This window comes from Diceros bicornis, chromosome 34, assembly GCF_020826845.1.
Source record: "Diceros bicornis minor isolate mBicDic1 chromosome 34, mDicBic1.mat.cur, whole genome shotgun sequence".
Classification (NCBI taxonomy): Eukaryota; Metazoa; Chordata; class Mammalia; order Perissodactyla; family Rhinocerotidae; genus Diceros; species Diceros bicornis.
In genome coordinates, this window is record NC_080773.1 from 7146601 (window position 1) to 7433408 (window position 286808).

At 50.7% G+C, this 286808-nt stretch overlaps 2 protein-coding genes across 4 annotated transcripts; both read left to right on the forward strand.

Moving 5' to 3' along the window:
* The first annotated feature begins 63303 nt into the window (after positions 1-63303).
* CHST8 (carbohydrate sulfotransferase 8) lies at positions 63304-175604 on the forward strand. Its single transcript, XM_058529104.1, has 4 exons — positions 63304-63801; positions 113716-113931; positions 173444-173481; positions 174039-175604. The coding sequence occupies exons 2-4, from the start codon at positions 113802-113804 to the stop codon at positions 175143-175145; spliced, it is 1275 nt and encodes a 424-aa protein (XP_058385087.1). The 5' UTR covers positions 63304-63801; positions 113716-113801; the 3' UTR covers positions 175146-175604.
* A 27457-nt stretch (positions 175605-203061) lies between these two features.
* KCTD15 (potassium channel tetramerization domain containing 15) lies at positions 203062-217358 on the forward strand. Of its 3 annotated transcripts, none has more exons than XM_058529107.1 (6): positions 203062-203096; positions 206389-206481; positions 207110-207285; positions 212356-212500; positions 214386-214691; positions 215854-217358. In XM_058529107.1, the coding sequence occupies exons 2-6, from the start codon at positions 206416-206418 to the stop codon at positions 216010-216012; spliced, it is 852 nt and encodes a 283-aa protein (XP_058385090.1). In that variant the 5' UTR covers positions 203062-203096; positions 206389-206415; the 3' UTR covers positions 216013-217358. The 3 variants fall into 3 exon arrangements, with proteins under 3 accessions (XP_058385090.1, XP_058385088.1, XP_058385089.1); XM_058529105.1 differs by lacking the exon at positions 203062-203096 and adding an exon at positions 203405-204840; XM_058529106.1 differs by lacking the exon at positions 203062-203096 and adding an exon at positions 205483-206104.
* The last annotated feature ends 69450 nt before the right edge of the window (positions 217359-286808 follow it).

Consider the following 286808-nt stretch of genomic DNA (forward strand, 5'->3'; position numbering starts at 1 on the left):
GCGGCAGGAGATTCTGCACACATGGCTCCTCGGAAGAGGCCTCTCTCAGTTCCCAGATCACGAACTCACCTGCGGGACCAGCTGTCCGCCCAGCGCGTGGCCTCTGCCAGCTCCCTCCGTGGTGAGGCCGGGCAGCTGGGAGCCTCAGCCCCAGTGCTGGGTCGGGGTGGGCACTGGGCCTACCTTTACGGGGATCTGAGAGAAAACGGACCTAAAATCTCCACCCGTCACCACCTTTGCTTGAGGGAGAAGGAGGCCAAAACTGGGCAGAGAAGAGCTCCTGGAATCTTTGTGGATGTGCCTGAACTCCAGGCTGCAGAACTGGCTGCACAGAAAACCAATTTTAGCTTTGGACCTGGCACCAAGGGCAGACTTTGTCCCTCTGTCACCAGGGGACACTTGCTATGTGAAGACTAAGGACCCTTTCTAAGGGGGTCTGAGTCCCCTGGGGAAGGCCCACCCAGCAGACGGACAAGCCCCAAGCTCCTCCCGTGTGGTTGTCAGGGCCGAGGATGGGGCACATGTAGCCCACCCCTCAGAGATCCTGATTTGGTGGGCAGAGGTGTGGCGCAGGCACCTGGATTTATAACCAGCACTCCAGCTGCCTGTGGCTTGTGGCCCGGTTTGGGGCTCATTGTGTTGCAGCTGCTCAAGGCAGCTCAACCTCTCTGGTGCCTTCAGTTCATGCATCCTACTACCAGGCCCCGACGGCTGCCTCTCCAGGGACGAAGCATGGGTGCTGGGCATCAACCGTGAGTTCATCAACCCCCATTACCCATGAGCTCATTCCCTCCCTTCCCCCCAGTGAGGGCCCTTCATGCCCGAGGCCCTCTCCAGCCCCATTCTCTGTGAGGCCCACTCCTTCTGGCCTCCCCACAGCCCAGTCAGGAAAGCTCACTGGCCTGGCCAAGGGAGCCATGGTACCCACAGGGCCCCAGCCCCTGCTGGCCAGAGAGCCTGTTAGCCCGTCACTCCCACCCCAAGACCGGCATCGAGTAAAAGCCTGCCGAGACCAAATGTTATAAGGCTGTGGAAAAATAAACTGGAATGGCTAGTTTGGAGAGCACTTTTGAAATATCTAATAAAACCAAAAAATTACCACTAAGCCTTCTGACCTGTAATTGCAATTTTCATCATCTACCCTGAAGAACATCCACATCGCGAGCACAAGGAGGAATAAACCAGCACGTTCATTGCAGCATTATTTGTGATGGTGAAAAATTGGTAGCAATCTCCATGTTCATTCATAAGTGAACTCTCGTCTGCTCGCGTGCTGTGAGACCAGTTAAAGGAATGTCCTAGATCTACAGGTATCGACACCGAGATATCTCAACAGCACTTTGTTGAGGGAGAAGTTGAAGAATGGTGCATACTGTGTCCTGCCATTAATATTTACAAACCCATGAAACGATAGACAGTCTATGAATTCTCCCTGGACACGTGTTTATGTTGTAGAAGCACTTAAATTGTCTGGAAGAAAATGAACCAAAGTGTTGTCTTCAGGGAGTGGAGGAGGGTAGCATGAGAGAACTAGAAGGCGGTTCTGTCTTTAGCTAACGGTCTAATTTTTTAAAAAGGAGAATGTAATCATACATTTTTATAATTTATTAATTATAAAACCACTTTAAAGAAGAAAATCTTGGTCTCAGGAAGGCTCCACAACCCGTGGGGCTCCCTTGCACCTGGGGAGCTTGCTTTAATCCGGGCCCTGGAATCCATTGCAGCAGCCCCCAGCTGCCCCTGCACCCCCACCCTGGCGTGTCCCCATCCCCCAGCTCCTGGCACCAGAGTCACACCTCAGACTCTGTCGGGAGGGGCAGTTGGTTGATCTGTGTTTTGAAGGAAAAGACCTGGTTATTATTTACGAGGATGGTGGACAGAGGGCTCCAGGGCAGTGCCAAGACGACAGTTGGGGCCATTGGAGGAGGGGACGACCATGGCTCATGGGAGCCCAGACCCTGTGTGCCCAACCCCACCTCTCCACTGATGCCCCCCACCCTGACTCCCTAACTCCTGACCCCTCCCTTCAAAACTCCGCCTCTCTCCACCACTGACCCCCATCTCCCAACCTCCACCTCCCAGCCCCAGGGCCCCAGGCTCTGCCAACACCCGCGCCTCTGACCCCTGACCCCCACCTCCTCACACCAACCACTACCTGACCTGCAGTCCCCAACCCCTGTTCCCCATCTCCTCTCCCCCGATCCTGCCCCCAGGGCCTGCTAGCTCCTCCCAGAGAACCAACCCTTCTCCTGCCCTGGTTTCTACTGCCTGGAGAGAAGTGGGAGCCGGCCCTTTGGTGGCGTGGCTGCTGGTGAGAGAGAGATGGTGTTTAGGGCTTTTACTCATCCAGGAAGGGACTATCCCCCTCCCCACCTCCAGGGTCTTCGAGACAGCCTCAGACCCCTCCTGCCTCCCGTGTTCCAGCCTCCTCTGTGGTTTCCATGGATTCAGAGATTGCTGCCAGCACCTGAGCCCTGAGCCAGGGGAGGGAAGTGAGGGGAGGGGCTCAGTCCACTGGGGATGGGGGAGAAGCCGCTCCTCAGCAGCCCTCACAGGCCCACCGGCCTGCCCCCTCCTCCCAGAGACCCAGAGGTCAGAGGGGCACCTGGGCTCCCAGGGGGCTTGCTGGGGACTCCAGGAAACATGCTGTGCCATGAATGACCTCAAAGCCAGCTCACAGAGGGACTGTCACCCCCAGCCAGATAATGCCAACAGTGACCACAGCAAGAGGGGACACTATCCAGACTGGCTGGTGAGCGTCACACTGTTTGTGAGAAGACCAGGACAGTTTAGGGAGGGGGCCAAGGACACTGCTGGGTCAATCTCTGTCCTGCTGGGACCCAAGGGGCCCAACCAAGTGCTCACTCGGGTCCCCTGTTTCTGGGGCTCTAGCACTGGCTGCAGAATCTGGGCCACTGGAGAGAAAGTGACAAAGGCCTATGGTGGGGAGTCACTGACACCATCATCCACTTGGGGGTATTCATCCCTCTCAGTGTAACCCCTTCCAGAACAGGTGCAGGGCATTCTCCACACCACCCCCATCCTGCCAGGGCCCATGCGGCACTGTCACTGTGGCTGCCCCATGCCCCAACACCCTTTCTCTCTTGAGGGCTGCTGGGCTTGCAGGCCCCAAGCACGACCAGGCCAGTGCCCTGCCCAGGGTCCCAGCTCAGTCAGGAAAGATCCACGGTGGCTGCAGGAGAGCCGCAGTCAGAGCCAGGGCAGGCAGCTGAGCAGGTTGCGGAGGGAGTAATGACCCCTGGGCCAGCATGGCCCCACGAGTTCTTTCCCCAGCCCTGGCCTCAGCAGGTTCTGAGAACCGCCTCACATCCTTCCAGTGAGGACCTGACAGCATACATTTGCTCAAGTCCATTTTTATTGTTTGCAACCAAGAGCCCTACCTGACACAATGTTTGCCAGTGGTCTACACTGGGCAGTTAGACGGACCAGCTGTGATCTCAGAGACCACTACTACACGAGGCCCCATAGTCCTCTGCCCAGCTTCCAGTGGAATCTCCTGGAGAGACTTTAAAAGAGACTAGTGCCTGAGCATCATCCCAGACCAAGTGAATCAGAATTCCCAGGAATGGAGACAGGATGGGGGAGTTTTGAAAACTCCTTGGTTGATTCTACTGGAATCCAGGACTAAGAAAGCTTCAAGAAAGAGTCCTCCCAGCACTGCCAGCAGGGACAGTGGGGCAAGGGTCTCACAAGAGGGAAGGTGGGGGTGCTCCCTGGGCAGGCTCTCCTATCTTCCAACCAGCTTCACCACTGGTTCCCCACTGGGTCCTGTTGCCTCCACTCTGCTCCTGCCTCCTGAAGGCTGCGCGTGAGCCCTGCCCCCTCGTCCTCTTTGTCCCTTCGCCACCCACCCCAAATCCTGTCTCCATCTTCACATTCAGCCTGGACGACTCGTGAAATCTGGGAAGGAAGCCATTCACTTGCAACCTTAAAATAGCGTGCTCGCCCTGGCCCAGCAACGCCACTCCTGGGTGCGCAGGAGTGCCCTGCCCCTGGCACCTCTCAGGTATCATCCTCAAATGATACTTGACCCCTGCCCCCATTGATATTCCCCATCCCAGTGACCATGCAGCCAGCTGTCCACACGGAATTCTGTTGTCACCTCACCTGGCATCCCAGGTACTGTCACCATATGCTGCCGGTTCTGCCCCTAAATATCTCTGGAATCCCTCCCCTCTCCTGCCCCCACTGGCCTGGACCAGGCCACCTCTCTCTCACCCTGGGTTATCGCTAGAACCTTCCATGAGGCATTCCCAGCTTCTGCCCAGTGATCCTTTAAATAAGAGATCTGATCTTGTCCCTCCAGGCTGCTCACAGCCCTTCAGGGAAGCCACATCACCCTTAGGCTAAAGCAGTGAGGTCTCGGGGAAGGCCACATCTTAGAATCACCTGGAGAGCCTTTTTTTTTTTTTTTTGGTGAGGAAGATTAGCCCTGAGCTAACACCTGTTGCCAATCCTCCTTTTTTTGCTGAGGAAGATTGGCCCTGGGCTAACATCGGTGCCCATCTTCCTCTACTTTATATGTGGGATGCTGCCACAGCATGGCTTGACGAGTGGTGTGCAGGTCCGCCCCCGGGATCCGAACCTGTGAACCCCAGGCCGCCAGAGGCGGAGCGCATGAACTCAACCACTACAGCACCGGGCCAGCCCCAGAATCACTGGGAGAGCTTTTAACAACCCTGTATCTGGATCCCACCCCCAGCCGCAATTGAACGGAGCCTCTGGGCTTGGGGCCTCCAACATGGGTACCACTCCATCTGCCCCCTATTGTCAGCTCAGCCCCATCTTTCACTGCAGCCCCCGACCTCCTCCCCAAATTCCACATTCCTGACACACTGGCTCTTCTGCTTCCAACCCTCACATCAAAGACCCTGTTCCCCCACCTCAGACACTTGTCCTCCCTGCTACCTCCTGCCTCCACTCCCCTCAGGTACCACATGGACTCTTTCCCTCCTTCCCTGACGGCCCAGCCTCCTGTCTGCTTAGGTGTCCCCCTCTGTGTGCCCACACTCTTGCATTTTCCTCCTCACCCGCACCCTCCTGGAGGCCCGTTGACTTCTCAGTCTTCCCTCACTAGAACTGCGTGCTAGGAAGGCGGGGCACAGGTCCGCCTCCCTCTCCTCTAGAGCTTCTCTTTGACCAAACTCAGGCTCCTCTGAGCCTTCTCCTCAACTAGGTCTCAGCCTTGGCCTGAAGGACTGCAGCCTCTCAGCACCCCACCCCCACACACCCAGAGTGACTGGAACAAATTCTAGCACGGCTTCTGACAGCTCAAAGCTGCAGGCCTGGGGCAGCCCAGCCCCCCTTCAGTTCCTGCCTGGGAAAGCTCAAGGCTGCCAGAAGAATTTCCTGCTTGTCCAGCAGACACCGGAGATAGGGCCCCTGTCTCCCAGCCTCTGGGGGAGGGTGGGAGCAACTTCCCTAAGAGCCAGCTGGCAAAGCCAGAGGCCTAATCGCATTGACCACCCCGCATGCTCTCTGCAGTTTTCCACATCCCTGAGTCTGCTCAGCCCCCGCTCTCTCCCCTCCCTTTTCCTCATTCTCCCTTTACACGGCCCAGTCGCCCCTGCACGGAGGAGCGGAGCTCACACGGAGGAGCGGAGCTCAGTTCTACAGGAAGTCTCCTCCTCCTGGCGCAGTAGTTACGGAACAAGATGTGTCTTTACCGCCCTTAACTAGCGTCCGGCTTTGTTTCCCTCTCACACCCTCTACCCCTTACGCTGGAGAGAAGGCAGGTGGGATGTGAGCGGGCCCATCCCACCTCTGCAGGAGGCTCTGAGGCCCGGCGTAGCCGCTGCACTTGGCCAAGCCCACGGGAGGGAGTGAAGCACCGAGACCCTGCCCCAGGAGGGCCCCCAGGTGGACTGGCTTCCTAGGGCCGCTGTGCAAATCACCACACACCAGGTGTCTTAAAGCAGCAGAAATTTATTCTTAGTTTTGGAGGCCAGAAGTCCGCAGTCAAGCTGTCTGCAGGGTTGGTTCCTTCTGGAGCTCTGAGGGAGAATCGTTCCGTGCCTCTCTGGTGGCTTCTGGTGGCTGCCAGGGTCCTTGGCGTTCCCTGGCTTGTGGCAGCGTGCCTCCAGTCTCTGCCTCCATCTTCACATGGGCTGCTTCCTGTGCTCTGTGTCCTCCTTTTCTGTCCCTCATAAGGACACTCGTCATTGGATTTAGGGCCCACCCTAATCCAGCATGATCCCATCTTGAGATCCTTAACTAATACCATTTGCGAAAATGCTTAATCCAAATCTGGTCACATTCTGAGGTTCCAGGTGGACATAGCTTTTGGGGACCACCCTACAACCCACTACACCAGGGCTTGGCAGGCACCCACCCTTCTTTCTGGCACTCATGCGGGCATCAGCAGGATGACAGGACAGAGCCATGGAGGAGAGGGCTGGGCAGAGGTCTCAGGACTGTGGAGGGGCCTGGGATGGAGAACCTGAGCCCCCACTGGCAGACACACTCTCCTGGCCTCTGTCAACTCTTCTCCAAAGATGAGCATTGGGCTCAGAGTCAGGAGACCTGGGTTCAATCTGGCTCTGCCCCTAGACCCACTGTGTGATCTCTGGCAAGCAGGTCCCCTCTTGGGGCAGAGATGATCCCCCAGCCCTTCCTGCAGCCCTGGCTCTGGGACCCTGAGTGTGAGCTACAGCATCTCCTGTTCACACCTCAGAGGGCCTGGCATCCCGTGCGTACCCCAGCAGAGGAAGGTATTGAATGAGTGGCTCAGTGTGCCTGGGAATGGGGAGCCCCTGAACTTCTCAGAGGTCATGTCCCCACCGTGGTTGAATGCAAATCGCTTCTTTCTGCATCAGCTGAGTTCCCTGCAGACAGTGAAGGATGCCACACGGTGACCAGGTACAGAGAGGATGCAGTAAGCCAGGCACCGTGGGGAGTCCAGCTCCTCTGGTAACAAGGGTGGGGCTGTGAGCCCTCGCAGCAAGACCCCCTGAAGGGCCACCAATGGGATGTGATGTCCATGTCAGACTATCAGAGGACTCGCCTTCAAAGGAGCCTCTGGGGCAGGGAAGACCCAGGAGACTCATTCCCAAGTCACTTGCATTGACCCCAGACCCCTCCTAAAGTGTGCAGAGAGAGTGCACTCACTTGTGCACCCCACTCCACACCGAGACATGCAGCCTTTTCTGTGTGGAGGTGACACCCCCTCCCAATACACCATTGGCAGCTCATGGTTGGGCCCTCCACATTCCCTCACTGCAGGATTCAGGACACGAAGTGCAGCCAGGGTCAGGGCTGTGTGGCTGTGTTATGCAGTGGCTAAGGCAGGAGGGTGAGCAGAGGACCAATATTTGCTCAGTCTCATAATGCACCAATGAAATATATACTATTATTATTCCCACTTTACAGATGAAGAAACTGAGGCTCAGAGAGGCTAAGTAACTTCCCCACAATCACACGGTTCTTAAATGAATAGAGCAGGATTCCAAGCTTCCGAGTCCTTACCACTTCATCTTCTCCTCTGAGATCAGGCTGGGGCCCCAAGTGAGCCAAGGATGGAATAATGAACACATCACACAGGCTCATCAACCACACCCAAGACTCTGCCATTATATTCCCCAAATAATATTTTTAACAGTGGTTGTACTAGGGCTGTGGGGTTATAAGAGATATTCTCTGTTTTCCAAATGTTTGTTAATGTGCTTATATTATCTTTATTGTTAAAAAGCTAAGTGTTAGGAATGATCTACCAAGTTGCTTTTGTCAGGAGTCCAGCTAGGATGATTGTCATTCGGAAGAGGTTGTTCAGGGGACAAGCCAACCGTTCACAGATTCTCCCAGCCCTACTTCCCCTGTTTCAACTCAGGTCGGCAGAAAGCTACACACCAGCGCTGCATTTCTCTGCTTGCACACAGAGCTGTTTTTACCAAACCACATCTTAACACTGTGCTCTCAGTTTCTGCTGAGGATCAATAGACGAAATATACACGTGTAGATTGTCTCTGCATTTCCCATAAAACTGCTCTCACGGACACCATCTGCTGTGTTGTTCACATCCCTTGCAAAGATCCAATTGACAAAGTCCTGTTAGATTCATAGCTGGGAGAAACACTCTCTTGATCAACCTGTAAGCTCCTGAAGAGCTCAACCACATCTGTTTTCACTCACATTGCTTTCACAGTGCCCAGTACAGAACTGGGCACTTACTAAGTGCTCAAGTATTATTTGTTGAATGAAAAAAGAGGAATTTATTGACTTGCACAACTAAGAAGTCCAAAGTGGTGTCTCGCTTTGGGTGCAGCTGGATCCAGGGGTCTAAATAGTATCATCAGAAGTCTACCCTCCCTCCCTTGGCTCTGCTTTCTTGTGTTATTGGCTTCATTCTCAGGCAGGCTGACTCCTTGTGGCAGCCAAGACAGCCACAAGCATTTCCAAAGTTACTTCCACATACCAGCTTATGATCCCAGAGAAAGAGAATACTTTATCTCCCAAGGTCCTGGGGAGGACTCTGCTCAGCTGGGTTGGGTCACGTGCCCATCACTGAACCAATCAGGGTGGCTAAGGGAATGAGGTCCTCTCATGGGCCATAGCTGGGTCATGTCCCGCCCCTAAAGCAAGGGAGAGGAATCAGCTGCATCCCACTCTGGGACATGGAGCTTCTCTGCCCAGCAGGACAGGGGCTGGCACCAGAAGAGGGCGTGGAGGGAAGCATGCTGAGCAGACAGAAACTAAGGCCACCCCTGTCCCTACAGTGCCACCACCTGGACTCTGGATTTTGCTCCCTGTAACCGGTGCTTCCCCATCCTGACAAATGGTACAATCACCAGCTATCCTGTTCTTAGAGCCAGAAAATTACAGATTCTTCTTCGTTCTTTTCTTTCCCTCCCCTGGGCGCCCATGGAAACTTGCAGCATGGGGCTACTAGGCCCAGCCATCCAGCAGTCCAGACTCAGCCCAGCGGCTGCTTGACCCCAAGCCCCTTCACAGCCCTCACCACCACTCAGAGAACACTGGAGCAGAGAAGTCATTATGCCCAATGTATGGATAAATACACCGAGGTCAAGCTGGGCTAATGACATCTCTCCTAAGGATACAAGGAAGCTGGTGGCAGAACCCGGGCAGAGTCCAGGTCTCCTGAGACCTGGGTGAGAAATACGCCCACTGCTGCATCACCCCATGGCCTGTGGCCCGTGCACAGTAGACCACCAGCACCAACAAGCCAGGCACCTCCATCAACGGGCCCCCCGCAGCCAGTCAGCGCCCACGGTCTATGGCTTGGGAGCACCGGGCTCCTCAGTGGGGGAGGGAAGGAGGCAAGGCTCCTGTGTGGACAGGCACCTGCGGCCACTGCTGGGACAGCATTTGACAACCTCTTGGGAGTTCGTGGACATTGGGTTCCGAGGGTAGCCATCACCACACCAGGCTGCTGGACACCCGGGCAGCTGCCAGGTGTGTCTGTGCATAGTCTAGACTCTCCGTGAAGCATGACCCTACACGCTCGAGTCTCGGAAGACCTCAAGCCGGGGCCAGTTGCTGCTGGGGACAAACGTGCCTTTGTTCGTGGGCTCCCTGGGACATCTCAGTCTCTGATACAGAGGACAGGAAGGGATGCGATTCAGAGAAGCCAACTCGGCTCGCGTTGCCTGAGACCCACAAGGCGTCTGGGCAGGTGCGAGGTACAACTGCGGGCAGTGCCCACCCTCTGCTCTAGGGATGGCGCCCCCAAGAGTCGTGCATCCCGGTCCGGCACTCTCATTTATGTTGTCTCATTCCCTCCCCATTGCAGCTCCGGGAGGAAGGTGCCTTGTCTTCTGAGCCAGTTGTGTTCTCCAGGAAGCAGATACTGGGATAGAGTTAGGAGTGTAACAGGTTTACTGGGGGTAATGTCTGCGGAAGATAACAGGGGAGGAAGCGATTGGGCAGGGAGAGCCTCAGACCCTAGTAAAGATGTGACATTTCAGCCAGCCAATGGGGAGCTCCACAGCGAAATTGCCCCTTAGGGGAGTCCTGCATTGGCCAGGTCCTAGTACCCCTGCCACGCTCAGTCACCAGCTGAGGGGTGCCCAGCAAGAGCCTGGCTTCGGCTTGTGAGCTCCTTGAAGCTCAGTGGCAATTCCTGAAGGGAGACAAGAGGCCCTCCATGATGGCCATGTGACCATTTCACAGATGCAGACGCCTGTGCCAAGCGAGGGCAATGACTCCCCCAGACGCACACGGCTGGCACATGGCAGAGCCAGGCCAGCATGGCGCAGCCTGGCCCCAGACCTTGCTCTCATCAAGCCCGGGCATCGCCTGGCTCTCAGTCGCTGAAGTGCCATTTTCCACCATGGGTCAGGACTCTGGGACACTTTCCTCCTTTGGAGAGAGCAACCATGTGCAGCTGACCAAGACGGCCTGACAGAGTACCGGCGCCCTGCTGGGCCTTGCCCTGAGCTCCGGTGCCTGAGAAACGTGAGCAGTGAAACTCCTGTTGTGTAATGACGTGGTAGCTCCGATTCTAACAGGGACTCAGCAGGAGGCTGTAGTGCTCCCCACTCTTTCCGGCCCCATGTCTGCCCAGGGCCATCCATGGCCGTCTGCCTGTCACCACAGAGGTTCCTCCTCATTCCCACCTGTCCTCGTGCCTGTAACACCACATTAAGGGGCCATTTGGTGGCTGCTTGTCAACCCCTTCCTGTCAGCTTCATTATTGTCCACAAAAGCTCCCCGTTTGCGTTTTAAGAACTGAGGAAGCCAAAGCTTTTGATGCCACAGTGTGCCCTGCAAATCGAATCTGATTCCTCTAAAGAGAAGCTCAGATGCCAGGGGACTTGATTCTCTCTGCCCCAGACTTTCTCTGCACTCCCGCTCGCTTTCCCCTTTCAGCCATGGCCCGCCCTCCGCCGCACTGCTCAGTCTGACACCTCAGAAGTCAGTGCTGATCCCTCTCCTTATCCCCCTCCCTATCCCATGGGACGAGCCAGCAGACCCTGTGGTTCTAGTACCCCCATCTAGGGCACCCCCGTCTCAGCGGTTCCACAGCTGGTCTGCCTGCTGTGGCTTGGACTCCTGTAAGGCCACTGTCCACTCTGAAGCTGGAGGGTCCCACTTACATTTTACATCAGGTCACCCCCTCCTCCGGTGGCTTCCTCAGCACTCACAGTAACAGCAGATGGCTATCATGGTGCTCAACCCTGGCTGCACATTTTAAAAATTATGATGCCTGGATCTCACCCCCAAAATTGGTCTGGAGTGGGGCACAGGCATTGGAAATTTATAAAGCCCTCCTGACAGGGCTAGCCTTCATGGGTGTGTGACCAGGACAGTCACACAGAGCCCTGTGCTCAGAAGGAGGCCTCGTGCTTGGGGTTTAATTTCTGTGGCCACTGCCTTGAAATTCTTAGTAAGTTTTATCTTTGAACTTGTGTTTTGTAAGTGAAGTCCAAAGGGACAATGGAGCATGTGCTGGGGGCTTGGAGTGCCCCACTCCCCCCACTTCCCCACATCCCAGGATGTCTACTCCACACCCCCATCCAGCAAAGCTGTCACCCTCCACTTCCTGGAGACCTGAGCACTTGCAATGGGAGGCCAGGGTTGCGCACTGAGTTGCAGGCCCTGGGTGCCTGTGAGGGTCTACATTCACTTAATATGGTTCCCCATGCCCAAGAGAGGGCGGCATTAAATAGCAAATAAAAAACACCATGAGAGGTGGAGGGAGAGACTGCGGAAGAAAGAGAGACGTTTTCCCTGCTGTTTGAACAAGGGGCCCCGTGTGTTCATTTTGCACTGGGCCCTGCAATTATAGAGCCCCGCCTCCAGGGGTCACTGATGGTGCTGGTGCTTACCCCCTGAACTCACACCCGGGGCTTTCTACTGACAGCACCGCCACCCCTTCCTGGAGGCTGTCTCTGGGAGAAGATGAGGGCTGCTTTTCTGGGGCCACCTAACCCACAGCTGCAGGAGCAGGGAGCCGAGGGAGGACCACTGTCCCCCCGCCATCAACCTCTCTGAGCTCATGTCCTCCACTTTCCCCTCATTCCCTGCCCATCAGCCTTCTTCCCATCTTCCCCGACCCCTTGGAGTTCCCTTTGCTTGGCCTGCTCCTTCTAGCATTTTCCACGGCTCCTTGGGCTCTCACTTCCAATGCCAGCTTTGGAGGGACCCTCCTGAGCCCTGTTGCATTTCCTTCACACATGTGCCTCACTCTGAAGTTCCTTTTCTGTTGATTTGATTGTGTGTCTGTGAGCACTCTGCCCCTCCCCACTCCCTGAGGGCAGGGGTCTTTCTGTTTGGTTCACTGATGTGTCCCCAGAACATGGTTGGACACACAGTAGGAGCCCAGGAAATATTTGGTGAAGGCGCAAGCAGAGACCTGGCTTAGCATCTGGGCTGTGTGTCTGGGTCTAAGGGATGGTTCACAAGATGCTGAGCCAAGACGGAGCTGCACAGACCCCCATCGGGCTGGCCACAGCAGGTGCTGTGTGGAGCTGACAAGACTCACTGCAAAATACCCATCTAGTTCTGTAATCCACTCTCAGCAAGGCAGCAGCAAACCCCAGTGGCCCAGAGGGAAAACCGTGGCTGCTTCAGCTCGAACGACGAGGGAGGAGGTGGGGGGTTGGATGCACTCAATTATCACCCCAAACCCTATCATCGCTCATAATCTGTCTGAGATAAATCACAGGCAGGTAATTATTATGTCAGGCCAGGTAGCAGAGAGAAGTTTTAAAATAGCAATCAAAGAACTTCCTGGTTAATTCAAATCCATCCTGACTCCCTCCAGGGGACAAAAGTGCTTTGGCTGTAGAATGGACCAGGTGGAGAAGAATGCGAGTGCTCGATGCAAAATGGGACTCCTGGACTTAATGTTTCTCTGTCACGTTTCAGAATAGCACACCTGTCAGAAGTCCTGAATTAATGGCCACCCATCCAGAGTAAATCATATTGCAGCGACGTCCTGTTTCCTGGGTGTTGAACCTAAACTCCCCAGCCTGCTCACCAGACCGTGCCCGCCTCAGGTCAGGCCAGCCCTCAGGACCCAGCCTGCCTGCTTAGTCCCGCCCTTCGGCCCTTGTTTTCCCACCAGCTTGGCCTCTCCATCCAAACACTGCGGAGGGCCGGCTCAAGCTATCTTGCCCCTGGGCGTCCTGCACCCCAGCCGTCCTGAAGCCCGTCCCTGGATCTGCCTCAGGAGCTCCCACCTGCTGTCCCTCCCCTCAAAGGACAATGCCAGGTTTATCTGCCCCTGCACTAGCCGGCAGCATGGGCCTGTGGCCAGTTCCAGGGCTCTCCTAGAGGTCTCTCTGTTCTCATCCACTTGAACAAAGCAGCCCTCCGGGGCCGGCTCCTCTGCCCGGCAGCAGAAACCGCTGTGGGCTAACTTAAGCCAGAAAAGTGAGGGTGGGTTTACTGGAAGGATGTTGGGCATGAAGAGGTCTCTTGGGGTGGCAAGTGGCAGAATACCCAGCTCACTCTGGGCTGAGCAGACTCCGTGCATCCAGGGCAGGCTGGCCTCAGGTGGAAGTAGATTCAGCCACTATCTCTGAGCTCTGGGCTCTGGCTGACTCTGTTGGTGATATTCCTGGGCGAGGTGGCAAGGCAGTTGCTCACACCTCTCCAGGTGTGGGTCCATTAAGACACAGCAGGCACTGCTTCCCAGTGGCTCAAACAAAAGCCCTGAGCTTAGTTCTAATGGGACCTGACTGTGTGGCCAGAGTCACATGCCCAGCACAGGAGAGCAGTGTTCTGATGGGCTTGGGCCCTGGGTCATGTGCTGGCCCCCCATAGGGCACAGCTCCACCCACAGCGTGGAGGCTGAGAATGGGAGGAGTGAGTCCCACAGGTGAATCGGGACCCCAAGAAAAGGGAACAGGTACCAGGCAGCCCCAAACCAACAAACACCATGAAGGTGGCTCTCTGAACCAAATTGGGAGCTGAGCCCAATCGGGGTGGCCCGATAGCCCGGGGGCTGGAGTTCTGGGGTCTTCCCTTCCCTGGGGCTGGCCGTGAATGGGAGCTCAGCTTCAATCACATCTGGTTTCCAGGAAAGAAGATCCTCTTGGCCAGGCCTGAGTCTTGGGCATGGCTGCCAGGGCCTGGCCGAGTCCTGGGGCCTTCCCAGAGACGGAGGGAAGGGCTTTGAAAGCACAGAGACATTCTGTCAGCAGCAACTGAGATACGGATGCTGCCATCATTGCAACGCAGGCCACGTTAACTTTTTTTTTTCCAAATTAAAAATTGCACAATTTTCCTCCTAATGTCACTAGTAGGGGCCTCAGTTCCATGAGGATGATTTATCTGAGTGGAAAATTGCCCTTGGAGTGTCCCCTGACCTAGAAGCCTGCCATAGCCGAAGCCACCCCAGGGATGGAGGGGTTGGGGGGTTATCCATTTTCTCCCCTCCCTTGGGTGAGGAGGAACCAAATCACCTGGCTTTACCTCATACTTATAACTGGTGAAATCAAAATGCCGTTGATTGAGGGGTCATGGACAATCCACAGAGGGCCCTCAGTTCCCCTCCCCCACCCAATGCCAGTGATTTTCCCTGCACGCCTGAGCCCCTCACCCCCAGTCCGGGACCCTCCAGATAAAGTCTGAGCCTGTTACCCTGGGCCTCCCTGCCCAAGCACCATCTGTCCGCAGCCTCATGTCCTCCCTGTCCAACCTCAAATCCCACCTGGTGGGACCTGGGAGGTGGGCGCTCAGGGCTCCTTTCACACCTGGGCTGCTGATCCCCTACCTGGTGTGTTCTTCCCACCTTGTCCACTGGGTGATCCCTACCTGTCCCTGCAGTGCTTCCTCCCACCAGAGCCAAGCAGGAGAGGCTGCTGTCTCCTTTGAGCCCAGCAGCACCCCCTCATTCCTAACCATGTCCACAGGCCGATCTCTCTGCCCCCATCCTCATCTGGTCTTCCCCGGACCCCTGGTCACCGCACTGGTTTGGTGGGCAGTGGGCGCTCGTTAATGCATGCTGGGTGGAGGATGGGATGGCACCACTGGGAGGTGGAACCACGGTTCTATGCCAGGACTCAGAGCATCATGGAGCCCCCGGGCCTGCCAGCCCTTATTAGGAAATGCCCAGACGGGCCTTAAGTCAGGAAATGGGGTGATCCCTGTGGGGGAGGGGAGGCCTCAAGAGGGGACACACGGGGACAAGGCCAGGAAAATCTCTTTTGGAGCCCCCAGCACAAAGAGCCCCAGAGAGCAGGAGGGATTGGCCACCTCCACCCCCAGCCTGGACCTGGAGGCCCCCTGAGAAGGAACAGAGAGTGCCGGGAAATGCAGGGCATTCGGAATTGTGGGTGCGCTAGGGACAGGAGTGCCTGCGCTGCCAGAAGCACTGCAGCAGGATTCCTGGCAGGTGAGCACGTCAGTGGGCTCCTCAGGTCCATCTCCAGGGCCTTGCTGAGAAGCTAGAGGTGAGCCCTCTACCCCTGAGTTTTAAAGAAGGGTACTTTGCCAACACAATAAGATTGGAAATAAAGAAAATGAAAAGCAGCACAAAGATTAGAAAGGAAGAGACAATATTATCATTCTTGGCAGATAATGTGTTTATGTTTACCTAGAAAATCCAAGAGAGTTAACTGCACAACAATTACAGCCACGGAGAGGGCCTGGAAAAGCGGTCTGCGGGAAGACACACTGAGAAAAACCCGTAGCTCCCCACATAGGGTGAACAGGTGATGGGAAAATGAAATGACAAAAGGGCCACATTCACAACATCAATACAATGACAAACCATATAAACTTAACAGGAAACGTGCAAGACCCAGATGAAGAAAACCCTAAGATATTAAAAGGACGAGAAGACATGCCTGGTTGGAGAGAGATGCTTCATTCCCAGATGGTAAGACTTGCTATTGTGAAGAGGCCAGTTCTCTCCAAGTTTCTCTGTGTTTTTATTGTAATTCCACTTTAAAGATTCCCAATAACGTTTTCACTGGAGTTTGACAGAGAAATGCTCAAGCTCATCAGGAAGGGCAGATGTGGCTGGGTTGAGGGCACTGCAGTCCCCCAGCATCAGATGTGCTCCCGCCCCAGCCCTGCAGGAGCATGGCGGCTGGCTCTCCTTGTACAGCCGCAGTGTCACCATGGACACAGAGTATGCAAGCTCTGTGACCTCAGGCCGTGGTGCTGACCCCTGGGTGGGTGGCCTAGGACAGATGGGGTTGCCCACAGTGTGTTCTGAATCCGTGGTGGGAAGGTGCGAGTCTCCTGTGGGGAATGGCAGTGGGCCCAGGGGAGGCCCTGTGAGGAGTCCAGACCTGTAAGGATGGCTTCCCAGTGAGGTCTCCTTGGCCCTGACTGGGCTGAGGGGAGTGTGTTGGGCTCTCAGGGCTCTCAGCGCCACGCAGATGCTCAGGGGAGAAGAAGGGGTAGGTCAGGGCAGAGAGGACTGAGGCCCTGGCCTCCTGCCAAGGAGTGGCTGCCCCACCTCTGTCCTGACCTCTCCTGTGGCTTCCAGAGACTGGGAGACAGAGCCTTGGGTCCCCTCTGGTCTGCCACCTCTTTTGTTGTGTGACCCTGGACCATCCTGCCCTTGATGTCCCAGTTTCCCATCCATGGTGGTTGGCTGGACCTCAGGGCCTGGGTCTTGCCCACAGGGCTGCATTTCTCAGCAGGTGGAAACTGCCCTCTTATAAAGGGAACCTGGATGGGCCAGACCAGAGCTGAAGGCCTCAGACAGCCTGGCAGAGAGGTCCAGAGTGGGGCTCTTCCAGGCCCTGGAGGTCTCAGGCCACTCACCCTGCTACAGAGGGACAGACAGACAAACCAGCTGCAGGGAAGGGGCATGGACCCATGAGTGGGTCAGTGTCCTCAACCCCACATCTGGCCTTCCTGCTGGCCTGGAGACCTCCCCTCTCCCAACAGGCCTGGGACCAGCTGTTGGAATTGGGGCCTTGGGATGGGCGACCCAGGGAGCCTCCCTCCTGCTCCTCCCTGCCTGCTGCCCCCATGCTGGAATCGGGGACATTTTGCCGCAGGATTCATGGCAGGGCCGGGCGGGAGCTGCAGGCTTTTCTGCCTCAGAACTGAGGTTGCTCTCAGATTCATGGGATCCATAAACCTGTGCCCTATTTCTGCTCTAATTGAGGCTATTTTTATTGTGACTAAAACAATCAGAGACAAGTTTATTGGTATATTTAAAAAAATAATTACATCCCATATATTTAAGTTATATAACTGCAGTGACAATCTGATTGGGCTCCTCAGGGCCCCAGCTTGGAGGGCCTGTGCCAGAGGACCCACACCCCCAGCTCCAGCACCCTGCACCTCCCCAGAATCTAGAGCAGAGGTGATGCTGACAGAAACATGTCCCCAAAGCCTGAGGTACAGTCAGGGGCCTTCCAGGGGGCATACAGTAAAGATGTGGGGGCAGGCATGCCAGCCCAGTGACCTCAGAGCACTGTAAGGAAGCAGAGAAGAGGGGCTCTCTGGAGCCTGTCCAGACCCTGGTTCAAAACTGGCCTTTGTAGTGGGCATCTGTGCTTTGCCACCTAGCAAGGAGTCATCTGCCTCCTGGTCACCCATTTTTCTATGGGGAACACCCACTCTTTGCCCTCCTGCTTCTGGAAAACTTGATGACCCATGAGCTCTGGGGTGGGCCAATCAGAGCATCACATTCCCCAGCCACTGTGACTGGTTCAGGGCTAAGCATGTGACCCGATCACTGGATTGACTCCTCCTCCAAGAGTGTGTGGAGCTGCTGGCCGCCATCTTGCCCCCATGCGGAGCTGGAGAGTGGTGCCAATGTGCAGAAGAGCCAGGCAGAGAGACATAGAAGAGAGAAGGTCCTGGTGGTATCATTTGGGCACCTAGACGTGGAGCTAGGGTTATCCCTAGATTCTTTGGAGACGTGAGCGAATACACCCCATTTTTGCTTAAGTCTGTTTGAGCTGGGCTTTTGTCCCTGCGACCAAAAGAGTTCTAATTGATGTAACTTCTGTAAAGGGAGAGAGTAATAGCTCTCACCTCCTGGATTTGTTACGAGGATCCCTGGAGATGAGCTGCGTACAGCACTGAGCCCAGCGCCCCTGTAAATAGTGGCTGTTGTCAGGGACACCGTGGAGCACTGATGCTTGTGACCAGTATAAGGAGACAGGGAGAGGCTATGAGGGGATGTTGCAGCCTAGGAGGCGCCTGGGTCTTGCTGGGAGGCTTGGCCCGTGTGCTCATGGGTGTTGGGAGCAGCTTTTCTGATGGCTCAACAGTGCCCTCTTGCCTTCTCCATCAGGTCCTCTCCTGCATGGGCCTAACACGACTGACAGTGCCCAGTCCGGGGGCCTGGGTCACCGGAGGGGCCGGTGCCAGATTTGTGGTACCTGACCTGGCTCCCTCTCCTTCCTCCTTAGCATTTTCCGGCTCTCGGTCCAGATGCCCACCAGCCCACAACACCACCAGGCACCATAGGCCGGAAGTAAATATAAACTCCTGCCCACTCTGAGCAGATTTCTCTCCCACAGCAGCCTTTCGCCCCAGGAAAGTTGCTAACAGGTGGTGGGAGCCTTTCCGCCCTGCCCCAGGAACGTCTTCTCTTTGCTGGACTCAACTATCTGGGTCTTAAATAGCAGTGAGAGCCGCAGGGAAAGCCCGCACTGTCTGCCTGGTGGGAGTGACCCCCTCCACTCCCAGGGTTGTCTGGTGGGTCCACTGCTGGGGGAGGGGCCAAGGGGATCGCTGGGGCTGGGACATCCAGCTGGCTCCTGGGACTCCGGTTCCTCCTGACTGCATGGTTCAGTGGAGACACGCACACTGGCACACGTGCACACTCGCACATGGGCACACACATGCACACTCACATGCCCCCAAGTGCTTGCCTCTTTCTGCCTGTTCTGGAGCACAGAAAGCTTGGCAAGTGCCCTCCATGGAGCTCTGCAGCGCCTGCACATCCCCAGCACCGTGTGGTGTCAGCTGGAGGGACTGCCTGCCCCTGGGCATTGACATCCTCCCCAGTCCTCAGGGTCCCCAGCCTGACGGTAGGCAGTATCCAGCATCCATTTGTCCTCGTGGACATGGCCCCATCTACCCCATGGGACATTCTCTCCACCTAGCCCCAGGAGCCTCACCGACGGCCCTGATTTCAAATGCTCTTGTCTGTCATCAGCTCTGATGTGCCACAGATGGCTTGGAAAATCCAGCCACCCCACAGGCCCAGCCATGAAGGTGCAGAGACCACCAGGCCCAGCAGGACATAAAATCCTCACAATCACAGTGAGACACACAGACCCAGGGGCGGCTTTGCTACCGCCAAGCCCCTGAGGCTCAGCGTGTGTGTGTGTGTGTGTGTGAGGGAGGCGCCCTCCGCCTCTGGATCTGGGTTACAGGCCTCCCTTTCTTTGGGTCCTAGAGGGCACAGCCTGGCAGTGGGCACATCCCTACCTCCAGTGCTGGCCTCAGGGATTCCCAGCCACCACTCCTTGCTGCGGGACCCCCTCCCCCATTCCCACAGAGCCATCATCCACATAGGTGGACCCCTGGAGACTTCCCACCACCATCTGCACACCTAGTACAGACAGCGCCCCACCTAAGGCACTGTATAGGGTCCTCCTGCCCCCTGTTGTCACAGTGTGTATAGAACACGAGTCTACTAAACCTCAGACACCATAGTTGGCTCCTGCCAGTCCATTCCCAGAAGACCTCCCCTCTCCACCCCAGTGTCACTGAGCTGGCCCCCTCCAGTGCAACTGCACAGAGGGGGGCCCTTGTGTCATCTGCCCACAGCCTGGCGAGCCAGTCTGCTCAGTTCTTCCCTGACTCGAGTGTGGCAGGAATCAAGAAAGATGAGAGTGTCCTGTGGGCCTGGACAAGCCGAGAAGACTTCACGGAGGAAGGTTCCCCCTCCCTTGGCCTCCAGACCAGCAGGAGGCCTGGGTCGGGGCAGTCAGCAAGCCTCTGAGGGGGTGCAGCCTCAGGCAGTGGGCAGGGAGCTGGGCCTGCAGGAGCTCAGAGCCTGAGTCCTGCCTCCGGGCCCCTGATGGGGGCTCCTCAGGGGGCCCTGAGAGACACTGTCTTTGTCTCCTGCTGGTAGGGGGGTGGCACAGACAAGAGAGAGGGAGTGGGGCGGAGGGGAGAGCAAGAGAGAGTGTGTGATAGAGAGAGTCCCTCAGAGGTGTCCTGAGAAGCTGCTGTGCACCCCGGGGGCTGTAGAGGTACAAAGGTGGTCCAGACAGGGCTGCTAGAGGGACAGACGGACAGCAGACTGTGCTGCCGCCTGACTCCCATCCGGCTCCACAGGAGACGAATAGGTCCACCCCAAAAAGGGCCCCAGGAAGACTCTGCTCCCAGGACATCTATGCCGACAGCTCTAAAAACCCCAGCCCACCCATCCCCATTTCTTGTTCAGAGGAGAACCTGAGGCCCAGAGATAGATGGAGTTGCTCCGGGTCACACTGTGGGCTGTGGGTGTCCAGAACCCAGACCTCTGGACCCCCAGCCCAGCAGAGGCCTCTCACCAGTTACTGCCCCAAACCACAGCGCCTCTCCATCTGTCAATTGTCCTCATCTGCACAATAGGTACATTGAGCTGGAAGGTTGCAGATGCCCCTTCTGGCCTGGATACTCAGAGATTTAGGACCCCTCCCTCTGAGTTTTGGAAGCCCAGCAGGAGCTCTGGCAGGTCCAGAGTCCCCTCCCTTCCTCTACTCTCACCACTCAGCACCGAGCTGTTTTTAAAAATTAGCCCTGTCAGTTACAAAAGTAATACCTGCCAGCTTGTTAACCTATTTCATACAGCAAGGAGATACAAGGTAGAAGCTGGCAGTGCCTCCCACCCTAGCCCGTCTCCACCAGGTGCCATGTGGTCCGTGCAAATGGGAGCAAGCCTTCCGCCGCAGAATCTGAGCCCCTCTTCCCGCAGAATTAATGACGGTCTGGAGTGGGTGAGCCAGGGGCAGCCCTGAGCCCAGGCCCAGCAATCCCACCACCACGCCAGCCCCTGCCCACTGCGGCCCCTCCTTGTCCCAGTCCCCCACCTCCTGTGCCAGGCCCCCGTGCAGAGCCCACGGACAGGGGCTCATTATCCCATCCTGTCTGCTCTGGATGTTGCAGAGTGACAGCTGTTCCATGTTTAATTACTGATGGGCTGCAGCTCTGCCAACCGTGAATAAAATTACAGTTGTTCTGCAATGCAAATTCTGCAGTACTAAGTCTGAGGGTCTGTGAGGTGCTTATTTTGATTGGCTGGTTTTTCTAATGAGAAAAGTTTTATTACATTTTAAAGAACATTAGTAATGATGAAACTCACACACCTAAAGATTTATGTGGCCCGGCAAACAAGTGGCAGGGAGAAAGGAGGTTATTTATAACTTCAAATATGCTCCTGCCGTCTGATTGCATTGTTTTAGGGAGCGGGGCATTTTCAACTGATAATTGCTTTAATGATAAATGTGGAAACTCGAGGACTAAAACATCTGAAGTGTCTTTAAAAGGCAAAAGCTTCAGCTAAGATTAGGATGCGTTGGCCTTCTTTAGGGGATGGGGCGCGAGAAAGGGGAACTTGACCTCCCCAGGGCACATGAGATCATACATCAGGAGCACTCGGCACCAGCAGAGGTTAGTCCACTGCAGGTGCCCACTGGGTGCAGGTTCGGCCTACAGAAACGGAGCCGGAGCGGTGACATCCTCCTGTTGGAGCCGCCTCCGCGGGACTGTTTCTCCTTTCCCTCAGTGAGGCATCCGTGCCGTGCGACTAGAAATCGCCTCTGAGCCGCAGGTGGATGATAATGCAAAGTTTCAAAGCAATGGTCTGGAGTCCATATAGACTTGAATACAGAGCATTTGATTCGAATTCCCTCTTCCCATAGCAAACGGAGTTTCCCGGGGAAGGCGGTATGTGCTGATTAATGGGCCTGGGGGGTGGCATTTCCCTCGCTAAGTTTTCTCTGCAGATCCTTCTGTCTGGACACACAGTTGAACTCAGGAAGAGTATAGCAGAGAGGGAGAGTTCTCCAGACAGCCTAGGTCCTCGTCTCCAAACAGAACGGAACTGACTTCAGCTTAGCGCCGTTGGTGTGTTCGTTCGTTCATTCATTCATTCATTGCACCGACATGTACTTACTAAGGGCTTATCACGAGCCAGGCTCCCGCCACATCCAGAAAAGCAGGTTGAGCCTGTGCCTCCAAAAGCAGCTCAACGGGGATGGCAGAGACAACTGGGCCCTGCTACATGACAAGGACAGTAATGGAGGTGTGGATGCCCAGCTCAGGGGCAGCAGAGGACAGGGGCCCAGCTCTGCCTGGCAGGAGAGGGGGCATCAGAGAAGGGGTATCCGAGCCAGCCTGGAAGCATGCACAAAAGTTTGGAGCAGGCACCCACCTCCTTGAAGTCTGTAGGAGGAGAGGGACTTGGAGTGCCCGGGGCACAGGGTGGTGGCTATGAGGGGGGCCGTTTGGGCTGAGGCGGAGCATCAGGCCAAGGCACCTGGGCTTGTTCCTGTGGGCAACTCTGTGGCTCAGAGCTGGGGTCCAGAGTGATCTGGAGGCAGCGCAGAGCTCTGATGGGGGCAGAGAGGGAACCTGGAGAGAGGGGGCAGGCTGGTGGGCAGGCATGTGAAAAATAGTCGGACGGTGGAATCAGAGTTTTCTGCTTCCCTTCTCCTGGATGTCAGCCAAGCTGGAGTGTCTGCTGTCCATTCAGCCAAGAGTCCCGTCCTGGAAGGAGGAGGCAGAAGAAGTCGGGCAGGAATCTCAAACCAGCTTCAGCGTGTGTGGGCATGTAGGTTTGTTTCTTTGCACATGTTTATCCATGTGCATGTCTCTGTACACGTTTGTGTGTGCTCCCGTGTGTGTGCGCATGCCTGTGCACGCTTGTGTGTGCTGTGTATATGTGTGCCTGTGAAAATGAGTGTGGAGTGCTCATGTCTGTGTGAGCACGTGTACGTGTGTCAGCGTGTGTATCTCTTATGTGTGAGCGTGCATGCTGTGTGAATGTGTGGTCCTGGGTGCATCTGAGGATTTGCGTGTATGAGTGTGTGTGTGAGCACGTTCACCAGAGGACCCGTGCCTAGACCACCCGCTGGGTTTTTTAATAAACTCTGACGCTCTGGAATCGACGCAGTCTGACTCCGCCCCTGGAGCTTCTCCTGTGAGTCCCGCAGAGCTGCGCGCACAGCTCACAACCTTGGGCGGCTCGGGTTGCTGAGGTCTCCTTGGTGAGGGGAAGAAAATGGAAAACTGAAGAACAGCACTGGCTCCTGGGGCAACCTGGGCCAGGCTCAGGGGCTCTGAGGAGCCAGAGTGCATCCAAGGAGAGTCAGATGGGTCCCACCCCCTGGGGCCACCCAGGGCCCAGAGACAGCGAGGGCCCAGGCAGGCCCAGGGGCGGCCTCGGGGGCCCAGCAGACAGGAAAGGTGCTCAAATGCCTGTGTGTCTGTGTGTGTGCACATGGGTGTGCATGGTGCATGTGTACACATACATGTAAGTGTGCACATGTACATATCTGTGCTGGGGTGTGTGTGCAGATAGGCATAGTGGTGCCTGTATATGTGTGTGCACATGATCTGTGTTTCCTGTTCCAGGAACAACTGTCTCTGTTGACCACAGAGTTACCCAAAGTCGCATCAGAGGAGGGTGGGGACAGGGGAGAAGGAGCAGGGCACCTGTCTGCCCCTGCCCTCCCCGACACTGGCCCTCTGATCCACCAGTGTCAGTGTTGCTCAGAGAACAGACTGTGCCAAGGACTGGAGAGATTGCCTGCAGGCATGGGACACATCCAAGGCCCTCTGCACCACGCCACAGGGGACAGGAATTCACTGCCTGCACTGGACGCCAGCCCCCTTCTTACTGGAGGTTAGCTGACGGCAGGGCCTGCACTTACAGGGTCATTACTGGGCATAAGGATTCCTTCTTGGGCAGCCGAGTCACTTGAGCTGGAGGAGGTGGAGGGAGATAGGACCTGAGGGTGGCCAAGGGATGTGGTGATTAAGTGAGAGGAACCTGCCAGTTTGGGGGAAAACAGCTGGGCTGTGGTTGTGACGCCGCAGCTTGACTGAGTGGGCCGAAGAGTGTTGGGCGTGGCAGCAGGTGGAGACACGAGTGTAGATGGCTTGTCCAGCAGCTGGGCCAGAGGCGAGGGGGTGGTAACCCAGGGGGCAGGACTAGCAGTCAGTCCGTCTGCAGAGCACTTCTCCTCCCAGATGCCCTCTTTACCCAGGTGCAGGGTTGTGCGCCCATTTCACAGGCCAGGAAACCGCAGCTCAGAGAGGTAGTGCCGCTGCCCGTGGCCACTCAGCAGGCCTGGTCAGAGCTGTGGCCTACACCGAGGTCACCTGAGCCCACGGTGCCACCTCCTCCATGCAGCCCTCCTCTCCTGTCACTCCAGCCAGACAGCAGGGCCCATAGGGACCTCGAGATGCCAAGACCTTCCGGCTGCGAGTCCAGAGATGGGGAACCATGGTAGTGCAGACACTGGGCAGCCGTGATGCTGGAAAGTGCACAAGGCTTTCCTTTCGTCTCAGCCCCAGGCCACAGATGCCGTTTTATGCAGAGTTATCTCCATTTGCCAACTGTGCTCTGAGGGGGAAAAAATGCTTTATTTTGAAATTTAGGAAAAGGCACTAGTGAGGGGGCAGGTGGAGCTCTGGGCTGTGGGGCTGCATTCCAGGATTCAGAGGCGGTGGGGGAAGAAGGGCCTGACCCTGGGTCCCAAAGAGAAGCCTAAATTACAGTCAATATGGTTGTAAAAGCTTAAAATGTTGGGTATAAATTGGTCCCTATAAAGTCGCTATTCTGTGTATGTGTATACATAACATTTGTGTGTATATATGTGCGCGTGTGTATATATATGTGTATATATATATATAAGTTCTTATTCCTTGATGAGTTTGGGGCAAGATTAGTTTTACAGGATAAAGCTGACTAGCACGATGGTCTTTTTCTCCCTGGGAAGTGGTATGCTTATCCTCCGATGCTCTTTAGTCAAGCTTGAATGTGAGTAAGAGGATAATGCCAGCCTTGGGGCATTATCGCACTGTATTTTAGACTTGCTGCACATCACACTGTAAATGTAGAAGGTGATTTCACCCTAACATAGTGATTTAACCAAGGAGGTCGAGTGGTAACAGAAATAAGAATGATCATTTTTATCATAATAAGTAAGGCCTAAGCATCATGTATTGATTTCTTCCGTGGGCCGGGCACTGTTCTAAGGGCTCCACAGATGCTGATTGCCTTAGTCATTTCAAGCCCTAGAACCCGAGGTAGATGCTGTTATTCTCCCCATCTTCAGGTGAAGAAGCTCATCTTTCTTTAGCTCCAGATTTCCTAGAACCATCTTATCAACCTTATTACAAGAACAATATTTGGGTCCCCTGTTAAAGTTTCACTAGGAAAAATTACTCTCTAAACTCTTTAGCCATCCATAGCTGACACAGCACATAATTTAACAGGTGTGAGATGCGTAAATGGAGGTGGTAGGGTAAGGAAAAGGCCCCAGATCTCCCTCCTTGAAATGAGAAAAACGCAAAAAAGAAAACAAAAATCAGAGAAGTCCTGCTGAAACTCAAGGAAAGCAGCAGCCACGTTTCACAGACTTCAAGGAGCTTCTGCCAAGTGCTGGGCAGCTGAGACCAGAGTGAGGCAGTGGCTCTAAGTAGACCCACAGCCCTCTTTCCTGGACGTGTGTGGTGTCAGGAAAAGTAAGTAAAGAAGATGCTGGTGGACATCACGCACGTCCTCTCCTCTCCAGGGCGAGGCAGGCAGTGAGCACAGTCATGGGGGAGGAGGGGCCCAGCGCCCACGACGTCTCAAGGGCCTTCAGAGGCCCTGTCCGCAGGGCCATGAGCAGTCTTGGCTGCACCAAGAAGCAGCCCCTCCTGTGCTGGAAGGTTTCTCTGGCCTGGCCATTTCCTGGCTTGGAAGAACTTCCTAGACCCTCTAACTTGGAGAGGTGGGCAAAATGCAAGAGGGGGCCGTGCATGGGCACTTTTGCCCCCAGGGACCACCAGCCATGAGGAGGCTGTGCTGGGCCTGGAAAGACTGAACCTTCACACCAGGTAGAATTCTGTGGCCAGGGCTCTTCTCTACCTGTCCCTTCATCACGCAGCGGGCTCCGTCTGCCCTCAGGGACCCTTGTCCTGAACAGGAGGGACACACCCCACTCACACAGTGGGATGGAGCAGGCCCCAAGTTGGCAGGCAGCCACCTGGGAGTGAGAGTGAGCTCAGCCACACCACACCTGAAGGAAAGGTAGCCGAGAAGAAAGCCATGTAATATTATCAAAGAAGGAGAAAAAAACTGAATTTTGAAAACATTTACTCCAGGAAACAGATGTAGATTTTTTCCCCCCAAAATTAAAATAATGACTCTGAAAACCAGGAGATGAATGACAAGCCGTGGTCAAAATGGAGCTGGAAGTTGGGCAAACCATCTGAGGACACAAACAGCACCACAGCAGAATTTGAAAAGGCATCAGCAACGGAATAAATCCGGAGAGGCCCGCGGACGGTTGACTCCGTGACGTGAAGAGTGAGTTTGAGAGGCTTTTCCAGAATGCGGCAGAAAAGGACAAGAGAAGTTAGAAGTAACCAGAGAGTGGGCGACCTCTCTGAAGACAAGATATTGGAAATCCAGTAAGGATAAGGAGTGTTAATGAAGAGGAGAACACAACGAGCAGAAAAGAAAAAACATTCAGCAATAAAATAGAGGAAAACCTTGCTGAACTGAGGACAGATCTAAATCTGTAGGTTGGAAGGGTTCACTGTGTGCCAGGCAAAACAAATAAATATCAAAAGATAGCTGGTGAAATGATCTAAGCTCTTGGATTAATGAAGAGTAAGTACCTACAAAGACATAAATATAGGCTGGCCCTGAGTTTTCCCTCTCACCCCCATCCCCTTGGATGGAGCCTTCCCCGCCCTGTCAGTCTCTTTCTCTGCTTCCTTGACCAGCCCTTCCTGCCCCTGCTCTCAGCCCGTCATCAGTTAATCCCAGGTGAGATATCCCTGCAGTTCTAGTGTCCCTGCCCTCAGGCTGCTCAGCTGCCCCAGATAGTAGGAGAGTCCTCAGGGCCCGGAGGCAGCGCCTGTAAGCTGAGTCTAGGCCGATCAGGCTTTCCAAGAAGGGGGTCCCTATCTGCAAGTGGCGTTTGGATAGACAGAGGAGAGAGATCCAGCCTTCTGCGAATTCAGGTCAATCAATGAGACAAGCCCTGAGCAGCAGAAGCCACATAACTATTGGGTCACATTTTAGACTAATGGGTGACCTGCTCTCCTGAGCCAGCAGGCCCACTGGGAGCTCACTCCGACTAAGCCAGATGCCACCTGGCAGGGTTGCCAAGTCCCTGACCACCTATCAACCCTCTGACCCAGGGAGGAAAATTGCCTGCCAGCTTGTCTCCTCTGCAGCAACTGTCACCTGGAAGGATGAGAAACATAATTAAAATCTCAGGTGCCTTTTCCCAAGGGTCATTCCAGCTGGAGAGCCTAAATATCATACAGGGTATGAATGTGCTGCATTTATTATTTTCACCATGGAGACGTCCAAGAAAACTGACCTTTTCAGCTTCCATAAAAACGGATTTTCCCGTTGGTCCTTTGACAGCAGCTGCTATCATGAGCGGAGCTGAAACTTAACATTAAACACAAAGAACAGAAAAAGGAGGTGCCTTCCCTCAGCCTGTGAGGGTTACTGACACCTGTTTGCACTTAGACACAGGAAGTGCACTGGGGTCCTGAGCCCTGCTCGGGGGAGAGGCCCACCACTCCTCTTGGACCACAATGGTGCAGGCACGCTCCCAGCGTCACAGGTGCCTGTTATTCACATACTCAGTTCAAAGAGGGTTGGACTCAGAACAAAGCTGCGGTAGCAAGCTGCTCTGGAATTCAGCAGGGCTGGGTTCTGGCATGCTCAGGACTCAGTGTCCCCTCCAGTAATATGCCCAGATGCCGCCAGACACCCCATTTTGACTCATCTCCCCTTAGATGCAGCCCAGGGCTAGCCACCTTGCTGTTACTTAGCCACCCTCCTGGGTAAACTTTGCAAACTTCCTGCCCCACCGTTTCTCCAGACCATGATAGCCAATACACTTGCCCGGAAACAAGATGCTTAACAGTAGCAAAACCTGGAGTTCCTGTTAAAAACCAGTGGCTTGACCTCAGGTATTTTCTCCTCCCCATTCCAACCCTGCCACTATGAAAGCGAAGCAATTTTAAAAGGTATTAACCAAGGAGGACAAAGACAGATGAGGGAATAGTAGCAGCGAGGCATTTCAGTGAATTTTGGAAAGCAGAAAGGAGAGAGAGGAGTGCATTCTGACTCAACAGAGCGGAGAAAGTATCACCGGCAGTGCCTTTGAGGGGGGCCTGGTGAACATGAGTCCACTAACCACAGAATGCCCAGGCTCAGTAGTGGAGGGGCTGGATTCTGGAAGCTGGGGCTGGGAGTGGATGTTTAGAGGGATTAAAAACAGGGCGGCTGGGTGATGTCGCAGAAGATGGCAGAGTAGAAAGCTACAGGAATCTGTCCTTCTGTCCAAACAACTATTAAGTTGGGAGGAGCTGTCTGAAGCGATCATTTTAGAACCCTGGAGTCTAGTTGAACACTTGCAGTGTCCAGGGGAAAGCTTGATAAAGAGGCTGGTAAATTTTGGTAAATTGTCACGTTTTGCGTAGTGGCTACCATTTCCCAGCCACCAGTCCTTTGGCAGACAGTAGTGGGTATGCTAGCCCACGTTCCCTGTGCAGCTTGTGGGTGCTGGGATGGGCAATAGGACTTTGTCCTCCAAATATCAGCGTAGTGTGTTTTGATTGCTGGCCGCTGGTTTTGATCACTGAGGGGCTGGCACAAGGGCCAGTCATTGTTTGAAATACCATGGGCTGAAGCAGCTTCCCCACCATGAGAGAATTTAAAGAGACATGTACTCCACCTCAGACATTTAAGAGAATCTTTGTGAGGTCACTGACTGACCACAGACACAATGGAACAGAAACTTCAGTGACCACATGCAACAAGGAATACACACTTTGCAGAATAGTTTGGGAAAGTCACAAATGGATGGCCCCAGCCCTCAATAAGCAAAAATCAGCCATCCCTGAGCAGTGGGAGAATTAGAATTCTAGAGTTACCACATAATACTCAGAATTTCCAGTTCTTAACCAAAAAATTACAAAACATACAAAGAAACAGGAAGACGTGGCCTATTCACAGGAAAAAAAATTTAACAGAAACTATTCCTGAGGAAGACCAGACATAGGAATTACTAGTCAAATTAAATCAATTAAATCTACTGTCTTTAATATATTTAATAAGCTAAAGGAAACCATGGACAAAGAACTAAAGGAAATCAGGAAAATGATGTCTAAAAAATGAGACTATCAATAAAGAGAAATTATAAAAAGAAAGCAAACAGAAACTTTGGAGCTAAAAAGTATAATAATTGACATGAAAAACTCACAGGAGGGGTTTAACAGCAGACTTGAGTAGGCAGAAGAAAGAATCAGTGAACTTGAAGATAAGACAATTGAAATTATCTGGCCTGAGGAGCAGAAAGAAAAAAGAATAAAGAAAAATGAACAGAGCCTGAGGGATGTATGGGATGCCATCAGTATAACAACATATGCATTATGGGATCACAGAAGAGAGAGAGAAAGTGACAGAAAAAATATTTGAAGAAATAATGGTAAAAACTTACCAAATCTGAAGAAAGACTTGATATGAACATCCAAGAAGCTGAACTAACTCCAAACAGGATAAACTTAAAGAGATCCACACTGAGACATATTATACTCAAATTGCCAAAACTCAAAGACAAACAGAATTTTGAAAGCAGCAAGAGAGAAGCAACTGGTCATGTACAAGTGATCCTCAATAAAATTAACAGCTGATTTCTCGTTAGAAACAATGGAGGCCAAAGGCAGCGGGATGATGCCTGGTAAAACATATACATCTACATCTGGTAAAACTATCCTTCAAGAATGGGGGAGAGTGGGGCCAGCCCGGTGGTATAGCAGTTAAGTTCACGCATTCCACTTTGGCGGCCCAGGGTTTGCCAGTTCAGATCCTGGGCACGGACCTACTCACTGCTCATCAAGCCACACTGAGGCGGTGTCCCACATAGAAGAGCTACAACTCCACAACTATGATATACAACTATGTACTAGGGTTTTGGGGAGAAAAAAGAAAAATAGGAAGATTGGCAACAGATGTTAGTGCAGGGCCAATCTTCCTCAAAAAAACCCAAAAACAAACAAACAAACAAACAAAAAAGAACAGGGAGTGATAGAAATACACATGTGAAATACCCCTGTAGAATAAGAATAGGGGAGAAATTAAGACATTTCCAGATAAGCAAAAGCTGAGGGAGATCGTTACCAATAGACCTGCCCTATGAGAAATGCTAAGGGGAGTCTTGCAGGTTGAAATAAAAATACTCTAGACAGTAACTCAAAGCCATAAGAAGAAATGACACTGGTAAAGGTAACTACATAGGTAAATATAAAAGCCAGTATTGTTGTACTTTTGATTTGGTTTGTAACTTCTCCCTTTTTCCTATATGATTTAAAAGGCAAATGCATAAAACAATAATTGTAAATCTATGTTAATGGGCATACAATGTATGAAAATGTAATTTGTGACAATAATAATATAAAGGAGAGTGATGGAGATGTGTAGGAGCAGACTATTTGTATACTATTGAAACTAAGTTGGTGTTAATCAAATTAGATTCTTATAAGTTAAGGTGTTAATTGTAATCCCCAAGATAACCACTAAGAGAATAACTTAAAAAATATATGAAAAGGAAATAAAATGGTATACTATAAAAAATCAACCAAATACAAAAAAAAGACAGTCATGAGGGAATTGAGGAACAAAAAATATATAACATACAGAAAACAAATAAATACATATTTGTTTATATTTATAGAGAGAAACAATACACCAAACAAATTCAGAAAATGGCAGAAGTAAATCCTTTATCAGTAATCACATTAAATGTAAATGGATTAAACTCCTACTAAAAGACAGAGATTGGCAGATTGGAAAATAAAACAAGATCCATTTACATGCTGTCTACAAAATATTCACTTTAGATATAGGGACACAAGAAGTTGAAAGTAAAAAGATGGAAAAAGATATTCCATGCAAATAGTAACCAAAAGAGAGCTGAGGTACTTATATTATTGTCAGACAAAATAGACCTTAAATTGAAAAACATTAAAAGATACAAAGAAGGATTAGACAAAAGACAGATAGATGGATGAATGGATGAATGGATAGATAGATAGAAGGTTCAATACAGTAAGAAGATATAACAATTATAAACATATATGCACCTAACAATAGAGCCCCAAAACATATTAAGTAAAAATTGACAGAATTGAAGGGAGAGATAATTCTATGATAATAGTTGGAGACTTCAATATCCCATTTTCAATAATGGATATAACTAGAAGACAGAGATCAATAAGGAAATAGATGACTTGAACAACACTAAAAAGCAATTAGACTTAACAACCATATACAGAACACTCCACTCAATAACAGGAGAGTACACATTCTTCTCAATGCACATGGGACATTCTCCAGGATAGACCATATGTTAGGTCACAAAATAGGCCTTAATAAATTTTAAAAGATGGAAATCATACAAAGTAACTTTTCTGATTATGGTGGAATGAAACTAGAAATCAATAACAGAAGGAAAACTTTAAAATTCACAAATATGTGGAAAGTAGACAACACACTCTTAAACTACCAATAGGTCAGAGAAGAAACCACAAGAGAAATTGAGAAATACTTTGAGAATAATGTAAACAAAACCACAACATACCAAAACTTATGGAATGCAGAAAAGCAATGCTAAAAGTGAAATTTACAGAAGTAAACACATACATTAAAAAAGAAGAAAGATCTCAAATCAATAACCTAACTATACATGTTAGGGAACTAGAAAAAGAAAAGCAAACTAAACTCAAAGGAGGGGCAGGCCCCGTGGCTTGGCGGTTAAGTGCACGGGCTCCACTTCTGGCGGCCTGGGTTCGGATCCCAGGCACTCACTGATGCACTGCTTGTCCGGCCATGCTGAGGCCGCGTCCCACATACAGCAACTAGAAGGATGTGCAACTATGACATACAAGTATCTACTGGGGCTTTGGGGAGAAAAGGGAAAAAAAGGAGGAGGATTGGCAATAGATGTTAGCTCAGGGCTGGTCTTCCTCAGCAAAAAGAGGAGGATTGGCATGGATGTTTGCTCAGGGCTGATCTTCCTCACACACACAAAAAATAATAATAATAAACTCAAAGCAAATAGAAGGAATGAAATAATAAAGGTTAGAGGGGAGATGAATAAAATAGAAAATGGAAAACCAAAATCAATAAAACCAAAAGTTGGTTCTTTTAAAAGATTAACAAACCTTTAGCTGAACTAAGAGAAAAAAAGAGAGAAGACTCAAGTTACTAAAATCAGAACTTACAGCAAGCACATTACTACAGATTTTACATAGGTAAGAAAGATTATAAGAGAACACTATGAACGGTTGTATGCTGACAAATTGAAAAACCTAGATGAAATGGACAAATACCTAGAAGCACACAATCTACCAAATCAGAAAAAAAAAAAGAAATAGAAAATCTCAATAGACCCATAACTAGTAAGATTGGATCAGTAATCAAAAATCTCCTAGCAAAGAAAAGCCCAGGACCAGATGTCTTCAGTGGTGAATTCTACCAAACATTTAAAGAAGAATTAACACCAATCTTTCCCAAACTCTTCCAAAAAATTGAAGAGGAGGGAACACTTTCTAACTCACTCTGTGAGGCCAGTATTATACTTACACTAAAGCTAGAAAAAGACACTATAAGAAAAGAAAACTACAGACCAATATCCCTTATGAATATCAATGCCAAAATCCTCAACAAAATACTAGCAAACCAAATCCAGTGGGATATTAAAAGGGTTGTATATCATGACCAAGTAGAATTCATTCCCAGACTGTAAGGATGGCTGAATATACCAAAAAAATCAATCAATATAATATATCACATTAGTAGAATGAAGGGAAAAACACATGATCATCTCAATTCATGCAGAAAAAGCATTTGATGAAATTCAGCACCATTTCATTGATAAAAACACTCAATAAACCAGGAATAGAAGAGAACTCAACATGATAAAGGCCGTGTAAGTAAAACCCACAGCTAACATCATACTCAATGTGAAAGATTGAAAGCTTTTCCCCTAGAACCAGGAACAAGACAAGGATGTGTGCTTTCACCACTTGTATTGAATTTCTATTCACAACTTCTATTCAGCAGTATTGGAAGTTCTAGCCAGGGAAATTGTGCCAAAAAAAAAAGCCATCCAGCTTGGAAAGGAAGAAGTAAAATGATCTATGTTCACAGAGGACATTATCTTATATGTAGAAACCTCTAAAGAATCCACACAAAAAAAATTAGAGCTAATAAATGAATTTAATGAAGCTTCAGGATATAAAATCAAAATGAAAAAATCAGTTATATTTCTGTACACTTGTGATAAACAATTCAAAAATGAAATTAAGACAACAATTCCATTTACAATAGCACCAACAAGAATAAAGTACTTAGAAATAAATTTAACCAAGGGAGTAAAAAATTTGTACACCGAAAACTACAAAACATTGCTAAAAGAGTTAAAGGAGACTTTAATAAATAGAAAGACATCTTATGTCCATGGATTGGAAAACTTAATATTATTATGATGACAACACTACCCAAAGTGATCTATAGATCCAATGCAATCTCTGTCAAAATCCCAATGGTATTTTTTACAGAAGTAGAAAAATCTGTTCTAAAATTCATGTAGAATCTCAAGAAACTTGAGCAGCCAATACAATCTTTCAAAAAAGAAATAAAGTTAGAAGACTCACACTTCCTGATTTCAAAACTTATCACAAAGCTACAGTAATCAAAACAATGTGGTACCTGCATAAAGAAAGACATAGCGACCAATGGAATAGAATAGAGAGCTCAGAAATAAACTCTCGCATACACAGTCTATTGATTGTCAACAAGGGTGCCGAGACTATTCAATGGAGAAAGGACGATATTTTCAACAATGGTCTGCAACAGATGTCATACAAAGAACTGGAAATTAGAATGGCATCAGACTTTCCAACAACAGTAAAAACTAGAACACAATGGAGCAATGTTTTTAAAATTCCAAGGAAAAATTATTTTCAACCTAAAATTCTATACCCAGGCAAATTATCCATCAAGAACGAGAGCAGAATAAAGACGTTTTCAGACCTTCAAGTACTAAAAAATTTATTTTCCAAATACTCTTTCTCAGGAAGCTGAAGAACATAGAACTAAAGAACATACTCCAGCAAAATGAGAAAGAACAAAAATGGCATCACATGATCCAGGAAACAGAGGACCCACACAGGAAAAATGTGAAAGCTGCTCCTAAAGTGACGGCTTCACGGCAGATAGGAGAAGCAAGAGAGAGAAGACTCCAGGAGGGAAGTCCTCAGGAACAAGACAGAACTTAGGTGTTAGAGCAGAGGTTCCCAGGTTTTCTTGGTTCACAGCCTCCCTGTCTTGGTAATTTTTTCTTGGTGCCCCTAGGCTAAAAGAAATACCTGATAGTTCTCTTTATTAAACAGTTAGGTCCAAACAGCTTAATAAATATTTATATCCTAACATCTTAGTAGCATTTGAGAAACTAGTACACATAAATTGAAAGAAAAATATTTAAATTTCATTTTTTTAATAACCACAATTACTTCCTAATGAGATGAGTGTGCCCATTGGACACTGCACAGCTTCTCAAACCTTTGAATCAGACTCTACACCTCTACTCTCATCTTCTGTTCTACAGTGATATTTGCCCAGTACTTGGTTTTTATCGTAGTAACTGCTTACAACACAACTTTGCAAACCTGTGATCATGGTAAGGAAAGGGGTTCACTCTCACCTTGATTGACACAGTGCACTACCTCATGCTAGTAGTTTGTGACATCTAACAAATGTCAAGTATCATTGTGTTTCTCTTGAAAATTTAAAACACCCCATGGCACTTCTGTGTGTTCACTGCAAAATTTGGAAATTGTTATATTAGAGTGTATCAAAAAATATTGATAATACACTTATGGCAGAGACTTCAAACATGAAAAAAATTAATGATAGGTATATAGAAACCAGGCAAATAAAAAAGTAAAGCAATTACTAACTCTAGAGGAAAAAAAATAAGGTTGGACAAGAAAGGAGATGAGATGATATTATACTTCTTGACTCAGCAATAAACAATATTTGCATAGTCATAATAACATAAACACTGACTGTAGTTTTAACCAGAAGTGTGTTGGGGGCTGGGGAGGACAAGCAGGGACAAGGTGGTGTAGGAAAGCTAGGAGCTCATTCACACAGTGGGCTATGAACGTAGAACGACAGAACCCATGAACGACGAAAGGGCAGTGGTTGTGAATGTGGACTGGGAACGTGGAGGTAAATCCTGGGGGCAGCACAGGAGGTAAAAGCTTGTCTCTGGGAGCAGGATCGGATACAGGGAAGTAGAGCTGTTGTTCCTTATTATAAATCTCTTGGTAATATTTGCTTTTTTGAACTATGTGCATGCATTGCTTTGATAACAACACTTAAAAATTAAACAAAACAATATTAAAACCTAACAAATGTAGCCCAGATGCCCCTTATGATCTAGATAATAATTCACATGCAATGGAAAGTCTATAACTCTCCCGAGATTTCTGCAACTCTGAGCCTGAGAAGCGGAGGATGAATTATATTCTCATGGCGCTCCGGGCTCTGGCTGCTGCCTCTGCTGAATTCTTGTCCTCTGCCCTCCATCGTGCCTCTGAGATTCACTCATCATGATCCACCCTCCCCAGCATCTCGGAATCAACTCAAAAAACCAGGCCAAGGCCTGCAATCTGTGGACCTCTGAAGAGGGGCTGCCTGTTGGCCCCCTTCCTCCACGTCAGGCCTGGGCTCCCCCATTCTGGACGGGTCCTCTGACCTTTGTCCCTGTCCCAGAGGTGGATGCCTCCCGGAGTCCCAGCTCCTACTCCCACGCTGGCTCCAGACCTACCTTGGTTGTGTGTGCACACACCACACACACACAGGAGGGTCAGCTGGGCCAGAACAAAGAGGAGACCCTCTGAAAAGAACGGCAGAGACCCTGGAAGGATCATCTTTCTTTCACCAGGCTCCAACCTTCCAGAAGAGAGTGATAGTTGCCGGCAGCATTTTTTTCCTCCACGACACGTTATTCCCCCAACATTGACAAGCACAAGAATAACAGCGGCTCTGCGCTGTGACCGACTCATGGTGGTCAGGGTCTGTGATGATCACAAAGCTCTTTCCTGACAGCTGGCAGGCCCCATGCTATGCATGTGTGCAAGCGAAGAGCTGTGCGGTGTGGCCTGGCCACCATCCACCTTAGACGAGCACTGAGATTAAGGATCAACGCACTGAGGCGCCGACTTCAAGTTCAACCGTCCCAAATAACTCACTCGGTAGGCTCCTGGTCGGCAGCCCGCGGTCAGATGCTTTCGTGGAAGGAGCTGGGCGTCACTCACCCAGAACAGCTGAGAAAGGACTTTGGATCCCCTGGAAGCCCCTGAAGAGGGTCTCCTTTGAGGAAGCTTGTCCTGTCCCTGCAGCGTTAGCCTAAGCTCGTGGAGGGCGGCGCTTTTGCATTTTTGTCCATCTCCCGGCAGTAATTAGCACAGCCCTGGGTGGGCATCTGGGGTCCATTCCCTCCTTGTGGGTGGCCAGGGCCCAGCTTTGGTCCTCCTGGCCTCCTTCAGGATGTTGTCTACACAAATGTTCCAGAGAGTGCTGCCTCGATGGCAAGCCTCTGGCCCTCCAGCTGGTTGGCACAAGAGGGAGGCTGCAGGTCTCCAACGGACAGGGCAGCCTGTGGGAAGGGGCTCAGTGCTCCTGGCCAGACCCTACATCTTTGGGCTGCACGTTCCCGTGACCCTCTCCACTTTGCCCTGGGGAGCTGCAAGGAGAGGGCGCTGGAGTGTTCCAGGGAAACATCCCGCTCCATGTCAAGGACAGACCTCCAGGACTGGCACTGAAGGGAGCATCCTGGGTAGAGCGCTGCCCGGAGGCCCCGCCCAGTGACCACTGGACTGGCCACACTGGCCTCCACTCCAGCCCGAGTGTGGACGCACGGCCCTTCCCTTAGGACTCCAGAGGACAAAGTCCAGGACAATAAAAGAGGACAAAGGCCAGCACACCCCAGACAGCTAGGGCTCCTTCTTGGGCCTGGTAGGCCGGCCTTCCTCCAGCTGCTGGCTCGCCTCCATGGCACCATCATCTTGGGCCCATCCTCTGGAAGCCACGCCTCAGGGCCTCCTTTAGGATCCGCCCGCCTCTCCCCGCCACACCTCTCCCACCTCCCGCCTGGGCAGAGACAGCCTCGTCCACTTGTTCAAGTTCCCTGAATGAGGCCCAGAAGGACACCGGAAACTGTCTTCTTTTTAGGAAGAACCTCTGCTCCACCTCCCCCCACCCTCTCCTCACCGGGACCCCCCTCCAGAAAACCCAGCCACTGCAAGCCACACAAAGGGGAGCCAGGAGCCTTTGAGGATGGAATGCCAAAGTCTCATCACATCCACAGCTCGGATGCTCTCCCTGGAGCAAGTCAGTCTTGCAGCCATCATTAGAAACCCGGGGCACACAGCTGGGGGCGTGTCCTCCCTGTCCCCACATCAGGCAGGACTTGTGCGCTGGGCACACCCTGGGCTGGTCACTAGTGCTCTCCTGAGCTGGATGCAGTGGGGTTGTTTCCGCCACTTCCCGGAAAACCCCCTGGCCCAACTCCCAAGTCCTCCATGGAACCCCCACTTTGGCTTGGGACCTGGGCTTGAATCCCAAATGCAACAGCTGTGATTGCCAGAGCAACCACCCCTTTGCCCCGGCCAAAGAATGGGGCAGTGGGGAGCACACAGTGTCCTGAGTGTTCTGCACAGATCGAAACCTTTGGCTTCTGCGAGGCAGGAAATATCCTCCTTCCACAAGCAAGTCCGGTCCTCACTGGCCACTGCAAGGCCAGGATCAATACCAGTGTGAGCAGAGCACCGTCCCAAGTTGTTAGTTGTCCTTCCTGGTTTGGGGTGTAATGCATAATGCTTGGCTCCTGGCGCCCTGCTCCCCACAGACCCTGGGGGGTGTTGGAGTGGGGCATCCAGTGAGGGTGAGGGCAGGGTCCTGGGGGCAGTTCTGGGAGAACAGCGAGGAGCGTGGGGGCTGAGCTGGTTGACAGCCTCTCCGGCAAGGAGCCTGGCTGCCCCTGATCTGGGAAGCACACACACCCCTCTCCCCCAGCGCCCGGTGCCTGGACCCTCCCTAGACCTCCTCGTGTGTCTAAGCTGCCCACACTTCCCTGTCTGTCGAGCTCGCCAAGGACAATTTAAGAACCGTCTGCTCGGCTGATAATGAGGCTCGGTCGGCCCTTCCGCTCTGGCCCTGGTCCGGGGTGTTTCAGGGAAACGGGCTTTCCAGGGATGCTTCGGCAGGGCCGTGCCGTATCCTGGCAACCAGGCCCAAAGCCAAGGCCTCCTGAGACCCCGGCTCCAGCCCAGCGCCAGGCTGTGTGGGGAATGGCTACCTACGGCACAAGGCATCCCTCACCGCCCACCCCCATAACCCCTCCACTGGACCTGAGCTGTGCGGGTCCACACCCCTCCCTGGGTGGCTACACCCTGCCCTGCACTGGCCTGCTTTCTCTACCATCGCCTCTCTGGCCTCGCAGGGCTGTCCTCTGCTGTAAATGGGAGTGGGGGGGCGACACTATTCCTTTAGCTCCCCTCAAGGGCCCATGGGTCCCTAGCCGCCCCCACACCTCTGCCACTCCTCCTTCTCTAGACAATTTGTTAAAAGCAACAGCAGTTGATGTGACTGGGATTGGGCAGTGGGGCCTGCAGGCCTCCAGACACAAACCTCCCTTCCTCGAGGCAGCCGTTCTCTCCAAGCCCAGCCAGGCCCATTCACTCCTGGGCATCTCTCTGCTCTTCTGGTCCAGGAGCTGGAAAGGGAAGCGGCACGCTCCTGGCCACAGACCCTCCTGCCCTCCGTGGGAACCCTTCTCAAGAGGGTAAAGCTTCCCACGGCCTGCTCAGCCCAGGGAAATGTAGGTCATTTGCTGAACTCCAGCTCACTCAGGCCTGCTGGCTGCTTCATCAGACACCTGCTCTCCTACAGCAAAACTCTGGGGAGACACACCCCCAGCCAGAGCGCCACCCCTCCAGAGTTTCATCTTTGACCTTTAGTGTTCCCCCTCGCCAGGTGTCTGACAATCTCTCTCCAGGTAACTCAAGCCCCTCCCAGAGCCCACAGGTAGGCCCACCCATCCCCACCTCCCCAGGGCTCCAGAGAGGGGATCTCCTTAGCAGTCACTGTCACTCCCTGGGCTCCTCATTGGCCCCCCTCTTTGGAGAGTCACAGCAGCCAGGAGCCTCCAGAAGAGGAGACTGCTCCATTCCCTCATGGAGTGGACACTGTGGTCCCCCACCCGGATCCCTCTCTGGGGCTGACGCCACCATCCCTCAGCTGTGGGGAATATTGCTGTGCACATCACCCGGAATTACCTCGGCAGCCGAGAGCACCTCTCCCAAGGTTATGTCCCTCTGGATTCATCCCGAATCCCATATCTGGCTGATGTGGAGATACAAAGGCCTGATCCTTGCCTCAATTTGGGGGCAACTCTAAAGGGTCGTCCCAGCTCCCAGTGGGACTGGCTGAAGCCTCAGCTGTAACCCCACTGTGGGTCAGCTTCTCGCTCTGCCCGCTCTCCACCTCAGTCTGCTTCCGGGGAACTCGGCCTGAGATGCCTCTGGGCTCTGGGGCCAGCTGGCTGTGGTATGAGGGGTGTGGGCTTGCCTCTTCTTGGAATTTGCACTACAAGCTCAGAAAGTCTTGACCTCCAGCTGCCCATGGCATGGGTCTGCCCCCCACAGGCCTCCCCTAGCTCACCACCTCTGTGGAAGTCTTCCTCTGTGGTAGACACTATCGATGCTCCTCCCGAGCCTTCTCTGATCCCCTTTGCCACATCTGGGCACCTGTGCCCTGATTCTATGGGCTATGGACCTCCTCCGGACCCCGCTGTTCAGGGCTGGACCCTGGGTGCCTCTGTTTAACTTTGGTTCCCCTGCTAACGGCAAACCCTCCTCTTCCCCCGATACCCAGCCCTTGTCAACATCTTTGCCTGATGTTGACAAGCAACTTTACCAGCGACTTCTCAGTGGCCTGCCCTGGGTGTCGGGAGCTGCTCTGTCTACAGGCACAGGAAGTCACAAGTGCCCGGGAGTTCATGTCCCTTGGGCAGCCCTGAGTCAATGACTGACAGGTGAGGGAGTATGAAAGCCCAGCGGCTTTGCCTCAAGGTGGGGACAGCTGGGACTCTGCCTGAGATGGCAATCCTGTTTGGCTTCTTCCCTGCCCTGCCCTGCACCCTTCCCTTACTGCTTTTCCCTAGGAGCACGTCCTTAATAAACCATGTGGAGGCTCATCTCGTGGTCTGCTTCTGGGGAGCCCCACCTAAGACATTCTTCTCTTACAGGAGAAAAAGTGGAGTCCAGAGAGAACCACGTGCACACACTCATGCCCGTGGGCCTTGGATGTTGTAGCTTCCCTGTTTATGTCAGGCCTGGAAGGACTTTCTCCCAGTCAAGGATTCACCATGTGAAGATCACTCACCCACGTCCTCTTCCATTAGTTTTGAGAGCTTCAGTTTTTATAATTAAATCTTTCACCCACTACTTGGAATTTATTTTGGTGCATGGTATAGGGAAGGAAACCAATTTAATATTTTTCATAAACATTAACTAATTGTCACAGCACCACTTATTTATTTATGAGGTTTTTAAATTCAAAATGAATTAGTACATGAAATGATTGCCAAGATATTAAGTAAAAAACAACAACAACAAAGTACAGAACAGTGTGTATAGTAAGCTCTTATTTGTTTAAAGAGCTACATACAAGTGCTTCTATATGCATGGACAGTTCCTAGAAGGGTTTTTGGAAACTATTCACGGTAGTTGCCTCTGGGGAGAGGGACAGGGGTCTGGAGTGGGAGAAAGACCTACTTTTCATTGAATACCCTTTGACCCATTTGAATTTTTATCATGTTTAGTTATGACCTTTTTTAGTGAAAAACAGGTTAATTTTAAAAATTCAAGACTCTGTAAGTGGCAAGTAGCAAAATACAACTGAAGCTAACTTGAGCATAAGGAAACATATTTTGAAGGATGCAGTTGGTCACCCATGGAGTGTAAGGCCAGAAACGCGGCCAGTGTTAAGAGGTCTGGAACTAAGGATGCAAAGCTAACAGGACACCTCTTCTTGCCTGTCCAACTGTCCCCATTCTAGATCAGAGGACTTCTTTCTCAATAGAAAGCGTCTAAACCCCACCCATCCCTGCCTCCCCTACCCGCCTCTGCAGGCAGCCCTTAGATAGACTCCTCTTCTCAGAGCTCACCTTCTTTTTACAGGGAGCAGATCACTTGACTATTCCATCTGTGCCTGGCTCCCGTGGTGCCACCCATAGGCTGAGTGATAACACACCCCACAGTCAGTGGTGAATTTCATTTAGAAGAGGGGACATGTTAAGAACCTTCCAGAACAGAACTACACCCCACTCAGTTGCCAGTGCAAAGCAAATACCATTTCTTCCTGCCCAGAAGGAACACAGGAGTGAGGGGACCCATGGATTCTTGCCTTCCACAGTTCTTTGGTGGCTTGCTTCCCTGACCAGCAGACACTGGAGGCTCCACTGGTCATGGTGGAAATTCCCAAACCAGTGTCCTATGGGGACACTCCAGAGAGGAGCACTGGGGAAGATCCCCCCCGAGGGGGCTGACCACCTTGAGGGTTCACTCCCAGCTAGAGTCTGAGCTCAGAACTGTGAATTTCTTGAGGGACTAAGGATCATAAGCCCCTGTTGGCTAGGTTTTCTTTTTTCTGGCAATACATCTCTTGTATCTCTTGTGAAGAATCTGAGCCCTCTAACTGTAGGGGTCCCTTACAGCCTTGCTGTCTGTTGGCCCCTAATCCTAGACTCAAGAGCCAACAAGCATCATCTAATATATAACCCAGTTGGGCAGCTTCTCAGTGTTGAACGAGAATCCTCACTATCATGCTGCCTCAGTCCGCTCATTGTCTTTCAAGGACTATTTACTTGTAACTCCACTTTTGGTTCCAAGGTTGATATCTATTAATATTCTTCTGATTCTATCATCCAACTAGAACAGGCTTAAGCAAAAACATGGTTTTTAAAGGCTGTAGAACCTGTGAACGGGAACCTGGCCAGGCCTCAGGAAGGCCCACAACTCAGAGCCTGCCTTCCCATCACCACATGGTTAAAACCTGGCGGCCTACCATTCCTGGCTGTGTGTTACGGGTTTAGCCACATGAAGGACTGACTGTCTCAGCCTGATTCCAAATCCCTGGCCAGAGGACCTCGGCTGGCCCGGCTTGGGTCAGTGCCCACCCCCGGTTCAACCTCTCAGGCCAGGATGGAGGGAAGCTTGGGGGCTGGGGCTGTACAAGATGGCTGCCGGACACCCACCAACATTGCTGAAATAAGGGGCCAGGATTAGGGATTATTTTGAGCTGAGGAGATACCTCTGAAAAGTGGACAAAAATCTAATAGTATAGGAGATTGTTTTTCTATTTCAAGAGAAATATGTGTAAATTACAGAAAAATCATAAAATTCAAGATAGTTACTATTAATATCTTGTTGAATTCTCTTCCCCCCTCCTTTGCTTCATCCTTGGGTGCACATCCTTCCAGTCTTTTTTCTCTGTATTTATAATAATACATTTTACATAAAGCAGAATATGAATGCTCAGCCTGCTTTATTAGAGAATCTAAACTCTTTGATCTTTTTTCTCTTTTTGGTTGCATTAGAAAGACAGAATGCAAATATTTCGTCTCTGCTTCAGGAAGGTTTGCGTATTAAACCCCTCCTGCCCTTGAGGAAAGAAAGGGTAACCAGGTTTTTGGCTGCTAAATGATGGGCTTAATGGCTCATCAAATCAGGCCTATTGTGAAAGAATGACAGAAGATGAGGGGTTTGTTGGCATTTGAGGAGCGATAAACAATACCCTTCTCTCCCCATCAAGTTTTGAACCAACTGAAAAATCAAATTCAGTAATCAGACAGATGAAGATGAAATTGTCAGCGTTGGGTTTGATGAGGCTGATGTGGAAGTCCCCGAGATCTGCAGCCCCTGTTGGGCTTCTACTATCACATCCACCACCAACCCCCTCCCCACCAGCTGGGACAGTGGTTAATGACACCCACTGCGTATGTATCTACAAAAATGGATCATACCACGTTCACTTTGCTCTGAAACCTGCTTTTCCCCTTATCAATACCCTTTACTTTATGAATCTCCATTAACTGGCATCTGAGTTGTTTTAACATGGGACTATGATGAATATCTTTATTCATATATTGTTTCTAACCTGTTTGGTGATTTCCTTATGATAAATTCCAAGAAGTGGATCACATTACAATTGTGTGTGAACATTGCCACATTGGTCTCAGAAAGATGATAACAATTCAGAATCTGCCTAACAGGGTACAAAAGTTCCTGCTTTCCCACATGCTCATCAGCATTGGTAATTACCGTTTTCTACTCTTTGCAAATATGAAAGACCAGAAACGTATTGTTTTAATATATATTTCTGATGATCACTGAAGTTGAATGCCTTTAATGTTTGTTGTGCATTTGCATTTCTTTTGGAATTGATTGCATTTGTTTTTTTCAACTTTATCTTATTGATTATTAAGAGCTCTTTATATGTTGAGAACAATAACCTTTTGCTCATAATAATGTGTTGCAAATCACTTTCCACATACACACTCCTGTCAAATTTTGTTTTCTGGTTTTATGGATGGTATGTGGGAATCACTTGGAAAATTTTTGGTGTACATATGCTAGCTACATTTATTAAGTATTTACTATATGCCAGGCACTGTTCTAAGTGCTGTATATCTATTAACTTATCTAATCCATACAGCAATAACTCTATGTGGTACGTACGTTATTGTGACAATTTTACAGCTGCAGAGACAGGCCCAGAGAGGTTAAATAACTTGCCTAATGGCACACAACCAGTAAGTGGGATTCCAGCCCATGGCCTGTCTACAGAGTCCTTATTCCAACCATGACCCAGCGCCACATGGATTTACTCTAAACCCTGGAGAGTCTGAAATGTTTCCTCGGGGTGCGGCTGGTCGACCCATATTGGAAAAGAAAAGCTCTCCGGGCAGCGTTGATACACCCTCCGGATGAGCACCAGTTGTTAGTGGTGTTTCATTTGTTTGTGTTTTGCCTTACAGAAGTGTTACATTTTTACGTAGTCAAATTTGTCCTATTTCTATCTATTTTTCTTTAGTACTGCATTAAGAAAGAAGCCTTCCTCAGCCCAAATGTATCAGTTACCTACTGCTGTACAACACTCCACTCCAAAGCACAGTGGCTTAAAACAGTAAGCATCTATTATTTTCTATGATTCTCTGCATGGCATTTGAGTGGCTTTATTGTTGGTCTCACCTGGGATTATTCACGTGGCTAACTGGCAATTGGTTCTGGCTTTTGGCTGAGGTGCATCAGATCTCCACCAGATGCCCCTCATCTTCCAAGAGTCTAGACTGGCCTCCTTCATGGAATGGTGGTCATAGGGCGATGAGAGGGTAAAGGAGAAGCTATGACGTCTCTTAAGGCGGAGGCTCCAGACCTGGCCCAGTGGCACTTCCCCACACTATATCCGCCAAGGCAAGATGTGAGGCAGCCTAGCTTCAAGGGGTGGGGAGACAGACTCCACCTCTTGATGGAAAGAACACCACAGCCACATTGCAAAGGGACACAGGCACAGGAAGATGTGATTCATTGGAGGCCGTTACTGCAACAAACTACACAAGATGTTAAAATCACTCTTCTGCAGTGTCTTCTAGTGAGGTTTTTTTTTTTGAGGTAATTCACATAACATAAAATTAACCATTAACCATTTTAAAGTGTACAATTCAGTGGCATTTAGTATATTCACAATGTTGGGAAACTATCGTCTCTATCTAGTTCCAAGAAATTTTCATCCTCCCGAAAGGAAAATCCATACCAATTGAGCAGTCACTCCCGAATCTCCTCCTTCTCCCTGGCCCTGGAAACCACTGCTTTCTATCTCCATAGATTTACCTATTCTTGATGTTTCATATAAATAGAATCATTCAACATGTGGCCTTTTGTGTCTGGCTTCTTTCACTCAGCATAATGTTTTCAAGATTCATCCATGTTGTAGCATGTGTCAGTACTTCATTCCTTTTTACGGCCAAATAATAGTTCATGGTATGGACAAGCCACATTTTGTTTATCCGTTTATCAGCTGGTGGACATTTGGGTTGTTTCCACCTTTTGGCTTTTGTGAATAGTGTTGATCTGAGCATCTAGTGCTCTTGATTCTTCTTACATTGAAATCTTTCCCACGTCTGGGATTTGATTTTGTACACGGTTTGAGGCAGGAAATCGAGCTTCGTTTTCTTCCTTTTATCCCAATGACATGTATTTATAGATGATCCTTCTTACACCAACTTTTTCAGCTGCGCTTATCATGTAATGGTCCGTGCCCTTGGGCAAGTTATTGAATCTCTTTGTGCTTTAGTTTCCTCGTCTGTAACTTGAGATAGTAATAGTAACAACCACACAGGGTTGTGGTCAGGATTAAATGAATTCATACATGTGAAGTGCTTAGAACAACAGGGCCTGGCACATGGGAAGTACTCAGTAAGTGTCCGTGATTATTCTTAGTAATCTCACATATCTACATATGCAAGGATCCATTTTTGGGCTCTTTTCTGTTCTGGTATTTTATTTGTCTATTTCTTTCTTTTTTTCCTTTTTGGTGAGGAAGATTCACCCTGAGCTAACATCTGTGCCAATCTTCCTCTATTTTGTATGTGGGTCACCACCTCAGCATGGATTGACGAGTGGTGTAGGTCCTTGCCCGGGATCCAAACCCACGAACCTGGGCCGCCAAAGCAGAGTGCACAGAACTTAACCACTACGCCACAGGGTCGGCCCCTGTCTATTTCTATTTTTAATGAGCATCCCTTTATATTCTGTTTTAGTATCCAGTAAACCAAGTCTATCTTCATTGTTCTTTTTAAAAAAAGTTCTCAGTTCATCCTGGTCATTTGGAATTCTTCCAATTGAATTTTATCAGGTTCTTCTCCCTAAATCCTGCTGGGATTTTTATTGGAGTTACATATATAGATTAATTTAGAGAGAATTGAAATATTTTTATTACCAACTCTTCTTATGCCATAACACGTCTCTTCATTTATTAAGCTCTTATTTTATATCCCACAGTACAGTTTTATAGATTTTTTCATACAGGTATTACAGATTTCTTTTGGTTTATCCCTGGATATTTTATATTTTTGTTGCCATGGTAAATGGGATTTCTTTCCATTATATTTAACTAGTTACTACTTGTATATAGGGAGACCATGGATCTCAGTTCTTTTTTTGTTGTTGATGTTCTAATGGTTTTTCATTTTTTTTTTTTGAAAAGCATATCATCTTCAAATAATTACCTTCTTTTCTCTTTTTTCCATTATTATATCTGTATATTTTTTCTTGACTTATTGCACAGGCTAAGACCCTCAGACCAATCTCAGATAATAGGCGTTGCAGACACGAGAGCGTACTGAGGAATGGCAATGGGTGGCAGGGGAGGCGTTCCAGCGGAACAGCATGAACAGGAGTTTGCAGGAGGAGAGTGATGATGTTTCTAGAGAAGGATCCACAGAAAGGAGAAGCTAGTCTTAAGTTCCAGGGTAAGGACTGTGGATTTGACTTGGCGAGTGGTGGACACCAGACTGGTGTGGTCAGCTGTATTTTGGAAGCACAGCTCAGACTGCAGTAGATGGTAGACCACAGGGAGGTGAGACCCAGACGGGGTGACCAGTTAAGTCCTGACGAATCATCAAGTGAGAGGTGGTGAGGACAGGAGCTGTGTGGGAGTGTCTGCTGGTGCCCTCTGTGATGAGGGACACCAGGGCTTCTGCTGAGATTACGGTTAGGTTCTGAAACTGTGGGCCCTGTGCAGCATGGGGAGGACACCCAGGAACAAAGGTTCACACTTCTCCTAAAGAGGTTCAAGTGTGGCAGGACTAAGCTGGCGGCTGGCCCCGTGGACAGTCTCTGTGCCCCCTCTTGTCTCACTTTTCAGAACAATGTTTATACTCTAAGTTATACTTCCAAGTGGAGGCAGGGTTTTGTGGGATTTGTTTTCGTTTCTGTTATTGGTTGTTGGATGTAACACAAATAGCGAGCCATAAAATCTCAAGCTTTCAGGCCCCAAAGGGCTGTGGTCCAGCCTTCAGTGTCACTCATTTCACATGTCAGTGGTGGTAACTCAGCTTTCTCTTTCTGTGGTCAAGACCTCCCTACCCGCTCCATTATCTGACCTTCCTTGGCTCAGCCCTATAAAAGTCCCGGACCACAGTGGCCATCTCCAGGTCGGTGGGAATGGCTGGACCTCTGGAGTGTGGTATGAGAAGGGGGCACAGGCCTGGGAGACAGCGACCCACTGTGACGCCAGCACGGCCCCACTCCTCCCAGCATCACAGGGCAGCCACTCAGACTTCTTCCCTACCCTCCCTATCCAGTCATCACAGCAGCAGAAGAACAAGAGGCGGCCAGAGGATGAGCCCAGATCTGGAGACTAGAGAGGAGAAGCCAGCTCAGTGCCCACAGCAGCAGGGGTGACAAGGAGTGGGCGGGCAGCTCACAGGCAAGAAGAGAAGGGGTGGCCCTTGTAGAGCAGAGAGAGGAGCAGGTTGATGCGGGCTGGTGGGCCCTGTGAGGAGTTTGGGCAGTGGGGTGTGTGTTTAAAAATGAGGGTTTCACCAGGGAAACAGGAACACCTCAAATTCCTCGAGGGACATCAACACCCGGGGGAGGACAAGCCCTGGCAGAGAGCCCTTTGCTCCTCTGACCCCAAACTCCACCAAGGAGCCTGAGCTCTGGTGGTGAGGAGCCTCTCTGGACCCCATTCCTGAGCCTCACTCCAGTTCTGCTGGGCTTTCTGCTGGGTCTAGCTGTTTCTCATCGTCTTTATTTGCATAAGTGTAAAGGCAATGCAAGTGTCCATGGTCTGGGACACCAAGGTCCAAGAATGATGGTGGACAGGGGATAGACTCTAACTTTCTGCCCAAACCCAGCCCTGGGTTCGTGGCTGGGGACTTTGGTTTGGTAGCTGGCAAAGGGTACCTGGTGGTGTTGCAGGAGATGGGCTGCTGCAGGAGATGGGCAGACTGCTCCACCCACCCCTACGATGCTCCGCCCCCGCCTAATGATGCTCCACCCATATCTGATGATGCTCACAGCCTCACCTGGTGGTGCTCCCTGCTTCACCTGGGCAGGGCAGAAACCCAGATCTATCTCTGGCAATAGAAGGTGCCGAGTTTTCCAATGCAAACCCCAGACCTCCAATAGGTGGGAGACCACTCACCCTGGCAAGCTGCTCATTCTGATTACGGGGATCATGAGCCCTGTTTCAAGGGGGCTCCGAAGTTGCAGCTTCCTCTTTCCGTGACAGACCTTGGCTCGTCGGCAGTGCCCCCACCCCATCTCTGTTTGGCTTGTAAAGAAACAATCCCAGTCCAGTTTTAGCTTTATTTTTATGTGCTCACATTTGTTGGGAGGAGAGCCTAGTGGAAATCAGCATGGAGGGAGCATTGTAATTAACAGAGCTGGTCTGAAACATTAGGCTGACGCAACTTAGCTCAATGCTAAGGATGATCATAGTTTAGCATTGGGAGAAGAAAGCAATGAAGGAAATAGATCAGATGAGGCAATATCGGAAGTTTATGAATCCTGTGCATTTTCTTGTGGTTTCACAGTGATGGCTTTTAAACTGGCTGTCACCCATGCATGAATTATCGCCTCAACCTGGGAGGATGGGGAGGCCAACAAGACATACACCCGCGCACAGGACACGGGCACGCGCCCGCCTCATAATTCTTTCTTATGCTGCACAAGTGGAGAGCACTGCAACAGCAGAGAGAGATGTGACCCTTGTGATGTCTTCAGAAAAAAAAGAAAAAACAACCCTGGGGGCAGGGGAGGAAAGAGGAGAGCTAAGAAATAAATAACAAAGCAGGATGCTATTTACATATCCAGGGAAGGCCTTGGAGACTGCGCTCTGCGCCTTGGATGTCAGTAATAACTCGGTGATGGAAATAAAGAGACTCCGCTGCAAACCCACATCACCGGAGATGGTATCAGCACTGTTTTTCCCTTTGTTTCCCGACAAATTCCAGCACAGCAGAGGGCGAGACAGGGAACAAGGAGGTGGGGGTGGGGGTGAGTCCGGTGGTCCCCATGAAGACTCAATTATGTCAGCTGTGAAGAGATTAATTAGAATCGAATTTTCTATTGATGTAAAACTGCCTTTTGCACCTGCTGCCGGCATCCTCATTATGGTTTTCTATTACAGGGGATTATATGATGTAGTGAAGTAAAGTTTATGCTTCCTGAGCGATACTCTTAAAATGGGTTTACTGTACTTAAACTGGTGGAGAAGAGGCTTATCTGAGAGAAATATGATTTAATCCATTCTTTTCTTCTTCTTTTTTTTAACACGGGAATCTCTATCCACTTCTGGAAATTGCCAGGCACAGACATTTTAATGTCCACTGGCTGGATGATGAGCCCTGTGAGGCGAGGTCCGGCTGGTCCAGCTCACTGTTTGCCTGACAGTTACTAGGATGATGGAGTCGAAGGACTCATCAGGTCCCTGCATGGGAATGAGTCACAGCGAGTGACTCTCTGGAATAGGCGGCCCAGAGATCTGAGTGTAGGGAATTGGAGTCCTTGGGATTTCTATGACTCGTCCCTTGGGAAGGGGGTGGAGGTGTGTGTGGAGGGGGAGGCAGCATCGGTGGTCTGGGAAGAGAACTGGGAAACAAATGCCAGGTGTCCCATGGACCACCTCCTGTCCCATGAACCACCCGCTCCTCCCTTCGAAAGTCGAGTTTGGGAGAAGCCGACCAGGAGTGGGACCATCCCCACCCAGGATGGGCTCAGTAAATGTTTGTTAGATGAAAAACAGAGGCATCACCCTCAAGAGCCCTTAATCCTTTCCAGCTGGGATAATAACTAACCCTTTGGCCTCCACTGTCCCAGCTGCTAAATGGGTATAAACCAGGATGCGGTGGACCGGGGGAAGCAAATAATCCTCAGCAATTTTGTGTAATCCTAATTTCATCTAAGTCACTTTAAATGATGCTACCTGCAAAGCATGCTCTGAATTTGGGTCTCCAAGGATGAAGGTGGTCCCTCATGTTTGTATGTGGGTGCCCTGGCACCCTTGTGTTCTTGGGGGCCCCTGGGACCTGGAGTTGGGAGCCTGGATGGGAAGCAGAAGCAGCAGAGGGCCTCCACACACCAGGGCCAGCCCGTGTTGTCTTTCCCTGATGTTTTCAGGATGAACCCTTCTTGAGCCCCAGAGGCCACAGATGTCTGCGCTGCACCTGAGCAGCCACCACAGCCAATGCTTACCCAGGTAGGAGGAGATAGGGACTGAGCACAGTCCTTGATTCTCTGAAGCATTGCCAAAGTCTGGCTCAAAACAAAGACACGAGGACAATCCAGCCTCTCCCCTGGCCTGGCCAGTCCCTCTCTGGTCTTCCTCTGGAAGAAGCAAGGCATCCTTTGTAGATGTGGTTCCCCAAAGAGGTTCCTACAGCTCCTGAGTCACCTTTTCCAAGTTGTGGGAGACATAGTGTCCAAAGATGGGCCATGAAGTGACCTCAGAGATGCACATATGACTGACTCAGAAACGGAGGAGCCAGGCCTTTTCGTGGTGGGGTCACAGTATCTTTTATACGACTGATGGTACTCCACATTTCACCCGACAAAGTCATGCCTCTCAGTCAAGCCTCCATCACACATTCATTCAACAAATATTCATCAAGCTCCTAGTGCATGCGAAGTGCAGCTGGGAAGACAGAGTGACCACGGGGACGTGGTCTCTGGGGAGTCAGTGGGTCTTTCTAATTAGCCACTCGGGGTCCTTGCTCCTAAGCTGAAGGCCTAGGGCACCTTATTGGGAAAACATCACAGCCACAACCATTGCTGCTCGGTGTAAAGGGAAGGAGGGTGAAATTGTGAATTGGGAAAATTTTTTAAAGAAATATTTTCATTGTGAAATAAAACAGACAGAAGAAAACAAGCCAAACAAATGTATAGCTTAAGGAGTTTTTATAACAACCCCCAACCAGATCAAGGACTAGAACTTCCCTGACGTCCCCAGAAGCCGGTCACATGCTCCTCTCCATCTCGGCTACCTTCCCCCTGCAGAAGTGACCCCCGTCGGGACTCCTGGAGTAATCTAGTCTCTGTCTGTATTTACAGTGTTATCACCTCCTTGTGCCTCTCTAGACATATGATGTATTCTTGCCATTTTTAAAAAATCTGATCTATCTTTTGAGTCTCTTTTAATCTCCAGGTTTTCCCCCTAAATCCCTTTCTTTTCTTTACAATTTATCTGTTGAGGAATCTGAGCCTTTTGACCTGCAATTTCCCACTGTCTGGATTCTGCTGATTGATTCTCTCGGTGCAGTTCAAGATGTTCCTCGGTCTTTCCTGCGAATTGGCAGCTGAATCCAGAGGTTGGATCAAACTTGGGTTCAGTCCTTTTGACAAGACCACAGGTGGTGTTGCATTCCTCTGTTCGTCAGGAGGATGTGGTGTCTGTTTGCCTCTCTTTTTGTGAGGTTAACAGCTGTTGCTGCACAATATCCAGCTCTGTTCTTTCACTGGGGGTTTCAAAATGGTGATATTCTATCATTTCTTTCATATTAACTTGAGTACTTCGATAAGGAGATGTTTCCACTCATCTACCATTAGGCTACCCAGTGGTATGGTTCACATTTTAAAGGTGGGATAAATGTTTGATTCTTTCCCTCTGTTTGCCAGTTTTTGAGAGAATGAATTCATTCTTTATCTTCTGAAGATGATGATGTTTTAAGTAGCTTTATGAATCAAGGTTTAAATATATTTGATGGGTTTTAATCCCTTACAACTATAATCTTTATGGAAGCTCAAATGGTTCCATAATTTGGCCACTGGGAGTCTCTTGCAGACGGTTCCCATGTCCTTTTGACATGATCTTTTATTCTCTGCTGGCCTCCTCGCTATCTGGTATGACAAGGTGTTCCAGGCTCATCTTATACATTTCTTTCTCCAGTCCTGGAATCAGCCATTTCTCCAAGATGTCTTGGTTTCTATTAATGGGGACTCTACCTATCTGTCTTTTTAAAAAAACATGAAATGTCAATGAAATGAGAAGACAAGCCACACACTGGGAGAAAATATTGTAAAAGGCATACCTGATAAATAAGCGTTATCCAAAATATACAAAGAAATGAACTATAAAGCCATGAAAAGACATGAAAGCAAGTTTAAATGCATACAGCTAAGTGGAGGAAGCCAATTTGAAAAGGCTACATCATATGTCAACTATATGACATTCTGGAAAAGGCAAAACCGTGGAGACAGTAAAAAGATCGGTGGTTGTCAGAAGTTCAGAGGAAGAAGGGGAGGGAGGAAGGGCTGAATAGGTGGAGCACAGGCAATTTTTAGGCCAGTGAAACTATTCTGTATAATACTATAATGGTGAATATACGTTATTACACATTTGTCAAAATCCATAAAATATATAACATGAAGAGTGAATCCTAATGTAAACAATGGACTTTGGTTGATGTTGGCCAATGTTGGTTCTTTCATTGTTATAAATATATCACATTGATGCTGGATGTTGATGGTGGGGGAGGCTGGAGGGGGTAGGGTATATGAGAACTCCCTGTACTTGCCACTCAATTTTGCTATGAACCTAAAACTGCTCTAAAAAAATAAATTTTATTAGTTAAAAAAAATATAAAATGCCTCATGAGTATATACTGATTCTTCCAATTTAAGTTCAGAATTATTGGGTGTTTACTTAAACTCTTCTTTCTTATACCTGAATTCCTTTTTCTCATCCAAGAATCCTAGTTCTCAAGGACACAGGAGATGACAGAATTAGAATATCCAACAATTACTCATTTACTTTATCCCACATTACACACACAACAGTCTCAGTGTGAAACACTAACACCACCTCTATCAACATCATTATTGGAAAGAGTTAACATTTTTTCCATATGCTTTCCTCATTCTCTTATCCCTCCCATTTATAAATAGCTGTACTATATCTATATGGTCAGAGCATACAGCCATTACATACTATACTCTTTCCTTTTTAATCCTTACTTCCTATTTATTATACATTTAATGTTCGCCTCATCATGTTGATGTCTCTCTAGTCACTTTGCATCTCTGAAGCTCATTCTCTAGTAGATTCCTCAGGAAGGGCTCATGGGAACAATAGTTCCTGAATTTTTGCATGTTGGTTAAGAGTTTGTACTCTTTATACTTGAAAGTTAGTTCTGCTAGATCCTTGGCTCATGTTTTATTTTCTTGGGAACCTTAAATAGGGTGTTCTATTTTCTTGTGGCACAAGTGCTGCAGTCAAAAAGTTGATGATAATCCAACTTTCTATCTCTTACAAATCATGTGCTATTTTTGCCTAGATACTCAAAGGATTTTTCTTTTTCTTTAAAGTCTCATTATTTTACTAAAATTATGGCTTCATGTTGGTCATTCTGGGTCAATATTCTCAGGAACATAGTGTGATATTTCAATTTGTATTTTCAATCTTCTCTTATTTCTGAAAGGTTTTCTTGAATTATAGGTTTTAAAATTTGTTCTGTTCCCTGCTTTTGTTTTTTCTTCAGGGACTCTTCTTCTCTGTATGTTGGATAGTCTTTACCTAGCTTCGAGACTTGTCACTTGCTCTCGAATCCTTTGTATCATGTTCATTTCTTCTTGATTTCTAAAAATTTCCATTTTTTCCATCTTCTGTTTCTTCTAAGGCATGATCTGTCATGTTTATTCTTTTTTTTTTTTGTGAGGAAGATAAGCCCTGAGCTAACATCCATGCCAATCCTCCTCTTTTTGCTGAGGAAGACTGGCCCTGAGCTAACATCCATGCCCATCTTCCTCCACTTTATGTGGGACGCCGCCACAGCATGGCCTGACAAGTGGCACGTCGGTGCGTGCCCGGGATCCGAACCCCGGGGCCGCCAGCAGCGGAGCACGCGCACTTAACCGCTACGCCACGGGGCCAGCCCCTGTCATGTTTATTCTTGTATTCTTTCTAGTTTAGTCTTAATTTCTGAAATTTTTTTCCTTTAAAACCTAATTCTTCCCTGAGTTTGTCTTTTCATTTCTGAGTGTCTTTATTTTTGATTTATGTTGTTTGTCATATCATTTTCTTTATTTCTGTTAGCTTTTTTTTGAAACAGTAGGTTATAGCTTTTGATTTGTCTGGTGGGCATGTCTTCCTGGTGTGCTTTTCATTGTCTGTAGAGATGGGTTTCTACTGCTTATCGTCTTTTTTCTTAAAACAACTTTGTGTGGGATACGACCTTGATCCTTTCCTGTTGCTCATTTTTGTAAAGGTGAAATTAATTTTTCTGACCTTTTAGAAGAGGTTTAGTTCAAGATAGCTTTTCTAACTTCACAAAGCTCCTTGTTTCATTTCACGCGGTTAAAAGATATGGCAGCTTGTTTTCGGAGATTCTGGCTCTTATAAAAACGTCTCCACTTTTATCTGGATCTTCTGTTTCCTTCCTCTCTGGTGTTCCTGCTCTGTTCCATTGTGATTCCTCTTCAGCAGGGTCTCCTCAGTGTGGAGCCCTGTCTTGGAAGGAAGACCTGGCTGGTCAGTTTCAAGAGTTCCCAGGGGATAGGCTATTCCACCCTGCCTTGGATCTTCTTACCTGCTGCCCTTTGCACCTCCACACTATTAGAGTGGGCAAAATGCCTCCCAGTTTCAGCTACTATCCTAAGACAGGATCTCTGTGCTTTCCAGTGAATACCTATTGGCCATTTTGGGGTGCTCTTGTTTTCAGACATGACCAGCACCCTGTTTCTTCCCTTTGCTAGTGTTTCGATGTTTGGGGAGATACATTGCCCACTAGTTTTATTGTGAATGTTTCCCACAGGCTTTTGATCTTGCTATCTAGTTGGTCTGTCTGTTTTTATTAGGGGATTCAAGGATATTCAATTATACCACTAGCATGGCTGCCATCTTCTCAAAAATACCCCAGGGAGAATTTTTAACATGGACACTTTAACACCATCGGGACACACTTTATCACAACCAACCCAGAGGAGAGAAACTATGTACACAGGAATTTGAGTAGAGTGTCTGTGCTGACTGTGACCTTTTAGCAGACCCTGTTGATCCCCTCAGCCCATCTGAGTTCAACCCAGGAGACAGTTCCAAACTTAAGCTCCTGCATCTCTCTTCTTCTCTCTCCAGAGCTTTCTCTGGTATCACCAAAGCTTGTTGGCCTGCCTTGTGCTTCCTGAGGTCACTCTCAAATAAACCACCCAAACCCAAATGCTTGTCTCAGGTCTGCTTTTGGGGGGACACAACCCAAGACAGACACTAAGCCATGTTCCAGAAGCCTTGCCTGTTTCAAACATCTCTTATGTCGTAAAACCTACTTATGAGTTTCAAAAGTGGAATGCTGTTAGCATAATATGTATATTTTTTAAAGCCAGGATTCCTTTATTTTATTTGTTTATTTTTTTGGGGGGAGGAAGATCAGCCCTGGGCTAACACCCACGCTAATCCTCCTCTTTTTGCTGAGGAAGACCGGCTCTGAGCTAACGTCTATTGCCAATCCTCTTCCTTTTTTTTCCCCCCAAAGCCCCAGTAGATAGTTGTATGTCATAGTTGCACATCCTTCTAGTTGCTGTATGTGGGACGCGGCCTCAGCATGGCCAGAGAAGCGGTGCGTCGGTGCGCGCCTGGGATCCAAACCCGGGCTACCAGTAGTGGAGTGCGCGCACTTAACCGCTAAGCCACGGGGCCGGCCCCCTCATCATATTTTTAATAGCTTTTGGTGAGATGTCTTTTTATTCTACCCAAATGAAATGCTTGTCTTTCCTTGTCTACACCCTCTTTACTCCCTCAAAATGCACTGGTTGATTAGCTGTTTCCCTTAGACCTGGTCTTTCCTAAAATTTAGGCTTGTTTTCTAGAATTCAGCAATCCTACCTTGTAATCGTAGAGTCCCCCCTTTTTCTGGGCATGGAAGTGGGAGCTCTTTATCTGTAGGTGCCAGAGTATCCTTTGTGTTTAACAAAATATACATTGAATTATTGTCCCTCTGGCTCTTTGTGGCTGTGAGTCTCATGAGTGAGGACAGGCGAGGTGAGATGAGGTCAGGTCAAATGCCACCTCTTCCATCAAGCCCTCCCCATGCCCCGGGGGAAGACAACTCAGTCACCTCTCTCATTGCTCCATCATAATCTGCCTACATTCTAGTCTGTCTGTCTGTCTTCCTTCTTGACTGTGAGCTGCTCTCCCCTTTGCCTCCTCTTGTCATGTCCCAAACAGCCCCTCAAAGCAGGCTTGCTGGGCAGTCTATGCCTAAAGGCAGGTGTCCCAGACACCTCTATAAGGGGCTGGGCTTCACCCTCAAGCCTGCCTCCAGCTGGTGCGTAATCTCAGCACACCTCTAACCAGGGCTGAGCCAGAGCCATGCCCTGCCCCCCTGAATCTTGGGACAAGGCACTGAGGCTGGAACATGCACAAAGAGTGGACTCATTTGAGCCCAAGACGTCACCACTAAGAGCAAGCAGAAAGGAAGCTCTGTCTGAGGACAGGGATGGGGGACAGAGTGTGACAGGCTTCATGCTGGGACCTGCAGGGCTGCCTTCATGCCACAGGGCCCTTTGCTTGGTGTCAAAAGAGAACATTTGGGTTGTCTTGTTTTTCTAAAGCTAACTTTAAACACTACTGACAGCAAGCTGTCTCCAGCAAGAAAGCCAACAGGGAGGCAGTGGCTCACTGTTTCCATAGCTACCGTGAGGACGCCACTGGGCAGCACTCTGAACTCTAAGCATCTCGGGCTCTGCCTGCAAGATGCAGTTTGCTGGGCTCTGGGAGAACTCAGCAACGAAGTGGCAGTTCCTGATCTCAGTTTCTGCTGCAACTGCGTTCTATTTTCAGTGACAGGGTTTAATTTCTCCAGGTATCCCAGAGCCTCCCTGCAGAACACTCCTGCACCCAGGAATCCCGGGAGGGTGAGATGTCCCTCCCCCCACAAACCTTCTGCAGGTCGTGTCATCTGCTTCCAAAGCCTGGTGACCTTGGTGCCTTCTCCATACAGGGGGATGGCTTCCTGGTGCTCAGTGACGGGCTGGGCATGGGAGAGGAGGGGCTGACAGGAAGTTTTAGCATTACCTACTTCCAGTTTGGAAAACCTTTGGAGGATCTGAGGAACCAAACCCTCTCAGGCTTCTCCAGTTTCTCCTTCATAGGGAGCCTGCAGGACAAGGAGTCGGGTGCTTCTCTCCCAGACTCACTTGGGTGTTTCCTATTGAGGCATCTTCCCATCTCAGGGAAGAGAGGAATGGGCACAGAGGCTGCGAGTCAGGAGGCTTGCTTGGGTGCTGGACTGGGGACAGGCATTCCTGGTCTGCTACCCGTGGACGTCCCTCTGAGGGGCACCTGCCTGACAGATGGGCTCCTCGTGATGGCATCTCCGTGGATGCATCATCCACCAGGCTTTTGTTTTCAGTCTTGGTGGAGAGAGTCATACCGCCAGGTGTTGTGTGGGCTCCTGGCACAGTGTGCAAATACCGCTTACTCAGGACCGCCTGGAGAAGAAGGCAGCACCTACCGCTCCTTTTCCATCTCCCCTGTGGCCGCCCACGTGGTTTATGGCACAATTTGCCTATGCTGAAAGGGTCTGAGGAAACCTTGAGGCTAACTGACTGCCTTTGGGAGACTTTTAGAGTGTGTATCCTCGGACAAGCAATAATCGCTACTGAGCCTGGTGACCCCTTCGCTTTCCAGCTCTGAGGGCGCAGACCTGAGGCTCCTCCAGAACGAGGTCCTTCCAGCCTGGCTATGAGATTGCCACATGTGTGTCTTCTTTGTGTCACATTTCTAAGCCCATGTGCTTATAAACCTCCCCAGTCAGGGAAGTCTTGAGGGCGCATCCTTACCCGATGGCATGCTCCCAGTGGCATCTGATAAATGTTTCTGGAGTGTTCCTGTGGACATATTTTGTTCAGTTCAAAGCAATCCTTTCTTTCCTGTCAAAATCTCCAAACCCGATTCTTAATACGAAGCATTAAATTTAGAAGAGCATTCAAGTTTGCTTTTTAAAAAAATGCTTTCAGCCATCTCAGGGACTCAGAAGAGACTTAAGCCCCACTTTGCTACCACGTGATGGAAAGAGCCGGACTGATTTATAAGCCTTGGTCAGAGTGGAGGAGTTTTGAAAACTCACTCTGGGCTAATGATGCTGGGGAGGAGATCCTGCCCTCGGAGACCCTGCTGCCCCCCTCAGACTCCATACGGCGCACGATGCAGCTGCGTAACCTGCTGCTCTGGGGAGCGACGGGCAGGCACGTGACAGGAGGCTGCGTCTTGTCAATCTGGGCTAAGCCAGAAGGAGTCCTAGAGAATCAGCAATCTCCCCCAGTCAGGGCGCATTTAAAAAGAAGTGCCAGTTATTGATGTCATCCAGTAATTTCCTCATTTTAATAGTCACCTCATTAATGACTAACAACATTTAGCCAAAAAAGAGGGTCAGCCAAGCGAACTTGATTGAACAGAGAGAACCATTTATAATGAGCTCGTTCGGATCCAGATGCAGTTAGATGCACAGAAAGGCTAAAGAGGCATGGAAGTCAAAGTGCATTGACTGCAGAGGGAGGGAGACGCTCCCCCTGCAGGCCTGGTCCTGCCATCTTTGACTGACAGTGAGAAAGTAAACTCCAGCCTGGCCCCGCATGACATGAATGTTGGATCAGTTTCATCCAAATTAAATAGCATTTACTGAATTGTGACAGATAAATCTGCTAGAATTGTAAACTCTTTACCCCAAAGTAAAACGAGAAATCTCCACTGTTTATGCTTAGGGTCTCTCAGACCCCCTCCTGCAGTTAGTCCCCCACCTTGGACAGTGTTCTCTTCCCACCACGGGGCAGCCTCTGGAGGACGACGGCTCTCAAGGATTCATGGGAACTGAAGGAGTCACCAGCAGCAGACCAACCCATTGGTGATTTTTTTTTTTTTTTTAATTAAGAAGCACCAAAATGAACTTGAACTTGGCAAGACCTCAACAGAGAAACCAGGCTGGATCTGAGCCTGGTTTGCAGGATGGGCTGGACTTGGAGTGGGGCCTGCTCCTTCCTGGGCCCTGGGGTCAACCAACGCTCTTCTGCAGACCTGCTCAGCTTAGATTGGGGGAGCATATCCCCTCCTGGAGACCCCACGGGTCCTCTAGCCCCCTCTGCCTGGCCGCTGCCCTCCTCCTCCTGGATGCTCAGCTCCGCCTCTCTCTGCAAGATCCCCAATGTCTTTTCAGTAAGTCCCTCCTTTCCTGCCCGAGTCAGCCACAGTCTGTTTCTGTGCTTCGCAGAAGCTGTGTCTGTTCCCCAACTCTCGTCCGTGCTAAGGACGGACACTGGCGTCACCTCAGCCTGCCCTGGACACCTGCTCTTTAAAGAGAAACTATTCTTATGTCCCCAGGGATGGTGGTGGAATTTCAGAAATGATAACAGGTACGTGGGATACGGAGGTGCCTGGAACCGCCAGCAGCATTGCTAATATAGGGGACACTCAGATGGGCGTGCTGACCTCAGGAACTTTCAGATGACTCAACATAGAAGGGAACAAAGCCACCCGTTCTTTCCAGCTCCTCGGAAACCCAAGTGGTGACAGAAAAGGAGAATGGTCACGGGAGCGGGAAAAAGGGCAGAGAAGGGACACTTATCCAACAAGGACCTGGGGGGGCCAAGGGAAGCCTCTGGGCCTCCTTTCCAGCTGAGGAATTTGTAGGAATCGTGCAAACACAACTCAGGCCTGGAAGGGGCCCAGGAGCCTGGGTTGCACTCCCCTTACTGTTCAAACGGGGGGAGGTTTGCCCTCCACCCCATGCCAGGGTCAGCAGACGCAGCTGGGGAAGGCAGCCGCGTTCCCTGGGAAGAGGCTCCACCTGGACCGTGCTCTGGCCAGCACGTCAAGGGCCCGGCTGTGTGTTGCACCAACTTCGAGAAACCTTGGGGTCACAATACTTCAGAGGCCAGTACCATGTCAGATGCCTGACACCCATGCCTTGAGGTGGCTGATCTGAGTGTGACTCAGAGCTTTCAAACGCTTTCACACTCTCACCTGATCTGCAAGTCCCTGCTGCCATGAGCAGGGCACAGTCTATTGTTCTCATTTTGCAAATAAGGAAACAGGCTGGGAAGGGCCACAACAAATGCCCAGGACCACCTAGCAACGCCTTGGAGAGCTGAAACAGACCCCCTGCTGCATCCCATTATTCTCTCCTTTCTCCCATGGGATACAGGGAGACAGGTGTACCCGGACTTGCCCCTCCACACGGCTCCCATTCCCGCCTGAGGACGGTGCTCCTGTTCTTCTCACTGCAACAGAATGGAGGTTTAAGACCTGGGACTCAGTCTCGCCACTGGGTTTACGTGCCCTTCATCCAACGCAAGGTGCTTCCCCACTGTGCTGCCTTCCACTCCCTGCCCGAAGGAGGGGGAACTCTTAGCTGCAAGGAATAGTCTAGGAGCCCAGAGCCAGGGGAGGGGGTGGTTTGCCCGCCTCCTTCCACTAAACCTGGTCAGGCCCCTCCTCCCTCCCCCACCCCTTTGGAAGCAAACAGAGTGGCTTCTGAACCTCTCTGTTCCCTCTGCTGGGGTTTGGGTTGTGAACTCACAGGGCCATCCACTGAAAATGTCTTTTTACCTTGTTGGGATGCAAAGGGACAAGTTTGCCACTCATCTTCCAGTGGAGACACACATATCAAAAACCGCAAGCGAGCACACAGGGCTCATGCGGAGGGTTTGCAGCCTTTCTCTGCCTCGCTCGCTGCAGAAGCCCAATCTGACTTTCAAAAAAGGGCACGCAGCCCTTGGCAAATCCCGGGAGAAGAACTCAGTGCGTGTTGGTGCCAGAGGCCTCGGGCCCCCTTTGGGGATTTCCCTGAGGGGCTCTCAAAACAAGAAGGAAGTCTGCGTGAGAAATGGAAAATGCAGCGTACCTCAAAGGAATGCAGCATTGTTGATTCCTAGCGGTGTCTGCCTCAATATTAGATGCAAATAAGTGCTAATAAGTACAGTTGGAAAAGCTAATGGAAAACCGTCCCTCCCAGGAGGATCACTGCACGCAGAGGCACGGGGCAGCTGAGAGCATGGTCCGGGTAAAGCCTGTGTGGACTCGTCCTGTGAAAGCGGAGCCTGTGTAGACTTGTCCCATCGAAGGACTTGTGGTCCAAAGCCTCCTCCTGGCTGTAGGGCAAGGCTCAGGGAATGGGACCTCCTCTGCCCATCCTCTCCTACTGCTCCGTGAGTGAGTGTGAGTGTGTGTGCGCGCACACGCACGCGTGAGTGCATTTGTCCTCTGGCGTGTGCATGGTACTGAAGAGATTCCCTTGACTACCACGCCTCTTTGGCGGCTGCCCAGCTAACCAGCGGCCAGGCCCCCGGGTGGTGAGAGAGGGCTGGAGGTGTGGGGACAAGGGGGCATGGGCCCGGGCACCCTGGACTCATCAGGCACGTAGCTTTCTGCTCACTTCACCACCCCCCCGCTTTGTTTTGCCGTCTTCTCTCCTCCTGCTTTGCTCTGACAGCTGTTGGTCATGGGCTGGATAAGGCTTCCACTGACCTGTTCTTCCCGACACTGGAGTCCTTGTCCCTTACATTCCACTCCAGTCTGCACCTGACTGAGGTGGGGTAAGGCGACTCCAGCTGCATACATGTCCCCCTCCACCACACACACAGGTAATGCGGAGCCAGGGGAGTGTGGCTGGGCCTGGTGCCCTGGGTCTGGCATAGTCCCTGAGCTCAGAGTCTTGGAGAGGGAACCCCAGCACCGAACCCATTCGACTTTGGCATCAGCAGTCCAACCCTGGTTCTCCCATCTCCAGATGTGTGGACTCCAGAAACTTGGTGGCATTCTCGTACCTCAGTTTCCTCATCTGTAAAATGGGAATAATAATGCCTACTTTGTTGCTGCGAGAATTAAGGAAGATGGTGATAGCATTGGTTTGCTTCAGTCTGTCTTCTCGTCTTTCCTGGTCTATCTCTGAATGCTCTGAGCTTGTCTGGGGCATGAAGGAGGACTCGGGGCTGCCCTGGGCCAAGTCTGAGTGCCCCCCAGGCCTACCAGAGCCCTAGTACTGGGGAATCCCAGGGCCTCCTCAGGAGTAGCTCTGCTCCCTGCCAGGGTTTTCCCCACCCTCCTCTCTGGGGTCATTCAAGGGCCACCAGTCCACTCCACTCCCCTACTCCATCTCACACTCTGGGTCAGCAGGTTGGAGTCATCAAGCCAACCAATCCGCAAATAAAATAAGAGAGAGGAGGGTGAGCATCCCTCAATTTTGCTGAAGGTATCTCTGCAGGTTTTGAAAGTACTGGGTGTCCCTTCAAGACTAAGAGGTGACTGATTTACAGTTTCATATAGTTCCTGTGAGAAGCCAGCCTGCCTGCCCTCGGCAGCCAGCCAGCAGCTGCTTGCCCCCTGCAGGTGGGGGCTGCCTCTTCTCAGGAAGGACAAGGACGGGATTCAGAGCCCCACCGCCCAACCCCTCTCCCGTCCCTGCTCTGCCCTGGAGCTGTCTGGCTGCGGATTTGTCACGTCCCCATTCTGTCGTCGGCGGTGTGTACGGCGAAGGGTCGGTTGACCCCTCCCAGCTCTCAGGCCCCTGACCCAACAAGGACCTCAATGAAGTAGCCCTCACGGGAAAGCCCGGGTCATGGGGCACTTTCAGCTGAATCCAGAGCCCCAGGAATTTGGAGATCGGTGCCGACACGGGGGCCGAGCCCGCCCAAGACCTTGACCGAATTTCACGGAGGCTGTAGCCCAGGGATCTCTCAGAATCTTCCTCGCGATCAATCCTCTGCGTTCCCCCGGTCCCGCGCCCCCGCAGCGTCCGGTCATGGGCGCGCATCCCTGCCCAGTTGTGTTCACGGCCCGCCCGGGTGACGCCTTGTCTTTTACCCGGGTCGGCGCCGGCGTGCGACCCACTGAGGCAGTGGCAGCACTCTGGCGGCAGTCTGGAGCCAAGTGTCAGCCGGGATTCCGGCTCTCAGGGAACCCGGGAGATGGGCGCGGCCTCCGACACGACTGCCCCCACCCCCGCGGCCGCCGGACCGCGCCCAGCGGCGGATCCTTCGGAGCGGGCGGCCCGTGGGGTCGCGGGAGCCGCAGAGCGCGTGTGGGTGCGGAGCCCGTGAGCTCCCGGGAGGGACGAATAGATCTTAGGAGTGATCCCTCCCGGCCCCGCACCGCCGTCGCCACCACCACCGCGGGGCGGGGCCCAGGCCGGGGGCGGGGCGCCGGACGAGCGCGGCGCTATTTCCAGCCTCGCCGGAGGCTTCGCTCGCACTTCGCTGGGAGCCTTCCCCGCGCGCTGGCGGGATCCGGCCGCGGAGCAGGGAGGAGAGAGGAGAAGGCGGCAGTGGGAAGCGGGGGACGGACCGGGACCGGGGCCGGGGGCCGAGAAGGAACACGCCACCGCGCCCTCTCCGTCTCCTGCGCGCTCCAGCCGCCGGCCCCACGCCGCTCGCCTCACCCACCGCACGGGGTTCTTCTCGGAGCAGCAGGAGGGTCGGGGCCCGAGCTGGGGCGGAGATCCTCTCTGTCGCCCGGGCGCCCCGGAGCAGAGGACTCGCCGTGGAGGACCGCGCCCGAGCTGGAGGCGCCCGCGGCCCCGCGAGCGCCGGCTGCGCCAGGTAAGTGCGCTGCACCCCCGCCCCACCCCTGTCCCCGCCCTGTGCAGGCTCCCAGCAGGGAGAGGCGCCCCGAAGGGTCCCGGGAGGGCCCGGGTCTGCACTGCGCCCCAGCCCCGCAAACCGACGTTGATGGGAGTCCGAAACCGCCGGCGGAGATGGGGCGTGAGGGGTTCCGGTCTGGCCGCACTTTGGGGACTGGCTCCAGTAGCGAGAACTTGAATTAGACTTTTGCTCCATGGATTTCACTTGCCGCCGCGCGTCTGTGAACTGCCGCCCCTCGGGCTTCCTCGGTCCCTGCGGATCCTCTGCTTCTCTTCCCGGCCCTGGGTGCTGGGCGCGGAGAGGCAGCGTCCGGCGCCTAGAGGGCCGTGCTGGAGCGCCCCGGGCGCCCAGGGTTTTCCTGCGCGCTCGGGACTGGGACTCGGGGGCAGGTTGTGGCCGGCAGGGGCGAGGGAGGAGTTAGAGGCCGCCTTGGCTAACTACCAAGCGGCGGAAGGTGCCCCCGCGCTCCATGGCGCGCATCCCCACTCCGCGGCTCTCCAGGGCACCGGCCTGTTTTGTACTCGAGGCGAGTGTGTGTGTATCAGTGATCGTGTGAAGGTGTGTGCGTGCGTGTGTCCAGGAGTGCGGGAGTCGGAGCCTCGGGCGGCTCGGGTGAGCGGTGAAAGGATCCGCTTTGCCGCGGGGCCCAGCGCAGCTCTAGCGGCGACTGCAACTCCAGCTGCCGGCTTCTAGTTCTGCACACAGGCGAAGGCGCGTTCGCAGGTTTTGGCAGTGCCAGTGTGGGCGCTTGGGTCGGAGGTGACCCCTCTCCATTCCCCAGCGCGGGAGTCCCGACGCCCTAACTTTCTCGGTACGTCTGGTCTCCCGGCCCGGCGACCCCGACCCGGAGCTGGCGCGGCAGCCGCGCAACGCCATCGGCCCGGGCATTGCTGCCTGGCTGTCTGTCCTAACCGACGAGTAGGGGCCCATCCTGGCGTTCCCTGTCCCGCAGCCGTCTGGTATGGCAGTGGACCCCGGGTCCTTGGGCGCTTCCCAGCTGGACCCTGAGCCGTGACTGGCTATGCTAAGAGAATGGGCGTCCGGGCGCTCTGTATCTACTTGGCCGGCATTTGGCCCCGGCAGCAGAGCACGAGGGACAGGCGGTTGAGTTTAGGGACCATAGCTCCTCTGGAGTGGACGGTGGGAAGGACAGTGGGAGAGGGGTAAGGGACACACTAGCCCCTTCCCCATCCCCGGGGTGCTTACAAGCTGCACTACCAAGCCTGCTTTCTTTGGGTAATCTCTCACATCTGAGTTTACCTTGACCCTTGCTCATGGGGTGGGGAACCTGTCTTAAGTCCTGCCCTAGAGCAGCACAGCCTCTGGAGCAGGAGTGATAGAGCCCTCATTAAAATTTCCCAACTGTCATGGGCTCTCCTGCCCACTCTCTGTCCTGTCCCAAAGGCAAGGCAGACAGGCTGCAGGAAGGGGTGACACTCGGGTCCCTGGAGGAAACTCTCTTTTAATCCAGACAGCTCACTACACATGGCAGGAGAGGGTTTAGGGAGCCTTTGCCGGGAGTGGAAGCACATTCAAGAGCCTTCATCAGACTTGCTTTTGTGAAGTGACCCATAGAAGGTTTAAAATTCAGATGAGATGGAGCCTCATAGGACGATCAGTAATCCAATAGCATTTGAACAAAGAAAACCTCAAAGTCTGACCCCATCCCATCGCCTGGCCCATTCACCCTGGGACACACTGATGGCACAGCTTATTTATTTATTTACCTGGAATCAGACTCCTTAAGAGTGAATTATGTTCCCCCGGTATTGATTTTTAAAAAGACCCCAAATTAAAAAAGTCAAGGCTTTCTCAAAGCAAGATGAAGGATTAATTATTTGTAGAGAGACATCAATCAGCCAGTGCGGGGGCTCATTTGTAAATTGCCTGAGCATCTTCTGCTTCTCCCTGGCCCTGGCTGGGAGAGGAGCGGGCTGGTCTGACCTCCTGGGCTTGGCGGAGCTTTCTTGGACCGTGACGGGAGGAGGATGCTTTGTAACTCTGTAACTCAGCCTGCTGTTTGAGATGCCTTTTTAATCTTGTAGCCAGAATACCACTTGGGAAATTTCATGCATATTTGCTGTGTTTCCGTAATGAACATTTACTGATTACAGAGTGTCAAGGGAATTTCATTTTTTAAGCATGTATTCAAATCTCTGTTTATGTAAGCTAATAAGTCTGGGAAAGTTTGGCAACTTGCTTTTTTTTTTCTTTTTTGCCTTATGGTTGTTGGCAAAGTATGCCTGGTGGCCTCATCTCAGAATTTACCTTCAATTCACTTAAAAGGAGGAAAGTCAGATTCTCCTGATTAGAAACGTCTTGCAGGCTGCCTCTCTGCTCTCCACTCTGCGTTCCTGCCAGCGGTGGCCTCATAGGCTTTTTGTGGTTTTGCTGATGCAAGAGATGGGCGCTTAGAGCTTTTATCGTTGTTTGCTGATGCGTCTGGTTGGAGGGACCTGCGGTGGGTGCTGGAGTCTTGTGGGGCTGGTGGGAGAACATGTGCCCCATCTTGCCTGCTGCCTGGCCTGGAATCTGAGAGGCCTATCTTTGCTGGACCTGCTGGACCTCCCAGATTTTCTGGTGTGTGGCTGCCACGTTGGAGAAATGTGGAGCAAGGAGGGAACCTATGGGCAGGAAAGTGGACCAAGGATTGTGGCAGCTCCTTAATGAAGAACCTTGGCAATTAGAGTTGGTAAACACTGAGAAATGTGTCCAGCTTTCAGCTAGTCAGAAGGTAATGAGTTATAAACAGGAGATTATGTGGTGCTGGCCCAAAGAGAGCTGTGTGGCCCTGCCGTGGGACAGCGAGAAATTAAAAAAAATTGAGGATGGTTGTCTGGATGTGTATGCGGCAGCGGTGTCCTGGAGCCTCAGGAAGTTTGCTGGGAGCAGACAGGCTGCGTGCTGACAGCGTGGTGACAGTAGGCTCCCTGGCACTGTCCTTGGAGTCATAGCCAGGACTTGTCTGACTCCAGAGCAGCTTGTTCCCTCCCTCCTGGGAAAAGGCTGCCCGAAGGCAGAGGGAACCCCTGGGCTCAGACGACCAGGGGACAGAACCGCATTAGCTCAGGTGGCAGAGGACACAGGAGATGCCGTCTCATTTCTTCCCGGCTGGACGGTGTGCGACCCTGCGGTAAATCACTGTGGCAGAAGATGCGACTTACAAATTGGTCGTGGGAAAAAGTTGTGACTTTTAGCCTGTACAAAACTACCTGTCATTTGTGATCTGGAGCTCTTGCCCGCACCTGCTGGCCACAAAGGCAGCCTCAGCCGCTGACAGCATAGGGAAGCCTGCGTCCAGGTGGGTTGACACGAAGAAGCAACCCTGTTTCCATCTCGAAAGCCACCTTTTGGGAAGTCAGAGAGTAGACACAGCTGCCCTCCCAGGCCTTTGACCTGGATCTCACCATTCTCACTCCCCACCTGGAAGGCCATGCATTTCTGGGCAATCAGTGCTGCTTGTTGCTGATGTCCCTGCCAAGCCATGGCCAGAGCTGGCCCTGGTGAGTGACATTTATTTGAACTAAATTAGAGTTGTCAACACTGAAACCTGAAGCCAGATGACTGTCCACCCCACACTCCCAGTATCAGACCCATTATTGCTCTCCTTCACCCTGCCATCAGTGGATGTTTACTGACCACATATTAGGTGTCAGTCGTTGTGCCAGGCTCCGGGATACAAGGTGAGCGACACCAAGAGTGGTCCCTGCCCTTGTGGGGTTTGGGGTCAGGTGGGAGAAACGTCCTCATCATTCATTCATCACTCGCTGACTCATGCTCTGCCAAACAACGCCATTACTAAACAAATAACCAACCCGTGTGTGATTCTAGGCTATGATCAACATATAAAGAAAACATCTGGTGGTTATGAGACATACAACAGAGTGATCAACCTAGATGCCTGAGGAGGTGACACTCAGCTGAGATCTGGAGGAAGAGCTAGAACTAAGCAGGGAGGGGAGGGAGGGAGGGAGCTGGCCCGGCGCAGGATGTGGATGAATGAGAGGGAGCGTGGAGTGCCATCCAGGGGCTGTGGGAAGGCCCCCGTGGCCAGCAGAATGAAGGCGGGGAGATGTGGTCGGTGACACAGGTGGAGTCCCGGCCATCTAGGGCCTTGAAGGCCAGGGAGGGACTTGGGTCTTGAGCCCACCAGCTGCTGCAGAGCTGGGAGCCCCGTGAGGAGGGGGCTGCAGTAATCCTGGAGGAGGACGCCCGTGGTCCTCTAGGAGGGAGGGACGTGCATCTACCGGGGCTTGGTGCTGGATTAGGCTCAGGAGGGGAGGCTGTGAGGGTGGTTGGGACTGTGACTTCTGGATCACGACTGGGAGCTGTCAGTGCCCTGAGGCAGGGCCGTCCAGACCAAGGAGTCCCAAGCCCCTGTCCACTCTGGTGGGGTTATGTCCTCCAGGGCTGGGGGGTCAGGTGGCTGCTTGTGTGGCCAAGCCTCTGCACGCCTGCCCACCTGGCCCCCCTTCCAGCTTTCCTCTAAGTCTTGGGCCTTCTGCTACCTTCCCCCAGATGTTCGCCGTTTAGCCCTAGCTGGTAGTGAGGACTCAGTAAGCGCCCCAGGCCCAGCGCTATCCAGTGAGGACAAGCTTCTCTGATGCCCGCCTTCCTCTGGAGTTGATTGCCCTCAGGCCTGCTGGCCAGAGGTGGCCCCGGCCTGCGTGTCATCTGCTTAGCTTCCTGGTCTGCTGCTAGGTCCTTTACCTGCCACCCACTTGTATCTGACCGGGCATCTAGCTGGCACTTGCTCCAGAAAGAACTCGTCTTCTGTGCCCTTCCCTCATTCCCAGCCCTCTCTGCTTTCCCTCCTCCCTGTGGGAGCCAGTCTGTATCTGCTCCTGCCCTCTGTGAGGGGCTCTGCCCAGGGCTCAGAGCTCCCAAACTCCCTCTGATGTCACGGAGTTCCATGTGGCTGTCTGCAGCTCGGCTCTGGCCCCGGCCCGATCCGCTCAGCTCTGTCTTCCAGACCTAGAGTTGGGGCAGCAGGTCTGTGAGTCACCCTGCTTCCCATTGTGCCCACGCTGCTGGCTGTGGGCCCCGAGCCAAGCGGCTACTGAGCTGCAGGCAACAGCCCAGGTCGCTGTCACCTTGTCCTCACTCTGCCTGGGCCTGAGCCAGCTCCTCCTGGGCTGGGCCAGACTCGGGATTGGGAGGGATGAGAGCCAAGGAGAGGATGCTAGGAGGTAGAGATCTGCTCCTCCGGCTCCAGGCCTTTCTGGGGCTGATTCCTCCAGCTCTTGGGCTCCTTGCCTGGATAGTGGCCTCATCAGACTGGTTTCCTTTCTATTCTGGCTGCTGCCCTTGCCACCATGGACCACTTAACATGCCCATGTGCTCATCAGTGAGAAGGTGACACAGGAGAGCCCCTCTGCCAGCAGCCCCTAGCCTGGGCACAGGTTGACTCATACTTGGCAGACGAGTCCTCCCCACCTTCGAAGCTGCCTCTTCTTGGGGGCTGACTCATCTCCCTGGACAAGACCCATCTTCCCAAGCCCGTGAGCACTGAGACCCTCCTCCAGCCCTGAGGTGGAGGGCCTTTGCTTCCTGTGCTCCTGAGGGGAGCATCTAGGCACCCAGCAAATACTGGCTGTGGTCTTCCATGTGCAGAGCCTCCTGCCAGGCCAGAGGATGCCAAGGAAACACAAGCAGGTTGCAATCCTGGTGTGAACACTGCCGTCTCTGGCCGTCTTGGCCATGATGAACTCGGCATGAAGAAGATATTCAGTGGTTGCTGCTGGCAGGCAGAGTGAGCTAAACTGTGCAGTCTGTCTACACTGGTGGAGCCAGTGCATTATGCAAACCACCTGTCTAAACTCTTTGAACCAGTGCTCAAAGCAGGCACTTTGTCTACACTGGTGGAGCCTGTGACTGGCGGAGGCCAGTGTTCTGGTCTCCTCTGACACTTTCACCAGGAATACTCCTTCATACACATCTGGGTTCAATGAGAGTCCCACTTCCAAGGACGTTTCCTAGACGATTCCCTCAGCTTGCCCGTGTCTTACTCGAATCTCTTTAGCAGAGGCTGGTGCGGGGCTGGGAGTGGTGTGGATGTGTGGTGTGGTGACACATTGTGATCTCACCTGGATGCCCCCTCCCCCATTGTCGTGCTTGGGGGCTGAGCCTGTTGTGGTTGCCGGGTGCGGAGGCTGCCTGCTGTCTGTGTCATGGCCACCTCGCCATCCCTCACCGCAGCCATTCACATGCCTTTTTCTCCTGAAAACCATTTGGGCGTGGGTTACTGCCTTGGTGTGCGTGGTAAACTGCATTTCTCCAGACTGGGTCCATCTTGCCGTCGCCTGCTTCAATTTGGGGCTGCCGTCTCCATCGATGCTATTTTACCTCCCGAGGGCTGGCCTCATCTGCAAATTTAATTTCATGACCATTCATCCCTGTGAAAGCACAATCTATGCCTATTATTTAACTCTTCTCGATTCCCTCCGCCATGAATTAAAGTGTCAATGGGCAGCCATGGCAACCAGCTCCACCCCTCGCTCCACCCCATGCAGCCACCTCTGGGCTCTGACAGAAGCCAGCACCTGGAGTCAGACTGTCTGGGTTCAAATCCCAGCTTCACCACTTGGTCACTGTGGGCTAGGGACTCAGTTTCCTCATCTGTAAAATGGGGATGACAATAGGACCCAGCACATAGAGCCGTTGTGCCTAACAGATAGCCAGCCCGTAATAAGTGACAGCTGCCGTTGTTATTATTATTATTATTATTATTATTATTATCATCTTCTGTGTTTGGTCTCTCAGCCGAGCCTCAGTCCCTCTTCATCTCGGGTGCAAGGAAGCATGTTGATCCAGGGCCTTGCCTGGTGATGTGACAATAGCTTAGGGGGCATGTGACCCCACTGGCTAGTGTCCCCTCAAGTCCCACCCATTCTAAGCAGTTTCCTGTCCATACCTTTTCCCTGTCCTGCTTTCAGTACGTTTTAAAACTTTTTATTCCAAGTAGAGCCTGCATACTGAAAAGTGCACAGATCATGTGTACAATGCACTGAATATCCACGATCAGGCCTGAGCGGCAGCCCCGGGGCAGGAATCAAAACATGACAGCACCCAGAGACCCCTGTGCCCCCTCCAGGCACTTCCCCTCCACCACAGTAACTGCTCTCCTGACTGGGAATGGCACTGGTTTTCCATGTTTTTAAACTTGATCTAAGTGTAATCATAAACCTGTACACTTTTGCATCTGGCTTACCATCATGTTAGCAAGATTCACCCACGATGCTGGGAGTGGTTGTCATTTGTACATTCTTGTTACTGTATAGGATTCCACTGTGTGAATATTTCCCAATTTATTTCTCCATTCTCCTGCTGATCGATATTTGGATTGTTCAGAGTTTGGGCAGCTATTATTATTTTTGGACAGTTATTATTGTGAACAGTGCTGCTGTGGACGTTACACGTGTCTCTTGGGCCTGTGTGGAGAAGTGCTGGGGCTCATGTGCACATGTTCATCTCTTGTCAACAGTTTTCTCGAAAGTAGTTGTACTAGTCCCACTCGCCCTCCCTGGCACCACTTACGTATGAGAGTTCCAGTAGCTCCACATCCTTTCCAGCACTGTGTATTGTCAGTCTTTTTCATTTTAGCCATTCTATGACTATGTAGAGGTATCACACCATGGTTTTAATTTTATTTCCCAGATGACTCATACAGTACATTTTTTGCCAAGGCTATGTTGAACTTGAAAACATCATTCAACAAATTTGAAAATTCACTTCCATCTCCAAAATGTAGAAGTCTTAAGTGTCTGGGGGTGCTTGTGAGTCCCTCTGCTGGACAGGTTTGAATCTGCCATGTTGGAAGGTAGTGGATGGAGTAGACAGGTGTTTCTCTGGATGAGGCTGGGGACCTGGGCACCTCCCCCGGAATCACGTGGGAGCTCGTCAGAGATGCAGACGCTGGACCCCGCCCCAACCCCCAATCACCAGCTGGATCCTCACGATCCATCAGTCTTGTCTGGGGCTCGTCTTTCTTTCCCTCCACAGATTGCGTGAGCACTGAGACCACCCTGTCTGTCATGTTCACTGCTGTGTCCCAGTGCCTGGAACAGTCTTGGCTCCGTAAATACCCACTGAATGAAGGACCAGAGGACAAAGCGCTGCCTGTTGGCCTCTGTCCTCTCCCGCCCCAGCCGCTTGATGGGGCTTTGTTGGTCACCTGGGCTGCTGTGCAGAAGGCTCTGGAAGTCGGGCTCTGGGACCCTGGACAGTGTCCCGTGCTGGTGCTCTGTTCCTCTAAATGACCTCCCCTCTCTCCAAAGCCAGCTTTGAGCAGGCCTGCGGTTCCAGGCCCCAGGCTCTGTGCAGGTGCCCCCAGAGCCCAGCTCACCCCCAGTGCCCCAGGCACTGGCCATTGAGGAGCATCCCCTGGGTGACCTCATCCCTGACAGGCTGATCTGTTGTTGGGTGCCCCCGGAGAAGCCTGAGCACGCCCTGAGAGCAGCACTCCGTCCTGCTCCATGCAGCCTCCTCAGCTTTTCCAGCACGACCTTTTCATAGATGACAGGCCCTCTGGTCAGTGAAGGCAAAGGGCCACGTCTAGTACCACCTCATCCACTCCTGCCCATCACATTTTGGGGGGGACCATGATGAAGCCTCCTTTTTTAAGGTGTGGCTTGTTCCCTTTCTCCTGAGTCTGGCATAGTCATTGGAAGGCAGCATGGCCTGGGAGAGGAGAGCTCTGGGTCTGGGTCTGACCCCTTGGGTTCAAATTGAGTTTCTGTTCCTGTTTGGTTTTGAGACTCAGCTGTTGTCCCCAGGGGAGAGAACCAGATTCACACACAACTCTGATGCAACCAGTGGGAGATGACTGGAGTGGCTGAGATCTCTGAGGTTGGGGAGTGAAGGCAAGGGATTCTGGCTGGGGCATCTGTGGGGGGAGGCCTGGGCTGGTCCTCAAAGATGGGGAAGGAGGTGATGACACGTCATGGACCACTCAGTGTGGGCCTCACCCCTAGCAGCAGCATGAAGTCCTCAGGGAATGACGTGCACTGAGCTCCCAGGAGACCGTGGTCTGGTTGACCCAACACATGGGGCATAGAGCAGTGATCAGAGTTCATCGATGAGTTATGGAAGGCTTCCTGGCGGAGGCGAGCTTGGGACTACATATCAAAGGCGAGGGGTGAGAACTTTATCCTGGTGCCAGTAGAAATTCTCTCCAAGCTGTGGGATGGTGGGGCACGGACAGCATGAGCCAAATACCAGTCGCTTTAAAATAGGGCCACAAAGAATCCATGACACTCACATTGTTTATGCGATGTGGAGGCGGGTGTGCAAAGATGCAAGAGCTAAAAGCAGTTTGGGGAAAACAACACCTTTTGTGTGTGTGTGTGTGTGGAAAGACAGATTAGAAAGGTTTATGCTCTTCTGTGATAACTAATGTGAAAGGTTTATCAAAATTAAAAAAAAAACCCTTGACGCTTTCTCCAAAATTGATTTGAAGTCTTGGCAGATTTGAGGAATCATTCAGTAACGTTTTATGGGTCGATGCTAATTTGATGCAGCAGATCCATGCAACGCGCCAGTTTACTGCCAAACCAACATTAAGCACGGACCTTTCGTGCAAGGTTTATAGCGGACAGCTCATAAAGATGCATGCTTGACAAGTGTTTTGCTTCTCTCAGGATGTGCAGTATGGAGTGTTTATCAAAACCAACTAAACCGCCCTCGCCTTTTGCTTGTAAACATTCTCTGGGGACTTCAGGCCTGGATCCCATGCAATATTTCATGCAGCATTTCCCATGCAATATTTCCTAACGGGGTCTCCGTCTCCGGGGGTGCCCTAAAACGAATCAAAGGTTGCACCTAAATGAGATCTGTGGCCCCAAGGAAATCCGTTTCCTGCTTTGGTTCTTGTTTCCCGGGCTCATGTGTGATGGACACTCCTCTCGCGTCTTTCTTCGTCCGAATCTGCTGTCAGAGCCTCGTAAGTAAAGAGATCATCGAGCTTTGTTTTGCACTTTGTCGGAAAGTGTTTAACGATAAAAATTATCAAAACTCCTGTCTTTCACCACTGAAAACCACTGCTTATGTTTTCCACGAAAAAAAGTGGACTTTTGTGGTCTTAGTGTACTCTGCACCACTCCAGTCCCTCGGTCCCTCCCATCCCGGTGTTAATTACCCAGCTTAAATGAAGGAGGTTGCTGGAGGGGAGAAAGTACGCAGACACTGTCAGCACAGTGCCTCGTGGGTTTTCGCAAGGGGAAATTTGATCTTGGGCAAATGTCAAGGCGTTTTTTGAAATCTGTGTTATGATATCAGCTCATTGCCAGCGTAGAGCTTCATCTGGATTTCATAAATATTGAATGGGGCTCTCCTACAGCCGCCTCGACCGGCTGGAGAACACGACAGCCACCCCCCAACACACACGGGCACACACACACACACCCTATCACAATTGCAATCTATTGCACAGTTGTCATGAAAAGCCAATTGGTGATATTTCAATCACAATGTTCTTGTAACAAATTCCGTTCAAATTCCGCTGGAAAGGGAGTTAAGGCTTCCTCCTGTGGCTGGGGGAATGATATGCTAAATGTAACTTCCTGGGGCTCTGGCAGCCATCCAAGCTTTGTAATTTATCGTTCTCCTTGTTGATTCTCCAAGTGACCTTGGAACCTCCATGCTGGTAAGATTCCTTAGGTTCACACGTTGCCCTCCGTCCTCTTTGAGAAGGGTCCCCAAGAGAGCGCCCCCAGCACCCGTTAGGCTGGAGCTTGAGAGGAAGGATGTGAGCGGGGCGCCCAGGGAGCACGTGGCAGGTGACTGGAAGATTGCTTGTTGCTGCTGACCTTCCCTCTGAAATTTATGTCGCCACGAAACAGTCTGATATTTCGTTTGAGGGCAGCCTGCAGGTGACAGGAGCCTCTCTGCAGCCCCAGGCCACAGCAGGTGATCCTGGAAGAGAAGGGGAGGGACAGTCTGCAGTTACATTCCTCAGCTGGTTTTGGTTGAAGGATAAACAAAATGGCCCAAACCACGGCGGGTACAGATTCTAGCAGAGGAGTGGCGTGTAGGAAAGATTAACGTACAATTAAAACCTGCGTACGGGTAAATTACAGGGTGACAGCTATCTAATGCAAACACTGCAGACGTGTAATTAAGAGGAGTTACGGGCTCTCGCGATGGATTTGCTGAGGAAAGTGCTGGGGAGCTGTCCGTGGAGCGGGAAGGGCAGGGACGCGCGCTGGGACAGCCTGGGGGCCGTGGAGCTGGTGAGGAGCAGCCCGCACAGCATCCGGGGGGCAGTCGGGGATGTGCTGGGAGCCACAGCCCCTTCGCGTGGTGCAGCCTGCCTCTCCAGCGGCTGCCGGTTCTCATTCCGGCTTCCAGCCCTTTCTGGAGCCACCCTGCTCCTCCCCCTCCTCACCTTTGGCTCTGTGGCAACGAGCGCCCGTGGATGTCTTTTTTTTGCGTTTTTAATTTCTCCTGCTTTGTCAGCTTTTTAAGGAATATGTTACATTATGTGGCAATTGGATGCTAACAAGATTTGTATGAATAAATTAGACTCAACTTTTTATGTTATTACAAAATTGAAATGGACTCTAATGACAGTCGGAATTAATGTTCTGTTTCAAATAAATGCCGGAGATGTGACTGAATTTTCAGTGCACTCTCCTCTTGCGTCTCTAGCCCTTCCTATAAGGCCTCTTCTGAGAAAGAGAGGTCTTTCTCGGAGACCTCCCTCCCCCTTCCAGGGGGGCAGACTCTCGCACTCAGGCCTGGCACCTCCCCTCTAGGACGCCTCCCTGATGCCCCCCGGGTGGTACTCTGCCCACTCTCTCTCACGGGGGCTGCTGATGCTCCAGCAGCGCCCCCCAACCAGACTTGCCCTCGGCCTGGGGGAGCTGCTTGCCCAAGGTTACATCCCACCCCACATCACTGGCTGGCTGATGTGTCCCTCCCGGCCCCAGAGCGCCCTGTGGGACCGGCTCAGGCCTCGGCTGTGAGGCATTGTGGCTTCTCTCTCTGCCCATCCCTGCCTTCCTCATTGCCTCACGGGGGGCTCTCCAGAGAGCCCTCCCCAGTAAACCCTGGAGTTTCCAGAGAGCTCAGCTGGAAACTCCAGCATTTAGGGATTTTGGTTTTCCTAAACCAGCTCTCTGCAGGTGAATCTCATCTGCTGGGATGAGGGTCCCCGAGGACCAGGATTGCTCTCTGTGTCCCTTTCTTGAGCCCAGGGCTAGGATGAGGTGCCGACTTGGTCTTGGCCTCCATCCAGATCCCCCCGGGCAGGGTTTGAGCAGCAGCAAGGCCAAAGGGCTTCCCTGACTCTGAGCTGCCACACCACCCGGCTCTGGGTGGGGGGCAGACTTGGAGGGATTTTCTGCAACGAAAACCCTGATGTCCTAAAGGGGCAGGCAGAATGGGGGCTGAGGGCGCTGGGGTGTGGGCACTGGTTCCCACAGCTGACAGTGGGAGGGACAGGGGAGGGGCCTGCAAAGTGGGGAGAGAGCATGAGGCAGCCTCGACGTGGAACAGCCTAGGTGGAGATTCAGCCCCCAGTGCAGCCAGGCCTCACAGCAAGGAAGTGGTGCCTTCTGGGCTGCCTGGGGACGCTTGCCCCTTGGAGGGAGCGGTGGAACTCAGCTCCAGCTGTCGTTGCAGGAAGGGATGGGGTTCAGGATGGCCAGGTATTTGACTATTCAAGAATAGGTAGATTTTTATATGAAATCTCTTTCCTTCTAAAGTCTGGAGACTAATTCAAAATTTAAAATCAGAGTCCCACACTGACCAAAGCATATGCCTGTGAACTGCATTTAGCTTCTGGGCTGGAGGAATTTGGAGCCCAGAGCTTCACTGGCAAGGTAGACAGTTCCCTACCTGGAGGGTGAGGGCCAGAGCCCCAGAAAGGGGCAGGAACTTCGAAGACTGCAGGCCACGCTGCAGAGCTGTGGGGCGCTCTCCTGGGACTCCCCACCCATCTGCTGGAAGGGAGTCCTTGCCGCTGGGGCTGTGGCATCCGGGCTGCTGGCTGAGCCTGGAGTGCGGTTGGATCCTGGTAAGCCCAGTCCTGGCCAGCTGGGCCCCTCAGCTCCGGGCTGAGCGGATGAATGGGTAGCAGAGGGGCCCTATGCAGACCTCTACCCCACATCTGAGGGACCTCACCTCAACATTCCTGCCTCCACCTTCACAAGTCCTAGCAATTCCTGGCAGAAATGCTGTACCAGGTGCAAAAAGAAGAAAACAAAGTCTCATCACCCTGCCCATCCTCTGGGATTCCCATACATTGTCACAGAAAGGTAGTATCTTATGTTTAAATCACTTTATATACATAAATGCGTGTCATATTCATTTTATAAAAATGTAATAATTTTTATGCCTACCACACAGAACCTGTTTAATCATTTTATATATCACGAATGCCTTTCCATGGTAATGGATCTATTTCCATCCTGCTTCTGACACTGCACGGCATTCCTTCATATGCATTTATCATAATTTATGTAAACACTTCCCTGTTGGACATTTTGGTGGTTTTCATTTTTGTTTTTCAATTTTAAAGGATGTGGAAGGGAACGTTCCTGCTGTATTCCTGTGTGTCAGTTCAGGATCAATTCCTGGCAGTGGAATTGTGGGCTCAAAGGGTCTGCATGATTTTAAGACTTTTAATACTTCCCGACAAATCACCTTCCAGAAAGACCCAGTGGTGCAGGAGTGTGCCTTTTTTCTCATAGTCACACCAGAAAACCTTTGTGTTTTAAATCTTTGTCAATTTGATAGATTAACGAGGGGCATGCTTATTGCTGTTTTGAAATAACTTTTATTTTCGTCACAGTAATACATATATGTAGTTAAAAAAGCATCGATGAGAAAAGGCTTGTAATAAACCCAGCAGCGTCTGCCTCATCCCTCACCGCCTCTCCTGGTCCTGCTGCCAGAGGCCACCACCTAGGACTCTTGCAGCTGCTTGCCCGGCGTGTGTTAGTACCTCTGTATTTCTGTATAACATGCGTATACTGCAGGTGTAAAGTGGTCAACCAATTGTCCCAGCCTCATTTATGAGCACTCACTCTTTGCTTATTTTTTTAAAATGCCAGTGTCATCATTTGCTTAACTCATATTTCCTGGGGCCGCTTTTGGACTCTGCTGTTTTAGTCTGTCCAATCCAGTACCAGAACCTACTATTTTAATGATTGTATCTTATGAACACACTTTTAATATCTTAGAGGGCAAGTCTCCTCTCATTGTTCTCATGTGACGTCACATTTTTATCGTTTTGGGTGCCTTTTAGAAATATTGGGTCAAGTTTCAAATAATATCCAATAGAGATTTGCATTGGGATTGCGTTTCATTTATAGATAACTTTAGGATAAATTTGCAGATAAATTGACCTTTTACTGTATATATTATGTTTTACCATATTGAGTCTTCTGATCCATTTATTCAACAAATATATATTGAGAGCCAGCTGTGTGCCAGGCACTGTTCTGGGTACTGGGGATGCATCCGGAAACAAAGCAGAGGAGGATCCCAGCCCCCATGAAGCCAACATGATAGTTGCTTTGAAAGGCTGAGCAGGGTAAGGAGGATTGGAAGTGTGGGGTCAGTGGGAGAGGATAGGTCAGAGAACCAAGTGGGGTGGTCAGGGTGGGCCTCACTAAGAAGGTGAGACTTGAGCAAAGATGAGGTTTGAGGGGAATGAGGACATGGGCCATGCAGATGGTTCTCAATCTGGGGCAATGGTGCCCCCCAGGGGAATTTGGCAACATCTGGGGTAGTACTACTGGCATCTAGTGGGTACAGGCCAGGGATTCTGCTAAACATCCTCCAATGCACAGGACAGCCCCCACCACAAGGAATTGTCTAGCTCCAAATGTTGTTAGTACCAAGATCGAGAAATCCTGATCTAGGCGAAGATTTTCCAGGCTGAGGGGGCACTTAGTGAAAGGTCTTAGGCAGGAGTGAGGATCAGCAAAGAAGTGGAGAGAGGGGGGAGGGCGGCTGGGAACAAGGCCATGGAGCTGGGTGGGGTGGGGAGGGGGCAGGAGGTGGGGAGAGGGCAGATGATTTGGGCCTTGCAGGGCAGGGTAAGGAACTTGACTTTACTCCCAGTGAGGTGGGAAGCAACTGTGGGGTTTTGAACAGAAGAGTGCGTGATTGAATTATATTTTGAGAAGATCACTCTTTTCTTGCTGCCATGATGAGGGGCAGAGAGCGGGCAGGCTGTCACAGTGCGAGATGATGGTCTGGGCCAAGATGGTGGCAGTGATGTGGAGAGAATGGGTCAGATTCCAGGTATATTTTGAAGACAGAGCCAACAGGATTTTCTTATGGATTAGATGGGGTGTGAGGAAAGGAACGCTTTTGGTCTGAGCAGCTAGAACGATGGAGTTCCCACAATTGAGATGGGAAAGGCAGTGGGCAGAACAGATGTCGGGGGGGCTCAGTTAAGGGCATACTGTATTTGAGACGTCCAACACACATCCAACTGCAGACGTTGGGTGTTTGGTTGGACATACGAGTCTGGAGTTAAGGAGAGAGGTTAGAGCTGGAGATATAAATTTGGGAGTCGTCAACACATGGTTTTTGAAGCCATAAGACTGATCTTGGTCACTAAAGGAGTGAGTACAGATAGAGAAGAAAAGAGGACCAGTAACTGAGACCTAGAATATTCCAGCATGAAGAACTCAGGGAGATGAGGAGGGACCAAGAAGAGACCAAGAAGTGACCAGTGAGGTAGGAAGAAAGCAGGCGAGTATCGTGTCCTAGAAACCGAGCAAAGAAAGTGCCTCACGGAGGAGTGCGTGGTCACTTGTGTCAGATGCTGGTGGCAGGTCAGGTAAGATGAGGACCAAGGATTGACCAATGGGTTCAGCAATGCGCCCTAGCAAGTGTGGCTTTGGTGGAAGGAGGGCAACAACGTTCTGATTTAAGTGGGTCTCTGAGAGAATGGGAAGGGATGAGATTGTCAGCATGAGTGACTCATGTTTTGCTGCAAAGGAGAGCAAAGAAATGGAAAGGTACCTGCTGAGGGCAGAGGGGTTAAGAGGGTTTTTGTTTTTAGGATGGGAGAAATAATAGCATATTTTTATGATGATGGGAATGATCCAGTAGAATGTGGAAAATTCTATAGGTAGGAGAGGAGAGAAGTCCTGGAGCCAAGTCCCTGAGAAGGTAAGAGAGCATTGGAGCTGGTGAAAGTGGAGGGATTGGCTCTAGGAGCACAGACACATTACCCCTGGTAAGAGCTGAGAAGACAGAATAGCGGGTGCAAACATGGAATCTGGAAGTCCCCCCATCTCTCTCTGTGTCACACACACACACACACACACACACACACAGAGAGCTTTATTGAGATATAATCACATACCATACCATTCACCTATTTAAGGCGTACAATTCAGTGGTTTTCAGTATGTTCAGAGAGTTGTGCAACCGTCAGCACAATTCCAGAACATTTTCATGACCCCAGAAAGAAACTCTTTACATATTAGCGTCACTGCCCATTTATATCTCCCCAGTCCTAGGCAACCGCTAATCTACTCTCTGTCTCTATAAATCTGCCTATTCTGGACAGTTCATATAAGTTGAATCATATAATACATGGTCTTTTTTTTTTTTTTTTGGCTTTTTTTTCACCTAGCATAATAGTTTCAGGGTTTATCCATATTGTGGTACTTCATTCCTGTTTATGGCTGAATAATATTCCATCATAATATATATACCACATTTATTGTTTTATCCTTTCATCAACTGATGCGCATTTGGGTTGTTTCCACCTTTCAGTATTATTAATGAAGCTGCAATGTACACATTCATGTACAAGTTTTTGTGTGAACGTTATGTTTTCATTTCTTTGGGTATATATAGAGGAGTGGAAATGCTGAGTCATTTGGTAACTCAATGCTCAACCTTTTGAGGAACTACCAGACTGTTTTCCCAAATGGCTGCACCATTTTACACTCCCACCAGCCATGTGTTAGTGTTCTCACTTCTCCACCTCCTTGCCAATACTTGTTCCTGTCTGCTCTTTTGATTATAGCCATCCTAGGGGTGTGAAGTTGTATTAGATTTGCATTTAGTATTTGATTTCATTGTCGTTTTGATTTGCATTTCCCTAATGATTGATGATGATGAGCCGCTTTTCATGTGCTTATTGATCATTTGTACGTCTTTGGAAAATGTCTATTCAGATCCTTTGCCCATAAATTATTATTTTTTATTATTGAGTCGTATGAGTTCTTATATATTCTGGATACAAGATCCTTATCAGATATGCAAATATTTTATCTTATTCTGTGGGTTGTCATCACTTTCTTGATAGCATCATTTGCAGCACAAAAGTTTTTAATTTTGATGAACTCCAATTTATCTATTTGTTTCTTTTGTTGCTTGTGCCCTGGTATTGTGTCTGAAAAGACCTTGCCTAACCCAAGGTCATAAAGATTTACTCCTTTCTGCCTTTTATTTATGTATTTTGTTTAATTTTCCTTTATAATTGAATTGGCGAGTGTTCCCAGGACAATATTAAATAGTAGTGGGCTTTGCTTGTTCCATTCCTGACTTTAATGTTTCACCATTAATCATGATGCTGTCTATGGGATAAGATTTTTAGAACTTAAAAACAAAGTATCCCATATTACTAGTGTTTATAAATGATCAAGGACTTTCCACCCTCCCCCAAATGTATTTAATCTGTCTGTAGAGTTAAATATGGTTTTTCTCCTCTGACCTATTGATGCAATAAATTATATTAATAGGTATTCTAATATTGAGCCATTCTGTAATGTGTTTCTGGATTAATCTTAATTTGTTGGGATACATAATTATTTTATTATACTGTTTGTTCAATAGCCAGAAGTTTTATAATTTCCATTGTGATTTGTTGACTCATGAATTATTTAGACTCTTAAACGTTTCAAGAGCATATTTTTCTGCTCTGCTTTCCAATTTTATTGCATTGTAGTCAGAGACTGTGGTTTGCATGCTATTGATTCTTTAATTTTAGTTGAGAATTGCTTTGTATCTCAGTTAGTATATGGTCATTTCTGTTCCATTATGTTTGAAATAATACATACCCTCTAATTGTTGGGTGCAGAATTCTATATCTATATCTACATACATTCTTTAGCTCAATATTGTTAATTGTATTGTTTGTAACTTCTATATCGTTACTTTTTTTGGCTGCTTAATTTATTGATTTCACAGTGAGATGTGTTAAAGTCTCCCTAGTTATGGTTATGACTTTGTTGATTTTTCTTTATAATTTGATTAACTTTCACTCTATATTTTTTAAAAAACTGTATTATTAGGTGCAACAGGTTCAAGATCGTTATATCTTCCTATTGAATTACTCCTTTTTTCTTTGTGTAACAACTCTTTTAATCCCCCTTGGTGCTTTTTTGCCTTAAATTCTATTTTGCCTTATATTACTATTGTGGAAATAACTTTTTCTTTGTTATTTATATGATATATCTCTTGACTTTCAACATTCTGTGTCGTGTTTTGGAATTGTCTCTCATAGCAAGTTTAATTTTTTTTTTCATGGTTACTGGTGTATTTGCATTCTTTTTTCTGTTTTATTTTGTTTTTTCTACTTTCTTCACTTTTTCATTTTTTTATCTTTTCTGCTTTCTAAAGGATTGATTGTATTTTTGTTTCCTTTTTTGTTCCCTCTCCTGATTTGGAAGTTATACATTCTATTTTTTTAGTTTTCAGTGATTACCTTTACATTTTTAATATGTGTACTTGGCTTAACACAGTATAAATTAAATAAAAATTTCTACCTTCCTCCAAAACAACACAGTGATTGTAGAACACTTTCATTCTGATTATATTCCTATCTCATATCTTTTGTCTAATTTTAGCACTGTATTGTTAACAAGCTCCCCAATTTTTATCATTACCATTATTATTATTTACAATTAATGATTATTTAGATTTATAGCTGTTTACCAACTTTTTTGCTCACCCTTGCTTATTGCATCCCGCTTCTTCTCTCTAGGGTTCTGTTTGCAGCTGCCTCACATAACCTTTTTTTTTTTCTTTTGTGAGGAAGATCAGCCCTGAGCTAACATCCATGCCAATCCTCCTCTTTTTGCTGAGGAAGACTGGCCCTGGGATAATATCTGTGCCCATCTTCCTCCATTTTATATGGGACGCTGCCACAGCATGGCCTGACAAGTGGTGCCTCCGTGTGGGCTCAGGATCCGAACCCCGGCCGCCAGCAGTGGAGTGCGTGCACTTAACCACTAGGGCATGGGCTGGCCCCTCATGTAACCTTTTAGTAGTTCTTTTAGGGAAGACCTGTGTAAAGTCTCCTGGACTTGGTTCACTTAAATTTGCTTTTGCTCTTAATGGTTCAGCTGAGTGTAGAATTCTGGGATGTGAGCTATTTTCCTTTAGCCCTTTGAAGACCTATCCCATTGTTTTCTGGTTCCCACTATTCCTCAGAGAAGCCCGGAGTTAGTCTGTTAATCCTCTGTGGATAGTATCTTTCTCTCTAGTTGTTTTTGTGATTTTCTCTTTGTTTTGGTTTCCCTCAGCTTTGCTCAGATATATCTAGGTATATAATTTTATTTCTCCTGCTTGGAAGTTAAGCACTTATTTATTCAATCTTATAGCTTTCTTAAGTTCTGAAAAATTTTCAGTCATCATCTCTTCAAATAGTTCCTTTCCTTTATTCTTGATATTAGCCTTTGAAATGCTGGCCACACATATAAGGGACAGTACAGCCTGGTGGTTAAGAACAGGGACTCTGCAGATAGCTACATGGCTTTGACTCCACTTCAATGCTTAGTAGCTGAGGAAAATGACTTAAACTCGCTGTTTCTCAGTTTTCTCATCTATAAACTGGGCATAATAATATTACCAAACTCTTTGGTTGTTGTGATAATTAAATGAGTTAATATGAGTGAAGTGCTTAAAATAGCTCCTGGTGCATGGTCAGCTCTCTGTGAGTCTTAGTGATTTGTTTTCCCTGGAATGCTCCAGAGACCCTACCCTGACACTAACATGTTTGCCTGAAGATCATTATTATACATTTTCTGGAAAGATCTGACCCTGTTTCAGTCCCTGGGTTGCATTTCTGCCAGAGTGTCCATGATTATTAGTATTATTTTGGACCTTCTCATTCTCTTCTCTTCCTTGTAACCTCAGTCTCATATTTTCCATGTATAATTCTGGGTGATTATGGCAGATTTATCTTCTGGATCACTACATGTCCCGGTTTACTAATGAATCTGTTATTAAACTCTTGTACTATGTTTTTAATTTCAATCACTATTTTTTTTTATTTCTAGAAATTCTATGGAGATCTTTCGAATCTACATGCTTGTTTTTGTAGTTTCTTTTCATTGTTTTTAGTCTTTCTTTCACTCAATAATTTCAAACATAATTATGTTATCTTTTCAGGGTTTTTCCTTATCACAGGTTCATGGAACACTAGTCCTTCTGTTTGTTGATCAGCTGATTTTCCCTCCGGGTGAATCATTTCCTTGAGTGGATTATAATGTCTATATGATATTCTAGAGAAGCAAAAGTTATCCAAACTAATTTAAGATTGGTGATTTTTTTTTTGAAATAGTAGCCCTGTGCTTCCTGGGTTGTAAAAGTGTTGCTTCAGAACATTTCAAAAATTGTTTCTGCTGGGAGCTCCCATGAATGCATCATTTGGGATGCATTTTCCCCATTATTTCCATATACGTGGTGTAAATTTGGACTATACCGCCGTGGTGCAGGCTTGAGATTTCCCTTCTTCCTGGAAACTGCCCATCCCTCTGAGAGTTTTTGGTATTTCCCCAGACAAGGGTTGAGTGTTCCAGCCCCTGGTTCCCTTAGATGGGATCCCCTCTAGAGCCGGAGCTCTGTGATGAGCTCAGTCTCAGCTCCCTATCTTATGAGAGATGAGAGCCCAGTCTGTGTCTCCTGCCCCCGGGGGCACTATGCCCCTGGCTCTGGCCTCTGGGCTCTGCCATCTGTCGTTCTGGGCCTCTGGGGCACCAGTTGACAGTTTATCCCTCCAGCTCTCACAGCTTTTCATTTTTTGCACCTAAGGATTTCCTTTTCTTCTCTTTCTTTCAGGCTCAATTATGTATTTAATTATTTTATATTATATTTTATCCAGCATTTCCATGCATTTGGAGCTGGGGGTGGTGATGGTGGGGGCTGTGTGTGTCTGCCGTGATCTTTTATTTAGGATTTTTACATCTAGAGTGGCAAGCAAGATTAGTCTGTGATTTTATTTTTGTTTCATCTTTGGCAGGTTTTGGTACCAGTGTTATGTGTTATTCATAAAATTAATTAGGAAGTTTTTCTCCTTTCTTTATCCTCTGGAACATTTTAAATAGCATAGAAAATTTCTGTTCCTTGAAGGTTTGAAATTTTCCAGTGAAATCTGTCTGAGGACAACGCCTCTGGGGGTGGGGGGCTGTTTTTCACACTCATGTTCCACTCAGCTTTTCTACTGCTTAAATCCCTTTGTATAACTTTGCCTTCCCTAGACTATCATACATTTAATCAAGATTTTAAAATTTATTAGCATAGAATTCCACATGGTATTCTTAAATTTTAATAATTTTTTTGCCTCTCTTGTTATATCTTTCTCATGAATGTTGTTTTTCTCTCTTCCTTTTCCTGATTAGAATTTACCAGAGATTTGTATATTTTATTGACCTTTTCTAAGAAACAGCTGTTGAATTTATTTGCTTATCCTACTATTGAACTCTTAAAAATCAGCACTTTCTTTCGTCTTTAACTCTTTTTTATTTTTATTTTTTATTATTGGTGAGGAAGATTAGCCCTGAGCTAATATCTGTGCCCATCTTCCTCTATTTTATATGTGGGACACCTGCCACAGCATGGCTTGATGAGTGGTGCATAGGTCCATGCCCGGGATCTGGGCCTGTGAACCCCAGGCCACCAAAGTGGAGTGCCTAACTTAACCCCTATGCCACCAGGCCAGCCCCTATCTTTAACCCTTTTTAAGGTTAATTATCTCGCCTCTTTTTCTAATTTTTAAGTTGAATGTCCAGGTCATTTATTATCTTTTTTCTTTAAGGATAAAACACTTAAAGTGATAAAATTTCCTCTGAGTACAGTTCTGGCCACATTCCGTAAGTTTGGGTGTGTATAAGTTGTCGTTAGCATAATTTTTCATAGTCTAAAATTGCTATTTTTATTTCCTCTTTGATACAAGAGAGCTATTCAGCAGAGTATTTTAAAGCTTTTTATTTTTTCTTTTGTTACTAATTTCTAGTTAGATAGTACTATATCCTGTACGTTTTTTAAGAACTACCATATTTTCATGAAATCTACAACGATGCTGATTGTAATGCACACCATTATTTTATGTACCACTGAGAAAGAAGAAAAAATCCACTGCTAGTTAAACTGTAACATCCCATCAATTGTAAGATGTATCTTGGTTTCAGAGATGATGGGGAAAAAGTGCATCCTAGAATATGTGAAATATGGAGTTTATCATTCATTTTAAATTTAAGTATATTAAGGTCAGAGAACGTGATCTGTATTACATTAGTTCCTCGCAATAGATTGTAACCTGGTATGTGGTCAGCTTTTGTAAATGTTTTACATGTACTTGAAAATAATGTATCTTTTCTATTTGCTAGCTATAGGAATTTATATATACACACACACACACATATATATTTCTGTACATTCCATATATGCATACACCCACACACATGCATATTTAAAATCAATCTTGAAACTGTGCTTTTCAAATTTTCTATATCCTTGCTAACTTTTTTTTATTGGCTGATCTTTCCATTTCTGAGTGAGATCTGTTAAGATCTTTCACTCTAATGGTGGATTTGTGAATTTTCCTCATGATTGCCATGTTTTGCTTTCTATATTTTGAGGTTCTGTTGTTAGATGACTACAAGTTCCTAATTGTTCACCTTCTTTTTTAGATTGTTATTTTTCTTGTTATGGTCGGGCCACTCCTTACCTCCATTAATTCCTTTTTTTTGCCTTAAATTCGATTTTCTCTGATAATAATAGCACAATGTCAGCTTTCCTTGTTAATACTTTCCATCCACTTATTTCCAGCCTTTCTGTGTTGCTTTTTAAAGGGTTTTCCACCAAGATGGGTGGTCTTCATCTGGCAAGCAGTAGGCTCTCTGCATGTCTAAGCACCTGTTTCAGAAAGTACGGAGAACGTGAGGAAGTGCACGGGATGGGAACCCAGATGCTCGGGTCTGTATCCCGGCTCTGCTCTCTACCAGCTGCGGTCACTTGCACACATTCCTTAACCTTCTGGAGCCTTAGTTACCCCATCTATAAAATGTGATAATAACAGTACTTAGCTTATGCCTTGTTTTGAGGATCAAATACACGTAAAATTCTTAGACTGTGGCTTGGCATAGCATCACTAAATGTTAGATGGGCTTAATACTTTAGTATTTATTGCCATCACTAATATTTTAGACTTATTTCTATTACCTCATTTGTGGCTTCTTAACTCTCCTTTCTTATGCTCAGTCCAACCGATACAATTTTCTTTTTTTTTTCTTCCGTTGATTTGAAAAGTATGGATTTTTTTCTGTCATTTAATTGAGTACCCTTAAAATGTTAACATACATATTTAACTACATATTTTTTGGCAAGTCTAAAGTTATTGTCTCTGTCATTCTCCAAAGTGATCAAGGATCTTTGCACAAGGGAACCACTCACCAAACACTCTCTGCCTCCATCTTCCTTCTTGTTATAGTTGACATATTTTTTCTACCTTAATACAAAAAAAGTGTTATTAATATTTAGAGTCAATAGTTAATTAAATTTGCTGACAAATTATACCAGTGTTTGTGTTTTTTAAATTCTGCTCATTCTCTCTGGGTTCATTTTTCTTGCAGAAATGTATCCTTTAGTTATGCTTTCATTTTAGGTGGCGAACCCTCAGCTTTGAATGTCTGACAATGTCTTTATTTTGCCTTCATTCTTGAAGAATTGAATAGAATGACCTTTATTGTCCTAAGGCACTCACAAAAATATGGTATTCTTCGGTTCTCTTGTGGGCATCTCTTGATGCTAAGATGTCTGCTGTTGGTCTAACTGTTGATAGATGATCTGTCTTTTCTTTCTGGTAAACTTTAAGATTTTTCTTTTTCCTTTTTTGGTATTCTGAAGTTTTACCAAGATGGATGAATTTATTTATTTTTACCCTTTTAGCAGTCTCTGTACATTTTCAGCATAAGAAATCATGTGTTTCTCCACTTCTGGAACATTCTCAGCCATTAACCCCTTGATTTATGGCTTTTTCTACCAGTACCCCATTCTCTTCTTCTGGAGCTCTGTATCAGATGAATGGGGTGATTCTTTTCAACAATTGCTTGGGATTCTAGAACTTGGATGGATTAAAATTTAATTAAACATTCTTCTACTAATGGGAATTTATATTTTTTTCCACCCCTTTTCTATTAAAAACAATGCTGTAGCCAACATTTTGATCTCTCTCTTTTTTGTTAGATTCTGTTTTTATTGCATTGTCTTTAGGGAACAACTTCTATTGAGATTTTTTTTTCTGTAGTCTAATATCAGCCCATTTTTCTAAATATTCTATGAATGATTGAGAAAACTGTATTCTGTTTGCTGAACACAAAGGCGTGAGAGGGAGCACCAGATTTTTATTAGCCAAATATTTAATGTTCTCACTTCGTTTTGTTTGCATAATTTGTTCATTTAAATAGTGTTAAAACCTTTATGACTGGGGGTTTGTCAAGCCTCCTTGGCCCTAATTGTTTGCTTTTTAGACCCTGAAACTACATTGTGAGAGGTACTGGTGCCTGTCTGCGGAGGTCATTCCGTGGGGCTGACCCCTGGCGGCCCCCGGAAGCCTCCATGGACCTCCTTTGTGGGCCCTTCGCCCCTACCAGGCGCCCCGACCTCCGAGTAGCTGCCCCGTCGCCGTCTGTCCTGTGCCCTCTGCTCTGGGGTGTGCAGGAACTCCTGGCGGTGCCTCGTTTGCTGTTGTGCCCCGAGCAGCTTTCCTCCGTAGATACAGGCGCCCCCCAGCTCCAACGTTTACGTTGATTTGATCTGTTCCATGGAAATTGGGAGGGAAAGGAATTAGGCAAAGGGTGCTTGTTGCCATCCTTACCACAGAAGTCCTTTTCCTTCTGACAGCTGCTTTTTCCAGCAAGACAGCTCTTCCTCAGCTCCAGCCTCTCCGTGTGTCCAGGTGAACACTATCCATTTCTACTGCGGTCATGGCAGGAAGGAGGGTTTCTAGCACCCCTGGCCTCTGCATGGGGGCACAGAAGCTGTGTGGGGCTAGCAGCCTGGGCTGGTTCCAGGAGGGAGGTTCCTCTGCTCCCCTGCTTGTCAACAGGGCCTGGGAACTCGCTCTGCTGGTGGATGTAGCGCATGGCCAGCAGTGGGTGTCTGCGGAACACCTCCAGCGGGCCCAGCACTGGATTGGGTGCATTACTGTGTGATCCCATTAAGTTCTCACAACAAAGCCCTGAGAACTGCTAATGGGAAACAACTGAGGTTAAGCCCCATGTGAGTGCTCATCCAGCCAGTCAGGATCCAGTGGGATTTTCCCCCAGGTCCTCCACTCCTGGCCCCCTTGTGAATTTCAGCTGAAGCAGAGTTTTGCACCCCTGGAGCCCCCTCTCTTTCCCTAAGGGAGGGTCCATGGAGCCTTTGCACGGGGGGCCGTCTGGCCTCCCACAGCTGGACCATCAGGAGAGAGGCAATGCCCACTGCCCAGCCACGTTCTGCCCCGCAGCCCGCACAGCCCCTGCCCCAGGCACAGGTGGGACCCCTGCTCCTTTGGCTGGATGTTGACCCAGTGCCACTCAGGCTGCCTCCAGGTGGGTGGAGTGTGTGGGCGGAGCAGCTGCCTGGCACAGATCTGTTCCCCACCAGCAGCCAGAGTGGGTCATGCCCCTCCCACCAGCTCCTGGCCTGGAAATGCCCTCCCCCATCCCTCACCTGCCCCCGCCCCTCCTTCAGTTCTCACCTCATACTTCCTAGGCACAGGGATCTTCTTCTGCCCAGACCAGGGCTGCCTACCATGGCCCCTTGCTTCGGGCTGGGTGGTATGTACAGGCTGGCACACAGTAGGTACAGCAATCAGTGAGGGCTTGTGGAACAAAGAGATGAGGTGGAAGTGGAGGAGATGGTGAAGGCGGGGAGAAGAGCAGGAGATGAAAAGGTGGGGGGAGGAGTGCTCTTGAGCCGAGCTCCGGGCTCTGCCTGTTCTGAGCGCCCGCCTTTGCCGCACTGTTCCCAGCGGGTGCCAGCTCTGAATGCCTGTTTAAGTCACTCCACGAAGCTCAGCTTCTCAATCTGTTTTTTATTTGCAAGGGCCAAATTCATCTTCCTTTTTTAAAAGTCAAGCTTCTGAGAAAGCCGTTTAAATTCACAGTGATCGTCCTCTCACATAGCTTCTTTGTTTGAATGGGGTATTTGGAATCACGGATCTTAGGGATCTGCCAGGAGAGGCTGAGGATCGTGCAAAGACTCCTTGACAGGGTGCTTCTTGAAGACGAGGACGCAGGGACTCCCGGGGTGGGGGTGTCTTCAAATAGATGGAGTGTGTACCAGGCGCCTGCGGTCCATCCGCTGGAAGGTCGCTTTCCGAGGTGACTTGTGGACATTGGATCCTCTTTCCTGGGAGGAAGGAGAGCAGCCACTCCAGATGTTTGTGTGCACTGAGATCAGACTTGACAACACCCACACCTTGGAATATTCTGGACAGTTAAAAAGCATGAGGTAGATCTGTGTGTAGCCAGACCCTGGTGGTCTAGTGGTTAAGATTCGGCGCTCTCACCACCTTGCCCAGGTTTGTTTCCCGGTCAGGGAACCACACCACCCGTCTGTTGGTTGTCATACTGTGCCAGCTGTATGTTGCTGTGATGCTGAAAGCTATGTGGGATTTCAAATACCAGCAGGGTCACCCATGGTGGACAGGTTTCAGCAGAGCTTCCAGACTAAGACAGACCAGGAGGAAGGACCTGGCCACACACTTCTGAAAAAATTGGCCATGACAACCCTATGAATAGCAGCAGAGCATTGTCTGATAGAGCTCTGGAAGGTGAGAAGGTGGCACAAAAAGACCGGGCAGGGGTCCCCTCTGCTGTACACAGGGTCGCTAGGAGTCAGAATTGACCCAACGGCACTGACAACAGGTCTGTGTGTACTGCCTGGGAAATGTGTCCAAGACGTATTGTTAAGTGAAAAAAGAAACTGTGAGCAATATGTACACATATACCATTTATGACTAAAAAAATACATGCAAAAAAGCCACAACTGTATATTAGCTATTTACATATTTGTAAGTACATATCTAGAAAGAAGTCTGGAAGGAGTTACGCCAGATTATCCCAGTGTGGAGTGGACTGGATTGTGGCTCAGAGGAGTCTTTGCTTTAAAGAGATGTGTGGATTTAGAGTTGGGAATCTACATGACTTACCCAGAGCTTCTGGGATTTTCATTTTCATTTCTGTGAGTCACAGTGTTGAATGGCTTACCCAAAGTTTATTGGACATCCCAAAAGGTTATGCGACTGATGATTTATAAGTAAATTATGTTTGTAGTTTAGGTCAAAGGACAGCAAACTTTTTCTTAAAGGGCCAGATAGTAAATATTTGAGACTTTGTGGCCCAAAAGGACTCTGCTTGGACTGCTCCCCTCTGCCATCAGAATGTGAAGCAACCGTAGATGATACAAGAACGAATGGGCATGACTGTGTCCCAATAAAACCACATTTTTAGAGACAGGTGGCCCGTAGGTTTTGGCCTGTGAGCTGTAGTTGGCTGACCCCTAGAGATTTAATTGATCATTAAGACACGGGAGGGGTGTGAAAATAGAGACAAATGGCAAATGGCAAATTTTAGAAATTTAATCAGTGTTGAAAAGATTGTTTGAGGATCTGCAAAACTGAAAAACAAAAAAAGCATTGCTTTTCTCTAGCACTGCCCTGCAGCCTCTTCCAGGTGGACCAAGGTGAGATGGGCCGCCGGAACCCAGGAGAAAGACCCGGTGAGCACCACGTCCTCTGTGGCTCTGGGGGAGCAGGCCCTCTGTGGGATGCTCTGGCGGTTCTCTGATCCCGTGCAAGTCTGTGAGGGGCCTGAGCTGGCACACGCTTGGCGCTCAGTAAGCCTTGGTAATGTGGACAGGGCTCCGAGGGGCCTGCCCAGCCCTGGGGAGGTGGTAGACGGGGCCAGACTTCGGGCAGATGAGAAGCATCTGCAGGTTTGGGAGGAGGCTAGTGGATCCCTGCAGCTGGATGCTGAGAGCTAGGCCTCTCCCGGGGCCAGCCTCGGGCCTCCTGGGTGGGGTGTGAGAACCGCTTTGCCTCACCCAGCTTCTTCCTGCATCAGGGGGCTGAGGACAGGAAGGACCCATTAGTGCCTGGCTATGTAGGCAACACGAATAAGACACGTGGCTGGAGATGGAACACTTGTGTCTGGGACTGAGCACCTCAAGCCCCATGTGACCGGGAGGGTCAGGGGACCCCCAGGGAGTGTGTTTCCTCTCCTCCACGCTGAATAAGCAGATGGGTGTGTGCATGTGCACATACACGTGTAGACACCTGCAGATGGGTGTGGCAGGGAAACAATCACTAACAGACGAGGACCCGAGCGTCCCCTCCTCCCAGCCTCATGAGGAGAATTCTGTCTGCCTGGCGTTTCCCAGGCCTCTGTGTATGTAGTCCGGGTAACAAGAAGAAGGAAGGCAACTCACACTGGTCCAGGAAGGAAGAGGGGACAGGGTTACCCAGGGGAGAGCAGAGTTATCACAGCAGAGAGAGGGGAGTGGAAGGTGAGAGGGGCCAGGCAGGCGGGAGCCTGGAGGCTGGGTGTGAGGGGAGAAGGGAATGGGGGTGTTTGGAGAGAGGGAGGAGAGGGACGGGGATGGCTGCTGGGCACACATGAGACTTATCCAGACAGGATGGAGTAGAACGTTTTAACAGGCAGCTGGGCGTTATCAGTGGGATGCCTTTTGTTATCCTAGGGAGCTTTGGGGATAGGTTTAATCAAAGGTTGGCTGTTGAGTGGGTATTTTTCTGAAAGGGACCTCAGGGGTGCCAAAGCCAGTCTCGTGAGCCAGAGCCTAAGTGGTCACAGGTGTGTGTGAGTGTGTGTGCGTGCGCGGTGCACACACCTGGGTTTGGACATACCGAGGCTAGCCCACGTGGGTGCAGCCAACAAGGTTTCTCCTTGAAGAAAGGGTTTCGTAGAAGGAGGGTGAAGGGTACGTTCATTTTGTCCGTGTCCGGGCAGACAATGGCCGGCCTGAGTGGATGTCACCTGGGCCTGGGCCTGGCTGTGGGAAGGGCAGTGGGAGAAACAACGTGGGAGAAAGCCTTAATGCGGCGCCCAAGCGGAATCTCCTCCCCTGCTGGGAGTTAGGCCCGCTTCACACCCGCGCGCAGCCTGGCGGGCGGCGTCGGCTCTGTTTGGTAACATCTCAGCAACGGCCTCCGCCTCGTCTCTATTTTGGTTCTTGCCACCGCCGCTTCTTTCTGCACCTTTCGAGAAGTGTTCCTTCCTTCTGGAAGGCCGGGGTGCCAAGCTCCCCCAGCTCCTTCCCGTTTTGGTAAATTAAGGAACAAATGCTGCCAAATTGTTCTCATCTCTTTCGCAAGATTATTCGTAACCAGCTTATTTTCTTTTCCTCCATTGAGTGAACGCATTAAAACTAAAATTAAATCATTACCCGAAGCACAGATGACGATCCCCTTCATAATTACATCCTCTTAATTGGCATCTGAGGGCCCGGCTCATTTTAATGCAGGCTGGAAAATGTTTCAGACACATTTAATTCTTTAGGTTTAAAGGTCAACAAGAATATCTTAGCTTAATTTGACAAGTGTGCAGGAAATAATGCAAGCCTGGTTTATGTTCAGGTAATGCACAAAGAAATCTATAAATCAGGCTGGGGGAATATTAGATGATGTCATATCGGAACCATCTGCCTTCGTTCGCAGAAGAATCGATACTACAAAGAAAGCACCGAAGATGTAGTGATTTATGTCCTTGTGTCGGGGGAGAAATATTGGCCATTTTTAGAGTCACTTCATATCATCCTAAAACAACAGGGCCTGGGGGAAAGAATGAGAGTGGCCATGACCCTGCACGTGTCAGGGAGCAAATCTGATGCTGGGTTTTCAATTGTCTCTGCATGAGAAAGGATGGTTCTGAGGTCCCTTCAGGCCCAAGACTCTGCCCCCTCTGCTGCTGTGTGCGGGCAGGCTGTGTGAATGCTGAGATGGTGTGGAAGGGAATTAACTAAATTGCATCTGAGTGATTGTTGCCAGGGGATGGAGGCTTATAGCTCGGAGACCCTGGGTTTTCCATGCTGGGCATGCTGCTTAAAACCCTGTCTTCTTTTCGAGAGCCTTCACTGCCCTTCTTCATCACAGGGCTGGGAGAAGGCACAGCCTCGGGGAGTTCCACCCTCCGCCATGTTGGATGTTGGGGCTTGGTCCCAACCAAGATATCTGAAATGGGAAGAGGTGCTGTGGCTTTGTGTGGAGGGAAGGAAAGCCTCTGAGTAATTAGGGTTTGGAAAAACAAGTGGCATCGTCACCTCCTTCCACAGAGGTGGTGGTCGACAGCAGCACTTCTCCACGGAGCTGGGGGGTGGAGGGACAGATCAGGTGAAACTAAGGCAGGTGTGTCAGTCTCTGGAGGTGGGAGGAGAGGAGGATTTGTACGACTTGAAAAAGAATATTTCATAATTGGAGAGATTTTGGGGAGGAGAGGGTTCAAAGTATAAAATTATATTTTTACAATCAAACTATAAAAAGTAAAGCTTTTCACAATTTTCCCGGTGGGTGGGGCTTTGCAGAATTTCAAACGAAAGAGGTTTTGAGATTTTGCTCCATGACATCCGTGTTGGGTCCATTGTGAACTGTCACTGTGTGTTTATGTTGCCATGTGTACTGTGGTTCCCATGGCATATCATAAACATAAGCGTTTTCTATTTTAAGGCGAGGATGTGCTTTGAGGAAAAGTTTGATTTTTGTATTTACTACAGAGTAGCACAAAAAAAAGGGACTGTTAGCCTGTTACATCTTCAGTTTTCTCCTTTCCAAGAGTCGGAGTTGGTCCTAACACTACATTCTGAAAATCAAAGTAGGATCATTTCCATCACCACAGGAGCCAGTGCACTGTGCTCGTGACTTTTTGTGTTAAAGAAACCCACAGACACATTCCTGCTTCGTGGAGCCCGGGCATGGAGGGCTGCCTGGTCTGCCCCACTGCCCTCTGGCTGCTGGCTGTGGAGGTCGCGTTGCCGTCTGCAAACCAAACGTGGGCATCAGGACTCTTGTTTTTCTCTCTTTGTCCCTTTTGGGGTAGGTGAGGAGGATGCTTGAGGCTCAGATCATCTGTCTATTGCAAAGATGGGGCACCTTCCTTGAGGTGTTGGCAAATTCTGGGCAGTGATGCCAAACCACCCTCTTACCTTAATGTTGGAGCAAGATGACTTGAAATTTATTCTAAAACCTGTGGGTTTTATTTTTCCTGCAAAACGTCATTCTCTGCCTCACATGAAGGAAACTAACAGTGGTCCACATCATCAGGATCTGAAATGCGTGTCACCCATCTGTACAAAACCCTTGCAATCCTAAAGGATACAGATTGTCACCTTATTGGAAACTCCCATGAAACCTGCATTGAGGGCAGTCAGACCTTGCCTTGCGAAGAAACCGAGAACACAGCCCGGAGGAATTCATTGCAAAGGCCAAACTAGCGACTTAGTGAGGATGGGAGGCTAAAAGTTTTGCAAAAGGTCAAATCTATTATTTGGCTATTAGTTGTGATGAATGGATGATAAAGAAAACCACGCACAACGACATAGGTATGTGTGACACTAAAGAGGCGATTGGAGAGGAAATGCTGTTTTCCCGAGCCTTGGAGATTACCAATAGAATTGATTATGTCTCTGAACTGGAGTCAAATTTCTTCGAAGTAAATGAGCTGAATTGGAAAATAATATTAGCCTTCCATTATGGGTATTCTTGCAATGCCAAATTCAAGACGACGACTGTGTGTGTGTGTGTGTGTGTGTGTGTGTGTGTGTGTGTCTGTGTGTGTGAATACAAGGGAAAACCCTGCAAATATTTTCAGAATATACTCCATCATTCTCTGCCAAGCTTCAGCTTCTAACATTTTGCCAATTTTTTTTAGAAGAATTCAACCTAGCTAGCAAAGTAATTAATTATGTAAAAAAAGACAAAAACCCAAAACACCCACAAACCCAATGCATTGGATGCCACGCTATTTTCCTAATTCTGTGAAGGTTTGAGTGCCGGTGACTTCACATTGCGTACGGGGTTCTCTTGGTCTGAACTGAAGTTGTCACAGGTGCTTGGTGAAGCTAGAAGTTACCATATTTATAATCATCAAGGAAAAGACCAACTGCATTAAACTTGCAAAACAGATCATTCTGATGTGCTTGGTGTACTCAGCCGACATGATTGAAGTCGTTTTGCGAACACGGAACTTCAAAATAGATGCCAACCCCGCTCCTCGTCGTGACACGCGCCGGCAGTGGTGGCCCAAGGCCTGCGCTGGCTGCAGAGGCGTGGTGCCCAGGAGGGCTGCTCATTTGCCTCCTTGATGAAGTGCCTGAGGGCCAGTTTCCTGGAAGCCCTTCCAGGAGTGTCACATTTTTCTGTGGGACCCCCTGTGCCTGAGCTCATGAGGCATTTCCTCGAGACCCTGGATGGAAGCTTCCACAGCTCCCGTGTCTTGTCGGCATTCAGGCTTTGCTAGCTGGTACTCGAGAGGGGGTTGTTTCTCCAGCTGCAGGTTGACGGATGTGCCTGAGAGAGCAACACTTGGGGAGCTCCGTTCGTCTTCCCGGAAGTGGTCGCTGACACGATTGAGCACTCCCTGTGTGCCACGCGCTGCTCCAGGAGCATCGCTCTCATCGCCCAGTTATAACCTTGCAAGGTGGCCATTATCACCCCCATTTTGCAGATGGGAAAACTGAGGCACAAAGAGCTTAAGTAACTCGCCCAGAGTGACACATCTGGTGAGTGATGGAGCCAGGCTTTGGCCACTGGCAGCCTGGCAACTCCAGGGCCCTCCCAGTCCTCACTGTGTGTCTCCTTGTCCCATTTCCGTTTCACTCACATGTGCCAGGCAGCTTCTGGGTGTGAAAGTGGGCAGGGAGGGCCAGGCGTGATGAGAAGAGTGGCTTACAGTCTTTTCAGGATCCAGAATACTCACATCGGAAAAGCTCATGGCCAGCAAGTGGACCTAAGACACACGTTGATATCAAAGCATCCAAGTGAAACGCACGTCATTTTCAACATCAAAATGAAGTCCTCTTCTAAAAGTGCTGGTTCTCAGGAGAATGGCAGCCACGGATTTTCATGTTGTGGCTGAGATTTTTCACCTGGATATTCATTCGCTGGCCTCCCTGCTTCTGTCCTTGCCTACCGACATGGCCAGAGGGGTCCCACTGAAATTCAAGTCAGGTAGTGTCCTTCCTCTTCCCCCATGTCACTCAGAGTAAAAGCCAACGTCCTTTCAGTGGCGACATGACTGTCCCTCCCCCCATAACTTCTCTAACCGATCTCCTTTCACTCTTCTTTATGTTCACTTCTCTCCGGATACACTGGGTGTCAGGAATGCTCACCCCAGGGCCTTTGCACAGGCTGCTCCTTAGATATCCACATGGTTCAAATGTCGTCTTCTCAGTGAGGCCTCCTCCCACACACTTAGGTCTTGAGACCTGCCTCCAGCCTCCAGCCCTCCCAATCCCACCCCCACCCCCCACTCTGTTTTCCTTTTCTCCACAGCATTTATCACCTTCTAACATTATTTATAATTCACTAATTTATTATGTTTATAGCACTGTGTCCCTCCTGGTTGGAATGTAATTCTAGGAGGGCAGGATCTTTGCTGTGTTCACTGATGGGTCCCAATGGCCTAGAATAGTGCCAGCCGTGTTATAGGTGCTCATTAAATACTCCCCACACACGTGGTTACCTCTGGGGGGGGGGGGGAGAGCAGGAAGGGATACGAAGGAGACTCCAAATCCTGGTAATTGTTTTATTCTTTAAGCTGAGGATGGTTGTTCTTTATGTTATTTATATATATATTTTTTGTATAGCTGAAGTATTTCATAATGAATTTTTAAGAGTCAAACACAGTCAAAAAGTAAAATTTTGGGGCTGGCCCCGTGGCTTAGTGGTTAAGTGCATGCACTCCCCTACTGGCGGCCTGGGTTCGGATCCCGGGCGCGCACTGACGCATCGCTTGTCCAGCCATGCTGAGGCCGCGTCCCACATACAGCAACTAGCAGGATGTGCAACTATGACGTTCAACTATCTGCTGGGGCTTTGGGGAAAAAAATGGGAAAAAAAGGAGGATTGGCAATAGATGTTAGCTTAGGGCCGGTCTTCCTCAGCAAAAAGAGGAGGATTGGCATGGATGTTAGCTCAGGGCTGATCTTCCTCAAAATAAATAAATAAATAAAATTTATAGATGGTTTGTGTAAGCAGGCGAGTCCCCTTCTGCATCTGAACATGTTGCCTCATTTTTGTGTACTGTCTTATGTCAGTGGCTGAAAGTGCGGGTTCTTAGGCAGCTTCAGAGGGCTAGGAGGAGAAGATGGGGCAGGGGCTCTGATCATCAGGGCAGCCTGGCTTGGAGGGTGAATGAAGTGAAGGGAGCTGACGTGCAGAGCTGACGGTTAGAGCGTGCTGGGGGCAGAGGAGAAACGAGATGGAGAGTCAGCCGGGATCAGCGCTGCCCTGGGGCAGCTTCTGAGAGCAGATGCCTGGGGGTGGGGGTCTGATGACCCTTGACAGCTGGGCTTGCATCCCCTCTGTTTGCCAGAGGAGAGACGGAAAGAGAAATGATGTTTTCTGAGCTACCCAGAAGGGTGAGGCCAGAACTGAGGGGGCTGAGTTCAGGGACCCAGTGGAAAACGTTAGACGGAAGACTTCCCTGGGATTGGCCTGAGCAAGACAGGACTCCCAGCTCAGCCGTTAAGACCCCAAATCCTCAAAAGGCGAGCCAGTTTCTGGATTTGATTTTAGTCACGTTGTGTTTGTGTCTGTGACACTGAGGGACTGAGAGTCTCGGCCATGTGGCCCAGCCCAGGCTGGTGGTCTGCAGGCGAGGTAGCTACTTGGCATCCAGGTCCCCTGGCTGGGAGGACGCATCTCGTGCCCGCACATGCTGGGCAGGTTCCCGGACGTCGGTCAGTGGCTCTGGTGAGCACAATTCCTTCAGAGGAGCGCCATTGATCAGGCCAGAGGGAAAACAAGTGGCTGTGATGGGGATCAGTGAATATTCATTTGGAAATGTCAGTGAGCGAGTGGAGATGACGCCTGCGGTGACTGGCCTGGTGGGATGGATTCTGGACTTGAGGTGAACCGGTTGTCGACAGGGGCTGAGGGCTTGGGCCAGCGAGCCTGGGCAGGGGAGGGAAAGGAGCCAGAGAACGTCTGGAACGGAATGTCAGACATTTCCCTGCCATCCCACCCCTCCTCACAGATCTTGAGATGGACGCTGGGCTGACAGAGTGTGTTTATGGATGTGAGTGGGGATCCCGTCTGGGGCTTTGTCTTCAGGTGGGTCAGTCTCTGCACAGTGGCCACCAGGCCTGGGGACATCTGTGTGCATGGAAGGGGTAGAAGGGCCTCAGGACACACAGTGCTGGGAGAGAAGTCTGCTGAGCCTGCCTTGGTCCGAGGGTCCCACCTCCCCCCAGGCACACCGTGAGGGGCTTCACGGATGTCCAGCTGCGTCGGTCTCTAGTCTCTAGCTGAGGTCTTTCTCCCTGCTTTGGTGAATGCACTCCAGCTCTGCACAAGTGGGGGCTGGGGGTGGGGGCAGCTGTGAGATTTGGGACTAGAGTCCTGTACTGTGGTGCCTGCTCACCCTGGGATGGATGAATGGATGGGTAGATGGATGTTTGGATTCACCTGCTTCCCTCTGGGAGCCCTGATCCCCGTCTAGAAGCTTCCTAGACAGAGGTGAGAGGTCATCACTGCTGGCCTGGGAGGTCAGGAGCCCTGCTGGCTCGTTGCCGGGTGCGCTGTCACCTCAGTGCCGCCTGCCTCTCCTCCAGCCCCAATTAACCATCTGCGGGAGCTGCCGTCCAGGAGGGGGAGGGACTTGGTCCTGCCTCTCTGTGCAGGCTGCTCCGCTAATGAGTGGGTTTGTGAAATTTTTAATTATGGCTTCCATGCCTGGCTTAATTATTTGCATATGGCTTTTACAAGCGAGAGGGGGATGCCTCCATGTAGCGCTTCTCGGCCCCACGTCTGACTTTAATTAAAGGCAGAACCTGAGGTCTTTCCATCACTAATGATCATGGAAAATTAGCTTCCAATTCCCAGGGGTCGCCGGAGTGACACACCCTGAGGTGGAGAGGGGACGGAGTGGGGGTGGAGCGAGAGGCACAGATGGCAGACGGCCCCAGTGGGCGGCCACTCCTGAGCCCCCATCCAGCCCACCCTCCCCGCCTTCTCTCCAGGCCTGGAGGAAAAGGGAGCCTTGCTCTCCTCCACCAGGAAGGAGGCCTGACCCCGGGCAGCGGCTGGGGGCAACAATGCTGAGCTGGGAGTGAGGGCTGCTTGTGGTCACTCCCCCGGTGGCCAGGAGCTGGGGATGGCCTGGGAGTGGCTGGACTGCCCCAGCTGGCGGCCACTGGGCAGAGGGATGGGAGGTTGCGAGATACCCACACACGTGTGCACATGCATGCACACACGTCCACCCGTGCAGGCACACAGATACACGAGCCTTCACCCACTCCATCCACCAGGTGGAGTCACAGAGACATGTCTGCCTGTTCACACACGCGTGTGCACACGCAGTCACAGACGTGTTCCCACGTGAGCCGAGGGTCCTCGCAGGGCCTTCCTCTATCTCACTGCCCCTCAGTCTCTCCCTGAGGCCCTGGTCTGCTGGGGGGTCAGTGGGCCAGTGCTGCAGGCAGGATGTGGCTCGGCTGGGATGGCAGCTGACAGAGTGGCCTTAGGGAGGGCTTCTGAGAGCGACAGAGCGGCCTTGACCACCTACCCGCTGACTTACAGGGGTCTGTGCTGGCTGTGTCCGGGATGTGGCCTCCTTAGTCACATGAGGCAGGGCTAATGCTGGCACTCAACAGGGGAGTGGTGGAGAGCACTTCCTTTGGAATTAAGACCTGAATTCAAATCTGCGTCCACCGCTTACTAGCAGTGTGGCCTTAGGTATGTTACTCTGCCTGTCTGAGCTCGTTTCTTCATCTGTGACATGGGGGTTATAGTTGTTCACGTGGCTTTTGTGTGGAGTGAAGGAATGTCACCCCTCCCCCCTGTCTCCTACTCACTGAGTTTGGGAGGGGCCGGCTCCCCACCCCCGGTTCCAGGGAGAGCAGGTCCATCCCACTGGTTCCGGTAACCCAGGTCTGCGCCCACCGGGACAGGGCATTCCCCCAGCCTCAGACATGGTGTCAGGAGGTGCCATGGGCTCAGGGTCCAGGAGTTTTGTTCCCAGTTGGGACCGGGCTCCCTCTCGCCTGCCGGATGTAACAGGATGCCTGGAGGCTGGACTGTGGCTGCAGGCTTCACGCAACCATGAAGGAGCCGTCTGAGGGTAAAACCTGCCCCGAGGACGGGGGAGCGGAGCCGCAAGAAGGACGCGGGTCCCGGTGACGCTGTGGAGCCGCGGGATCCCCACCACGCTGGCTTTTCTATCACTCACCTCCAGACACATCCCGGTGGTCGCAGGGCTCATCTCGAATGCGTGGCCTGACGCTGTCTGCACATGGTTGTTGGCACCTGTGGAACCGGGCAGGAGCTGGTCTCCCGGCAGCACCCCGGCCCCTTCCTGTCCTGCCAAGGACACTGCCTGTAGGTCAGGGCTGAGCTTTCTGCCCCAAGGGCTGTGTTACTTTCCTGGAGGTGCTGTAAGAAAATGCTACAGACTGGGGGGCTCAAACACCTGTAATTTATTGTCTCATAGTCCTGGAGCCTAGAAGTCTGAGATCAAGGAGTCAGCAGTGGTGGTTCCCTCTGAGCGAGGTGAGGAAGCATCTGCTCCAGGCCTCTCCCCCAGCTCCTGGGGGCTTGCTGGCAGCCTTTGACGATCCTTGGCTTGGAGATCTCTGTCCTTATCCTCACACGGCAGTCTCGCTGTGTGTATGTCTGGGTCCAGATTTCCCCTTTTTATAAGAACACTGGTTCTATTAGGTTAGGGGCCCACCCTACTACAGTGTGAGCTCGTTTTAACTAATTACCTCTTCAATGTCCCTGTCTCCAAAAAAGGTCACATTCTGGGGTATTGGGGGTTAGGACTCCAACATGTGAATTTTGAGGGAGACACAATTCAACACATAGCAGGTGCCTGTGGATCTGAGTGTGTGTGTGCGTGTGTGTGTCACGGCTGGGTGGGGGTCCTGTGCCACTGCTCTCCTGTCCAGCTGCCGTGACTGCCCTCCAGGCAGAGGGAGATGCCCTGAGCCGGAAGCCCGTGTTTCTGCGTGAGTGCCACCATTACAGAGCTGTAGGAAGCAGCTCCCGACTGGCAGGGCCACTGCAGCCTCTCTCCACGCCAGCTGAGTCACAGGCTTTTTCTCTCCTCAGCTGGTTTTGCACAAAATTCCTTGAACTGTTAGGCATCATTTTTAATCCACAGGTCAGATGCCTTTCCTCCATCCAGGCTATGCTTTTCATGGCAGGGGTGGCAACGGGTGGAGCCCAGGCCAAATCCAGCTTGGACATGAGTTTTGATTGGCTCAAGTCGATTTTTAAAATGTGCATTGCTTGCCAATTTGAGAATCAGGAAATTTCAAGTTAAAAATCCAGGTTTCCAAATTGGAAGATCTGAAGGTCTGGATCTGCTACTGAGGCTCACTGGCTGTGTTGTTTTAAAAATAATTTTCATAATAAAAGTGTCATACAGTTATTATAGGAAATGAGCTGCTTCAAACTGTTGTTCACCAAAGACCAATTGGCCACTCTGGGTCTCATCATAAAAATGTGTATTTCTACCTGTGTCTTCCTTTTTTTCAGCAACCATATAAGAAGTCAGGGCTCAAGTGACCCTTTGGATGACAGAGTGGCACAGGGCACAAGCGTGGGGCCTGTGTGGACACCATTCTGCTTTCAGATGCTCCCAGTCAGCTGAGTGCTGCCTACATCCTTGGCCCGTCACTCCAGCCTGGCAGATGTGCCATAGAGTGCCATGTCCCGGGATCATAAAGGTTTAGCACCTTTTCTCCTTGTGTCCTTGAAGCTGAGAGATGAGGACATCTGGGACTTGGGACAGCAGAAAAGAGCCTTCCAGCTCAGGGAGTGAAAAACCAGACCTCCTTGTGTATTGTTCAAGATAAACAAAGAAGTCAGCAAAGGCATTTGGCAAGACGGGCAAGGCCGACCGTGGACGAGCATGTGCCTTGCAGGGAGAGGACTGGGACCCAGCGCACCCTACCTGCCCTGAGCCTCTTTCCTCCTCCTCAGGACAGCAGCCCATCACAGCAAGAATCTTCACAAATAGCCCTGCAGTATCAGTCCACCAGGGACCTACTTACTGGTTGGAAAACTGAAGCTCAGAGATGTAAAATGATGATGCCCAAAGTCTCCCAGTGAGAAGATGTAATGCTGAGTAGCAGACACTCGGAGCCTGGTGCTCTTTACACTAGCCTCTCACTGTTAGCTGTGTTGGAGGAGAGCCCAGGGGCTCTGGGAACACACAGCGGGGTGCCTCACCTGGCCTGGGGGCTGCCAGGGAATGGTGAGAGCTGAGACTGAAAGTGGGAGGTCAGCAGAGACTGGATACTTACAGGCCTTGTGGGACACACTGTGACATTTAAGCTTGGACCATTGGGCAACTGGGGGCCCTCAGACAGTTTTGAACAGAGGAGTGCCAGCGAACGTGTGGTAGGGACTGGTGTGGAGGCAGGGAGCTGTCCAGGCCACTGGTGCTGAATCAACCTCTGTGAGGGGCTGGAAAAGATAGGACACATGTGCAGGAGGCCTAGTCTGCAGCTGGATGTAGGGGGAGAGGGGAGGGAGGGTTAGAGTGGGCCTAGATTTCTGGCTTTCCAACGCCCTGTGGTGAAAGAGAGGAAAAGCATTGAGGGCCAGTGGGGTGGAGGAGACTTGAAACACAGGATGTCAGCTGGAGGGAGATATGAGGCAGAGCCTCATGGAGGAGGCAGGCTCCTATCTCATGCACAGCCACTCATTAGAACTTCCAGGTCACTCACAGCCCTGGCCCCATCCTGGAGCCTGAGAGACACCCAGTTATCCACAGAGCAACTGGAACAGGGCCAACGGACTTGACTGTTCTACCATAGTTTCAGTCTTTGAGCCCTCAGATTGGAAGAAAACAACCTGTTCTGAGGAGAGCTCCAGGGAAAATCATGCCAGACTAGTGGGGGTCGAGAATGTGGTGGTCAGCCTTGGACCACTTAGAGAGGCCAGCCTGCTCTCAGAGAGGAGGCTGTGTGTGTGCACTGTGCAGACACACGGGCACACCTGCTGGACTCTACATGACCTCAACTCAAAGGACCTGGCTGGCCCTACTGTCCAAGCATCCCTTCCCCTCCTTCCTCCTTTTAGGAGCTCTCTTTGCTCACCACACATTGCCCAAGCACCTACTCTGTGCCAGGCACTATTGGCAGCAGGAAACACAAAGGCAAGTCCTCTGGGGCCTCCTTGTGCCAGCCACGGGGAGAGGGATTCCCTGGAAAGAAACCAAAGCTCCTTGCCATCCTGTCCTCCTCTGGAGTCTGTGGACTGCAGTCTGCAGCTGGGAGGCAGCTGCACCCTGCCAGGGGCCGGGGCACTCTGGGTTTACTCATATGCTCCTTTCTGTCCAGATTATACCCCAACTTTCAATTTTGAGATGTAAATATGCAATTTTTTCCTCCCTGTAATTTTCCCTGCTGTGGCTGTGGATGTCAGAGCAGCTGGAAAATGTGAGTAGCTCAGTGTTTTCTAAAAGTAAAAGGAGGCCATGCAACATCACACATCATCTGCTGCTCTTGGCAAGATCCAGCGGCTCTGCTGGGGGGGGCGATGCTCTCCAGGCTGGAGTGTCAGGGGAACTTTTAACCCAAATAATCCACGTCCCCACCTTCCATTAGTGATGAGATAATTGCCAAGAAGTAAGTGTGTGTGCGCACGCACACGCATGCGTGCGTGTTGCAGGGATATCGGTAGAGGTGAAATGAGGTGTCTGCTTACGCAAACTTTCTGCAGGTTCCCCTGGAGACTTGCAAACCTTCTCATCTCAGTAACTGAAGGTCAGGACAGTCTGACGTATAAGCAAGCCAGGCAGATCTGGGACGGTTTATTTATTGTGTAACCTTGGTCATATTTAGTCTCTCTGGGTCTTAATTGCATCATCTATAAAACAGAGTGGTGGACTTGGAGACGTGCTGCCCAAATCCCCCTCCAGGAAACACCCACAGGATGTGTGCTCAGCAGCCAGCCTGGAGCTGTTCAGGATCTGCCTCATCCGAGGTCACGCCCTTCCCTGGGCAACACACACCCAGCTACTGAGTGAGGTGGGGCATGAAGGTGCAGCCATCTCTGCCTGCTGCAGGACGCTCTGACAGGTGACACCCACTCCAGAGCTCCCCATCCAAGCTTGGTGGGATCTGCATCCGTGTTGGACTTCTGCCCACTTCAGCTGCTGCCTTTTTCTCTTCACAGGTGTTGATCCTTAATAAACACCTTGCCCCTCAAACTCCATCTCAGCATCTCCTTCCCAATCTCATTCCAGGCCTTGAGCAGGTGTTTCTAACCTGTGTTCTGTAGTATTGGTTTGGATAAAGCCCAGACAGGAAAGTGGCCCTGAAAGTCTGTGCCAGCTGCTGAGTTTGAGGGCCTAGCTGAGGACTCTGGTGCCAGCCTTCTCCCTGTGAAGTTCATTATCCGTGGATCACATCAGCCCTCCTCAAGGTTCCTCACTGGAAAGCAATTGAGCATGCAAATACTCTTTTATCATAATCACCACGTATCCACAGGGTAATTCATAAAACAGCTGGAAATATATTGAAATTCAATATTGTTTTAGTCCCAATCAATATTAATAATTGTTTGCATTTTTAAAGTGCAATTTGCAATTGAAAAATGCACAAAGATCAACCAGTAGTTGCAAACACATCAAATTTTCCCATTAAAGGCATAGTCCCTTAACTTTAAAATGTTTCTTATATAACAGAGGATGGCGCTGATCCATGAAAATGGTTATCTATTATTTACGTGCACAACATTAGAATTTGCTTCCATTATGCATGAGCTGAAAGGCCGGTAGCTTTTATTTTAAGTTCTTGATTTATTTTTTTTTTTTTTTTTTTTTTTTTTTTTTTTTTTGTGAGGAGATCAGCCCTGTGCTAACATCCGCCAATCCTCCTCTTTTTTTGCCGAGGAAGACGGCCCTGGGCTAACATCCGTGCCCATCCTCCTCCACTTTATATGGGACGCCGCCACAGCATGGCTTGCCAAAGCAGTGCGTGGGTGCGCGCCCGGGATCCGAACCAGCGAACCCCAGGCTGCCGCAGCGGAGCGCGCGCACCCAACCGCTTGCGCCACTGGGCCAGCCCCTCTTGATTTATTTTTAAAAATTAAACTTTAGTTTGAGATAATTATAGATTCACATACTGTTATAGGAAATAATACAAGAAATCCAGTGTACCCTTTATCCTGTTTCCCCCAATGGTAACATCTTGTAAAACCATAGTACAATGTCACAATGAGAATATTGACATTGGTACAGTCGAGATAGAGGACATTTCTATCACCACGAGGATCCCTCATATTGCCCTTTTAAATTCTTCAAAAAGTAAAGATTTTTAAATGACAAAGGTGACTGTAGATACAATGGGATCTCCACCATTAGCCCTTGTTTTGATTTCTGCGCCAAAATCATTTCTGTCATTACATGCCCAGCTGGACTTAGCATGTGGGTTCAAATAGAGAACAGTGGTCACCTAGGTCGGAATTGGCCCCAGGTGGGACTCGCCTCAGCCAGGCAGGCCTCAGGGGCCCATGGCTTTGTGGATCAGAAAGAACCTGAGGATGCATTTTCCAGTTTGACATTTGCATCTAGGGCCTTTGTTCCTCCACAAGAACAGAGTTGTCTCAAAGGGAAACAGCTTGGCAGCTTTCGTCCATAGGGGCCCATCAGTGACCCAGATTTGTGGCAAAAGACAAGTGGCAGATGTGGGTGAGGGACACCCTCTCCAGAGGGCCGCCCACTCTGCCAGAAAGTGGCCTCAAGCAAATGAAATTCACAAGGTGCCTTTCTGCTCTCCAAGACATTTGTCTCACACCAGCGTTCAGGGAACGTGGGAACTCGTCTACAGTGGATATTTTGGATGGGGACTGATTCTGAGATTGGGAAAGTCAAGTCCTGAGGGTCACCCAGCTCATTGGAGGGGCAGCCAGGCCAGGAACCTGGGCTCCCCACTCCAAGCTTTGTGTCCATCCTGTGACGTCCAGCTGCTTTGTTCAGGCTGCCTGGAGCCACAAACCCAGCTCCCCCATGTCCTGTCATGTTTCACACAGACATAAACTGGACCACTCTGGTCCTCGTTGGCTCCTGGGCCCACACCCAGTCACCTGCTGATGAGTGAAACTAACAGGTAGAGAGTGATTTCTGCTCAGCATCAACCTTTAGTTTGCTTTCATTGATTTTTTTATTGTGATAAAATATACATAATATAAACTTGACCATTTTTAGGTCCAGAGGCATTAAGTGTATTCACACTTGTGCAACCATCACCACCATCCATCTCCAGAACTTTTTTCATCTTCCCCAGTGGAAACTGTGTGCCCATTAATTTATAATTCCCCATTCCTGCCTCCTCCACAGCCCTGGTAACCATCTTCTGCTTTCTGCCTCTGAATTTGATGACATGGAATCACACAGTACTTGTCCTCTTGTGACTGGCTTGTTTCATGTAGTGTAATGTTCTCAAGCTTCATCCATGTTGTAGCCTGTGTTGCTTTCATTGAATTTTGATCAACACATTCAAACTGTGTTGAATGCTCCCCCAGCTCCCCCATGTCCTGTAGAAATAGCGTCAACATTTTCCTCTACAAGTATATTAGTCTTCAAGCCCCATGACTTGAAATCTGTCCTGCCAGCATGAGAATACAAAAGTGGTGTCCTGAGGATGAGTGTCCTCAGGTTTTGGGGAGCGTCAGGTTCCATCGGGCTCCCTGGTGGAGCTCACTTGCCTACCTCTTCTCCTCTCATTGGATTGGGCTACTCTTCAGACCTGATTCTAACCCACATCTGATCAAAGCAAGCCCACAGCTCCCTGAAACATAAATGACCTTTTTAAAATTCCAGGTTCATGGAGCGCCTCTCTCCAGATGGCCCAAACACCTCCATCTATTAACTCGTGCTCGTTCAACACGCAGCGGAGGTTATTGATCCCTTTCCCTGTGCCAGGCAGTGTGCTCAGTGCCGGAAATACAAAGATGAAGAGAGGCCCTGACGCTGCTGTCAGGGCTCTGAGAGCCTAAGACAGGCATGTGAACGCGCTCCACACAGTGGCGGAAGGGCAGTAATTGAGAGTAATTGAGGCACACATGGTCACGAAATTGGGGTACTGAGTCCCCATTTCAAACTCTGCCAGGGTGGGGGTGGGGAGGGACTCAGTTTCTCTACCTGCAGAATTACCCTCCCCTCCCCTGCCCTGTTGGCATAAGATTCCCTGAAAATGTAAGTCCTGGGCAGAGGTGGTGTCCATGGTGTGGTCCTGCCCCTAACAGCAGTCGAGGGCCTTGTGGCCAGTGGCACCTTGGCCAGGCCCTTGTGACCCCTTGCTGCGGCTGTGTGTTTGCAGGCTTCCCCTCAGCCTGTTCGTGTAAGCAATGGTGGGAAGCTGGGCTGTGGTGTTCCTAGGGGGGCTGGGCGGACAAGGTTTGGGGCTGTTTGAGCCTGATTTATGCCTTAGCTTCCACCTTTAGGCCCCCTGTCTCCCCACCTGCAGAGAGCATGGGCACATTGGAGAGAATCCCTGCCTCCTAACAGGGAGGTGGATGGCGTGTAAATTGCACCCCACAAGGGTGGAGTCAGCCATGCAGCCCGGGTGTGCAGAGGCTGGCCCTGGGCATTTCAGGACCCAGGTCAGTGCTCCCCCACCCCCACCCCCACCCCCGCCATGTCAGCAGCCGGCCAGGAGCAGTTCAGAGCCTGTAGCCCCCCTCAAGAGTCTGAGCCCTTGCAGCCATTCGTCATCCTCGCAGAACATTGCAACTTTATGCCTACGCATAAAAACTGGAGGGACTCGTCCCAGAGTCTGCTGCCGCCGCTGCCGCGAGAGCGGTTTTAATTAGCTGCAGGATTTTAATGAGCTGAAATCAAGAAGAACTCCATCTCAGAAGTAAGCAGGAGCCACGCACACGGAAGAACTCGTCTGACAAAACAGATGGAGACGGTGTTCTCGGGGGACTGGGCTGTGTGCTCCGTTTCAGCGAGGAGCAAATGAGTTACTGAGGCCAGGAGGCTGACGAGGGAACCCGGAGGTCAGCCCCAGTGCCGGCCCCGGCGCATTACCGGAGGCGGGGCCCCCTCTGCCGCCACGGTGGAAAGCTCGGTGCCGGATTCAAGGTGACGGCAGTGCCTGTCTCCATTCTCCTCAAGTTGCCATAGCAGCCTCTCTCCCGATGAGCAGCTTCTTCTGGAGCCCTCAGCCGGGAGGGACGTCATTGTTCGCTCCTGCCCGTGCGAGGAGGAGACTGACTGGACAGAGAACTTTGCTGGGCCCGGGATCTGCACACCAAGTGGGTGCACCCATGGGCACGTGGCTGGCCACCTCCCGCTGCCTCCAGTGGGGTGCAGGGGCAGGTCCCCACGGCCAGACAAGGTCCTCTGGGTGACTGGGGGGAGCGTCCAGGCCTTGGAGCAGCCACAGCCAAGCGTGTCCTTGGAGCCGTCCATCTGTCGCCTGCCGGCCTGTCGCCACTGGAGGTGCGTGTGTTTTGGCTGGATTCCCACATCCTTGCTTGTGCCCTGAAGTGAATTTTCCGAAGAGACAAATTTTTAAATCAGATAAATAAGGAAATGGGAGGAATCCTTGGCCCTGCCCTGTGTCCCAGGAGGTGTTTACAAGATTAATTGGATTTTTCTTTCTTACAGTAAAAATTGGTGACGCCATTCAGGCCTCCGGGAGAGAAGCCATGGGGAGGACTAGGAACTGTGAGGAGGGCAGACCTTCTGGAAACTCACTGGGCTGTTTATTTTTCTTGCCTTACCCCTCCCCCCTTCGCCCCCAGTTATTTGAATTTTCCTATTGTCTGTTGGTCTTGGAAGGAAGACAGGGAGATAGGGGAGGGCATCTCACTTGTCATCGGAGCCGAGAGTGATGCAGTGCGGTGAGGATGCCCCAGTCCCAAGTGGGAGCAGAGGCCTGGGAATGTGTTTAGGGGCCCTGGGCAGGCCGGCCCCAGCCTGTGACAGGTTGTAGCATCCATTCCTCAGGCAGCAGCTTGACTCAAGAGAAGGAGACAAACAGCCTTTGAACTAGCATCTCCCCGTTACCTTGAAAATAACATGTGACGTTGAAAACAAGGACCCTCATGGGAACAATAGGGGATCAGATGTGCACACCTCTGGAGTGTCTGATGGTCTGTTGGCAACCCCCTATCTACCCCCTACCTTTAAAGGAAGGAGGTTCCTGCAGATTCTGTGATGTTGGCCCCCTCCTGGGGCCTTGAAGACCCAGCCAGACTGCAAACCAGCTACCCAAGAGGGGAGGCACACTAACCTTTTGATTCCGGTTTACACTGAGCAGGGAGTTAGGTGGTCAGATGGTCTCCAGTGAGACCAAACCCTGAGAGGAGGGTCCTGGGGGAGGCTGGGGTCTGGTTGCCTAGGGGCTGGGTGGGGAAACCATGCGCAGCTCCAACTCCAGCGTTCCTGAGCATGGAGAGGGGACTTGTATATCTCAGGGGCCAACCAAGGGGAGGGTGCCTGATATGAGACACTTGAATGGTTACGTTCCCGCCGTAGTGAAGGTGTGGGAAAAAGGTGCGGCCTTGTTCTCTCTCCACCAGATTGAGGGGTGAGGGCGTGGTCCTCACGCTGGCTGCCAGGCCCTCAGGCTGTGTGGTGTCATGGGTTGGGCAGGTTCAGAAACCAGTGAGGACAGGTCGTGGCTGCAGGACTCGCTTACTCTTTGACAAGGGAAGCTTGCACTGGCTCGAACGGCAGCAGTGGGACAGACTGGGGAGAAGGGACTGGCTAGCCCTTCTGTGGTCACTTCTGTGGCGCCAGCTACTGTGCATACAATGTGATGAGCGTCATATGTGCTTGAGTCCCCTCTTTTCATCAAATAGAGTCTTTGGGCCGAGATTGGGTGGCACTTTATTAGCCATGTCACCAGGCAGCTATGTGCCCCAGCTGTGACCTTGCCGTCCTTTCTTGCCTCCTTCCTCTTCCTCCTTATGAAATGTCCTGATGTCAGAGGCCACTTGGGATCAGATTGGCCTCCTGGCCCCGTGTCTGACCTGGGAGGCCGGTGCGGCTGCAGGAAGGGCGCCAACACTACAGCCGGCATCATCAGAGCTCCCTGGTGGTTTCCCTACAGCCGGGGCCTTGCTGGGGACGGTGAGTGGTGTGCGTGTGCAGGCGCTCACCAGTGTGCGGCCGAGCACGCGTGTGTCTCTGTTAGTGCACACGTGTCTGCTGCAGAAAGGCCTTGAGCTGCCTCCCTCTCCCCGCCTGAGAGTCTTGTCCCCTCCGCATCAGTGCATGCAATGTTACTCCCACTCTTCCCATGACTGCATGGGCACCCCAACGGGTTACTTAGGGGGGAGGGGGCAGAAGGAGGGTGGGAGAGAACACGTCTGCCTCCCCCGTCATGGCTCACACTCCCCTGGCCCTCGAGGCCGGCCCTGCACGTGGTGCCTGTCGTCACTGAGGGAAGGGCTTGGGAGACCACAGGGCATGCTGTGGGCGGCGTTGAGAGTCGCCTTGTCCTTCAGCGGAGCCTGCGGCCTGTGCTGGCACATCCGTGTCTTTGCGGACGCTGCGCCAGGCCCCCAGGACAATCCCGTCCTGGGCGGCACGGAGGGAGCAGCCTTATGAGAGGCTTCAGGGCCTGAACCTTTGGGGACATGTGGCTGCCCATTTTCACCTTCTACAGGCCCAGGTAGAGGTGTCCCTGGTGATGGCAGGAAGCAGCAGTCTTTCTCTGGGGCAGGGGACATTGTGGTGAGGTCGGGTCAGCCAGCTCCAGAGACAGAACCGAGCTGGCTCCAGGCTGCCTCCCAGACATAAAAGCCGGAGAGGTCGTGGGAACCACCTGCACAGCACGGCCCAGAGAGCCGGCGTTCAGGTGCGTTTCCCGTGCCTAGAGGCCTGGGGCAGGTTAATTAAAGTTAACTGAGTGAAAAAATAATTACAGAGACTGCAGAGGGAGAAAGCCAAACCTGCAATTTAACACTCCTCAGCCCCAGAGCTTTGCTGAGAACAGTCTAGTCTGTGGTAATTTTTGTCTGGCAGGGGAGGGAGTTTTGGCTTCTCTTCTTATTGCTTCCTGCCTCGTGCCCCACAGACGGGATGCAGAGGGACAGCAGCTGGGCCTTCCTCCCCCAGCGTCTGGGTGCCCTGACCCCAGTCAGGGATGGATGCCCTGACCAAAGTCCTGCGCCCAAGGAGACCCCAGGCAGGGAGTCATCCTTGTACCGAGCACCTCTGGCCTGGGGCCTGACCAGCCACCCACCTGTGGTCTCGTAGGTGCTGGGAGCTGCCCACCCAGCCTCAGCCTCCCTTGGGCTCTGCACCGTGCCAGGGTAGGGGAAGCTCCCCGCAGGGCTCCTTGGGTGGAAGGATGGTGGTGTCCCTGGGCCTGGGCGTGTAAGGATGGGTGAAGGTAAGCGGACAGAGTGACCCTCTTCACAGGGTAGGTCCTGGGACACCTGTCCCCGGAGCATGGCTCCTGTGTGGGTTCTTCCTCAGCACCCACCCACTGCACCTGTGCCCGGCCTCACGTGGCCTTGGAGCACCCCCATCTTCAGCCACAGCCTGGCCCAATGGGTGTCACTGGGTGGTATTTGGGATTTCTTCCCCTTCAGGAGGACCCAGGGCGAGGGACAGTCACACGGGCATGCTCTGGGTCTGCCGTGGCCGGAGCAGCAGGTGTCTGTCTGCAGGAACACGAGCGACATTGGCGCCGGCCTTTGAGCCTCTGAGCCTGGGATCTGTCGGAGGTGGGTCTGGCTTCCCCGCCTCAGCCTCAGACCCAAGGGCCTTGAGAGTGGGGACAACCGTGACCGGCCAGAGCTTCAGCTTCTGCCGGTGCGACTCTCCAGTGGGGCCTCGATCCTGCCAGCCCGTCCATCAGTCTGTCAGGGAGGGACAGCTCTGGCTGGTGCAGGGGTGTGGCGGTGGGGGGGAGCAGTCAGTCTGTCCCTGAGCCTCTGGGCCTGGGAGGCTCCTTCTCAAAGCCCCTGCTCTGTGGAGACCCTTGTCCCCAGCATCCCCTAGAGAGGAGCCAGGGCAGAGAGATCCGAGGGCTTCTCTGTCCACCAGGCCAGTTGTTAGGGACAAGGACCAGGGTTCCTGCCTGTACCGAGACCCCTCCCCTGTGGAAGCGCACATGCTTGTTGGGAGGCTCTGAGAGCCTGGATGGTGCAGGGGGGCTGCTGTTACTGGCTGTGGGTCTTGGGGCTCCACCCTGGGCTCCCCCTGGAAGAGGCCAGAGAGTGTCTCTCTCCATGGTTGTTCTGGGTGTGCCGATACAGGAGACCTCGGCAGGAAGCTGATGTCCTGTCCACAGGTAGTGACCGGACTTGCCTCAGCCTCCTTGGGCTTGTCAAGGTGGAAGGGAGACACCCAAGTAAGTTCCGAAGGGCAGAGGGGTCCAGGGGTTACGCTTGGTCCCGTGCAGTGACTGGGACCTGGCCTACCCGGGACGCCCTATGCCTCGGTGATGGACCGTCTTTCTCCCCCTCTGCCATAGACCGTGGCCTGATGGACGCCTGGTGTGGACGATGAGGGAAGAACATGCCTCCCACACCCAAGAGGTGACGCCGGAGCGAGCCCCGGATGACCCTGCGAGCCGGAACAATGCGGCTGGCCTGCATGTTCTCATCCATCCTGCTGTTCGGAGCTGCAGGCCTCCTCCTCTTCATCAGCCTGCAGGACCCCACGGAGCTCGCCCCCCGGCAGGGGCCAGGTGAGCCCTTGCTCTCGGCCCCACTGCCCACGTGCTTTCCGCCCGAGGTGCAGGCCTCCAGGGCTGCCCTGCTGCCAAGTCTGTGCCGAGACCCCCGGCAGGCAGAGCAGGGGTCCTGGCCTTCCCCTTGCGATCATCAGCCTCAGTGTGGGAATGCTGCGTCCCATGTCAGACCACCAGCCCCAGGGTTCTGTCCTCTGACCTCTGACCTCTGGCCTCTGGCCGGTGCACTCCTCTTGGGAATGATGGCCAGGCTGCCCATCTCTCAGCCGGTTGTTGTCTTTGGTGAAACTGAGATTTAAGGAGGATTCTGCCGCCTCTCGGGGCCTTTTCTGCATGGTCTGGGACATCAGAGGGTGAATGACTTCTCCCAGAGCCCTTGCCCCCCAAATGGGACTCTGTTTCTCTGCCCAGCCCCGGGGACCCCTCAAATCCAGTGCCCCTGGCCTGGGCACAGGGGGTCAGGGTACCTCCTGGCTTTGTGAAGCTGGGACTGCTCCTGCTGCCTCCCGTTCCCCCTGTTCCTCGTGACCCACTGTGGGAGCCACCCTTCCTGACTCGCAGAGGTCTTCTGGGGACGGGTGGGATGGCAGTGAGGGGAGAGCCAGAAGGATGGTTCTGGAGCCTTGGGGCAGACAGAATGTGGAGAGGGGAGCTCGGGCAAGATGCCTGCTGCCAGGACACAGCCCCGCCCCAGAGGGCACAGCAGGTTTGGAGGGCAGCAAGCCCGGGGCCACGGCCGGGGGTCGCTCTGCTCAGAGTGAGAGGGAAGCACTGTTACCCCAGCACCAGCATCTCTCAGCAGTGGCCGTGGGGGCCTTGTTGTGCAGGGGGATCTGTGAGGACACCCCTGTGCTCCAGGATGTGGGCAGTATGAAGGATGAGAGGGGATTCCTGCACCATCCCCTGTCTGCAGCCCCTAGCACAGAAGGGCAGGGCACGGCACAGGGGCACGTGGCCCTCGGCGGGGGCACAGGGTCCTTGGCCTGCAGCCTGTTCCCCCAGCCCCACCTCAGCCCTGGCTGCCTTATACTCTCAGGGTAGCCCTAAGCACAGCTTGAGGGCTCGTGGCATCAGGTGGAAAGGCAGGAGCACGAGGAGGCTAGAGCTGGGGCCCCAGAGGCCCTGGTGGGGGAGGCTGAGTTGATTCTTTCATCAGAAAGTCAGTGAGAGGCCGCCAAGGCAGTGGGCCCCTGGGAGACAGCGGCGAGTCATCGGTGCTGACTCACACCTGGGCTCGACCCTCACAGCTGGTGGCTGTCACAGTGGGTCTGGCTACTCCCTGGCTTCTGAAGAACCAAGGACGTGTGACCGAGCTGGCCCCTCTGCAGGGACTTTGTGGCTCACGTGAGCCTTAGAATGGCTGATGACACTGTGTCAGCAGCACTTGGCTCCAGGGGACAGTGCCGTCAGGCAGACTGAGAGCTGGTCCCCACAGTTGTGTGTTACCTGTGCGGAAGCAAGCCCTGATTTCTCAGGGCCCTCCAGCGCGGCTTGGGGTGACTCGTGCATCCTCGGTGCATGTCTTGGTGTGTGTGTGGTTGGGGCGCACACGTGGGCAGAGGTCCTCATGTCTGGTGTCTGCGTTCTGTGGGGCGAGCCTGGGAGAGAAGGCATGAGTGTGTCTGTGACGTTTACCTGGGACAGGGGCCATGTGCCCATCCATGGTCTACTCCAGGGGCAGGTGCAACATTCCTGGGTGGGGTTGGGGTTTGGTGGCAGCTGGCAAACAGAGCATTGGCTCCTCGTGTCTTCTGTGGGCAGTGGATTCCTGCTCCTCATGGCAGCCAGCATTGCCCTTCACAGCTGCCCCAGTGCACGTGTGTGTGGATCTCCTCAGTTACCAGTGGGTGGGGGCCCACAGGACAGCTGGGATTTCTGGGGTGGAGTGGCGAGCTGGGAGAGGAGCACGGAGCCTCGGGCTGGCCGGGGGTGTAGAATGGCCTGAAGCTGAGGCCAGCATCCCCTGTAGCCGAGGACAGCGTGGGCCTGGCAGACCCAGATGAGGAGCATGCTTGGGGCTTGCGCCATGTTACTCTGTGAATGGAGCTGGACCACCCGCACCTCGTGCCAGGTGACGGGCAAGCTTGACGTTGTATGTAAATCGCATCAAACACAGTCATAAACTTTAAGTAATGCTTACGTTACTTTCCCTGAGCAAAGTGTTCCTGACTCAGGCTGTTTGTGTTGATTTGTTACTATTCATTTATTCTTTCCCTGTTCTTCTCACAGCAGCCTAATTGTGATTCGGTACCAAGAAAGCAATATCAAAGTAATTTTCCACAACATTAGTTACAATTTTCTCCTGATCTTTCAAGTGAAACAATCCCATCCTGTTGGCTTCTCTGAGCATATAAAACTTGATTACATTTATCTGTTGGAAACCAGTGCTTACAAAGTATCTGTCTCCAGTTGCACGGGTGGGTGGCTGCAAGGGCCTGGGACAAGCCTCCTCCCTGTGGACTGCTGCCGTGGGAGGTGCAGACTGGGGAGGCTGCCCTGCCATCTGGATGGGGCGAGGCCGCTGGGGGTGCTGTCTACAGAGGAAATTCCATGCGGGCTACTCTGGCTTTCACGGCGGCAGAAACTTCCCTGGGAACCGAGCGTCTGGGATCTGCTGTTGGTGGCACTGACTGAGGTGGGAGGAGGAGGGTGACCAGGTGAAGATCTAGAAATAAGCTGGAGAAGGTGGGCCAGAGCCTTTAGTGGCTTGTGGTCCTCGGGGTCGGGGTGTCGTTCAGATTTCTCCCATGCAGCCACCATGTGTCAAAGCACCTGAGCTTCCCAGGGGCCAGTCAGCAAACCCCACCTGGCTCGTGCATTAGTTGAAATCTTATTGGGTTGCCAACTTTCAGAAATCAAGCCATATCTTTAAAAATGTGTGCTATATTTTAAATTAAACCTTTCGAAACGTGAATTGCTGCCGGTTAAGCTACCTTCACTCTAAGATTAGATTTTCTTGTGTATCAAAGAGTTCACCTATCCAGCTGTTCTCCAGCCTCCAATATTGCCAGGCCCTGAGGCCTCAGGAAACTCACTTCTTGACCCAGGAGATAGACTTGCCCCTTCCCTAAGTGGAAGACGGGGAGGGCTAGCCAGGACCGGAAACGACATCCCTAAGAGCTGGCTCTGGGGGTGCAGAAGGTGGATTCCCCATGTGCGGTTGGGCAAATGGGATTTTTATGAGCTGCCTTTCTTCATGAACTCTTTACGGTGGAGAGTTGGGGACACACACAAAAGTAGATTCGAGTAGTACCATGAACCCCGTACACCCAGCACCCCCAACAGGGTCAGGCTGGCCCCCTTTACAGCCCCTTCCACTTACCTCCTTCTGTCTGATGTTGAAGCATATACCAGATATTATATCAATTCAGCCGTAAATATTTCAATATATTTCTCAGTTTAAAAGATAAGAATTCTTTTTTTTAACATTTGACAATTCTTTAATGTCATCAAGTATCCAGGCAGTGTTCAAATTTCTAGTTGTCTCACAAATATTATAAATACCTTTATTTGCGATTCATTTTATCCAGTATCCAGTTAAGGCCCACACACTGCAGTTGGCGGATGTCCTTTAAGTCTCTTTCAATCTGTAAGATTCCCTCGCTGTCTCTGTTTCTTTCTTGCTATTTATTGGAGGAAACTGGGTCGGGTATCCCGCACTTGGGCTTCTTGCTGATTGGGAGAGTTTGGTAAAGTTTAACATTGTCTTCTTTTCTTTGTATTCCCTATAAATTATGTAAATATAGCAATAGGTTTGGTTTTATTTTTCTTTTTTGGCAAGAATTCCCGTGTGGTCCTGTGTTCTTCGGGCAGGAGGTACACATCTGCCCGGCCCTCCCATGATGTCACTTAGCCACTGATGACCGTGCCCACATCCAGCCATTCATTCGGGGCTGCACAATGAGAGACTCTAACTTTAATTATTCTTTCTTTGTTCTTTTAAGTGGGATGGATTTTTTTTTAATGGGGGGAGATGAGTCGTTAATGACCCGTGAAGCCAAAGTGAATAGTGGATTGATTGGTTTATTCATTGATATATAAAGAAATGTGACCTGTGATACAGATTCTCTTACTAGCACACTATAAGTAGTTCTTTTTTATTTTTTTTAATGTTTGTGGGTTTTTTTTTTTTTTTTGGTGAGGAAGATTGGCCCTGAGCTAACATCTGTTGCCAATCCTCCTCTTTTTGCTTGAGGAAGATCATCCCTGAGCTAACATCTGTGCCAGTCTTCCTCTATTTTGTATACAGGTTGCTGCCACAGCATGGCTTGATGAGTGGTGTATAGGTCTGCGCCTGGGATCCAAACTGATGAACCCTGGGCCACCGAAGCTGAGCGCTCAAATTTAACCACTACACCACCGGGCTGGCCCCCTTTTCAATGTTTGGTTTTTGCAGAGTGAGTTTTCTTAAAGCAGGGCCACCCCGTGTTTCAATAAGTCGCTCTTTGCTTTCCCGAAGCCGTGGGGTTGTGGGTGGGTGCTGGGGTGTCAAGCGGGGAAGGCAGCCACGGGGACAGCTGGGTTCCCTGCTCAGGGGGCCCTGGTGCAGACAAAGGGACTGGAAAGCCCCTAATGACGTCTTGGTCTGCAGCCTGCCCCCGGCATTCCCTCCAGGGCACAAGGGCCTCCGAGGATAATAATAATAACAAACGTTGACCGGCGTTCACCACGTACCAGGTCTCGTGCTAAGCACTTTACGTGTTTTAATGCATATTATTCGTATAATAAATGAGCACGCCTATTTCCAGACAAGGTGCTGAGCACTCGCTAGGGGACATACAACAACACTACTGGTATCAGCTGACACTCTCGGGCGCTCCCCCTGTGCCAGGCACCATCACAAGCACTTTATGTGTTTAACCCTCATTTAATACTTTCAAAACCCCATGTGTTAAGTACTATTATACTATCTGACAGACGAGACTACTGAGGTAAGAGGTTAAGAGCCATGCCCAAGGCCACACAGCTTTGGGCTTCAGAGCCAGGGTTTGTCCTTAGGCAGCTGGCTGTCACCCACTGCGCCTACCACCTTCCCACAACTGTGGGGCTCAGTGTCGCCTGGTCTGGGCCCAGAGCAGAGCCTGGGCAGAGAGAAGAGTGTGGATGCAGGTTTGGGGCGTGAGAGAGCGTGGCACGGGAAGAACTCTCAGTGGGTTAGCAGCTGCAGTGTGACCCGTGGATCCAGTGTGTCCCGTGGCTGCAGACAGAGGCAGGCCCGGGTCTCCAAGCCCAGGGAGCATGGCAGAGGAGCGAGCCTTTGCCGCAGGCCCTGGGGAGCTGTGGAGCTTCTGAGGTGGGGAGCAGCCATTAGAAAGTTCACTCTAGGGGCCGCGTGTTGAGGAGCTGGGAGCGGGATTAGGGGAGGAGACAGCCAGCATATGGAGAGCAGCTGGGGGGATGTTGAATGATGCAGGGAGAGATGACAAGGCCTAGGTCAGGCAGGGACCCGAGAGGGGGCATTCGGGGGCTTCAGGGGGTCGGGGGCAGGGTGGGAGGATGAGGAGGGTGTGGAGGACAGCCGTCTTGGTTTAGGGTGACTCTGGCTCAGGGTTTCTGGCTCTGGCAGATGAGGGTCTGGGGGACCACTCACCGAGGCAGACACCTGTCGGGAGTGGTCCGGGGGCGGGGGCTGGAGACCATGTGTTCTGTTCTGGGCGGATGGCATCTGAGATGCTGGGCAGGGTGTGTGGAGTTGCCCTATGACTCCTCCACCCACGGTTTGAGACTCAGAGACCTCAGAAATAGGTGAGAGAAGCAAGAAGTCCCCTCCCTCCCCCTCCACCTGCATCTCCGTTCACAGGTCATATACTCATTTGTTCGCTCCCATACATCGGAGGGCAGGGTCCTGGACGGAGGAGTCAGGAGGGCTTCCTGGAAGAGGGGAGCTGTGGGTGGCTTGAGTGCCTTCTCTATCGCACAAGAGGTGGCCAGGTGCCGACCTCCAGCGGAAGCAGTGAAGTGGGCTTGGGGGAGACTCTGGTGGAGCCGGGTGTCTCTCTCTAGAGAGCATACTGCTGAGCATCCTGCCCAGCATCTCACAGCTAGAAGTCCACAGAGCCAGAATTCCAGTGCCTGGGGGCCTGGCTGACACCAGGGCTCCCACTTTGGTCCCCTGGAGGCAGGGCTGTGTTGACTGAAGAAGGCGTGGCCTTCACTCTCCCAGGTTTACCACTGTGCCGGTGCTGAGGGTGACACTTGTCTTGTTCCTGTAGTGACTGTCTTTGTCCAGGTGTGTCACCTGGAGCCCCGAGACCCACCACCAGGCCAGAAGCCCTGGGTAGGCCAAAGCCACAGGAGTAACTGCTGTGAGGGTGATGGAGTAAACGGAAGCACGGTGGCTGTGACTCCTCTGCCCTCTCTGGGCAGTTGGGCCAGGCTGGCCCCCGGCGAGGGGGCAGCCTGCTGGAGCAGGGTGCGTAAGCCCCCGCTCCTTCCTGGGCCGGGGAGCCAGCCCCTCCAGTTTCCATGCAGCCATCTGCTTTCCCCCAGCAGGTGCGTTTTATTAGAATCCTCTCGAGTCTGTTTCCTGAAACCATTTTCTAACGGCATTGCGGAACATCATATATATTTCCTACAAACCTTTCGAGGCTGACACATCCTTGTTGTGACTGTGCATATCAGAAGTGACATGTAATTGCAGTGATCCATCCTGTTAAGTAGCTGGCAATATATCATTGCAAAATCAGCAGGGCTGGGACTCGAAGAACCCGGTGTTTCTAAACAATGCACCTGCAGCGTGTTCAAACTCTTACCAGACGCCGCCGCCGAAGGCTCATGAGGGCTGCCTCACTCTCCATCATCTCGCCTTTCTGTGGCCACAGCAAAGAACATTTTACTCTGAGTCAGACCACCCCCTGAGTTTTCAGTTCTCTGGACTGCGCTCCCCTCCTTGCCGGATGCACTGGGCTCTCGAAGTTGGGGCTGTGGGTCAGGATGCGTTAATAGTGCTCCTTCCAAGCACAGCCCTTGGACCTCCTGTCCCCTTTTTCCCGGTTAACTGCAGAGTGGCTTTGTGGGGATTCTTTCTGATGCCATGGGGTGGGCAGTGAGCTAGGCCAGTCCAGCCATCACTGTGCCAGCAGAGGGAAGGAAGCGGGTGGCTCATTGTGGACAACTCGAGGGTTGGAGATGGGGTGAGGACCAGGGTGGCCAGAGCCCAGAGGCACAGACGGCCAAGCCCCACCTCGATGGGTGGGAGCCCTGAGGCAGGGTCTGCACATTTCGGGGGCACCACTCACACAGTGTTCTGTGCTAATTCTGGGGAGGCTTTGACTTAAACTGTGGTATGAAGGGTGCCCCCTGGAGTTTTCAGAGGGCAGTACTGATGGAGAGGCAGACATGGGGCCCCCGCATGGCCATTGGCCAGTGAGTGCCAGAAAGAAGGGTGACGTCAGAACGTGAAGCCCTCAAGGGTGGGCACCGGGAGCCCAGTGGGTTTGGTGGGCACCGGGGGTGCTGGTGTGGAGCCTTCTCTGGATCCTGCTTTTGGGCAAGGCTTGGTGAAGGACCCTCACTACCGCCCTCCCTGGGAGGCCCTGACCTCAGGGGTGCCCACTGTGGGCCCGTCTCTGCAGGGGGAGTTTCTCTGCCCCTGCCTCCCTCACCCGAGACTGGGCCATTCCGAGTGGCAGCCCTGGCCCGCGGCTCCCCAGTGTCTGCTTCTCTGATGCGGCCCGATTTCCCGGGTTTCTCCACCCTTCTGCAGGTGGAGGAAACATTTCTCTCCTCCCTGCAGAAGACGCCCTGTGGGTCTCCAGCCAAAGCCTCACTTTCCTTTGGTGCGTTAAAATATGCTAAATGAAAAATAATGAGCGTGTAGGAACTAATAACAGGAATCACCTAATTAAATTAGGAAACAGACATCATATTGCTGTAATCTGAAAATTGATATTAATAGAAAATGGTCCCAGAATTGTTGTGCTAAGGGTTCCTAGGGGTGGGGAAATTAAAAAGGAGAGCAGAAGGGAAAATTGTGACAATTGTGTCCAATGAGAGCAAGACATGTTTTAAAGGAACTAAAGTAAAAAGCTAAAAATAGAAGACAGGATCATTGTGTGGATCTAATGAAGTAAGGGACAAAAATGGCTTTGAAAACCACAGAGCTCCACACATGTGTGTGACAATAATTTTTTAAACGAGACAATGTAATTAAGCTTCAGCATGCGTGGAACGGAGAGATAGTTGTCGGTTCTCGATGCCTGCCGCTGTCCACAGTGCCTTCACGTCGTCTTCCGTCACCCTGAGAGGGGGCATCGCCATCTTCCACTTAGACTCCGAGGTTCACTCGGTTACCGGAAGTCCTGCAGCCACCGTGGCCCGAGCCAGGATTCGAACCCAGATCCCAAAGCCCTTCTGTGGCTCACTCTGCCCTCCTTGCCTGTCGTGGCCAGTTAATGTTGTGGTCTGCGTTTCTTGTATTTTCTGATGTTTTCCTATTATTTCCTCAAAGGGCATTTCTTGCCGAGACCCAGCAGATTTCGGTGGCATCCCGACTCCCTGACCCCAGCCCCAAGGCTCCTCTGGCATCGTGGTTAATCAAGCCCACACAAAGACACCTTCTGAAATTACAACCCAGCTAGAAAACTGGGTCTCCCATTGTGTCCGGGCCTTGGCAGGCCGAGTGGGGCTGGCAGTTCCGATGCTCACGCTGGCCCGAGGAAGCCCCGGTTTCGGGTTGCGTCTCCACAGCAGCTGATGGTTCCCCCAGGTCCCCCTGAGGCGGGGGTGACTCGGGCTCAGTCACCTGTGACTTGAGTCACGGCTGGGGCGGGGGGTGACTCGGGCTCAGTCACCTGTGACTTGAGTCACGGCTCGGCGGGTCCACAGCGGGGCTCAGGTGTGGGATGACCCCTTTCCCACTCTGCCCTGCCCAGAATCAACTGGAGGGACTGGGAAGAGGAGGAGGGGTCAAGATCTGTGTGAGATGCCCCAGAGTTACAACGCGTCTGGGATGCCAGGACTGCGTCTAGGCCAGCGGTGAGCCTGCTGAGGATGGGAGCTGGGGTGTGGGGAGACTCCACACATGGCTGAACATCCTCTCCTCCACCTGCGCCCACTCCTCCCCCACCTTTGCCCCATTCACTGAGCAGGCCTCTTCGGAGGGGTCACCTGGGGTCAGAGCCAAGTCCCTCCCTCAGCCCAGGAGACCTGCCAGGGAGAGCAGGCAGGCAGGGCGAGCTCCAGTCCCAAGTGGCCAGGGCTCCGGGCTCGGGGGGCCTTCTGCCTGGCTTGCCTCCCCCTCAGCCCAGTTTGCCTGCTGTCTCAGGGCAGTGGGAGGGGAGGGGGAGGCTCAAGACACAGTGAATCTGAATACCGCATACACTGCCAGCCTGGGGAGGGTCTGGTGGGGTCCTAATACGTGCCCTGCAACCTTCCTGAAGTCAGAAGTTGCTAAAGTGGGCAGCGGAGAAATGGTTCTGTGCCGGCCGTGACAGGGTCCAAGGGCAGGGCTGTTGCTATGGTTGTTGTCCTTCTGCACGGCCACTGGGTGGGTCTTGCTTTTCTAAACCCTGGAAAGGTTGTGGTGGTAGCTATGACAACGGACGCGCTGGGGGCTGGTTCTGGAGGCCAGGGCAGGTCACGGGGCAGTGGGCCCATCAGCGATGCCCTGGCTGTGGGCTGAGGTCCTGTGCCCTGTGGGGCTCTCAGCTGGGCTCCCACTGCCTTTCCCGGTGGGTGTGTTGGTCCCTTCTGTTTATGATGACATTTTTCATGTGGCTTTAGGGTCCGTGTGGGTCTTCTCCTTCCTGAAATATTTGCAGGAAGTGGGGCTTCCAGGCAGATCCATCTAAGCCGGAAGCTCACCGTTACATATCTGCTGATATTTTCATTATAACGCTTATTTCCTGGGATTTGTGGCTCTGCAGTTTTAACTTGAATCGTGGTGGAACTCAGTGGACAATTCTCTCATTTAAAAAATTTTTTTATATGGGAAAAACAGCCAAGCTAAAATGGGTTCTGGTGCCCCCAACAGCTGCTGCTCTGGAGTCCCTGCACAGTGGGCTGGCTCCTGACGGAGGGGCAAGGGGCACCTGGGGTCTTCCCGTTTTCGTGGCCTGGGGGCCCAGAAGGAAGTCAGGGGCTGCCTCTCACGGAGCCCTGAGGCCTGGCCGTGGCATTTTCCAGCCCTCCTTGGAAGGCCTGGAGACCACCCGTAGGGTGGGCTGGCCCCATCCAAGCTCCTCTTCCCCCAGCTTGGCTGTCCCCAAAGCAGGTCAGGGGGTCAGGCCCCGGCCAGTTGTTCTCAGCCCACGTGGTTCCCAACGTGGGTTGGACTGAGGGGGTGATCTGTGAACCCCTGGCCACATTTCGGTTGTGTGTCCGAATGTGCTTCGTCTTGGGAAGAAAAGGTAGCCTGGAGGAGTCTGGGATCCCACCCTGACAAGGCTACAAGCATTTGTGAGTGCTTTAGACCTTTGCCCTGAGGGTCTGCGCCTGCCCTGGAGGGAGGGAGACGGGGAGAGGAAGGGATGAGGGGGATGTCAGTGAAAACCATGCGGGGTCTCCGGGCCCATCGGTAAATGTATCAGCGCAGAGCTGCAGGGGAGGGGAGCCCACAGGGAACAGGGTGGAGTGGGAGAGTGGATGGATGGCTCCTTGGACAAGGACCACGCTCAGCTCCAGCCAGGAGTTCTGTGTGGGATGTGGGCCCAGGGTGGCCAGTCTTCCTTATTTTCTTTTTTCAAAGAAGCTAGGAATCTGTAATCTGTATTTAGTGAATTCTCCTGATTTGAAGTGGCAGCTCAAATTTTAGGTGTTTTCAGAGTGGGACAGTAGGTCACGCTTGGCACCTCCTATTGGTTGGATGGGCTGGAAGGAGAGCGTGTGTCCAATATTCCAAAACTCCCTTGGGCTGAGACTGCCCCCTCCCACCCTCCCTGTGCAACCGCCCCCCCCACCCCAGGACAGAGAGGTGGGAGGGTCTCCCAGCCCCTGCAGGACTCACATCAAGTGAGACCCCAAGTGAGTCATGGGGAGAGCTTCTCCAAGTGCACGTTGACCGGCAGTGGCCTCTCAGCCCCGAGGGACCCCTATCTGGTTCAGGGGCCAGGAGCCCTGCCAGATAACTGTTCACCCTTCAGGCGTGGGACCTGGGGTCCCAGAGGGTGACTGGTCAGCGGAGGTATGGGGGAGACCAGGCCAAGGAATGGGGGTCTGAGGAGGGCACACAATGAAAACCACCTTCATTTATACACCGTTGCTCATCTGCAAATATTTGCACCCACCAGCAAGCTTTTGTTGCTGTGAATAAAGGAAGAATCATTTCTGGACCAACCTTCCTGCAAGGGTGGGCCCTTCACCAAGGGGCCAGGGAGTGGGCTGTAGGTGGACTTGCATTTAAATGGAAAAGGATTTCCTGTTTCCCACAGTGATGGGTTGTGGCAGGGACAGCTACACCGGCCTTGTCTCTTCCCACCTAGGATACCATCTGTGGCAGTCACACCTGTCTAGGGTCTCCTGGGAGAGGGGCCAGGCCTGGCCCAGCAAGGAGCACTTTGCGGACTCTTCCTTGCCTGTTGCCTGCATGTCAGGGGCGATGCCACTAGGGCTACGAGTGGGACCAGAGAGTCCCCATATCATTCAAAGAGGCGGCACCTGGGAGTGTGGTGTGAGCATCGACCATGGCATGAGTGCTGAGTGCCTACTGTGTTCCAGGCACTGCACTTAACGTGCCTTACACATACTCTCTCACTGAAGCCTCACAGCTTTACAGAAGGGGAAACTGAGGCACAGAGAGGCGAAGTCACTTGCCCAAGTTACACAACCAGGAAGTGGCAGTGCCTGAACTAGAACTCGGGTCTTTGGTCCCAAAGACACAGGGTCTTATTAGTGTCTGTGACAGCCGCTCGTAGCTGGGGTTGCCGCCGTCTGAGACTCGGCGTTGCTGGGCCAGTCTGCGGCCTGCCTGACACTGCCACGCTGATGTTGGGGTGTGCTTCATTCCTGTGCGTTGCGGACATGTTCTGGTCCACGCATACGTGTGTGTGCTGGTGAAGGGACAGGGGCCTGTGAGTGTATGTGTGTCTGGCTCTCATCCTTGGTCGTGGATGTGTACAAGTGTGTGTGTGCACACCCATAAGGGCGTGTCCGCCTGGGGCTCACAGACCCCGTAGGAAACACTTCCCCTGAGGTCTGAGGCTGGCTGCTTCGAGTGCACGCTGACATGACACCTGCCGTGGCAGGTGTGGGGCAGCTGACTTTGGCACCAGAGGGGAGTTGTTTGTGGGTTGTCGGCCCTAGAAGTGGGTGAGGAATTGCCATTTCAGCAGGAACTTGGCAAAACCAGTGATTGTAACCCCTTGCCCGCGACCTGGGCAGACCAAATAATGAAATCACATTCATAATGTTTCGGGTCGAGTGCTCGCTGCTCGAATTAGTTCCTTCCCAGAGCCCAGCTAGAAGGAGCGGCACTAATTAAAGGATTTTCTGGGCTTAAACCAAGTCTGCTCGTCAAGCGGGTACAATATGCAGGGCTTGCAAAGCTGGGGCACTTTCCCACTTTCACTCATTTATTTTAGAAACAGTTACTGAGCCCCAACCTGGCCGGGCTCTGGGATTCTGCAGAGAACAGCATCACGAGGTCCCTGCTCTCATGGAGCTCGCAGTGAGTGGGTTAGGGGAATTCCTGGTGTCCGCCCCGACTCCTTCCCGAGCAGGCGGTTCAGCAGGGTCCCAGGAGCACTGTGATGTCTGGAGCTGCCTCTCCTTCCCCTTTGGGGCCCGTAAGTTAAGGTCTGAGGCTGAGACTGTGCTGGGACTTCCCACTGATCAGAGAAAGAGAAAGGAAGGGCATCAGCCTGGCTTGACCCGCCTCTGACCCGTCCTGGGTCCTAGACGGAGGGGTGAGGGAGCCAGCCCAACAGCGGAGGTCACTTGGAGTTCACACCCAGGCCGGAACGTGCCTCCACAGAGCCCGTTTTTATTTTTTCCATTTGCTTCACTGAGGTGAACACACAGCCTTCCTCAGGGATCAGAAGATGTCAGAATCCCATGAAAGCAAATACTGGCAGTGTGGTCAGCCTCGGCCGTGTGGCTGACAGAGCTGATGTGCCAGGCCGCCCTGGGTAAAACAGAACCTAAAACTTCTTTAAAGCTCAAGAAGGAAAGAAAAATCCCAGGAGCCAGAAAATGAGAGGGAATCGAGGGCAGCAGTGAGCTCTGGGGACGCCTGCCCCAGGGCCTGGGGCCATTTTTAAAAACAGCTTTATTCAGGTATAATTTACATGCCATGACATTCCCCTATTTAAGTGTACACCTCACTGGTTTTTAATAAATGGACAGAGCTGTGCAAGCATCACCACAATCCAATTTTAGGATATTTCCATTGCTCCCCGAAAATCTCTCATGCTCATTTGCAGTCACTCCCTGTTGCCCCAGGCAACCACTAATCTAACTTTCTGTCTTTTCTGAACATTTCACATAAATGTAATCGTATAATATGTAGTCTTTTATATCTGGCTTCTTTCACTCAGCGTAATGTTTTTGAGATTCATCACGTTGTAGCATGATTCACTAGTTTGTTCCTCTGTGATGCTGAATAATATTCCATTACATGGAAGTTGGGTTTCTCCATTCACCAGTTGAAGGTCATTTGGGTTGTTTATACTTTTGTCTGTTATGAGTGATGCCACTATGAACGTTCCCATGCAGGTCTCTGTGTGAACAAGTGTTTTTATTTCTCTTGGGTAGATACTTAAGAGTAGAATTGCTAGGTTGTATAGTAAATTTACGTTGAATTTTTAAGGAAACTGTTGTCAAAATGGCTGCACCACTTACATCCCCACCACTAATGTATGAGGGTTCCAATTTCTCCACATTCTCATCAACACTTGTTATTATCTGTCTTTTTAATTATAGCCATTCTAGTGGGTGTGAAATGGTATCTGATTGTGGTTTTAATTTGCATTCTCTAATGACTAATGCTATTGAGCATATTTTCATGTGCTTATTAGCCACTCAAATATCTTCTTTAGTGAAATATTTATTCAGACCTTTTGCCCATCTTTTAAATTGAGTTATCTTTTTATTGAGTTATTCTTTATTTTGTAGATATAAGTACTTATTAGGTTTGCAAATAATTTCTCCCATCTGTTGTTTGTCTTTTCATTTTCTTAATGGTTTCTTTTAAAGTGCAAAAGTTTTTAAATTTGAAGAAATACAATTCATCAATTTTTCTCTTTTATGAGTCATGCTTTTGTTGTTGTTTCTAAGAAATCTTTGCCTAACCTAAGGTCATAAAGATTTTCTCCTATGTTTTCCTCTAAAATTTTTATAGTTTTAGCTCTTACATTTATGTCTGTGATCCATTTTGAGTTAATATTTGTGTTTTGTGTGAGATAATGGTCTAACTTCATCTTTTTGAATGTGGATATCCAATTGTTTCAGCACTACTTATTGAAGACTATCTTTTCCTCATTGAGTTGCCTTGGCACTTTGGTCAAAAATAAATTGGCCGGAAATGTAAGAGTTTATTTATGGTGTCTCAATTCTATTCCATTGATCTATATATTGATCCTTAAGCCAATAGTACAATGACTTGGTTTCTATAGTCATAATAAATTATGAAATCAGAAAGTATAAGTCCTCCAGCTTTGTTCTTTTTCAAGATTGTTTTGGCCATTCTGAGTCTTTGTAAAGACCATGTAAATTTCCATGTAAATTTTAGGATCAGTGAATTTCTGCCAATAAAAAACCTGCTGGGATTTTCATAGGCATCGCATTGAATCCAACAATCAGCTTGGGAAAAATTGCCCTCTTAACGATATTGAGTCTTCCAATTCATGAACGTGGAATGCCTCTCCATTTATTTGATCTTCTTTAGTTCCTATTAGAAATATTTTGTAGCTTTTGGTACACAAGTCTCACCCTTTTGTTAAATTTATTCTTAAGTATTTTGTTCTTTTTGATGCTGTAGTGAATGGGATTTTTTTCTTAATTTCATTTCTAGATTGTTCATGCTAATATATAGAAATACAATTGATTCTTCTATGTCGATCTTATACCCTGTAACTTACTGATTAATTCTAGTAGTTCTTTTTGTGAATTCCCTAGGATTTTGTAAATACAGGGTAATGTTGTCTGCAAGTAAAGAGAGTTTTGTTTTATTTCCAATCTCATGCCTTTCTTTTTCTTGCCTGATTGCGCTGGCTAGGACCTCTAGTACAATATGAAATAGAAGTGATGAGAGTGAACATCCTTGCCTTGTTCCCAGTCTTGGAGGGAAAGCATTTAATCTTTCACCATTGAGTGTAATGGTAGCTGTAGGACTTTTGTATATGACTTTACTAGTTTGAGGAAGTTTTCTTCTATTGCTAGTCTGTTGAAAAAAAAATTTTTTTTTTACCGTGAATGGGTGTTGGATTTTGTCAAATGCTTGTCCTACATCTATTGGGATGTTTCCGTGGTTTTACTCTTTATTCTGTAAATATGGTATATTACATTAATACATCATCCTTGCGTCCTTGCATTCTTGAGATAAATCCCACTTGGTCATGGTATATAATCCTGTTTATATGTTGTTGGATTCTGTTTGCTGAGATTGTGGTGTAGAATTTTTGAGGAATAGTTGTCTGTTGTTTCTTTTCTTGTGATGTTTTTGTCTGGCTTTGGTATCAGGTTAATATAATTGGTCTTAGAATGAGTTGGGAAGTGTTTCCTCTTCCTCCTTTATTTTTCTGGAAGAGTTTGTGAAGGATTGGAATTATTTCTTCTTTAAATGTTTGGTAGAATTCTCCAATGAAGCCATCTGAAACTGGACTTTTCTTTGTGGAAATATTTTTAAATTACTAATTCAATTCATTTACTATAGATCTAGTCAGATTTTTCTATTTCTTCTTGAGTCAGCTTCAGTAAGTTATGTCTTTCAAGGGCTCTGTTCTTTTCACTCAAGTTGTCTAATTTGTTACATAAAGATGTTGATAGTATTCCCTTATATTCAGTAGCAATGTCCCCTCTTTTGTTTCTGATTTTGATAATTCATGTATTGTTTTTGTTCTTTGTAAGTCTAGCTAAAAGTTTGTCAATTTGGTTGATCTTTTCAAAGAACCAACTTTTAGTTTTATTGCTTTTGTCTTTTTTTTTCTGTTTTCTATTTTATTGGTTTCTACTCTAATATTTATTATTTCCTTCTTTTTGCTTGCTTTGAGTTTAGTTTATTCTTTCTCCAGTTAGGTAGAAGCTAGGGTTGTTGATTTGAGTTTCTTCTTCTCTAATGTTGATATTACAGCTATAAATTTCCCTCTGAGCACTGCTTTATCTGGAGTCTGCTTCAGTTGTCTCATTTCCTACATCTCCCTTTAATTTCTTTCTGGTCTGCTGGTCCATTTCTTTCCCCAACCTGTATCAAACCTCAGGCTAGCTGAGGTTTTGGAATTATTATTTTCAACTACATTCCTGGGCATGGAATTTTTCAGTCTTCATGGCCCTCTCTACCTTGACAGAACTTCAACCCCCAGGGAACTGGGTGGGGTGATGGAAGCAGCCTCAGGCTGAAATGCCACAGGCCCACGCGGTTCTTCCTGAGGTTCCGTAGAACTTGAATAAATGCTTCTTAATATGTTGTACACCTTTGGTCAATTTCCAGAGTTCTTAAATGGTTGTTTTGGATTGTTTTTCCCTGTTCTCTCATTTCTTTTGGGGAAGGAATTTGCCAAGCTCCTCACTCAGCCATTCCAGCTCCAGGAGCCATTCCTGCCTCCAGGACTGGGGTCTGATGTCTACACAGAAAGGAGACAAGGTCTCCGGCCTGACCAAGGTGTTGAGTGGGGTGCAGCCTCTCTGTAAACAGCACCCTCAGAAGGCATCAGAACCTCTGCCCACTGGCCCGTTTTGCCTGGGACAGTCCCAGTTTGCACCTGTGGCCTCATGTAATTAATATCAGTATCCCCCTCACTCTCAGAAGTGGCTTTATTTTACTGACAAATCTTTGTGTAGATGTAATTCTGTAAGAAGAAATTTAACCAGAAAGAATGGGATGCAAGAAATAATGGTGAGGAAATAAGTTTTAGGTATATAGATAAATGTAAATAAGTATTTACTTTAAAAATAATAAGTAAACACTCATTTTGTGGGGTTTTAAGAACTGCAATGACGTGATAGTTTAGATGGTGGGCAGTAATTGGAGTGAAGAATTCTAAGATCTTTACCTTGTTTGGGAGGAAAATAGGAATAGTAATAAACTTTGGACTTTATTTTAAAATACAGTAACCCCTGGAGGTATAACGTGTATCTTCTGAGCCTCTGCACTGGCCCCTTTCAGTGTCACCCCACTCCTCGAGCTGGACGCCTGTTTAATCACCTCCTATTTGCCCATTGGTAGGGAGATTCCTGGCCTGTGGTTATGAGGATGGCAGCCCTCCATGCTGCGCAGATGAGCTCTACAGCAGTCGAGTAGTCAAGAGCATTCCCAGCCTGGGGGAGAGGACACCGCATGCCACACAGGGTCACCTGGAGGGCGAACAAGCAGGGGCTGTGGGAGGCAGGCTAGTAGTATCAAGAAGGCAGGGTGCCCCTGGTTCTCATGGGAGGATGTCATTGACTTGTTTGAATAATTCTGCTGGCTGGCAGGGCACTGAAACCTGCTACTTGGGGTAAGCAGGAACTGTGCCTGGTCGTCTTGGTGAGGTGAGGTGTTTGGTTAGGGGACCTCATCTGTGCGAGGAGGAACTGCAGTTGGGCCATTTGAGGCCCCCCCTGATTTCACGAGATGTCAAGGCAGCACATGATGTTGGGCCTTTCTCCACAGCAGCAGACTGTCCCACAGGAGCCTCTGAGTGGAAACACCTCATCCTGAGTGGGGGCAGCCCTGAGCCAAAGTGAGAGGGAGAGGAGGCTCTTTGCCCCAGTCTCAGGACTCCCCCATCCCAGCCAGGGTGCTGGGACCCTGCTCGGCTCCTGCCCTGGTCACCCTCTGCCCTTCCACCCTGCCTGTCTGTGTGTCCATCTCTCTCTCCACCATCTGCCCATCCTTGTTTACAGGGACATGCTATAAAAACCCATAGCCCCAGGGCCTAGTGTGTGACTCCTTCAGAAATGATGTAGATGGATGGCGGCCAGACACAGCAAGGAGGCCCTGAGCCCAGCACTGGGGTTTCTGGCACTCACACCCATTACCTGCCATAGGTAAGCCCAGCCTCACCTGGCTCAGGCCCCTCCATCCTTGACCCACTCGAGGCGTCTGTAGCCTGGCACTCTCACTGCCATTTCAAGAACCGGCGTAGTTCAGTGGGTGGGTGAAGTGAGGTTCCACTTGCCATTTTCGGCTTCTCCCGGCCGACGGGGGTCTGTGGAGGTGCCGTATCTTCCAGCATCTGCTCTCCTAGCGGACGAATGAGGATTGGTCACCCCTGGCGGGCACCGTTGCTTGGGGACAGCCGTGGCAGACTCGGTCAGCAGTGTGGTGTGGCAGGCTCCCGCCTCAGCCGTCGTGGAGGCGCTGTCTCAGATGCCACCGTGGTCCGGGCAGTCGTGTTAGCGAGAGAGCTGCTCTCCTCCTTCTTTCCCTGCCTGGGTCTCCATTTCTTGAGGCGAGAAGCTACTAGGCAAAACCTAGGCATTTCGGGTTGTTATTGCTGGAGAGGCTGGGATTGGGGTTTTGAATCCGCTGCTTTTTTTGAGCCACAGAATCCTCGACAGAGCCTGGCTGAGGAGTGCAGGGCTGGGCGAGAGCAGCCGCAGAGGTACAGGTACAACACCACGGCTTCCATCTACCTGGCACCAGGAGGGGCAGCCGCTGCTCAGAATAACGTTCTCTACCTGGGCTGCTTGTAGAATCCGCTGCGGATGTCCAAGCTGCCCCCTCACCAATCCAATCCGAACCTCTGGGGGAGGCAGCCAGGCAGCAGAAGTTTTCAGAGCCCCCCAGGCGACTCCAGTGTGCAGGCAAATTTGAAAGCCGTTGGTTCAGAATGGTGTTTCTCAGACTTGAACAGAACTACAAATCACTTGAAGGCTGAGAACCACTGGTGTAGGAGACTGTGATGGCCCAGCGGGCCTGCGAGAGGGAGGATGCTCTGGGCCTCATCAGAGGTCACAGGCACACATCTCTGTCCTCAGATGACACAGCCCAGGCTTGGGTCCCTCCGGCTCCCGACAGCTCTTTTGTGCTTTTGCTTTCCCGCTCTGGGACCACGATCCAGCTGGGTATGGTTCCCTTTGCCCTCCCCAAACCCCTGCCTCCGCCTCTTCCCCCGTCGCTCCCTGGGGTGGGAGCCTGACTCCAGGCTTGCCCCACACTGCCCCAGGCCTCTGAACTGCGGCTCCGGGTCCAGCTTCACAGAGCAGCCCTGCTCACAGGGAAGATGGTTGACCACATAACACTTTCTCCAACACAGCATCCCACTCCCCCCACACAGACCCAGCCAGCCCCTCCCTCTACAGACCCCGACCCCAGCACCAAGGCCATGTCACCTTCTCCCACACACCCACTTCTCTCTAGACTTGTCCAAGCCTCTTGCCCTGCTGTTTTCATGTTTGCGCTGTTGCCTTCTGAGCTGCGCCCCCTTCTCCAGCCAGGAAAGAGCTCCAGCCCTGCCCTTGAACAAGTCACTCCTTCACCCTGGTCCTCCCCTTCCCCACTCACTGGGGCTACTATTTGGTCAAGGCTAGGAGGGTGCTGTGAATGGCCTAAAGCTCCCAATCCACTGTCTGGCTGTGCCGTCCCCTGCCTTGTCCCCAGAGCCTCTTTGGGAGCTCGGACCCAGGCCTGTTCCCAGGGGTGGTAATGTGGGGATCTTGGCTGGGCTGCTGCAGCTTCTCCTGGAACTGGGGTCAGTCAGGGAAAGCAGACCCAGAGGGCCAGTTTCTGAACCGATAGGGCCAGGCCTTGAGGGAGCGCTGATAGGACTGTGATTTAAGAAATGAAGAAGGACTTCCTGAGACTGGCAGCTCTGCCTCCCAGCATGCTCCTGGTTGCCTTGGCAACTCAACAGGTTCAATTTCTTTTCTGGGCATCGATGTCTGCTCGTTCAGGAGGTGACAGGACCCCTGGAGGTGTGCACATCTTCAGTGGGCAGACAACCTGGCGCTCAGGATGACCTTCTCTGCCTTGCTGAGTTCACTGGCCTCCGTTGTCATCTAGCCACCTGCCTGATCATATGATCATGTCCGACTAGCCACCCGTCTCCCCCTTCCATCCATCCGTTTATCCAGTAAGCAGTCATTGAGCGCCTGCTGTGTGCCTGGCCTCATGCTGGCTTCTTCAGGCAGGTACCTGAGCTCCTGGCCCTCCAGGTCCAACAGCAATGCCTCTGTGAGTCCCGAGGTCCCTGGGCAAGCACAGAGCTCAGAAAGTCCATAGCGATTTTTTACCTGTGGGCCCATTTAGAAGATATTCTCAACACACACCCACTGCAAGCCCGTCCCCACCTTCTGCCAGACCCTTCTGATGCGCATGTGATTTGTGTGAACACGGGCTCACTCCACACACTGTCATCTGTTTTCTTTCTCCTAACGCCCCATGACGGACTTCTTTCTATATCGATATGTATATAGATTATTTCCCCCCTTTTAGCACCTTTATGATATTCATTGTAAAGATACACCATCGGTTTGTTTAACCAGCGCCCCACTGATGTGTGTTTAAGCTGTTTGCAGTTTTTGGCTGGTTCCTGAATTATTTCTGTTTCCTCTGGGGTTCATCTTTTTTGTTTGCTTCTTTTGGTCTCTGCGTGTTGGACGCTGTCCTCAGATGCTTGGCGCCCCTCATATCCATTCAGAGTTGAGAGTGGGCCACCAGACACCTGGTTGTTTGATGTAGTTACCTCATGGTGTGTGGTGAGGAGTCAGCCACCTTGCTGGAGCGTTCCCAGAGAGAGTGTATTCGTTTGCTGGGGCTGCCACCAACTACCGCAGACCGCGGGGCATAAACAGCAGAAATTTATTTTCTCACAGTCCTGCAGTCTGGAAGTCCAAGATCAAGGTGTCGGCAGGATTGCTTTCTTCTGAGGCCTCTCTCCTTGGCTTGTAGATGGCCATTTTCTCCCTGTGTCTTCACGTGGTCTGTCCCGACCTGTGTCTGAATTTCCGCTTCATATAAGGTCCCTGGGCAAGCACCAGTTATACTGGATTAGGACCCACTCTAATGACCTCATTTTAACTTGATTGCCTCTTCAAAGACCCTATCTTTAGTCACATTCTGAAGTACTAGTGTTAGGACTTCCACATATGAATTTGGGGAAGACACAACTCAGCCCATAACAGAGAGGCTTGCAATCTCCAGCCTAAGGGGGACCCCTCATGTGTGCAGGCTAGGTGGGAAGCTGGGGGCTCTGATGGGTCCATCTGAAGGCTTCCAGTTAATCCTGCCCTGCTCCTGTCCCAGCCTGGAGTCCTGGGTCCTTCCTACCAGAGGGTACGTCTCCCATGTCCTGCTGGGCGGGGCAGGGGGAGGGGACAGTTCCTGGCCGCTGGACTTTCAAGCCCACATTCAGCCCTGCCAGTCTCGAACCACTGATTCAGTGAGGCAGATCAGCCCTCCCCACGTGCCTCTGCAGGCTCGGCTACACGTCTCCTTCACCCTGTGGAATCTGTTACCACCCTCCGTTCACTTTCCGACTTCCAAAGATTTGTTGGAATCTGTCATCTGCTGCTGCCCCTGCTCCAGGTCTCTTGGTTCCCGTGGGCCTTTATCTGTTTTATTCCTTTGCTGTCATTGCACTGGGATCTTGGGAGGAAGATGAGATAAATGTATATGATCAGTCCACTGCATCTACCTGGAAGCCTCTTGGCTTCTCCCCAAGAAGGAAGAAAAGCCGCAGGCTGCAGGGGAGGGTGCTGAAGCAGCTCGGACTCAGTTGGGAGAGCTCTCAGGCACTGCTGGGCCCAATGGGGAGGGGCTGCAGCCACCTGGGGCTTGGGAGGGGGTGAGATGGAGGCTGCTGGTGGGGCCAGTGGAGCTGCCCTTCGAGTCCTGAATCCCTGTTGCTACTCAGAGAGCGGGCAAGAGGCTCCCAGGTCTGGCTCCGTGTGACATGGGCTCTGGACCCCGGGCTCGGGTTCCCAGGGCCTGAAACCGGCCTTCCTGCCAGTCCCCTCCCCCGGTGATGTTCTAGGTGTGACACTTCATAGGTGTGACACTCCAGAGCCAGAGACAGGGCGGGCGTCTCACACCTCCAAAATAATCCGTGTCTTCCAAACTGTTGCTGAAGCTGCTACAATGTTTTTAAAAACCATTTCCACTTCTCTTATATAAGGCAAATACCTTCTGTCGGCCGGGCTGGGTGGGCTGGGGCTGAGACTAGAGCAGCAGGACCAGAGCAGCTCTGGGCTCTGGCTCTCCCCCAGCATAAGGGGAGGCCTGCTGGGCCCCATCTGTGGGAGGCGGGGGCTGCAGGACAGGCAGGAAGGGACGGCACGGCTGTGTCAAGGCAATGCGTGTTGCTAGTCATCTGTGCTTAGTCCTCGTTGAATTTTCCCTTCAAGGCTTCTCTGTGTCCTCGTGGGGGGTGGGTTTGAATCCGAAGATGCACTGTCATTTCTGGCTCCTGTTTTGGAAGGCCTGAGCTCATTGAGGAATGTTCTAGGGACAAAGACAGAGGGGCTGTCTTTGAAAGAGGTGAGGCAGATTCAGTGTCCGAGGCTAGACAAACAGGAGCTTGCCCAAGGCTAGGAAGAGAAAGGTGTTTGTGGTTTCCTGGGTGGTGGGTGACAGGCCCAGGGAGGTGGCAGGACTGTGGGAGACACCTGGTAAGACAGGACAATGTCTGGGGGTTGGACTATCCACCTGCCTGCAATGACCAAGGAGGACCGAAGGCAGAGGGCGGTCCCCGGACACCCCAGACTCTCTCGGCCTGGGGGCTTCGTAGGACCCTAGAGAGAGGGAGGGGGCACACATGGCTGGGCTTGACCCTCCCTTCAGTGGAATGGGGCCTGGAGCGATTTATTTTGAGTTACAAGAAATAAAGAAACTTGTGCAGTGGGACTTGAACCCTTCACAGCAGGCACGGGCTTTACACGGTGTGTGGCCATCTGTCTCCTGCAAGCAGCTCTCCCAGCCACCAGGGAGGCTAGCCGGCCTGTCTTGTGACAGTGCCACCTCTGCAACCGCACACCCAGTGTGTCTGCTGCTGGGTGAAGATGGGAAGGCTCGGGGCCACAAAGGAGGCACATGGGCTCCGGCTTCTCCACTGTGAGAGCTTCAGGGCTGTTGTTTTCTCCGCGGGCAGCATTTGGAGGCGCAGCAGTCTTGCCGTCTGCCTCAGTGGCTCCCTCCTGCGGAGGCTGCGAGTTTACCCCTGAGCCGCAGAGGCTCCGGGCCAGGCCTTCCCTGCTGTAGAACCCGCCTGGCGGAGGAGGAGGAGGACCAAGGCTCCCGGGACCTTGGGGAGGGCAGGGAGGGACTGTCCGGGCCCTGTGGTCTGCATACCCGCAGGTGCACACACACCACACTCGCACGTCGCACTCACTACACACGCATCCACACACACACCACACACACAGCACACTCACCACACACGCACATCACACACACGCCACACACACACCACGCTCACCACACACACACCACACACATACACCATGCTCACCACACACACACCACACATACACCACGCTCACCACACACACACCACACATACACCACGCTCACCACACACACATCACACACATACCACACATACACCACACTCACCACACACACACCACACACATACCACACATACACCACACACACCACACATGCATCCACACACACACCACACATACACCACACTCACCACATACATCACACACACACCACACATACACCACACACACACCACACATACACCACACACATACCACACATATACCACACTCACCACCCACACACACCACACACACCACACATACACCACACACACACCACACATACACCACACACATACCACACATATACCACACTCACCACCCACACACACCACACACACCACACATACACCACTCACCACACACACACACCACACATACACCACACTCACCACACACACACATCCACACACACCACACATACACCACACACACCACACTCCGTCCCATCGGCTGCTGTTCACCAGCCACAACTCATGCCCAGCCAGAGCCCCGCTGCCTACCCTGGCATCTGCTCACTGAAGAGGGGGCAGCCCTACCCCTGCCCTACCCTCTGGGGCCCCCAGGGGGACCACAGCACCTGACACTGATGAGAGCTGGGTAACTTCCCCTCCGAAGCCACGAGATGCAGGAGGCAGGGAGCTGGGCAGGCAAAGGTGTGCAGTGCAGGAGCCACCAGGGGCAGGACCTGACTCAGCTACCCTAAATGCCACCCCTCGGCTCCTTTCCCCTGCAGGGGTCAGCCTAGCCTGGGAGCTGGGGCCAGGAGTCAGGGAGCCCCTATCGGGGATGGCCATGCACTGTGCTATGGCCCATCCTGGACGCAGGGAGGAATGGTGCTCAGACTGGCTCAAGCCAGGGTGGCCGAAGCTTGATCTGACCAGAGATGTTCTGCCTGTCCCAGGCCTGCACCTGTGGCCATCCCCAGGCTCAAGGCCATTTGTCCTAAATATGCCTGGTCTGTAGCAACAGGAAACCCAAAGGCCACATAACCATGACTGAAACCTTTGTGGGAGGTGATAGGGCCTGATGGGAAGGCTGGTTGTCTCTCGGGGACCCTTTCTGGGAGCCCCAGGGTCACCCCTGGAAGCCCAGTTTGAAGGTCCCTAGAGCCAGTGTTGGCTTTAGAGGTGTGCATTTGCCTTGTCACCAGCAGAGGGTGTCCTGAGCCAGCTCACGACTTCTAGTCTGCCCTCAGTCCTCCTCTGTCCTTGGTCCTCTGAGACTGAGCACCCCCTAGGACAGGGCTCAGGTCTGTTCCTGTCTTCAGCCACCTTCCCACCGCCCATCACCATGATGGATGCAGGACCTAGCACATGCTAGGTGCTTAATAAATGTCTGTTGAGTGGATGGGAGGATGGATGGATGGATAGATGGAAGGAAGGAAGGGAAGGAGGGAGGAAGGAAAGAAGGAAGGGTGGGTGGGTGGGTGCATGGACAGATGGACAGAGGGATGGACGACGGATGGATGGATTGATTGACAGATGGGTGGGTGGATGGATGGATGGGTAGATGGATGGATGGACAGACAAATGGATGGATGGATGGGCAGACGAATGGACAGACGGATGGATGGATGGATGGGTGGATGGATGGATGGATGGATGGGTAAATGTAAATGTTTATCGATATTGGTATCAGTAAAGGTTTATTGATAGACTGAACCCATAGTCCCTGCTGTGGACTAAATTCTCTCAGGAAACAGAGAGAAAGCTTAGCAACCTCTCCAGGAAAAGGGCCCAAATGCTGATATTTTCTTGCTGCTTTCCACCCAGTGTTCCTGTGGTCTTGTCATCAGGTTTCCCTGTGTCCTTCCTGTTCCCTGGTTACACCCCTTCCCCTCTCCAACCTGTGCTGAGCATTCACGACCCATGGGAAACACAAACCTGGAAGGGGCGTGGCTGCAGAGATGAAGTTTGGGGGAGAGAGACAACCGTTTCCCACCGAGCGTAACTGCTGGCCCAGCAAGGCTGTGGGCCCGGCGTGGCCTGGCAGCAGCGCCCCGCCCCGCACGCCGACACAGTTCTTCCCTGCCCTGCTTCCTCTGCTCTTTGGCTCTTCCTGGCTCCTGCTCTGGGGCTGCAGGTCTGAGTACACTAAGTGGATCAATAACGTGTCAGCCCCTTGCCAAGAGCAAGCCGCATCAATCAAGAGCTGAGTGACAGCTAATCATTTCTCACCTGGTGTTCACCCTTCCTGGGATCCACGGGCTCTGCTCGGAGGCTGCTGGAGGCCGGGAGGCAGTGTCAGACTCTGCCCCGCTCCCCTGCAGGCCCAGGGCACTCGCCTGGGCCACGTTTCCACTCCCAACATGCGATCCCACGTGCGTCTGCGGCTTGGTGGGAACATGTGCACACCCTGGGCTCATGAGCACACATGTGCCTGTGAGTGTGAGCAGACCTGCGTGTGTGAGCACACTTGGAGGGTGAATGGCTGGCCTCCAGGGCATGCCTGGGGGCCCATCTGCGAGTGTGTGCATGAGACCATGAGTATTTGAGGATGTGCGTGTCTACATGTGGGTGTATGTTCGTGTGCACGTCCATGTGTATCTCTGAGTATCTGTGTGAGTGTTTGCGTACACAGGTGTGTAGGAGCACACGTCTGTGTGAGTGTAGGCCTCTGTGTGTGTGTACATGTGTGTGTCTACATGAAGGTGTGTGCTGGGTGCCTGTGTTTGTCATCAGGGTGCTGCTGTCCATGCCAGAGGCTGCAGCCCCCTTGGGTACTCTTGAGTCCTCTCTCCAGGAGAGGGGTGCCCGCAAGATGCCCTATCCTAGGCCATCTCACTGTCCCTCTCCCCTTGACCGATGCCTGGCAGGGCGAGGTGGTAGCTGAAGCCCTGTGCTCACCCACTGTCCCATTTCTGTTGGAGAAAGCAGGTGCTGGAGGGAGGAAGGCAGCCTGCAGGGAGAAGGGTCCTGGGTTGATGGGAACATTTCAACTGAAAGGCCGACATCAGGAATGGCTGTATTCAGGTGCTGTCTCAGCATCATCAGGACTCAGCTTCTCCACTCCTCACCCCTGCTTTCCCCTTATGGGCTTCACTCCCAGGCAGCATTTCCCCTAGGGGTGGCCCTGTCCTCTCCAGGCCTCAATTATCACTCTAGCTTTGTCACCTGACTCATCTTGAGCCAATTCCTATGGCTAGGGTGGGACTAAGCTGGTTGGTCCAGCTGGATTACATGCCGCTCCTGGTGTGTGTGGTGTCACCCCATGCAAACCACAGGGGCTGGGAGTGGAGAGGGGGAAGGCGGGTGCTGGTGGGATGGGAATGGGGGGATTCAGTGTGCAGAGGCAGCATTTGGCACTCCTCTCCCTGGCATAGGGTTCAGGTCCCAGGCGCTAACAGGTGCAGCCTCAAGGGCACTGGGCCTGCCTCCTCAGGGCCACCAGCCCCACCCGGGGTCTCACAACAGCCGCTATGCAGGCCCTGGATGAGGCCACCTGCTCTGGCTTTAGGCTTTCAGTCACCCCAGCTTCTGGCCACGTGCCCTTGCCCAGGCTCCACTGGTTACCAGCCACCCAGGGCCTGAGCTGGCTCCTGCCCCTGAAACCCAAACCCTCCCCCAGACTCCCTGGCCCGGCCCCATCCATCCCCTCCACTGTTGCCCACCCCGCTTCTGGACAGACCCTCACCCACAGGCCGTATCTGCACCCTGAGTGAAGGGCCCCTGGCCCCGTGCAGCCTCTCAGAAGAAGGGGAAGGTGCTGGGCCAGGCCCCCACCTATGGGGTCAGGTCCAGCGTTGGGGGCCTCGCCTTCCCCAGTTGTCCCCCCATCCTAGAGGAGGACAGCCACGGCCACTCCGGGGCACAGCCAGAGGAGCCACACGCAGCCCTTCCGCAGAGCGTGGTGGCTGCAGGGTCGCAGCAGGCAGGCAGCTCTTCCCGGAATCCATGAATAATTGAAGGCGCCTTAAAGTGTGCGCCTGCAGCGTGCAGGCCGCCCCCTCCCCCACTGTGTGTGGGAGAAAGCCCAGACAATGTTGCTGGGTGGGCGTCATCCGCCAGGGATGGCCCTGGAGGCGGGTGGAGGCCAGGCCTAGGCCTGCCCCTCCTGGGCCTGCCCACTGCCCCTCTCTCCTTCCTCACCTCCCCACCCACGGAGCCCCCGGGCAGGAAAGGTCAGCCGAGAGGGCCTGCTGCAGATGGCAGGCAGGGCAAGCTAGCTGAAGGGCTCACCAGCCAGGTTGCACAGAGAGGCCCACTTTCGGGTGGGGGTGGTTGGGGGGCCCATCCCCAGCAGCTCTTCCTCTCCCGGCAGCTGTTCCACGGGGCCCAGAGGGAGGGGCCACACCTGGGCAGACCACAGCTAGGGGCCAGGCTGGAGTAGAACCAGCCTGCAGCTGCTCCAAAGCAGATAGATCCCTGGGGAGGGACTGGCAGGTGATGGGGAGAGGGGGCAGGTAGTGATGGCCCCGAGCCCCAGGGAGCCGTCCAACTCAGCCGTGTGTGTGCGTGTGTGTGTAGATGTTGTCACAAGGGCCGCGAGCCAGTGTGTGCAGGTGTGTCACGTTGTGTGGGTGCATTGGGAACTGTGTGGCTGTGTCTGTGACAGAGGGAACACAACTGGGCCTCCACGTCTATGGCTGTGCATGTCACGGAGACCTGATCAGGGCTAAGAGGTCCCAGGCTTGGAAGAGCATCTCCTTCTGGCTCCAGGCTGTCCCCCACAGCCCCAGGGCACCCCCAGGGCGTGCTGTACCTGAGTGCATCTGCCTGCCACTATCTGGGCTCCTCCCAGACCCTCATGCTGAGAGCTGAGCCTGGAGGCCAAATCCTTCAAACCTGAAATTCCTGGTCATGAAATTTGCAAAAGGTGAAAATTAAAACCAGCTGCCACATCCTCTGGTTGCTGTGCCAGCCCGGGCTCCCTGCTGAGCCCCAGGTGGGTCTCCCAAATGCTCCGCTCCCCTGAAGGAGCCCTGGTTTCCTCATCAGTAGAGAGAGTGATTCTTCCTGCCTCTTCCTCATCTGTCCCAAATGCTACACGAGTGGGAGATAGGATTTCTCCAGCAGCCCCCTACCCCCACCCCTCAGCCTCACCTGGGGCTCCGGGGGGAAGGGGTCAGGGCGTGAGGGCAGCCAGGAGAACCAGGCTGGGGCATTGAGCTGCGTGACCCCTCACCTCTGCTCCAGCATTCCGTGTCTCCTTGTGTCCCCTCGTCCAGTCATGGTAGATGCTTTGGGGAGACTCAGGTCCGAGTCGCATGGGCTGGGGCCTGGGCTCGGCTGGACTTGCCCACTCAGGGCTCTCGTCTGGAGGTGGTCCTGTCCCCGAGAGCCCAGAAAGGAACAGCCAGGATGGGGCGAGAAGGTCATTGCTCGCTGCAGTGGGGGCGTCCTGCACCTTCCCTCTTCTTCCCTCCCCGGACCTGGTAGAAGGTGGTCAGCTGGGAGCTGGATTTTACCCAGCTCTGCCCTGAGGCCCTTGTGGAACTGGGCAGAGGGCTCTCGGGGCCACTGATCTCTTGAGATGACCATGCTGCCCCCCAGGAGTGGAAGATGGGGTGGTGAGTAGGGCAGGGGATGGAGGCACCTGCACACCAGGTCACACAGGACTGGCCACGCTGGGCACTGGCATTGGGCCATTTAAAGGTGAGGCGTCAGCCTGCGGGTGGTGGCAAGGCCGCAGACCTTGGAGCTCCCTTCTGGGTGGGAAACAGGAGGGACCTGGGTCCATTCCCCCTGGGCAGAGAGATCCACCCAGTACATGCATCTCCATAACAGTGCCGAACCCCCAAGTTGGCAACGGCGGGTCTGAGTTTGCTTCTTCATCCCGACTGCCACAAAGGAGGGGGCTACCATGGCAGGAGACAAGGGAGACATGGGCCAAGGGCTGTGAGCACAGGGTGTGGGGGAAAATGTGACAGCAGGCCTGGCATTCGGGGCCCTACCATCCCTCACCGGCACCCAGGCCTGGCCACGCTCCCCGATTGCTCCTGACCTGACAGGTGCCCCTCCCAGCACGCGCACATGCTGGGACCATGCGCTTCGTCCAGAATCTCCTGGGAGCCATTGACAGCCGTGGTCCACTCCCCAGATGTGCCCCACAAATCAGATCCTCCCACACCATCCCCCTTTCTTCAGAACCTTGTGTTTCCTCGCTCCGAGGCTGAGCCTGCTTTCCTTCAGGAGAAGAATCTGGTACCGTGGGCATCCCCTCCTGGAAGTCCTCCATCTGCAGAGCTTGGGATAGACAAGCAGGGTCGGGCCACAATCTCGTGCTAACCCAGGAGGCTGGACCAGGTGCCCATGGCAGATCTCAGCACCACAGAGGAGTCCCTGCCACGTGGGGCCCGGGACTGGGAGGGGGATGGGCCTGCGTCGGTGTATCTGGTGTGTGTGCCCAGCCTCCTGTAGCCTGTGGGCATGTGCAGCCATGGTCGTGAGTGTGCACAGGTGTGCCACGTGGTCCCGGAGCGGGCCTCGGGGGAAAGCTGGGGGCTGGGCTGCCGTTTGCTGGGGTTGTGCAGCTCGTTGCGGCTGGCTTCTTTATTAATCCGTTTTGTGAGCAGACTCCGGAGTTCATGTTGTGAATCTGGCCATTTGCTCCCGTTTGCTCCATGCCCCCTGGGAGGAGGAGCACATGTTAAATATTTGCGGTTTTGCTGCGTTAGGTTTTAAAGTTCAGCGGTAATTACCGTGACCAGGTGCCGGGTGGATCTGCTCCCTGGGGAAGCCTCCCGCTGCAGCAGGCTGGTGGCTGCATTCCAGACCACCTCCGTGTGCTGTTTGCACAAACCTGTGTGCCTTCCCTTCTGGAGTCCCTCTGCCTTGCTGAGCCCTGAGCCCAGTCAGGCTCTGCCGCCTGTGGGTGGGGTGCAGATGGATGCCCCGTGGTGGGTGCTCTCCCCAGAGGGTGAAGGGCAGGGCTGTGGGCAGCCGAGCACCAGTGTGGGCCTGCTCTGAGCAGAGCCTGGGGGCTCCAGCAAGCACCTCGGCCCCCGTGGCAGGTTCACAGCCACCCCTGTAGCAGTCCACACACGTTCTGGCATAACAGGCAGAATTCTCTTTATTTCCAGAATAAATTTTAATGGTTGGGTTCTAGACCCCCAGCCCACCTCGTGCCAGACTACTTAGCTACTCTTTCAGGTAAATTCAGTCCAACCCATGATTTCTTGGACTAATTTGGGATAATGAACACAGTCGCATCTGGTTCAGCATTCTCTCCTGGCTCAGGCCCGGGCGAGGGTGGTGTCTATGTCCTCCATCTGGGTGCAGATGCTGCTTTTGGGGTGGCTGCAGTGGCAAGGCTGGTGCCCTTCAGCTTTCTAGGTAGCACCTGCTTCTCCCCTTGGCTTTTCCTAGGACCACATGTCACACACGTCCTCAATAATAGAGGTCCTTCAGGACAGCTGCCAGATCCAAAGAAGGGGTGGGGTGATATAGCACCAACTGGTGCCAGGCGAAGAAGAGGCACATTTGGGCTGAACCTCACATGACTGTGCCCCACGGACTCATGCAGTCCCAGGAAAGAGCTCCTAGCCGGTCCCTGATACTTGAGTTTGGTTAGGCCATCATCCCAGCCTCTCCTCTGCCATCCCTGAGCTGACTGTGGGCACCTAGACATGCATCTGCCCTCAAGAGGCTCACAGCCCATTGGGAAGAGAGATGTGGGGGAGCCCAGAGCAGGGGAGGGAGGGTGGCAGACCCCACTCCTGTCAGCTCCCTGGGAGACTGTGAGCTGGAGTCTAGAGGAGCTGAGGCCCCCAGGGGAAGAATGCACCATAAAGCAGGCTTTCCCCAGTGAGGGAGCCTTGGGCCTCAGGACAAAGGCAAGCTCACACACCCATGGGCTTGGCTACTCTGGTCCGGCTTCTGGCCCCGCCCTCTGTGGACCACACCCAAGTCCTGTGGGAGGGGCTGGGAACACATGAAGAGCATCTCATCAGACATCCGCAAAGCGTTCTGGCACAGGGAGCTGCTCTGCTGGCATGTAGCAGGAGTGGGATGGAGGGGAGATGGGCCTACCGCTGTTTTGTACCAGAATGCACTGCTATTTGGGCATCCCAGGAGCTCCAGGCTTCTGTTGTCTGTGGAACTTAGAGGGAAATCCAGTGGAAGCCCAGAGGGAAACAGGTTTGGCTGGGGCGGCTGTCTCATCTGAAGGTTCAACTGAGGGCGGATCTGTTTCCAAGCTCAGCCACACAGCTGCTGGGATTCATTCCTCTCAGGCTGTTGGCCTGAGAGGCTGGGGCGGGATTCATTCCTCTCAGGCTGTTGGCCAGAGAACTGCCTCAATTTCTTGCCATGTGGGCCTCCCCACAGGACAGCTCACGACACAGGAGCTGGGTTCCTTCAGAGCAAGTAAGCGAGAGAGGGCAAACAGAAGTCTCGGTGTCTGTGTAACTTCCTCTCAGAAGTGACATCCATCACTTTAGCTGTCTTCTCTGTGTGAGAAGCTGGTCTCCAGGTCCAGCCCACACTCTGGAGAGGGGATTGATCGCAAGGGCAAATTGCCAGGAGTGGGACCATTGGACGCCAGCTGGGAGGCTGCCCTCCACAGGTGGGGTGTGATTGAGGTGCTCTCACGGGGAAACAACACATTCTGGTTTACAGTGTAAAAGGGTCACTGTGGCTGCAGTGTGGAGGAACAGTTGGGATGGGGCAAGGACGAAGCAGGGAGACCATTCGGGAGAAACTCGACTGCACTGAGACTAGTTTCCCTATCAGTGAGGTGGATGTAAGGTTAATAATAGAGCCTTCCTCAGAGGGCATTGTGAAAATTAAATGAGATCATACGGGGACCGTGCTCAGCCTGGGGCTGGGCAGATGTGTGGTCTTTTTCCTTCAGACGTTCCATTGCCCTCCTAGGGTCTGGATTGGCTGTTGCCCCCTTCAGTTTGTTGGATGTGTCTTTATGTGTCTACACGTTTGCAAACAGTGATTGGAGACGTGGTTTAAGTTTTTCCCATGGAGCACTGGGCCTTTTATGTGAGGGCGCAGCCTGATTTTCTGGTTTGCTTGAGAAAAGCCTGAGCAGAAGAGAGGTGAGAGGAAGCTCTGTTCTCCTTGCAGGCTGCCTAAGACCCCATTTCCACCTGCAGCAGCTCACAGCCTCAGGGAAACAGGAGGGCCATCTCAGTACCCCCATTGCATGCAGAGATTAGGGTGCAGGGGTAGGGGTCCCTTATCCACACACTGGGACGTCTGAGCCCCACCAGGTCTCCCACCACACTGAACAGGGTCCTGTGAGTACAGCCGAGAGCTGAATGTGCTTCATTGTAATGCTGCCGCTTTGTTTTGAGGGTCCGAAAAACAGCCCCCTGAGGCTCATGCTTGCCCTTTAAGGATGTGATTTACCCATCACACAGGAGACCCTCCTATCTAATCCTTGTACCGAGGATCCTTGTTCTGCAGTGGCTGTCAGGAAGCTCACGCCTGGTGTATGAGCCCGTATTCTATTTCTCCCGCAACTGGGGTGTACCACAATACAATTCTGGTGCTAACACTCGGAGTTGGCATCAGACCCCACAAGTGAAGGGCAGAGTCCTCTGCAAGTCTGAGCTTACTGCAAACACCAGCTACAAGAAGGGTCCCCAGGCCACCCACACTGCTGACCAAGGGGCCACAAATTCAGGGGTTCTCACGACCCCCTCAAGTTTGCTAATTCACTAGAAAGACTCACAGAACCCAGGAAAGTGCTGTATTTACAATTACAGTCTTATTATAAATGATGCACATAGGGCAAGGTCTGGGAGGGTCCTGAGCGCAGAGCTTCCATGTCCTTCCCCCACGGAGTCATCAAGCAGTGTGTTTAATCACGAGCTCCCCTGAGCCTTCATGTCCAGAGGTTTTATTGAGGTTTCAGAGCACAGACGTGATCACCTAATCATTGACCACATGATGGAACTCATTGTCCAGGCCTCTGCCCCTCCTGGGTCAGGGCTGAAAGTTCCAACCCTCTAGTCAGGTGGTTGATCTTTCTGGCGACCGGCCCCCTTTCTGAAGCTGTCTAGGAGCCCAGCATGAGTCGCCTTGTTAGCATAGCAAAGACACCTATCACTCGGGAAATTCCAAGGGTTTTTGAAGCTCTGTGCCAGGAACCTGGGACATAGATGGGATATAGTCTTTATTATACCACAGCCCATCCCAAGTGAATACTTCATTGTGAAATGCAACTTTCAGCCTTACTTGTGGATCCCTTTATATCCCCTTACTTGCACCTCCTTCTTCTGTCAGGTGAGCGAGGTCTCTGTCTGAGGCTCCTCCATGCTATGGCCCAAGCAAGGCCAGAGGCTATAACAAATGCCAGGCAGGGAAGTCCCTGGCCCAGGGGAGAAGGCGGGCCTTTATAGCATGTGCTTGCTGGTGGGCAGCAGTGCCAGGCCTGGCTTTGGATCAGAAAATCCCAGCTGTTGGCAGAGACAAAGACAATCCCCGGAAATAGCCTGGCTGAGGAGAGAGGGAAGAGAGAGGTGGGGACGGCTCCTTCCCCTGCTGGCTTCTCAGCAGGGAGTGAGGGGGCATATCACACACCTGGTCCCTGGGCTGTGACTCAGCATTTATCTCCAAGTCCTGGAGAATATTCTCCTGTCATCTTCAGCAACAAGTCGTTGCAGTTTTCATTATCATAAGACCAAAAAAAAAAAAACTGTAGCTGAGAAAATAGATATGTGCCTTCCACCCTACACAGCGAACGTCTTGACATTTAAATCCAATTACCCTTTTCGCATTCTTGATGAGGATGTGACATGCAGCTAGAGAACATTCTGCTAGATAAATATATCATATTCTCTGACTGTTCAAAACTTCCCAGGGCTGATGTGGGGACTCTGTGTCCCCCGGTCATGGACTGGCCAAGTTAAAAGGCCTTGAAAATGTATGTTTGGTATGTATGTTGCAGCGTTTGATCTCTGCCCTTCCTAAGTCATTAATAAGGAAGATGGAACAACTGCAGAAGCAGGAGGACTCTTGTCAGCCTTTGTAAAGAGTCCACGGTCCTTCCAAGCTCCCCATCTCTGGGCTTTCGGCAAAATGCCACAAACCAGTTGGCCGTAGTAGAGCAGGATTAAACACATTCCCAGATAACTGCAAAACTTCAGTTCTCTCAGAAGCAAAGGGTAATGGGCTCCAAATGAATCAGGAAGCCAGTACGGAAGTTTGCGCTGTTGTTCTGCTGTACATATGAGTTCTCTGACATCTGGGGAGATGGTGTGCACGTTCTTAGCAAGCACACAGACCCTTCCCTGGCTGGAGAGAGAGACAGCGAGAGAAAAAATTGCCAGGATTAATTAAAGCTGTGAGAATCCTGCCTCCTCCGCCTTCCAGAAGGACTCCCTGGGATGGGCTGTGTCCAAGGAGATCAGGCAAAGCTTCCCATCCCAACCCTGCCCCCTTCAGAAATCCATTTACCACTTAAACTTATGATACCGACTCAACACAAGGTTGACATAAGGGAAGCCATATTGTAGAAAAGAAACCCTGTTGTAACTTGGAATGACCTCTCATTAACTAACCCAGACATGCTCCGTAGATTTTATGGCCCCTCCCAGCTGTAATAAGTCTATAACTTTGTTCTTTTGAGTTCCTTAGGAATGTGATGATCCCCTGGCGACGAGTCTATGTTGCTAGCCATCATCAATGACAACTGAAAGATCAGGGTATAGGGCTTTGCTCCGGTCTCTGATGCATATCCAGTAAAACAAAAGACTATCAGGAACTAAGACCAGATGTCTGCCCCCACCCAGAGATTAGATGGATGCCCCCACCCAGAGACCAGCTGCCTCCCTAACCCAGAGACCAGCCCCGTATATAACTGGCCTGTAGTCTTTGTTCTGAAAGATGGTTCTTTTGGACATTAGTCAGCCATCTTCCCTCTTGCTAGCAAGCTGTAATAAAATCTTTTCTCTCCTACCTCCTTGCCTCTTGACTATTGGCATGTCTTGCAGTGGGCAGACGACCCCCCTTGGGCGGTAACAATTACACAGTTTACTTTGACTCTCCTTGCTCCATTTCCATCTGCAGAGAGAGGAAGAGTGGAAGGAAAATGTAAGTTCGTGGAGACTTAGAGTCTCATTTTAACTTAGTTCCAACCACCTAATCTCTTCCCCAACCCACTCCCAGCTGTGACTGTTACCAGCCTGAGCTGACTCTTCTCCCCACTCCCACAAGATGGAGTACTGTCAAGCAGTAACCTTTCTCTAAAGGTTAATCCCACCCCGACTTCACCCATCCCTCACAAGTCATGGAAGCAGAAAACCTTCCCTCCCTTTCTCCTCTGGGTGAAAGGGCTGGGTGACCAGTTGTCTTCCTCCCCTGAGGATCTGATCTCCTCAGATACCCCACACAGTGTTCACAGCTGTTCATCCCAAATACACTGTTATTTTCTCCCATGTGCTCAGAGCTGGTTAATAAATAGAAATTAAGTCATTCATTTACTTTTTGCTGCAAATCACAGCATGAGACTTGAGTGGTACTTACATTTGTGAATGCATGGGTATGAAACTTTGTATCTGCTTGTGCGTTAAATGGAATTCAAGACTCATTCCATCAGCCTCAAAACATTGTTCCCAAGAGTTCACATATATTTATGTATTTTTACAAAAACACATTTCATCTCTTCTAATATTCGCTGAATGCTTAGTTAAGAGTTGAAAATGAGATCTGGCTTCTCTGACATCCAGGCTCTGGGCATCTCTCAAAAAGAGAAGTTCAAAGGATCAGACGAGGTCTTGGCTGATGAACAAGGTGCCACAGAGAACCAGACAAGCCCACATCCCGGCAAATGGTGCCTGACACTAAGGGCTTCAGTCTGGTGCAGTCTGGTTAGCAAGGCCAGCTCTCAGAAGAAGGGTGAGATGGGGACCCCGTCACTGTCCTTATAAATCCTTCCATACTACTTTCTAAAAGAAAGTGTCTTTAAATATTTTCTAAATCACTTTGTAACAGATGCCTGTAACTTGTCCGGGAATTGGTTACAAATATGAGGCTGTGCTGGAACCATGCGGCAAGCTAGAGGAGCCCTGAGTGGAGGAAGTCAAAATGGGTCATAGGAGCAAACCTCATGCAGCTCCCTCCAAGAGTACCTCACGGTGGGTTGTGGGATTCCTTAGTGGAAATTCCCAATACCTGAAGGTGAGGGGACTTCCTCAATGACGCCCAAGGACCTTTCTCAAGAATGTGGGTATATTTGCAGAACTGTGTCATGAGAACCACATGCCATATTAGGGTCAAAGTCTGAGCACCTGCCAGGCTGAGGAGACTCACGGTTTCCCTGTGGCCTTGCACCCTGTGGGGACACGTGCCATGGGAAGTTGGGTCTGGGACAAAGACATCCTGCTGGACTGGTCACTTCAGAGAATTAGTGGAAACAACCTTTCCGGGAATAGGAGAAGCACTCTGAAACGGACCCAGACTGGCAGTTTAAGACATACTCTGAGTCCTGCAGTTAAACCACAGAGTGGAGTTTCAGCCAAAGGTCCAGAGGAGTGGATCTTAACATTTTGAGGTCTCTCCTCTCCTCTCTTGTTCTGTCCTCTCCTGTCCTGTCCTCTCCTCTCTTTTTCTCTCTCTCTCACACACACACTTTGCTCACCATTTCAGGAAGTTCCTCAAAGGACTCTTAAAGGCCGTTACATGTTCACCTACCTGTCTCCCCACTGGACAGTGAACCTCTCTAGAGATAAATTATTTATTTTTGTATCAGCCCCCAGAACTGGTATTGTGTGCATGAGCAAATCTTGGCTTCTGAGCTTAGGATCTTGAGGAACTGTTTGTGGTGTTGACTTAGTTGCAGTTGTTTCAGTTAATCATGCTGATGGCCAGGACCTCACGTGGGTTGTCTGTGGTGTTGACAGACTTTACACCTTACATTTCCAGGGGCCTCCTGGAACAGGAGAACAGGACCTGGGGCTAAATCTTGCAGGGATTAATGTTGGGAGCTCTCCGTGGTTCTGAAAACAGCCTCCGTTTCGGTTGGCTGAGCTGCTCCCACAGGGTCCCATCCTCAAAGATGTCTGTGGTGCCAGGCCGCAGCCTGGTTTTGATCACCTAATTGCTAATTGCTCTGCTTCTTGGTCCAGCTTAGATCCCAGCCAGAACCTGGCCTTTTGCTTCAATCATGCCACTAGTCCCAGACATTATCCTGCTTGAATCAGCTCTGCCTATAACCTCCTGCCAGCTCCTGAACCAGTGTTGGCCTCTGACTGCAAAACTATATTTCCGTCTCAACCTGTTGCATGTTGGGTTCCTTGGGAAAGCAGACTCTGAGACAGAGATTTGTGTGCCAGAAGTTTATTGGGACTATATTATGATGGAGGAGAAGAGAGTTAAAGTAGCCTTGGAGCACACTATAAACGTCTACTGTTGTCCATTCCAAGTCAGTGTGAACTGTTTCTGATACTCCTTTTTGACAGGGATGGAAAAGAACCTATTTGTCACACCAGTGGTCACATACCATGTACCCGAGGCCATATAAATCTTCTCTAGCAAAGATACCACAATTTACACAATGGTTACAATTGGGGCTACAACTTGATAGAGTTTGCAGTAATCTACTGTCATCCTCCAGGACCTGTTTGTCTTTTTTAGGGACTAGACTAGTGAATTACATGGAGATTTGGTGGCATGACCACTCCTGCATCTTTTAGGGCTTCAAAGGCACCACTAATCTCTATCATTCCTCCAGGAAGTAATATTACCTTTGATTTGATATCTTGGCTCAGGGGATAGGGTAAATTTCCAAGGCTTCCACTAGGCATTCCTTACTATGATAGCTTCTATCCCATGGGTCAAGGACATGGCGGTTCTGCCAACTATCACATATTTCCATTCTGATTATACATCCAGAGTCTGGGAGAAAATGACCACTGGGGTGAGGAAGTTTATGAACCCAACTTGAGCCCGACTTTGGCCGCTTATTGCATGGCCCCTGTGTGCCCTCACTCCACTAGGGAGGCTACAGTGACACTTCAGCTTCCAAGAATCAACTCCTCATGTGTAAATGTCAACTCTGACAAAAACCTACAAATGTTTGGGTTTCCCCCCAGTGTACACTTATCCAAATAAATGGCTACAAGTCACTTTGGGGAAGGAGGAACATTACTGTGTACACTCGAGCCATGATGTTATGGAGTTCTTCCTCTTGGGGACACGACCTCTTGAGTCCTGGATCTGAAAACTGGCCAAGGAATTGGCCTTTTTATTGGGACACTTTCCTGATCACCCATCTTTGATTTCTTTTGATTGTGTATATTTGTCAATACCCTTGTTGGCTGCCCATCCTTCTTGCCCTTAGGGATGCCATCTCCATAGCATAGATTAACCATCTCCATAGCTCTCTGGTCAGCTCCTCTTGGTGCCGCACTGACACTGCTGCTCATTAGGATTCGTTTAAGGTGGCTAAGCACTGCCACGTGGTTTCTGTTATTTCAGGATCCTATCATCCGTTGGTATCAGGGAGTCCAGATCTGCAATGGTGTCTCCCACATTCAGCCCTGTCCTACAGAGGAGAGCCACCACTGAGCTACTCGCTGATGCTAGTGCCCCCTCTCCAGTAAATTTTCTATTCCTTTAGACAAGGGAGTATCCTCCAGGCCCTCCCACAAAACAGAGTCATGTGGTGGGTTTTCCAGCCTTTCATAGATCACTGCAGCATGATCACTTTTGTGAGCCTTTGATCTCTTCTCCACTATCCACCACAGCGGTTCTGTCACTTCTGCTTCAGTCAGTGTGGGCCATAGCTTTCTCTGTGTTTCCGAGAGCCATCCTAGCAGCATGTTAGCGTCATCATCTGGGGTCCTTGCTATACTGTTAAATCCCGTATCCCAGGAGAATGCTCTGCTATCAATCCTCCTTATCTCTTTGTGTTCTGCTCTCTTAGCTAGCACCCTCAAATCAAGTTCTGTGTCTACTACTGGCTCCTGCCAGTACCTGTTTTCTGGGTCCTTCACCTCTCTCAGGGTATAGTCCCTCCTCTTCACACGCATCAATCCAGATGTCCCCTTCCCATGTCTCAGGGTCACATTCCTTTTCAATCAGGTGCCTCACATCGCTGAGAATTAACCTTCTCTGCAGCTCTGCTGCTCTTAAGTTTAAGTCCTGGGACTGGTCCTCCTGCTGTGTAAGATGAGAGTCTCTTTATAAGCTGCTGAGGAGGCAAGAGCCAACCAATTCCATCATCCCCAGATGACTATTTGCCCCATATTTTTCAACCTTCTAATACATTTTTATACACACCCGCACATTTTCTTCCACTGGTATGCCATCTTAGTTCACTGTCAGTAAAAGTTTTAACAATTGCATGACTGCCTCTTGCCGGGGGCTGTCTGGGCTCCACCTGCCACCAGTACTGGGGTCCTCATTGCTGGCTGGTCACCAGGTGATTGACTGCTAACATTTCATCTTAGCATCTGCTTTCTCAGACCGCTGGTGCCAACCATCAGACTCCTGGGAAGCAGATTCTGAGAAAGCACAAGAAGTGTATGGGTGGGGGGATTCTCTTGGATCAACCTCTGTGGGGGAAGGGAGGAAGCAGGAGTGGGCAGAAGGAGAAGTCGGGCTGGGATTCAGTCAGCCAGTCCCACATGGAGCTCTGGAGCTGGGGTGTGCCTGCAGAATTGTCTGGAATTGATGCCAGGGGCCTGAGCCTTTACATTCCACATCAGCCAGTTGCTGGATGCAGGCAGCCCCTGGGAAGAAGAAGGTGACCTTGGGTGAGGTGACTTTCTGCAGCGAAGAGTGATCTCCGGAGGGAAACTCTATTGCTATGCTTCCACAGCGCCACAGCCCTCGTCATCCCCACAATGTTATCTGCTCCCAGCCCCCTGCAGCCTTCACCTCTGGCTTCCAGCCCCCAGGCACCTGGCCCTCCAGCCCACATGTGACAGGAGTGCTTATGGGGGGGATAGTTTTTCCAAAATTGCTTTGCTTACTCAAGAATCATTGAAAATTGCCTCTAGCTGATGCTATTGAATTCACTTCTTTTTTCAGTTTTATAAAAGCCATTTCCTTCCAGGTATTGCCAGTTCATTCCTGTGACACAAGCAAGATCTCTGCAAACTGAAATAGCTTTTTTTAACATGGCACTTTAGAGTTCTGAAATATGTTCACACAATTTTTTATCAACTTAATTGAGGTATAATTTATATACAGGAAAACACCTGCATTGTGAGTTTTTTTTTGTTGTTGTTGTTTTTGTTTTTTTTTTTTTTTGTGAGGAGATCAGCCCTGAGCTAACATCCGCCAATCCTCCTCTTTTTTTGCTGAGGAAGACGGCCCTGAGCTAACATCTGTGCCTATCTTCCTCCACTTTACATGGGATGCCGCCACAGCATGGCTTACCAAGCAGTGCGTCTGTGCGCGCCCGGGATCCGAACCAGCGAACCCCGGGCCGCTGCAGCGGAGCGCGCGCACTTAACCGCTTGCGCCACCGGGCCGGCCCCTGCATTGTGAGTTTTAACAAATGTATACCATCAGCCCAATCGAGATATACAAATTACCCTCACCCCAGAACATTCCCTCATGCCCGTGCTCACCCAGCCCCCCTCCACTTCCGTCCCCCAGGTAACCACCAATCTTATTCCATCGTTAGAAATTAGTTTTGCCTGTTATAGAATTTTCTATAAGTGAGATCCTACAGTATGTACAGTGTGGCTTATTTTGCTCAGCATAACGTTTGTAAGCTTCATCCATGCCATCGTATACGTTGGTAGTTTGTTTCTTTTTATGGGCAGTAGCATCCCATTGTATGGGTATGCCATCATTTGCTTATCCATTCACCTGTCGGTGGGCATATTCTTTGAATTTATTGTCACAGCATACGCAGACATAGGCAACATTGTCCTTAGTGAAGTTCAGGAGGAGGTGTGACCTGTACACAACCGGGCAGCCAGGAGTAGCTAGGAGGAAGGCTCCAGGAGCCAGGAGGCCAGACTTCACTTCTCTCCAGCATCACTTAACAAAAGAGGCCTCGGAAACAACGATCCGGCCAAATAAAGATGCATTTTGTAATTTCTTCCAAGGCATGTATTTTTCCAGAAGATGCTCTAGGCATTTTCTTTGAATGCTACTTGAGTTAGCATCCTGCCAAGCAATATTAATTCTCCTTTCTTAATTCAGGGTAATAGTAATTGAGGGGCAGGCCTGCAGAGCAGTTGGTTCTGGCACATGCATGTCAAACGGACTATATATCACGACATCAGACATTTTGAGAAAATTGCTTTTCCTCCCTGAATGCCAAGTCGTGAATAGTCTCAGGTTGGGAAGAGCTCTGGTGAGCATGTGTTTGACTCCAGAGAGTGGTCTGTAAATACCGTGAGTCACAGAATAAAAAATGAGGGGCAGATTTGTGGGGTCACTTCTAGTCTAGCCTGGCTATGTCATCGTGGTAGATGCCGCGGGGGTCCCGCCCAGATCTGCTTTCTTGGTGGGCGTGCCCATCCCCTCGCTGGGAGTGTGGCCTGCTGATGGCTCACAGCTGCGGCCTTCACCAACAACCCCCCTCAGCCGACAGGAGCCTCTTCTGGAAGGTGGTGCCTTCCCCCTGGAGGCGGCCTCCAACCAGACACATGCTGGGAAACGGGCTTTGGGGACAAGGGACAAACAAACAAAGCCCTGATTGGTAGCACTTGCCGATTTCTGTAGTGTAAATACTCCCACTGTGGCCAATTGCAAGCTAACCTGCAAAAATAAATAAGTTGCTTAGGGGGATAAGAACATGCGAAAAAAGATAACATTTAAAAAGGCATGATAGGGCTGGCCTGGGGCTTAGCGGTTGAGTGCGTGCGCTCCACTGCTGGCGGCCCGGGTTCAGATCCCCGGCGCGCACCGATGCACCGCTTCTCCGGCCATGCTGAGGCCACGTCCCACATACAGCAACTAGAAGGATGTACAACTGTGACACACAACTATCTACTGGGGCTTTGGGGGAAAAAAAAAGGAAGAGGATTGGCAATAGATGTTAGCTCAAAGCCGGTCTTCCTCAGCAAAAAGAGGAGGATTAGCATGGATGTTAGCTCAGGGCTGATCTTCCTCACAAAAAAAAAAAAATATGGGCATGATAAGGGGTTGGCCTGGTGGCGTAGTGGTTGGGTTTGCGCGCTCCGCTTCAGCGGCCTGGGGTTCGCAGGTTCAGACCTGTGCACTGCTCATCGGGCCATGCTGTGGCGGCATCCCATATGCAAAGTAGAGGAGGATTGGTGCGGATGTTAGCTCAGGGACCATATTCCTCAAGCAAAAAAAAAAAAGAGGAGGATTGGCAACGAACGTTAGCTCAGGGCCAGTCTTCCTCACACACACCAAAAAACAAAAGGCATGATAAATACATAACCACAGAATTCTAGTGGCAGTTCCCCCTGGTGGGGGCAGGACGGGAATGTCTAACGGATGCAGAGGGAGCCTTGGTGACACTGATCAGACGCTGTTTCTTAAAGTGGGTGTGAACACCTGGGTGTTTGTGTTCTTAGTCTCATCTGTATATATTATATGTTGTATATTTTCTTTTGCGTGAATGAAATGCTTCATGACAAAAACAATTCTAAGGAGGTCTCGTAAGCTCTGAACTTGTTTCACCTCCTCATGTGGGGGCATGGCTTCTGGTGGAGACTGAGGAAGCAGCTGGAAGGCTGGTCTCGGGTGCCCCCCTGCAGCTGCCCGGGGGTGCACTACAAGGCTCACACTCCTAACAGGTTCTGGTGGAGCAGAAGCACATCCCGTGGATGCAGACCTCCATTTCCCTCTGGATGTAGCAGGAGGCAGTGAATGAGGGGCTGTGGGCAGAACTGCCCTGTCCCGAGCCCCCTCCCCAAGGACCGAGGGAAACGCTACCCTCGGGCCTGAGGCCCGGCCTGCCCCCACTCACCCAAGGCAGTTCTTCTTTGGCCCTGGCGGGGCTGTTAGAGCCAGGCTGTCCCACTGTCGGGTACTCAGCATTCGGACCTTGAAAATCATAATCTAAATATGCCTAGCCACTTCCCAGCCAGGCACTCTGCTCCCCGCCTCCTGTGGGTGAGTGCATTGCCCTCTCCACAGTCCCTGTCATCGTCCCCATTTTCCACGGAAGGAGAGGCAGGACTGGAGGGGTCTAGACCTGGCCAAGGCCTCACAGCTGGCGAGAAGTGGAACCACGGTGGATTGCTCCTGCAGCCTGTGCTGCTGCGGCCACATGGTGCCACCTGCAGTCTGGTGCCAACGCCACTAAGTGGCTCATGGCACTGTCCCCTCCAGCAGCCTAGGTTCCCCTTCACCAGAGCCTTCCTTCCCTGAGGATCCGCTTCTGCTCATAGCTAAGACTGGGATGAGCTGGGGAGTGGGAGCTAGAGGCTCGGGCCGGGCCACCCAGTCCACAGAGGCTACCGGAAGAGAGAGCCACACCCCCACTCCACCAGCAGCCAGGCTCCAGCAGGCCCACCGTCTCAGTCTCCTGTCAAGGGTCTAAAACTATTGATTTTCTTAATTTGTTGCCCATAGGAGACTAAAGGGAAAAAATATAGGCAAAGCAAAATAAAACATTCTTTTTAGTTTTCCACAAGTCTGGACATGAAAGCCTCACGGTTCTCCCATGAGACCCTGGACACCAGTGCCCACCCCCAAAGAGGAGAGAGGCAGCCATGGGCACTGGCCCGAGCCCCTTGGACTGAGCCTCCCTCACGGATGGCACCTTGTTCCTCAGCAGCAGGCGAATGCACCCCCGCCAGCCTCCTCGTCCCTCCCCGCCGAGCCAGGGAGGACCTGAGGATTTCATTAGGAGCTCAGATTATTATCAAGTACAAGGGGGAGTGAAGGGGACATTATAAGCTCTCCTTTCAATAATGAATCCCATTTCCTCTTGCATTGGGTTTTCTTGCAACAGATGCTGTTGCAGAAAATGGAACAAAATGGAAAAGATAAAAAGGCGAGTAATTAACTCGGCCCCAAAGCCTTCCCAGCAGGTGTCAGGGATGGCGGGGCCAGTGCCCAAGGCCCGCCCACCGCACCCTTACCTGCCAGGCTGCCCTGCAGCTGCGGCGGAGACCCATATGTTCTGATGCTTCCTGGCTGGGCTCAGTGTTGGGGAAGTGCAGAGTCGCCCTCCCGCTGTTCAATAACTGATGACCATTTTTCTCCAATTAAACTGAAATTGAAGGATGCTCAGGCTTAGAACCCAAGTAAAATAATTAGTGCTTAAAATGTTAATTGTGCTCAGATGTGCCTCTGCCCACGGAGGCTGTCTGCCAGCGAGCATGCAGGAAGGTGATCCTCTGTGGAGAGGACTCTGCCTTCACACCCCCCACTGCTGCCACCTAACGGGCTGTCCTCCCCAGGAACCCCAGTGTGGGCCGCCCGAGGCCGAGACCCTGGTCCCCACTCTGACCTTGTGACACTGTGTGATGGCTGTGTGAGACCTGCTGTGACCCCTGCCTGGCCAGCCCACCGTCCCCAGGCACTGACAGGCAGTGCACATAATGGTTAGAATGAGGGCACGGAATCAGAAAGGTTTGATCTAGATCTGGCTCTGCCCACCCACTGGGCCAGCAACATGGACAAGGGCAAGACACACATAACCTCTCTGAGACTTATTGCCTTCCTGAGAGCCAGAAACATTTCTTCATCCACTCTGTGTACTCAGCACAGAGCCTGGCGCCTCCCACGTCCCAAATGAATAATTACAGAAGCAACGCTCCCCTTCCTCCAGGGCCCGAATGGTTGGGGGTCAGGGCGGAGTCATCCTGTCCTCCCCTGGTGGTTGGTGAGGGGCCTGGTTCTGTGTAGCCAGCTTGCCCCCAGCTTGAGGGGAGGTTCTGCAGCAGCCACCTGAGCCCTGAGAGGAAGGGATGCGGGGGCCCCTCGCACCCACCACCGTCCCACCAACCTGCTCGCCAACGGGGGAAACATCCCCTGCCCCTGGAGAGGAATTCACTGCCCTAGGCTCTTCCCGCTCCTGACTCTGCCCCCGTGTGTGCCCCAGTTTCATTCTCTGCGGAGATGACACGCCTAAGAGGCTTAGGTTCCTTTATGCCGTGTGTCCCAAGGAAATCCACTTAGATGTTCCATGTTCCCTGATCCACCACATAATAAGATTCCTTTATCTCTTGTTGTCATGGGAAGTATATATTAACTGATTAATATTAATGTGTTGGCTGATTAATATTAATATCTGAACTGCTTCATCCTTCACAAGGCAACGACGTTGATGAGCGCTGCAGAGCCCAGGCAGCTGTCGGGTTTGGGCAGCTCCCCGGGGAGCCGGCAGAAGTCGACGCTGGCCCTGTCCGCCACGCCTCGGTACAGACACCGTGTCATTAGCAGTGTCTGTCAGAGCTGGCATGGAAGTGTGTTTGGACTCTGATTGTGGCAATTAAAATCCTTGCCATCCAAGACAGCATATTTTATCATTTAAATAGCATTTTACATTCTTCTAACATCTTTTCCCAGTAACATTGTTAAATTAGGTGATAAAAGGTTATTTCTTGTTTCTGAAGTTGAAATACATTACCATTATTCCTTATTTGCCCGGAATTAGAAAGGTTTCAGTACTATATGTTCTAAAGGTTTCATTATCAAAACTTACCAGACTTTATAAAACAAATAGCATTTTTTTGTGCCCTTGTTTTAATGAAAGATGGACAGAAGCTTAGTCTTCTGACGTTGGAGATTGCTGTCAGCGTACGGTGGAAAGGGAAGTGCCCTCTTTCGAAGCAGCTGGGGATGTACACTCGGGGCCCAGAGGGGTCACTGGGGACTCTGGCTTTGATTTGGAGCTGTCACCTGTGCCACCTCCAGGAAAGTGAAAGACAGTCAGGAAAGTCTGAGCTCCCTGTCCCTCTCGCCTACAGGGAAGGCACCACCAGAGGCTGCACCTGCGGCCAGTGGGGCTGGGCTGGAGCCTGCCTGTGGCTGTGGAGCTCTCTCGTCCTTCTGTCTCCTCTCCAGCTACCCACCTGGCCAGCCCCAGCCTTGCCTGGCCTCCATCTCAAATCCTTTTCTCTGGACCTCGAACCACCCACCACCCACCCACCGCCACCCATTCACCATCCCAGCTGCTGTCAATGTGCCACCCAACTGCCATCTCCCCATCACCTGTGCTCCATCACATCTGATGTGGAAGATACCCCTTGTGTAACACGTGAGCCCCTCTCCACGCTGATTCCCCCAGCCATGCCTCCCAGATAATGTGCCATGAGCAGAGGCTGGGGCCACATACCTGGTGATGCAGCACTTTGCCCCAGTGCCTGGCATCCCTGAGTCACCCCGTATCGTGGCCTCTTAGGCCCTGGGGCTCTTCCGAGGACACATCTCTGTCTCAGGAGGCCGGCAGATGGGCCAGGAGAGCAGCTGTGTTCCCCCAGGATGAGTAGACCTTCCCCTGAAGCTGGGCCCCAGTCCCGCCTCCTCCCATCCCCTGTCCTGGGTCTGGAGGCTGGGGACAGGATTAGTTTTACCAACAAGGAGGCCCAGGCTCTCACAGACTTCTGGCCAGAATAGACCTTTACTGGACTGGCAGGAAAGGTCCAGGTGGCTCTGTGGCAGCCCCTTGAGTGTCCGCCCGCCCCGCATGCCGTCTCCAGCCTCAGCCCTGCCTCACGAGGACAGCCAGTTCCAGATGTGGGGGGCATGAGTGAGAGCATCTCTGACAGAAGCCGAGGATGGGAACCGGGGAAGCGGGGCTGCCGGTTCTATCAAAATCCGTTGTGGAGGCGAACCGTGAGGTTGACTTTAGTTCATCTGAGCTCTTCTCTGCAGGGCAAGGTCTGGGTGGAAAGAGATCACTCTCTGCTGATCACTGAGTGAAAATAGCCAGCCTGGGGCACCTGATTGCAGCCCGATTGTCCTCATTCTTCCAAGGAGCTCAGCCCTGCAGAGCCATCCCAGCCTGGCCCATCCAGGTCTCTCCCCACCCGAGACAGGGCTGCAGGCTGGAAAATGGCCCCAGTGTATTCCAGAAGCTGTCCTGAGCGCAATGGAAAGGCGTAACCCTTGGGAGGCACACGTGGGTTCCTGGACCCCGACCTCAACAGGTTCCTGCTCTCATTTGGTGAGGCAGCAGGGCAGACAGGGTTGAAAGCTGGAAATGACATTCTCGGGACGTCCACGACTCATGCGCTGCCCTCAGCGCCCAGGATAGTGCCTTCCTGCGGATTTCTGGCTCTTCCGAAATCCCTGCCATCTCCATCCACAAATTCTCACAAAGGCCTCAGGCATTCAAAGCCTGATATATCCACCGCCCTACACCACGTGTGTCCTGCACTCTCCCTGCCCCACATGTGCTGTTACACAGCTGCCCCGAGTTCTGTAATCACCTCCCTAACAGAAAACACACTAGTCACCTGTGTAAGCATCCCCAGCGAGATTTATTGCCATCATCACAATATTTTGTTTGGAGCTGTAAACCTCCAGACATAAATCAAGTCATTAGAAGGAATGACGTTTAATCCTGCAGAAGGAGCCTCGGTGGGCTGAGCAGCTCTCACCCAGCTGGCGAATCATTAATTCTAGAAAGGATGGCCCCATGCACACCTCCACGGGCAGCTCATTGTCTCTACTGCATACAGGCACGCAAGGCCCAGGCACAACCCTGGCTGCCTTTGTTTCATGGAATAGCACAGTCATGACTGCAGATAGGTGCCCCAAACACACGCCTGGTAATCCCGACAGGAGTCTTAATTCTGCAGGAAATGCACGCAGCCGGGAGGGGCCGCCTCTGTGCCTGTGATGGGCTCTCCTCATCCTGAGAGCAGCTGCTGGTCGGACTTCAAAGGAGGCAGGAAGCAGCTCAGAACACCTCCAGCTCTCCTTTCACAATGACCCCCGCCACCCTACATGCAGCCATTACATAGGGACCATATTCTATTTGCAAAGCCGGCGGGTCCAATTTCCCAGGCTCTGCTGCAGATGTGCAGGCCATGGCTAAGAGGAGACCTGCTGGGCCTTGTAGGGACCTCAGACGGTGCCCTCCGAAAACCCAGCGGCCCCCACCCCACCCAGGCAGACACGGACATCAAGATCCCTGCAAATGGTGCCTCTCATAGTTAAGGAGACATCCCCAAAATGCTGGAGAGGGGAGGGGACTAGGGGTCTTGGCTGAGGGATTGCCGTAAAGACTTTGGCAAATTCTAAGTACACGTGACAATTGTGAAAATTCTGGGTGACATTTCAAGTGTTTGGTTCTACTTAATATTCTTGCGCTCAGAGCTAATGAGGGTGTTGTTATGCGGCGTTATGCTGGCTGCATGTTTCAAGGATGTTGGAAGTCACAGGGCTGCGTTGTGTGGTTTGTCGGGACACTGTTTTTACCCACACTCCGCATTGTTTCCAGCTGAGAGCTTCCCCCTGCCGGCCTTACTCAAGTCTTGTGTCTCCGGTTCAAGATGGCCAAACCCAGCATCAGGTCATTTCCTCCATCGGCTCCTCCCTCCCCCTGGACCTGACAGCGTGTGGGGGGTCCCCCAGACACTTGCCTCACCCTCACCCTAATACCCCTGACTCACCAAGCCCTCCAGCCTGCCTGAGTTCAGGCCTCACCATTCCTCACCTCCCTTAGGATGTAAGAATCCTAATCAGTTTGCCCTTCCTTTAGACCTTACTCTTTTCCAGGCCATTCCCTGGGCGCCTCCAGAAAGACATTTGAACATGCAGCCGTCAGGGCCCCTCTGCCTTCCTCCCTTATCCCAGCCATGCGGTCGATGCCCCAGGACTGCTCACTTTTTGCGAGCCGGGGCTGGGTGCACAGGGCCCCTGAGTCTGCGTGAGTGTGTGATGTGGGTGTGGAGCCCAGCTCCAGCTCGCTGTGATGGGGCAGTGGGAGGACGGGCTGTCTATGCTCCCCAGATGGCCTGGGGAGGCCGTGGTCAGCCCACAGCTGGCCCACTGGTGTCCATTGCTGGCTGGACCCCAGGGAGCTGGGCTGGGCAGAGTCAAGGGCTGGCCAGCCAGAAGGGAGAGGAACTGAGTCCTGGCCGGATGTCCAGGGAAGGTGGTGTCCCCACAGCCAGCCACCGGCAAGGCCAGGGCTGATATCTGTGCTCCGGGCCTCACCCCTCAGAGGAGCCGGCCAAATCCTCAGGCCGGAGGCTTCCTGAGCTGCTGCTGGCCCAGTCCTTGCCTGGACCTTACTCTGGGTCCAAGGCCCTGCCTTGGGAGAGTCACCTCCCCTCTCAGATGTGGACTGCAGCTGTCCAGACCCAGGGCAGAGAACAGCTGGATGGACTGCCAAGCCCCCGATGCTCCAGGCAGCTCCAGCCTTGCCCCGTGACCTGTGAGTCGCTAGAGGCTCTGTTCTGCTCAGGGGCACACAGAATGACCCCTGAAATGCAGTTGCCCCTCAGTGGTCCCTCTGGTGCCAGAGGAGACACTGGAGACAGGAAGGGCCTGGAGCTGCAGCTGCCCATCCATGGTGCTTGAGTCGGGGCCGGGAGGTGGGGCTGCAGCCCTCGGGGGCCCCTGTGGGTACAGCGTGTGGACAGCAGGGACCACCGGTGCCTGGCCCTCTGGGGCGCTCCTCTGAGGATCAGTGCATCCACCCCAGAGCCCCTGGGCGGCTCGCTGCAGTCTCACTGGCAGGAGCCTGACTCCCCCCAGGAGCCTGGGGTGCCTCCCTCAGGACAGAGCGGCCCCTGCAGCAGGTGGGGTGGGCGCACGCGTCAAGGAAGCATCAGCAAGGACGGCTTTACTTCTGTGGCTCTTCAGGGTATCACAGGCAACAGCTGTGACGGCTCTGACAGCCCACAGGCCAGCTCGGTAATTGACGCTGCAACCAGAATGACACATCCTGAAGCCGGCGAGAGCTAGACCCGTCATTATGTCGTGGCGGGGCCACCGCGGTAATGAGGCTGCCCCGCTGGCGGCCTCCAATGGCCTGACTGGGTTCTAGTGAAGAAGAGCCTGTCACGGGGCCAGGCCAGTCGGTGTTGTTGGCACTTTTCCTGCAAATAGGCAGCCGCTCGGTGGGGCCACCCCAGCCGACTCACTCATTCTTATTCCCTGGTAATTCACCAATGTTTGAGCCAAATTAGGCCCTGCCTGCAGAGCTGGCTGGAGAGCGGTCACCAGGTGCGCTGACAGCCGAACAGGAGGGCTCATCACGTCTGTCCCATGTGACCTGGCCACGGCTGCTCAGAGCCCGAGCTGTGGCCCCTGTGAGCTCTGGGCAAAGGCAGGACTCAGGCCAAGTCTGCTGCTGGGCCTTCGGGTAACTGGCTGCCTCAGCCCTGCTCTCTCTCCTCTGAGAAGTGCAGGTCCCACACCCTCCCCGGGCCCCGGAGCGCCACAGGCCCTGGAACCTGCTCCTGCACACCTACCACCACCCCCAGCTCGTCCCTCCTCCCCCTCCTCCATCTGCCCCCTGGACGTCTACACTTGGGAGACCCAGAGGCATCTCAGCCTCAACCAGCAGTCCACCCGCTGTTCAAGCTGGAAACCAGAGTCTCCCCACTCTGCTCCCGGCCCGTCCACAGGTCCTGCTGAGGCAGTGCTGGGCAGGAGCCCGCTCCCGAGGGCCCAACACCATGTTCTCGTCAGCAGCCTGAACTCTGCTGTGGTGGGAGTGTTTACACCACAGAAATCAGCAAACACTACAAGGTAGGCTTCCCCGCCCCCACCCACCCAGAGAGCCAGTTGTTAAGCATTTACCGGCACACCACCCTGCTGGTTATTCCTCCTGAAACATTCTTCACATCTTCCTCCACTTTCTGCTGTCATCGCCTGGGTCAGGCCATGGAGATTGCCTGCCTGGACAATGGGAGCATGTCTGCTTCTGTCTTCATCTCAGAATGCTCCTTAACTCCCAGCTTAAAGCCCTCCTCGGCTCCCCTTGGGCCTTAAGAGAGAAGATAAGATCTAGTGCCTTTGCCAGGATGTAAGGCCCCTTGCTTGCTGGCCCCTGCCAGCCTCCATGGTCCTGCCATATCCTGACACCCTTCAGTCTCTACATCCCTTCATCCCGTGAGCCCTGCTCTCCTGGTGCAAGGCCACCAAGCTCTGCCATGTATGCCCTCATTCCCTTTGTGTCAGTTAATTGTCACTACCTTAGGGAGACCTTGCCTGGTGCCCTGGGCTTGCTGACACCCCCCCATCACATGCTGCCTGTTGAGTCTCTGTTGGTGCCATCACACGTGGAATTGTGTTCAGTGCCTCACTTCCTTGCTAGACTATAAACTCCATGAGGGCAGGGGCCACGACTGTCCTATTCATGGCCAACACACTGTCACCGGTGCCTCAGACACTGCCTGGCACACACAGGTGCTCAATCAGCATGGAGTGGATGGACAAATGGTGTTGGACAGCGTGACTGTGTTCTGCTGCCTGATCTCCTTGCTGCCAACATACTGCAGGGGCGGCAGAGACGGGGCTGCCAGGGGGCACTGTGGCTGTGTGGGCGAGTGTCCCGAACTTAGTTCTCTCTCATCTGCAGCAGCATTCACTAGCTCCTGCTAAGCCTTCCACGCCCGTGTGTATTGAAGGAATACATGAAGGGAAGAAGAGGCATGACCTACTCCAAGCCACATGCCGTGTACTCTCAGAAACTGTGCACGGACGTGCACACACACACTCCCCAGCCAGTGCGCACCACAGCACACAGTGGGAAGCCTGCACGTGTGTGTGCTGACGTGTTGTGATGCATCCCCTTGGCATGCATGGTGTAACACAGCATGAGACATACCAAGTCCTGTTCCATGCAGCATGCACACACGGGGGTACAGTGCATGGCACAGGGGTGCTGGGGCCACACACCCCCAAACATGGTGGGAGTCACTCCCAGGCTCTGACAGAGGAGAGCTTCAAGGCAGCAGCTGAGGACCCCTCCCTGTGGACAGGCGGGCACATGCAGGGATGCTCGGGGACACGCCCCACAAGTGATGGGCAGATGGGTGGGTGTGGAGTGGCAGGACAGCTGTTGGGTTTGCAGACCGGCTAACCGGCTGGCTGGTTGACTGACAGGCAGCTGCAGTGCTCCCCTCTGACAGCTCCAAGGGAATTCACGGCCAAGGCTGAGCTGACAGGGAACCACCCAGTTGAATCGTGGATCCTAATCATGGAGGCGAGGGAATGGAATCGTTAAACAAAACAAGTAGCGCTCAGAGCCATCAGGTGCCCTCAGCCCGAGACGGGAAGATTCCCGCTTCGCTCCCCTGCAGACAGGTCCCAGAGCCCCTGCGCTGGTGAGGGGCCGGGCTCAGGGAAGCTCAGCTGCTACGAAGGTGAGCAGGTGATAGGAACGCCAGGAACCGGTGGCTTCCAGCTGTGGGCTCTCTCCCTGCCCAGCACTGGGCAGGGTTTCATTTGAACATTTTTGAACCTGCAAGATGGGTATTTTTATCCGATTTTATAGATGAGGAAACTAAGGTTCAGTGAGGTCAAGGGGTTTGTCCAAGGTCACACAGCGGTGCTCTCTCATGCTCTCTCTTTTTTCTTCTTTTTATATATACCAACCCCTTGTTAAAAGCTATGACTCAGAGCAGCGTCTCCAGGCGCAGGGAGAGGAAGCCCCTGCTCTGGTCTGGGCCAAAGGTCGGGGGTCACTGTGTGACCCCACTAAGAATTTGGTTGTCTCCGAGCAACAGGAAGAAGCCCAGCCACAGAGGCTGAGGATGAGGAGAGGGCCCTGTAGGGCCCCCGCTGCCTGCCCAGGAGCCTGCCTGGCCTGACTCCCGCCTCTCCCAGAGGTCCACACTCGGACCACAGAGCCACCTTTGGGTTCCAGGAGCAGCCGGCACCTTTGTCCAGGGAGCCTTGCTGCCTGGAACCCCATTTCCCTGCCCTGGGCCCTGGGGGCGGCAGAGGTGAGCAGGGCTGTGCGCTGAGGCCCTAGCAGAAAATTTAATGAGTCGAATTTTCCTGTGAACACAAGTGAGAATTTAAGGCCTTCAGTGAAGCTTCTTCCATCTGAATTCTGTGTCTTGAGTCCAGGCTGCCCTCTAATTGCTGAGTGTGTTTAAACGTCAGCTTTGCATCTAATCTGCATAAATTAACACTCTGCCCAGATGAAGGGAGCAGCTGACAATGAGGTGGTCAGAGGCTAATGGAGGATGCCCCTCAAAAGGGCAGAGCCTGAGCTGCTGAGAGAAGAGCCAGAGGAGGTGTGGCCACCGCCAGGCCCCAGGCCCCGGGAGCAGGCGCTGGCCTGGTGCCCCGAAGATGGCGGTGGGAGGCAGCCAGTTGGCTGTGTCGTAGTTCTGACCACACAGACCCCACAGCGGGGGCAGCTCCTGTCTGCATCCAGCTACTCGGCTGGCAGCTGCCGCCCAGACATGCAGACCCTTCCCAGGCTGCCAGGCTGAGCTGGAGAAGCCCGCGCCCACTGGTGGTGGACTCCAGCCAGTACCCTGGGCTTGGCTTCTGCGGGGAGAAGCCCAACACCCATCCTTGACTCCAGAGCCAGCTCTCAGTCCAGGCAGCATCAGCTTTTCCACAAGCATTTATTGAGCTCCTGCTGTGTGCCAGGCATTGTGTAGACTCTGTCTAACACAGATGAACAAGACACGGTCCCTGCCCCAAGAACATGGAGAACTATCACAGGCCTTCGCTCCCAATTGGACGACCGGACCCAGCAGGGAGCGTGTGTTCTCTCCCCTGCTCCGGGCTGCCTTCCCCCGCCTTCACAGTGCTCTTAAAGCCCACTAAGGTCGCATCACCCCTGTTATGAATTGAATTATGACCCCCCCAGAATATGTTGAAGTCTCAACCCCTAGTACCTGTGAATGTGACCTTACAGGGTCTTTGCAGATGTAATCAAGTTAAGATGAGGTCATAAGGGTGGGTCCTAATTCAGATTGACCCATGTCCTTATAAGAAGAGAAGAGACAGACACACAGGACAGCCACGTGAAGACGGAGGCAGAGGTTGGACTTAAATTGCCACAAGCCAAGGACCATCTGGGGCTGCCAGAAGCTAGAAGAGGCAAGGAAGGATCCTCCCCTAGAGGTTTCAGAGGGAGCATGGCCCTGCTGGCATCTTTATTCAGACATCTATCCTCAGAACCATGAGAGAATGAATTGTTGTTTTAAGCCAGCCAGTTTTGTGGTGCGTTGTTACAGCAGCCACAGGAAACTCAGAGACCCCCGTGATGGTTAATTTGATGCGTCAACTTGACTAGGCTGTGGTGCCCAGATGGTTGGTCAAACACCAGTCTAGATGTTACTATGAAGATATTTTTTAGATGTGATTAACATTTAACTCAGTAGACTGAGTAAAGCAGGCTACCTTCCATAGTGTGGGTGGGCCTCATCCAGTCAGTTGAAGGCCTTAGGAGAAAAGACTTAGGTCCCTCTAGGAAGGACTTCTGCCTCCAGACTGCCCTCATACTCAAGCTGCAACATCACCTCTTCCCTGGGTCTCCAGCCTGCTGGTCTGCTCTGCAGATTTTGGACTTGCCAGCCCCCATAATTGCATGAGCCAATGCCTTAAAATAAATGCCCCCCCATATATATATCCTATTGGTTGTCTCTCTGGAGGACCCTGGCTAATGCAGCCTCCCTTCAGAAACCTTCCATGCCCCCTGTGGAGTGGGGCCTGGCAGCTCCCTCAGGGCTTTGTCCCCTGACCCCAGCGGGCAGCACACCCACCCTGGCTGCGTTTTTCTCCTGCCAGCAGTCCTGCTTCACACATGTGGCTCATCGCTGCCGTGTGAGTCCCATACACTGACCACCGTACAGGGCTGCCCCATGGCGAGGGGGCCTTTCTCACAGCACACACGTTAGGGGCAGAGCTGCTTCCTTCCAATTGGGATGTGGATACAGCAGAGCAGAGCAGCAGTGTTCATCCCAGCAGATGTGACTGCCAAGGAATCTGGGGTGGGACCAACGCTTGGACTCAGACATGGGGGGAACTGAGACACAGTAGGGCCTTGCCATCAGTGTCTCCTCTGGCTCGGGCCAGCCTGAAACCCCTGGCCGTTTCCTGGCCTGATGGGCAGCATGAGTGGACATGTGGGTGGACGGCACAGCTGGCTGTGGCCACACAGACTCAGTCACCAGAAGGTCCAAGACATGGAAAAGGAGCCAAGGAAATGCAGCTGGGTGCAGGAAGCTCCAGGGGTCCAAGGAGCATGAGTCTACAACTCCACCCAGGGCAAGGACTTTGGACTTACACCCATGCCCCATGGCCTCTCCTGGCCCCTTCAGTTCTGTCCCATCTCTGTCCCTCTTTGTGGGTCTGACTCTTTCAGGACAGCCCTGCCTTCCCCCAGGCCACAGTGTTCAGAGCAGCAGGACCCTCTCCCCGCTGCCTGTCAGGGCCTGGGGCTGGGATTTGAGCAGCCAGAGTAGCAGTCACTCTCCTCAGTGTGATCAACCTGACTCTAGGGGGTCAGGGGCTCATGAGGCTCTTCCAGCCCTTTCTTGGCTCTTGGGTCCTGTTTTGACCCATGTCAGCATCGCCTGTCTACACAGCCTGACCAAAAGACTAGTCCCTAGCCCCTACCCCCAGTGAGTCCTAGGCATCAGGGATCAGAGCTTTTGAGTTGAAGCCAGCAGGTCTCCCTCCTGTGACTCAGACAGCCCACGTGCTGGTGAGGCCCCCTCCCCAGCTCTGCCCCATACCCAGGCTGGGGAGGGGCCTCACCGGCCTAATTATAAGAAACCGGCCTCGCACACCCCCATCGGCCTTTGCTTCCCCTTGGCAGGCAACCAGGAAGTTTTTCAGCCAAACACTCAGAAGGAAACCTTCAGCCAATGAAGAGTTCACAGTGTGGAACACACTTGGCAGTCCCCATAACTCATGCCCTGTTTATGCTCACTCTTATCGTATTGTGTGTGTTTCAACTGCTCTACGAATGTCATCTGTCCAGAAGGAGAAAGTGGTTGTTTATTTCTTACCGTGCAGGGGGATGGAGCTCCCGTACAGATTGTTAATATTATGCTGAAAGGAGAGAGACAGGTAACCCAGACACTGAAAGTGGAGCGTCTCCATGACTGACCTTGATTCCCTGTTGCAGGGGTGGGGGTGGGGGAGACAGGGGAGGTGGGTGGCAGCATTGGTGACACTGGATGGAAGAGGAGGCTGAGGGTCGTGGCTTGTGTTGCTCAGCAAGCCCACTGATTTTATCTAGATTGTACGTTTATTTGTGGGCTTGGGAGGGGCCAATATTGAGCCCCCCACCCCCACCCCTCAGTCTCCCACGGCACAGGTTTCGGTGGCTCCTGGTGGCAATACCTTCCTCAAGGGTACAGCAGAGGCACCTGTGCTCTGCACGGAGCTGTCCAGGGTCCTGAAGTGCAGTCTGCTGGGGGATGCGCAGGCCCCGCTTCACAACGCCCAAGGCTGCTGGCCGTCGCTTGCTCAGAGCTCGGGCTGGTCTTTGCTTCTGCCTTTATCCAAGCAGTGTGTGGAAAAGCAGCTTCTTCCATGGGAAAAGTAGGGACCTTGGGCCCCAGCAAGGGTGAGAGCCCATTACATTTCTTTCATTAAGTTTCTGTCTTTATTCCAAAGTGGCATGTGGGATAGGATCAGTGTTCGCCCAATGAGCTGCCATAAGTTTAAGGAATAGGAACATACAGCTTGTGGTGAACTCAGGCTCCACATAAGATCTGTTGCTGGGTTTTCCACAAGACAGTTTATCTTTTCAAAGGGGGCAATTGCAGCCAGGTTGGCTTTGCTGGGCAAAAGTGGCCTAGACGTCAGGAAACTCACCCAGCCTGGGGCTCTGTCCAGCAGGGACTTTCCCCCAAGTCTGCACAGAAAAAATGGGACAGGCCCCACAGCCCACTACCCTCCAGGCTGTGGGGACAGTGCAGGTGGGTGGTCACAGCTGTAGAAGCTGCGACCTTGATAAGCACATCCTCATCCAACTCCGCCAGCTGGCAGGATGCCTTCTGTAAGTGGCTCCTCAGTCCCACTCTTGGCCAAATCTGGCGTGACTCATTTGCTCCAGAAAAGGAATATAAATAAGCGCCACTGCACCTTGACAAGTTGACAGGATTGACAAGCAGAGTAAATTCCCATATCTGAGACTCTGAGGAGGCGAGGTGATTTAGCAGAGCCAGCTGCCATCACCAGAAGAAAATAATTAAGGGAACCTGGCAGTGTGGAGGAAAACTGAGTGTGCAGCGAGTCCCTTCTGGAGAAGGGATCTGTGATCATTGGCTGCAGGAGAAAACCCGCGTGTGCCAGAAAGAAATGAGCTCAGGAAGCTCATGCTGGGGATGGCTGCAGTGAAGAGGATGAGGAAGAATGGAGGAAAGTAGGCTCTGGGCTGAAAGGGGGACACTTGTGAAGGGCTTAATTCTAAAAAGCTCTGGTCTCAGGGTCAGGCACCCACTGCTCACACCTCTTACCTTGAGAGGTGCAGCCAGCTCTACACAGAGCTTCCCCTCAGCCTCTGTGGCAGAGTCTGGAAGGCCTGTTTCCGACTCCCCCACATGCACACACGTATGCACGCAAGCTTGGGAATGCCCAGAAAGGTGTGGACACTCTGCCCTTTGCCCACAGAAGGGCACACCCCTGTTCCCAGCCCAAAGGGATCAAAGAGCAGTATCACAGCAGAAGAAAGATGCAATATGCCCAAGTTCTGCCTTCATTTCCCCCTCCCTTGGGACTTGAGGAAGGTCCCAGCAGGCTCAGGGAATTTAGGCTTTTCAGCCCTGGGGTGACCTCACGTCTCCCTCCTCCTCACTTGCTGATGAATGAAGGAGATATATGGGCACATCCTCAGGCTGACCAGTATGAGGCCAGGGTCATGACACTGGCTGAACCTGTAAAATTGGACCTCATGGAGAAATTGGCAGAGTCCCTGGATCAGGGACAGAGGACCTGGACGTCCCCTTGCCAGCTGAGCTCCAGCCACTAGACCTCTGCTGAGTGCAAAGAGATAGCAAGGGAAGTTCTGGGCCTCCGGAACACCCCTCAACCCCAGGCGGCAGCCAGAACTCGGTCAGGTGTGGTCAGACACGGTGCTCCACTGTGCCAGCTGGAAGTTCTAGCTCTACACTTGCTTAAAGGGTGGCTGGTTCTGATTGCGACTGTGACTTTTGGCAAAGCCTCAGAGCAGAAGCATCCACTCACATGGCACAGGAGCAGGAAGAGTCTCAGATGCCCCAGTGGCCAGATAGGGATGGGGAAGGAGGCCCAGACTCTTAAATAGTTTCCCCCAAAGGGAATCCTCTTATCATCCTAGGAGCTTCCCGCAACAGATCAAACCAGGTATGAAGCAGAATCGTCTCCTCTGGCCAAAGGTTTGCTTCCCCAGTGCTTGTTACCCTGGGTGACCCTCGCCCCAGCCCAGGCAAAGGGCCTCCTTGGTGGGCAGAGGGGACATTCTGGAGTGTGGCCAGAGGTGCGCTGATTTCTCTCCATCTTCCCCCAGTCACCAGTAAATGCTTGTTGGACAATCACTCTGTGCCTGGGCTCTGCTTATCCCTTTGGAGGAGACCAGGGTGAGCGGGATGTGGTCAGCTCACCCCAGAGCCCCAGGGCCAGCTGAGAAGGCCAAAATGGCAAAGCAGGTAGCTAGGTTAGGGAACTTCCCGGAGCAAGCGGGGAGGCCCCAGTCCAAGGGGAAGGAGTGTGTTCCACTCCCAGCCTGGTGTGTGCAGAGGTGTGGGTGTGCGTGTGTCGTATTCCAAGTGCAGAAAGTCCACACTGGGTGGAGCCCGGGCAGGGCCAATGGGGCATGGAGAGAGGATGGACAGAGCCTTCTGGAGGATGCTTTCTGTTGTGATTTAATGACAGTGTGAGGTGGGGAGTGGGCTGGGGGTTCCTAGCTGCTCCACTGGGCGAGTGTGTGGGCACACCTGGGCAGGGTGACTTTCAAGACCCTAGGTCACGTTGGAAGGTGCGACACAGAGAAGGGAGCATCGGCTGGGAGCCAGGGGACAACGTCTTTGCTGCACCCCCACTTTCCGTGTGGGTAGGGGAGCGGAGGGGCACTTGCACTGAGCCATGACCCTCCTCCCTGCTCCCCTGAACTGCCTGTTCACAGAGCCCACCCCAAGCACCCTCTGGACCAGGCACCCACAGTCGAGAGCCCGTAAGCAGGTCCCTGGGAACCATGTGCTACTTCTGCTGCTAATACTGTCCTCTCTGTTGCTTTTCAGGAATAAAGTTCAACATCAGGCCACAGCAGCCCCACAATGTGAGTTCTGAGAGTCAGATAAATCTCAGCATGGGCAGCCTGGGGAAAGTTGGGGAGGGCAAGGAAGAAAATTTGGAGCTCACATTAAATCCATTCTTGGAAAGAAAAATGTGCCCAGTCCTTCCCAGGAGCCTTGGGAACAGAGCCCTGGGCTTTGGACCCATGAATTTCCCTTTCCTGTTGGATGGTATCTTTGGACTGTGCTAATGGGCGCAGTAAATCTGAGCCAGTCTCCTTCAGGCCACCAGCTCCCCCGCCCCTCCTGGCCAGGTGGAGGTTCCTGGGAGGCCTGCGCCATCTTGTGGCCGAAATGACACTTGCACCTCAGACCATGGCCAGCCGAGAGGAGAGGGGGATGCAGGGGGCTCCTGGACCGGGAGCTCAGACCAGAGGGGTCACATCCTGCAGGGCCAGCCTGTCTCCCTCTCCCTCACCCAGGAAAAACCTCAGGCCACAGAAGGGGCAGGGACCCTGGCCATGGTGAGGGTCTGGCCTGCATGACCCGCAGTGCCCAGCTGTCCTGTCCACCCTGGTAACCATTTCTCTCCTTGCCCTAGGACCTCCCGCCAGGCAGTTCCCAGGATGGTGACTTGAAGGCACCCACGGAGAGCATCAGCCGAGACTTGCCCAGCCAGGGCCCGAGGGGCCTCAACCTGCTGCCGCCTGCCCGTCTTCAAGCCCACCTAAACATGAGGGCCCATCTGCGACCCCGGCAGCGCCGCCGGCGGCTGCTTATCAAGAAAATGCCAGCTGCGGCGGCCATCCCGGCCAACAGCTCGGCCGGTACCTTTGTCCGGCCGGCACTCCGGGCCCTGGACGGCCACTGGGTCAGCCTGCATCAGAGCCAGGAGGAGCGCAAGCGGGTGATGCGGGAGGCGTGTGCCAAGTACCGGGCGAGCAGCAGCCGCAGGGCCGTCACGCCGCGCCACGTGTCCCGCATCTTCGTGGAGGACCGCCACCGCGTGCTGTACTGCGAGGTGCCCAAGGCCGGCTGCTCCAACTGGAAGCGGGTGCTCATGGTGCTGGCCGGGCTGGCCTCGTCCACCGCCGACATCCAGCACAACACCGTCCACTACGGCGGCGCCCTGAAGCGGCTGGACGCTTTCGACCGCCAGGGCATCCTTCACCGCCTCAGCACCTACACCAAGATGCTCTTCGTCCGCGAGCCCTTCGAGAGGCTGGTCTCCGCCTTCCGCGACAAGTTCGAGCACCCCAATAGCTACTATCACCCCGTCTTCGGCAAGGCCATCCTGGCCCGGTACCGCGCCAACGCCTCTCGGGAGGCCCTGCGGACGGGCGCGGGCGTGCGGTTCCCCGAGTTCGTCCAGTACCTGCTGGACGTGCACCGGCCCGTGGGCATGGACATCCACTGGGACCACGTCAGCCGGCTCTGCAGCCCCTGCCTCATCGACTATGACTTTGTGGGCAAGTTCGAGAGCATGGAGGACGACGCCAACTTCTTCCTGAGCCTCATCCGCGCGCCGCGGAACCTGACCTTCCCGCGGTTCAAGGACCGGCACGCGCAGGAGGCGCGCACGACGGCGCGGATCGCCCGCCGGTACTTCGCGCAGCTCTCGGCCCTGCAGCGGCAGCGCGCCTACGACTTCTACTACATGGACTACCTGATGTTCAACTACTCCAAGCCCTTCGCGGACCTGTACTGAGGGGCGGGGCCTGCTGGGGCGGGGCCACTCACCTGTCGGCTGGGCATCCCGCTCTCCATGATTTCTCAGCCCGGAGCTGAGACCTACCAGGAGCAACAGGGCTCTGAGGGCGCGAGGAGCGGCAGCTGCTGGCTGCTGCAGGCCCTTGGTGGGGGACAGAGACCCAGGCCTCGGATGGGGACTCTGGCCTTTGTCCCATACCCATGTCCTCACTTCTCCGCTGAGGAAGATGCTTGGGGGTGAGCTGGGCCCCAGGAGTCCCAGCTGCCCACATCCACCTCAGCCAAGAGTCACGATGCCCAGCGGAGTCTGAGGCCCGAAGGACGAGGGCCCCAGCGGTGAGGGGTTTCTTGGAGTCCCTTAGCCATTGCCTTGTACCAAACCACATGGTTTGCAGCTTTTCTATGAGCCAGGGGGGAGGTTCCCTTGGAATGAGGTTCCAAATAAAGCACATGGTTTCCAGAGCAGCAGTGTCTGCACTTTGTGTGTTGGTGCGGGCACACACGGACCCCTCTGGGTGCTGTCTGGAGCTCTCCCTCCCCAGGGCAACGGAGCCAGGTGCCTGCAGGCCCCGCTGCGGGGGAGCCCAGGGCGGGAGCGACTTGTGTGATGGGGGCAGAGGACCCGGGCTCCCATTCAGGGCCAGCGGCACACCTTGCACTCAGGCCCCTGAGGCCAGAACTCGTCAACTGGGTCCTCCTGACTTGGTACTGGCACATTCATCCCAAAAGAAGATAGACCTGTCCCCCGGGGGACCAGTTGAGGTCCCTTCTTGTCAGTGCACTTTTCCGGGGGCCCTCTGAGGACTGCCAGAGTGGTGATGAGCTTGCTGGGCAAGCTGCCATTTAGGGCTGTCACTGGGGTCAGTGGGCACTGCATGTGGGTCCCAGTGGTATGGCATTTCTGGGCGGGGAGAGATGCCATCCCTGGCTTTCTGAACCTCTGGGTAAGGCAGGGCTTTAGCCTGAAGCTGTCATCTGCAGACCCCCTGACCTGGCCTTGATCCCTGGCTCCATTCACCTGGCAAAACCACCTCACAGCTGTCAGGATTGCCCACCCCTGGGTGAACCAGCTCCGGAGCAGGGGGAGGAGAAGTTGTGGAATAAACTTCTCCAAAAACATAAGTTTTCACACACAGAAATGCTTCTGAAATGGTCAAAAGCCAGGATGATTCTTGAGAGGTCTCGGAGAAAGTGTTTGTGGAGCTTTAAATGTGGGTGTGACTGCGGCAGTTTGGGAGTCCCCCTGACTGTTTCTGGGGGCCTGTCTGCCTGCTTTTGGGTCTCATCTCTCTGTCAGCCTGTGTCTGCCAGGAGCCTGCTGCATGCCCCTCTGAACCTGTCTGTGGGTCTCTCTCGGGATCTCTCCCAGGAGATTGCTCTCAATGTGTCCCCACTGGCTGGGGAGATGCTGCCGGACCCTGAGGAGGAGAGGCTGCTGGTCCCCAAGGCGGACACGCTGGGCATCCCACGGAGGAGATGCTGCCGACCCCAGCCAGGCTCGCCCTGGCGTGAGCAGCTCCGTCTCTCTCTCTGCCTCCACCGTGGGCTCTGGAAACGTATAGGGGCAGAACAAGCAGCTGAGGTTGAGTCCTGCCTTCTTGGGGCCACGTGCGTCCAGGAACCCTGAGCAGGAACCCCTCAGGTTCCGGCTGGAGTGGCCTGGGCCGTCTGACAGGGGAACCCCGAGGAGCGGGGGGAGGCTGCGGTCAGGGCCTGAGGGACTCACAGGTGTGGACGGCGGGAAGGCAAATGCCGGGAGGCTCAGAGAGGCTGACCTGAACCTCGGCCGGGACCAGGTCAGTGTGAGAAGAGGCCAGGGTGAGAAGGGGCCCAGTTAATGATGACCCAGGAACAACTGCCCCTGGGCCCTGGTGCTCACAAAGTAAGACAGAAGTCACAGTGCAGAAACAGTGTCTCCGGCTGTGGATGCATCTGGCAAAGCCTGACGCGGTGTCACTGGTCCTCTGCTCAGCAAGGGGGACTTGTGGAAGCCCCGCTGGGGCAGCCTGCAGGGCACCTTCACCCGCTGCTGCCGCTGCTGCTGCTCAGAGACAATCGGGACCGCCCTGGGGCCATCTCCCACAGTCTGAGCGCGCGTGCGTGAGTGCATGCCTGTGTGTGTGTATTGGGGGGTAGGAAAAGATGTCTTCACTTGTGTCCTCTCTCAAAGACAACCAGACCTGAGTTGGGCAGATGCACACACACAACACATCCATCAAAGAGGGGCTCTCCTTCTGGGTGGTGACAGCAGGAGACACGGAGTCCCAGCAATGACCATGATCACTGCTTAATGGCCCCCATGTGACCTCCAGAGGCCCAGCCCTGAGGCCTGACCCTGAATCCACTAAGATGGTGCTGCACCCATCTCCAGCCCCCAATCCCAGCCTCAAGCCTCTTATAGCCCTAGGGCTTGGGGACAGTGGACCTAACTGCCAACACATGAAAGTATGTGTGTGTACGTGTGTGTGTGTGTGTGTCTGGGCGGGGGGTGGGGCAAACATGCGAGTCTGTGTGTATGTGTGTAAGTGATGTGGTAGGGCCATCTGTGTCTGGGGTGAAGGGAGTGTGCACATGTGTGCGAGCCTGTATATGTGTCGGGGGACCATCCTGTGCTGTTCCCTCGTTGCCCGGCCCTGCCCCCTTTCATCTGCTCACCACTTTGTGGGTATAATCTGGAGGGGGCTGTCTGGGTCAGGAACCCAAGAAGGGGCCACAGGCTCCTCCCAGGGGTCAAGCTGGCCCATCAAATTGGGAAATAACCACCAACCACCAACCCCCCAGCTGGGTCCTCCAAATGGGGGCCTCCTTGGGACAGCCCACAGTGAAGTCCCTGCCAGGCCTTTGCCCTCAGGGCAGCTGAGACTTCGTCAGATGGGAGCCCTGCTCTCTGAGCGGTGAAGGTAATAGATGTCCCCAAAACCTAGGCTTCCCACTGGGGCCTGTGAGCCCAGAAGCCCTAGAGACGAAACGCGAGACCCAGCCAGGTGGCCAGGTGTGAGATTCAGGCACCCCTGGCCCTCCTTCTCCCGCTGACGCCAGAGGCCTGGCCGCCCACCCAGGGGCCCGGCCGCCCACCCAGGGGCCCAGACAGAGGCCGGCAGGCAGCGAGTGGAGGAACGGCCCTGCAGCTCAGCAGCGTCCCCCACCCCAGGCAGGGCCCATTTGCCAACCTCATCCGCAGGGTTGGAGGAGGGGTCGGGAGCCCAGGAGAGTGCCCAGGCGGAGAGGTGGTCTGCCTTCACTGCCCCATCTCCTCTTAGCCCTTTCCTTTCTGGGGAGCACCCATGGCTAATCAAGGGAATTGCCTCCTGGCATCTCCCCCCAGCCCTCCCAAGTGCTGGGGGACCTAGAGCTGGGCACAGGGGGCTTAGGAATGGCCCAGGGTGGTCTCCAGGAGCTGAGGGTGGACAGTCTGGGGCTGAAGGCCTGAAATAACGCTGCCCTCATCTCTGAGGACCCCATGCTGATGGGTACCATGATCCCGGATGAGGAATAAACAGGCGCCCTTGGGGAGCCCCCGGGGAGCTACCCCTGGCATGGGGAGAGGACAGTGTGTTAGCCCTGGCTGATCTCGCTGGAGGGATCCACGGTCCTCTATCCCAGGCTCGGGGGAAGGGCTGTGAGAGCCCTGGGCTCTGGGCCCTCGCGCTGGGCGGGGCTGGGCTGGCCTGGCCGGGCGGCCTGCGCTGCTCCCTGAGTCTTCACGCTGCCCAGAAGGGGCCTTTGCCCAAGAGTCTCAGCTGTGAGACGGCAGCAGAGGGCGGCCAGGGGCCTGGCCAGGCGGGGGCCACCTGGGGACTGACGCTCCTGCCCCTTCCTCCACCTCTGGGCCAGCCTCCGGAAGGGAGCGATGGAGAGAGTAGGCTGGAAGACTGCTCCCAAGAGCACCGAAACCTAGAGCAAGGTTGAGGGCTCAGGGGTCAGAAGTGAGTCACTCCAAACCGGGAGGCCTAGGGTCTGCCAGGCGGCATCAAGCGCTCCCGACGGCCGGCGCGGAGCTGGCCTCTCCGGTGCACCGCCCCCAGCATCCCGACCGTGCGTGCCGCGCCCGACTCCACAGGCGAGGAGACGCAGGCACAGAAAGGCTTGCCCAGAGCTGCACAGCGACAGGACCTGGAGCCGGGATCCCCCAAGGCAGTCGGGCTGGGCCCCCTCAACCTTGTTCCCGCCCCCTCGCTGCGTCCCCCGCTCCGCCCCCTCGGCATCCGTGCGGTCCGGGTAGGGCGCTGGGGGCGGGGGCGGGCGCAGGTCTCCACTGGCAGAGACAGCACTCGGCCACCAGGGGGAGCTAAATCCTCTCTCCTGAGCAGGGGCCTGGGCTGCCAGCCGGCCCACCAGGTGGCAGCAACACCCCAACTGTGCCACTCCAGGCGGGGCGGAGCATCTCCCAGACCCACAGGAGCCGGCATCCCCAGCCTCTGATCTCAATCAGCTGTGCTCTCTGCTCTCCCAACCAGCCATGGGGTCACGGAGGCCCTGTCTTTCCAGCTCTGTGTCGGGGCAGACCTTGGAGGTCACTCTCAACTCACCAGCTCCGGAGGACCCACTTGCCGTAACATCAAGCCCCCAAACACCCCCAGCGCCCCTCACCCCTCACGTGGGCCTAATGGGGCCAGAGGGTCCCAGGAATCCCTCACGAGCACACACTGGTCGGCAGGGAGGACACAGAGCGGGGAAGGGCCAAGTGTCACCAGGGGTGTGTGGGGAGCTGCTACCACCCCTGCTGGCTTCACTCCCCTCATTGGCAAGCTTAGAATTGGGGTGCATTCTGATCCACCTTACGACCTTGTGCATTGCTCCTGCTGTCTCACTCCCTTGACAAACTCCAACCCGGCCTACCCCCCTCCAGCCTGCCCCTTCCCTGCAGGAGGAAAGGGCCCCGGCTCTCCTCACACTCCTGATCGCAAACCTCACAGGGGCACCATCAACCTGTGGTGTCTGTCCTCCCCTCTCCATGAGGGTGACGTCAGGCTTCTGTGACTTCAACCACAATATGCACACACATGATGCACACTCATACAGGTACAGACACACGCATAGACACGCACACACTCATCCTCACAAATACACACGCAGACACAGAGGCAGTCACAGAGACAGATGCAAACACACAAATGCCTGTGACAGACATGCATGCACACAGACCCAAGTGCACGTAGACACAGATAGACACACATCCACACACTCACACACACTCACAGACACACACGGAAACGTGCACCGCTCATGCAGTTACCGCAGTGAAATACAAGGGAAGGATCAGAAAGCCCCTCGCTGTCTTACGTCACATTTGTGCTCCTTCCGCACTGCCCCCCATTCTCCATCCCTCATCCCTGCCCTTTCAAGGGGGCACCCCTCCACTCGCTCTTGGATCCCCAGCACGTTGTCTCCACCTCAAAGGCGTCACTCACGCACTCGCCCCTCCTCTCCCGAGGTATCTAGTTTTCCCATTGGAGCCCCATCTTCACAAACGAAAGCGCCCCAGCCCCTCATCCCCCCCGGCTCTTGCCCCATTTCTGTGCCCTCCTTCCCAGCAACACGTATCCTGCCGCCCCACGCCTCCACTGGCCTCTTACCCGTGAACCCACCGTGGTCTGCCCTCCACTCCCGCCCCCCGCGGAAACGCTCCCTTCAGTGTCTTCAACCACTCGACGCTCGGAATTCGGCAGACACTCCTCCGTCCACACCTCCCTGCACAAGCTCAGCCGGTCCCTCTCCGATTTGCGGCTGGACTGCCGCATTCGCACCTCCAGCCCTGACTCCAGGCTCCCGTGGCCTGCGGCCTGGCCCACACCGCCGGTGGCGTGTCTAGGCACCTCCACTTCTCACGTCCCAGCTGTGCTTCATGTTTCTCCCAACTCAGGCCTTCCCCTCCTGGGCTTCCCACCTCCGCCCTCCATCCGCCCTGGTTCCTCCCTTTCCCACATGTCATTCTCTCTCCCCCCACGTGTATCCTGAATCTATGTCCTTTTCTCCCTCTCCAGTGTTTTCCTCTTAACCCAAGCCACTGTCTTCTCCATGTAGGCTCCTGACACAATCGTAAATAATTACGGTATTTACTGGTTTACCAGGGACTGCTCTAAGCATGTCATCTATATCAGCTTATTTAATCCTCAATCATCCACCCTATTGTTTACAGATGAGGAAACTGAGACACAGAGAGGTTATGTAATTTGCCCAAGCTCACACAGCTATTAAGAGGAAGTGCCAGGATTCAAACCCTGGCAGTCTGACCACTGTGTCCCCCAATGTGCCATCCAACTTCTCACGCAGCAGAGAAGGTCAGAGCTGGGCTCTTCCTAGGCACATGTGGTGGAAGGAGGGAAGGGGACAGAAATGGTGGTACAAGAGATCTAGACTAGACAAGGAGGGGCATGAGGACAGGAAGGGCTGATGGGCAGGGGGAAGGCAGGAGGCTCTGTGGAGGAAGCAAGGTGGGAGTTGGGAATCTGTGACCTTGGAGAGGGTGTGGTTTCCTGTGGTGACAAGGACAGATGTGGCCTAGGGAGTGGGGAATGTATGGCCAGGATGGGCAGAGGGAAGGTCACTGGACAGAGACGATCTCAGTTCCATACCTTGTAGACAAGTCATGTCCCAGAGACATACCTTCTTCAGCCTTCGCTTGGGTCCGAGGGTGCCATCATCCTACACCTGTGCCTGCACCCAACCCCACCAGATTACGCCTGTCGCCTGCCCACTAACCTACCTGTCCCCTGGGACAGCCTGTGTCTGCCTGACTGTGGCTGCTTGGGTGTGCTCTGTGACTGTCTGTATCTGCCGAAATCTCCTGTCAGCCCATCTGCCTGGGGAGGTGGCAGTTGTCTGGGCTACAAGTTAGGCCTCTCCTTGGGGTGCAGAGGCTGGGAGAAGCGGGGAGGGGAGCCCAGGGCTGCAGATGCCTGGAACCTGCTCCTGGAGAGACCTGGGTGCCTGAAGGGCAGTTCCCGCAGGCCCGGGGAAGACAACCGGCCAGGCAGGATGGGACAAGGCAGGCGAATGTGGGCTGGGAGGGAAAGCCACATCCTTATTCTCCAAGCTGATGTGCTGAATTTTACTTTTCCTTTTATTTATTTCTTCTTCTTAAGTCCTGTTTCTCTCCCTGCGGCATCTAATCTATTATTTAACATTGGATTGTACGATTGAAACTTCCAGGCAAATTGAAAATTATTTGTGTTTGAAGTTTCAGGCATGAAGCCGAGGCAACCATTTCTGGGAGATCCTAGGAACCTGGGAGAAGGCAGAGAACCCACAGCCCTGCTCCTTGAAGGGGCTGGGTGGAGCAGGGTTGGGGGTGGTCCACAGGCCCGGCAGGCCTGGCCCAGCTTCTCTCAGGCCTCGCGCACCCAGAGCTCACAGCTCAGGGGTCATTAATCTCCACTCGGCATTTCACTTGGGAAAGGCTGTCACTGCCTCCCACTGGCCAAAGTCCTAGTAGGCCAGGCAGGTGCAATCAGTCACCTGGCCCCGCGCCCACCCTGGGGGAAAGGCCTTGGTCACAGGAGAATTAATGACACAGGGACAAGGGTTCGCCATCATTTTTCAGGGGTTGGGCTCTCCGTGGAATTGCAGCCAGGGTTGCCGGCCTAATGGGGTCCCTGAGGAGTAAACCCAGGTGGATGGTAACCAAGGGGCGGGGCTCAGGGTGGGGCTGAGGGTCCCCGGCCTGGGGAGTGCCGTGATGGGCCTTCTGGACCCCAACTGGGTACCCCAGGGCTGAAAGGACATGTGACCTCATAGGGCTGGCTCTGAGGACATCATTTGGGACCACCCCTGAGGTGGAGCGGGCTTGAGCCCAGGGCGGTGTGCACAGACCCACGTGCAAATGCCTGCAGCACATATGTGGGGAGGCGGAGGGGCAGACGTCAGGTTAAGTAGAACCTTGTTGCCACAACAAGGAGATTGGATTTTGTGCAGAAGACAATGGAGAGCCACAGAAGGGCTTTGAGAAAGGGAGTAAGGTGGTCATGTTTCCATATCAAAAGAGACCAATAATCTGGCAGGCAGGCCATCAGCATGCACCCATTCCACATTTTCTGCATGGTCACACGTGTCAGGCTCTCTGCTAGGCTCTGTGGACACGTGGTGACGGCACACGTGAGCTCCCGGCCTGAACCAAGGCCCGGCATTGGGGACAACAGTGACACTGGGATTCCCACATGGCCCTCGGCCACCCAGATGGGTCGCTAGAGCTTCTGTTGTCCCTGCAGGAACACTGTGGGGGGCAGGGGTCTCAAAAGGCTCTCCTGGACCAGCCACTGCCAGCCCCTGCCCTGGCGGCTGCCCAGACTCTGAAATCACTCCCCCTCAGCCCCTCAACCCTGCACCCCAGGCCCTTTGTGCAGTGACAACCGCCCCCCACTACCCCACTGTGTCCGCCCACATCTCAGGCCCTGCACACGGCATCGGGCACAAGGACTGAGCCGCTAGATGCACTTATCCATGTCACCTCTCTTCTTCCCACCTGGGACCCAGAGCCAGGCTGGAAGACCCAGCCCAGCCACGGCCATGACAAGGGGCTCACGCTGACGTGCTCATATTCAGCATAAATGTAACTTTGCACCCCACAGAGAACTCATCCTCTTTTCAGAGGCCTCTGGAATATACACAAAAGTTTGTCTCAAACACACACACACACACACACCCCTGAGTCCCCAAGGAAGGAATGTAAAAGCCACATATTTAGACAACAACGACAAGACTCAGAACTTGTCACAGCTGGACCCTTTTGGTACAAGTGTAAGAAATCTGTCGGCACCAAGCTCAGGCAAAGGAAGACCTTATGAGTCCAGTAAGATGGGGACACACGGCTGGACTGCAGGGGCCCAGGGCCCTGAGTGCCACCTCTCTCTATCAGACTCATCTCTGCTTCCTCGTGGGCTGTTTCGTGCTTCTCTGTCCCACTGTGGACCCACTCTGTCTGCTCTTTCTGTGCCCGTGGCAGAAACTCAGGCAGGGGACTCGCTGTGGGCCCTGCTGCCCAGGGAGGAACTGGTCCCTTCACTCCCAGGCCCAGCCCCAGGGAGACACTGATGGGCCCACGGTTCCATCTCTGGAAACCTGTCCTGCAGAGACTCCAGGCAGGGGTACAAGAACACACATGGAAGTTGTTCACTGCAGCATGATGTGAACTCTCCCAGGACCGGAAGCAGCCTAAATATCCATCAGTAGGGAAACAGATGGACAAAGTGACCCACTCACGTTACCAAACACGATGTCCCCGCTGAATTAAGAAAGCAGTAGGTCTTTTCATTCGTTTACTCAACAAACACCTTCTGAGCACCTATCCTGTGAGACCCACTGTGCTCAGTGCAGGGGACACAACAGTGAGCAAGAACAAACCCCACCCCTGCCTTGCAGAGCTCTGTCTGCCAGGAGAGTCAGACTCTAATGAAGTGGTAAGAACCGCAGGTATAGCATCATGACCTTCAAAGGGCTACAGTGGAGACAACCTTGGCAGAGAAGTCAGGGCAGACTTCCCAGAGGAAGTGGCAGTGGAGCCAAGATCAGGTCAAGTGGGAAAGGAAAGGAAGAGCATATGCAAATGTCCTGGGGTGAAACATTGTGTGGCCAGGTGATGGACGGAAGAAGGTTGCTGGGGCTGGAGCAGAGGGGCTGTGGTGGAGGCCGTGATGTGCCTCCCGGATCCCCTTCGGGAATGAAGGACGTCCAGTCATTGAGTGCTGCTGGCAGACAGTCCTCCACTGCCAGAGCTCTTAAGGGATTGTCCAGACTAAATTCAGTGCTCACTCAAGGTCACACCACACCCACTGACTATCAACATGGAAGTGGAAAGGCCCAGTGTCCTCACCTAACAATTCCGAAAGGTCCTTCAGCTTCAAAGCTCCACATGTGTGGACAGAACAATGGCCCCCCGGGAATGTCCGCATCCTAATCCCCAGAACTTCTGAATGTGTTAGTTTACAAGTCAAAAGGGATTTTTCTGCTGTGATTAAGGATCATGAGATGGAAAGACTCCTCTGGATTATCCAGGTGGGCACAATGTAACCACAAGGGTCCATATAAAAGGGAGGCAGAAGGGGCAGAGTCAGAGAGGACATGGGACAACGGAAGCCAAGGTTAGAGCGACGGAAGAAAGGAGCCATGAACCAAGGAATACAGGAGCCTCTAGAAACTGGAAAAGGCAAGGAAACACATTCTTCCTGGAGCCTCCAGAAGGAATACAAGCCTGCTGACCCATTTTAGACTTCTGAACTCCAGAACTGTGAGATAATATACTTGTGTTGTTTTAAGCCACTGTGTGTGTGGATATGTGTTACAGCAGCCACAGGAAACAAACACAGCATCAGAGCCCAGCTTCTGCCTCCGCCTAACCCTGCTTTCTTCCCCTCACTCCACAAGCATGGATCCTGGGGGTCCTTCTAACAAGCCTCTTGCACGCTCATGAGTTCTGAGCAGTGAGTGACGAGGAGTCTGAGAGAACAGATGCTGGGGTGGGATTTCGGAGCAGATTCACCCATCTTGCCTGCCTGGCAAGAGTGGTAGGTGGGGCACAGGCAGCCGCTGTCACAAGGGACCATGCAGTCATTAATTTCACCATTGGTGAATTGGGATGGTTTACCGTGGAAGGAAATGCAACGTGGAGGGCAAGGTATTCAGGTACTTGAGAACTATCAGGAGAAAGCGAAATCAGTGGCATAGAGTGGCTATTGCTAAACGTGACTAATACTTTGAGAAAAGATAACGAGAGGCTGAGAGCTGTTAAGAGTTGAGTGTGAAAGCAGGGGGCCTCCATGGTAGCACAGAAGGAGGGGCTCCAGTCCTGTCCCGGGAGGGCAGAGAGCACTGAGGACCTAGGAGCAGCCAAGCTCCAAAGAAGATTAAACAACCTAGGGAGGTCTGCCGCACCAAGGTCATGCTCTGGCTGGGAAAGAATGGCACCCCGACATTTCAAATGGGACATCTGAGTTGATGCACCCCAAAGTCTTAAATCCCAAGATTACCTTGAACCTGCCGAGCCTGCAGAAAGTAGCCCATTCTTCTCTATGAAAGGCTGATGCCCCCCCACTCCTTGAAGAAATGCAGAGGTCTCTGCTCTGTAAGGTGGTGTGCAGCCCCTCCAGGGTCTGCCCCCATCTCCCATCTGGCCGCTAGACTTGTAATTAGGGATCAAATCACACTATAACCAGGCCAGGGAAGGGCTGGGCTTGATCAGGAAGGAAAGGAACTATAGCCCAAAGGAGCTACAGGCCCTATAGCCCGCCGGTACTGGCAGGATCCAGGAGAGCACAGGGGGCCTGGATTCTGAAGGTGCTTGGTTCAAGGTCAGGTGGGGGGTTGGGGGGGCAGGGGAAAGCACTTAAGGTTGAAAGGTTTGCAAGCTTATCAATATGAGAGCACTTTCCTGGGATACAGGATTCAATATCCTAGCAAGGACTGCAGGAGATGGTGCAAAAAGCCTGCTAGGATGGGTCCTAGGAGTATGGAAAAAGTAATGGCCTGTACTTTTAGAAAAGCCAGAATTTTTGTGTTAGATGGTGGAAAAGGGTATTAAAGGTCTCTGAGAAGTAGGCATGCTGGAGTGAATGTTCTACTTCAGGCCAGGTAAAAATGGTAGAGAACCATGTTCTTTGGGAGGGCCTGGCAGATACACCACTGACCAGAACATCGGGGAATGTGCTGGTGAGGGGAGTGCCAGCGTCACTAAGAGGGTAGGTGGCTTGGCGGCTCACCTCTGTAGGCCAGGGCTGCTGGTAGGAGAGGATCTCATGGCATGGGGACACTGAGAGCAATAACGGCAAGAAAATCCCAAACCATGGAGGGCTAGGGTGATATTCACCCATTGGAAGCAAGGTGGAGACAATTTTTGTAATGAGTGGTCAGGTCGGAGTGGCCGCCAAGGTGGCCTAGCCTGCAGAGAGTCAGGGAGCCGGTTAACAGAACAAGGTGTTCCCTGGGGCCAAAATAGGTGAGTAGCTGACAAATGTACTATTCAATCTGTACAATCAAAGAAATCAAGGATGGATAATCAGGAGCCCGAGGGCAGTCCTCCCAGTGACTCCTTGCCCGGTTTCTGGACTTGCGCCAATTTTCAGACCAGGAACCCAGACATGAAAGGAAAGGTCAAGGGCCCAGGATGAGGCTGTAATACCAAAGCAGGAATATCTAGTAATCATACCCCCAGTCCTTCTCCAAAGGGTACACTGAGGAAAGAGGTACCCAAACAAGTCTAGGACCACTGATGCTGACATGTTGAGATCTGACGTATCATGGTGGTCCTTCATCAGAGTGGGGGCAGAGAGGGCCAGGTAATAAATGGAATGCTGGCCCAGGTCTGGCTTACAGTGAATCCACCAGAGATTCACCCAGTGGTCATTTTCCCACGCCCCAAATGAGTAATTAGAATAGACACACTTAGTAGTTGTCACAACACCCATGTTGACTCCTAGGGCTATAGGGAAGAGATTTTGTAGTAGAGCAGGCAAAGAGGAAGCCTCTGAAAGTACCCTCTGCCCTCTTCCAAGATAGTACATAAAAAACAATATCTCATCCCATGTGGGGGGAGGGGTGGCAGATATTAGAGCTACCCTTCAATACCTAAAGGATCCAAGGGGGTGGTCCTCATCACAGCTCCATCGAATTGACCAGTTTGGCCCCTGCAAAAACAAGACAGATCTTGGAGGATGACAGCGGACGACTGCAAACTCAGCCAAGTAGTAGTCAAATTTATAACTGCTGTGCCACAAAGTGGCAAGCTTGCTTGGGCACATTATCATTACCTCAGTACGTGGTATTTGGCCATTGATCTGGCAAATGCGTTACATTCTATCCTTATCAGAAAAGAGGATCAAAAGCAGTTCACATTCAGTTGGAATGGATGACAGTGTGCATTTACAGTCTTGCCCCGGAAATATGTTAACTCTCTAACCCTCCATCCAATTACAGGCCCGAAAGATCTGGGTTGGGTGCACATCCTGCAGAATTTCACATTGGTCTGCCCTATCAATAACCTCACGCTAGTCAGAATGAATGAGCAAGACGTGGCTAGTAGATTGTGGGTCTTGGTAAGACCCATGCTCCAGGGAAGGCCTGGTGGTATAGTGGTTAAGTTCTCGCACTCCACTTCAGTGGCCCGGGGTTCGCGCGTTCGGATCCTGGGTGTGGACCTACACACTGCTCATCAAGCCATGCTGTGGCAGGCGTCCCACATACAAAATAGAGGAAGATTGGCACAGATGTTAGCTCAGGGTCAATCTTCCTCACCAAAAAAAAAAAAAAAAAAAAAAGACCTGTGCTCCAGAGGGTGGGAGGACAGGCCTAGGGAAGTTTCAGGGGCCATTCAGATCAGTAAAAATTTTAGGAGCTGCAGTGGTCTGGTGCGTGCCAGGACAGCTAAAAGAAAGGACAAATAATGGCATCTTGCCCCTCCCACCTCAAAGGAGGAAGCACACGTGTAGTAGGTCCCTTTGGTTCTGAAGGCATCGTCCATATGTAGGGGTACTCCAAACCACGTATGAGGAGGCATGAAAGCTGCCAGCTCTGAGTCAGTCCAGAGCAGAAGAGGGCTTTGCAGCAAGTCCAGACTGTCATGTCAGAGGTCCTGACTTTGGCTATACAACAAGAGACCCTACGGCATTGGAGGTCTCAGAATTGGGAAAAGACACCATGCAGAGATTTGGCAAGCCCCAAAGAGAGAACTACAATACAGACTCTTAAGGTTCTGTCACAAAGCCATGCTATGCAGAAAATTAGAAATCTTTTGAAAAGCAGTTCCTGGCATGCCATGGGCCCTGGTATAGACGAGTACCTCGCCGTGACCATGAGACACACGTGAAAATGCAGCCATGACTGCCTATCTTAGGCCATTCGGGCTGCTATAACAAAATACCATAAACTCGGTGGGTTTATAAACAAGAAATATTTATCTCTCACAGTTCTGGAGGCTGGGAAGTCCAGTCCAGGATCATGGTGCTAGCAAGGCTGAGGGACGACCCTCTTTCTGGTTCATAGCCAGCACCTTCTCACTGTGTCCTCATGTGGTGGAAGGGGCTGGGGATCTCATATCCCTTACTTACTGTAAGGCATTAATCCCTTTCATGAGGGTTCTACCCTTATGACTTAAACACCTCCTAATACCATCATCTTTGGGGGTTAGGATTTCAACACAAGAATTTTGGGGGGACACAAACATTCAGACCATAGCACTGTCCATCATGAGCCGAGTTCTGTCAGACCCACCAAGTCAGAAGGTCACATGGACCCAGCAGCATCCATTATAAGACAGAAGTGGTACATCCAGGATCAGGTGTGAGCAGGATGAGAGGCCACAAGCAAGATGTGTGAGCAGGTAGCCTAGACTTCCGTGTTATCCACCACTGTTGCACCAAGGCCCCTCCCTTGACTCATACCTATGGCCACATGGTGGCGGGTATGACCAGCTGATGAAAGAGGGGAAAGCCAGAGCTTGGTTCACAGAAGTGTTAGCTTGGTATGTGGAAGTGAGTAAGAAATGGATGGTGTCCGCACTGCAGCCCCACTTGTGAGTGGCCTGGAGAGATGGTGGTAAAGTGAAATCCTCCCAATGGGTAGAGCTCTGGGCAGTGTACCTGGTCACCCACTTTGGTAGAAAGAGAAGAGGTCCAGGGCCTAGAAGGAGAATGATAAGAAGATAGGACAAGGCTGTGGGGGCAGTCATGTGGATGGGCCTTGGCACAAAGTGTGAAGCTCGCTGTCTCACCTGGTAACACTTGTTGGAAGAGGCACTAAACAACCAAGTCAACAGAATGACTTGGCCAAAGGACATCACCAGCTTCTGTCCTTGGCTTCTTCCCAGCTGGTGGAAAGGAGTAGGGTGGAGTAGCTATGGTGGAGGCTGTGAAGAGGTCTAACAGCACGGGCTCTCACTCACCAAGGCCGTCAGCTATTACTGTGTCCAGTCTTCCAGCAACAGAGCCCAGCGCTAAGTCCCAGACACAGCGCCGTTCATTGAGGGCACCAACCAGTCACCTAGTGGCAAGTTGACCACATTGGATCCCTTTCTTCCTAGAAGGAGCAGTGATGCATTTTGTCAGGAATCAACATATATTCGGGGCACAGGTTTGCTTTTCCTGCCTGTAGGGCCTGAGCTGGACCACTATCCAAGGATTTACAGAGTATCTGCTGCTCCAGCCCAGGATCCCATGTAACACTGTGTCAGATAAAAGGAGCCACTTTACAGCAAAGGAGGTGAGAGAGCGGGCGTGTGACTGTAGGATGCACTGGTCAGATCACCTACTGTGGCCCCCTGAATCCGCCAATCTGATAAAGCATGGCAGGGCCTGTTACTAACACAGATAAAGTGCTAGCTCAGATGTGACATTTTGCAAAGATGCAGTGCCATTCTACAGAGCAAAGTGTACACTTTAAATCAAAATAGGTTGACATGAGTCTACTCATGTGTGGAAGCAGAACAACGACCCCTTCCTGCAAAGATCTCCATCTTCTAATTCCAAGAACCTGTGAATACGTTCCCTCACACGGCAAAAGGGTCTTTGCAGATGTGATTAAGTTAAGGATCTTGAGATGGGGAGATTATCTGGGATTATCTCCGTGGGCCCACCATCCTTACAAGTGAAAGAGGAGGCAGGAGAGTGTCAGAGTGATGCAGTGTGACAAAGACTCAACCAGGCATTGCTAGCTGTGAAGGTGGAAGGGAGCAGTGAGACAAGGAGTGCAGCCAGCTTCTAGGAGCTGGAAAGGGCAATGAAGTGGATTCTCCCCTAGAGCCTCCAGAAGGAATGCAGTCCTGCGTACACATCGATTTTTAGCCCAGTGAGGCCCATTTCAGACTTCTGACCTGCTGAACTATAAGATAACAAGTTTACGTTGTTCTAACTCACCCAGTTTGTGGCGATTTTGTTACAGCAGCAATAGGAAATGAATACAGTCTGTCATCGGTTAGAAGGGTCTGGGAACCAAGACGTGGAAGTAAGAGTGTCCTGCTTCCATCACTCCTGGCAACCCTCTTAAGGAATTTGTGCTTCCCATTCCCACAACCCTGGGCTCTAAGAGTTTAGAGATCCTGGTTCCTTCTGCCAAGGAACACAGCAAGAGTTTCAGGTACTAGAAGCTGTGGATGCTGCCTGGGCACTTTGGGCTTCTCATGCTGAGGGACCAGCAAGGAAGAATAGTCACCATCTTGGCAGGGGTAATGGATCCTGGTCATCAGAAAGAGGTGGCATTTTTTTTTCCTTTTTTATACAGTGGGAGCAGGGAGAAATATATCTGGTGCTTGGTTAATCCACTTGGGTGCTTCTTGGTACTCCCTTGCCCTATTTTGACAGTAAATGGACAAGTGCAGCCACTTTGGCCTAAGGAGGTCGTGTTGGCCAGGGTCTCAGGCCTCTTAGGGATGAGGGTCTGGTTACTCCATCGGGTAAGCCACTGAGGCCTGGACAGTCATCAGCTGAGGGAGGAAATTCAGAATAGACAACCAAGGTGAGAGAAGATGAGGATCAGCATAGCCTCAAAACCAACTGCAGCAGTGGGGGCTGTAATCCCACTAAGCGTCCTCTTCTCTCCCCCAGAGAGGCCCACGAGAATCCTGGAGGAGCTGCTCCCTGAACGTATATGAAGAAGTGGAGCCAGGTTGTGCGAGGGACGGCCTGTGTTGGGCACCTCCCAGATCCCCCTTCACTAATGAGGAACATATCACCCCAGCTCTGGGAGTGCTGCCTGCAGAAAGCCCGCAGCCTTCAGCTCCCTGCAGAGAATGCCTGAGGTGAAGAGTGATGCCTCACCCAAGGTCACACCCCACATCCATGACACATCCAGTGAACTAAGGCAGCACAGAGGCCCAGCACACTCACTCCAAATGGGGGACAACTCTGTGCTTCTTGTGGGTCAGGCTAAGGCCTCTGTTGAGACTGCATGAGAGCTCAACTTCCCCCCTGCCCACTCCTCTCTTGCCCTCCCTTCCACAAATGTTGATGCAAAAAGCACTCCTGAAATAAACCTCCTGCAGTTGCCTCCACCTCACGGTCTGCTTCCCAGGGAGCCCAACCTGCAACGGAGAATGAGCAGGGGAGTGGAAGTGGGGCTAGGGAAGAGGGGACAGTCCACGTGTGCCACGCAGGACAGTGTTATCTTAGAGCAAGGGAAGCTTCGGCAAGGTTTTAAGCAAACAGTTCCATGACCTTTTGTAAAGATCCCTCTGGCTGCCATGGGGAAAATGATTGTAAGGGCATGATTGACATCAGTGAGACGGAAGGTTAGCTGCTGCAGACACCCAGATGAGAGACGATGGCAGCTGGACCAGGGTGGTGGTGCTAGGGCAGAAACGTGCGTGGCTCTGAGGAGTCATCTGACCGGCCTTGGTGATGGACTGGAGATGGGAAATGGAGAAGAGGGGCAGGAAGGAGGAGGTTCCTAGATGACTCCCGGGTTCCAGCTCGCACAGCTGAGTGGCAAGGTGAGATAGGGACACTGGGAGGAGCCGGGTTTGGAGGGGCAAGATCGTGAGTGTGAGTCGGGACACGTTGAGTCTGAGGACCCTCGGAGACATTCCAGGGGAGGCATCAAGTGGGTGGTGGGGTCTGCAGGTGGAGGAGGTGTAAATCTGTGAGTCATTGACACTGTAGCGCTGCGTGAGACTACGTAGGGAGAAAGTGTGAGAAGAGAAGGAAAACAGGCCTGGGAAGTGTCAGATGGAGGGGGAGGACCCCACAAACAAAACTGACAAGTGGTGAGCTGAGTGGGAGGGGAAAGACACAGGTGTGAATTCTGCTCTGTAGACTCAAGTGCCGCAGCCAGAACAGGCGAGGATGCGCTGCAGAAACCAACATCCCTGAAGTCTCAAAGGCCTAAGAAAAGAGAATTTTATTTCTCTCTGCCTACACGGGCCCAGTGTGTGTCAGCAGGGACTCTGCTCATCATGGTCACTTGGGAGCCCAGTTGGTGGAGGCTCCATCTTGAAACCAGCTTCCCCAGTTGCCCAGGTGGGGAAGGGGGCCTCGGCATGGCACACTGGCTCCTCGGGTTTCTGTCTCACGTTTTGCAGGCAAAGCCTCAAAATATGACATGGCCTCACCTAACGTCAAAGGAGGCAGGGAAGGACAACGCTGCCCTGGAGCCCGCAGAGGAAGAGAGCTGGGAGCTGAGAAAAGAGGACGAGCGGCCGGCTGAGCCAATTGCTGCTGAGGGCCGATAACATGACAACTGGGAAACGCCCTTTGAATGAGGCGATGTGGGTCCTTGGGGACCTGAGAAAGGGGTGTTTGGGGGCCTTAAGGGATTAAAGGCCGACTGGGATTGGTTGCGGAGGAACTGGGAGGTGAGTAGGAGAGAGCAAATGTAGCCCACTCCTTCCATTAGTCCGCTGGGACGGGTGGAGTGAGGCAGGGGAGCGGCTGGAAGGCGATGCCAGGAACGGTTTGAGTTCTGTTTGTGTTCTTTAGTGGAGATAACTTGACTGTGTGTAACAGCCGATGGAAAGGATCCATTGAAAGGGAGAGATTAACTCTGCAGGAGGAAGACTGGATAATCCACAGGGTGAGAGACACGCAGGTCTGTGTCCCAGTGCACCTGGGACCTGGGCTTCCCCTCACGACCACGGCCTGCACGGGCTTCTTCCTCGGGTCCATTGTCCTGAGGTTGGACAGCATCCACGAGTGTGTGCACCCGCGGTCTGAGGGGTAGTCGAGGGGGGCCATTTGTGGGGTGTGTGGACAGAGCCTGGGCGTGCAGGCTAGGGTGTACATACAGTATACACAAAGCCTCCCCCCCATCCCCCAGTGGGGGACCGAGCCAAGCGAGGTGGGAGAATGGGGCCGGTGCCGGCCAGCTCTTCCCACGCTACCACATTCCAGCGCACCACTCTAGGGAATCCAAGGATTCTACACTGAACCTGGCCTTCCACATCGTTGTAAAGGTATATTGGTCAAGGTTGGAGTATATAATGCATTTTATTTAACAGTTGTTAGCTTGATTTATACACTTTAAGTATTTAGACATATAATATGTGGATCTTCATTTACCCTCTTGTTCTGGGCCCCACCAATGTTAGAGATGGACCAAGGTACATAATAAATAAACAAACAAATACACACAGATATAATTTTATTAATATCTATATAATATATAATAAATATATATTATATAATTATAAATCATAGAATAAAATGCATCATATCATGTATATATCTATACATATACATATGTACATATATATATACACACTCCCACATAAATTAGATTGGGATTGTACACACATACACACACACACACACACATGATCACACACAAAGGGATACAGTTTGTATCAGTCAACTTTTGCTGTGTAACAAAGAACACTCAATTTCAGTGGCATACGAAATAAGTGTTTATTTCTCAGGTGTCTGTGGTGGCTGGTGCAGCCCCATGGGTCTCTTTCTGGGGCTCAGCCTGGAGGGTCAGCAGCTGCCTGGGGCATTTTCTTCCTCGGGGAATGGCAGGAGTTCAGGAGGCCAGCTCAGCCATGGGAGCGTACTTCAAGTGTCTGCTCCTTCAGCGTCTGCTAACTGCCTTTGGTGAAGCCTGGGACAGAGAGTGGAGAAGTGTATCCTGCCAAGCCTGAAGCCATGGCAAGATGTGTAAAGCCACCACAGAGCAGGGAAAAACTGGAAGCAATGATTCAACCTATCACTTACCAAACTGAGGTTCCCCAGGAGGAGGAAAATGAGATTGTCAGGGTATGTGTGGGGGGACTAATTTGTAATTAATTCTAATTACTAAAAGAATAGATGTTTTAATTTTATACAACTTACATGTATTCCCATGTTCCTTCTGTAATAAAGCAAAAATAAGAAGACCTCAGTTCTCTCCAATTCCAATCAAAATCCTAATATAAAACTTTTACTAGTTGATTCACCTGGAAGACTGGCTAGCCGTCTTTAAAAAACAAATTCTTTTTTAGATCCTGACTTCAAACCATAGGCAAAAGTTAACTTTAAAAGGATGAGGGACCAAAATATAAAAATAGAACTGTAAAAAATCATAGGGAGATAATGTTTTGAAACATATCAAGATGTCTTTTCTGTTTGCACTTCCGTGGGTGACCTTCCAGCTTTTGAGCCAGAGGCTTCCCTGCCTAGAGATGGAGGGGGTCGGAAGGAGGGAAAGGAGGAGAGGAAGAGCAGGGAGGAGGGAGGGAGAAGGAGACGGCAGGGGGGAGAGGGAAGAGGAAGATGGGAAAAGGGAGGAAGTGTTCCCAGGACAGGAGAGGAGGTAGAGAGGAGGGGAAGGAGGAGGGGTAAAGAGAGGGGGCAGGAAGAAGGGAGGAGGAGGAAGAGAGGAGGGGAAGACTGGACATCACCCACCCAAACCAGGCCTTGCCCTCTTCCAAGAGCAGCCTGGAGCGAGGCAGGAGGGAGCTTCCCTTCCGTCTGACACCACAGTGGTCAGAAACCACTGTTTTCAGCAAATGCATCAAAGACCTAATTCCAGCAGCAGTGGCCCTTTGGGGTCCTTGGCATATGTAGAATACGCAGAGGAGCTGGCGCAGGGAGGGAGGCCAAGGCGGGAGGCAGAGGCTCCGTGTGGATCAAGGGATTGAAGAGGGAGGCCCCTACCACGCCCAGCAATGTGAGAAAAACGAGTGGCAAAAAACAAATGCAAGAGGATACCCGTGTTGGATATCATTTATGTAAAAGTTTAAAACACACACAAATGTTAACAGTTTATGAATATATTCATATGTTGCAAAGAGTATAAAAATGTGCTCAGGAATGTTGCAAATTCTGGATAGCAATTACCGCAGAGAAGAAGGGAGAGGTTTAAACTGGTCTGTATGGATTGATTTGACTTTTAAAGAGGGATCTGAAGCAAATATTCAACATGTTAATATTTGTTACATCTGGATGGTGGGTATGTAGGTGTCCGTTAGATTATTTGCTACATTTTGAAACACATGGTAGGGGAAAGACAGGCTGTGGATTAGTATGAATAGTTTTTTTTTTTTTTTAAAGATTTTATTTATTTATTTTTTCCCCCCAAAGCCCCAGTAGATAGTTGTATGTCATAGCTGCACATCCTTCTAGTTGCTGTATGTGGGACTCGGCCTCAGGATGGACGGAGAAGTGGTGCCTCGGTGCGCACCCGGGATCCGAACCCAGGCCACCAGCATCGGAGCGCATGCACTTAACCACCAAGCCACGGGGCCGGCCCAGCATGAATAGTTTGATGCCACAGTTTACAAACTGCATACAGGTGTGCATGCTTGCGTGTCTGTGCTCAGGCGTACACGTATCTTTGTGCCTGTGGTTCTGTGTCTCTGTGTGTATCTGTGTCTGCACCACATTATGTGTGTGTGTCTGTGCTACATGTCCCTTTGTGTCCGCCCCTTGTGTGTGAGTGTGTGTGCACCTGCATATCTATGTGCATGTGTGCAACTGTACGTGTATCTATGGCTGTATGTGTCTGTGCAATTGTGTGTCTGTGCACGCCTGCACACCCATGTGTACATGAATAGGAAGAAGACCAAATCATTGACACACTTCTCTCTGGGAAGAGGAAAGAGGATTTTTGTTTTCGTACGTTTTACTTTTTTTTTTTTTTTTGACAATGATCATGTATTCTTTATTAAAATTTAAAAATACTTTCAAAAAGACAGTAAAGAGTTTCATAGTTCGAAAAATGAAAAGAATTTACCAGCAGACACTTGATGCCCTCCGGGGCTCCTCTTTGCTCCCTGGGCCCCAACCTGTGATTCCATCCACCCCCAAGGGCCCTGAGGACAGAGGAGCCTGAGGACGCGTCCTAGCCCCACCCCAGGGGCGTGGCCCAAGGCAAGCTTGAAATTTCTCTGAAGTCTTGTGTTTTATCTTTAAATGTTAGGCAACTTTTACATTCTCCCTTTTAATGCACACGTTTATCTTAATTATACAATCACAAGGTTTCAACTCCCAAATCTTGGAGTCAAGGCCGCACTCCAGGGGGCTCCCTCTCCCTCACTTTACCCACCTCCTGTGGGTGGGGGCACCTCCTGTGGGCGGGGGCTGGGCCTACAGCACCTGGGGTAGTGGTGGGGGTGTAACCACAGCCTGATCTGACTAGAGGCTCCTGGAAGGTCAGTTGGAAGAGGAAGCTAACCATCATCATTCCAAGAGCACTGACACTGGGCCTTTGCATATGCTGTCACGCTGAATTCTCCCAACAACCCCTCTGCTGGTATTATTATTGTTCTCATGTTATGCAGGAGGATACTGAGACTCCAAGAGATTAAGTCCAAGGTCACCCAGTTGGACTCAGACTTCCAAGTTCACGCCATGCACAGACTGTCGCCAAGGAGGAGTTGCCTGTGATGAGGAAGAGTTAGTGCACCGAGTTAGAGTTGACCCAAGGAGGGAGCCCTGGGCAGGATTCCCTACTGACCAAAGGCTGTTCTCCTCACTGTCTCAACTCTTTTCATGGGAAAAACTTCAGATGCATCTACACAACCCCTTGTCCTGTGACCCCAAGGCCACTTCAGTGGTCACTTGGAGCCAGAGTGTCAGCCACACGAAGTCATTCAGGGGCAAGACTTGGTGTTTAAGACTGTTCTCCCAGGGACCCAGATGGACATACTGATTGAAGCTTTGACCTGGAGGACCCAAGAGAGGCCCCACCGGCCCCAGCAGCGGCCACAGCCTCGTCTTCCTGGTAATCTTTTCCGTGTGTTGCACAGCGAGAGCAGTCCTTGGGGCTGCTTTCTGCTTCTTCCTATGTCGGGCACCAGGCCTGTGGAGAGCCACTGCCCTACTGAACCCCAGGTGCTGCTGACAGGACACAGCCTCATCCACCAGTCCTGAGGGGCCGCGGGGACTTCACTAGTGCAGCTCAGGAGAGAAGAATGAGCCTGAGAGGAACTCAGAGGTGAGGAGGGCAGAGGGCCTGGGGCCAGCAGCCTGGCTTGGTTGCCTGAAAGCAGCTGTGCTCCGCAAGGCCACCTCCATGTGTGGGTCTAGTGTCTCCTGGGACCCTAGAATGACCTGGAGAGGCATCGCTGTCTCAAGCTTCCCTGGAGATGCCCTTTGGGTTGGGGGCTTCTCCTCACTGTTTAGCTTCTACTTTCCTTCCAGCTCAGGGTTCTGGCCAATAGCTCTTTGGCTTTGGGGGCCCCAGCCCCCAACACAAAATCCTTCCTCTCCTCCTTCCTCCTAGGCTGAGCCTGACTGTGCCCAGGGTCCTCCTTCCTCCTCAGGGCTCAGGGTAGCAACTCCAGCCCCAGGAAGACAGCTCAGGGCTAAAACTGACTGGTCCAAACCCCTCCCTTCCCAGGGATTGGCTTGCAAGTTGGCACGTGACCCAATTTTGGCCAATGGGATGTGACAAAGAGGGCTGTGGGGGCCTCTGGGATCATTGCCTTGCTCTTCACGGGTGTCCAGTGAGGTGTGAAGCTTTGAGCTACATTAATCTTGAGACCGGAGAGGAGTGGGTGGGAGGACAGGCCAATATGCTGAGGACGGCACAGTGGAGAGAGCCTCGGCTCCAGGGCCACTCTGCCTCCCGCTCGCCGTGAAGTGAGATAATCAACTTTGCTCATCAGGAAGCCATTCCAAGGTAGGTTTTGTTACTCACACCCAAATCCTCATATGCCCTTTGAGAATTTGGTAAAAATGCTGATACTTCTCTTGGGGAAGAGTCAAATGCAGAGTATTGAGCAATTTGGGAGGTCCCTGGTCCCCAGGAGGCCATCCGCAGGCCACCACCATGTTAGGATTCTTGGTCAGGAGGTCTCGGTCTTGTCTTGCTGCTGTCGCCTCAGTGCTGGCTCCTGGGTAGGGCAGGTTGGCTTGGTTCTGAGCAGCACCCCTGGGCTGCAGGCAGACGGCGGGAAGGAGGGGGTGGTCTGTAGCCCCTGCTTTCTCTCCCACCAGAAACCATGAGTGCCCACTAAAGCGTAGTGGTGGGGACTGGACAGAGGCCAGTGGGAGCTAGCTGGTCTTGTTTTATTCTCTTGAAGGACAGGCAGGGGCCATCCGTCCTTGGGCAGGTTTGGACCTCTGCTCTCCAGGGAGTGGGCGGTTGGCTGACAGACAGGAGCCCCAGTTTGGGGGGTAGTGGCAGCACTAGTGGTCCATTCAGTCTCCAGGTTCTCTGCGGTCCTAACCAGGAGGGAAGATTGGGGGATTCCTGGGGTGGAAGCAGGGGCCAAGTGGATGTCAGACTGTGATCTCTGGGCCAGACTGCTGCATCCCAGCCTGGTCAGGGGCCATCTCTGAGCCTCGAGGTGGGCACAGATCTAGGAGGGTCTGGCTGTCACTGCAGGGGGTCTGGGGGTGGGAGAGAAGACAGCCCTGCCTTAACACCCCCACCCCCCTTCTCCTGCCCCCAGAGGGCAGCAGCTGCATCTCAGCCCATTCATCTGCTGTCTGGTCTCAGTTTTCCTGAGAAGGTTGAGTTCAGTAGACTCTGAGATCTCATTTTGGGCTCATTTTACTTTCCTTATTGAGGTCCTCATTTTTAAACACAGTCTGCAAACAGCAACAACAAAGTACAAAATCACCTTGGAAGCCACTATGAAACATCGGGAGACGGAGGTCTTGTCTGCAGCACCTGGATACAGGGCCTATCATCACGTGAGCACGTGCAGAGGAGCCTCAGAGCAAGCAAGGTTTGAACCCACTTTTTAAAGGACGAACTGTCATGGCTTCAGTGCCAGTCAAATGTTACTGATAAAGCAAGTCAACATTCTGGTTAGATTCACATCCAATTTAGTCTCTTGCACCATAGTAATGAAACAAGATGTTTCAATACGTTTTCAGTCCTAATTATATATCTTCAATAAAAAAACAAGCCTCGCCATTGCATTATATACCGCAGATCATTAAATGCTTCTCCCAGTCCATGTCCATGTCTCTCAATGAAAAAGATGGTTGACATTTAGCCGGGAACTGTTAAAACACTTGAGAATAAATTATGACCCAAACTTACTCTTCTTAATGACACGTGTAAAGTTCAGCTCTTTAATAAAAGGATTCAGGAATATGAAAACAAAGTTCCCAGCAATATTAAGGAAATAAAGGTCCTTCAAAATGGTCAGTTCTTATTTCCATTAAATTGTACATTTTTAATATAGTTGGTTTAAAGTGAAACTCTTAAAAAAACATGTAGGAATTTGAAATAAAGTGGGACATCCTATTTTCAGGGTCACCAGTACCACCGTGAGATTTGTCTCTTAAACAATGACACTTAGTATCTCTGTAGTCCCATGAATACTTTTGAAGTGTCATATTAAAACCAATCTCGTGGCCTTGAGGCAAAGAGAAGCAATTAGTCTTGGAGTTGTGAATAAATAAAAATCCATTTATACACCTGTCCTTGACATGTACCTTGCAAATCTTAGAAACTTCATCTAGTGGGAAAAGAAATGTTAAATCATGAATACCAATACTAATCATATCACCATGTGGCTTCCTAAAACAGTTTAGTTTATACCAATCTTTTAAGTATTAATTTATATGTATATATTCATCCATATTGAACACAAAACAAAGAAGCTCTAGCAGCCACCTAGGACAGAAGGGGAGAGGAGTGAGCGGGCTGGGGCCACAAGGGCCATGACAAGCAGGCTTTCAGTGGGTCTGTGCTCCTCAAACAGGAGCCTGCTGCATTTGTTTCTCACGCTCCCCCCTTCTCCCCAAGAACTCAAAAGCCTGGCACGGGGAAAGGGTCTGTCCAGGAAGAAGTTCGGGGTACCCGCAGACGCCCTCCTTCATTTGTGATCCCAGCCAGCACTTAAGGGAGGGCTCAGGAGGTCAAACTATCTGGTTACTTGCTTCACTTCTTGATCCATTCCTTCAGTGCTGGCTGGGGTGTGTGTAGATGTTCCTCGGCCTTGCGCAGCCCTGGAGAAACTGGGCAGTCAGCCACCGAGCAGAGCAGACCTCCAGGTCTGGCCTGGCGGGGGTGCGGAGCCCAGAGAGTGGTGCTGTCAGGCCCGAGCCGGGAACCAGAAGGCCGGGGGCGCCAGGACGTGGGGAGCAGAGTGGGCAGCCTGTAGGCCACACTGGAGCCGCCACACGGATCCCTGACCTAGTTCCAGGGCCCCTTTCCGTTCTAGGAGCAGCTAAAAATCCATAAATTAAGGAAATTAACTAATAGGGCCTGGGGCATCTTTGTAAGCTATTTAAATCTATAAATTTACAACATCTTCTGCATATATCAAGTAATTGAACTAACTGCAGGGATGTAAGTTTAATGAGAAAATTTCCCCCTTCTCCTGTAGTTCGAGCTCTAAAATAAATAAATAAATAAAACCTTCCCTTAGGAGGAAAGTTTCCGCTTATTCCCGCGTGGAGAAGTTGCAGAAGCGCGGTCCGGGCGCTCTTTCCACGCACGAGGTCCCCTAGTCAAGGGAGGCAGGCCCCTACTTCGTCCTCCTCCCGCCAGCGCCGTCCGCCCGTCCGCCCCCCCGCCGCGGGCAGGCCCCGAGCGCCCCCCGGGAGTGAAGCCGCTAGAGGGCGTCCAGGTCTGGCTGGAGCTCGGGGTGGTGGCCTCGGCGCCGCCCCGGGTCGGAGCGCACCCGCCCTCCAGCCCGAGCCTGGCTCTGGCCGGGGCGTCCCCGGAGCCGGACGGGGGCGCAGTGCAGGCCGGGCGCGCTTCGTTTCCTAGGAGCTGGGAAACGGTCGGGGAGGAGGAGGGGGGACGGGCGGGGCGCAAGGAAGGAGGAGAAAGAGGAAGGGGAGGAGGAGGTAGAAGAGGACGAGGAAGGGGCAGCCGCCCCGGGGACCTAGGGGCCCCGGGCGCTGGCCTCGACGCCGCGGGGAGTCTTGGCCGCAGCCGTCTCCATCGCGCGGCTCGCGGAAAAGAAATGGCGCGTCTGGCCGCGGGCTGCCGGCCGGGCGCCCCCCGCGCGCCCCTCCCCCGCGGTGGCCGACCTCGTGTCCGCAGACGTCACGGGCGGCGCTGCTCCCCGGGAGAGGGGCAGTCGGGGCAGAGACCCCGGGAGGAAGGCCGGGGACGGGGAGGGGCGGCCCTGGCCCCCGGCTCCGCTCCAGCCCCGGCCGACTCGCAGCCCAGTTTCTTCCCAAGTCCCGCCCCTACCCCCGGGCGCCGCGGCGGCGGCTGCTCTCCTCTTTGTAACCGAGGAGTCAAGAAATGTGAGAAACGTGCCCTGTGTTACTTATTTGGGAGCCGAAAATTTATGCCCAGCTGAAAGCGCCCGGGGAAATATTACATCAGATGAAATGACAATGATTAAAATCAGCTTCTTCCCCGCCCCCTCCCGAGCCCGGAGGAGGCCCGGGCGCCGCGTGGCCGGCCGGCGGGGGGCGGGGGGCTGGGCGGCGGAGGGCGCGGGGGCCTGGGCGCACCGCTCCCGGGAGGGTCCTGGCAGAGGCCCCGGCGGGAAGGCGCGGGCTCCGGGAGAGACGGGTGGGGATCGCCCAGCGAAAGGAAGGGAAACAGCGCATTTTGTCGCCGAGCGCGGCAGGCGCGGGCGCGCGGAGCTAATTGCGACTCTAATCCTCTGCCCCGCGGCGCAGCCGAGCCCCGAGCCAGGAGTCGCCGCGCGCTCCCGCTCGCGCTCGCCGCGCTGGGTAATTTGGAGCCGGATCGCTGCCCTCTGCGTCCGGGCTCGGCCGCGACGGGGCGCGGGGTGCCGGCTGGGGTGGGGGGCTGGTTTTCTCGCCAGCAATCGGGGAGGGCCGCTGGAGAGAGAGGAGGGAGGAGAGGTGGGAGCGGCAGGAGGGCAGCAGGAGAGCGGCGCGAAGAGGAGGCGGCGGCGGCGGCGGCCGCGAGGAGGGGAGGAGGCGAGGGGAGGGCGGGGAGGGGAGGCCCCGGCGCGCCGCGCCGCGAGGGGCCGCGGGAAGCGGGGGCCGGGGCGGGAGGGGTGGGTGGGGGGAGGGTTGGGGGCGAGAGAGAAAGTAACTCCAGGACGAGACCGGAGCGACCCGCGCAGCGAGCACAGGCGGCGAGGCTGCGCCCGGCGCCCGAGACCGGCGGCTGCGGGGGGCGGGGGCTGCGCCCGAGCCGGATCTGCCGCTCCGGCTCCGAGGTAAGCCCCGCGCCGGCGGCCACCGTTCAGCGCCGCGCACCCCTGTCCCCAAAGTGGCTGAGATGCTGAGAAAGTCTCCCGGCCGGGGTTCGGACCTGGGCGAGGGTGGCTGCTTTGTCCCGGTGCTGGGCGGTGGGGGCTGGCGGCACGGGGGCACCCAGCACAAAGGCCTGGCGCGGGAGGGGGGATTGCCCACGTGGGCTGGACCTGGCCCGGGGTGGACCGTCCTCACTTGGGCGGGCGCCCGAGCTTCCTGCCGCGCGGGGCGGGGTGTGTGGGGGGGGGGTGGGTGTTGCAGGTCCCGACACTGGGGCCTCGGTGCAGGGCCGAGCGCCCTGCAGGGCCGGCGAGTTTCCGGGGTCAGAACTGGGCTCACGCAGCTGTGGCTTCGGGGCGGACAGGGCCCGGCTTGGCGCCCAAATCAGAGAGAAAAAGTCTCTAACGGGACAGATGTGCGTCCTCTGACGCCCACCCCGCGAGTCCGAAACGGAGCGGGAGGGGCCGGCGCGCTGGTGGTCGTCCCAGGCGCGGGGGCTGGGACCCCAGGCGGGCCGCGCGGAGACGCGATCCACGCCTCCGGCTCTCCGCTGCCCGCCGGTACTCCCCGACCTGCACGCGCGCACGGGGTACACACTCGCCAACAGGCCCGGTCCCCCCTAGCCAAAGCGCCTCTCGGTCCTTCCGCGCCCCACACCCTCGACTGCAGAAAAATAAGCTTCAAGTTTTCACTCCGTGTTTCAAATGTGCATGAAGGAATCTAACTGCACGACTGAATAACAGCATTAGTTTCAATTAATTTTTTTTAAATCCCGGCAACAATAAACTTTGAGAACAAAAGCGCTTTTACGTCCTTAATTAGGCGAGCTTCCCATCTGTGGTCTCTAAGTGTCTGCCTCTTGATTTAACTTTGTCCTCCGCCCCGCCCCCGCCGCACACCCCTCCCCGCCCGGCCCGGCGCTTCGGGTTCAGCGGCCACCCCCACCCCGCGGCGCCGCCGGCCTCGGCCCAGCCGGCTCCGGCCGCCCCGAAGTTCGCACCGGCCAGCGGGCTCCGCAGCGGGGCTGGCGCGCACCAGGTGGCCTGGCTGCCTCCCTCCGGGCCCACCCCCTGGACAATTCTGCAGGCCCCTGGCACTCTCGCCCCAGGCTGGCGCCCAGGGCGCGGAGCTGAAGGGAGCTCGCGAAGCGCCTTCTGTTTACCTTTTATGGTTAAAATAACAGCTTAGCAAAGAAGCGACTTCACGAAGAAGCGATTTAGTGAAATCGTCTCAAGCTGCCGCAGCTCAGCCAGTTTAATCACCCCCAGAGAGCTGAACAACTGCGAGCACAATGGGACACAAAATCATTTTGTGTGTAAATGAGCGTGGCATTCTGCTCGCTTCCCTCTGCTCGGGCGGGCGGGGCTCGGCGGCGGGCGGGCGCGGGACCCGGGGCTCCCGCCGCAGCTCAGGAGCGGGTCGATACCCAGCCAGTTTGGAAACCCGCAGACCCTCGAGCACGCTACCGCCGAGGTCCCTGCAACAGGCAGTTTGGCCGAGTCTCACGAGGGCAGTGGCGCGCTGGGGCTGGGTCGTGGGTTTGATGCTGGTGTTGGCGGAATGAACTTGTATCTCTTACTGCACCCACTTCTGTGCTTCTGACCTCAGCAGTGGTCTCGGGGAAAGGGTCGTTGTCCAGCACAGATGCGTTTGTCGGAGGGAGCGCTGGAGGTTCGGGTCAAGGCGTAAAGCCTGGGGCTTCCAATGGTGAGTTTCTGGTATGCCATGAACATCAGGTTGTGCTTGCGATGGAAAAGAGTCTGGGTGAGAACAGAGTCGAACAGCTTTTGTGATGGGTGCTTGGTGTTAAATGTCACTTTTGAGTAGTGTCCTGGTAGGAGGGAAAGCATTGTGCAGTCTGCTTTGATAGAATTTCTGCCAGAATGCCTTCCAGTTCCAGCAGGGTTCATCCTCAGTGTGGCTGTCCTTCTGACTCCTCCCCCAGCAGAGCCTCCCAGGGCAGGATAACCCATTCCTGAGATCTGTTTTGGTTTCTCAGAACTTCCTAGAGATAAGTGACCAGCTTTCCTTTTGGAATGCCTGAGCAGCAGGCCCTGAGCAGCCCCCAGTGAGGGTATACATTAAACATCTCTGCCTGCTAATAGCAACACCCCCTCACCCCAAGTTTCATGTCAGGGAACTTGCCAGGACACTGAGCGCAGAACAAATCCTAGGAGAGTAACCTTACTTAAATTTGCAGGCTCTGATGCTCATTGGACCTTGGTCCATGTTTTAAAATTGGATGTTGAATTTCAAGGTTCAAAGTCAACCCTTGAGGGAGGTTGCTCTCTCAAGGGTTAAACCTGTGAGAGACAGTCCAGCTTAGGCTTGTTGGGGGGGGATGATATTCACTGCAAACCTCCTCCTGCCCCATGAGACAGCCCCAAGTCCCTGGCAGGGGTTGCATAAACCTGCTCTTCCCCACCCCTCCTACAGAAGGCCTGCGTGGTCCCCGAGGCAGCTCCTGGAGACTGAGGGGCAGTCTCATATCAGAAGGTTGTGGCACACAGGAAAGTGGCTGGGTGACTGAGGAGGAGCAGGAGAGAGGGTCCGTTTGCTGAGCTGCTGTCTGTTTCCTTCTGGCCGGTTCTCTGATGCCCTGGGGCTGTGATCCTGAGGGGGTCTGGAATACGTTAGGCACAGACAAGACCATTCTGGGGGTCTGGGGAGAAACTGCAGAGGTGCAGGCTAGGCAAACAAAGGCAGGTTTTCTCTGAGGAGCCATAGGAGAGAGGTGGCTTCCTAAGTGACTCTCCTTCTTCCCTGTGCCCTGGATTCTGCTGAAAGAGGCTTCTCCGTGTCTGTCGAGTTGCAAACTGCATCTTAGCACCGTGGAGGGTAGGGGATCCTCCCCGAGCCGTGGTGCATGGGGTTCTCTGCTGATGTAAGAGGAGACACGCTTGGTAACATGGCTCTCAACCAAAATACCAGGAAAATCAGATTTGTTCTGAAACATTTTGGGGCAATAATGGTGAGCATATGTTTCAGTACTGTCATTAGCCAAATTAGCAGACGTGGAGCTGCCCAGAAACACGTGTGTGAGTGAGTGAGTGTGTGTGTGTGTGTGTGTGTGTGTGTGTGAGCTGCTATGGCTTGGATTGGAGGCTTGCTTTGGGGTGTGGGGACAGGATAGTGGTGGTGGTATCTGGAGAGGATGTGCAGACAGGACGATTCGAAGTGTCTTTGACTCCTGGGAGACATGGCCTCCACGACTACCGAGGAGTAAGTCCCCTGGTTTGTTGTTGCTTCCCACAGATACTCTGGGCAGCCATGGAAGTCTAGATGCCTCACCGCAAGGAGCGGCCGAGCGGGTCCTCGCTTCACGCCCACGGCAGCGCCGGCACTGCGGTGAGAGCCAGCGGGGTGGGCTGGTCAGCGGCCGGCGGCCCCCTCTCTACCCTCTTCCCCAGCACCTTCTCCCCAGCTGCCCTTCCTCACAGCCGCGGCATTCAAGAGATGCCTGTTGACTGGCTGTACGATTATGTATTTTTTGAAACAAAAATGCTCTTAATTTGATGTGAAATTTACTACATGTATAAAACTCAGCGCCTTAGGTGCTGAGGAAGTCACTAATTTAGAGGTGTCTCGTTACTGAGACAAACTTGCAAAAACCCCCTGAATCCCAATTCACAAATTGGTGATTCGTTTGTCGGGGGATATTTCACATCTAACACATAAGCCCGCGACCTTTAATTAGAATTTTGCAGTTTGTTTTATGCCCCTGGAGGCTGACACCTTGAAAATTTTTTTTCTTGATTTCTTATTGCTAATAAGCATCTTTCTTTTTCCCTCTGGTACTCTGAAGAAAATGATGCAAATACACTTAATTACAGTGGTGGCCGTAATTTGTCAGCTGAATTTGTGATCAGGCAGAGGCAGCAGTGATCTGATTAGATCTGTGATCACATTGGCAATGAAGGGGGTGCACAGCTCTGTGGTGGAGAAACTCTCCTTTCCACCTTGTTTCCATCTCCAGGAGGGAGCAAGCATGTCCCGGTTGTCTCTCACTCGGTCGCCCGTGTCTCCCCTGGCCGCCCAGGGGATCCCACTGCCAGCCCAGCTCACCAAGTCCAATGCGCCTGTGCACATCGACGTGGGCGGCCACATGTACACCAGCAGCCTGGCCACACTCACCAAGTACCCCGACTCCAGGTAAGAGCCGAGCCCCTCGTAGCACCCGTCACGCAGTAGTGACTTGCAGCATCTGCAGCCTGCTGCCAGTGGGGCCCACCTCTGTCAGCTGACGACGTGCAGGGCTCTGCAGGGCCCACCTGCTTCGTAGACCCGGGGAACTAGAGTTTGGGAGGCCGAATCTGCCTGTCAAAGGCTGCTTTGCACAGGGACTTGTGACCTTGAGCTGGGGGCATTGGTGGAGCTGGGTGGAGCTCCTGACCACTGGCGGAGGCCACTTATTCAGAGCCAGCCCCGCCTGAAACTGGCCAGCAGCTGGCTGGGGAACCTCATATACCTTCAGGTTCCTCTTGAGTGAGACTTTGCAGGGGATCATTTGTGAGCAACGCTGCATACTTCTAGGGGTCACATTGGGGAGAAGTATTTAATCCCATTCCCTGGTCTAACCCTTGGGAAAGTGCGTAAGGGGAGGGAGGAGGGAGAGCTGCAATTTGCCATCTTTGTCTGGGTGGCCATTGCTGGACCCTGAGGGCTAGCAGCAGGCTCCCTTGGAAGGGAGAAGAGGGGGTTGCAGTGACTGGCTAGGAACTGCAGAATGTTCAGGGACATCCGGGGCTGTGGATAAGCATGAGCTTCATACCCCATCAGTGGATAAAGTGTCTCTGATCCGGACCCTCCCACCATGGCGCCTCGCACTCTGTCGAGCTCCCTGGCGCTTCTGCCTCCTGGGCCTGTCTGTGGGAGGCCCAGGGCACTGCCAACTCTCCTGTTCTTGCCTCAGAGGCGGACCTGGTTTCCCGTTGGCGGAGCAGCAGGGCTGACCTGAGGTGGGGTGGGTCTCTGCGAGCATCTGCCGGAGGTGATGCGGTGTGTGTTTGCTGCCGAGGGCTGAGCAGCGAGAGGGCCAAGGCTGCAGGATATTGCCCCTGTTTTATACATTTGAAAAAACAGGAGGAGTTAATTAATCCCCCAGACACGGAGGGATCATCTCTGGGAAGCTTTCTTGTCAGGCTGCCTCGTGGCCAGTGTGGTTGCTCGGAGCATGGAGGGTTCACCGTGCGTGGATGTGGCTGCTTTTGGAGCTTGTTGAGGGCCGGTTGGGGGGGCCCTGCGTGGGAGTGGAATGCTCCCTGAGGAGGGACCGCTGGAGGTGGAGGCAGTGTCCGGGTCAGAATTTGGGGAGTCGGGTACAGACAGCGGCGGGGACTCATCCCCTTAGCCTGACAGAGGCTGGGCCTGGGGCACTTGTGAACTTGGGGCCTGGCGGGCAGCAGCCATGAGGCCACGTCAGCAGAGTCGGCGTGGTGCTCGCTTGCATCCCCGTCTGAGATGGGAGATGGATTCTGCTTATTTAATTTCAATTGCGCCTTCTGCGGCGTTCCCGCGTTGTTTGAGATAGATCATCCCTTAATCGGCTGATGATGTTTGTGAGTGAAATTTATAAAACCCTTGCCCACAACGTCCTCTGAAGAGTGTTTCCTGAAATCAGACACTGCCTTTCTGGAGTAATCACAGCCCAGGCCTGTGGGGAACGGCCTCCTCATTCTTGTCTCCAGGCTGCTGCCTGGAGCAGTGAGGGCAGGCTGGCCCTCCCCTCCCAGGCCCACAGTGCAGCTCGTCCTCGCCATGTCCTGCTCCGAAGGGGGGCAGCCCTCTTGCTGGGGAGCTGAGGCCCCTGTGGCCGGGCGATCTGGCATATGGAACCCTCGGCCGGCAGGATGTGCCCGGCAGGATGTGCCCAGAGGGGGTGGCAGTCTGCATTCTTTCCTGGGGCTGAGGCCCAAGATGAATCTGATGTTCTGCCTGGATGGCTTCTGGCTCCCAGGAGAGCTGCTCCCCCAGCCTGGAGCTTTGGCCTAGAGGCCAGTGGGTGGGGTGACCTGTAGGACAGTCAGGGAACGGTGGGTCAGGCCGGGCCTGAGAAGTGGCTTGGGCAGCTGTGCTGGCAAGGGCCCCTCAGATCTCTCTCTTCTTGAATAAATCATTAAAATTAAAAAACTGTTTCTCACCAGTTCTGGAAAGAAAGATCAATCCCTCATCCAGTGTCACTGATGTGTGAGTCACCTGGAGATAGAGAATTAAGAGTGCTGAGGTCACTGGGGGGTTCCGGATGTCAGCAAAGTCCTGCCCTGGGCAGTGCTGTGACACCAGGAGGCTCGTGCCCCCATATCCTCGGGTCCCTGTGCCCACAGAACTATGCCTGGGCTTCGGGTTCAGATGGCTCCCACACAAGGAACAGGTGCTGCCGCTGGTTGGCCTAGGAACAGCACTGGTCCTCCCTCACCCCGAGACAGCCGAGCACAGCTGCCCAGGGCTGAGAGTGGGCTCCCCAGGACTGCCACCTTCTCGTTCCTGCCTGCTGGATGTCATTTAGCTGCTGCCATCGCAGCCCACTCTAGGTCCATCCTGGCTGTGAGAAGCAACAAATTAAGATGGCCAGGAGCTTCAGAACTAATAAAACCTCCCACTGAAACATCCAGGAAATTGGAGCCAAAGCTTAAAAAAAGAAAGGAAAAGAAGAAGACCCCTGTCAGCTGGGGTGAGAACAGCCCAGTTCCGTGGAGGACTTCTGAAGTTGGCACCAAACCCGGCAGCCTCCCTCAGAGGGTGGCCCAGGGCAGGAGCTGACTCTGAAGACCCTGCAAGTGTCTGGAGCTTCCTCTGTGGTGATTGTCCTGACCTTCCCTCAGCCTGCTCACACCCTGGGTAGCCTCAGACCTCAAGGGCATGGAAGGTCTTGGTCCTGTGAAGAGACACTGAACCATGGAAAGATCTAGAGCCAGCGAGTCCTGGCTGGTTGATTGAGAACCTTCTAGCCTTGGACCAATACAACAACCTAGAACCTACCTAGCCAGCCCTGGAATGTGGGTGATCGGGGGTCCACTAGACCAACAGGAGGGTCTGGAGCCCCAGCCAGCTCTGACGTCAGAGGGAGGTGCAATGCAGCCAGGCCTAGAACGTTGCTTGCCTCACAGAGTGTTCCAGCTCAACCCAGAAGGGTGGAGACAGTTCCGCAGGGAGGCTGGGGCTTCAGACTTGCTGGCTCACCTGTGGACGTGGTCCCGCTAGTGCCATATGGGGGCCCTGGGCTGTCTGCTGACAACTGTGATGACTGCCCATGGCACCTGGCAGCCTTGCTCAGTCCCGTCTGTCTCCAGGGATGCTGCATGGCCCTCACTCTGACATCTGAATGCCCAGGCTCTGCTGAGGCCAGGTCTTAGGGGCTTTGAGAGCTGGAACAGGCCACAGAGCCCACAAGGCTCTCAAGCAGGGCTGTGTCCCTCAGTACTGTTGTCACAGGCCTGGGAGTTGATAGGGCTCAGTGGCCTTCGGAGCCCTGAGAAGAGTGGGCTCTGAGATGATTGCAGCACTGGTTCCACAGCTGGGGCCTCTCCACACCTCACTGCGGGCTCTGACTTGCTCACGCCCATCTGCGAGACAGCTTTGCCCTTTATGTGGCCCTACTGTGCCAGGGGCTGGGCCATGTCCCCAGAGTGAGAGCAGGTGACTGCATCGCTACTCCGCACCCAGGCAGACCCTCATGGCTGATGCCTTAAGTGTGCCAGGCCACCAGAGTGGAGGACGGTGTAGATGGAGCCCTGAGAGAGGCTTTAAGGGCTCTAAGCCATCAGCTTCTGCCCAGCTCATGTGCCCTGGTGCACAATGGCAGGGGCAGGGCAGGGCCTTAGGAGCCGTGACTTGGAGTGGACAGAGAAGTGGGCTGCTGGGGGAGAGGGAGCATCCCTGGAAGGTTCTCGCTGGTGCACGCAGAGAGTGAAGGGGCTTAGGCAGCAGCTTGTTCAGGCTGGGTCCCAGATCGGGGCCACCCTTCTCCCAGGCTGTGCAGACAAGCTGGCACCTTGGCAGGGTCTGGCTGGGGATGAGTGTGTGGCCTTGCCTGCTGAAGGATGTCGGGAGGTGCTGTCACTGGGGACACCCTGCCAACCTCCCACCTGTTTTCTGAGTCAAGCTCTTGGCTGTCACCACCCCTCTTTGGGGCCCCTAACTGTCCACAGCTAGGCCTGGGGACTGCAGGGGAAGTTAGCCAAACCAGAGCCTGCTGCCCTGGGCCTGGGGAGGCCACAGCGCTGGCCCTGAGGTCTGGTTCCTCCTCGCTGGAGTGGATGGGACAGGCCTCGGGCTCCCCAAGAGCTTCCTGCGGGTCCTGTGTCTCTGTCAGAACCACTGCCCTTCAGAGGACAGGGTGCTGGGACCTGTCTCCCCTCCCAGTCTCTCCGAAGTGTGCACACGCTGTGGCATGTGTGCATGCGGTGTGGTGCATGTGCATGCACTGTTTCTGTGTGCATACACACTGGTGTGTGCACATTCACATGCTGTGGCATGTGTGCAAGCACACGGTCGAGTGTGCATGTGCGCTGTGGCATGCATGCACACCTGCTGTCCCTCCTGCCTGCCTCTGCGTCTCGCCCAGGGCTCCCTGAGTGCGAAGCTGTGGGTGATTCGTCTGTGAGTTTGTGGAGCGTACAAGCCATGTCTCTGGTTGGCTCATGTCAGCTGGTGTGGCCTTTGCCTGGCTGTGTCTGGTTCTGCCTGTGATCTGTGTGTTGCGAGGGAGTGGACCATGTGACCCTGTGCTTGTTGCCCAGGTGTGTCGCGTCTGATGCCCCTCCACGTAGGTTGGGTGAGGTGGGTGTTTGTGACCCAAGACTGTCGTGGCTGGTTGACGTGTTCACGAGGTGTGTGGCCGTGGGTGGGGGTGTCCAGTGGTCGGTGGGAGTTTTCTGGGTGGGTCTGTCTGGGGAGAGTTTGTGTGTGGGGGACAGGAGGCTGTGTCTGTGTCCCACTGTAGTTTTCCAGGCCTGTACCATGTGTCAGTGAGCGGGTGTGTGCCGCTGGGTGTCTCTCTGGCTGTGGCTTGTGCGCGTAGGTTGGGTGTGAGCATGTGCTGCTTGCCGCGCCAGTGTCCTGTCTGATGTGGCCTAGCTGCCCCTAGTGTGTGCAGACATTTGTCAGGCCCGGCGCAGTCCCGGAGTCACCCGTGGAAGGCCCCCACCCCTCTAGCAGGGCGGCTCTAGGAGCGGGGGCAGGGCCCGTCCTGCCACCAGCCGTGCGCCCCTCCGTCTCTTCCAGGATAAGCCGCCTCTTCAACGGCACCGAGCCCATCGTCCTGGACAGTTTGAAGCAACATTATTTCATCGACCGAGACGGAGAGATCTTCCGCTACGTCCTGAGCTTCCTGCGGACGTCGAAACTGCTGCTCCCGGACGACTTCAAGGTAAGTTGGCGGCCGGCGGCTCCCCTGCGCCGCCTGTGCGGCGGCCTTACGCAGGGGACACTGTGACTTAGTCAATGGACCCGCCGTCGTCATGGCAACCATAAAAAGTTAAACGATGAAGCCGAGGGCTACATCAGGTTTTCGAAACTAATTTTGTTTTCTCACATTTTTAGCTTATTTATCAGGGTGTAACAACAATTGAGCAGTGGCAGCAGCACTTACCCCGTTTCGTGTTTTCGTGGGAAAGGACCATTGGGTAGCGCAGTTGCAGGAGTTAGAGGTGCCTGACTCTGTTCCCTGTTGGTAGTTTGCAGGGGGAAAACCCTGATCCAACCTAACACCCTTTAAACAAAAGGTCACCCCCAGGTATCCGGGGGAGCCTGTCCGGGGCAGCCGACTTGGTTCTGAGAGTCCTGCCTGGGTGCTGGGCCCCTTCGTGGTGCTGGGGATCCCGAAAAAGGAAACGCAGGCCTGGCCTAGCCGGCCTCCAACCTCCAACCAGCAATGTCCCTCCGTCCTTTCTTCTTCCCTTCCTCCCTTCCTCCCACCCCTGCACCCCCCCCACCCCGGACCAGTGGCCCTGGGGTTGTTTTGTCCTTCATCCAACTGAGTTCCCCAGTGCCAACAACCAAATTCAGGCTGAGAATACAGTGAAACAAGGCAGAGAGGGGTCCTGTCCCCATGGAACCCCCACTTATAGTCTGGTAGGAAGACAGACGTTGAGCAGAAAACACTGGAATCCACGGGGGCAAATGCTTCCGAGAAGTAGAGAATACTGTGGGAGGGAGCCCTGGGGACCCAGTCCGGGAGGTTTCAAAGAAAGGATGTTTGTCTGGGTGGTGAAGGAGGAACCGGGCAGGCAGTGTGAGGGCCTTGGTGAGAGCGTGGGGGTGGCACGGAGCTTGGTACCTTCCAGAACTGGAGAGAAGGTGTCAGACTGGGGCGTATGAACTGGGAGAAGATGGGCAGGAACGGAGGCTGCTTTTCCATGTCAGGACCCTGGTGGCTGGTGGCATTTTACCCTGAATGCAGTGGAAGGGTTGTGAGTAGGGGATTAGTGATCAGCTTTGCAAATGAGAAAGATCACCCTGGCTGTTGTATGGAGAAGGATGGGGGTGGGGGTAAGGCCAAGGGAGGTTCACTCAAGGCTTTGCACCAAAGCAGAGGCTGCAAAGATGGCGCAAAGCAGCAGATTAGACTTATGTTTGGGAAAAGGCTGCAAAAGGCTGTGAGTGTGGGTTGGTGGGGGTCAGGGGGCTCTCTTTAATCCTCGCTCCATTCTCTGAGCTGGGTGTTTATATCCATTTTATAGAAGAGGAAACTGAGGCTCAGAGATGGTCAGTAACTGATAATCAGAGGTCTCCGGGCTGCTAGATGAGGATGCCAGAAATCCAACCCTGGGCAGGTCTGTTTTGCCTCCCTGCTGGGCTGTGAGTTCTCCAGCGCAGGTGAGGACGGGGCTGCCCTGTGCCCAGCTCAGCCTCTCCTCCCTGGGATTCTAAGAAGGCAGCAGGTCCCCGGGCATAGGCACAGCCTCGGGCTCCTCTAGTCTAGCCTCTCAGTCTTTCCAGAAGCTTCTCTCTGCTCCAGGGGGATGAAGCCACCCCCAGTGCTTTGGGCCAGAGATGGAAGGGCTCAGGGGGTCTGGCGCAGGTGCACGCCTGCCACTGCCCTTGGGTCAAGACTAGGCTCCTTGTTCTTGCACACATTCACCTCAGCCTCATTTTCCCCATCTTTGCAATGGGCACAACCATCCCAGTCCACACTGTGCCCTGGGGAGGTTGTGGGGGGTCGTGGCAGCTCCCGTGGAATTGTGAGAGGAGGCCCCCTGGAGTCAGACAGGGCAGCCCCCCACCTCCCCCGCCTCCTCTGCGCATGCCCGCAGGACTTCAGCCTGCTGTACGAGGAGGCGCGGTACTACCAGCTGCAGCCGATGGTGCGAGAGCTGGAGCGCTGGCAGCAGGAGCGAGAGCAGCGGCGCCGCAGCCGGGCCTGTGACTGCCTGGTGGTGCGGGTCACGCCGGACCTGGGTGAGCGCATCGCGCTCAGCGGCGAGAAGGCCCTCATCGAGGAGGTCTTCCCCGAGACCGGGGACGTCATGTGCAACTCGGTCAACGCCGGCTGGAACCAGGACCCCACTCACGTCATCCGCTTCCCGCTCAACGGCTACTGCCGGCTCAACTCGGTGCAGGTGAGGCTGCGCCGGGCCCAGCGCCCTGCCCGGGCCTCCCCACGGCCCTCCGGGAGAGAGAGGGAGGGCGGCGCCATCCCTGAAACGGCAAGCCCTCCATGCCATTTGACAGGAAAGGCAACAATGTGTTGATGCATAATTTATGTCCCCCTCATAATTAAATGATGGCGCCTGGGGGATGGACTTAAAAAAATTGATCTGTGCTTTTTTTTTTTCCCCCCCAAAAGGCTGTTCTATAAAAATGGCCCAGAGAATTTTCAACAGAGGGTGGTTCTTTTGACACCCAGAGTCTGACTTTGGATTCAAATTAAACCCAGGCCATAGGAGCAGCAGGTCAGAGGCTGCAAGTAGAGGTGGCCTGGAGTCCCCTTCCTCGCCCTGCTGACCCTGGCTGTGGGCACCCACACAGCTGTTTCTGGACTGGCTTTCCCTAGATGGGCCTCAGAGTTGGGAAGCCACGATGGAGTAGGGCCTATTTTTCTCCAGCCCCAAGAGCAAACTCCTGTTTCAGGCGTAGGGCAAAGTGGACTTTGTGGGGAAAGTTCCCCCGCATTCCGCAGCCTGCCAGTCAGAACTTGCTAGTTGCAGGACACAGGTGTCACAGTGACCAGATCCCACCCTCACAGAGGCACCAACCCATGTGGACACGGAGGCCTGCAGAGACTCAAACTGAGGACTCCTCCTCCCCTCTACCCCGAGCTCCCCTGAGCTGCTGGGCCCCCAGGCCTCAGACCATCTGGGACTCACAGCTCAGAAGCAGGTGGCTGCCCAGAGGCCAGGGGCAGGGTCTCTCTGTCACTGGGGCAGGCCTCAGTGAGGGAGGGGGACCCGGGACCACGTGTCTGGAGAGAGGGGGCAGGTTACATCCTGGAGAAGAGAGAAGGGGCCCGAAGGCTCTTTCTGCCTCCCTGAATCAAAGCTGTGGACTCCTGAGGGCAGCAGGGTGGGGTAGCCCACCCGGGTTTGGTCACTCAAGGGGCCCTGGAGCCTGGCTGCTCTGGTCCCTCCTGTGGTTGCCCAGCTGGTGGTTCTGCAGGAAGCTCTGTCCTGAGCGAGACTGAGATGCCAACAGGAGCAGGTAGCTCGCCCTGGCCAGTGCCCACCTGCCCTCCAGGCAGACTCCGGCAGCCGGGCATTGCTGACCCTTGTTTCTGCCCTGCAGGTCCTGGAGAGGCTGTTCCAGAGGGGCTTCAGCGTGGCCGCGTCCTGCGGGGGTGGCGTGGACTCCTCCCAGTTCAGCGAGTACGTGCTCTGCCGGGAGGAGCGGCGACCTCAGCCCACACCCACCACTGTCCGGATAAAGCAGGAGCCCCTGGACTAGGCCCTGCCTCAGTGCCCGCCTGAGGCCCCTCGGCCCTGGGGACACCCCAGGGACCTGGAAACAGTGCTGGGGCTTTCTGCGTCTCCTGCTTAGCAGTGGGTGTGAGACTGAGGGTGGGGCTGGAGGGTCCCCAGGGCCCCGGGTGTCATGGCAACAGAAGGTGGGATGCTGGAGGCATGCCGCCTGAAGGACTGTTGATGTGACCCAAAGATGCCGCCGTGGGAACTCCGCTGCCAGTTCTCTGGGCCCCTCAGCTCCCCAGCTCCACGCAGGGCCCTGCGTGGCTCTCGGGCCTGCTGCGGCGGGGTCAGCAGAGGCCTCCCTGGCCCACTCCAGAGGAGCTGTTCATCCTTCTCCATGTGGGGCAGACTCCAGTGGGTCTCCTTGGGTCAGAGATGGCTTATTTTTCTACAGTATTTAAGACAAAAGTAACTGTCACTGCACAAGCCAGAGAGACTGACAAGGACCAACACTTCTTTATCTGGTGCTCAGTTCTATCAGACATGCAGCGTGCCCACGGGGGGATGAGCTGCCGGGCGCTCAGGCCCAGGTGCTTGGAGACTTCTGGTCCCTGCTCTAGAGACAGATGCAGGGGTAGCAGTGCCATAGGAGCTGAAGCAGGGCCCCCAAGGGGTCAGGCTGCTGGGAGGAGGGCAGTGTGGGTGTGGGGGATGGGTGGCTCTGGAATCATCTCAGCCCCTCCCCTTTGCTGCCACCCTGGTGCAGGCCACACTTGGTGTGTCACCTGCCCTACGAATGCCCAGGGGCTTCCAGTCCTGTCTGCATGTACTCACCTGGGCTCCCGCGGAAGTCTCTTCCCCACCCGGACCAGCCACAGGGCCACACCGCATCCTTACCTCAGGAATGGGCCCCACGGTGAAGGGGCCCATCTGTCAGCAGCGTCCTCTGGGTCCCCAGCTCAGGAAGCCGTCCCCAGCTCCGATATTCCCACACTAATATGCACACTGAATTTTAATTAAACTATTGTAACACTAGCCTGCAGTAAGACCTGGACACAGGCATATACCTAAGACTCTTGGCCCCAGATTCCAACGAGGACTGGTCCTGAGGGGTCCTCCCAGACCTGCTGCCTCCCAGATGACAGGCCCAAAGATGGACACCCCGGCCTTGTCACACTTCCCAGAGCGCTGGCTCTTCCCCAGTGGAGAAACCGCAGGGAGCTGCTGGGTGGGTGGGGCGCCAGGGCCGGCACCACCATGTACGATGCCTGTAGACATGTATATGACTCCTTTAATATTGTAAAGATGCCGATGTACAATTGTCGTGTGTTTGTGTAAACACATTACGTTCCTAGTTCATGCCATAAATGATGCTATAAATCAAAAGACTGAGGCTCCATCCCGTGCAGAAGCGGCAGCCGGATTCTCACATTCCCGTTGTGCAGGGAGGTTGGGGTGGAGTCCTCCCTGGGTTCCTTCCATTCAAATCCAGGAAGAGCTGGTAGTGGCAGCCAGAGGAGGGGCAGATAGGGCAGGGTCCTGAGCTAGTCCTTTAGTGCATTTGGGTGCTTCTTCCTGTTATTACTGTGCCCTCTGGGCAGCACGGATTCTGAATTCCGATTCACAGCCTCTAAACAGATGCAAACTGGAGAAAAGCAGACAGAAGGTATCTGGAGGCTTTTGAACCCGTTCATAAATGTTTGAGATTTTTCCCTCTCTCTGGCTTTTGGTTGGGGTTGACATCCTCTTTAGGGCCTTACAGAGCGGTAGAAGGTGGCAGTCCACGGCTCGGGCCAGCCACGGGACAGGCAGCCCCCAGCGTGAGACCTGCAGATTGCCTGAGCGCAGAACAAGACCTCAACGTGTCTCTTTCCAAAGGAAGGAGTGTGAGGGTATTCGTGTGGGCCTCCAATCTTAATGAGCCTTTTTGCATTTTTCCTCAAAGCCCTTATGTTCTAACCCACGAGGACCCTTTTACATGCCGGGTAAGGGCCACCAGCCTTGACCTGCCTGAGGACGAGAGCACAGACCAGCCTCATCCCGTCTGAGGCCACAGAGCAGACGCCATCTCGCTGTGCAATCTAATTTGCTGGACAGACTCGCCAGCCCTCTCCTTTGCTTAGCAACGCGCCTCCAGTTGGCACATCTGCGTTTTGGCATCTGGAGTTCAGATCTGAGAGGAGGAGAGAGTGTTGTGTTTATTAGAAAGGAAGCCTTGTGAAAAGCTCAGTGCCGCGTGTGTCTGTGGATTTTTCTGGTACAATAGCCAGCGTGGTCACCAATTGGTGGAGGGTCCCTAACATTTTCAGGCAAACTATCTTTTTGATTAAACCATCATGCTATATATATAAGGAGTAACTACCTTACTGAATGTTACTCTTAATTTATTTCTTTATAATTTCAGTGAAACCAGGAAGTATGATTTTATATAAACTGGGGGATTTCTGAATTTGTAGAGAAATACTATGCTCCCATAGTAATGCTAAAATTCTAATATACATAGTCCTCATAAACAGTAAGTACAAATCTTAAAAACATCTTTTTACTTCCTGGAATGAATATATTGTAAGTCATCTTTTGATCCACTACCAGCCGTATAAATGTTACTTCTCTTCGTAAGCTTCAACACTAATTATTTTTTATAGTAAGCAACTGGATAGAGGGCTCTGCTCACACTTCCTCGTTTGCCACCAAACCACCAAGCCAGTGCAGAGGAGGACTCAGCAAAGCCACAGCAAGTGGCTCACATGGGGCTCAAAGCCAGGTCACAACACTAATAATGCCTGTTAAAAAGTGGGTTTTTTTAAGCTCCCACTTGACTGTGTTCCTTAGGATGAATAAAGGATATTTTATCAATTACACACACAGCTCTAGTGCTTTGTTTTGAATCCACTGAGATGGCCACAAGATGGTACTCTGGCTTGGATGATTCTGGAGCCACCACTCTTCACACTTGGAACTTGGCTTGGCCACTGAATAGGACCTTGACTAGCCCAAGTCCCAAATACCGAGTCTTCGTGATCCGAGGATCTGCCGTGGAGGATTGGGCACTAGGCAGCTGCGTGGTGTGGTACTCAGGCAGGCTAGTGGTCACTCCCGGCAGACGTGGGAGTGAGGGCAGGGTGACGTGCCTTCAGCCTCCCAAGTCCCCAACCCTGACTCCTGTGTTCGGGGCATGGCCGGCCTTTTGCACTATCTTGATTTTGTGTGTGTATGTGTGAACCAGACCAATACATTTGACAAAGGGGCAGAGAAGCATGGATGTAAGAAATGGGGACCGATCTCCACTGAGCCCCTGACCCAGGGAAGACGAATTTGGCTGAACCCAGCAGAGCCTAATGAGCACGGGGTTGGGGGGCTACCCTCTTTCCCATTCTGGAGGCAGACCTGTGTTATCTGGAAGGATGAACTACCTGCGAAGACGGCCCCATCCCGTCGGGCCCTGTCCTCCCTCCTGACTCTCTGGAGACAGGAAAACAACTGCAGCGGCCCTGGAGGACACTCTAGGACACACAGGACTGGAGTTTCTCCTAAGCAGGTGACAAGGTGGAACATATAAAAATGGAAGCTGCCAGAAGATTTTTAGTTTGAGGTGGGATGCTTGGTTCAACCCAATGGGGAACTCTAGACAGAGCTGGAGGGACAACTGTTGGCCAGAGCGGGTGGATGCTGGCCTTGAGCTGGACACCTGAGCTGATGTGGGGTGTTGTTGGAACTGTGACGTCACACTTTGGTGGCCATACTTGTGTTAGTTTTAAGGTGGGTGGGAAAATGTGTTTTGCCACAAAGCTCAAGACAGCCACATAATGTTGGTCTTGTCTCACGTGTGATGAGGACGTGGTAACCCTCTTTCCACTACCCCAACCCCACCCAAAGGAGGCAGCTCCATGGAGAGAGAAGCCTTGCCCCCCGTCTGGAGATTGCCCATGAGGCAGTCCTTTGTGGACCAAGAGAAAAGAAAGGTCTTGATGGCAGCCAAGGGCAGCTTCCTGCCAGGAGCAAGTCTAGTAGTGACATTCTCTTAGAAGCATCAGAGTTTTCTAAAGTGACCCAAATGGAACCCAACTCCAGTGAGGTTGAGGGTCAGAAAAGGAGGGGTACTCAGCGCCTCTCCTGGACCTCGCAGGCCCTGCCTCAGTTCCTGTCCTCATGTCCTCGGCAAGTCCAGGGGCATTTCTCTGTGAGCCTTCAGTGGGAGGGAGAGCCCCCCACCCCCACCCTCTGTCCCCCGCTGATCTTGCATGGGAACACTGGATGGCGGCTCTCTTCCCCCCAGCCCCAGAGCTGGACAAACAAGGCATCTGCCTGGCCCATGGTGAGCTCTCCAACCTCAGATCCAAGGCAGAGTGGGGAGCTACTCCTGGGGACGTGCATCTGGGCTTTGCTGCCTTGGGTGGCTGTTTATTCACAGGGAAAGAGGCCTCCTGTGTTTCCAGTCCCACCCTGCTACCCCCAGGGGAGGGACATCTTGGACAGTATTTGTGCCATCTTAGGGTCGTATAACTTTGACTTGAAGAGTGGGCTGTGTGGATGCCCAGGCTTTGGACATCTATCAGCAAAAGGGTCCCTGCTTACTGCAAAGATGCCTGTCTTGCCAACCCGCCATGAGTGCCATTGATTGACGGCCAGCATGTGCCAGCCACCGCAGGTGCTGGGAGGACAAGACAGCCCATGAGGCTAAGAGAAGGCATTTGTTTCTCCATGAGAATTGTTCACTTGAGGCTCCGTAAAGTGATCTGGAAGAGAACTTTCCATAGGAGAGTTTTCAAGTTTGCCGTGACATCAAACATGGATTACCTCCCAGTTCCTTGATTTGTACTAGAGCCAACAACCCCTCTGACCTCAATCCTGCACCTCCAGAGCCAATGAGGCTTCTCTGAAATGTAATGAGAGACCAGGGGCAGAGGCAGCCTCCCCCACTCCCCGGGTGGGGGGGGGGGGACAACACAAAGGAGAAGGCTGGAGGTCAGTGCATTTGGATTTTTGTCTTTATTTCCATTACACAGAACAGCCAGCCCTGACAGCCAGCCCTTGGCCTGGCGGCTGTGCTGGACAATGCTCTTCCTTGACCCAGTTCCATGTCTCAGGGACAACAATGGTTGGGTCACCCAGGGCCTGACTCCCAGGACCTCCTCACCCAGACATCATAAACAGGGACAAAGTCTTAAAGAGGAGGAGCGGAGCCGGGGAGGGGCCAGGACGCCCAAACCCAGCACCTGGAGGATGCCTGCGCCGCCCCCAAGGGAACACAGGCCCCCGCGTCCCTTGCCGGAAGCAGGAGGCGCGCCACCTGCCACGGACTCGAGCTGCTCCCGGGCCACGCCTGCTGCTCGAAGCCCGTGTCTACAATGTCACCAGAGCTTCCTCTTCTGTGTCCTGGACCCGGTCCAGGGCTCCCGAGGAAGCTGCGGTTTGGGGCGAACAGCCGGCACCAGCAGGGCAGGCGGCTGCTCCCACTCCGGACGCGGGCCACGCCCTCCTGGACGCGAACACACCCCCATTTCCCGGGGCCCACAGGGACACGCCTCGCCCTGCAGCCAAACAGCAGGAAGGCAGATTTGTACGAGTATGTACAAGGTCCTGGAATTCTCACCCGGTTGCCACAGAGTATACGGAGCATAATTGGCGGAGGTTGTGCAACTGCCCCAGAAGCCAGGGCGTGCTATGAGGACTCTCCATGTTCTCATCTCAGGCGTCCAGAGAGCCTCGGGACAGAGCCAGACGCCAACATGGCCACTTCCAGGTGGCACTGATGGCCTCCCTCCAGGTGGGGGGCAGCGTGGCTCTGCCGAGAGTTGGGGAGCCCAGGTCCCTGCTGGGCCAATGGGAGTGAGAGTTGGAGGGAGGGGACCATGCCTGCAGCCCCTGACAGCACAGGGGCTGGCAGTGCCCAATGAGCACAGGGCCACCCGCAGCCTGGATACACATCAGGTCCTGGGGAGGGAGGGCAGGGTCTGGGGGAAGCCCCACTCAGCTAAGGCTGGAGACTGACAACCCTTTCCCCAACCCATGGGCCTGTGCCTGGGCATCCTCAGTCCCAAGGAGCACCCATGGGTGGGTCCATCCCAAGGGCCCAGTGAGTCACTTCCCCAGGCCCCAGAGGCCTAAGTTGAAGGTGCCTCCCTCTCCTACAAAGCCTCCTTTGTTCTCCTGCTGGCTTCACTTCACAACCCTCTCCTCCCGTCTGACTTGCACACTCAGGTCCTGTGGGTTTTAGGGGCAGCAGCTGTGAGCAGCACAGAGCTGGGCAAGTGGAAGCCGCCTGGACAGTGGTCTGGCGCTGCAGAGGGCTGGAGCTTGCTTTCTCGCTTCCTCTATCCCCTACCCTCTCAGGACAAAGGCTTTCCCACCTCCCCAGATGTCTGGGGGAGCCCCCACCTCCCCGCACAGGAGGTGGGTGTGCAGCTTGGGAGCGCCAACCCTGGACACGCACCAGGAGGGCGGTGGTTTGGATGTGCTCACCCTGGCTGGTACAGCCCGGAGCTGCTGGACTGGCCCCGGACACTTCTCTTGCTTCAGGGAGAGGCTTCCTTGGCTCAGAGGACTGTGGCACCATCACTCGCTCTCTTGGTTCTCCCTCCCCTCCGCCTCCCCCAGTTCCCATGCCCTAGTGGAGGAGCCCTGTGAAGCCCAGCCCAGTCCCGGAATTCATCAAAGCGCCTTCAGACACAGCCTCTAGTCTGCCTCCTCTCCCTTCCCTGCCTTCTAGCCCCAGCCTGGCTGGCCATGGTGGGGGGGGGCTCACTGTTCCGGGAGGTGCCCAGCCTGGTGGCTGAACCACCCTGCCCTGAAGGCAGATGTCCGCAGCACATGTGTGTGGTGAGCACCAGCCTTGCAGCCAACCGGGGCTCTTGTTTTGAAGAAATAGAAGACTAATTTCATGAAAAGCTGTATGCACAAAGAGAGTCTCAAATTTTATTTACCATAGTAAAAAAGAAAATGGGAGGAAACCCCAGTGTCCTAAAAACAGAGGAAAGATGAAGTCTATCATGGAACATCACCTGATGAAATGTATTTATCTTTCCACAAATATGTATTGTCCACAGTCTGCCAGGCACTTGTCAGCCTACGAGGCAATAGAGGGGTTACAGGAGGCCAGGCTCTGAGCCACATGGGTTACACACATCAGATCACTAAATCCTTAAACCACACCATGAAGAAAGAGCACTAATAGTCTCATTTACATAGAAAAGGAAAGGCATAAGGTCCCTTGCCCAACAAGGGCCAGAAGAGCAGCCCCAACTGGCTCCAGAGCCCATGCTCTAGCCATTAAAAACAAAAGCTAGTGTATCGGTTTCCCATTGCTGCTGTGACATATTACCACAAATTTAATGGCTTAAAACAACACAAATTGATCATCGTAAAGTTCTAGAGGTCAGAAGTCCAAAATGGTTCTCTCCAGGGTTAAAATCAAGGTATCTGATGACTTGCATTCCTTTCTGGCCACTGGGGGAGAATCTTTCCTTGCCATTTCCAGCTCCTAGAGGCTGCCCACAGTCTTTGGCTCGTGGCCCCTTCCTCTATCTTCAAAGCCAGCAGTGTAGCATCTTTAAATCTCTCTGATTCTGACTTTTCTGGACTCATGATTACATGGGCTCACCTGGATAATCCAGGATAATCTCCTGATTTTTAAGGTCAACTGATTAACCTTAATTGCATTTGCAACCTTAATTCTCTTTTGCCATGTAACCTAACATATTCACAGATTCCTAGGTTTAGGATGTGGACTTATTTGGGAGCATTATTCTGTCTACTACAGCTAGGGAGCAACTGTATCACTCGAAAACTATTTATTGGACATGAGCTCTGTGCCAGGCACTAGTTTAGGTGCTGCTGGGAATACAGCAGTGAACGAAGAAGACGAGAATCCCTGGCCTTGTGGAGTTTATGCTCCAGTGGAGGGAGATGGGCAATAAACAAAATAAATAAGCAAAATGTATCATAGGTTGGATGGTGCCAAGTGCTAAGGGGAGAAATAAAGCAGGGAAGGGGATAGGCAGTGTGTGTGTCACTGTTTTGGTCAATGTGCTGGACATCTACCATTTGGCCCTCTCCCTGCCCTGTGCCTGGTGGCTGACATATATAAACAGTGTGAAGGGGTTCCCTCACCCTCTGGCTTCCTGCTGGGCGTGGCTGATGGGAAACACCTTCAGGAGACTGGAGAGCAGAATGCAAGCGAGGTTAGCATCCCTCACCCCTGTTCTAAAGGCCTCAGGCCCTGTCAGGAGGCTTTTCCCACACAGCCCACCTCACTCTGAGAATACCTCCCGTTCCTCACCCCTTTAGGCCTGAAGGTGGTAGCTATGGCTGGCTTTACTAGCCCCAAGGGGACTTATTACCTCTTCTGATCTCCCTATACCCTGTCCACACCTTTGTAAATAGTACTTTACTAAACTCTCTTCAGCTTGCCCTAACTGGAGAGTGTCATCTGTTTTCCCAGGAAGGCCTTGCTGAGCTGGTAACATTTAGATAAAGCCCTGAAGGTGGTAAGGTGGGAGACATACAGCTACCCAGTGGAAAAGCATTCTGGGAAAGGTGGCTGCAAGTGCAAAGGCCCTGTGGTAGAAGCATGCGTGATGTGCTTGAGAAACAGCAAGGAGAAAGCTTGAGTAGCTGAGGTGTGTGAGGGAGTTAGGAGCGGCAGAAGGTGAGGTCACAGGAGTGCCCGGGGTAGGATAGAAGTCAGATCATGTAGGGCCTTTGAAGAAGGTGCTGCCAGTGCCCCACCTATATCCCCTCAGCACTCCCCACTGGATGCACGCAGACTCTGTGGCCTCCTGCTACCCCTGCTGCTCTCTGTCTGAGGGCCTTTGCCGGCCACAGGAGTGCAGGAGACCCTCATGCATGGGGCAGGCCAGGGAGTTAATGCCCCAGGGAGTAGCCCTCAACTGACATGGAGTTGGTGAATAAATACTCAGGTGCCTTGCCTCTTGCGTTTGACAGTTGTGAAGCATGATCTAGGCAGCCTCCCAGAGGTCCCCATGGTGACTGAGCTGCCTTTGCCACAGTGGTAACTCACTTATTAATACACCCTGCTTTGGCTTCCTTCCCTTCCCTGTCTCACTTCCCTGTTTCTCTCCCCCTGCTCCTGGGAATCACCTCCCAGATGAACTACTTGTACTCAGCCCTTGTCTCAGCACCGGCTTCTGGAGCATCTCAGTCTAAGACACCCTGTGGCCATTATTAGGACTCGGGCTTCTGTAAGAGTGAGATGAGCAGTGAACAGAGAAGTGACGTGGACTGAAGCGGGCAGGGGCCAAGCAGGGAGACTGGTTAGATGCTACTGTAATAGTTCAGAGGAGCAATGAAGGCGGCTTGGAGCGGGTAGAAGCAGTGGAGGTGGGCAGAGGTGGTTTGATTCTGGATACACTTTAAAGGAAGAGCCAATGTGATTTGCTGCCTGTTCAGATATGGGATGTGAGAGACAATAAAGTGTCTCAGGTGATTTCAGATTTTTGGCCTGAGCAAAGGAAGGATGGAGTTACCTTTTACAGATGAGGACGACTGGTAGGGGGAGAGCAAAATGGAGAAGGCTGGGAGCTCAGTTTGGACATGTTGAGTTGAGATGCCTGTTAGACACATAAGTGGAGATGCTGAACAGGCAGATGGTCGGGTACAAGTGGGGAACTCAGCAAGGAGTCCAGGCTGCAGCTAGAAGTTGGGGTGTCATCAGGAGATGGATGGTTTGTAAGGCCAAGACTGGATGGGGTCTCCAAGGGATTGAACACGGAAAGAAGAGAGCAGCGGCCCCAGAACTGAGCCCTGGGCGCTCAACGTCTAGAAGTCAGGAGAGATAAGAAGGGATCAGCAGAGGAGTCCAGAAGGAGCAGCCAGCGGGGCGGGAGGAAGACCAAGAGGCTGAGCGAGGAGGAAGGGATCAACCTGCCAGATGCTGCTGCTGAGACAAGTAAGACGTGGCCTGGGGCTGGACTGCGGGACCCAGCAGCGTGGAGCTCATCGGTGACTTTAATACTAGCCCTATCAAGTGGAATGAGGAGGCAAGAACCTAGATGGAGAATATTCAAGAGAGAATAGGAGAAAATTGGAAAGAAAATGGACAGCTCTTGAGGGAAAATTTATCAAATATTTTAAGTTAATTTTGTTTCATTTTGAAACAATCCCAAATTCACAAAAAAGTTGCAAGTACCGTGCAAAACTATTTTTTGATGAACCATTTCACAGTAACTTGTTGACGTGATGCTCCATTACCCCCAAATACTTTTGTGTGTGTTTTTTTTACAAACAAAAGCATTCTCCTATAAAACCGCCATACAGTCACCCACACCTGGAAAGCACATTGACCTACTCCACTGACCCATTCAGGTTTTACTGATTGTTCTGGTAGCATCCTTAAGAGCAAGGCATCCAGGCCAGGATCATGTGCTGCATTTAGCAGTTGTGTCTCTAGTTTCTCCATCTCAAAAAGTTCCTCTGTCTTTCCCTAACTATCATGTCCTTAACATTTTTGATGATTAAAAGCCAGTTATTTTGTAGAATGCTCCTCAATTTGGGCTTGTCTGATATTTTCTCATGATAAAAGCAGGTTATGTGACCCAGCAATTCCACTCTTAGGTATATATCCCAAAGAATTGAAAACAGGTAACCAAACAAATACTTGTACAGCACTATTCACAGTAGCCAATAGGTGGAAACAGCCCTAAAGTCCATCAACGGATGAATAGATAAACAAAATGTGTTGTATCCACATCGTGGAATATTATTCAGCCATAAAGAGGAATGAGGTTCTGATACATGCGACAACATGGATAACTTCAAAAACACTGTATAAGGTAAAAGAAGCCAGACACAAAAGGTCACTATTGTGTGATTTCATTTATGAGAAATATCCGGAATAGGTAAATCCATAGAGACAGAAAGCAGATTCGTGGTTGCCAGGGTCTGGGGGGAGGAGGTAATGGGGAGTAACTGCTCAATTAGTATGGGGTTTTATTCTGGAGTAATGAAGATATTTTGGAACTAGAGATGGTAGTTGCTCAAGACCATGACTGTACTAAATGGCACTGAACCATTCACTTCAAGATGGTTATGTTTATGTTATATGAATTTCACCTCAAATTAAATAAAAAAGATTCAGGTTACGCATGTTTGGCAGGAATTTTCCAGAAGGATATTCCTGTTCTTCTCATTGCATCCTGTGAGGCGGCACATGGTTTCTATTTGTCCCATTACTGATGATGTTCACTTTGATCACTACATTAATGTGCTGTCTACCGGGCTTCTCCTCCATAAAGTTACACCTTTCCTCTTTGTAATTAATATACTTTGTGGGTAGCTACTTTGAAACTATGTAATACCTTGTTCCTCATTGAATTTTCATCTATTCATTTATCATTTATGTCAGTGACTTCCTATTCACCTTTCCATTCTATTCAGTGGGTTATAATCTGTTACTTTCATTATTTATTTTGGTGCTCCAAGTGCCCCAGATTTGGCCAGCAGGTGCCCCTTTATGCTGGCCCCATCATTATTTAAGTACCTACTTGCTTCCTGGCACAGCAAGCTTATCTTGTATTTTCCCTGCTCCAGCCCTGGAGTCAGCCCTGCCTGCAAGGAAAGCTGGTTCCTTTTAATGGAGAATAGTATTTAGAAACCAAGTTATAGGGCTAGGTGTGCTCATTGCTATTGGGGTGTCACTTCTCCCAGACCTTCTCAGTGGACAATGCCAAGGAACATATGTATATATGTTTTATGCATATTATTTACATATAGAGAGAAAATCATGAGTTCTCACCAATACTTCCAATCTAACACCACAGTTTCAGCCTAATGGTCCCCTTCTTCATATTTTTAACTCTTTTCCAACAGTGAGAAACATGATTCCCATAGCCTTAAAATATCCAGTCACTGGCCCTCCCTCCAAACTCTCAGATGCCTTCCTCATCCTGCTTGGGCTCTGACACATGTGCTAGGTTACCCCCTGCACAGATGCTGCCCTCACCCAGCACGGGTTCAGAGACCCCCTCCCTGCACTGCTCTCTTCTAGGTGCAAACTCTACTGGACCAGACCACCACATCTTCCTCCCTTGCTCAGCCCTACCTAGTAAATGTTGGCCTGAATTGTTTAGGAAAGAAAGAGAGAGAGGAAGAACTCTGATAAACATCAAGCATAAAAAGCAGATTACCAGACCATATGCAAACTATATTTACAGTTTTAAATTTTGCATGGAAAAAAGACTGTAGAAATTATACTAAGATTATAATTGGTGTGGTTGTGGGTTAAAATTATAAAGGTTTTTTTCCTTTTCCATATTTCCCAAATTATGTGTAATATGGTTATATTACATTTCAATCAAAATATTTCAAGGAAAACATAATTTAAATTACACTTTCTAAATCATCTCAAGCTGCATACAGTGTGCTCAGGATTCATGTTGGCGGGCCAAGTCGATGCCTACAATTTTAACAGAGATCTAGAGAAGAGAATTTTTACATCAAAACAAACCTGGATCAGAATACAAAGTTCTCATGAATTTTAAAAATAAAACTTGAGTTCGGGGTCTGAAGAAAGATGATACTTTTCCCTGTGGAGAAAGGCCCAACATCATGTGCTGCCTTGACATCTGGTGAAATCAGCGGAGCCTCAAATGGCCAACTGCAAGTTCCTTCCTCACTCTGCTCCTGCAGATGAGGTCCCCTAGTCAAACACCCTTCCTCACCAAGGGGACCAGGCACAGTCCCTGTTTATCCCTGAGTATCGGGTTTCAGTTCCCTATCAGCCCGCGGAATTATTCAAACATCCTCCTGAGGGAGCCAGAGGGTACCCCACCCTCTTGATACTACCCAGCCTGTCTCCCACAACCCCTGATTGTTCACTCTGTTCCCAAGTGCAACCCCTGTGTGACCCCACGTGGCATGTGGTGTCCTACTCCAGGCTATGAGTATATGTGACTATTAAAATGCTGTTAACCTTATTTGTCCAGTCTCAGTGGTTATGAATTCAACCATCTCCACAACCATAGGGCAGGAAGCCCTCCCTCACCAATGGGGTGAAGAAGAGGTGATTAGACACTGCCCTCCAAATACAACTAAATATCCCGGAAATTATTTAACAGACAACGATTAAAAGATTCTTAAAGCTAGAAAGAAGAAGGTAGACTAGCTAGGGACCTCAGAACTTGGGGAATAGCAATGTACTGAGTTCCTTGAATTTTTTTTTTTTTTAATCTCCCATATATCCAGGACTAGATGCCAAAGATTCCTACAACTCAGAACCACCAACAGGGATAAAAAAAATAGACAAGGAAAGCCTCTCTCTCTGGAGGAAGGCCAAGTAAAGGAAAAGCCCAAAAGAGAAGGAGTGGGGAGCCCCAATGCCTGCTCCATGACAGAGGCACTGGCAGGTGGTCTGACCCACCTGCAGCAGCTGTACTCTCAGAGTGCAGGTTGGTGGGCTGCTCCACCTGCAGAGGCAGCATCAGCTGGGCCCTGTGTCTACCTGCCCTCCACCTAGTGGCATAAAAAGACCCAGGCTCCCCAGCTTCTGTCCCCCAGTCCCAACCCTCCAGCTAAGAAGATGGCCCAGCAGCACCAGGTGGCCCTGGGAATGACACCAACAGAGATTAAGCAGTAGCCCCAGAAGTGCTAGAAGAATGAAGTTAAAAGGCCAGAATCACATTGAAAGGGTTCTGTTAACCAAACCATCACTGGAACTAATACCTATAGGTTTTGGTATAGATGTATATATGCATAACAGAACCTATATACTAAACCTAAACAGAGCAACTGCCTGTTTTAAATAGGTTTAAATAGGTCAAGAGTGTCGTAACATAATAACCAAAATGTCCAGGATACAATTGAAAATCATTCATAATTCCAAAAAAACTACAATTTGAATGAGAAAAGGCAACTGATTTTAACACCTACATGAATCAGATGTTGGAATCACTTGACAAGAATTTTAAAGCACTATCATAAAAATGCTTTGATGAATACTTGCAAATTCTCTTGAAACAAACAAAAGAATAAAAAAATCTTAGCAATAAATAGCATTAATAGAAGAGAACCAAACGGAAATTACAAAACTGAAAAATACGACAACTGAAAAAAAAAACTCACTAGATGGACTCAATAGTAGAATGGAGATGACAGAAGATAGAAACAATGAACTTGAAGACAGGTCAATAGAATTTACTCAATCTAAACAACAGACAGAAAACAGACTGAAAAAAAATGACAGAGCCTGTGTTCTGTAAGACAATAACAATAGATGTAACATTCATATAATCAGAGTCGCATAAGGAGAGAAGAAAGAGTGTGGGACTGAAAAGTATTTGAAGAAATACTAAAAGAAATCTACACTGAGATATATCAAAATCAAACTGCTGAAAACTAAACACAAAGAAAACGTCTTAAAAACAACCAGAGAGAAACAACATGTTCCCTGTGAAGGAACATTCTCGAAGAAAAACTAAGAGAATCTGTTTCTTGCAGATTCTTAGAGGAAGCTCTCCAAACAGAATAAATAAATAAAACAGAATAAGGGTGGGACATTCAGAAAAGAAAGAAAAACAGTAGAATGGGTAAAAATAGAAGTAAATACTGCAGACTATCCTTCACCTCATGAGTTTCTTCAATCATATTTTCTGGTTGAGGCAAAAGTTGTAATACCATCTGATGTAGTGTTCGATGTATATACAGGAAACACGACCATTATGTTTAAAAAGTGGAGCTTGTAAAAGGATCTAAAGAGCAACCACTAAGAACATTATATACTAAAAGCAATATACTCAAAAAAATCATAAAGAAATTAAAATGAAACTCTAAAATTGCTCAAATAGCCCAAAAGAAGGCAAGAAAAAAGAAACAAAGTAATGAAAATCATAGGTGACAAACAGAAAACAAATAATAAAACAACAGACTTAAGCTCTAACATATCAATAAGTACTTTAAAAATAAATGCTCTAAATTCACAAAATTAGAAGACAGAGATTGACAGAGTGTGTAAAAAAACACAACCCAAGGATATATTGTCTACAAAGAACTCACTTCAAACATAATGACATAGGGAGGTTAAAAATAAGGATGGAGGGGCCAGCCCAGTGGCATAGCAGTTAAGTTCGCATGCTCTGCTTTGGCGGCCCAGAGTTTGCAAGTTTGGATCCCGGGCGTGGACTGACACACTGCTTATCAAGCCATGCTGTGGCAGCATCCCATATAAAGTAGAGGAGGATGGGCACGGATGTTAACCCAGGGCCAATCTTCCTCAGGAAAAAAGAGGAGGATTGGCAGCAAATGTTAGCTCAGGGCTAATCTTTCTCAAAAAAAAAAAAAAAAAGGGTGGAAAAGATATATCATGCAAAATTAATTTTTTAAAAAATAGGCAATGATTTTGTTGCAAAGGCAACAAAAGCAAAAATAAACCAATGGGACTATATCAAACTGAAAAGCTTCTGCACAGCAAAATAAACAATCAATAAAACATTTTTTCCCATATGAAATGGGAGATATATGAAATGGGCAAATCATATATCTGATAAGGGGTTAATATCCATAATATATAAAGAACTCATTAAACTCAACAGCAAAAAAACAAACAATCCTATTAAAAAGTAGGCAGAGGATCTGAATTTTTTCCAAAGAAAATATTTTTTTCTTTGGACATTTTTTCCCAAAGAAGACATACACACAGCCAACAGATACATGAAAAAGTGCTCAACATCACTAATCATCAGGAAAGTGCAAATCAAAACCACGATGAGGTATCACCTCACACCTGTTAGAATGACCATTACCAAAAAGACAAGAAATAACGTGTTGGTGAGGATGTGGAGAAAAGGGAACCCTTGTGCAGTGTTGGTGGGAATGTAAATTGGTGCAGCCACTATGAAAAACCTTATGGAGGTTCCTCAAAAATTTTAAAATAGAACCACCATATGACCCAGCAATCCCACTTCTGGATATTTATCTGAAGGAAAGCAAAACAGTAACTCAAAAAGATATCTGCACCCCTATGTGCATTGCAGCATTATTTACACTAGCCAAGACATGGAAACAACCTAAGTGTTCATCAATGGATAAAGAAAATGTGAGATGTATATATATACATTTATATAGAGAGGAATATTATTCAGCCATAAAAAATAATGAAATCCTGTCTTTTGCAACAACATGGATGAACCTTGAGGGCATTATGCTAAGTGAAATAAGTAAGACAGAAAAAGACAAATACTATATTATCTCACTTATATGCAGAATATAAAAACAAACAAACAAACAAAAACACGCCAAACTCATAGATACAGAGAGCAGATTGGTGGTTGCCAGAAGCAGGAGGTGTGGGGTGAGGAAAATGGGTGAAGGGGGTCAAAAGGTATGAACTTCCAGTTATAAAATAAATAAATCCTAGACATGTAATGTACAGTGTGGTGACTATCATTAATAATACTGTATTGTATATTTGAAAGTTGCTAGGAAAGTAAATCTTAAAAGTTCTCATCACATGAAAAAATATTGTAACTATGTGTGGTGATGGATGTTCACCAGCCTTATTGTGGTGATCATTTCACAGTATATACAAATATTGAATCATTATGTTGTACACCTGAAACTAATGTAATGTTAAATGTCAATTATATCTCAATAAAAAATAAACAAAAGGATGGAAAGGATATAGCACGCAAATATTAATTTTTTAAAAAACAGGAGTGGCTATATTACTACCAGATTAACTAGACTTCAGAGAAAAGAAAATTACTGGGCCCAAAGAACGACATTACTTAACGACAAAGGATCAATCCACCAAGAAGATCTAGCTAATCTTAATGTGTGCGCACCAAACAACAGAGCTTCAGAATACTTGAAGCAAAAACTGACAAAGCTGAAAGGAGAAATAGACAAAGTCACAATTATAGTTGGAGACTTTAACACCCCCCTCTCAGCAACTGATTGACATACTAGACAGAAAATTAGCAAAGACAGAGAAGAACTGAACAAAACTATCAACCAGCAGGATCTAATTGACATTTGCAGAATATTCTACCTAACAACAGCAGAACACACTGTTTCCAAGTGCTCATGAAATATTCACCAAGCTAGACCACATCTTGGGTCATAAAACAAACCTTAACAAATTTAAAAGAATTGAAATCATACACAGTATGTTCTCTGACCATAATGGAATCAAACTAGAAATCAATAACAGAAAGACAACAAGAAAATCTCCAAACACTTTGAAATTAAACAACATACTTCTAAATAATTCATGGGTCAAAGAGGAAGTCTCAAAAGAAATCAAAAGAAAATCACTGAGTAAAAATGAAAACACAACATGTCAAAATTTCTGAGATACAGCTAACGAAGTGATGAAAGAAAAATTTCTAGCACTAAATGCTTACATTAGAAAAAAGGAAAAGCCTTACATCAATCATCTCAGCTCCCATCTCAAGAAACTAGAAAAGAAACAAAAAGCATGTAAGTTGGGATGGAAGAAATAAAACAGTCTCTATTTGCAGATGACGTGTTGTCTACAAGTAAAATCCCAAGGAATTTACAAAAACACTCTCCTAGAACAAAGAAGTGAGTTCGGTAAGGTTACAGGAGACAATGTCAACAGACAAAACTCACTTGCATGTCTATACACTGACAATGAACAGGTAGAAACCAAAATAAAAAATGCAATACCATTTAAAGTTGCTAAAGAAAATTAAATACTTAGGTATAAATCTAACAAAACGTACACAATGTATATGATGAAAATGACAAAATACTGGTGAAAAAAATAAAAGATCTAAATACTCGGACAAACTATGTTCATTGACTGGAAGACTCAACACAGTAAAGATGCCAAGTGTCCCTAAAATGATTGATGGGTTTAACGCAATTCCTATTAAATCCTCAGCAAGGGGTTTTATAGACATAGGCAAGCTTATTCTAAAATTTATATGGAAAGACACAGGCCCTAGCTTGGCCAAAGCGATTTTGAAAAAGAAAAGTACAATGGGAGGAAACATTCTCTCTGATGTCAAGGGTCACTACATAGCTAGAGCAATTAAAATAGTAATTAAGTACTGGCAGAGGGATAGACAAATAGTGGAACAGAATAGGGAACACAAAAGTAGATCTACACAAATATACCCAATTAATATTTAACAAAGAAGCAAAAGCAATTCAATGGAAGGGGGATAGCCTTTTCAATAAATGGTATTGGAGCAAATGGACATTCGTAGGTGAAAAAAAGAACCTCGACCAAAGTTTCAAACCTTATACAACAATTAACTCAAAATGGATGATGGACTTAAATGTAAAATTTAAACTTATAAAATGTCTAGAAAAATCATAGGAAGAAATGTTCAAGATCTAGGACTAAGCAGAGTTCTTAGATGGACATTAAAAGCATGATCCATCAACGGAAAATTTGATAAACTAGATCTTATCAATATTAAAATGAAAAACTTTTGCTTTGTATAACACTCAGGATGAAAAGGCAAAATATGGACTGGGAGAAAATATTTGAAAACCACATATCTGATAAAGGATTTGTATATAGAATATGTAAAGAACCCTCGAAACTCAACAGTAAAAAAACTCAAACAATCCTATAAGAAAATGGGCAAAAAATCTACACAGACATTTCACCAAATATGATATAGAGATGGCAAATAAAACAAGCACATGAAAAGATGCTCAACATCGTTAGCTATTAGAGAAATTAACACCACCTTGAGATATTACTATACACCTAAATGTACAAATGGCTAAAATAAAAATGCTGATGAGGATGTGGAGGAACTGGATCACTCATACATTACTGGCGGGAAAATATCAAATGGTCAGCCACTCTGGAAAGTAGTTTGGCAGTTTCTTTAAAACTAGAAGTGGACTTACCGTAAGACCCAGCAATTGCACTCTTGGGCATTTATCCCAGAGAAATGAAAACTTATTTTCATGCAGAAATTTGTCCGTAAATGTTCACAAAAGCTTCATCCATAATAGCTGCAACCGGGAAACTACCCAAATGTCCTTCAGTGGGTAAAGAGTTAAACTTTGATACATTCACCCCATGGAATACTACCAGCAATAAAAAAGAATGGTCTACTGAAACACACCACAATTTGGATGAACCTATACAAAATTATGTTGAAAAAAAAAAGCCAATCTCAAAGGGATAATACTGCATGATTCCACTTATGTAACATTTTGAAATAATATAATAATAAAGATTGAGAACAGATTAGTGGCTGCCAGGAGGGACGAGAGGGGCGGGGGAAGAAGAGGTGGGAATGTCTATGAAGGTGTAGCAGGAGGGAGTCTAGTGACGATCCTAGTGGGTGATGGTTACACAAAGCTATACGTGTGATAAAATTGCATAGGGACACACACACACCCCCCCCACAAGTTTTGTAAGTATAACTGGTGACATCTGAATAAACTCTGTGGATTGTGCCAGTTTCCTAGTGTTGATATTGTACGTAGTTATGTTAAGATGTCACCACTGGGGGAACCTGGAAGAAGCACACACAGGCCCTCCCTGTACACTTCTCTGCAACTTCCTGTGAATCGGTAATTGTTTCAAAATAAACATTTAAAAACAATTAAAACTTGAGACTTGGAGCCCATGATGGACGGTGTGGGGCTTTTCCTCGATTCTGGGAGGCCTGTCTCTGTGCTGTTTCCTCCCCTGGAAGGGGCCCCCCACTTTATCCTGTGGCCTGACACCTCTGAAGTGCTGGGTAACTGCCTGCTGAACAAGGAAAGAAAGGAACAGGACAATGCAGCCCAGTCCCCCATCCCGTGCTGTGCGCTGTGTTGGCCTCAATGCTTTTCTGCTCCAGGGCTCACCCCAATACGGGCAAGGGGTGGTAGAGAGCTCACAGGACTCCAATGCCGCCGACTTGGAAGCAACACCAGGCAGGAGTCTGTTTGCTCCGTCAGCATTTTCAGTAAAGGCAGACAGGTCACAGGAGCACAGAGCTAAGGTGCTGAGAACCCAGAGGGTTTGTTACCCGTTTTCCCAGGGGGCACATGGAGGAAAGGCTGTTGTTGGAGAAATGCATCAGAAAGGGATGAGGCCGAGGACACAGACATGCCTTACGGGCAGTGAGGACATCAGGAGAGGAGGCAGGGAGGGGCGGTGGGGTCTGTTACCACACGGCATGAGCGAAGCTGGAGCCCTGGCGCACACACGCCTTTCAGGGTTCCAGCTGTGGCCGACATCCTCAGTGAGGGCGCCTTCTCGCTTCCAGTGCTCATTCCCTAAACCTAGGGGCTTACGCCCAGTCTATGGGCTGGCAGGGACAGTCTTTTCTGCATTCTCTCCAACCTCGTTCTTCCTCGTTATGGCATCACCACCTTTGTTCTCTTCTCCTGGTTACAAAACAAGAGCTCCAGTGCGTGGCAATATCTGCAAGCAGATATCGAGGAGGTGGGAGTAGAGGGTCTGAGTGGACATTCCACATGGGCCCAGCACACAGTACCTCCTGAACTGTAAATGGATCTATTCTGGGGGACCCTCTGCCTTCATCTCAGTTCTTGGCCCCCGCTGTGGGCCTGTCTCTGGCCAGGGGCAGTGGAGAAACAGTGCTACCCGAGCAGCTCCAGAAGGAACTCAAGCATGTGCATGAGAGCTCCTGCTTCTGCTGCAGCTGCTGGCAGCTTCCCTGCCTCTGGAGAAGCCTGAGAAGGAAACAGATGCCCGGGATAGAGAGCTGAGGGCTGGGGGAGGAGACTGAGCCCTGATGAGGGTCTCTCCTGCCTCCAGCGGTGTCTGAAGCAGCCTGCTCCACTGCCCCTGGGCTTTTCAGTTACGTGAGCAAACATAATTCCTTTTCTGTCTTAAGGCAGTTTGAACTGAATTTTCTCTCCCTTGCAACATAGAATCCTGACTGATACAAGGGTTATCTACCTTAGCATTGTCATGGGCCCAGTTTAGCCAGCAAACATGATGTAAATGTGGATTTCCAGGATTACATCTCCTGCGTAACATAACAGGGAAAACTCCCCATCACTGTGGGAAGCTAGGAAATGGTGTGAGACCAGCCCTCAAATCCCTGCAAAGGGAAATTCCATCTGAAGGGTAGAGAGAGAACAGAAACAAGCCGAACAATGTTAATGGTACCTTCTCAGGACTTCAGAGGCTGGAGATGAGGGTGAGCCATGGGGCAGTTATTAAAACTTCTAAGAAGTATATTGGGCCCTGGAATCCTTAATTTAGGATTTCCTTCACAGTGGCCCAACAGAAATACGTAAGAAACAGGAAAAATGGTAAAGAATCTAATTCATATTCATAATTTTGAGAGGTGATTGCATCTAAAAAGTAAGAGCAAGAGGTCATGAAAATGGAGCAATTTGGGGACAGAAATATTCTTGGAGATGAAAAAGCTGATTGCTGAATTTTAAAATGTGGCAGTGCCCAGCAAATTAGATAATGAAAAAAGAAAACTGCATCAGTGAATTAGAACACAGGCTCAAGAAATTCTCCCGGGGAAATTCCAAGACAGGCACAAGACAACGTAATACATATAAAGTGAGACTCAAGATGGCGCTCAGCTAGAGAAGGCAGAGCTGCTGGAAGAGAGGCAATCATCAAAGAACTGATGGAGAGCCTTCAGTCCCAGCAACGCGGTGGGCTGAGCTAACAGACCCCTGCCTACCAGACACACATGGAAACACTGAACAAAATACAATGCTAGTAACTAATAATAGTAATTTATAAAGAATTTTAAATATACAGTGGAATGTGAAAGAATAGAAGAAAAAGAGATCTCTGAGCACCAGAAATGGAGCAGCAACTGAAGGCCAGAGTGGTCAGGTCATGAGCAGAAGCTGCCACAGCCATGAACCTGTCAGGCTAGATGCAGAGCTAGGGGCCAGGATGGGGGGTGAACTCCTGCCTGATATAAAGGACATGGCCTTGGGCAACCCACGGTGGGGAGCTGGGACCAGGATCCCCGTGCAAAGCTGGGATCCTGGAAACGCTGCCCCGAATGTGAAAGGAACTAGAAAAATACTAGTGGCACAGGGAAGCAACAAGAAAGTTTGTCTCTGCCTGGATCTCTAGATGGTAAAACAAAACAAAACAAACAATAACAACAACAATGACGAAACAGAATTCCATGATAAAATAAAAACTAAGGCTATATATACGGGGGTATTGGATCCAAATTTATACTACTCACGTGAAACAAGTTCTAAGGTGAGGAAATACAAAAACTGGCCCAGATTAGTGAAACCTCTGGCCTTTCTGGCATTAAAAGCATAGTTCTGTGGCCACACTTCCCTAACTCATAGCATTCAGAACTCACTTCCATAGGAAAAAAATCTCCACTGAAGATAAGCTCACAATTTTAAAAAGTATATGTATAAAGAAATAATTCATCGTGAAGGAGAGTCAGTAGCCACAACATGCAGGAGGAATACACCCCAAGAATTCAACATAAAAAAACAAATTGAAAGGACTATAAAATAACAGTGTGAAAGAACACTTTGAAAGGACTGCACGGTGTAATATGATAAGAGATAAAAGAAGGACTAGACATTATAATAAAATAATTAGAATTTATGAGAGAAGAAAGGCCAGTTTGAAAAACAGCATAAAAATAGGCCAATCTCACTCATGAACATATACACAAAAATACTAAATAAAACGTTACAAACTGATTAAGGCAATGTAAAGTCCATCGTGAGCAAGTAGGGTTTAATCCAATAACATATGGATGGTTTATCATTAGAAAAATATATTGATGCAATTAACTGAAAGATAGATCAAAGGGAAAAAAACCTCATGGTCATCTCAATAGATGCAGAAAAAGCATTTGATAAAATTCTATATGCATTCATTATAAAATTTAGGATAAAAGAATTAGCAGAAACCTACAGCAAACATTGTACCTAACTCTGTAACGCAGTTCTGGTCAGCTCAATAAGAAGAAAAAAAAAAAAAGTAAAAAGATTGGAGACATTATAATCATCTACATAGGAAAAAAAAAAAGCTGGAAACAAGCAGGTAGAACTAATGAGAGAGCTTAGCAACCTAATCAATATACAAAAGTGGCATACCTTAATGCCAGCAACAAACTGTTATAAAAAGTAAAATCCATTCACAACTACAACAAAACCTCAAGGCACCTGGGGATAAATTTAACCAAACACATGTGAGATATGAAAAACTTCTGAAAAACTTTACAGAAGGACATAATAAAACACTTAAATAAATGGAGCGATATGCAGTGTTCCTTGATGGAAAGATGGTATCATGAAGACTATAAATTTTCCCATATAAATACAATGCATTTCCAATTAAAATACTAACTTTTTTTAGTGTAGAATTTGAAACAATGGTCTTAGAAGTCACATGGAAAAGCAAAAGGTTACAAATGGACAAGAAAATTAAAAAGAAGAATAAAGAAGTAGGGCTTGCCCTACCAGAAATCAAGACTTATTATAAAGCTACGGTAATTAAATCAGTGAGGTACTAGCACTAGGTACACAAGAAGAACAAAAGGAACAAAATAGAATGAGCAGATGAACGTAAATATAGAAACTTGGCATGTGACAGACATGACTTTAAAATGAGTGGGGAAAAGATGAACTATTCAATAAGTGTTGTTGGGACTACTGGCTACAAATATAGAAAAAAAGTAAAATCACCTCCCCCCCACCATTTCATACTATAAATACAAATAAATTCCAGAAGAATTGAAGTCCTAAATGTGAAAAGCAAAATGCAAAAACTTTAAAAAGATAATATCAGTGAATTTCTGCTTCTGGCCATCATGCACCATAAACACTCAGAAAACTGGACAAAATATACAAATCAACTATTTTCTGACATTGAACAACAAGCAGTGCAGGACTGTGATGTCTGAAAGAAAGGAAACAAATGAGGTGGGTTCTTACAATCACTTTGGCTTTCTGCTTGGAGGTACCTTCTGGACTGTGTCACAGGGGAATAAATTCAAACAGAGCATGACACTTTTGTTCAATTGAGAAGACAGAGACAGAGTTCAGAGAGGCTAAAGAGACTGGAACTTGCAAGGCACGGTAGAGGAGAAGAAGGAGCTATGCACAGAAAGATCTCCATTGCATAGGTATTCCCTTGAGTCTTTAGCTACAACTAAGCTGTGTGTGTATAGAGGAGACTCCAAGAGGCTACCAGGAAAAGAAAAATTATAAAGAAGAAATAAGTGGAGCAATTGCCAGAGCTCACACAGAGCTGGGAAATGTTAGAATTCTAACAGGTAGAGTGGAGACAATTCACTGAACACCAAGGCCATTCAGTAAATACCCCAGAAAGAACACAGTGTAGTATTAGAGCTAAACTAGCCCTAACATAAAGACTACTCTTGTCCCCACCCTAAAAAAACTTTAAAACATGCCTCAAATGAACCACAGGTAACTTAGTTGGTTGCCAAAACAAAACTTAAAGGAAGACAACAAAATCCAGTCACTAAATAATGTCTAGCATCCAATAAAAAATTACTAGACATGTGAAAATCTGACCCATAACCATGAGAAAAAAGAGTCAATACAATATATCAGAAATAACAGAGACTGATAGAATTATCAGACAAAAAAGTTTAAATAGCTATCTTTAAAAAGTCAAGGATTTAAAGGGAACATGACACTAATGGAATATATAAAAAGAAGAGCAAAGGAGATGGAAAATACATGTTTGAAATGAAAACCTCATTGGATGGGATTAATATCAGAATAGATACTGAAGAAGATAAAAATCAGCAAGCATGAAGACATAGGATTTGAGTTCAAAACAGAAGCAAATTGAAGCAGAAAGAAAAAATACTTTAAAAAATGGACAGAGTCTCAGTGACCTGTGGATGATATCAAGCAGTCCAACACACCCATAAGAGGAGACGAAGAAGGAAATGGAGGGGGAATTTTATTTTTTTAGAAATAATGATCCAAAACATCCCAGATTTGATGCAAAATATCCACTCACAGATAGAAGAATCTCAAAGATCCCAAATCAGATAAACACAGAGAAATCATACTTAAATGGCTGAAAACAGGTGATGAAGGATATATATTTTTTATATATATCCTTTTATATATATTTATATATAAAAATGCATATATTTTAAGGCACATTACATACAGTGATTACAAAAATAAGTTAATGCTGACTTCTTGTGAGACATAATGCAATTACAAAGAAAATGGAACAACATCTTTAAGTGCTGAAAGAAAAAATATCAATTTGTAATCTATATCCAACAAAGGTAATCTTCAAAAATGTTTGTCTGAAAATGTTTTTATTTTGCTTTAATTTTGAAGGTTACCTTTGCTGGATATAGAATTACAAGTTGATCTTTTTTTGTTCTTTCAGCATTTCAGAGACTGTCACTAGCAGACCTGAATCTCAAGAAATGTTAAAGGAAGTTCTTCAGGCTGAAGGAATATGACACCAAATGGAAACTTAGATCAACATGAAGGAGGTAAGAGAGGTAGAAATGGTAAATAGGTTGATAAATATAAGCCTTTCCGTTTCTTTAAAAGATATTTGATTATTTAAAGCAAAATAGTAAAAATGCATTTTGAGGTTTATAACATGTACAGACATAAACTATATGATAACAATATTACAAAGGACATGAGGAGGTAAAAGGAAATATACTATTGTACAGTTCTTACATTGTACATGAAGTAGTATAATATGACTTGGAGGCAGCTTGTGATAAGTTAAAGATGCACAAAGTAAACCCTAGAGCAAGACTAAAAATAAAATGAAGAAGTATAGCTAATCAGCCAACACAGAAGTGGAATAATAAAAAATACTTAATCCAAAAGAAGGCAGGAATGAGGAATAAAAAAACAATAAAGATGGAACAAAAAGAAAGCAAACAGCAAGATGGTAGATTTAAATCCAACCATATAATAATTACTTTAAATGTAAATGGTCTAAATACCAAAAGGCAGAGATTGTCAGTCTGGATAAAAAACCAAGTTAAAATTACATGCTGTTTAAGACACATTTTAAATAGAAAAACACAAATAGGTTAAAAGTAGAAAAAGAAAAGAAAAGGAAAGGAAGGAGGGAGGAAGGAAGGAAGGAAGGAAGGAAGGAAAATACATACCATACAAATACTTATAAGAAACCTGAGTAGCTATACTAATATCATACAACATAGACATCAGGACAGATTATTATTGGAGATACAAATATTACACAATGATGAAAGAATCAATTCATCAAGAAGACATAAAAAACCTAAAATCATATGCACTTAATAACACAGCTTTAAAATACATAAAGCAAATACCAACATAACTAAAATCACAATCATAGTTGGAGATTTCCACACTCCTCTCTCAATAATTGATAAAATAAGTAGAGAGAATACAGTAAGAATATAGAAGACTTGAAAAATATTATCAACTGTCTTGACATAACTGACATCTATAGAATATTATACTTAATAATGATAGAATACAGTAGTTCCCCCCTTATCCACGGGAGATACCTTCCAAGACCCCCGAGGGATGCCTGAAACCACAGATAGTACCAAACCCTATACATACCATGTTTTTTCCCTATACATACATACCTATGATAAACTTTAATTTAAAAATTAGGCACAGTAAGAGATTAACAACAATAATTAATAATAAAATAGAACAATTCTAACAATATACTGTAATAAAAGTTACCGTAGATCTTAGCAACCTCAGCATACGATTTTTTTCTTTCCTTATTAAGTCAAGAACTTACACCTTTTCGCTTAAGAAGCATTTATGGCTTCTCTTTGGCATATCCGAATTGCCAGCATCACTACTCTTGCTCTTTGAAGCCATTATTAAGTAAAATAAGGATTACTTGAACACAAGCACTGTGATATCACAACAATCAGTTTGAAAACTGAGACAGTTACTAAGTGGCTAATGGGAAGGTAGTGTACACAGTGTGGACATGCTGGACAAAGAGATAATTCTCTTGCCAAGTGTGACATAGTGGGATGGTGAGAGATTTCATCATGCTACTAAGAATGGCACACAATTTAAAACTTATGAATTATTTCTGGAATTTTTCATTTAATATATTTAGACCATGGTTGTCCATGGTAAGGTGAGCTTACTGTACACATTCTTTTCAAGTGCACATGAATTATTCACCAAAATAGACTATTTGCTGTTATATAACACAAGTCTAAATAAATTTAAAAGGATTGAAATCATAGAGTATGTTTTCTGACCACAAAATATTAAATTAAAAAATAAATGACAATAAGATATCTATTAAATACCCAAATATTTGGAAATTAAACAACACAGTTTTAAATAATCCACAAGTCAAGAAGAAATCACAGAAAATTAGAAAATATCTTGAACTGAATAGTAATGGAAATGCAGCACACTAAATTATCAGTACACAGCTAATGGGGAGTTGAGGGCATCTAAACAGTGCTTAAAGGAAAACTTAGAGCTTTCAACATATTTATTTAGAAAAGAAGAAAAGTCTAAAGTCAATGATCTAAGCTCCCACTTTAAGAAGCTAAAAAAAGAAGAGCAAATTAAATCTAAAGGAAATAAAAGGAAGGGAAGAATACAAATAAGAGTGGAAATCAATGAAATTTAAAATGGACAAATAATAGAGAAAATCAATGAAATCAAAAATGATTCTTTGAAAAGATCACAAAATCTATAAACTTCTAGTTAAACTGATTACAAAAAAAAGAGCAAAGGCACAAATTACCACATCAGGTATGAAAGAGGAGTCATCAGTAAAGATCCTACAGACATTAAAAGAATAATAAGAAAATATCATAAACAACATTATGCCATTAAAACTGATAATGTAGATAAATTGGACAGGCTCCTTGAAACATACAAAGTATCAAAACTGACTCAGGAAGAAATAGAAAGTCTTAATAGTCCTCCATCTGTTTTTGAAATTTTAATAAATTAATAATTTTTAAAACTTCTGACAAAGAAAATTCCAGGCCAAGGTGGCTTCGCTGAGGACTTTTATCAAACACTTAAGGGAGAAATTATTAATAAGCACACATTCTTTCAGAATATAGAGAAGGAGGAAACACTTCCAACTCATTTTATGAGGCCATTGTTAACCTGGTAACGAAACCAGACAAAAACATTGTGAGACAAGAAAACTCCAGACCAATATACCTCATTTACAAAGGTATATAAATCTTCAACAAAATATTAGCAAATTAATTTCAACATTTTATGACCATATCAAGTTTACCCCAGGAATGCAAGGTTGGTTTAACATTTCAAAATCAATCAATGTAATTCACTATTTTAACAGAATAAAGGAGAAAATCCTCTTGATGGATGCAAAAAGAAGCATTTGAAAAAATTCACCATTCATTCATGAAAAACAAAATTGTTTTCTTTCTAATCCTCAGCAAACTAGGACTAGAAAGGAACTTCTTCAACCTAATAAAGGGCATTTATGAAGAAATACAGCTAACACCACATTTAATCATGAACAACTGTTTTCATCCTAAGATCAAGAATAACAAGATGTCCACTCTCACCACTTCTATTCAACATTGTACTGAATATCCTAGCCAATGAAATAAGGCAAGTAAATGAAAATTTAAAAATATAGATTGTATAGGAAGAAGAAAATTTTTCTTTCTTCAAAGATGACATGATATTGTACATAAAGAATCCTAAGGAATGTCCAAAAGCCAACTAGAAATAATAAGTGAATTTAGTAAACCCTCCAGGTACAAGTTCAATAAAAAACAAAACAAAACAAAACAAAACCTAGTCTTTTCTCCGCATACTAGTAACAAAAAGTTGAAAAGTGAAATTAAAAAAATTTTTGATAGGAGCCGGCCCAGTGGCAGAGTGGTTAAGTGCGCACGTCCTGCTTTGGCGGCCCGGGGCTTGCAGTTTTGGATCCTGGGGATACATGGATGCACCGCTTGTCAAGCCATGCTGTGGCAGGCGTCCCACATATAAAATAGAGGAAGATAGGCACGGATGTTAGCCCAGGGCCAATCTTTCTCAGCAAAAAGAGGAGGATTGGCAATGGATGTTAGCTCAGGGCTGATCTTCCTCACACACACACAAAAATTTGCGATAGCATCTAAAACCGTGAAATTATATAGGGATAAATTTAACAAAACATATACAAGATTTTTACACTTAAAACTGCAACATATTGTTGAGACAAGTTAAAGAAGACCTAAATAAGTGGAGATATTTTCCATGTTCATGGACTGAAGACTCAATATTGCTAAAATATCAACTCTCCAAGTAGATCTACAGATTCAAAATAATTCCAATCAAAATGTCATCAGGCTTTTTTCTTTAGGTTGAAATTAACAAGCTAATTCTAAAATTTATCTGGAAATGTAAAGTCCTAGACCATCCAAAACAATTCTGAAAACAGAAGACAAAAGTTGGAGGACTTACAAGTAACTGATATCAAGACTTTCAATAAAGCCATAGTAATCAAGACAGTGTGGCACTGTCTTGTGGCACTATCCTGACTGGTGTCAGGATAGACGTATAGATTCTGAAACACAGATCAGATTAGAGGTCCATAATAGACCCACACATATATGGTTATTTGATTTTTGACACAGGTGCTAAGGTTATTTGATCAGGAAAATGATAGTCTTTACAGAAAATGGTACCAGAACAACTGGACATCCATGTGGAAAAAAATGAACCTCAATGCTCACCTCACAACTTACACAAAAATTAACTTGAAATGGATCAATAGACCTAAATGTAAAATTATAAAACTTCCAGAAGTAAATATAGGAGAAAATCTTTGTAAATTTAGGGTAGGCTAAGATGTCTTAGACAAGATACATATTTTCTTTCCATAAAAGAAACATTTGATAAATTAGACTTTATCAAAATGAAAAAAGTTCTGCTCTCTGAAAGGCACTATTAAGAAAATAAAAATTCAAGACACAAACTGAGAGAAAATATTTTCGATACATATATCTTTCAAAGGACTTGCAAAATATCTTACAAAGGACTCAATAAAAAGAAGACAAACAACTCAATTTTAAAATGGGCTAAAGATTTGAACAGACATTTCACAAGCTAAAAAGCACATGGATAGATTCTCAACATTATTAGTCATTAGGGAAATGTAAATTAAAACCACAGTAACATACCACTAAACACCCACTAAAATGGGCTAAAATTAAAAAGACTGACAACACCAAGTTTTGGTGGAGCAACTAGAAGTCTCCTCCGTTTCAGAAGTGTAAAATGGTTCAAGTGGTTAAGATTTGACACTCTGTGCGTCCCACGTTCTTTTACCTGATCAGGGAACCACACCACTTGTCTGTCAGTTGTCACACTGTGGCAGCTGCATGTTGCTGTGATGCTGAAAGTTATGCCACGGGTATTTCAAATAGCAGCAGGGTCACAGATGCTGGACAGGTTTCAGTGGAGCTTCCAAACTAAGACAGAGTATGAAAGACCTGGCCACCCACTTCTAAAAGAACTGGCCATGAAAACTCTACAAATAGCAGTGGAGCGTTGTCTGATAGAGCGCCAGAAGGGGAGGGGATGGGGCAAAAACGCTGGGCAAAGCTCCGCTCTGCTGTACACAGGGTCAGAGGAGTCGGAATCGACTGAATGGAATTAACAACAACAAAAAAATGTTCAACTGCTTTGCAAACAGTTTAACAGTTTTCATAATGTTCAACATATACTCACCATGTGACCGAGAGATTCCACACCTAGATATTTAACCAAGAGAAAGGAGAATGTACATACACAACCAAGACTTGTACAGAAATGCTCATAGCAGCTGTTATTCATAATAGCCCCAAACTAGAAATAACCCAAATGTCTAACAACAGACAGGTGAAAAAACAAATTATGGTATATTCATATAATGGAATATTATTCAGCAATAAAAAGGATGAACTCTGGTAAGTGTGATAGCGTGTATGAGTCTCAAAAGCATTATCTAGGGCAAAAGAAGCCAGAAGAGTCTATGCTGCATTATTCCATTTAAACGAAATTTAGAAAAGGTGAAGCTCATCTAGAGTGACAAAAAGCAGATTAGTCACTGCCTGGGGCTGAGGGGTAGGAAGGCAGATTGTCTGGGCAGTGGTGAGGGAAAGTTCGCTATCTTCTTTGCGGGGCATGGTTACATGGTTGTATACATTTGTCAAAATGCATCAGACTCTGCACTTCAAATAGGTGCATTTTATTGTGTGTAAATTATCCCCCAATCAATGTGAATTAAGAAGAAAAATATAGGAAAGTATTTTTATGTCATTGAGGATAGAGGATTTTTTGAATAAGATATAAAAATTTTAAACCACAAAGGAAAAGGAGAATCGTACTACATTAAAATTCAAACCTTCCACACATCAAAGACACTACAAGCAATGTTAAAAAAACAGGCAACAGACTGGGAGAAGACATTTATAACCCATATAACTGAAAAATGATTGGTACCCAGAATATTTCATACACTGTTATAAATCAATAAGAAAAATACGAACAATCTAATAGAAAAATGGTCAGGATATTATCAGGCAAATCATAGGTGAGAAAACTAGATAGTGCATAAACATGTGGGAAGATATTCCAGCTCACTATTAAACAGGGAAATACAAACAAGAATGGCAAAATGTGATCAACCATGGGGGAGGATGCGGGGAAATGGGAAGTTTTGTGTTCCCAGTGGGGGTGCATCTTCACAGAATAATCTGCAGATGAATTTGGCAAGAGCTTGGAAAGTGGAAGATGTGCTTTCCCACCCCCTGACAGTCCTCATTAGCTTTAGACTCCAGAGTCCTCGAGGCTGGGTGCACAAGGAGAAGTTAAAATGTGTCGAGCGCAGCATTGTTTATTAGCCCCAAAGTGGGAATATTCTAAATTTCCATTAATTGAGCAATGGATAAATAAAATGTAGTATAGTCATATAATGGAATATACTCAGTAATTAAAATGAATAACCTAGACCTATATCTATCAACATGACACGATCTAAAATATATATCTTTATATGAAATATATTCATATTAAATATATATATTTATATATAGAGAGGGAGAGAGACAGTGAAAACGTAAGTTACCAAAAGATATATACTGCCCAGAAAGGCAGGTGCTTAGCAAGACCCTGAGAAGGGGTCCCCACTTTCTGGAGATGGAAGGGGGCAGTGTTGGGGTAAAGAGCTAAAAACCGCCCGTGGATAAGGGATCTCCCGGACCCTAGGGCTTCCCAGCAGAGACCCAATCGGAGCGCTGTCAGCAACACAGGCGTTTTGAATGTGCGGGCTGCCGCTGCGCGGCGTCTCACCCGTGGCAGTAAGATCTGAACCCGCGCCGCGCAGCGTTGTGATCCCACGCAGCCCGAGCGCAGCAGAATGCGAGATGAGCGAGCCCACAGGCCTCGGGCACCGCGCCACATCACAACCTCCCTTCGTTTTTCTTCTCGGCTACCACTCCACTTACTTTGGCTCCATGGACTTGCTTTGAGGTTTGGTACTTTCACATTTTTAATGGAAACCCAGATTCTTAAGACATCAGCATCAAATCCTAATAATAAAAAAAAGCTACTTCCTAATTTTCCTGCCCTTAGTCTCCAAAAAGGACATGCTTATAACAGTAGTTTGTAGGTTGCAAGCTTTTTCCTAAAAGAGAAAAGAGAAATCGGCTTCCTCTTTCCCACGCACTCTGACCTCAGCAATCCCCAACCAGCGTGAGGACGGAGCCCTGCTGGGATTTTAAACTGGTGACTTCGGATCCCCTGTTTGAGAATGGGGCGTGGGAGGTGGGAGGTGGAGAGCTCTGAGGTTTGACCACGTCCCTGCCTGAGTCTGTCTTTGCCTTCCGTGGGGAATTAAAAAGCATCAATAGTGGGGCTGGAGAGGATGAGCAATAACGAAGGCCCTTTCTGTACCAATCGGAGAACACAGCTGAGAAATGGGAACCGCTTGCCTGCCTTCCCACAAGAGCCAAAGGTGCTCTTTCCGCCCTTCCAGATTCCTCTCGACCAAGCTCTTTGCCCTCGAGGCTGGCCCATGTGGAGGGCATTAATGGGCTCCTTTGCCTCTGGCTTCTAGCTGAGTCCAGCCCCCGGGATTCTCCTACTCAAGATTGGAATGATAGAGGAGAAGGAGACAGGGCACTTATTCCCTGTGGGGCCACCCTCATTGAAGGTCACTTCCCAGGGGGGCTATCACCCCGCCTTTGCTTACTTTCATACTCAAAACCAGGTTCTTGTGACAATATCCTAAAAGTGAAATAAACCTGCAATGCCGTTTTTGTAGCAATCTCTATCTCTATCTGCATTAGGAAAAAAACTCAGTCCTTCCTTCTCCTGTGTCTTTCTCCTTTGCTTTCACACAGAACACTTCGCTTCTGACACTTCTGATCACCGGATGTGTATGGGGTTTTCCCCCACCAAGCAATTCTGCGATACCAGCTGGGTGTCCTACAATTTAACTCAATTTTGACCCTCTCTACCTGGAGATAGCATCAGATCCCGCAGGTTAAGGGCTCCGGCCCACAAGGCTGGCCCCACCCCACTTCAGATGCCCATTGGAAGTCCAGGTTGCCACCTGTGCTTCTGTCTGATTGGCTATAAATCAGAGGTTCCCACGACTCCCTCCTCAGGTTCAATCAATTGCTAGGGCAGCTCACAGAACTCAGGAAAAGTTACATTTACCGGTTTATAAAGGGACATGGTGAAGGATGCAGATGAGCAACCCGATGAAGAGATACATAGGGTGAGGTCTGGGAGGGTCCTGAGCGCAGGAGCTTCTGTCCCCGTGGAGTTGGGGTACATCACCCTCCCAGAACGTGGATGTGTCCACCAACCTGGAAGCTCCCTGAATCCTGTACTTTTGGTATTTTTATGGAGACTTCATCACGTAGGCATGATCCATCATTAATTCCATTTTTAGCCCTTCTCCTTTCTCAAGAGAATGGGGGGCGGGGCTGAAAATTCCAAGCTGCTAACCAAGGCCTAGTCTTTCCAGTGACCAGCCCCCATCCAGGAGCCATTCAGGAGCCCACCCAGAGTCACCTCATTAGAATAAAGGACACCCCTATCACTCAGGACATCACAAGGGTTTCAGGAGCCCTGTGCCAGGAACTGGGGGCAGAGACCAACATATATTTTCCGATAACTCACACTCTTCCTCCGTCTCCTTCCACTCGTTCATTCACAGCATCTGTTTATGCCGCACCTACCATGTTCTAGGCATTGGGAGGATGACGATGAGGAGGTCAACGCAGTTCCTGCCTTCAAGGAGAACGTGGTGTGTCCAGAAGAGAAGTGCAGATACAGAGCTGTGAGGGCCAAGAGGAGACAAGGGTTTCTGACCATCTGACCATCTGACCTTCTGAAAGGCAGCCTCTCAGGCTTTCTCCATCGCAAAGTAAAGATTAAGTGAAGAAAGTGATTGATGATCACTTGGCATTCCTAATTAATATCAGTCACTCAAGATTTCCTGAGCACTCGCCTCACACGAAACCATGTTAAATGCCTCGGCATTGGGGGCAGGTGTACAAGCTGGGGGACAACCCTTCCCTGCCCTCTTGAAGATTACAGTCTCTTGGGGGTGTTGGATGAGTGGGGCCATCTGATGAGGAAGGATTTCTGGTGAGGAGGCAGCCAGTGGGTGCTGGGGAGAATTGGGCAGGCCTTGGAGAGGGAAGGACTCTGCTAATCCTCTTCTCATACGAGGAAGGGCTCCTTCAGTGAAAGTCCATGAGCGTGTTTACAAAACAGTGGTTTAAAAATATGATGCACTGCTGCTGGACTCTGAGTCACCCAGCTGCTGATCAGTTCCTGACTAGATGTTCCACTGCTAGGAAGTCACCCTGTTTCCCCAGGGAGCCTTGTGAACGGCTCCATAGGAAGGACTGTGAGCAGGCCCGGGAGTGGTGGATACAGGCTGCCTTTGTGGGAGAGCTTGGCCAACTCTTCCCTCTCATTAAAACCGACAACAAAACCCACAATCACAAACCAATCTACCAGCAAGTGTTACCCAAGTTCCTTCCATCTTCCGAGTGACTCCGGAATTTGTACGCTTCACCGTGGTGCCAGGTGGTCTTGAGAGAAGATCCTGGCCAGAGAGCACAGCATGAGTGACAGCCGCAGCCGAGGGGTGGGACAGCGCAGAGCGGGTTTGGGGAGGAGCAGGAAGCCAGTTAGGCTGGAGCAGAGCCCTGGTAATGGGTGCTGAGTGGCGGGGGAGCCCTATGGTGAGGTTGGTCCAGGCTGAGGGGTCAGGGCTGGAGGGGCGGGGGGAGTGTGGGGAGAGCCCAGGAGGGCAACCCTGTGCTGCTTCAGGCAGAAGGGGCCCCCCCACCAGCCCCTTTTCATTCACATAAAGCTGGGTTTGTTTCCATTTATCTGCTTGACTTTTCAGCCAAGATACTGTTAGAAAAACATATTGCTCTAATTTAATCCACATGTGCATCCCTAGGACGGTCTGAAAGGAAACATCAGGTCCTGAGTCTGAGGCCCAGAGCCTCAGCCCTGTGGATGTGGCAGGGAAGGGCTCTGGCCTCAGGACTGACCCTGACCCACCTTTCAGGGCCCCTCCTAAAGCGAGTGCCCACCCCACCTGTGTCCTGGGCAGGCGGGAGGGGTAGTGGTGGGAAAGGGGATTCGCAACGTGGCTCTCATGGCCTACTCCCTGCAGCTGCCCGCGCCAGAGGGATGTAAGGAGGAGAAGGCCACCACCCAGGGTGGGGATGGGGTCTGTGCCTGAGGGGTTTGATTCCTAATCAGCCCCTTCTACCCCCTTTCCAGGATCAAGGTCTCAAAGCTCTGGGGCGAGCACGGGTGACGTCAGACAGTTTATCCAATCACGTGGGGGAGATGCTGTCTGCAGGATTGAAGCCACGGATAACCCAGGGCCGGGGCTCTGCGATGTGGCGCAAGACCACGGGAGATGTCATCCCACGTCTGGCTGCGCGTGGGGCGTGGTTTCAGAAACTTGTCTCGCGGCCCCACCTCCCTGGCAGAAAGCCAGCAGGGAACAAAGCCAGTGCGCTCATTTCAGCACCCTCTTCAGATTCTGCTCCCGTCACATAACTTATTTTGAATATAATTATATGATTTGGAGAAACTGATGCCCGAAATTAGAAAATAGGAGCTGTCTCACACAGATGTTTATTTAGGACAGGGCTTGGAGACAGGCCCGAAGAAAGAGAAGAAATGTCTGACTTTGATGCAGGGGCTAGGACCCTTGTGGTGGCTTACAAGTCAAGATGGTGGTGAATTAATCCATGCAGAAATGCTGGTCCTCCTTCCTCAAGCTCGCCACATCACATCCAGAGTCAGTTCCTCTACCCCAAAACTCCCCGTCCTCCTGGTCTGCCCTTGATTTCTGAGCAAAGGCACATCTAAATGCCTGTCTGTGAAGCAAGTGATGTCTGAGGCAGCCTGGAGCATTCACATAGCAGCTCCCATCTGGGACCCTCCGGGACCTCTCTCACCCTTGTATCTTCCAAGAGTTGAGCCCACAGACCCCTCAGCTGGGAAAGGCAAGGAGCAGCCCTCAGAACCCATCTGGGTGGCATCTCAAAGGATGTTGCTGGGAAGGAGGGATTTGGGCAGATTATGAGGTTTTTTAATTGTCCTAAGATGTATTGCTATCAGAAATGGCAAAGGAAATGAAAATAGTTTCAGAGAACATCAGTGTGGAATGGGTTTCTATTTACTGTCCACAGATTGGAGAACGATCCTTGTTCATGTCTGTGACTGGGCTGTCCTTGTTGATGTCTACGTCTGGGCAGTCTTCTCAGGGTCGCCTCTGCCAAAGGCAGGGCAGGGCTCCTGGGGTATTATATTGAAAGCTTTGGAATCTCCCAGGCTACAAGATGCTTCCCTTAATTTCAAGACAGGGGTTCAACTGTAAGCCAGGATGTAGCTCTCAGGAGCTTCCTTGAGGCTGAAAGGGCATGGGAGACCCTCCCGAGGCAGGCAGCACCCCCTGAATGCGCTTCACAGATGGGCAAGGGTAGGGAGGCCATTCTGGATTTTTTCGAGGCTTGAGCTGTTCTGATTCTGTGGGAGTGGCTCAGCCCAATTCCTAGCCAATCCTTCGATGAGCCCCATGCAGAGAAGCTAGCGGGCTCTCACAGCGGAAGTGAGAACCCAGGGCCAGGAGCAGGCAGAGCACATAGAGCCACAAAGCTAGATCCGCACATGTTCAGCCCTGAACTGACGTATGGATCCAAAATGAAGGACTAGAACTCTGTGGCTCTGAGCTCACCTCACGAGTGGTGAAGGCAAGGAAGCCCCAGAAGCAACACCAGGTCCAGTACCAGAATCCAGCCACTGCACACGGGCTCCGGGGAGGAAGTCCAGCCCACACCAACCTCAGGCAGCAGAACACAGACGTCGCTTTACCTCCTTCACTGGAGCTGGGCCTAAATTTTGGTTTATCAGGTTGGTCTTGCCAAGTTTCAGTGACCAATTAAGATGAAACCACCTTTTGCCATTAACGAAATTGATAACGGCAGCACAAATGTCTGCCGGGTCCCCAGCTCACAGGCATCAAGGCCGCCCATGTTCCTCTGATGGAAACTTTTTTATGGTTTGACAAGAATTTGATGTGATTCTTTTTTCCATGGAGGGCTGGGCCTCCAGACACAATACTATGCAGTAACCCTGTAATCTTGGAGCTTAATCAAAACATATTCCAACAACCTATTCTTGTGCTACAAATGAATGTTTATTTTAAAACAATTTGCTATGGCTTTTTTTTTTAAAACGAGAGAGAAGAGAATTTCTTGGAGCTCGATTTCTCCCCGCCCCGCAGCAGTTCCCTCCGCTCCAAAGACTGTGTCATGTGCTCAGGTCGTAATGAACCACAAAGCTGTTTGGCAGAAAGGGACAACGAGAGGACATTTGACAAAGAGTTAGCAGATGTCATGTTGGAGGCGGCTGGCCCACTGCTGCTGGGTCATTTGTTGGATTGAAGCTGATTTTGCTGCTGTAGTCAATAGAGAGGAGTAATAATTATATGCGGGCTGCATTAGGCATAACAGATTAGATACATAACATTCTGTTAAAAACCGGCTTGTCTCCTGTTTCTCTCAAGACACAGTGGAGATGACCCCTAGTTCCTAGTGTTGAAAGTCGTCTTTCAGGATTCTTACAGACTTTCCAATAGAGAAATAGGTCATGTTCTTTCATGGCAAATTCTGCTGAGGTCCGGGGATGGCACAGAGATCTGCTCCAGACCGGGTCCAGGCGCACTTCAGTGAGCCGGCCTCACCACACCGCCGAGCTGCCTTTTTTCATTTGAAAAATGAACGAATTAAATTCAAAACAAACAATTTCAATTTAACACCAAACTACAGGATAACCAATCTTAAAAATGTCACAGTGTAATGGATCTTAATACCCATAGAAAACACAAAAACAGCACCATTGTTCCCCAGCAATGCAGAGCAACCTCGCAGAATTTCAGTGAAGGAGAAAGAAGGGAAAAACACCTTATTACTTCCAACCCCTGCGAGCCATTTTGGTCTCCAAAGGTTTTAGGCTGCCCGAGGCCGTGTGTCTGCAGTGTTTCGGGAAATGACTTGCCTTTGCACGAACGCTGCTCTGTTCTGCAGCGAGGCTGCCTGCCCCGGAGCGGCGCCGCTCCATTTCTGGTTAACTCTTCCTTCCCGGGCCTGCCGTGCATGGGAGCAGTGAGGACAGGGCTGGCGGCAGGCAGGGACGCCAAGGCCACTGCAACCTGGCCTCCTGCAAGGCAGCCAGGACTTGTGCCTTAAGCAGCATCTTCTCAAAGGTGGCGGCTCCGGCAGAAAGGCCAGCTACCCGCTTGGCTCTTTGGAGAATCTATTCTCAAACTGAGCTCTAAAGCAGCTGTCATAAAATACACAACTCGGCCGAAGCCAGGGAACAGAAGTGGGGCCTTGTGGGCCACGACTGGCCAATCCAGCCTCTTGGGCTCCTCAGCAGGGACAGCTTATGGTCTCTGCCACAGGCCCAGACAGGACACTCTTCTCCTGGCAGCGCGGTGCGAGCAGGGTCCAGCCTGCTACCTGGGCTGATCTTGGGTTCGAGGACATTTAGTTCCCCGGTGACACTGACTGAGGGAAGTGTAGCGACAGAAACACATTTGGGCTGCACGTCTGAGCAGCGAGTTGACAGAAAACCGCTTAGCACTCAAGAGGTTAATACAATTCCTAAGTGTTCGGCAATCACTGCAATTTAGTGCCATTTCGATTATTACACAATAAACAGACCATGTTGTCTGGAAGCAAATTTTTATGAGTATAGCTGAAGGGGCTGCAACTTATTTAGCTGCTGAAACTCGAAGGGAAAGAGTGTTTCCGAATGCTAGACACCACGGATCAGAAGAGCAGGTAGCAGAGAAAGGTTATTCTTGGGTCACTGCCCCAGCAACTCAACACCGTGACCTTTAAAATGAGTATGTCGTTAAAAGGAAATAAAGTTCACCAAAGTGTTCTTTAAACAGAACCATTTTAATAACATGTTGTTGAGTTTCCAGTGCAAGATTTGGGAATTTTCAGAAACATGTTATGTTCAGGAAAGAACACCATGTTAACGTGGGTTGGGAATATGTAAACCGTTTTGCCTCCCTCGAATATGCATTATACAAACACACGTGCGCGCACACACACGCAGAGGCATGTACCCACGCATGCCAAAAACAGACATTTCTTAGACACTGGCCACTGCTGTATTTTACTTGGGTGCAATGATCATAAACCAAATTAAATTCCTGATATAACAAGAGACTCAAACATTTAAACAGGAGAACGGGAATGTGGGGAGATACTGTGACTCTCAAAGCTTGTGCAAAATCTCACTGCACACCAAGATCCAAGAGGCTCTTTTTTCCCCACAAGGCACACAGGGGTTCAGATCCAGGGAGGAGAACCTTGCCCTAGCTTAACCAATGGAGAAAGGAAAACACCCGAGATACACTTCAGGACTCAAGGTTAAAATGGGCACTTGTGGGGCCGGCCCCGAGGCGTGGTGGTTGAGTTCGGCATGCTCCGCTTCAGTGGCCCAGGTTTGCAGTTCGGATCCTGGGCACGGACCTATGCCACTCATCAGCCATGCTGTGGAGGCAACCCACATATAAAATAGAGGAAGATTGGCACAGACGTTAGCTCAGGGCTAATCTTTCTCTGAAAGAAAAAAAGGGCACATGTGCACAGAGACTGTGTTTGCTCGTTTTAAAACTTGCAAAGGGCTCTCACATGCATGAGGTGTCTGGAGCAACCAAGTGTCCCTCTGAGTGAGGCAAGGAGGTTGTTATTTTTACCCTCATTTTACAGATGACATAACTGAGGCTTCACCTAAGAAGAAACAGCTTTGTTAGCCCACACCAACAGCTGCTATATTCCAGGAAGCCCTCCCAGAGGGGATGAAATCCCAGGAGAAGGAAGGTCTAGGCTCCCTCCTTTAGGGGAGCTGGCCAAGCTTGTAGCTAACCCTGACACGTGAGCCACAGACCCAGAGGGGCGGGGCTTCTCACCCCACAAGGTCCCTGGGACCCAAGGAGCTTGATGTGGGCAGCATGGGGGGCAGGGCAAAGCCGCAGAGGTCCACCCTGACCCCAGGGCATGAGGAGTAAGCCTGCTGCTGAGAGAGACGGATGGGGGCAGCAGGAACGCAGCCTCTGCCTGGTGGCAGGGAGGGCACCTCATGTCCAGGAGGCTGGGCTGGATCCTGGGGCTGCCTTGGTCCTGCCAACAGTAGGTGGTGCAAAAAGGAAGTTTCAGCTGCTGAGACCAGGTAAGAGTTTCCACCTCACTCCAGCAGATCAGCATCCTGACTCAGGAAATCCTACCTTTAGAAAAGCAGAGTTTCTCAAACACGGGAGTGCACAAGAATCCCCTGGAGTGCCAACTGAAAACACATTTCTGACTGAGGAGGTCTGGAGTGGGGCCCAGGAGCCACATGAACAGGCTGCTCGAGTCTCATAACACATGGTCAGAGGAGCACGCCTTGAGAAACTCTGATTTTGGATCACCTTTCTTTGTGTGTAGCATCCTTCTTGGGTCTTTCAAAAATGCCAATGTTCCTTGGAGGGATAGCATAGTCAGTTCCTGGCATGAGTTAATGAGATACTCTCAACCATCCTCCAGTCTGTCCATCCATCCATCCATCCATCCATCCATCCATCTATCCATCCACCCATCCTTCTGCTCAATAGATCCTTTCTAGACACCTATTTTGTGTCAAGCTACGTTCTAGGTCCTGGAGTGATAATAGGTTCCAGGAGGCACATGAGGTAACACATCTTTAAGGGGGCTGGTAGCTTAGAGAAGGAACACCACTATGGGAGACCCAAAGGTGAGTGAGCCCACCACGGTCATACATACTCCTGGCATGGGCTTGGGGTCCCACAGCAAGCCCTACATTGCTTGGATCACTATGAGAGAAGGCTCACAGCACAGTTTGGGCCCCTAGGGCAAAAATCATCTCCACAAGGGGTCAAGTCCTTGCCCTGTCAGAGAGGAAAATGCAAATCATGATCCTAGCATGGTGAGAGAGAAGAGGAGGTATGGGCATGAATTAAAAATGGGAATAGGAGGAGAATGACAATGGCAGCCACACCGAGACAGGGCAGAAAATTCTGCATCTGAGGCCCCTTTAGAGACCCAGGCAAGGCCTATTAGGAGCCCAGAGGCCACCAGGCTTAGCGCCTTCTGTCCCCGTGCTCCAACTCTATTTTGAATTCTTTTAGGAACATTGTTTGTAGTTGGCCATTCAAAACAGCCGTAGTGCTAATAAAGCCATCACCCACGTGGTCCAGTCTCAGGGCAGTGTCTCAGACGAAGGAGCACCATCCAGCAACCTAAATATAATTTCAAAGTAAGCCAAGTTCAAGCCTGACGTTTCTCAGAGAGTCTGAAGGAGACGCATACATCTCAGCACTGCTTCTGAAGCCTGTCCCTCCTCTCCACTTCTTCCCTGGCGACTGCAGTTCCCTCATCTTTTCCATGCTCAACTCTCTCCCCCAGGCCTCTCCCTCTTGACCCTGACTTCTCTCCCTCTCCCCTTCTTTCTGATCCTGCTGTACAAAACCCCAAAAGAGACTGGCCTGACTGGCCAGAGAGAGAAGTTGCTGGATGATCATGGGGCCCTTGGCCCCCTTATCTGAAAAGTGGAGACTGTACTATGACCTCATTAAATGAAATAATATACTTAAGTATTTAGCAAAGGAATTGGTACATGGTGGACAATTAATGAATAACTTTTTCCATATGAAAAGCTAAACGTAAGGAGAAAATCATTACAGATTTTATTATTTCAGAAGAATTTATTATTTCACATAAAATGATTCTATATATTATAAAAATAAATTTATAAATTTGAGGGAATGTTCTCATAGTTTACGGCAAGGAGAATTGGAGAGTAAAGTTACTATTATTCAGTGTTTTCCCCCAAATAATTCCCATATTGATATTCTAATGAAAATGGGCTCCCAAAATTCTGCATTTTTATCATGTGTGTCTATGCTAGCATTTATGTTATATTCTGAATTAACAAACATCAAACGCTAAAAAATTACATATGCATAAAAATGGAGAAAGGGCTTTGCATCTTTTGTAAATCTCAGTGGAACATACTCAAACCTCTAGCCCTACCAGATATTCCCAGCTCAAACCACATGATAATTTTGGAATAGGGGAGCCTTAATGACTACAGAACAATAAGAAGGCTGTTTGGGCATGTGCTAAAAAAATCCTTAAATCAGGCTGTCCTTATCATTGGATGCCTGCTAATGAATATCATTCTCAATAAAGAACCTTCTGGCTCACTCATGTTCTTTCTGTTTGTTAAAATAGCATTCAAGTCATTTTATATAACACAAAGTTAATGCAAACCTAAAACAAAATAAAAAGGAAAGAATGTCAAAAGAACAAACTTTTAAACTCTGCACTTTTTATTATTAGATGCTATTCCTAACTTGTTAAAATTGATCAAATAGAAAGCTGTGAAAAGAGAAAAAATTAAGCCAACTGGAAAAGTGTGACTTGGATTTAATATTTTATAATTGCCAAGGGACATACTGAGATCAATGAATTTTTGCCTGAGATGAACGTCAGAAAGAGATGTACTTCAGTCTTTTAGGGAACATTGGTCTATTTAATTCTTGTGTCTGATGCATGTGAAATAGGCCTGCCTTGGCCTCCTTGCTTTGCCAGGGGCATCGCCGGCAGCAGACATTACCACTTTTAATAGGCCGCTGTCTGAGGAGTGGCAAGGGATCCGATAACCCATCGACTCTAATGGATCTGCCTGTTTATTCACTTACACCTTTTTTTCCAGCTAATTTTAGTTTTGCTTGCTGAGTTATTTCACTTTGAATTAAATGAATAGAAACAAAGGGAGAAGTCTGTGCAGCTAATAAGCCACGATTATGTTCCTGGCCCCTCTCGACAGGTTTCTCCACATACCAGGTATACTAGCTGAGGACGGATCCACTGGGGCGTTTTCTCCACTTGTTGACAAAATTAACATTTTATACATGCTCAAATTTAGAGGAAAAATTAGATTATTCAAACAGCTTTGCATATAATGTGCTGTTGTTTGTAGTAGATCTAAATGCCCAGCCTCAGGCCCCAGATGTCCTCAGATTTCAGACACCGGTCAGTGACTTTTTCCTGCCTGGGGAGTCACCCCAGAGCTCTCTGCAGGGTCATACAAACAGGACCAATGCCCACATGATTTGCTTCGTCTAATGAAAAACCAGAGAGACGCAAGGAGACTATGTCTGAATGCCCTTCAACAGAAATAACAGGAGACAGAGATTTAAAAACATCCCCCCTCCCAAACTCCCTCCTTATGCCCAGAGAGCTTGAAGAAGGTTCCAGAAACCTTTTAGGCTGATACTGCCAAGGAATATGAGAGGGACAAGGATGTCCAATATAAGAGAGAGGTGAAAAAAGGGCTAGCTTCCCCACATTTTCTGAATGAAAGCCCTTTTCCATTATGGGGTTTTGTCACAAAGATCCTGCCTACAGGGAGAGTGGGCAGCGCCCGCCCCTGCCCCACAGGGGCTCCCACTGATTCCTTGTGGTCCCAGCAGGTTCCAGGGGCTGCTGCCTCCCCACCACTGGTAAAGTCGGCCTCAGTTGGAGGGTGGTGGCCTGAGCTCCAGAAAAGTCACCCTCCACTTGTGGGGAAGGATAATATTTCCCAAAGTGCAGAAGATTCACGTCTGAACAGCTAATGCCCCAAGGGAACGGCCCCAAGGATGGGATCATACTGTGTGGCTGAGTTGTCTCCTGGCAGAAAATTAATAATCTTGTGGCCCAATCAGAAGCTAAGATAGTTTACTAAATAATCTGGAAAATATTGAGAGAATTTAGACTAGCCGGGAGAAATAGAACATGATCTGTCATGGAATCGAATAAAGATAGGGCTCTCAGAGTGTTAAACAGAATGTCAACAGCTATCTGAATGAAATCCCTTTGAGATGAAACAATAGCCTACTACCTACTTTTGCCCTCTCGCAATTAAAATCAGGTAATTTTTTCGCCCATTTCTCTCAGCTATAATCTGTCACTATGAAGAAAGCCCCTCAGCGCCCCAGCTGTATCCAGTTTCACACAACGGCTTTTCCTCTCCCCACCGATTCTCAGTGCGGCCGGAAGTCAGTCAGCTCAGATTCCTCAGCCTGCCTTTCTTGGACTCACATTCCTTAGCCATGCGTTTTCTTTCCAAGCCCCAAATCACCCAAATGGTCTTTCCTTCATTCAGCAGCATTTCTTCAGCAGATATGCATCGACTTCTACCATATGCAAAGCACTAGGCTGGATGCTCTGTCGTTGGCATGGAGCTGAGTAAGATTCTATTTGTTAAAGAAATGAAGAAATGCAGTGTGTAGGGTCCCGGCTTACCTCCCTGCACAGTGTCATTCAATCCTGCTGTTCAGCCCAGAGTCTAATGGGCTCTCTCTCTTATCAATACACAGCTTACAATAAAATAATGTCTAGGTCCACATTCCATACCTGCAGCATTACTGCAAGTGCATTCTCAGCATGCAAGAAACTGCAGTCACCGAGCAATTACATTTCCCACGATTCATGTGTGTGGACCTGGATCCTCACTCTCAGACCCAGTGTGCAAAGCAGACGGAGAACAACGGACTCAAGTTGGAAGTGATTTACTTCATTAGCTGGGATTACAAGTTTAACTTACAAACCAGAGGTCAAAATTTCTCATTAACAAGGGGGCCGTGAATCGCTGCAGGCTTTGGTTCAAGAGGAGACCACTCTTATTACTAACTACACATTTCAATCTGTCTTTGATGTTCTCCTTCTTCCCTCCTCCCTTTTATTTTTTGGCAGAGGAGCTGATTTTAATTGTGGCTCTACAACAAGGCTCCCTCCATCCCAGGGAGCAGCCTCGTGTCTGCTGCCGCTGAGCGCCAGGCTGCAAGATTGGGTGCAGCCCATTGCTCAGGGCACATTTTAATGGCTCCCCTTTCCTACAAGGCTTGGATTGTTTTCCACGTGATTCTGGTTAATTTCGCTGCGGGAAAGGGCATCGGTTTTCCTTGTGAGCTTCTGATCCGTCTGCCTCAGAGAGGTGAAATATAGTAAAACAGAGAAGGAGGCGTCGTTCTAACTTTCCGAACGCAAAGACCAGACCCATCACATTCTTCAGCACCCAGAATAGAGAAAGGAGTTTGACAGAGACCATTATGCTGGAAAAAGTGCTCTTTTGATAAATCAGCTCTGGTTGTTGACAAAATACTCAGACTGTCTTCACATGCATCTTCTCTTCAAAACCACTGCCAAGGGTTAAAAGAAGCAACTCGAATGAGATAAAACCTTTGCAGAGGACACTATACTTAGAATCTCAAAATCCGACACCACAGAATCCTTCTCCAAATACGAACACCAGGAAAATATAGCAGCAGCTCGCGGTGTGCAGCACAAATAACAGAACGCTTAACATGCATGTTCTACTTCTAAAGACCAAGACTCACATGCAGGCCATGGTGGCACAATGACCATTTGACCTGAAACAGGGCTTTGAATGGAGTCACTGATGGGAATGATTACAATATCTAATTATTTAGAAGCATAGCAGTTATCGAAAATAAGTAAATTGTTATTCTGGTCTAGTCTGGTAAGAAGGTCACATTCAAACCACATAAGCTCTAAATACTCCTCAGTTACTATTAACGTGCGGGGATGTTGTTAATGTTTGTTCTTTCTGAGAAATGTTTTCTCAGTCGCTGTGTGAAGAGCCCGCAGGTACGGCAGAGACTGTGGATGAGTGCCCAGTGCCCGGCGAAGAGGCCTCTATGCTGCCCCTGATTCAGAGGGCAGGGTCAGCTGCCAGAACCCGGGCTGCCCCACATGACTGCACCCTACTCCAGCCACGTTCCAGGCAAGGCAGTTTGCTGTGGAGGCCACGGTGCCGTGGGGAAGAAAACCCACTGCAAAATGAGCAAGACAAGCAGGGGTTCGATGGGGATTCTGCGAGGACCCATCGGTTCCCATTCTGTGCCCCTTGCGGGCTTCTTATCCTGGGAGGGCTGACCGCTGTCTGCTTTCTCTGCTAATGGTCGGTGTTAGTCCCTTTATATCTCCAGCTCCCTTTAACAAAAATACTGGTTAGAACTCAAGGAAGGTGTTTGACTGGGAGGTGGAGAGTGTTCGCAGCTGGGGACAGTCAGCAGCTCAGACCTGGGGAGCCGCGGTGGCTCCAGGTCGCAGGGGCCCGAGGCAGCCTGGCCATCTGGGCTAGCGGCCACTTCCTGCCGCCTGCAGCACCCCCGGCCAGGCCAGGCGGTCACCTTGACCAGGCTGCTGGCACGTCTCACCCACTCTGGGGGACACCCCCCGGCAGCCTTTCAGTTTCAACGGGGGGCTATCTTAACAACGAGACATCTTAGAAAGGTCATTATTGCTAGTCTGATTTCAAACAGGCGCCACAATGAAGGGCTGTCTTTGTGTGGGATTAATTTTAAAACCTCAGGATTTGATGTCAGTGGGAAAGAACCAGCGTGGGACTCATACTGCTGCCTTCTCCTGCTTCTGGCCAGCGCCGGGGGCTCGTTTCTTAGGAGATGAAAACTCTGACAAACCCTTCAGCCAGGCTGAAAGCAGGCAGCGGTCCAAAAACACCCACAGGCCTCCCGGGCATCCTGTGACCCCTCCGAAAAGTCACATTCACTTTGCTCTTGAGAAAGGAAAAATAGTGCTGGAGGCATTTTATTTTAAACCATGTGAAATAAGGAAATGTGAAGATGCGAAAATGAAGTGAAAAAAAAGTTAGAATTCATTTCCGTCCTTTGCAATGGCTTAGAAGCCAAACTGGTTCATTTTGAAAGAGTGTAAAAATCTGATCCATTCACCAGTAGGCAGAGACTACAAAATGCTTAAGGTAAAATATGTAAATATGTAAAATTATCTGTTGAAAACCATCTCCTTTTGTGCTTGAAAGAATTTTTTAAAGCATCTTTATTTCTATTCTGCATTAATATACTGTTGAAGAGAAAAGTTACTTTCTGGCAAAACAACAAAAACCAAGGTACTGAAAACAGAGTGATTCTAAAATGAAGTCCACGGATAAAGGGAAGGACAAAAAGGATGCTCCCTTATTGTTCACTTGTATGGCATTTTTAGTAATAATTTAAAGAATCTCATTAATATAACAAATTATAGAATTCAGTTTTCAAAAGCAGTGTTTGTCTGAAAACTTGAAGCAAAACCTTCCTGCTAGCCTCCACTACCGTTTCTTCTGGAAGTAGGGTCCTTTTCCCCCGCCAGATTTCCTCCACCACTCCTGGACCCAGCCCCCCACTGTCCTTGCTAGGGCCCCCTCAGGAGTGCGTCTAGATGCACATTGCAAATAATAGGCCACAAACAGCTTACCTTATTTCTAAATATTCTCAAATTAGTTTAAAAAAATATGTAGAATGGCAGAATAAATGCACATGGTTATATTATTATCATTCATCTAGTTTGATTTAAATATATTTTAATGCAACAAAAATGGGTTTAGTCACGTGACTTCCAACTTCCAGAAATAGTTTTTTTTTCCCTAATCTCATTTCTTTTGGGAGCGGGTTCCATCAACGAATGGGTTGTCGCATCAAACCAGCATCTTCTAGACTGCAATTGTTTCGTTTCTCTTCCTGGGTAGGAATATCCTCCCGACTGGGCATCCAGCCCCATCAGCCAAGGATGGAGGGATGTGCCTGAGATGCAGAAGTTTGAGTGTGGGCCTGAGGCCAAATCGGCTGAGCTCCAGCCAGGGGTACAGAATGCTCAGATCCTAGCGAGGCAGATGTGATATGCACTTGGACCCATATTTATTGCAGCAGCATTGTTGGGGGACAGTGAAGGCACTTAAGACTGAAAAGTTATTCTTGGTTTTGCAAACCTTTGACTATTTTCTGAAAGATCAGACAATAGAAAGTAGAAGGACTTTCTCAAAAGAGTTTTCAAATCTGCTTTTTCTACTGTAAACTCTCATGTTCCTATCCATTGTTTCCATGTTTTGTTTTGTGTAAATCTCTCTTTCCTCAACAGAGTCACCAAAAAGTAAAAATTAAAAAAAAAGATCATGCATACACTCTCTAAAGATAGTTATCCAGGGGCTGGCCCTGTGGCCTCGTGGTTAAGTTCAGCAGACTCTGCTCTGGCGGCCTGGGTTCAGTTCCCAGGCACGGACCTACACCACTCGTCACCAGCCGTGCTGTGGCAACGACCCACATACAAAATAGAGGAAGATCAGCACAGACGTTAGCTCAGGGCGAAGATTCCTGAGCAAAAAAAAAGATAGTTGTCCCGGCAGTTTTTCTGGCTCCCCATGCTGATGGAAGGCAAGTCCACTGAGCCACGCCCCACACCCCTTCCCCCAGACCTGGGTGGACCTCGACTTGCCCAAGAGAGCCCAGGAAGGAGGATGTTGGGAGCTTCAGAGCTGCTGACAGGGTCAGTAAGATGGGGCTGGAAGCCAGAGTGTAAAGTGGTGACATTTTGTTCATCATACATTTTTTTTTGCATTAATTCTTATTTAAAAAAATATTGCATTAGAATATTATTTATCTCGATTACTGAGTTTTTCGGCACCTCCTTAAATTTTGCCCCCAGGCAAGTGCCCCATTCACCTCTCCCTGGTCCTGGCCTTGCTCTGGGGATGTTGGCTCGCGCTGGACCAGCCAGCATGGAGGAGGAGCTGCCATTCCTCCCAACACCCCTCCCTTAGAGGGCTGGAAGCAATTTCTTCCAGCCAGACTCATTGGAATCTCTCTTCTAAAGCTTCATCCCTTTGCGAAGATTTCTGAAACAACAAAACTCCAACTTTAGGAAACCCAGGATGAGAAAGAGTTATTGAATTAAAATAGAGCTTTTCTTGTATATCCCACTAGAACAAATTATTCTAAGTACCATCAGAAACTACACTCATGGTATATAAAGATTTGCTGTTCTGATAAAGGTCTTGAAAAGACAGGAGGAGATGTATTATTAGCATCATGGTTATCATCCACCACATCACTTACTGGGTGCCATTCACAGAGCTAAGGGCTCTACACATTTTATTTTGCTTAGTTCCCAGCAACCCTGGTGGCAAATTGGAGGTTGCACAAAGTTATACATATGGGCCATGGATATGTATATGGGATATTTGTAGCTGGGATATGCAGTCAGATCAGACTCTAAAGCCCACAGGCCATGGAGCCTTGGAGATAAGTGTGGTTTTACCCTTTCTTGCACAGTTCACTGGCCCAGCTCTGTGCAGGGACGCTGAGCCCAGTGCGGAAGGTTGGCCAGATGGCTGCAATTGAGACTCCTCCCACTCCATCACTCCACCCCCACAAGCCTGAGGACCTGCAGCTCACGGCCCAGAGCATGACCCAGCAGAGGCAGATTCCCCGTCCATGTGGCCATGAGAAGGGGCAGGCCTCCTGCTCTGCTAGGCAGCCCTGGGCAGCCAAGGTGTGTCCAGGACCAGAGTCCACTTCCTCTGATGATGCCTTCAGAGGGCTCAGCAGCAGGAGCACTGCTTTTTAATTCTGGGTCCTCATGCAAAAATAATCAAGACTTCCTGTCTGAGCAGCAGGATGAATGGATCTCCAGCTTAAAGGGAAGACATGAGGGAGGTGGGAAAGAATCTCGGTTGTCCCAGCTGGAAACTTAAGCATCAGGAAATGGTTCTGTGTGTGTCACGTTCTCAGCCTGCTGAACAGTCAGCCAGGCCAAGGACAAAGCAATCACCAACCGGCTCCTCACCCTCTCTCCCTGGTGGTCCCTCATGTGTCCAGACTCCCTGGCTTTCTCACTCCTGCTGCCTCTTCTCCCTTGGCGAGCCCCAGGGGGTGTTTGCTCCCAGCAGCTCCCTTCCATTCCTTCTTAGCCATTCTTTCAGCTGTTCACTTTGTATTACTCGAAGAGCCCCTGGATGCACTGTCTGTTTCCTCCAGCCAAACATCTTTTACAAATTAATCTCTCTCCCAGCCGGCCCCTTGGCCTAGTGCTTAAGTCCAGTGCACTCCGCTTCAGCGGCCTGGGTTCCTGGGTTCGGATCAATCTTGGGCATGGACCTACACCACTCATCAGCAGCCACACTGTGGCAGTGACCCACATACAAAATAGAGGAAGATTGGCACAGATGTTAGCTCAGGGCGAATCTTCCTCAACAACAATAACAAAAATTAACCTCTCTTATACACGGGGCACTTTGACCCATTTGCCTCCAAAAAGCCTATAGCATTACAGAGAAGGCTCAAGTCCCCCTGGATTCCTATGATCCATGGCTACCCCTCAGCCTTCTAAGAGGTGACCACTGAGTCTGTATATATTCTCTCTGACTTTTTTCTATGCTTCTGCAACATACATTGGATTCCATTAAAACTATATAGTATTGGGCCAGCCCTGTGGCTTATCGGTTAAGTGCGCACGCTCCACTGCTGGCGGCCCGGGTTCGGATCCCAGGCGTGCACCGACGCACTGCTTCTCTGGCCATGCTGAAGCCATGTCCCGAATACAGCACCTAGAAGGATGTGCAACTATGACATACAACTATCTACCGGGGCTTTCGGGGGGGAAAAAAATTAAAGAGTATTTAAAAAAAAAAACGCACGCTTGTAAAGCTATTAAATGTTATCTGGAAATGTTTAAAAAAAAAAACTATGTAGTATTAGTTGTTATTGATGAGTTTTGTTGTTTCTTTTTTTATATAAACTATACTTATATTGTTCTGCAGATTGTTTTTTTTTTCACTCAATAATACATCTTACAGATCTGTTTGCATACATATAGGTCCAACTCAGTTTTTAGAAATTGTTATATAAAATGTTGTGCTGTGAAGATGCCTCAGTCTATGTAGGTGTTCCCATATTGATGGGCATTTAGGTTTCTGTTGTTACAAAACCAGCTGCAGTGACTCTTTCTGTGCACATATATGTTTCTTTTTTTTTTTTTTTTCAGGGAAGGATTCACCCTAAGCTAACATCTGTTGCCAATCATCCTCTTGGTTTTTCCTCCCCAAAGCCCCCCAGTACGTGGTTGTATATCTTAGTTATAAGTCCTTCTAGTTTTTCTATGTGAGCTGCTGTCACAGCATGGCAACCGATAGACGGGTGGTGAGGTTCTGAGATGGGAAAGCGAACCCGAGCCGCTGAAGTGGTGAGAGCGCCGAACTTTAACTACTAGACCATCAGGACGGGCTCACACGTATGCTTCCTGAGGGTAGAGGAGACAGAAGGGAAATTGCTGGGTTGCAGGGTGTGCACATTTCTAGTTCTACAGGACACAACCAGGCCCTCCAAAGCACTTGCACCAATACGTGGTCCAGCAGCATCTCAGAGCAGCATCCTGATGACCTCCCTAGTACCTGATACTGTCACCCTCGTAAATTTTTACCCATTTGAGGGGTGACAAATGTTACCTCATTTAATTTGCATTTACCTTAAGATTTGACAAGATTGAGCGTCTTTTTTTTATTTGTAATAAATTTACAATCCATGTTCCATGCCTCCTCTGTGAATTGCCTGTTTGTATTCTTCGCCCATTTAAAAAAAAAGGCAACGCGTCATTTGTCTTTTCACACCATTGTCTGCTTCCCCAGTTGAGCCCATGGCAGGTGATCAGGACACGTGGATTCCCAAGCCCCCACTCACTCTGCAGGTGGACACAGCAGCTTTGGGCTCTGGCATATTCCTTTAAAAGGGGTCAAATATCACCTCTTCTGTGAAGCCTTCTCAGCATTCCCATGGCCTTTGGGGATCTCTGATCCTGAAGCTGGCAGTGACAAGAGCTAGTACTGACCAGGCGCCCCCTGAAGTCAGGGGACCCTGGCACACCCTGCACCTCACGTCCCACAGCCCTGCCCCCGCAGGCTCCTCTCAACAGCTGGGCTTCCACCTGGATCTGTGCAGCCACTCGCAGGCTGCTCCCAGCCCTGGCCTCGGGCCGGGGTGCAGGCTCTGTGGGGCTCCACCTGCAGGAGCCTTCCCCAGCTGAGTGTCTACTGTGTGCAAGTCCTAAGCAGAGTGGCCCACAATCACACCCGCGTTTACCGTCACTGCATTACGGATGCCAACACCACCTTCCAGCAAGTTCCACGACTTGCTCCAAACCTCCCAGCAGGGCCTTGGGAAAACTGGGATTTGAACTTGGATCAGCCTGCCTGCAGCTTCCGTGCTTTGCTGATGGCTCCGGCTGCTCTCCTGGGCTGACTGCTCCGGGAAGCTGAGGCAAGTCCAGCCAGTGCGGTCAGGGCCCAGCCACAGTGCCCAGCACCCCCGCCCAACACCCACGCCCCCTCCACGGCGCACGCACCCCTGGGCCATCGCCTGAGCCGCTGGAGGCAGAGCGCTGGGGAGCCGGGCTTCCCAGCAAGGGGAAGCCTTGCCTTCCCCCTCCTCACAGCCTACCTCAGAGGACGCTGAGTAACAGGTGCTCATGGAGAGAGTCATCCTGAGCTCAGAAAGCCTCGGGCGGAGGTCCAGGGTCATCCAGAGGCCTACCCACCTCTGGTGCCCCTGCCCTGAGAGCCCACGGGGGAAAGACAGACAGAGCGAGAGAGAAGCAGGGTTCCTGAAGGTCAATAGACCAAATTTTAGTCAAATTCCAATAACTCTTTCACTTAATATTAATATTAACATTTAATACTGAAAAATCCTAATGGCGACCTGATTCCCTCTTTCGAATTCCAGCCGTCTCAGATAGCCTATCTCTCGAGGTAACAAGCCGGTGGTACCTGAATTCATTACTGCCTGATTAATTATGCTGCCTTTGTACGAGGGAAATGGGGACTTCAATCAGGCCGGCCGCCATCCCTGCCGCCTCCTCGTCAGGCCGGCCGCTGTCAGAGAGCCTGGCCCCTGGCGCGACGAGGGGGCAGCGGGAAGCTGGGCGTGGTGGCTGGGTAGCTGTGGCTGCCAGCAGTCAGAGGGCCTGAGATTTGGGGCCCTTTCTGCAAAAAAGGGCCTTTGGGCAGTCGAGGGAGGAGGGAGGGGAGAGTCAGGTCCAGAGGTCGCAGAGTGGAGGTTTCTGCTCTGTCCCAGGAGAGGCCTGACTGAGAGGCCCCCTCTGGATTCTCTGAAACCGGGTGCTGCTCCTTTAGGAGGGCCACTGGGTCTCAGAAGGTGCTGTTTAGAGCAGACGTACCCCTTGGGATACGTGGTCACTTTGACGAAGGCAAAGTTTTACTTGCCAGCCCTGGTGGGCTTCACAGCGGAGTTTTGACTTTTCGGGTGGGGGAAGGGTGAGAACCACACCTCCTAACCTTGCTGGTTTATGGACCTGCCAGTGCGCTCCCACTGTGGCCCTTTGTCCTGTTGGTTCTGCATTTGTCAAAGTCTACAAGGTTGTGAAACACAGTCACACTTGAAGAGTTGCAGAGTGATGTATTTTTTCTAAGAAGAAGAGACTAGATATCTGTGTAAGTATCAGTTCCCCACCTTACCTGAGCTTGCACAGTGTGGACCAATAGAAGGGGCACCCGCCAGCCTGAGTGCCCCGTGGGCTTTGGCCACAGTAGGTCTGGTTTTGAATCCTACCCTGTCACAGATGTGCTGTGTGATGGTGGCCAAGTTACCCAACCTCTCTGAGCCTAGGTTTTCAGGGAGACAGCACTCTGTGCCCCACAGGGTGGTTGTGAGAGTTAAATAAGAGACCACACACGAAGTCCTTATTTTTGCCCCAGAGTACTTCCTGACATGGGCCAGCTTGATCCAGCTGTTTTGGTGCCACTTTGTCAAAGCTGACTGGTCAAAACGGGAAGTGCTGGTTTTCATGACTAAGCTGTGTGGGAATCCATCATCCCACCTCCAAGCCCCAGGGACCGAGAGAGTGTGCATTATAGGGCAGTTTGGTAAAACCTTGTTTCTAGGCCACGGCAGTGCAATCCACACCCCGCCGGCCTGCCCTCCCTGGAGGCTTCACGGGCCTCCTCACAAGCCACCCGGCAGGTGTGGTCACGGGGGCACCCCTGCAGGGCAGGGAGGGAGGACTCAGGGCCCGGGAAGACCTGGACAGTTGCTCACATCCTGGGGAGAGGGGTGTGTATGCAGAGGTGTAGCCAGGGAAGCCAGGAAGAGTCAGCAGTGGTGCAGGGGCACTGGGAAATGGGGGCGGGGGCACCAGCACACAGAAGCCAGGACTGGAGCTCACTCAAGGAAGAAGTCCAGGTCCAGGCTGGTCAGGAGCAGTCACAAGTCAAGCACCAGGAAGCCTCAGCCTGTTGGAAGTGGGTCTCATCCCCACTCAGACCCGTGGTGCTGGTCCAGCCCCCAAGGCAGGGCTGGGCTGGGGCACCTGAGCCTCCACTTGGAGGCCTGTCTCCGCCTAGAGCACGCAGGGTGAGGTGCTACCAGAGGCTGGGTGGCTGGGTCCCAGAAAGAAAGATCTAGTGCCTGGGGTCTCCTGAGGCTGGGAGGGAGGGGGGCTGGGGCAGTTGAGCTGAGTCCATCCAAGGGAAAATGGGGCAACAGTCTCTATAACATCTCTGTTGTCAGCAGCTGAACCTACAAGGTTCAAACTTTGGAGGTTTTAAAGGAAGCCAGTTTGGAAAGATATAAGAGATACAAAGGCCACTCAGTCAATGACTTGACTTTCAGGCGGGAGCAGCAGCCACCTTTCCTAGGTTTCCATGTGTCTAGACGCTTGCTCAACACCACCTGGAACTTCTGATCCCCCACTGAACTCACTTGGGCAAACAGCCTGTAGCCTACTTGGGGCCATTTTTCTCAGCAGGGGAGACTGGCCCCGCCTGATTCCTGGCTGTGAACCTGCCAAAGGGCCTCTAGAAAGACAGAGGGAAAAGAACAGACAGCTGGGCATGGGCTCTTACTTGCTACCCCTTTGGAATCATAATATGCCCATTATACCGGTAAGAGATGAAGGGATTTGCCTGAAGGCAGTAAACCAACCACTATGGACTGAATTGTGTCCCCCAGATTCATATGCTGAAGCCCTAACCCCCAATGTGATGACATTTGGAGATGGGGCCTTTGGGAGGTAATTAGGGTTAGATGAAGTCATGAGGGTGGGGCCTCATGATGGGATTAGTGCTATTATCAGAAGAGACACCAGAGAGCTTACGCCCTTTGCCAAGTGAAGACACAGTGAGAAAGTGCCCATCTGCAAGCCAGGAAGAGAGCCCTCACCAGAGCCTAACCATGCTGGCACCCTGCTCAGACTTCTAGCCTCTAGAACTGTAAGAAAATAAGTTTCTGTTGTTTAAGCCATCTAGTTTATGGTATTTTGTTACGGCAGCTCAAGCTAAGACATCCATGAATGGTCTTCTCTTTTCTCCTGTCTTGTTCTGAAGCCACACTGTCGGCCAAAGTGACAGCGAGTGTTGCCTAGGTGAGCATCTTGCACCAGAAGCCATCTCGCAGATGCCAGTTCTTAATGAGTATGGAACCTTCTGGAAACTGGCAAGGAAATGCTAGGACCCTGACAACCAGAGGATAACCCACAAGGACCTAGGACTTCATCCACCTTCTCATGCTCCATCTCATCACCTGTCAGCAGACAACGGGCTATAAATTCCCAAAGATAGGGAGGCCAAGGGGTGAGCACGGGGTGGAGGAGGCACCAGCCTCCAACCCCACCTGGGACACCTGGGCATTTCAACCACTCAGTACAGCAGACACAGAGCCTACGAAGTGTTCCCCCGGTCTCCTCACGCTGCTTCACACATGCCATGCCCAAGCCCAGGGGCTCCATGAGTGCGGAAGAACGTATGCAGGACACCTACTTCTCAGCTGCCTGATGTGCTGGGAAGAACACCAGACCAGGAGTCAAAAGACTTGTGTCTGTAGATCAGCTCCTCAGTGTGTAAGCTGGGGCCTCAGGCCAAGTTACTTAATCTCTTTGTGCCTTAATTTCCAATCTTTAAGGTGTATCAACACCTCCCACATTAGGTTATTATGGGGATGTGAGATAAGAAATGATGGGGCTCTATAAAGGATTGGATCCTTTCCTTTTTTTCCTACCTCAGCCTCTGTATCTGCCCCTTTGCTCTTAATTTTATAGGCATTTCACAAAGCTCAGTGGGGAGAAAAATCTTCCCCACTATATATATATATGTTTTTTTAAGATGTCATTGTGTTTGGGAAAGAATATGGGTCTTAGGTCAGAAAAAATGAAAACCATGTTGACTAGCCTGCAAGAGTGGGTTTCTCTCATCAGGCTCCCACACTGTTGCTACAGGGCACACTCAGAGATTTGGTGTCCGCTCTGTGTAGGTCTGTCTCTCTGGAGTTGTGAGCTCCACTAGGACAAGCACCGTCCAACACTGAGCCTGACGTCTGGCAAAGCTCAGCAAACACAGAGCGGATGGAAAGAAAGCTGTTGAGTGCCTAGAGGTTCCTCCCTACACAAGGATAACCAGACTCAACAGCATGGTTTTCCAGGCTGGAAGGAGGCCCTCTGTGCCTGACCATTTGAGCATGGATGGCAGAGTGGGTAAGACAGAGTGTGACCCTGCTTTAAGAAAATGACTGGTCTCAAAGGCATATGGGAACAGCTGATTTGATTAAATAAAAAATTTTCATTAAGTACTATTGATAGTGGCAAATGTGTGTGGTCACGTTAGAAATATTCATCTTTCTGCCTCCCAACCATCTCTGTAGTCATTGTTTGCATGGGATATGTTTTTCCATCTTTGCACTTTCTACCTTTCTTATCCTTTTGCCTAAGATGTGTCTCAACATGTAGTTGGGTTTCGGTTATTTATCCCATCTGACAATTTTTGTAGTTTGATGGCAGTGCTTAGTTCATTTACATATAATTTAATTACTTATATATTTGGGTTTAAATCTACAATGTTTCTATTTCTTTTTCTGTTTGCCTCACTTTCTTTTTGAGTAATAACTTTCATATCATTTCCTCTTCCATTATAAGCTTGGTAGTTACAGGCATACCTCAGAGATATCACGGGTTCAGTTCTACACCACCACAATAAAGCGAATATCGCAATAAAGTGAGTCACGCAAAATTTGGTTTCCCAGCACATATAAAAGTTATGTTTACACCATACTGTAGTCTATTAAGTGTGCAATAGCATTATGTCTGAAAAAACAATGTATATACTTTAATTAAAAAATACTTTATTGCTTAAAAATGCTAACCATCAACTGAGCCTTCAGTGAGTCATAATCTTTTTGCTGGCGGAGGGTCTTGCCTTGATGTTGGTGGCTGCTGACTGATCAGGGTGGGGGTTGATGAGGGCTGGGGTGGCTGTGGCAATTTCTTAAAATAAGACAACAATGAAGTTTGTCATATCAATTGATTCTTCCTTTCATGAGCGATTTCTCTGTAGCATGTGATGCTGTTTGATAGCATTTTATCCACAGTAGAACTTCTTTCAAAATTGAAGTCTCGAACCCTGCAGTCGCTTTATCAACTAAGTTTACATAATATTCTAAATCCTTTGTTGTCATTTCAATAATCATCACCAGGAGTAGATTCTATCTCAAGAATTCACTTTCTTTGCTCATCCATAAGAAGCAACTCCTCCTCATCAGTTAGTTTCATCATGAGATGGCAGCAATTCAGTCACATCTTCAGGCTCCGCTTCTAATTCTAGTTCTCTTGCTATTTCCATCACATCTGCATTTACTTCCTCCACTGAAGTCTTGAACCCCTCAAAGTCACCCATGAGGGTTGGAATCAACTTTTTCCAAACTCCTGTTAATGTTGATGTTTTGACCTCTTCCCATGAACCACAAATGTTCTTAATGGCATCTAGAATGGTGAATCCTTTCTAGGTTTTCAAATTAATTTGCCCAGATCCCCGAGAGGAATCACTATAGGGCAGCTACAGCTTTATGGAATGTATTTCTTAAATAATAAGACTTGAAAGTTGAAATTACTCCCTGATCATGGGTTGCAGAACGGATGTTGTGTTAGCAGGCATGAAAACAACGTTAATCTCATTGTACTTCTCCATCAGGGTGAACCAGATGCATTGTCAATGAACAGTAATATTTTGAAAGAAATCTTTTTTGTCTGAGCAGTAGGTCTCAACAGTGGGATTAAAATATTCAGTAATCCATGTTGTAAACAGATGTGCTGTCATCCAGGCTTTGTTGTTCCATTTATAGAGCACAGGGAGAGTAGATTTAGCATAATTCTTAAGGGCCTTAGGATTTTTGAAATGGTAAATGAGCATTGTCTTCAACTTAAAGTTGCCAGCTCATTAGCCCCTAAAAAGGAAGTCAGCCTGTCCTTTGAAGGTTTGAAGCCAGAGTTCTCCTCTCTGGCTATAGAAGTCCTAGATAGCATTTTCTTCCAATATAAGGCTATTTAGTCTACATTAAAAATCTGTTGTTTAGTGTAGCCACCTTCATTAATTATCTTAGCTAGATCTTCTGGATAATTTGCTGCAGCTTCTACATCAGCACTTGCTGCTTCATCTTGCACTTTTATATTATAGAGATGGCTTCCTTCCTTTAACCTCATGAAGCAGCCTCTGTTAGCTTCCAACTTTTCTTCTGCAGCTTCCTCACCCCTCTCAGCCTTCACAGAATTGAAGAGAGTGAGGGCCTTGCTCTGGATTAGGCTCTGGCTTAAGGAAATGTTGAGGCTCGTTTGAGCTTCTATCCAGACCACTAAAACTTTCTCCACATCAGCAATAAGGCTGTTTCACTTCCTTATCATTCATGTATTCACTGGAGTAGTACTTTTAATTTCCTTCAAGGACTTTTCCTTTACATTCACAGCTTGGCTAACTGTTTGGCACAAGAGGCCTCGATTTTGGCCTGTCTTGACTTTTGACATGCCTTCCTCACTAAACTTAATCATTTCTAGCTTTTGATTCAAAGTGAGAGATGTGCAACCCTTCTTTTCACTTGAACACTTAAAGACTATTGTGGTGTTATTAATGGGCCTAATTTCAATATTGTTTTGTCTCAGGGTATAGGGAGGCCCAAGGAGAGAGAGAGAGACAGAGGAATGGCCAGTGGGTGGAGCAATCAGAACACATTTACTAAGTTCACCATTTTACATGGGCGTGGTTAATGGCACCCCAAAACAATTATAATAGTAACATCAAAGATCACTGATCACAGATCACCATAAGAAATATAATAATAATGAAAAAGTTTGAAATATTGCAAGAATTACCAAAATGTGATACAGAAATACAGAGTAAGCAAATGCCGTTGGAAAAATGATACCAATACACTTGCTCGACACGGGGTTGCCACAAAACTTCATTTTGTAAAAAATGCAACTATCTGCAAAGCACAATAAAATGAGGCATGCCTGTATATATTTTTTACCAGTCCTTTAGTGGCTATACACTAGAGATTATATTATGGATTGAATTCTGTACCCTCATCAAATCCATATGTTGAAGCCCTAACCCCCAATGTGACTGTATTTGAGGATAGGGCCTTTACACAGTAATTAAAATTAAATGAAGTCATAAGGGTAGGGCCCTGATCCTATAGGATTAGTGTCCTTATAAGAAGAGACACCAGAGAGTTCTCTTTCTTTCTGACATCTGAGGACACAGCAAAAAGAGGACCATCTGAAGGCCAGGAGGAGAGCCCTTACTAGAACTTGATCATGCTGGCTCCCTGATCGCAGACTTCCAGCCTCCAGAACTGTGAGAAAATAAATTTCTGTTGTTTAAGCTACCCAGTCTATGTTATTTTGTTACAGCAGCCCAAGCAGACTAAGACAGATTACAACATGCATCTTTAACTTATGAAAATCTAAAAATAAAATAGTAAGTTTACTACTTCTTGAACAATGCAAGGACCTTAACATATCTTAACTCTGTTCATTTCCTCCCACTTTTTGTTCTATTGTCATACATTTCAAATCTTATTTATATTTTGTTATAATTTTTTTCTATATGTATTTAAAACCCTACAGGACATTATTTTTATAAATATTCATTTAGATTTACCCACTTATTTACTGTCTGGGCTGCTTTCTGCATTCACTCCTTTCTGCATTTCTAAAGTTCCATCTGTGATAATTTTCCTTCTACCTGAAAGAATTTCCTTTAGTATTTCTTTTAGTGTTTATTTGATAGTGACAAATGCTCTCATTTTTTGTCTACTTTAAAAAATCCTCATTTAACCTTCATTATTGATGAGTATTTTTTATTGGTTATAGAATCTAGATTAGCTTTTCAATGCCATAAAGATATTATTTCATTGTCTTCTGGCTTCCATGATTTCTGTTGAAAAGTTAGCTGTAAGTCCTATCATAGCTCTAGTTTAGGTAATCTGTCATTTTACTTAGTTACTTTTAAGATTATGTCTTACACTATGGTTGTTGGTAGTTTTACTATGATGGATCTAGGTGTGATTTTCTTTGTATTTATACTGCTTAGGGTTCTACAGGGCTTCTTGAATCTGTGGATTTATGTCTTTCATCAATTTTGGAAAATTCCTGGCCATTATCTATTCAAATATTGCTTGTGTGCCGCTCTCTCTCTCTCTCTCTCCTGTCTTCTTCTGGGACTTTAATTACAATTATGCTAAACCTTTTCACTATGTCCAAAATATGACATACTCTTTGTATTTACCATCCTTTCATCTCTGTGCTTCAGTCCAGATATTTTCTTCTGATGTATCTTCCCATTCACTAATCCTTTCTTCATCTGTGTCTAATCTGCTTTGAACTCATCTAATACATTCTTAATTTTATTTTTTTCAGGTATAAGTCTCCATTGATTCTTTTTTATATATGTACATTCTCTGTTGGAATTTTACATTTTATCTTTTATCTCCTTGAATGTATCAATCAGAGGTTATTCTAAAGTCCATATCTGATAACCCCAATAACTGGATTTCCTGTGGGTCAGTTTCTGTTACGTATTTCTTCTCTCAGTTTTGGGTCATTCAGTCTTGTCTCCTGGTATGCCTGTAAATTTCAATCAAATGCCACATGTTGTATACGAAAAATTGTGGGACCAGTGTGATACTGTGGATGATGCTATCCTTCTCCAGAGATTTTCTTTTGCTTTTGTAAAGCAGTTAGTATAGTGGGATGCCATCTTAATCCAGTTTGAGTCGAACTTGTATCTTTGTAAGAGTGGCCCTCTTTTGATTTGCCTTTGCTACTAGTATAACCTTTCAGAGGTCATAACCAAAAGCCAAGGATATTACCAGGGCCTCTCTGAGATTGAGAAAGTTTTGCTCAATGTCTTAGCCTATAAGTCTAAGTCACTTGTCTAAGCCTATAGTCTAAGGCTTAATGTCTTAAGCCTTAAGACTTGTCTAAGTCACAATGTCTAAGCCTATAAGTCACTGCTCTTAGAAGTAAATGCCTTGAGGGGAATAATAGAGCTCTTATGGACTAAATGCTTGTGTCCCTCTCAAATTCATATATTGAAGCCCTAACTCCCAATGTGATGGTATAAGAGAATGAAGGCTTCAGCAGGTAATTAGGTTTAGATGGGGTCATGAGAGTGGAGCCCCCATAATGGGATTATTACTCTTATAAGAAGAGGAAGACACAAGAGCTTCCTCCCTCTGCCGCATGAGGACACAGAAGGAAGGCAGCCATCTGCCAGCCAGGAACAGGGCCCACACCAAGAACCAAATCTGCCAATACCTTGATCTCAGACTTCCAGCCTCCATAACTGTGAGAAATAAATGTCTGTTTTTTAAGCCACTCAGTCTATAGTATTTTATTATAGCAGCCCAAGCTGTCTAAGACAGGTGTCAAAAGCCAGGCTCACCTTTTTAAGCTTCCCTTCTCTCCAGGATCTTGCCCTCTCAGGTTCTCACTGCCTAGGTAGATTTCTGATGTTTTCAGAGAAATTTTAAAAATTATCCAGCTATTCTAGTTGTTTGAAGTGGGAGGTTTGGTTTGATCCATGCTGGTATTTCAGAGCCAGAAGCAGAGGTCTCAACTATTCCTTTCACAAAATTTGTTAGCTATAATAATGGTTAGCACAAAAATTAAGGTTTAGGGTATTGAATTAGGGGTAATAAATTCCATCTGGATGGGTAAAAAAGAAAGCACAAATTGGTTCAACTGATTGAAAAAAAGTAGAAAATTATAGTTTTCTATTAAGGTAAATTATTCTAATTAAATTAGTACAAGAAGCTTTTGAGCAGTCACTGGAAACATACAATATATCACAGCTAACTTCCCAATATTTTTTACCACAGTGAAGTGTACCTTTGGTTTTAGCAGCATGAATTAGGAAAGTTCCTAGCATTCCTAGCCCTCCACCAGGCTCTGGATCACACTGCAAGATGCTCGCCAGATCTTAAAAGACGTGTTGACTCATAGCCCAGGGAAACTCATTCAATGAATATATAGCAAATTTAAAGATTGCTATCTTACTTCTCTAAATGTTTCAGAAATTGTTCTTTTAAAGTGCAAACATCCATAAAAATTGAGAAGATAAACAGAATAAACAGAAAAAAAACCCATAATTCTCCATAGCAGAATAGAGAGGTAATACAGCCAACTACTTGTCAAATGACCACTGCTGTTTCAAGCTTTTCCCTAGCAGATGGCTCATGCCCCATGGATGAAAAGGCCATCAAAGCACAAAGTTTGACCTGCTGTGGCAGAGTATCAGGATATTAGTTAACCCAAAGGCCAGGCTGCATGCTGTATCTCAAACTGCATGTCCTATAGGAAGAGAGGGAAGACAAGAGCAGTTGGGAAGACTGAGGGTATTGACAGCAGGCAGTCACATTTTATTGAGCAAATGGGTATTATTACCAAGGCTGGGCATAACTACCAGCAAATGTGTAGCTAAGGTTACTAGGTGAAATGCCTTGGGAACTAGATGGATGAAAATAAATCTGTGAGCCCAAGAGACCATTCCCTAAGAAGGTTGTAGACTGGCTAAGGTGATGATGCTTTGGGCTCCAAACGCAACTGGGAGATTCAAGACCAAAAGCTCAAGTTGGACTGCTTCAGCTAACAAGATAAGAGATGATGACAGGAAGTCCATGGGGTCTCTCATCTCCCCGGAGGGACACACACAGAAGAAAAAAACTGGTTACAGGCAGGTTATAATCACAGAATCTATTAGGACTAAATCTATAAATCACAGAAACTATTACTCCCCTAAAATCTATTAGATCTGCAAACCTCCTTGCAGATCTAGTCTAACCATCTCGTCTTACAGAAGATGAACTGACACCACCTAGGGAACCCCTTTTCATCTGTCAGGACTCATCAAACATCAATTCTTCTGCAAAGCCTCCTACGCTTCCCTCTGGTGGCTTCTTTCTTTGTCATTTCCTAATCTAGAGTGTGAGGTCCAGCATTTCAGAAGCTCAAGGGGACTGAAGGTCCTCAATAATGTTTCTTGAATGGACAAGTGAGAATTGACATGCACAAAGTCACAGAGCAAGACATGGGCCAGTCATCCCGAGCTTCAGCTCAGGCAATTCAGTCAGGCTTCAATGCCAGTTCCCAAGTTTGAGAATACCCTGCAGAAAGTAAAAGATAAAAAATTCAAACATAATAAAAAATAGAAAGAATAATATATTGAACCACCATAGACCCATTACTAATATCCAATCTTGTTTCCATCTATACTTTCACCCACTTTCTTTTTCACTACATACAACTATTTAGAAATAAATTCCAGATATATCATTTCATCTGTAAATATTTTAGCATATATTTCTAAAATACACAAAAATATATTAAAATATTTAAAAATATAACCATAATATTGTCATTCTGAAATTATGCAGTAATACTTTTTAAATATCAAATATCCCATCAGCGATCAAATTTACAAGTGTCCTATGTATGTCGTTTTATTTTCTTTTTACCATTTGTTTGATTTAGAATCTAAATGTGATTATTTTTCTTGCAATTAATTATTGAAGAACTGGGTCATTAGTCCCATAGTTTCACAAGATCTGGATAGTTTTGATTATGTTCCCACAGTGTTGTGTAACATGTTCCCCTGTAGTTTATCTTTCCTGTAAGGCTCCATCAGATTCAAGTTTGATTTGGGGTGGGAGGGGCATGAGGTGTGTCAAGACTACTTCATAGTTGGTGCCGAGTTTTTCCATTAGAAGGCACATCGGTCAGTTTCTCTCTTTTCATGTTAGTGGCCATAGCTGATCATGCCTAGATCCATTAATTCATTAGAGGGATGTAAAATGGTGATGTTCTATCATTTTTTTCTTCATTTATTAGCTGGAAATACTTTTATAATGAGAAATTTTCCCTCATCTCCTATTTGGCCACTCAAGCTCAATTTTAAAACAATTTAACCAAGACCATGCTTGCTCTCAAGTTAGAATCCTTTGCAGGAGGATGAACAACTTTAAGCAAACCTTCATTTATGCTTTATTTTCTAGCCAAGAATTGACTGGAAGACAGTGGGCCTGACAGCTGCAGAAAAGACCGTCTGGCTTAGTTCTTCGCTCCCCCGCAAGTCAGCTGAGGACCTGCCTGCCCTGAGATTTTCTTTAGAAGCATTGCTCCAGGGCTTGCTCTAAAGGTCTACTCTGTCTCTTTGAAAACATTTTCTCGTGTAATTAAGGGATTTTCTAATCTGGAGAACAGAAAAAAATTCATCAAAATTATATTTTAAAAAAGTCATAATCCCGAAGCTGCAAAGATCTGGCTCCAGGGAAATCCTGAACTGAGGAAGGATGCTAATCAAGACAGAATTTAAGACAATAGTTTATAATCTTTCATTCCCAGAACTGAGAATATCCCAAGGAAATGCCAAGTAAAAAAGTAAAATCGGCGATTGATTTTGCATTTTGAGAAACTGACCAAGTTTCTTGATCAAATGCTGGTTGCAAGTCCGACTCAAGGTTGAGCAGATAAAAGAGTCCTCCAGGGCACCCCCGCCTTGGGGTCTCAGCATGCTGCGATTTTGAAAAACCAGACCCTGCAATCAGAGACCTCACTCTTTCCACCGCTGAGGAAATGAAGGATGCTTCACCTCCACTTCCCGGCTCCTGTCAACGCGTCCTGAGTCCATGCTGGCGCCAGGCTGGGAGGGAGAGTGGTCTCTGCCTTGCTGTCTGCAGAGGTTAAACGGAATCTCTCCTCCTCAGCTGAGGAAAGAAAGGCATCTTCCTCATCCGTTTCGTGAGGCCGGGGACCCTTGCGGCGATCCGGCTCGTTCCACCTCGCGGAGCTGTCCGGCCAGCAGGCGCCCAGGCCTGCAGGAGACCCTGTCTCCTCTGGTCTACTTCAGACCCCCAGGACTCAGGCCCTGGGAAAATCCCAGCCTCCGTCAGGCCACTCGTCGTAAGCTTTCACTCGGCGCCCTTGTGGTTTGCTAACTCATAGTGCGGCCTTGGGACAGTCTGTCTGTGCCTCAGTTTCCCCAGCCGTAAAGTAATACGGTTGGACTGGAGCCTCCATTCTCAGAATCACCCAGGAAGCTTTTCCACACCCCCCTGTGAGGGCGCCCCGGGGACCCTGCGGATCGGAAAGGGGGTGGGGGTGAAAAGGCCCCGCGGGCTCGCAGCTCTGGCGGGAACCCGGGACCCGGCCCTCCCGCCTCCCCAGCCGCTCCGCCCTTCGGCCTGGTGGTGGGGCTCGCCTTCGGCCTGGGCGGGGCCGTGCGCGTCTCCGGGCGGGTTCCGGGAGGCCGGGCGGGGCGGACCGGGCTGGGCAGCTCCACCGGAAAGACTCGTTTCAGCCGGAGCAGGCGGAGGCCGGGAGGAAACAGACTTGTTACGCCCCGCCAGGGGCCCTCCCGGTCCCCCATCTCCCGCGCAGTCGCGCCGGGGGGCATCGGGGAAACGCCGGCCGGCAGCTGGGGTACCCCGGGGTCCTGCCTCCCACGCCGGCCCGACCCACACCTGGGCTCCACCTCCTGTTCCCGGGCTCTACTCCTGGGACCCTCAGTGGGGGAGAGGGGAAAGAACCAACAAAAGTGGGGGGGGCCCGATCTAAGCAAGAGACCCGTTGCCAAGAAACCGGACCGCCGCCTCCGGCTCCGGCCTTAAGCAGCCACGGCGCAGCTGCTTCTTCCCCCTGCCCCCCATATGGTCCCGAAAAGCCCTGGGCGGTTGCAGCGCTCAGGCGACCCCAGGCGGAGACAAGAAGCTTGGACCGCGGCTCTGCTGGTGAGAGCCCGCGGGCAAGCCAGACGGCGACCCCCAGCTCCGCCCGCCCCGCGCGGGCCGGGAGCGCACACAGCCTCTGGGCCCCGGGATGGGACCGAGGGCTGGGTCGCGGCCCTGCCACCCCTGCTGACGGCCCGGGCACTCCCCCTCTGTGGGCCGCAGGCTCCAGATGGAGCGCTCTTGCCAAGCTCTGTGGCAGTGGGACCCAGTCCTCCCCCGAAGCCTATAAGGAGGGCCGGGGTCTGCCAACTGAGGTCAGGGTTGCGGACGGGCGGGTCTAGGCGCTGCAAGGGCCAGCCTGGGATCTCTGGGGTTAGAGGCTTAGGCCATCGAGTCAGCCCCCGCGCAGGGTCCCAGGCTCCCCCCTGTTGGGTGCCAGGGCACAGGGAGGCTGGGCCCTGCCCAGGCTGCAGCCCTGCTGACCGCGCGCACAAGGCACTGCCTCCCGTCTGGGCCTCCTCTCCACAGATTAGGGGTCCTTTCCTGCTGGGGAGGATGTGCACTCCCAGCTCTCTGCCCACGGCCGCCCTAGGGCCGCAGTAAAGCACAGGATGAGACATCCAGGCTTCTTACAGCCCCCCGGTGGAAACGCAGACCAGGACGGAAAACAGCCCTTTTCCCGAGGGCGCGCGAGTGGCCAAGAGTGCCTGTCTGCGACCGGCTCAAATCTCTGCTTACCCGCTCAAAAATCTTCGGGATTGTGCCAGGCGCGGAGTGCTGATCCGGAAGTACCATGGTCTAGAAAGTACCCACAGAAACCACGGGCATCTGAGAGCAAGTGCAGCTTAATTGCTAGGCTCAGTTTAGTAGGAAACCAGTCTGGAGACCAGTTAAGAGAAACGCAAACCCAAAGCACCGGACTTCCATCAGACGCCAGTGCAAGATCTGCCCTGTCCCCTAATCCTGTGTGACCTTGGTCAATTTATTTAAAGTCTCTGAGCCTCACAGTGTTCTCATTCATAAAAAGACCCTCTCCTTCCTTTAGAGTACAGCAAGAACAAAAGGAGACAATCAACGTGACTACTCATTGCCACCTCCGGAGCCCTATACAGGAGGAAGTTTTCTTAGCACCTAGAAAAGAAAGTGCAAGTGCCAAGAATGATGGGAAGAAGACAGTTCCATCCTGGAAGGAAGAGAATTTAAGAACTTGATATTTCCTTCTATAAAAATAGAATCCAATACTGGAGAAGTGTAAAAATTAAGGAGTTATTAGAAGCTGTTGTTGAGTTTTAACTTTCTCTTTTTATCAAAGAAATGGGTGGAGGGTGGACAGGACTGCTGGGTGCTCTAGACCTGAGGGAGTTAACAGCATCCATTTGGGATCATGCATACCTGAACTAAAGTCCTGCCTCTACTATTTACAAGCACTGTTACCTTAGAAAAGTGACTTAACCTCTCTGAGCCTCAGTTGTCTCACCTGTAAAATGGAGAAAATCATAGCACCAACCTGTGGGGCTGTTGAGAAGATTAAATGAGATAATATAAAAGTGCTTGGCACGGGGCCCAGCACATTGTAATACACGATGAATGAAGCTAGTGCTTTTTCTGTTATTCATAGTTGTTCCTGTTCTTTCCTCCCTTACCAACATTCTACTGTAAAAATGTTCAAATATACAGGAAAATTGAAAGAATTGTGCAGTGAACACTCATGCATGTTCCACCCAGATTCTACAATTAACACTTCACTATACTTGCTTTCTTGTCGTTAGTGCCCTGCAGTCGATTCCAACTCCCAGTGACCCTGTGCCCAGCAGAGCAGAACCTCGCCAGGTTTTTTTTGCGCTGTCCTCTCATCCTCCTGGCACTGTATCAGACAATGCTCTGCTGCTATTCATAGGGTTCTCATGGTCAATTTTTCAGAAGTGGGTGGCCAGCTCCTTCTTCCTAGTCTGTCTTAGTCTGGAAGCTCTGCTGAAACCTGTCCACCATGGGTGACCCTGCTGGTATTTGTAACACCTGTAGCATAGCTTTTAGCATCACAACGTGCAGCTGCCACAACCAATAAACATCTGATATGACATCCGTAGACAACAGGTAGACAGGTGGTGTGGTTCCCTGACTGGGAAACGAACCCAGGCTGCAGCAGCGAAAGCGCTGAATCTTAACCACAAGGGCTGGCTATCCTTGCTTTGTCACATATCTATTAATCTAGCCAACCCTCTATCCAGTCTAGCAGTCCATCCATTCTGGTTACTATTGTTGTCTAACAAACTCCTCAAAACTTGGTGACTTAAAACAACAGCCATTTTGTTGTGCTCATGGATTCTGTGAGTTAGGAATTCAGACAGGGCATAGTGGGGTTGACTTGTTGTTGCTCTATGATGTCTGGGGCCTCAGCTGGGAAGACTTGATGGCTGAGGGCTGGAATAATCTGGAAGCACCTTCACTCTCATGTCTGGGGTTGCCAACAGAGAGCCCGCATGTGGTCTCCCCAGGTAGCCTGGACTTCCTCCCAGGATGGTAGACTCAAGGTAGTCGAACTTCTTACATGGCAGCTCAGGGCTCCAAGTGTGAGTTCTGGCAAACAAGGCAGAAGGTGCATTGCCTCTATAGCCCAGCTTTGGAAGTTACATAACATCACTTCCTATTGGTTGAAGCAATCGTAGCTTCAACCAGAGAAGATTTAGACTCCACCTCTTGATGGTGAAGTGACAGGTCACCTTGTAGAAGATCAGATGGGGTGGGAGCTCTTGTCTCAGTCGTCTTTGGAGACGCCACATTTGCCCCTTTGGTCATAACAATTCTTATGCAAAATGCCCACCCTAAGAGCTCCCAAAGTCTCATTCCATTAAAGCATCAGGCTCAGACTCAAAGTTCAAGATTTATTCATATAAATCAGGTCTGGGTGTGAATAAAGTCCCAAGGTTTCCTTGGGTACTCCATTTGAAGACCTGTGAACAAAACAGACACGTTACCTGCACCGCAGTCCCGCTCGCCAACACACATACACATAGAAGAGCAGGACAGGAATAGGATAACCACCATGGATATCCCTCTTAAAAAAGGGAGAAAATAGGAGGCACACAGGGCACATTGGACTACAGCAATTCTGAAGTCTAGCTGAGTACAAGTTGTCGATTCCTTGAGAGAGTTTTTGATGGCTCTTGGCTCTGCCCTCTGAGTCACCTTCATTTTCCATAAGAAATGTTCTGCATTTGCAACTAAGTAGACTTCTCAACCTGCTTCCTGCCCATAAAAGTATGGGAGTTCAAAGGCCTACTTTCATTTTGAATTGTCTCTTTCCCTTTCAGGCCAATCTAATTCAATTCCTTTAAAACCTTTGTGGATTTCTTCTGTATCAGTTTGTAATCCACTCCATTAAGTAAAACCTGTACTCTCAAATCTCTTCAAAATAAATCCTTCTCTACTTTGGGTTCCCCATGAGGTTGCTGTGGGACAATGCCCTTAAGATTCTTAGAAGTTCTATTGTTTAACACAGAAGGCAAGGCATGCTGTTAATATCCTTAAGAGGCCTTTTGTCTGGTTGAAAGGGTCTGCAAGGCACCATCTACAAGTTTCCTGATACCTTAATGAAGAGTTCTGCAGTTGGGCACTTGGCTTCACCTTTACCCTGAGATGTTTTCCTGGCAGTGTCTTGGATTTGAGCTTTGCCTTGAAGCTCTTTCTTACTTTGAGAATCTTCTACCAGAATAAACTTGGAAGGAGAAATCGGTTTTGAATCCAGCTACTCCTGATCTCTAAATTCTGCTTGAAACTGAGTATTTCCTTCTTTAGTTCATCCCTTTCTATCCATACCTCATGAAACATAGCTAAAAGAAACCAGGTGATACTTTTAGTGTTCTGCCTGGAAGTCTCCTTAGACTGGGGTGATTTGATGGCTGAGAGCTGAAAATAGCTGGAAGGTCTTTCACTCACGTCTGGCACCTGGGCCAGGATGACTTGAAGATTGAGACAGCCCAATGGAGTGACTACATGTGGCCTCTCAGTTGAGTTGACTTCATCACAGCACATTGGCCTAGTGATAGTTGAACTTCTCACCTGATGGCTCAGGGCTCCAAGCACAAGTGTTCCTGTGAATGAAGTGGAAGTGTTATGAACTTTTCTGGCCCAGGCTTGTAACTCATACAGTGTCATTTCCACTGAACTCTATTGGCTGAAGCAGTCACAAGCTCACCAGTTTTAAGAGGAGGGGAATTAAACTCCATGTCTAGAGTAGGGAGTGGCACACTTGCCCTTGGTTGCCATGGTTGTACAAGAGCAGGTAGGAAAGGAAATGTTCCTGTGGTCACTTTTGGAATATACAATCTGCGTTGCTCATATTTTGATGCATTTCAAAGTAAGTTACAGACATCATTACACTCCCCCACCAAAAATGTGTGAGATTGCCCCACATTCTTGCTGGCATTTGGAATTGTCAGTCTCTTACATTTTAATCGTTCTGGTTGGTGTGTAGTGGT

Excerpts from the sequence above, each read along its gene's own strand:
- CHST8 (XM_058529104.1), top strand. The coding sequence starts at position 113,802 with ATGACCCTGCGAGCCGGAACAATGCGGCTGGCCTGCATGTTCTCATCC. Across the intron at positions 113,932-173,443 it reads CGCCCCCCGGCAGGGGCCAG|GAATAAAGTTCAACATCAGG; the intron begins GTGAGCCCTTGC and ends GTTGCTTTTCAG. Across the intron at positions 173,482-174,038 it reads GGCCACAGCAGCCCCACAAT|GACCTCCCGCCAGGCAGTTC; the intron begins GTGAGTTCTGAG and ends TCCTTGCCCTAG.
- KCTD15 (XM_058529107.1), top strand. The coding sequence starts at position 206,416 with ATGCCTCACCGCAAGGAGCGGCCGAGCGGGTCCTCGCTTCACGCCCAC. Across the intron at positions 212,501-214,385 it reads TGCTCCCGGACGACTTCAAG|GACTTCAGCCTGCTGTACGA; the intron begins GTAAGTTGGCGG and ends GCATGCCCGCAG. Across the intron at positions 214,692-215,853 it reads GCCGGCTCAACTCGGTGCAG|GTCCTGGAGAGGCTGTTCCA; the intron begins GTGAGGCTGCGC and ends TCTGCCCTGCAG.